Source organism: Enhydra lutris, unplaced genomic scaffold, assembly GCF_002288905.1.
Source record: "Enhydra lutris kenyoni isolate GAN:26980312 unplaced genomic scaffold, ASM228890v2 scaffoldscaffold39, whole genome shotgun sequence".
Taxonomy (NCBI): domain Eukaryota; kingdom Metazoa; phylum Chordata; class Mammalia; order Carnivora; family Mustelidae; genus Enhydra; species Enhydra lutris.
In genome coordinates, this window is record NW_019154123.1 from 12880122 (window position 1) to 13168479 (window position 288358).

Genomic DNA, 288358 nt, shown 5'->3' on the forward strand with positions numbered 1-288358 from the left:
ATCTTTAAAAAAAAAAAAAAAAAGAAATTCTCAATCTCGAGGGGCACCTGGGTGGCTCATTAGTTAAACGTCTGCCTTCAGCTCAGGTCATGATCCCAGTGCCCTGACACCGAGTCTCGCATCAAGCTCCCTGCTCAGCAAGGAGCAAGGAGCCTGTTTCTTCCCCTCTCTTTGCCTGCCGCTCTGGCTGCTTGTGTGTTCTCTCTCTCTTTCTCCCTGTATAAATAAATTAAAAAAAAAAAAGAAGAAGAAGAAGTAATGTTCAACCTTGGGCCCCACCCCAGACCTGTTGAATCAGAATCTGTATTGTAACATGATCCTCAGGTGATTCATAGGCTCATTAAAGTGTGAGAAGCACTGTTTTAAACTTTCTGAACCTCATACTTACCTTGCAAGGTTATTGTGGGGAGTAAATGTATTTAAAGTGCCTGGTAAGTCTTAAGTGCTAAATACCTCATCATCTTTACCCAGCACCTGGCACCCTCATGCCTCTGTGCCGGGTTCCATCAGCCTGAGCCCTTCTCCTTGGCCTGGGCTTCTGAAAGCTGACCTTAACTTGCTTACTCAGAATCTGCACTGGGCCAGTGCCCCAAACTGACCTCAACTCTTTCCTTGGAGTCCCTGGCAGACTCGCTGGGGCCTGTTGCTATACTTCTCAGCACTCCCTGCTGGCCTAGACTCTACTACACTCATCCCTACCTTCCCCAAACCCCACCTCTCTTGGTCTGTCCCTACATTTGGATACCAAAAAACCCACAGCAGCACTTATTTTAGTCATGTTGCCTTTACTCAAATGGCCTTGGAAATGGAAATTTGCCTTCACAACCTCACATGACACCTGGCCAGGCATAGGCATTAACTAAATATTCCTTAGTGGAATGAATGAAGAACAAGTCTTCATACTGGGCCACAGTGTTAGGGTTTACATCTCCTCTAGGGGATCCAGTCTCTTTGCTTTTCCTTCTTCTCACTTTTCTTTGCCATCCAAAAAGTGTGATGCAGAAGGCTGAGATTCAATGTTGACCCAGGAAGAAAGGGCCAATGAGAATGTCTGACTTGTTAGGATTGTAGACCTCAATTCTCTATGCAAGGGAGCCCTCATGGCTCCAGAGACCAGCCCTGCTCACTATGATTCCACACTGGGGCTTGAGGCTAAAGGTAATCATGTCTGGTCCTGGCCTGGCCTTCTGTATATTTAGGAGGCTCTGGGTTATCAGAGACCTCTCCAGATCTCCTTCACTAGCCTGCACATGCATCTCCCAGCTGCTGCAAGTGCAACAGCTGGAAGCTTCTACTCGTGACCATCATTGGACAATTGCTATTGGATGAGCCATCTTACCTAGAAAATTTGGGGATATGTCACCCCCTCTCTCACCCAAGAAACCAACGACTGATGGATATGGGGCTATAAAGCCAGGTCCCCTTGCTTCAAGGTGGGATAAGTCTGTAATGCACTTTACATTGCAGAGTCCACACAGCATGGACCAAGGCAGGAATTTACCTGAGACCACATCCCTGACCAGCCCATTCCTCTGCCTGTCATGCTTCCCTTACTCCCTTACAAGTTTCTTTCCAGGGCACCCCTCAATAAATTGTGTGCACCTAAAACTCTCTCACGCTCTGCTACCTGGAAAACGGACCTAAAACAGTGCTCTGTAAGTGAATGGCAGGACGAGGTTTCTGTGTTCAGGATCTTGAGGGCTCACCAAACACCGTCTCAACACCAGCCCAATATGACTTACACTGGCATCTCCTCCCCACTCCCAGCAGCCCATGGAGGCCCCAGAGCCAAGTCTAAGGGAGAGGGATGAGGGCCTGGAGCTGTGTTACCCAAAATGGTAACCACTAGCTACACGTGACTGCTGAACACTCAAAATTGGGCTCATGCAACTGAAAAACTGAATAATTTCACTTAATTTTAATTTAAAAAATTAGTATTTTTCTTCAATTATTGGAGAACTATTAAGCATGTTTGTAACAACTTGGGTGTGTAAATCTACATTTTCTCAAGTTGTAAATTTTATAAAATCTAGAATTCCAATGAAAACCTAGCATCTAAATTGAGAGGTGCTCTATGTATAAAAAATGTGCAAAACTGGGTTCCAAAGATGAGGTATTAAAAGATAACATAAAAGATATTTTTAATGCTAGTGATATGTTAAAATAATATCTACTTTGTTCAATAAAATGTTATTAAACTTAATTTTCAAAATATGGCTACTAGAAGTTTTAAATTACATACCTAATTAGAATATGCACTAAATACACATGTAATAAGAATTAATGTGAGGACCAGACAAAGTACTAGAGCCCACATTGGAATGTGACCAACAAGGGACTTATAAATGCTGAGCCCCAGAGATGTTAAGATATCTCAGTTGCTCATATAGCCTCTCAGGAAATTCTCATGTCTCAAGTGGGGTTCCCCAGAAACAGACATTGAAATGAGGATTAATGTGCAAAGCAATTTATTAAGAAAGTGCTCTAGGAGAAGCTGGTGGGAAGTGGAGGACAGGATAGGGACGCAGGGAAAGCTCAGTGTGTGTGATTTCAGCAGTCTTGCTCTCTCTTCAATTTGTCTTCTGGTTTTCAGAATGTTCTTTTCAGAGTTTCCTCTTGGGTCACCACTAAGCCAGGAGAGCCCAGCTGATAAGAGCTTCCGTGCCTTCTACCTGGCTAAAAGTAAAGCAAGTCTACTTTTATTTGTATTATGTATTGGGCTTCCATATATGCTTTTGCTTAAGCATAGGTCTCTGCAGCTAAAAGAAAGCCTTGAGAACTGCCGTGAGAGGCCATGGTCAAAATGAGTGTATTAGTGGGGTGCCTGGGTGGCTCGGCAGGTTAAAGCCTCTGCCTTCGGCTCAGGTCACGATCCCAGGGTCCTGGGATCCAGCCCCACATCAGGCTCTCTGCTCAGCAGGGAGCCTGCTTCCTCCCCTCTCTCTGCCTGCCTCTCTGCCTACTTGTGATCTCTGTCTGTCAAATAAATAAATAAAATCTTTAAAAAAATTAAGTGTATTAGTTTTTTGTCAGTGCATAACAATTCACCCAAAACTTCGAAGCTTAATATAATATACACTTTTTTTCTCATAGTCTCTGTAGGTCAGAAGTCCAAGCACAGCTAAGCTCAGAGTCTTATAAAGCTGTCATCCAGGTGTTGGCAGAGGCTGTGTTCTCATCAGAGGCTTGACTGGGGAAAGATCTGCTTCTAGGATCCTTCAGGCTGCTGGTAGAATTGATCTCCTTGTAGTTATAGGACTAGGGGCTGTTTTCAGACTGTCAGTGGGGGCTGCTGTTGCAAATATTGGCCACTCAAAGTTTCTTACCATGTGGCCGCCTTCCTAGGCCCTTTTGTGGCATGGCATCTTACTCTTCCAAGGCCTATTGGAGTCTCTGTAGTGCGTGCTAGCAAGACAGAGCTATATATGTACGTATTAACTTAATCACGAGAGTGACATATAATAATATAATCATCAGAGTGACACACTTGCCATATTCTAGGGTGAGTTACTAGTCCCACCCACACTCAAAGGGAAGAGATTATACAGGGCATAAGAATGGAGCCATAGGGGCACCTGGGTGGCTCAGTGGGTTAAGCCTCTGCCTTCGGCTCAGGTCATGATCCCAGGTCCTGGAATCGAGCCCCACATCAGGCTCTCTGCTCAGCAGGGAGCCTGCTTCCCCCCACTCTCTCTCTGCCTGCCTCTCTGCCTACTTCTGCCTACTTGCAATTTCTCTGTCAGATAAATAAATAATCTTTTTAAAAATGGAGCCATATTAGGATCTATCCACCACAATGGTTATGGAGGGAGGATGTTTCATTGGAGGCCTCTTGGTAAAGCCTTGCTGTGTAGAAGAAAGCATTGCTACATTTCTAATTCTTCCATTCATACCAACCTGGTCTTAAGCAAGCAAACAAGGTCTTTCCCATGCAGACCCTAAGTGATTTTGATCTATTCCCTTGCTTTCTGACCTCTCATATCTGTGTGCATTTTGACAACACATTTTCAACTGGTACTTCTGGACCGCTGGTTCCAGTCTTGAGTTCCCCCTGGCTAGTTACATAACCCTGTCTCTGTATTCTTACCGCTGTTGCCTGTGGCCCCACACCTTAAGAGTCTTTTTTCTGTTAATCTCCTGCCTCAGTTTTCATATATTTGATCAAAACTGTCACATGGGGAAAAACTACAGCTCACTGGATCAAACAAAGAACATTATAATTATTACATAAGCAAATCTTGGTTAAATTTCTTCAGATAAGGAGCCATTTTAGATGGACTGTACATGACTACCTTGATAAATTTGACATCATTTAAATTTTTAGTCTAGCCTTGTAGTAATTTTCAAAGAACATCCAGAAGATACCGGCTTTAGGCAATTTGGCAGCATTACTAAAAGTCACATTTTGCTGAAAGCTTGCTGAATTTAGAGCACACATTTTATGTAAAACTTGAAGACTTTGATGCTTAATAGCTCCAATTTATTATCTCTCTAAGGTCTTAAAATGTCAAGATACTTTATTTCACCAGTGAAAACAGTTAATAGTAAACATCAGTGAATGAAACAAAAACATGTTACTCATCAAGCATTATCAGGAAAAAAAACAACAACAACAAAAACTAAGAGTCACCAGAAAAACAAAAGAATTTGAGAACTGAAGATCATTTCGGAGACTGACTGATCAGGAGTGGCAAACATTTAGCATAGATGCCTCAACTTCCCTGGCTTGTGCCCGTGGCAGACATCATCAATCCATCACTACATTCTTCTGCTGGGTCTGAATGGAGCTTTGGAGTTCTCCATTCTCGGAAACTACTACTGCTTTAGATAAGGCTTTTCAGTCACAAGTAATAGAAACCAACTTGAGCCACCTTGAGCAAATAAGGAGGAAATTCATAGAAATATACTAGGCTATCATAAAATAGTCAAGCTCAAGAATGCAGCGAGGCCTCAGGAACCAGGAACCAGAAATGCAGCAGGACTCTGTCCCGTATCTCTACATGTTTCTGCCTGTTTGTTTCACTTTTGCTCTCTGCAGTCAGGCTTTCTTGGCCTCTCCAGTCTCCTTGAAGTCATGCGGCCACTCCTAGCACTCAATGTTTACTTCTTCCAATTACTAGCCTCCAACAGTGACTATCTGAATCTCGGCATTGAATTCTGGAAGGAGAAACTCTAACTTACTGTGCTTGGGTCAGGTGACCCCACCTGGTCCCATCAGCCCTAATCTAAAAGGAAGTGACAGTGCCCGCTCCTTTGGAATGGGGAGCAGTTCTCAGAGAGGGCAGGGATGGCTCACCGCCTAAGTGGAAACTTCTATTACTAGAAACATCTCTTCTACAGAGATGTGTTCTATTACCATTAGCAATCAATAGGCAGGGGCATTAAGAGATGAAACGTATTTTCTCCTTGGGGTCTAGATGAGGATAGACCAATGAAACGTTCGTTGATAATGGACATGTTCTGTATTCATGCTGTCAGATAAGATAGCCACTCACCACACTGTGCTGTTGGGTACTTGAAATGTGTCTGAGGAACTGAATGTTTTATCTTATTTATTTTTTATTTAAAGTTAAATAGCTATATATAGCAAGTGCCATATATATAGCTATTTATATATATAGCAAGTGCCATATATATAGCTATATATATACTGCCATACGAGGCAGTATAGTTTAAAAATAAGGAAACTGGGGCGCCTGGGTGGCTCAGTGGGTTAAAGCCTCTGACTTCGGCTCAGGTCATGATCTCAGGGTCCTGGGATCGAGCCCCGCATCGGGCTCTCTGCTTGGCAGGGAGCCTGCTTCCCCCTCTCTCTCTGCCTGCCTCTCTGCCTACTTGTGATCTCTGTCAAATAAATAAATAAAAAATTAAAAAATAAAAATAAGGAAACTGAGTTCCTGACCGCATAGTTAGTTATTAACACAACTGGAAGTGAAAGCTTGCTCTCCTCCTTTAAATGTTTCCATCCTCTTCGTCGTAATTGAGGAATCTGCATATTTTCCCAGATAATTCAAATTTGCCATTTTCAATGTCCATACTTAACCATTCTTTGATGTAAGCTTTCTGAGGTGTACTGCGCAGTTTCCTGCCTTGGAAAAAAGCCACGTGGCTGTAATTGTAGACTTTTCCTAATAACACAAAGTGTGAACCTCAGTTGTCGTTCTGGGTAATAAGAATGAGGCCCTCAGAACAGGGCCTAGTGAGGCTTACAGGGCTGTCTTCCCCACACTTAATGTCTCTGCAGCTGGGAATGATTTGGCTGTTTCCTCTCGCCTTGTCACTTCTTGATGTGGTAGCTTCTGACAGGATCCCACCTCCCTTTACTAGCTCAGCAATGAACCAAGTGCAGGAACTTGATCCATTAGTGAGCTTCATTTCACCCACGATTCTAAACCATCAGGCCTGGAGGAGTTTCACAACTGAGTCAGGTACACGGGGTTTTATACAAAATCTTCCACAATGCACACTTTTCCTCTTAAGGTCTATAATGACATGAGTCTCACAAAACTGCTGGCGGGATAAATGGTATGCTGTTTTGTTTTACTTTGACTATGCCACTCTGGATATGTCAATATTGCCATGTTTAGGGGACCAAAGCAGGATAGGGTTGTGCACAAAATATTTCAAGAACTGAGACTGGAACTAGGTGTGGATTATTTTAGATGACTTTCCTGAGCTCTTTTTCCATAGTGTATTTTCAGGTCGTGGGATAGTAACAGTTCTATAAATCTTTTGAAAATATTCAAAAACCAAAATGAATTCTAAGAATACTAAAAGAAATAATAATACATTCATTTCCATATTCTTTCCTTAGATAGAGGCCAGACTTGCAGTAATTGGATCTATTCAAAACATAGCTGAGAGCATGAGTGCCAGAAAGGGCTCAAAGCAAAGGGAATAGTTGTCACAAAGCCCATGCACTAGAGCCCCTGACTTCTAGCCAGGAGAAACAAAACACTCTGATGGCGTTAAGCCTATGTCTCATGCTCTACTCCTCAGCCCAGACTGAGGGTACATGAGAAGGGTGGTTCAGAAGGAACTCTGAGGGGCGCCTGGGTGGCTTAGTCAGTGAAGTGTCTGAGTCTTGATTTCAGCTCAGGTCAGGATCTCAGGGTCCTGCGATCAAGATCCCCATGTCGGGCTCTGTGCTCAGCAGGGAGCTGCTTGAGGATTCTCTCTCCCTCTCTCTTCCTCCGCTCCTACCCACTCCCCCCAAATAAATAAGTAAATAAATAAATCTTCAGAAGGAAATTGGGGCTCGGTTTCCTGGACTACCGAAAGCCAATATATGACTACGCACTCTGTTCACCATCTCTGGGGAGAATATAATCTATTTTAGAAAGACTTCCGTTACACGGTTAAGATGTTGGGCGTTGTTTTTTGTTTTGTTTTTTCGTTTTTTTGTTTTTGACGTCTGTGAGGGTAGCATTCAGTTCTCCGAACCAATTGTTGATGTAGAAGCACGACCACCAGACAGGTGTTCTGCATTTTCGCTTGGCCTTCTGAAGCAGCTTGACCTTTTGCTCAAGGGAAGCACTCGGTTTGCCTGTGTGCTCCTTTACCAATAATTTCCCTAACGCGTTCATCCTTTCATTAGTTATTTATAGTCAAGTTTTGATTATCCACTAGGCAGGTTCCTGGCACGGTTTTCAGCCCTCTGTTTGCCTTTCTCACCTCCCACTGACACACACTTCTGCAGCTTGTAGCAACTTTGAATTTCCCCTGAGTCACAGCTCCTCTACCTCGGTGCCAGCTCAGCCGCTCCTCCCCCAAGAGTCTACAAACCCAAACAACAGCTACCTACCTCTCCTCTCCGGATGAGGTCGCCAGAGAGGATGCTGGGACCCCTGGGCAGCACGCAGAGGGCCCCAGAGCTTCTGTGAAATCTGGAGAAAGGTCAGTAAGGAGGGCGGGGGGAGCCCTCGGATAGCTTCCCATCACATTCCGCAGCGTGGTATCATTTTGTTTGAAGTGTTATGTATTCCCAAGACAAGGGACGTACCCTCCCCTCCTCAAATTCCTAAGTCGCAGGAGAGTATTCTTTCTCTCTATCTGCACTCTGGGCCTCAGGGAGGGTGGCTGTGGCACATTTTTATGCTGAGGGACAGCTTCTAGGTCTCTCGATACCTAAGCCAGAGCTGTTTCCTTGTTACCTTAGAGCAGTGGTTCTCAGTCTCGGAAGTCTGATGCCTCAGCTCCAGAAATTCTGATTTTAACTGATCTGAGGTTAGGCCTGAGCATTGGGCTTTTCAAACATCCCCCAAGTGATTCTAACGTGCAGCCAAGGCTGAGAACCACTGGCTGAGAGCCTCACTTGGCTAATAGTGATTGTGGATACGGCTCTTCAACGGCACAGCTGTGGCTCCACTGGGTTAGAATAAATGTTTGACTAGGAAGGAGGGGAAGACATACACACACATAGAACAATTCAGGAGCTATTGTTCATTGCCAGGGACAACATTGCATTCACTCATTCAGTCAACAAACATTTATTGAGGGCTGCTACTAGAATGGGTAGATGCCAAAATGCATGGTAAAGTCACTACCCTCTCTTGGTATCTCCCTGGGATCTAACAATTCTCTAGAAGAAGCCTTTTGGGCACGTTCTCTGGACCCCCAGAGTCCATTACAGGGACAATCAATTCTAGTCCTTCCTCCTTCCTGGTTTATGCCCAATTAGTGACTCATAATTCCCCTGCACTTGCACATGACTTGACTGAACATATATAATCCTGGTGCCTATAGTCTCTGGTTGCTCTGCAGAGTGCAGTTGCTTGAATTATGACAGTTATCTCTGCTAATAAAGTTCACTTTTTTACTGCAGAGTTATAAATACATATGCAGCTTGCATATTCGAGGAGGCATGTGGGAGGAAACGCTGAGCTGTGGGGCCCTTCTAGAACAGAAGCCACTCCCTGGAACCTGCACATACATAACTTTGCTGATACATCCCTCCTCACCCCCCCCCTCACCCCACCAAGGCTCATCTTCAGGGCTTTCTTATAAAAAGGATTTACTGTAAAGAACCCTGCGAGAAGATCAGAAATTAGCATCCTTGACATTTGCATTCTTTCCTCGGCCCCCAAATGGATTCACAGCCGCCAGCTTCCCTTCTCCCAGGGGAAAATGGGTCCCACAGTCTCTGAGGAAACTGGAATGGTGTTAAATGGGATGTGAAGCAACAGCCAAACGGGGATTAGGAAGAAGTAGGAAGAAGGGCAGCAGGAAGGTGTGTGTGTGTGGGGGGGGGGGGTGGGATGGTTTGTAATCTTATAAATTTGAACCATGCAAATAATGTTCATTAACTCTGGGAGATGCTCAGGGCATTGCTGGTAAGCCATATAAAGAAGCAGCAGACAAATGAATCTGGCCAGTTATCTGAAAGAGAGAGCTAATGGAGGCATTTTCTAAAAGGAACTTCAACTTTTTACTGAATGCAGTAGCACTGTACATTATCAATGTTTAGCTGACTATAATTTTACAATTTAGCCTGGAATTTGAACTGCTCGTAGGAGATTGTACCTTGTGGGTAATAATAGGTATGTATAGTGAATGTTATACAGCATTAAAAAATATATATACGGCGAGCTACTTTGGTAACAAATGTTTATTTGCAAAGAAAATTATGATTATGTTGAGACCCAGCATGGAACAGGCACCACTGGTTGTCTAACCAACAGTTTTTCCTTACTTTCCTTGCTCGTCAAACACTGATTTGCGAGGGAGGCGGGTGGGTTTCAATCCTCCCCCAAGCAACATGTTGAGAGTGACTTTACCCTACCTGCAGGATCAAAGGGAAAGCCTAATGGTCCTCAATCAATCTCAGTGGACCATTCTCCTTTGCTGGAGCTACTTTAGGGTGGGTATGCTGGATTGTCTGCTTTCAACGTGGACCACTATTCCCCTCTAAGTCTAGGACCCATGCTATCCAGAATCACTGTCTCTGTCCTGTTCCGGGCCATTGCTCACAAGAGAACTCAGCTCAGGATTTGCAAAGAGGGTGCTGTTATTCCTCTAGAGATGATTGTAGCTGTATAGGTGGGCAGATGAGAGAGTCCCAGCAGCTTCCTAGCACAAATTTGAGGAATTACACACTTAGGTGTTTGAGGCTAAGGTTATTCGGGGTCAACTCCTCTGATCTTTAAGGATAGAGTTTCTGAAGTCTGCTTCCCCGGCTTTCCCAGGAGTTGCGTATGCCCCCAAATTCTATGTTAAGCCCCTCCAATCCAGAATACGTAGAGTAGCTTTAGTTTTCTATCCTGAACCCTGACTAGGTTGTGTGGGGTCCATTGTGGCCGACAGGATGGAGGGAATTTCTTTCCTCCTGAGAATTAGACTGTAGAAGAGACAGCCCCTATCTGCCTCTGGACAACGTGGCATTTGGATGTGATGCCTGGTACAGCTGTCACCATTTGTTGCCAGCCTGAAATAGAGCCAATATGCAAGTAAAAGGAGAGCCAAGAGAAATGCCCAGCAAGGGGGGGGGGTGGGGGGGCTGCTGAAGTCCCAATGCACCTGCAGCTGATGGTTTTCTAATTGGTGCAGACTTCTTCTTTAAGGAAGCAAATGTTAAGATGGTTTGACAGCAGCTGCCATGTTTTCTGAGGATGAGACATTATATGGAGATTCACACCTGTTTTTCATCCCTTTCTTTTTACAGTCTTCCTCCACACCAGGCAAATGAATACCCAGGTGATCTCTGTCTCAAATGTATCACACACCTTTGAAATACGTATGTGGATTATTGGTTTGCATTGGCAGATGTGTCTACAATATTATTGCACCTTTTTTTTTTAGACTCTAGTTATACTTTAAAATAGACTTACATTACCAAGGCATTAGTACAATCCCATCATTTTGAATTTCTTCTTATTCTACCTGTATACAGGCCGTCCTCACTTTGCATGCTAGTGCAGGAACACAAAAATGACCAGGCAAGCTGACAGTGTACAAAGCAATCTTGATAATTAACAGGAAAAATGACCACTGCTCCATAATATCTTCTTTCCAAAATATTGAAAACTTTCATTTACAAACGCATAGGGACATTTTAAAAATAGGAAAAGTTACATTTACAAAGAGTGTTACTTAAAACATTAGAAACATTAAATGTTTTATTTCTTTGAAGAATTCTATCAAGAGTAGTTTGAACAGCACTTACCTTCAGAGTGTCTTTCGTTTGCCTTGGCAAATTGTCATATCCATTCTAACTTTAGGTCTGCTTCCAACATTTTATCCTTTAAGCTTATGGTGAAATACCCTTGAGAGTTCCTTTAATATGAAAATGTTGCCAGTGTCACTTCCTCTGAGACATCCTCCTTTTTGTCATGCCACTCATTGATGATAAACTTGCCTTCTGGTTGCGTACCTAAGTTTCTTGAATTAGCTGCAGTATCAACATTCTCACTATAGAAATATATGTGTTATTTGCAACCCAAATAATTGTGATCTAGGAACTATTATTACTATTATTGTTGTGAAGTCCATACAGAAACTTCCTGGTGAGATCTAAATCAGTTATAGTAGTAGAACTTCAAGAGAACTATCTATAAACCTTGGGAGTTTGTCTCTGGAAAAGCAAAAAACACCAAAACAAAACAAAACAAACAACCAAACAAAACATGTTCTATGAATTCTCCCATCCTAATGAGTATTGAATTCCTGAAAGCCCTCTTTCCCAGGGCTTTCCCAGGGCCACCACAAGGGATTGTGCTGGTTAGAACCTATCTACTCTTCTGGAAAAAAGAAAAGAAGGGTGTGAAGCCAAGTTTTTACATGAGGAAAGCCAGCAGGACACAAAGAAAATTCATTTTGTGAACTCATTATCCATCCAGGCTAGCAATCATTGGAGTCTTATGGGTCGAGCGGCAGGACCTCCCTGGGTCACTGTGTCAAAAAGGACTTTGAGACTATGTCTAGGCTCAATAGAAAAGAGTATTGCAATTGACTAACAATGTCTGTCATGGTTAAGAGAGAAGAGAGTTGAGGGCACATGCTCTGTACAGGCCATTCCTAATCTAGGGGCTGCCTCTTAGTAAGGTCAGAGATTCAAGTTTGCCAGCATATGAAAATGTATTTGATACCTGAGGAATGAACTTGTGCCAACCAAATTCATAAGAAACTGATACATAAATCAGAAAGACCATTTATTGGCTAGATTTAGGAAGACAATGATGAATGTGCACATGTTATTAAATGGGAACTTGAATGGTATAATGAAGGAACTTGACCTTTGGAGTCAGGCAGACCTAGTTTTGCTACATAGCTCCTTTATAGCATTCTGTTGATAAGGACATTAATGCTGTGTCTGGGGTCAGTAGGGGCAAAAAAAAAATGTCCTGGTTAATTGACTATGTCTGAAACAGTCAAGATTGGGAAAGTGGGAGTGGCTATTATTGGCACATATTGTTATACGTTCTAGTTTTTTACAATGAATGCATGCTCTCCCAATAAGAAAGTCTATTTTCTAAAATTAAAAACCTGCTTTGTGAACAAGGATATAAAAAATGTTTGCTACATGATTTGTATGGCTAGTACCATTGAGCCATCTTCACAGTATAAACACAAACGACACATAAATAAGAAATGACAACTTGTGGTTCTGGACACCCACTCTCCTGCTCAGAGCTAGAGAAAAAATGGTCACATAGCCATCCTCCATTTTATATACACCTTAGAGACCAGTACTGACTGATAGAAATAGAATGCAAGCCATCCATGTGAACTACATAGGTTATTTTAAATTTTCTAATAGCCATATGAAAAAGATGAAGAGGAACAAACCCGCTTTTACAAAAATTCTACCAGTTTTATTACCCATATACCTTGTGTTCCACACCCTCAATTTCAGAGGATAGTTTTTATATTTAGGTATTGTGGTATCTCTAGCTGAGGACTGTTATCTTAGAGGAGACTGGGGGCCTTAGACTTCTCTAGTCTGCACTTCCTGCTGGGTGGTAGATGGCAGCTGCCCAGCCTGACATTTGTGGTTCTCTCTGTGGAGCACTGGTCTCTCCACAACCACCACTGTCAGTCCCTCAGCCAAGCTAAACTATTTTTCTACCTTTGATTCTTTCAAAATTTCTCCTATAATCTTTTTTTTTTTTTTTTAACTTGGAGAAAAGAGCAGGCTCCTTTTCCTTCTTTAAACTGCGTTTCTGGAATCCTTACTGCTCTTCTCTAAACCAGTGGCTCCCATATTTGAGTGAGCATCAGCATCACCAGGAGGGTTTGTTAAATTACTGGCCCAGCTCGAGTTTCAAGTTTCGGATTCAGTAGGTCCAAGGTGGGGCTGGAGCATTTGCATTGCTAAAGGCTCCCAGGGGATGGCAATGCAACTGGTCCAGGAACCACACTTTGGGAACCACTGATCTGTATCTTTCATGTCAGTGGAGGAAGGAGCTGAGAAGCTTTGGGTATTTGAAAGTGAAAGAATTTTTGGAAAGTGAAAGAATTTTTGGAAAGTGAAAAGCATCAGATTACAACTTTCCTCCAAAATAAGTCAACCCCAATTCTGTTATTTCCCTGAAGCAGCATCTTAGCATGATCTAACACCTCCTCTTCTGAGATTTCTCCCCCAGTATTCCACTAGAGGCAAAGCAACTGGGCCTCTCCCTTTTGCAGACCTCTGTTACAGCCCTCTATTGTTCCCTGGTGTGGTCAGCATCTGGGCATGCATGTTGACAGATAGTCATGGGCAGCAGGGCTGGAGACTTCTTCTGACTAGCTGCACCCTCTCCCTAACACCAGGACCTCTCATAAAACTCTCCCGGCTGAAGAGTACTGAATGATTGAGTGAATGAGGATACATGTTTGGAGAACAAGAAGAGAACTAGTCACATGTTACTTAAAATTTTCCTAAGCATCAAAGATAACAATGACACAAGGGATTGTTAAAAACCTAAACCAAAACAACAGAAACACTTGGACCTTCTGAGAACCCATTATATTTTTAGTATCACATGGTGTCTCTCACACAGAGTTCTAAATACCTAGCATTGCTTTATAGACATGACTTCTAATTAACATAGATGCTGTTACTTGGAGTGATGGACCTAAGGTGTGTTATTTGGAAGAAAATGGATTCATTGCTCTTAAACACTGGGTTCTCAGAGGACTTTTTTAAAAAACTTTTTATTTTGGAAAACTTCAAATATTTATAAAGGTAAAGAGGACAATACAATGAACCTTCGTGAACCAATCGTCTAGATTCAGTAATGTTAACTCTTGGCCAATCTTGTTTAATCTAAAACTTCACCCATTTCAACAACACATGTAGTTTTTTGAAGGAAAACCCAGTGTCATATCAGTTCATATGTGAAAAGTTTCAGTGTGCATCTCTAATATACAAAGATTATTTGAAGAACATAGCAACACTATCATTATCACATTTAAATAATAAATCTTTAACATCAAATATTTACCAGTGTTTAAATTTTCCACTGTCTCATAAACTTCTTCAGTTTGTTTACTCAAACAACTTGTAGTCAAGTTGTATTGTTGTATTCAGAATACAAATAGGTTCATAAATTGTCATTGGTTGATAAGCACCTAAGTCCCTCTTTTTAATTGCTAGGTTCTCATTCTTTCTCTTTTGGGTTTTTTATAAAATTATTTTTATTAACATATAATGTATTATTTGCCCCAGTGGTACAGGTCTGTGAATAGTCAGGCTTACACACTTCACAGCACTCACCATAGCACATACCCTCCCCAATGTCCATAACCCCACCACCCTCTCCCTACCCCCCCTCACCCCACCCCCTAGCTACCCTTAGTATGTTTTGTGAGATTAGGAATCTCTTATGGTTTGGGTTTAAAAAAAAAAAAATTTGGTTGAAGAAAGTGGGTTGGTTGCTTTATAAGGTTTCCCACAGATCGGAGGTAGAAGATTATATTCTTATTGTACCATTTACCTTATTCCTTCTCTCCCTCTGTAGGTAATAATTTCTTTTGCAAATTTTATATTTTATCCTTTCATTAGAAAAATAGTTTTAAAATAGCATACCTTACACACTTTTTCTCTGCCTTCCTTTTTTTTAGCTCAATGTTACATGCTGTTGATTACTCTACCATACTTTGTAGAGGAATCCCTCATTCCTTTTTTTATGGCTGCATATTACTTCCCCATGTGGATGTTACATATCTTATTCAGCCAATCCCCTACTGCTAGATGATTGATCTGTTTGAAATTTGTTGCCACTACAAATAGTGCTGCAATAAATAGCTAATACCTCTTTCTCTATTTTTGCTAGGGTATCTTTGGAATAGATTCCCAGAAGGGAAATTGCTGAGACAAAGAATAACTATATCTGTAAATTTCTAGAAATTGCAGAAGCTCTGCTTTTAAATGCAATGTGTTTCTAGAAGTTTTGCTACCAAATGGATCCTGACACAGATCCTATTTTAGTTATCTCTTTCTACATAACGAATAACCCCCACAAGTAGTGGCTTAAAACAATAGCATTTATTATTTCTCATGATTGTGCAGTTTGGGTGGGGCTTCTCAAGGATGGTTTCTCTCTGCTCCATTTGGTTGGCTGGAACAGTTTGGCTGGCACTGGAGAATCCTTGTGATTTTATTCATGTTCTGTGCCTCAGCTGTAGTGAGTGGGATGGTTGGACACTGGCTGGGTCTCTCTCTTTCTCCAGGTCTCACATTATCCAGAATCCCAGAATTCCAAGCTTCTTAAGCATGGTGTCTAAATCCTGAGATAGTAAAACTGGAAATTGCAAGGTCTCTTAAGGTGTAGGCCCAGACTCATATAACATCACTTCTATAATCTACAGGCCAAGGCAAATCTCATGGTCAACCAGATTCAAAGGGAAGGGAAACAAACCCCACATCCTGTGGGAGGGACAACATGAATATATAGAGATGAAAGCAATTGTTAATGGCCATCTTTCAGGCAATCTACCACAAATCCCAACTGCATATATGCGTTATATAAACCAAAAACTCATGCCCTATTCTTATCTACTTCAGCATCAGCAGAATCTGTGGAAAGAGTCCATAAAGGTGGTGAGAAATGAAACACCTCTTTATGTTGCAGTGTTAAGTGTGGGTGATGGTAAAACTCAAGGGAGCCCAAAGAGGAGAAAACATCTATTAAGGAAAAGGGAGAATGTCTTGCTTTGAGGTGCTTGATCACCTATCTAGAACATAAATCTGTCAATAGCTATTGTATTCATTCATTCTTTTTGTGTTTATTCAAGGACACTGTTTCAGGTTCAAAGAGTACAGTGGTAAACATAAGAGACAAGGTCCTAGCTCTTGGAGTACTTAACTTTCTAGATTGGGAAATGCAGAACAAGGTAAGAGATAGAAAGGTAAGAGAATATCCTACCCTTGAAGAAGTTACAGTGTCCAGTAGTTGAAAGTGGGGATGATAAGTAATTGTGACCTAGCTAGAACCAAAGAGAGATAATGGAAGACAAATACAACAAAGAGGTACAGACAATTTGGAGGAAAGGAGGGGTTTGGAGGAAACTGGAAGAAAGGAGGGATCACTGTGGTGTGGGGAAGTCAGGGAACACTGCATAGTGGGAGGGAGGCATGGTGGGGACCAGAGTCCTCTTCTATGTAATGACTGGGATGGTTGGACACTGGCTGGGTTCTCTCTTTCTCCAGGTCTCACATTATCCAGAATCCCAGAATTCCAAGCTTCTTAAGCATGGAGTCTAAATATGACATACTGGCAAGTCCCAGGGTTGCTGTGTGATTAAAGGTTCTCACCAAAATGGCTTCCCTCCATGATGGCCTCCTACTACTTGCTAAGAGAAAGGCAAAATGGGGTTTTAAAACTGATTGATCTGGTAGGTAATGCAGTTCTATATAAAATATCATATTATTCAAAGGCCAAAACTGGAGTCCTAAGACAGATATTCAAGGCGTAGTCCTTGGCTGTCAGATCTGCATGTTCTCCTTTGGTGATCTCACTCAGCTACGTGGTTTTACATAGTATCTAAATGCCAATGACTCACAAAAGGATATCTTCAGCTCTGACATCTTGCCATACTCACATATCAACTGTTTAATCTACATACTCATTTGGAAGTCTGATAAGCTTCACACTGGCCAAAATGGAATGCTTGATTTTTCCCTGGAAAAACGCTGCTCCTCCCCCGTTTTCCCTGTTAGTGGCATCACCAGGACCAAGTTACTTAAGCCAAAACACTGGAGTCTGTCTTGACTTCTTTCTCTCTTTCTTACACTCCACACCCAACCCCTCACCTTGTCCTGCGGTTCTACCTTCAGGATGGATCTCAAATTCAACTACTCTATGCCTCTTCTCTGACGCCAAGCCACCATTACATCTCACGTCCTAACCCATCACCTGCCTCCTCTCATGTTCCCCTCAGTCTATTACACACACAGATACCAGAGCAAACTTCTCAAAGTGAAAGTAAGGTCATATAATATCTCTGACTAAAACCCTCCAAGGGGTTACCACAGCAATTAAATTAAAATTCAGACTCCTAGCCTTGGCTTACAAGGTCCTACGTTATTCTAGCCCTGACTCTTGCTTCAGCCTCACCTTCTGTCACAATGACCCACCCTTACAGCTCTCCAGCCACAATGACCCTTTCATGTTTCTTAAACATGAAGAACCTGTGGCTTTCTTGGGAACTTTACATTGCTCTTTCCCTGCCCTCTTTTTTGGACGGCTGAAAATGCTTCATTTTTTAAGGTCTCAGTTCAGATGGCACCTCCTTAGAGATACCTCTCCTATTTAAAGGAACCCACAGTTAAAATTCACTAATCAAGGGGTGCCTGGGTATCTCAGTCGGTTAGGCATCTGCCTTCAGCTCACCTCATGATCCCGGAGTCCTGGGATCGAGCCCCGAATCAGGCTCCCTGCTCAGTGGGGAGTTTGCTTTTCCTTCGCCTCTCCCCAACTTGTGCTCTCTATCAAATAAATAAAATCTTTTTTAAAAAATTTACTAATCAAGGCACAGAGGGTACAGCGATGAATAATAAAGTTCTAGCTCTTATGAAACTTTCATTCTAAATGGAGAGAATGCAGAACATGGTAAGGGACATACCGTTTTATATTCAGGGATATACTATTTTATATTCTCCATAGCATTGATCATACACTGAAAAATACCTTATTCATCTTCCTATTTATGTCCATCCCTCACTCCATTCAGTATACATTGGCAAAGGGAGATAGGATAGGGCCCTTGGCTGTCTTGCTCTCCAAAGTATTTCCAGCTCTTATAAAGGTGCTTACCATATAGTGGTTCTCAATGAGCATTTGTTAACTATATGACTGAAGGTGTTTGCACATATTAAAAATTATAGAAGTAACATTACAGTTATAAAGGAAGAATTGGTTAGAGAGGAAAACCCGTTTATATCCCTTTTATTCCAGTTACATCCTTCTAAATCTTGACTTCCAATCCCACCCCAACATTATGCGAATGTCAAGGGTTATTGGACCCATTCATTACATCTGCCACCAGTGAAATGCATGTCAGCCTAATTACTCCAGAGTGACATACATTTCCTAGAGGGCAACATACCTCTTTGCTTCCTGTAGAAACGTGTTCTTTCAGGGCTGTGTTAAACATTGGTGCTCCAGTTATGGTTTCTGAGTCCTTTCTTTGTTCTTTGACATACACAATCATGATCTAGCCAGAACTAAATAGAGATAATGAAAAGACAAACACAACTTTATGTAAGTGAAGGGAAACAAACATAGATTGGGACATCTACTCTGTACCCTGTAAGATCTAACACAAACAACAATGAACCTGACTTAATAGTCTGATGCTGAACAAATTATATAGTCACTCATGGTTCAATTTCCGCTTTCTGTAACATCTGAATAATAGTGCTTATTCTTCCCAACTTCCTTGTGAAATGTGCATTGTTTTATATCATAGAACTATGGAATGTTAGGGACTCAGGCATCTTGGAAATCATCTAATCAGTATCCAAATGCAGAAACTGAAGCCTGGTGAGGGTAAGCAGTTTACCTAAGCCCACAGCTAACTATTGACGTGGCTGGAACTAGAACTCAGATCTTCTGACTCTTAGACCAGTGGGGTTGTTTTGACCTTACCATACTGCAATGTCCACTATTTAGCTTTTCATGGGCATCTGTATTATCTTCACGTTAGCTTATACAATTCTCCAGGATCATGATAACTTGTTTCTCTCACAGTGCTTACTTGGTCATATAAAAATATGTACTTAAAAAAAAGAAGAGTCTGTCCATAGCACTTGCTACCCATCCCTGTTGTGATCATCTCAAACTTTCCAGTTGTTTCCCCTCATTCATTGAAAACTTCAGCCCTTGGCTCACTGTCATTTTTTCCATGTGATTCCATTTATTCTTGGTGATTTCAACAAGCTCCTAAATGAACTACATGATATTCTGACCACTTCATTTACTGAACTCCTCACCTTTAATGAGATTTTTCTCTACTCCACCCCAGCCATCCATTCTCATGCTCAGATATTTGTTCCCCTCTTGTTTTCTAGTTCACTTATTCTAATACCCTGACTCCAACCATTCTTTGACCCCATCAGGAGTCAAATCAGGAGCTCTGATCCTTTGGCTCTATCCATGTTTCATGGTTCTTCCTCTCCGCCCTCTCTTCCTCATCCAGTCTAGAATCCCTGGTCCATCACTGTAATCAGTCTTTTGTGTACATCCACAACTCCACTGCCATTTTCTTTCTCTACCACTTGCCCAGAAAAACTCCAAACCTGCTTCAAGTCAGCTCTCTATCCATCTTGTCCCTACACCCAAGCAGTGGAATGAACCTGGTTAAAACAGTCATAACTTGCAGTATTTAAATTTAGGATTATAAATTAGAGGAGGGCCCTCAGTAGAGCCCAGTAATTCTTCATTTCCTTGGTTAATCCACTCTCACTCTTCTAGACTTTATGTTTACTTAAATCCCACATTCTCAAATTCCAGTCCTCACTCTTACCTGATACTCTCACCCACTGATACACTGGGAAAAAAAATAAAATTAAGCAAAAGAGAGACTGGCTCTTTTCCAATAATCTTAGCTTCCCCACTTCCCCAACATCCATGCCCTAAAATGAATGAAGTGTCCACGCTATTAAGGCTAAACTCTGTTAGGATATAGTTCTTCATGTGTCTCTCACATTTGTTTTGATTCAGATTGTCTTATCAAGGATATTTGTAGAGTGAATAGCCTTGGAAGATAGAGATAGTGTCTTCCTTTGGAGCACACAGTAGGCATGCTTACTGTCCATTATAATAAAAATAATGTCTTTTTCTGAAGCAAAAGACAGGCATGTTTACTGCCCAATGTAAAAGACTCAGGCTCACTAAACTCAGATTTTCTTACTTGTACAACCCACTCCGTGTGCAGGCATTACTTGGCCCTTTTCCTACACTGCTCTGTGGGAATTGAGGTTCAGGAAATTGATGCAATAAAACTCTGATCTCTGGCTACTGCTATTGCTGTGAGAAATGAAATCCTTTGTCTCTGACCCAGGAGTCTCATGTTTTTTTTCGCATCCATGAAATTATGAAAGGCTAACTTGTTAGTATGCAAGTTGGATAAAATCTCAGACATTTCAGAGTTCCTGGCACTTTCTACTTCTGAATTGCATCTCATTTCCTCTTGCCTTTTCAAGGATTTTGCTCCTATAGGTTATCTGCTCTCTCTTTTGCATTGTCAATTTTTCCCTTTTCACTGTATCATTCCCCAGCCTATACAGTTGATGTAATATCTACCACCTTAAAAGACAAAAACAGCTCCCCTTAGGCTTCTCATTTCTCTTCATCTACTGCTCCATTTCTCTGCTGCCTTTTAAAACAAGACTCCTTCAAAAAGCCCTCTTTATTCCCTTTCTCCACCTCTTCACTTTTCATTCCCTTCTCACTCCAATCAGATTTTTAATTATACCATTTTTCTGAACCCTTCCAAAAGTTGTCCACAACCTTCATGGGGTTTAATCCAATTTTTCTAAAAAATCCAATTTCTCTTTTTATTGGACTTTAGCAGCTACCAACCAGTTAACCACTTTCTCTTTCTTGAAATACATTCTCAGTTTCTGGTTTTTCTTACTCCATTTAATATCGGTTGCTGACTCTTCCTACTCTACAGAAAGACTATGTGGGTTTTGCCCTTTATTCCATTAATATCATACATTAATTGATTTTCAGATGTTAAACTAACTTTGCATTCCTGGAATAAATCCAACTTGGGAATGATATATTATTCTTTTTTTTTTTAAGATGTTTGATTCGATTTGGTAATATCTTATTAAGGCTTTTTGCATCTTTGTTCACAAGGGATATTGGTCTGAAGTCTTTTCTTGTGATGTCTTTGCCTGGCTTTGGTATCAGGGTAGTATAGACCTCATAAAATAAGTTGGGAAGTGTTCTTTTTCTCAAAGAATTTGTGAAGGATTGGTCTTATTTCTCCTTTAAACATTTGATAGAATTCACCAGGGACACCATCTGGGTCTGGCTTTTGTTAGTGAAATTTTATTATTTTATCTTATTTTAATCTTTTACAAAGATTTTATTTATTTGTCAGAGAGCACACAAGCAGGGGGAGCAGCAGGCAGAGGGAGAAGCAGGCTCCCCGCTGAGCCAGGAGCCCCATGTGGGACTTGATCCTAAGACCCTGGGATCATGACTGGAACCTAAGGCAGATGCTCAGCTGACTGAGTCACCTAGTTGTCCCTGTTAGTGAGATTTTAAATTTCATGCTCTCTCTCTTGCTTTCACACTGTGTCAAATAAATACAAGTCTTTAAGAAAAAAAAAATTACTAATTCAATATCTTTACTTGTCAAAGGTTTATGCAGATATTTTGTTTCTTCTTGAGTCAGTTTTGGTTACTTGTGTACTTCTAGAAATTGTTCCATTTTATCTAAGTTGTTTAATTTATTGGCATTCAACCGTTGATAATTCCTTTATAATCCTTTTAATTCCTGTAGAGTTGGTAGTGATACCCTTTCATGATTTTAGTAATTAGTGTCTTTTCTCTTATTTTCTTGGTCAGTCTAGTTAAAGGTTTGTCAATTTTATCGATCTTTTCAAAGAATCAACTTTTTAAAAATTTCTCTATCATTTTTCTGCTATATTTATCATCTCATTCCTTCTGCTTGCTTTGTGTTTAGCTTGCTCTTTGCTATCCCATTTCTTAATGTGGAATCTTTGGTTTTTAATTTTTCAAAATCTTATATAGGCATCTTAAGTTATGCATTTCTCTTTAAGCACTGCTTTATTTTTTTAAGAAAGAGAGAGTGTGTGCATATGTGTGCAAGTGGTGGGAGGGGCAGAGGGAAAGAATCTTCACGAAGATGCCCCACTGAGTCTGGAGCCCCACTTGGGCTTGATACCACAGCCCATGAAATCAGGACCCCAGCTGAAACTGGGAGTCAGTTGCACAACTGACTAAGCCATCCAGGCGCCTGTAAGCACTGCTTTAGATACATGCCATGAATTTTGATTAACTTCCCTCATGATTTCTTTTTTGACTCATCAGTTATTTAGAAGTATGTTTCTTAATTTCCAACTATTTGTTGTTTTCTCAGGTATCTTTCTGTTACAGATCTCTAATTCCACTGTGGTCACAGGACATACTTTGTGTAATTTCAATATTCAGTTTTCTGTATTTTATTGGGACTTGTTTTGGGCTATAGTATAAGGTTTATCCTGAGAATGTTCCATACACACTGGAAAAGAAATGTGTATTCTACAGTTTTTGGGTGGAGTGTTTTATAAATATTAGTTAAGACAAGTTGGTTGGTAGTGTTCTTTTTTTTCTTTTAAGATTTTATTTATTTATTTGATAGAGATTACAAGTAGTCAGAGAGGCAGGCAGGGAGAGAGGAGAAGCAGGCTCCCTGCTGAGCAGAGAGCCCAATGCAGGGCTCGATCCCAGGACCCGAAGACCATGACCTGAGCTGAAGGCAGAGGCTTAACCCACTGAGCCACCCAGGCACCCCTGGTTGGTAGTGTTCTTAAAGCCTTCTAAGGTTGTTCTATCAACTATTGAAAGTGGTACATTGAAATCTCTATTGTCTAGTTCTCCTTTCATTTTTGCCAGTTTTTGTGTCATACATTTTGGGGAGTTGGTTCTTTGATGTATATATAACTGTTATATCTTCTAGATGTGTTGAACACTTATCAAAAATGTTTCCAGTAATAAGTCTTAAAGTTTATATGATATTAACATAGCCACTCTAGGCTTCTTATTATTACTGTTTACATACTATACCTTTTCTTTTTTTTTTTTTTTTTAAGATTTTTTTATTTATTTATTTGTTAGAGAGAGACAGAGCGTGAGCACAGGCAGACAGAGTGGTAGGCAGAGGCAGAGGGAGAAGCAGGCTCCCCGCAGAGCAAGGAGCCCAATGTGGGACTCGATCCCAGGACGCTGGGATCATGACCTGAGCCGAAGGCAGCCGCTTAACCAACTGAGCCACCCAGGCGTCCCATACTATACCTTTTCTATTCTTCACTTTCAATCTACTCCTATCTTTGAACTCAAGTATGTCTCTTGTAGGCCTGTGACAGAGTTGGGTCTTGCTGTTTTATTCTGTCTGATAGTATCTGCCTTTTGAGTAGCATGTTTTGTGCAATTATACTTAATGTACTTATTGGTACACTCAGAATTTCTCTTTGCTAGTTTGTTAGTTATTTTCTGTATGTCTCATATCTTTTTTTTTTCTTTTTTTATTAGAGAGACCATGAGCATCCACAAGTGGAGGAAGGAGGGCCAGAGGGAGAGGGAGAGAGAGAGAATCTTAAGCAGGCTTCATACCAGTGCAGAGCCCAACTGGGGGTTCCATCTCATGACCCTGAGATCATGACCTGAGCTGAAGCCAAGAGTTGGTCCCTCAACCAACTGAGCCACCCAGATGCCTGGATGTGCCTCATATCTTTTTTATTCCACTGAAGTTATGGAATCATGAAGCACTAATATATTTGGAAACAACTTAAACAATTTCTCACTAAACAAAATATGCAGAGCATAGAAAAATAGAAGAAATGACTTGTACTTCTGTCATTCAACCACAACTTTATTTAATATTGTGTATATTTTTTCCAGTCTTTTAAACTTTTTTCTATTCAGATTTTTGTTTTTTTCTTTACATAGTTTATTTATGCACACAATTGTATATCTATAGCTTATGCAGTCTATTATATCCATTTCCTATGTATTTCAGCCATGGAGCAGCCATCACCAACAGAGAGATATCTGAAGCAATGAAGCAGAGATCCCTTTGTAAGAGCTTTTGACCAAATGAAGTTGTTCTGAATGGCCTTATTAAAATAACCACACTTGCAAAAACTGGATATGTCAGAGGCTTGGTTTGGAAGACAAGGTGTCCAAGAAGCACCTGGTACATCAAGTCTTGGTTATAAATTTGGTTTTTAGCTTCCTACTTTATGACACAAAACAAAGGCAAGACATTTTCTCCTGTACACTTGGTAAAACCCACCTGTAAAATGGCTGGACTAAGTTTCTTGGAGGAATGGTATCTCTTTTTTACTATTGATTATGGGTTGTATGTGTGTATACGTATAATCTCACATGATATTAAGCTTATTGATTCCTTGGTATTCTAACCTTTTTTCTACTTATTAGTTTTTGATGATGCACTTGTCAATTTTTCTATGTAGTTCCATCAAACTTTGCTCTACTTGGCTAAGTGGATATAGTTTCATGATTGTATCATGACTGTAGGATAGTTCCTTTTAAAATTACTACAGGTACGAAAGTCGGAGGTTCGAAGACGATCAGATAAAATTACCACACGTTACCTCTTTATCAATCCTTCTTATTTAAAATTGTTATGTTGGATATTAATGTTATTAGATGAACCATTTTTTGGTTAGTATTTTCTTGGTAGTTCTTTAAAAAAAAAAATTGCCTTTCTCCAAATGTTTTCGTGATATATTCCAACCATGGTTTGCAAATAGCACATGGTTTGATTTCTTCTTTAAAAACCCAATCTAAATGCGTTTTTTTGTGTTACTGTTGTTTTTTTTAATGATATAAACCATTTATTTTTTTAATTGTGATTAATAACACTTGGACTTCTCTCTAGAATCTCGTTTCCTATGTATACTTTTCCTTTTCTTTTTCTTCTTTTTTGCTTGCTAATTCAGTAACTAAGTTTTCTCTAGGTATTCCCCCCCCTCTATCAATTTGGAAGTTAGGCATTCTATTTCTCTAATTTTGATGAATACCCTTCAATGTTTAATGTGTATATCAGTAACAAACTGTCATTTTCAAGGCTGCCACAATCTTTTTTTATTTTTTAAGATTTTTACTTATTTATTTGACAGGGAGAGAGAGAAAGAGAGCACAAGCAGGGGGAGTGGCAGGCAGAGGGAGAAGTAGGCTTCCCACTGAGCAAGGACCCTGATGTGGGGCTGGATCCCAGAACCCTGGGATCATGACCTGAGTTGAAGGCAGACACTTAACAGTCTCAGCCACCCAGGCACACCTCCCATAATCTTTTAAATAGCCCTTCTATTTTTAGGATAGTTCCCTGGTTATAAATCTCACTTTCCCGGTATAAATTTTGGAACTCAGATTTCCTATCTCCATTGCAACCAGGATGCAGGCCTATGACATAGCTCTGCTAAGCAGAAGCACCTGTGGAAATGTGAAGATTATGAGAATACAAGCTCTGCACACACCTTCCATTTTCCTGGTACAGGTAAAGATAGAAGAGGCATCCAGACTGTACAGGTGGCATTGGTTGCAAGATCAAAGTTCTGACACAGAATTGGCTGATAGCAGGAACAGATGAAGGAAAGCTGAGCTCATGGCATTTGGTGCTTGAGGGGAATAGCAGCAGTTTCTTTATCATGTCAGTTCTGTTGCACGGTTTAGGGCATTTTTTTTCTGGCACTTTAATCCAATCTTGCCTATTTGTTTAGCTTACCCAATGGCCCTGGAGCTGCTGAACATCAATTTAAGAAATTCTTGCTTGCAGTCTGTTGTTTGTAATAAGGAATTTTAACCAATATCATAACTTCTCAAAGTCTAAACTTAAGGTATATTTCACTCCTGAGGAAAAGAAATCAAGTCTTTAATTCAGAATTCCCTTCTGCCATTATTTACCATATTTTTAAGGGTTAATATTTTATTTTATGTTTAAGAGAGGGAGAGAGAAAGAGAGAGAGAGAGAGAGAGAGAGAAAGATAGGAGTGGCAGAGGGAGAGAGAGAATCTTAAGCAGGCTTCATGTCCAGCGTGGGGCCTGATGCAGAGCTCAATCTCACCACCCCGAGATCATGACTGGAGCCAAAATCAAGAGTTGGATGCTCAATTTACTGAGTCACCGACGCTCCCCATTTGGGGCTAATATTTTAATATTACCTGGTTTTAAACTCCCAAATACTGATACGTAAGAAAATATTACTGATTTAGGTTAGCTGAGATATTTGCTCATTTGTTTATCCTTTCTTTTCCCATCTTACTTATTCTTTTTGGGTTCAGCTTTTTTGTTATTGGAGCAAATTCTTTAGTATCTTTCAATGAACACCTGTGACTATTAAATTTAAAAATGTGTTTATTTTGTTCTTCCTCCTGAAAGACAGTTTAGCTAGGTATAGAATTCTAGTTTCTCTGTTACGGACTCTCAATACTTTGAAGATATTTTCCATTGTCTTCTGTCACTTATTGTTGTTTATAAATCTGCTGACAGGTCATTCCTGTCAACATGACTCATTTCCTGTCAAAAAGACTATCATTCCTTTTAGGATACTTTGATTTTTCTCAGTGGTAACTTTTAACATTTGCCTATTGCATTTGGTATTCTGTAATTTCACTAGTAGGTACAGGCCTTAGTTTTAAAAATTTCTTCTGCTTGAGCCTCAGCATTTTCCTTTGGTTTGATAACTCACAGTTTTCTTCAGGTCTGAACAATTTTCACACATTATCTCTTTGGATATTGCCTCTCCATATTCTACTTTCTCTCCTCTAGAAACTCTTTTAGATGTACATTGGGTCTTGCATTTCTATCTTCCAGGTTTCTGAACTTATCTTTGCTGCTTTAGCAGTTTATTATATGCATTTTCCATGTAATTCAGTCTCTTCATAAAAATCATTTTTATAATATAAAGATTATCTGGCTCAAAAGTGATCAGTAGTGTATTTCCTACCACATTAGTTACTCTCCTGGCTTTCAAGGCTCTCATGCATCCAGGCCCTGGCATTAGTTAGTTAGATAACTATGGGCACACAACTTTTCTGGGTCTCAACTTCCCAACACAGTGATTACCGAGATTATTGAAAAACTTAAATGAGGTAAAGCATTTAAGGTGCTGACAAGGGCCCAACACTCATAGCAGCATACTAAATAAAACTTAGTGTGGTTGCATAGCTCATAGCAATTTCCCCAGTGTTCACATCTGTATAACATCTTTCCTCCTCCCATTTTAGATATGAATTCTGAACGGAAGCTGTTACCAGTTCTAATACCTTGCTTCTTTGGTTGTAATGACTGGCCAAGGCATGGTCAGATGAATCTAAACCAACTGATTAGTCATTCCTTGAGACTTAAAATTTTGTTTCCTTTATGACAGCAGAGTACTTAAAATGTAAGTAGAGCTGCTGGCTGTAGTAAGAGAAAATGAAAATGACATTTAGAAAAGGGAGTAGGGGAGGCGGGGGATAGATGGGAGAGAGATTTACAGACACCACTCAAGCTCCTGGTCTCATTAGCTTGATGATATGGGACTTTTCAATACTATAGATTCCTTAAATATTTGAATATTTTATAATAGGGAAAAAATTATTTATAATAAAGATTTTGGAAGATTTTTATCAGATTTTGAACATGAATCTTAACTTCATTTTACTGCTCAATTACATAGATTTTTATTCCTGCTTTCCAGAATGATTGTTATCCTTTCTCCAGCTATGGAAATGTAGCTGTAATACCATTATATTTGAATGGTCCTTCAGAGTTCCCACAGCCTTTCATGTCATTATCTTATTTGATTGTGTGAGATGAGTGGGCCAGGTAATGTTAAGCTTAGTTTTTACAAATCATGATATTAAGACCCAAGTTACATGTTGTTTAGGATGGAGAAGGTGAGAACCGAGCTAGGTATTAAGCATTCCTTACCAAGAGAGCTCAGAGCTTACTATTTGCAAGGTTGTCAGATATGGTACATTATAAAACATTTTTCATTAATTATTGTTAATTAGGATTTTCAGATGAGTCCTGAAAAATTTCATTAGCTCAATCATAAGACCTATTAAAATGCACTCAAGTCCACAATTTAAAATCATTCTTCCCAATGCACTTATCTTTCCCCAAAAGTTAATCTTTGCCATGTTCTGAATCAAGTTCCTGTTGTGCTTTTAAACTCTAGAACTTCAACCTTGAGAAGATATTATTGGGGGTGGAGTAGGAGAGAAGGGGGTGTATTATTCCTGGCTAGACATCCAGTGCTTAACAGGTTCAGATATAAATGAGCATAAATTCCTGCACCCCTTGACTAAGATAGAACTCTATATTGGCTATAGCACATGGCTAATTATTTACAAAGGTAATCACTAAGTACTGGAGCAATATTATCACAACACCCTTGTTTTGGAGAACTCAAATGCTTTCACAACTTAACTCATTTTACCCTCACTGAATCCACAAGGAGAGGCTAAATGACAAGTATCTGCTGAAGTTTTTGAAGTAGAGTGAGTTACTGAAGATAATGCAAAGCAAGCATGGTTTAGCTTCCTTTTTAGCCTCAGCATGATTGTACCTGTTATAAGAATCTTTCCATTTCACGTAGAAAACACAATTTATGAGGAGGATTGTTTCAATTTTAGATAAATTGTTTCTATTGAATCAAGGCATAAATGTGTCAAATACTGGAAGGATCATACTATTAGTTAATCAGCAGTGTTTTTCATTTTGCACTCTAAAGATAAGCTTTTTGTTTTAAGCACAGTATTATAATAAACTGACAGCCCTGGCGTAGCTCCCCTTTTCTCCTGACTGCCATTAGACTAAAATCGATCCTCTAAATAAAGTCTGTCCCAAGAGACACAATTGATGTAGGGAAAAGGGGACTTTTTTAAACCGAGCCTGACGTCACACATTTGTGCTCTAACCATCTGTACCTTTTATTAACCAGGGGCTGGAGCCGCCCAGGCGGACAGACATAGGCGCACAACAGCCTTCTCCCACACAAGCCTGGAATGGCAACAGTGTGCGGCTGCCTTAGAAAGAAAAGCCGTTTCAGAACTCGGGGGGTGGCATGGGGGTGTGTGTGGCAGGGTGAGGGAATCATTTTTTTTTCCTTCTTCTCCATCCAAGGATGCTATTTATTGGAAATCCAGCACATCTTTTATTTTTTAAGTTGATTTCTCTCGAGTGGGAGGCAAAACCCTTCAGATGCGAAGGAAGGAAAGGGAAAAAATGCAAGTCGGCAGGAGGATTTTAGAGAATTGCAGCCTTGCTTCGGATTGGGACTACAGGCAGAGAAAGACTCCGGCGTCCACAACGGCGTCCACAACCTGTTTGGCTGCAAAGATGCCGCCGTTCCGCCCCGAGCGCAGCATCGCTCCCCTCCCCTCCGCCCCGGCCCGGTTGCTGCCCCCGGGACGGCAGCAGCCCCCTCGCGTCACCTCTCACACCCTGCGGTGACTAGTCCACCCAAGTCCGGAGGGGCGTGTGCTGGGGAGGAGCGCTCATTCTTCGACGCGCGAGACCCGGGCAGTTCACGCTCCCCCATAGTCCCCTCCTTCTGGCCTTGCCCACAGCCCCCGGGAGGGCAGCAGCCTGCCGGTGACCGCCTCTCCCTCTAGTCCCTCGGCTCTTTCATCCTCCACAAGCCCAGAGGCGCATTCTCACTGTCCCTCCACGTGCGCGTCGGGATCGCCCCTCTCCTTTCGCCGCTCCCAGGAAGGCAACAGCCACCAGGTGCCCACCTCTCATGCCCCTTCCAGCCCCTCACCCAGTTCCTTCATCCTCCTCTAGCTTTGGGGAGAGTCCACACTCCACCTCCACGTGCGAACCCAGGGCCGTTACCCGGCTTGCACATGCACCCCACCTCCAGCCCGGGCTCCGCCCACCGCGTCCCGGGCACGCGCCCAGGAGTACCTGGCCACCCCTCCCCCTACTCGGCTCCGCTCCCCTCCCGCCTCCCCCGCCCCACACGCAGTAGCTCGCAGCCCACCACTCGCAGCTTCCTTCTCTCCGCCCCCTCCCTCCCCGGGAGGTGGGGGGGGGCACGAACGAGCGCGGCGGCGTGGCCAATGGGCGCTTGGCTTACTCTGGCCTCTCCCCCGCGCGGCCACCAATCGCGGCAGGCGGTGGTGGTAATATTGTGGAGTGGAGTTTGGATGCCGCCGCTGCCGCGGGTTGGAACGACGCGGCCGCGGGGGCTGCCAGGGTATTTCGGGAAGGGGGCGTGAGGAGGCGGCGGCTGCGGCGGCGGCTGTGGCAGCAGCAGCGTGTGTAGGCAGCGGAGAGAAAGAGAAAGAAAGGAAAGAAGAGGGCGGGGGAGTACTCAGAGGAGGAGGCGGGACCAACCGGGCTCCTCACCTCTCGGTAGCGGCGGCGGGCGGCTCGGGAGGCGGCACCGCCCCCTGCCCGCGGACGCTTCAACGCAGCGGGCCGCCGACCTGCGGACCCCGGGCAGCGGCCGAAGCGACGGGGGCGGAAGCGGTGGGCCGGGGTGGCGGTGGAGGCGACCGCCATGGCGTTCCTCAAACTCCGTGACCAGGTAGGTGAGGAGCGGCGGGGCGGGATCGCGCGACGGGGGAGGAAGGAAGGGAGGGCGGCGGGCCAGCGGTGTGGGCCGCCTGGACTCCTGCCCGGCCGGTGGGTGCGAGGGAGGCGGGGTGCCGTGCCGGGGACTGGCGCGCGGAGACCCGGCCGGGGACCGCGGCCGACCCGCCTGTCAGATAAGCACCGGTCGTGTGAAGCCCACGTGCAGCTGGGGGGCTCGCCGCGGTCTCCGGTAGCTGCCGCGTGAGGGGCGGGTCCCTTGCTGGCAGCCTCGGCGTCGGCGTCCGGCTCACTGCCGGGTACGCGCCTCCTCTCCTACCAGGTGAGGCTCGGGCCTAACAGGTGGCTTCTCGCTGCGGGGCGGGAGCGGTGCTGGCGGCCGTGACCTTAGGTCACGACCTTGCGCGCCTGTTTGCTTCCCTGGATAGTTGCAGGCACACTGTCTTGGGGTTAAAGGCGGCAGATTCTGCTTTGAGACTAGTCATTCAGCCTGCAAGTTCCCAGACTTGTTTTCTTTTGACGTCTTGTGCACCATCTTGGTTACTTTTCTTGACTTAGCAAGAGCTGGTCAAAGAATACCTGAAGTGCTGAAAAGAGTAGTGACTGTTTTGGACGGAAAATAATTTTGTCTAGGGACGAAATCACAGCTGTATCAGAATGATTTGTACCTCTGAATACGTGGAAAGATGGATAAAAAGACTTACAGGCGATGCAGAGGCTTCTAAACATTTGTATCTCTTCTTTAAGGAAAGGGAAATGAACGTGTGAAATTTGCCGAGTGGCAGTAGACGTAATAGTGCTGAGAATTTATTTTTGCCATTTGTTTTGTTTTGTTTTGTTTTGAACAGAAGATATTAGGCAGCTTTGAAGGGGAAGTAACTTGCATATATTGGGAAACTATTCTTAAAGTGAGTACTCCTTTTGTGAAAACAATGGGGAAAAATTGAGATAATCTTTAATATTGTCTCTTAGTGACTGTTGTGCCTTAAATTCTGAATCTTGGTATCATCAGTTCTCATTTCATAAGTGAATTTCATTTTCTGTTTAGGCTGTTGGCTTAACTTATGTATCATTAGTTATCAGGAAGGTTTTAGCTGGTGTTAACATCCTCAGGCATGATACTTTGAAAATCTCTACTGTTCAGTGAAGTTTGTACATTGTATTTCAGATAATAGAACCGCATTGTTCAATATCATAGCCACTAGCCTACATGTGGCACCTTAAGTTTTAATAATTAAAAATCAAATAAAAAGTTCACTTAGACTTGCTAGCCACATTTCAAGTGCTCAGTACCCACATGTGGTTATTGACTGTGGAATTAGACAGCACAAATACAGAACATTTTTATCATCAGAAAGTTCTATGCGACAGGATTGTTAAAAAAACAACATGTAAAACAACTAATTCCTGCTAATTTCTATATAGTCAACTCACGTTATATTTTTAAAGGTATAAAACTCAAGATCTGGATTCTTTAATCTTTATCAGTCTAATGGCACTTTGTGCTTCCATTAGTAATAGTTGAGGTAATAATTGATTTTTGTTTTGTTTCTAGTCCTACACTTTTGAAAAAGTTATTTTTGCAATTTGGATCATAGTTTGCATTAGGAATTTGGTGAACTTTTTGGAGGCCATCCCTTTTTATTCACCATCAAGTTTAAGCAGAAGCAAGATTATGGTTTCAATTGGACATAAAATCCAGTTGCACTTTTGCATTTGTGTACTTAGGAATTGTAATTATAAAGAAATTGTGAGGCTACTCCAATTTTGTATAATATCTATTAATACTCAGTGGTTGCGATAATAATGTAAAATGTCACCTGTAAACTTAAGGATACTTGGGCAAGTTGAGAGGCATGGCTCAGAGGGGGAAGAACATTGAAGTTTACTTCTAAACTACTAAGTAATTGACTCATCTGGTCTCTCTTTTGGAAGACTTTGAGAAATGAGTTTGGTTTGCCTATTTCAAAGGGAATAGCTGCTTTTAGATGTCATCCTGTATGTTGATATTTTATTGACTATTAGAAATGATGATAAAAATGAAATGGAATACAAATAGTATTTTAACCTTTCCTATCTGCAGGAAAAGCAGTTCCGCTAGGTGAGTTATTTTATCTGGAGGAAAGGAAGAGAAATGTGGATAAATACACAGAATTTTAAAGCTGGAAGGTACTTGATGTAGCATTTAACTCAGTCTGCGTTTACACTTGGAATAGGAAATAGTTCAAGCTACTTTTTTCTGTTATTGCCATATTCACCTTGTGTTTTATTTTCTTTATAGCTCTGTAAATGCAGCCTAATATGTAGAACCTATTAATGGGTAGGAATTGGTCTTTGTGCATGTAAGTGTCGGGTGGGTTCTAGATGATTTTAAATATAAAATCAGTGAGTAAACCAATTTGTTTTCATATCCAATAAGTAATCTGGATAATACAGCTTTCCCCCTTTCTGTGGCAACACCTAATACTGGGGTAAGAATAGGATTGAGTTTTCAGTTGAACATAAAATCTAATTGCACCTTTGCATTCATGAATCGGAATTATGAATTAATTGTGATGGTTCTCTGGTTTTATGTAGTATCTATTAATATTCAATGTAGTAGTAACATGTGAAATGTCACCTGTAAACTTGAGGATACATGGACAAGGACTCAGACTAGTGCACTACTTTTTTTTTTTTAAGATTTTATTTATTTGATAGGGACACAGCGAAAGAGAGAACACAAGCAGGAGGAGTGGGAGAGGGAGAAGCAGGCTTCCTGCTGAGCAGGGAGCCCGATGAGGGCTCAAACCCAGGACCCTGGGATTGTGACCTGAGCCGAAGGCAGATGCTTAACGACTGAGCCACCCAGGCTCCCTTACTTTTGTTAATAGGTGAAAATAACTTTTAATTGTAAATGAGGTGAAAATAATTTTTCTGTTTGTAGGACTAGAAACATGAACCTTTCCCTTGATTTCTGCCCCCCCCATTACAGTGTTTATAGAGCATGAATCTCTGACAGTTGCAGGATTTTATTCAATAGGTATCACATGCAGATTTTTATCTTTGCAGTTAGTAAAAATGTAATTGTATGATCACATTTAAATTTTAAAAATTCTATTTTTAGTTTTATTGAGATTATTGATATATAAGGTACACAGTGTGATGATATCAACATGTATATAAAGCAAAATGATTACCACAATAAGATTAGTTGACACTACCAGGGGTGCATGGGTGGTTTAGTCAGGTTGGTTTAGTTGGTTAAGTGTCTGACTCTTGATTTTGGTCAGGTCATGATCTCAGACTCTTGGGATTGAGCCCCACATCAGTCTCTGTGCTCAGTGCAGAGTCTTATCCCTCTCCCTCAGCTCCTTCCCCTGCTCACCTGCATGCAGGCTTGCTCTCTATCTCTAAAATAAATAAATCTTTAGAAAAAATAGGCTAGTTGACACTACCATCCCTTCACACAATTACTTTGTGTGTGTGTGTTTGTGTGTGTGTAGATAACATTTAAGATCTACTTTAACTTTGAAATATATATATATATATATACACACACACATATATATGAAACACAGTATTATTAATTATTGTTACCATGCTGTACATTAGATCCCTGGTACTTATTTATAGTTGGAAATTTGTACCTTTTGGCCAATTGCATAATTATATTTTAATTTATCAGCAGTGATTCATAGTTTACCCTGATAAGAAAGAAAAGACTGTTTAGGATGTGTAAGGTAACAAACTCACAACTGGAAAGCTAAATGGCAATTGGTACTTGGCTTTAGTATCTAGAAGACAGTAGGGAGTGATGGAGATCATGCTGATAGGAGCAGGTATGTTAGTTGCTGCTTAGCTCCAGGACATTGCTGCTGTGCAGGTGTGCCTAGTATTTTTAGAACTCCAGTTTTCTTTAGGTAGTTAGAGATCCAGATATTTATGAGAAGTCTCTCTATAAATGTTGGCAAGTTGGTAGTTAATCATTGATAAAAATTTAAAGCTGTTGTTTTACATAGGGGTGAGCAGGGGACCAGTTTGTAATCACAAGTTTAGCTTATCTTCAGAAAATGAACTACAAAATAAGATTTCTATTTTATTTATTTTTTAAGAGATTTATTTATTTGAGAGAGAGAGAACTCACACTTGACTGGGAGGAGGCACAGAGGGAAAGAATCTCAAGCAGACTCACAGCTGAGCTTAACACAGGGCTTGATCTCACGATCCTGAGCCAAAGTTAGGCGCCTAACTGACTGAGCCACCTAGGTGCCCCAAGATTCCTATCTTAAAAGAACAGTTTTCTTTCAGATAAAGTAGTCAAAATGGTCTTAAAGTTAAGAAAATTGAGATATGAAAAATTGAGATACAATTTATATACCATAAAAGTCATCTTTTAAAGTGTACAATTCAAGTCAAAGCAAACGTGAGAAAGAACAAAGCTAGAGGTATCACAATCCCAGATTTCAAGATATACAACAAAGCTGTAATAATCAAAACAATATAGTACGGGCACAAAAGTAGATATATAGATTAATGGAATAGAATAAAGAGCCCAGAAAAAAGAAAACAAACACATGTTTATTTGGTCAGTTAACATATGACAAAGGAGGCAGGAATATACAATGGGGAAAAGACAGTCTTTAGTAATGTAAATGGTACTGGAAAACTAACTACATGCAATGTAGTAAACGGTGCTGGAAAAACTAGATAACTACATGCAAAAGAGTAAACTGGACCACTTTCTAACACAATACACAAAATAAACTCAGTAGATTAAAGACCTAAATGTAAGACCTGAAACCATAAAACAAGAAGAAAATATAGGCAGTAGTATCTTTGACATTGACCTTGGCAGCATTTTTCTAAATGTGTTCTGCAAGCAGGAGAAACAAAAGCAAAAGTAAACAATTAGGATTACACCAAAATAGAAAGCTTTGCACTGTGAAGAAGCCCATGGATGAAACAAAAAAGCAAACTACTGAGTGGGAGAAGATATTTTCAAGTGATATATCTGGTAAGGAGTTAATATCTAAAATATATGAAGAATTTATACAACTTGGCACTGGTGGGGGGGGATAATAATCTGATTAAAAAATGGACAGAGGGGGTACCTGGGTGGCTCAGTGGGTTAAGCCTCTGCCTTCGGCTCAGGACATGATCTCAGGGTCCTGGGATCAAGCCCCGCATCGGGCTCTCTGCTTAGCAGGGAGCCTGCTTCCATCTCTCTCTCTCTGCCTGCTGCTCTGCCTACTTGTGATCTCTCTCTCCCTCTGTCAAATAAATTTTAAAAAATCTTAAAAAAAAAAATGGACAGAGGACATTTTTCGAAATAATAATTTTTCCAAATAAGACATAACAGATGGCCAACAGACATGAAAAGATGCTCAACAACACTTACCAGGGAAATACAAATAAAAAAACATGTGAGCTATCAGCTAACACCTGTCAGAGTGGCTAAAATCAAAAGGAGAAGAAATAACAGTTATTGGTGAGGATGTGGAAAAAAAGGAACCCTGGTGCACTGTTGGGAATGCAAATGGGTGCAGCAACTTGGGAGACAATATAGAGATTCATCAGAAAATTAAAAATAGAAAAACCATAGCATCTGGTAATGCTATTGGATGTTTACCTAAAGAAAATGAAAACTGTAATTCAAAAGGGTATATGCACCTCCGTATTTATTGAAGCATTATTTACAGTAGCCAAGATTTGGAAGCAACATAAGTGTTTATCAGTAGATGGATAAAGATGTCACACACAGAGAGGAATATTAGTCAGTCATGAAAAAGATGATATTGCCATTTACTGCAACATGGTTATATCTTAGAGGTCGCTATGCTAAGTAAAATAAGTCAGCAAAAGACAAATACGGTATGATTTCATTTACATGTGACTTCTTAAGAAAAAACAAACAAAAAAAGCTGAGACAGCCCCATAAGTAACTGGTTGTTGCCTGAGGGGAGAGGTGGGGGGATGGGCAAACAGGGATGAAGAAAGGGTACAAGTTTCCAGTTATGGAATAAATTATAGGGATTTTGTTTCAGCATAAGGAATATAGACAGTGGTAGTGTAATAGCAGTATATGGTGACAGATGGTAGCTGCACTTGTGATAGTAGCATAATGAGTTGTTGAATTGCTATGTTGTATACCTGAAACCAGTGTAACATTGTGTGTCATCTACACTTCAATTAAAAAAAAATTCAATAAATAACACCTCCAGAAATGTGTGCAATTCAGTATAGTTTGGTATATTCACAAAGTTGTACAACCATTACCGCTATGTGATTCCAAAACATTTCTGTCCTTTCAAAAAGCAATTGGCAGTCACTCCCTCCACTCCCCACCCCTTCGCCCCTCCAAGTCCCTGGCAAGCACTAATCTAATCTCTGTCTCTGTGAATTTGCCTATTCTGGATAATCATATAAATGTAATTCTACAGTATGTGACTTTTTGTGTCTTCTTTCACTTAATGTAATCTTGTTAAGGTTCATCCATTCATGTAGCATGAATCAGTTAATTTATAAACTTTATATCATGTTTGTTTCTTCTCAAGAAAGTTCCTACATTTTTATGCTGTTTTATTGCTTCTTATATGCAAATCTGTAATCTGGGATGTCTGTTTTTATTTTCTGAGTTGGTTTTAAAACTGGAGTTAGACTTCGTTTGCAGTAGTACTAGAGGATAGTAGTTTTTTAAAAAAAATATTTATTTATTTGACAGACAGAAATCACAAGCAGGCAGAGAGGCAGGCAGAGAGAGAGAGGAGGAGGAAGCAGGCTCCCCGCTGAGCAGAGAGCCTGATGCGGGGCTCGATCCCAGGATCCGGAGATCATGACCTGAGCCAAAGGCAGAGGCTTAACCCACTGAGCCACCCAGGCGCCCCGAGGATAGTAGTTTTTACATTTGGATTACTTTTTTTTTTTTTTGTGTAGGAGCTTTGTGTTCTCTTCTGGGTTAATGGTTATTGGTTATCTGGGTTAATGGTTATTAGGTAAGCATTTTGTTAATTTGAAGGTTGAATTTTTTTTTTTTTTTTTGAACAGTCTTGGCATATATCAGTAAGTAATTACTGATATATGTCAGACTGCTATTTTGGATAGTTAGCTCTCACTTGATCAAGTATCCATTAAGGTTAGAGCATTATTTGATTTTTCAGTAGAAAAACAATAGGTGATCCTTGAAAAATCTTATAATTAGGAATACAGAATATATGAAATGCCTGAAAAACATTTATGTTCAGATATTCAGGTATTCTATATTGAGTGTTGCCTTGCTTTGTGTTGGAGGCTGTGGGGCACACAAGGGTACAGTAGTCACTATCTCTGTCCTTAAAAATCTTATTGGCTAGGAAAAGACAAAAGATACATAAAGGCACAGTATCTGATACACTCACCTGAAAAGGTTTATAGAGGTTGAAGCAAAACATATGGAGCATATTATTAGAAATGTATCTAACATAGTTAAAAAATAAGTGTGTCTTGTGTTTACTGATTTTTTTTTTGGTACCTCGTATAATACAGTGTTGAACATGTAAAGATGTAGAACATAAAAGATGTGTATAACGTACTTCACAATTCAGAAAGGAGTAGATGATATGACTGTAGGCAGAGGGAAACTTCATGGCAAGGGAGATAGTTGGAGGTTCACAGAAAGGATTTGTTGAAAGCAAACAGTTGTGTAGGAAAGCAACAAGAGAGAAATAAAAGGCAAGCCAAAAAAAGTGAATGGTGTACCTGTGCTGCAGTGAGGAGATAAACCTTATTGGTATGTGTAGTTGGAAAGGATAGGAGATAGATGAGCTCAATTAGCAGTGACTACATTATGAAGTCCTTTGAGTATAAGGATAGGAAGTTTGGACTTGACTGGAAGGTGTTGGGAAGTTGTTAAAGATGGGTTTCTTGATCTAAGGTCTGTGAAGTGCTTTTTTGGAGGAATGTGCATACATCTACTTAAGAGGCTTCATAACATCTATTAGATCTTCTGAGGAGTCCTTGACACCCAAAAGTTAAATAACTGCTATATTATAGGTTTTAGAAGAGTGAATTACAGAAGACAAATAACAGGAACACCTGAGACCAGTTAGGGGACTACTGCTATAATTCAGAACAGATGTAAAACATTTTAGTGCAAGTCAAGTACATTAAGTACTAAGCAGGAGTTTGAATGGAAATGAGTGCATCTTTAAAGGATCCTCATAGCTGTATTAATGGCTCACTTAAGTGTACAACTGAGAATGTTGTTTATTTTTATGGCAGTTGACAATGTTTTTGCTGCATAGTCCCACTAGGGTAAATTAAATATGAAAAAATAATTAAACATTGATAATTCAAGTAGTTAGATTTGGATTATATTAGGTTTTCCAGCATTTTATCTTATTTCCTTTTTATTTTCCAATCTAGTGTAAAATTTATATTCAGTGAATGCACTCTACCTGGGTTAAAGTGAGTTGCTCCTGGATAAAGTTTTGTGCCTGGAAAGAATAGTTGGGGGTTAAGTCTTTTTGTTCTGGATAATGTAGTCTATGGATAATTCACATTAAACACACACAGTGATACTGAATCACAGAGTTATACAGTACTTTTCATTCAAAGCAAAAATTAATGAAATATTCAGTTACTTAAACCAGTAATTTTTTTTTTTTTTTTTCCGACAGATAGAGATCACAAGTAGGCAGAGAGGCAGGCAGAGGGAGAGAGAGAGAGAAGGAAGAGGTTCCCTGCCGAGCAGAGAGCCTGATGCAGGGCTTGATCCCAGGACCCTGGGATCATGACCCGAGCTGAAGGCAGAGGCCTTAACCCACTGAGCCACCCAGGCGCCCCTAAACCAGTAATGTTTTAAAGTGTAACAGTACATCGCACATATGATGATTAAAGTTCTCAAGGACTTCAAATTTAATTTCTACTGCTACTCCCTAGTCCCAGTTCTTAGTTAAGTGATTTATCCACCTTCCTTATGTGCTACTGATTTTTTTTTTAAATATTTTATTTATTTATTCACTTGACAGAGATCAGAAGTAGGCAGAGAAACACACAGAGAAAGAGGGGGAAGCAGGCTCCCCGCAGAGCAGAGAGCCCGATGCGGGGCTCTATCCCAGGACCCTGAGATTATGACCTGAGCCAGAGGCAGAGTTTAACCCACTGAGCCACCCAGGCACCCTGCTACTGATTTTTTAAAAAGGATTCTTCTGTGTGTATACTGATTGGCATGCAAAACTAAGTCTGAATAGAATTACTACTCCCACAGCTTTAGTGGAAAGTTTACTTTTGCCTAGTAATAAGTTCAAATTCTTAATTGGTGATGGTTTTAAATTTATTTATTATAAGCTTAAAGGTATATCTTTTCTACTCTTAAGGATTTGAGGCCACAGATAATGTTAAAACATACAGTATGGGACAGTTGAGGAAAATCAGGAAGCAGTTGCTTATGAAACATATACTTGTTCCAGCACCTAGAGAGTTATTATGCTTCAGTACTACATTTAGCTTTATTTCTTTTTACCTAAGGTACCAAACCCCTGCCCCCAAACTTTTGTATCTTATAATTGTAAGTGTAAATTAGTCTGGAGTGGCAGCCTTTTCTCTTGTATCAGTTTCTGTATTAAAAAGTTTGATAGCTTTTTCTTTTTTAAACAGCTTTGCTGTAATATAATTCACACATCAATTTAAATTATACAGTTCAGTGATTTTTAGTATATTCACAGAGCTGTGTAAGTATCACCTCAGTCAATTTTAGATCATTTTATAATGCTGAAAAGAAACCTCTTACCCCTAAGCCATTAAATCAAACCCCCATCATTCCTAGCCCTAAACAAGTACTAATTACTTTTTGTTTCTATATATTTGCCTGTTTTATGTAGCATGTTTGAAAGGCTCATCTGTACTGTAGCATGTATCTATATTTTTACTGTTGGATAATGTAGTATTACATTGAATCATACCACATTTTATCTGTCTTTTCAACAGTTGATAGGCGTTTGGATTATTTTCGCTTTTGGGCTAGTAGGAATAATGCTGCTACGAACATTTGTGTACAAGTTTTTTGTAGGCATAAGTTTTCATTTCTCTTGGGTACTTAGGAGTGGACTAGTTGGGTCATATGGAAACTCTGTATTTAGTCTTAATTTTAATGAACTGCCAGTCCATTTTTCAGAGTGGCTGTACCATTTCATATCCCACCAACAGTACATGAGAGTTTGTTTCTCCACATCCTTAATAACACTTATTATTATCTTTTTTTCCATTACTGTCATCCTAGTATGTGTGAAGTGGTATCTGCTTGTGGTTTTGATTTGCATTTCCCAATGGCTAATAATGTTGGGCATCTTTTCATCAGATCCTTTGCCCATTTTAAAAAATTGGGCTATTTGTCTTTTTATTATTGGGTTGTAGTGCTTTATATATTTTAGCTACTAGTTCCTTATCAGATACATGTTTTACAAATATATCTCCCATTTCTTCTTTCTTGCTAGTATTTTTGAAGGGCAAAACTTTTAATTATGGAGTACAATTTGTCATTGATTTATAGGGTTTTGGCTAGGGACCTACGTGGATAGGGCATGCAAGCAGTTGACTTGAAGGTGAGATGAATTCAGTTTTGGATATATTGAGGTCCTAGTGGGACAGTTGTAGGAGGCAGTTAAATGAGAGGCTGGGTTCAGAGAAAAGTGTTTTCGCTGGTAATTGAGGTGAATGAGGTCTTTAATGAGAAAAGTTCATGGCTAAGGAGAATGTAGTGGAGAATATGGAATGGGTGGAGAAAAGGAAGCCTGTGAAGCTACCAGAGTTAGGAAGAGAGTCACGGTAGACTACTCATAGGCCAGAGGAGGGAAGAATTTCCCAAGTTGTACCTATGTTGTGTTCTCCTAGATACAAAGGCTCAGTTTTTTCATCACCTTTTAGCTTTCTTTTTCTCTAGCACATTGTTGTAAACTTCCCATGGAAATGTTTTTCCTATTTGCCCCAATTTCTTTACTTCCTTAGCCAGTAATTCCCAAGTTGGGCATACATCGAAATCAGTTGGCCGTCTTTAATATAGGATTTTGGGGTCCTGTTAGACATGCTGAATGAGGATCACCTGGGGTAGTGTCCCAGAATCTGTATTTTAAAACCTCTTAAGGTAAAGAGTGGTTTGCTCTCACCAAGCTTGTTTACTTTTTTCTTGGATCCTAACTGACTTATATATTCCAGCCCCTCTTGGATTTGGGGATGGCCATATAATTGAGATCTGGCCATAGGAAATTAAGCAGAAGTGTTGAGTGTTTCTTCAGCCCTGGCAAATACAAACTTTCCTTGAACAATCCTCTCTTCTCTCTTCTCCTCTCTCCTGCTGGCTGGGTGTTGTCTGCCAAAGCAACTTTGGAAATGATGGGTCCAGGAGAGCTGAACTTCTGTCAGCCTGGGTCATCTCCAGCCTCTTCATGCCCACAGCTGATCATTAACATGGATTTTTGGACTTCATGTAAGCATGAAATAAAAATAAACTATTATGTCACACTTTGGGATTTATCTATTATAACATCCATTGTTACTTTATAAAACTCCTTAGTTTATTATCCAGAATCTGTTTTGGGATCCATTGCCCTTGGTTTGTACTATTTTATATTTTAAAACTCATTTATATGCTAAGTTAGTCTTTAGCTGTTAACTTCAGACCTTATACATAAATACTGTGTTTTCTTTGTAAAAATTTTCATGGAAATTATTATAATTAACATCCTGATTATTTTATTATATAACAAACATTTGTATGCCTGCTACCTGCTGGTCCTTGATACTAGGGAGACATGTGTGTATAAAACATGGTCTCTGTCTTCTAGGGATAAGATGGAATTAGATAAGGCAGTTATCTTACATGTGCTTTGAAAGCATGAAGAGAGAAATGGCTGATTGAACCCAATGGTGGAGTTGGGGATCCTTGAAGTTTATTTTAATGGGATTTTTTTTTTACCCATGTTTGTAATCTTGTGCTCTCTCCTCCTCAGTGGATAAGAGCCGTATACAGCCTGTGTAAAATATCCTTTTAGAGGAGCAAAAAGTACAAGTGCGTTTTTGGTAGATTTGTGTTACATGTGGGTATTTTGTTTGAGTGCGTATTTTTTCTTAACATCTACCACCAAGAAAGAAGAGAATGCTTTATTTAGGGGAACTGCAGATCTTAGTCCTGATACAGATCATATTGTTAAACTTTTCCTTTCGTTAACTAAGGTTTTTTGTTGTTGTTTTTGTTTTGTTTTATTTTTAAATAAATATTACATGTTTTCATTTTTCCTTTTGAGGGAACTTTTGGATTAGAAATGGTGAAAGTCAGAAAGAACCTATCTGCTGTTAGTATTGTATTCTTATTAGTGTAAATTAGGAAAAAGTCAGATAATTCAAACAGGACTTTGAAAGATTTTGTGTGTGTGTGTCTGTGTAAACAGGTAAACAAGAGCCTTCTGTTTTGACTAGTTCTCTGAATGGTGAGAGGCTTCCTCCACTTTTTGAAAGCTTACATGCTTTTCAGTGTATAGTTCCAGACTGTCGCATTGGGTCATGCCAAGAGTGAGGAGAGTGTCCCTGGGAGAACTAAAAACAACCAGGCAAGTGACAACCATATCCTGAAGAAAAGGAGTTGAACTTGACGGTTAAAAACAGCTGGCTTGGGGCGCCTGGGTGGCTCAGTGGGTTAAAGCCTCTGCCTTTGGCTCAGGTCATGATCCCAGAGTCCTGGGATCGAGTCCCATATCGGGCTCTCTGCTCAGCAGGGAATCTGCTTTCCTCTCTCTCTCTGCCTGCCTCTCTGCCTACTTGTGATCTCTGTCTGTCAAATAAATAAATAAATAAACAAACAGCTGGCTTTTAGGGGATCTAAAAGCAAACTGCAGCATCCAGGAATGAGCAGTGGAGTTGAAACCAGGTGAATAGATCAGAGTAGCAAGTATAGTGTTTGTCAGGTAGATCTAATAAGTAGCCTAATCCAGGTATAGGCAGGTTGTTAGAAACTGGCATGTCTGTGAGAGCTTGAATGATTCATATAGTGAAGATATCTGGAATCAAGAAACTTCAATAGATGAGGCCAAGGGACTATAACCTTTTAGACCTTCTCATTTGATACTGTGGCAGGGACAGTGAGAAGGAACCTGGTTGGAGTATTTCCCAATTTAGAATCTAGTCAAGAGGTGTAAATGAAATACACTATAGATATACTATAGAAATGTCCTGGAAGATTGTATATATGTTAAATAATGGTTAATGCACTCATTTAATAGTGAGCAACTTCTCTGTTTTAATGAAACTTACAGTAAATTGTTTTAAATATAGAATTTATTAGTAAAACAAATTATCCTTCAGCTTATCTTTTACCATAAAGCTGAATTTCTATGTATCACCTTCACTTAAGCTTAGATATACTGACTGCTTAACTACTACAGATGCTTAGTAACACATGGATTATTTTGGATGTCTTGGTGCATTCTTGGTTTTAGAATCTGAATGTTTTAGCTATTGAATTATTGCTTTTGAAATGTCACTAATCGGGGCGCCTGGGTGGCTCAGTGGGTTAAAGCCTCTGCCTTTGGCTTAGGTCATGATCCCAGGGTCCTGGGATCGAGCCCCGCATGGGGCTCTCTGCTCCGCGGGGAGCCTGCTTCCTCTTCTCTCTTTGCCTGCCTCTCTGCCTACTTGTGATCTCTGTCAAATAAATAAATAAAATATTAAAAAAAAAAAAAAAGAAATGTCAGTAATTAACCTATTTGTATTTTCTTTTCCTCACTAGCAATTTCTACCTTCTAAGACTTCTTTTGGACTGTAAGATTCTATTATGAAGTCAAATGAACTTTTTACCTGCTCATCTTGTAGTTTCTTTAGCATCTTGGAGCTACAGTTTTGAACATGGAATTTCTTTTCTCTGACCACAGCTTCTTTCATTACTGGTTCTCGCTCTTCCTCAGCCACAGTGAACCTGAGCTTTGCTGTGTTGGAATCTACTTTACCTAGTCTGCTAGGTATAGTTTGGCCACAAACTGGCCTCTTGAGAAGCCTGACTTTCTGATTTGAGCAGTACTGGTTAGGGTCGTGTTTTCTGAAACATGGGACAACTTTTACTCCTTGTGTTTTTCTTGAGATTTTTTTGTGGGTGACCTGTCTACTTTGATTACTAGATGTTGACTCATATTTCCTTGCTTCCGGTCTGGATTCCTGAGTATAGCCCTGTATCCTGCTTCATTCTCACTTTCCTCTGGCCTATTCAGGAGTCTCCTGGCTCACTTCATTGTAGCCTTTCCTTTTTACCATTCTGTAGGTTTCATTTTGTCCTATTTAACACCCTCTCTCTTCCCCTCAGCCATCACCTATCCCTACCATCTTTCAACTTTCATGTGTTTTCTGCCGTCACCTTTTCTTTTTTTTTGCTCCTTTTGACCCAATCTCTTGAGCCTCAATGCCTATCTTAGACACAGTCTCTTCCCTTTCATCTTAGTGTTCTGCCTCTTGAAACTTGTCCATTTTCCCACTCCCACACCCTTCTTAGGCTGCACCCTTTTTTCAGCAAGCTTTGTTTCTCAGTGGGAACTTTTCCTGCTGTTCCTTCCTTTAGTGCCATTATGTCAGTTTTATATCCTATCTGTTTTCTACTCTTGTCTTTACCCCTAACACCACCCTTTCAGCTTATAGCTCCTTATAGCTCCATTCTTTCCTGCAGCTTTGTCAGGCAAGAGAAGCAAATGACTTAAAGAGAGATGTGAAGTAAATAATAGTGAATGTTACCATACATGGATATGGCAAACAATTATGATAATTAATTGAATGTCTGAAATGTTAGAGTATGTACTTTTAATTCTGGCTCATTAATTTTTTTGTCACTTCAGAAAGAAGCCCTGTAACCAGCAGTCACCCCATTTGTTTTTAGTCTCCCTCCCCTGGCCCACCTTTCCCTCAGCCTAATCTAGGCATCCACTAATCTCCTTTCTGTTTCTACACATTTGCTTATTCTGGACACTTTATGTAAATGGAATCATAAAATATGTAATCTCTTATGACTGACTTCTTTCACTTAAAAGGTTTTAGAGTTTTATTCATACTATAGTTATGTGTCAGAACTTTGTTTCTTTTTATTGCTATATTGGGTTGTTTCTACTTTCTCAATAAAATAAAATGGGCTTGGGGATATCTTCATTGAATTGTGAGAATTGTGAGAATATTGAAAAAGTATCTAGTATGTAGTAGTTGCTCAATAAATGCTCACTTATCCAAACAATTTAAACTCCTGTATTCCCTTGACTTTCTCAGTCAACCTATAGATTACTTCTACAGTATTTATTCTCTTGTTTCAGCTCTGGGACCACTAAAAAATTGGTGAAGGAAGTAATGAAACCAAGTTGAATATATTCCAGTTTTCTGATGTCTAACTTCAGCTGCACCTTCAAGTCTGTTTCATCCTTACCATTCCTTTTCTATGCCCATTAATATTTAATTTCTACCTTCTCCATTTTAACATGTAGTTGTGTCTCCTAATTTACTAAGAAAAGAGAAGTCTGCCTACCCATGTAACCTTTCCTATTGATCTCCTTCCTTATTGCATATCATTTATTTGTACACTTTGCTTTTTTCCTGTTATTTTTTTTTCTTATTTTGACTGAGAGAAATGAATATACTTTTTCTCTTTCTCAGAGCATTTTTCTGCTGTAATCCTAATCATACCTTCATCTGAGATTTAGATGTATTATTTCTTATTTTTATTTTTTCATATTGTTACACTTCTCTCACTGCTCTCACACATTGTTATATATTGGTGCCTGGAGAAACACTACCTATTAATCAAGATTCTAATACTCATAGTGGGCAAAAACCAGGTAAGCAACACCCAGTGCAGGATTCAACCTTAACAAGGCTTATTTCTGTTTGGGTATGCCATATATTGCAATGTAACTTTAAAATACTGCTTACTTCAGTGTGAAGTACTAAATCAAGGTTGTTTGAGTCGAACTTTTTTATTACGATAGTGAAAACATTTTCCTTTTCATTGTTCTGTGTTAAGGCTAGGTATATGTAATATATTTTTTTAAAGATTTCATTTATTTATTTCTTCGATAGAGAGCACAACAGGGGGAGCAGCAGGCAGAGGGAGAGGGAGAAGCAGACTCCCCACTGAGCAGGAAGCCCCTATGTAGGGCTTGATCCCAGGAGCCCAGGATCATGACCTGAGCCTAAGGCAGCTGCTTAACTGACTGAGCCACCCAGGTGCCCCTATATGTAAAATTTTTTTTTTTTATATGTAAAATTTTTTTAAAAAATGTATGCTTTTATTATTATCCTGGGAGACAGAAATCTAACCCAACCTTCAGGTAGTCATCTCTCTGAACCACATTGATTCTAAAATGTGCTCAGTTTGTATAGTTTTCATTGGTTCCACATTCCCGTGCCACCCTGTCAGAAAATCTTTCTTTTTACGCAATTCAGTTCTCTCCAGCTATAATTCAGTCATTTTCCATTGTATTGTCTACAATAAGGATCCTGTATAGACCTTTTAAGTTGGATTCAGGGAGCTTTCAATTGGTTAGACAAGTGGCTCCTTTTTTTTTCTTTAACAGTTTATTAAGGTATAATTTACATATTATAAAATTACTCTGTTTTAAGAGCACAAGCCAATTATTTTAGTAAATTTAAGGAGTTTTGTACTCTGCACCACCCTCCAGTTTGAGAACATTTCCATCACCCAAAAAGATAACCTATTTTGAAAAAACCTCAGTTCTCCTCCTATGTGTTGCTCTCTTATTGACACACTCCTACCACTCTCATCATACTTCTACATCTGACAGCTGTTCTACAGTTCAACTTAATTTTGACACAGTTGACCTGGCGATAGCATCAGATCCCATAAGTTAAGGGCTTAGTCCTAGGAGACTGACCTCGCTCCTTTCCCTACAAATGCCAATTGCAGGTCCAGGTGCTTCTGACTGACTGGCTATAAATCAGAAGTTCCCAAATAATTCATAGAATGCAAAGAAATTTTCTGTTAACTAGGTTACTGGTTTAGTGCAAAAGGCTGTAACTAAGGAATGGCCAAATTGAAGAGATACATAGGGCAAGGTATGTAGGATGGGACATTGAGCCTCTGTGCTCTGTGGGTGAGCCACTTTCCCCAGATCTTCATGTGTTCACCAACCTAGAAGCTAAGCTGTCTGAACCCCATCCTTTTGGGTTTTTTTGGAGGCTTCATTATATAGGCATGATTGATTAAATCATTGATTGTTGCTGATTGAACTCCAGCCCCTCTTTCCTCTTTCAGGGCTAGGAGTGGGGATGAGGGTGGGACTGAAAGTTTCAACCCTGTGATCACTCTGGTTGGTTATTTTTAGGCAGTTTCCAAAAGTTGTCTTATTAACATAACAAAAGACACCTATGGCTCACATCACAGGAAAGTCCAAAGATTTTAGGATCTCTGCCAGAAAAGGGGGATGAACACCAAATATATATTTCTTATTAAAAAAAATCACAATATTTCAATACTTCATACCCATTTTGCAGTCACTCCTTTTCCACCTTCAGCCCCAGGCAATAACTGACTAGTAGTCTGTCTCCATGATTTGGCTTTTTAAAACATTTTATATAAGTGGAATCATATGTTTATTTTTGTTTGGCATCTTTCATTTTGGGGTTCATCCATGTTGTAGCATGTATATTAATTCTTCATTGCTGACTAGTAAGCCATTGTATGGCTATAGCACAATATTTTGTTTATCCATTCACAAGTTGTTAGAAATTTGAATTGTTTCTGATTTTTGGCTATCATGAATAAAGTTGTGATGACTATTCATACGTAAATTTTTGTATACACATATGTTTCATTTTCTTTTGGGAAGATTCATAGAAGTAGAATTGCTGGTCATATTGTAAGGTCATGTTTAATGTGTTAAGAACAGTCCTTAAACTATATAATCCCTATTGTGTATTGCTGGATTTGGCTTGCTCATACTTTGTTGAGAGTTTTTTTTATCTTTATTCTTTGGAGTTGTTGACTTCATAAAATGAATTAAGATGTGCTCTCTCTGTTTTAGAAGAGTTTGTGAGGGATTAGTATTATTTCTTCTTTAAATATTTGATAGAATTTGGCTGTGAAGCTATGTAGGCAAGGACTTTTACTTTGTGGTAAGATGTTAAATTTCTAATTCAGTATCATTTCCTTCCTCCAGTGTGGCTTCATTCCCTCTTTCCTTTTTGTGCTATTATTGTCATATATATTACATCTTTATATGTTATAAACTTAACAGTACAATTTTATAATTGTTTTATGCAAGTACCTTTCCAAGCCCAGGGAAGAGTAAAAAAATTATCTCTTTATTGTTGTTTTTCCATTATCTGTAATTATCTTTGTCAGTGTTATTTTTTCATTTGGATTCCAGTTGCTATCTGGTATTACTTCTTTTCATCCTGAATAACTTCCTTTAGTATTTGGCTTACATCTCTATCTTTCAAATAATACATGTTAAGATTAGTGCCCCCTCCCATCTTTTCAATTGGGAATTCATATGCCATATGATCTTTTACATTGGTATTAGTTGAGTGAGGATTGAGAAGGGTTGGCGGGAGATCGGGCTGGAAGAAAGTATGTAGGGGCCAATTCCTAGAGTATCTTGTGTTCTCAACTGTGGGATTTGAAGCTTATAACTGTGGGGAGCAATCATTGGAAGATTTTTATATAGAGTTCTTTCTTCAGATTTGAGCCTTGAGGAAAGGACTTTATAAAGACTGGATTCTGAATGCTTTTTTAAAGGAAGGTAAATTTGCTCTTTTCTCTGGAATCCATTCTTCATTCTTTTGAGCAATTAAAAGTTGTTTAGATCCATGTAGCTACTTCCTTGCAGACATAAAATATTTACGGAGTTGTGTCAGAGTGATAATTAGTTATAGAGTGGAAACCATGCCAGTGGCCTGTGAAGTTTGTGAAACAACAGTTTGAGAACCAGTTACAGGATGAACAGACTGCTTACCGTTTTTGTATATGGAATGGAGTGCATATTGAAACATTCAAACATCTTGGGGCATCTGACCTTTTTTTTTCTTTTTAGTCTTAAAGGCTGGGTGTACATAAGCCATACGTTTTACTTGTTTTGGTATGCCAGAAGTGTTTGATTTTTTTCTTATTTGGTACTCACAGACTTTTTTTTAACCATACAAAGGATACACACACACACAACCCCTATGTTTTATGGTTTTCATTTGTGCTTGTTAGGAAAAATTAAACAGCAGAAGACTTATTTATTCTAGGTTAGATTACCAGTTCTTTACAGAAGAATAAAATGAAAAGAAAAGTATGTCCCCATCTCTAGTCTTGTCAGATTCTGTTGGAAGCAGTGCATGTTATTGTCAGCCTGTCAATGTTTTCACCTTTGAGTAATTTCTGTGGGAGATGACCTTGTTTCTGTATTACTCTAAGTTCCTGCTGTGGGTTGTATGAATGCAGGAGCTCTTTTTTTCCTCATTAAATCATTAAATGATTTTCCTCATAAAGTCATTCAACTCTACAGTTTTCAAGAGTTTAACATCATGTTTTCATTTAACTAATGGAAGTTAGAATTTAAACTGTGAGGAAACCTGTCTGTTTAGTCTTGAGCTTAAAATTTCCCAAAGAGTAAGGGCCACATAGTTTTATCCAGCATCGTCACATAACAGGGAATTTAGGCATATAATTATGTCAAAAGCTTTTCAAATACTAGCATGCAAAAATAACATTTTTACCTAGCTCATTCGATACTTCTCTGCTAATGTTGGTGATAATATCTCTACTAATGTTGGTGAGAATGCAGGAAATTGGTCCCATTATGCTGTTTGATTTCCCTATAGCACTCTCTGAAGTAATTCTATTTGTTTATATTTCATGGTGTGTGTCTCTCTCTATTGGAATGTGAGCTCAGAGAGGGTAAGAATCATATCTTATTTAATGTGGTATCCCCATCACCTATAATAATGCTTTGCATCTGATGGGCATTCAAATAATTGCTAGATGAATAAAAAATTCTGATTAGGTGTATCTGAAATGGAATGCTGGTAGTATATTTTTAGAGAGAAGCATCTCCAGTTATTTTGAAGTATACTCCCAAAGCTGAGAAAAAGTAGCCTATCTTCCTTCCCTGATGTGCAGTAATGTGCATAAGATACAGAAAATACATATGTATCTTTACTGAAAGATCATTGTTAGAGGCTTCCTTCATTCTTGAAATTGGAAACTGGCGACTGAGTCCCCTAGGAGGAAGAATTTAGTTCAGTACTATTTTCCAAATATTGTTTGCAAGTAAGACTCAGAATGGACAGTTCCTTTCCATCATCAAATGGTTAAGTTTAGGAAGGTGAGAACATAGAGCTAAAATGGAATTTATTCCCTTTTTTAAAAATGGGAAAAAAGAAGGCAAGGACAGGTTTCCTAGATGATTTTTCTCTAAAACAGTGATTCTCAGTGGCATGGTGGGGGTATTTTACAATGACTGAAGACATTTTTGATTGTTATAACTGGAGAGGGGGAAAGGATACTACTGGCATCTGTTGGATAGAGGCCAGGGTACTGCTAAATGTCCTACAAGGAACAGGATATCCACCCCCAACAAAGAATCATCTGTTCTGAAATGTCAGTACTACAGAGGTTGAGAAGCCGTTCTCTTAACAGGCTGCGTGGACAAAGCATTGGTAGTTAACTTGGAGTTTGGCAGTTATAGATCTGTGGAGCCTGCATGTTCGTTCACCTGCACGTACACAGCAGGTTTTGGCCCTGGGTAAAACTGAATGCCTTGTGTAGAGAAAACTGTAGGTGTGGAATTGGCTTTTTATATATGTAGGAGTTTGATTGTAAGTAACCTAGTTTGGGAGGTCCCTAAGACCACACTCAGGTTCAGTAATTTACTAGGACGCAGGACTCGGCAAAGATTTTATATTTATGGTAATGGTTTATTACAGTGAAAGGATATAGATTAAACCAGGAATGGGAAAAGGCCCATAGAGCAGAGTCCAGGAAAGTTCTAGATAAAAACTTGCAGTTGTTTTCTCTCAGTGGAGTTATGTAGACAGTGCTTATTTCTCCCAGCAACAGTGTATGACAACCTATGTTGAGTATTGCCACTCCATCTGAGCCTCACGGTCCAGGAATTTTATTGGCGATCAGTCATGTAGTCTCCAAACCCTTGAGAGGTCAAGCTGATACTGCATGGCTTAAAGCCTTTACCATAAATTACATTTTTAGACTATTTGTTGTGGCCCTAGGTTCCCAGGTAAACAAAGACAGTTTTTCCAAACAGGACAATTCAAGGGCTTAGAGGTTGCCTTCTAAAAGCTGGGGAAAAGCCAAATCTTTCTTTGCAAGGTTAAGCCTTTACTGTACACATCGGGCCTGCTTTTTTTTTCTTTCTTTGAAAACTGTTGACTGATTCTTAGAGGCTAGTTTAGGATGTTCTGTTACTGATAGTTTATACCCAAATTTTGTATCTTAGAGACCTGTTGGTGCATGTAAATCAGTGGTTCTCCAGCTGTGCTTCATGAACCCCTGGGAATCTGTGAGAACAAAATTATTCTCATAATTATAGTAAAATATTCTATGACCCTTTACTTTGTTAACATTTGCACTAATGGTACAAAAGTGATGGTAAGTAAAACTACTGATACCTTTTTAGGAATCTCAGCAGTGGCATTAGACTGTCTAGTAGTTTGTATCCTTTACTGCCATGCACTTGTAGTTAAAAAAAAAAAAAAGGCGCCCATTTCCCTTAATGTTTTTAAGTATAAATTTTATTATGCTGACTTTTGAATCCATATGATAAAATGGGTATGTATTGCACAGGAAAAGCACTCTTGGGATGGAGATGCCATCTGAACTACGCTTTTTTTTCCATGAAGAACTTCTTACTTGAAAGAGCAACTGACAAACTATGGTTTTCCAGACTTGGATATTTGGCAAATATTTTCTTGAAAAGGAACAAAGCAAACTTGTCATTTGAGGAAAGCAGCTGTCAGTATTTGTTACTATTGATAAAATTTGAGCTTTCCAGAAAGAAATTAGAATTTGAGAAAATCTGTGTTGTTTACCTTGAGTTTAGCAACATCACAGTACTTAAAAGACTTTTTAAAATATTGGTAATGAGGGAGGCTGAGTGGCTCAGTGGGTTAAGCCTCTGCCTTCGGCTCAGGTCATGATCTCAGGGTCCTGGGATCGAGTCCCGCATCGGGCTCTCTGCTAGACAGGGAGCCTGCTTCCTCCTCTCTCTCTCTCTCTGCCTGCCTCTCTGCCTACTTGTGATCTCTCTCTGTCAAATGAATAAATAAATTCTTTAAAAAAATAATAATAAAAATAAAATAAAATATTGGTAATGATATTAATAAGTGTGACTTTTTTGATATTGTATATAACGAAATGTGTCAAGGTATGGAAGATATGAATAACTCCATGAAGTAGTATTTTCTTAAGGACTGATTCATGATGTTATAAAAACTCAGGGGTAAAAGATGTATTGTAAGTGCATGGACTTCAATGTGAAAAAGTATGAAAAGTTTATTGATACAGTTTTATATTTCGCATTTTAACTAGCCTTTGAGAGATACCACTTGAGAAGTTTTATGTAGTATCAAAGGAAGATATCCACAATTATCTGAAAAGGGTCTTAAAATATGCTATTTTCTGTCTAGTTATGAGTACAGATTTTTTTCATATACTTGAATCAGGGTAATTTATCATAGATTGAATGCAGAAGCAGCTGTGAGAGTCCAGCCATTTTGTGTTGTTAGTCATGAAAGTGATTTGTAAAAATGTAAAGCAGTGCCACTCCTCCCACTAATTTTTAAAACTTGTTTTCATAAAATTATTTATATTGATAATGTAATATATTAAGTGAATTAAAATAAATATTAAAACGATTTCTCAGTTTTAATTTTGAGTAGAGTAGACATCATAAATTGCACAAACAAAAAGAAACTCTTTGGGGCCCTCAACAATTTAAATGTGTAAAGGGGTCCTGAGACCAAAATTTTTTTGAGCACATGGCTTCCTGAGATTCATCCCTTAGATATCATTGAACCTAAGTTTTTGTCTCTTATAGGATTAGGCTACCACAGGCTGGAAGATTTAAATTCCTTGGGCTTCAGTGGAAAGTTCTGGCTTTTTATTTTGGTCTAAGTATATTTTTAACGTATAAAATACATAGTGGAATTTTGTATATGGCTAAAAATGTATTTTTCAAGATCAGATGAGTGGAGAATTATATCTGGAAGAATGACAAAAAAATTGTGGGGAAATGATAAATTATTTTCTGAAAGTTTCTAGCCAATGATTGTAGAAAAAACATTATCGTATGAAAGTCTTAAAGAAGATCAGGTTTAGCAAACACTTTACATACCCATAAAAAAGGGGTTATGATAGGATCATTTTAATTATTGACATGTACTATAGCTTTATCTAATCCTGAAGAAATAATAGGTTTTCTGTTTCTATAAACACTGAAAGTAAGCTCTGTGGGTTGAGTTAATTGTTGGTAGTTACTAGGGGTGTAATTTCAGGCAACATTTAGGAGAACTTTAACTAAATGGATTTAAACAGATTTTTTTTTTTTTTAAGATTTTATTTATTTATTTGACAGACAGAGATCACAAGTAGGCAGAGAGTCAGGCAGAGAGAGAGCGGGAGGAAGCAAGCTCCCTGCTGACCAGAGAGCCCAATTTGGAGCCCGATGTGGGGCTCGATCCCAGGGCCCTGGGATCATGACCTGAGCTGAAGGCAGAGGCTTTAACCCACTGAGCCACCCAGGTGCCCCAACTAAATGGATTTAGAGGAAGAGACTTGCTACAGATATTTTTTAACCTATACAGCATTAATCAGGATTACTTTGATTTAGAATCCTGTCTTGGTTTAACCTTCATTAGAGGGTAGGTTTGGCTTATGTTTAAGTAAGGCTTTGAGAAATATCTGCAAAGTCAGTGAATAAGTACAGTGTGGTGTGCAAAGTTGTACAAGATTCAGAAGAAATCAGGGATGAAAATTTGTCAGGTATCATATTAAAAACTTAAGGGCAATGATTTTTCTCCCTAATTATAAATATTTTTGTTAAGCTGATTTTGTGTATACAGTTTTTTTGTATGTGGCTTTAGTCCATCCTGGGTTTATGACCCGTAGTCACTACATAGCAGAGATTAAGAACTAGAATATTAGGAAAAGATCGTAGTTTGTTTTTTGCTCAAGTCCTAGTCAAATAATACTGAGTGTTGATATTTGTATACTTGGATGTGTTTCACTAGCAAAATGTGAGGAAGTTCTACCTTTAAAAAATCTTGCCTTGAGAAAAGATTTTTCTAATCAGTATACTTTCTTGGAAACATTTAAGTAGATACAGTTATCTTTTTAAATTCCATGTTAACTATTTTTCTTTTCTACTCTCCACTGTTCATTTTAGATTTTAGATCATTTTAGATTTTAAATCATTTAGATTTTAGATTTGTACTTATATTTTCTACCCTATCTAAACAGAGACATGAGATATTTAGGGTTACAGGTCTTCATAAATCTTTTGTGTGTATGATAGAGTCCATTAGAATACTGTTTTACCTTAGGTATTTAAAAAAAGCTACTCTAAAATTAAACAAAAATATATATTATGCTGGTATGCTTGGGTAGCTCAGTCAGTTGTGCATCCACCTCTAGATTTTGGCTCAGGTCATGGGATTAAGCCCCACCTCAGGCTCTGGGGGTGGGGGGAGGGTGGAGCCTTCTTGGGATTCTCTCTCTCCCTCTGCCCCTCCCCTGTGCATATGCAGGTCCTCTCACTCTTCTAAAAATGTGTGTGTGTATGTGTGTATTATAATGTCTACATTCATTTACATAAAAACAAAAAATTATTAGTTTTTTATTGTGGTAAAATGTACTAAAAATTTGTCATTTTGACTGTTTTAAGCTGTACAATCCATTGACGTTAAATACGTTCATATTGTTGTGCAACCATCATCACCATCTATCTCCACACGTTTTTTTAATCTTCACAAAATGAAACCCATGCACATTGAACTTTTCATTCCCTTCATCCCCTAACCCAGATAGGGGTTTGTGAAAAAATCCCACATCCTTTTGTGATTGATTTATTTTACTTATTAGTATAATATTTTCAAGGTCTACATGTTTAGAATGTGTCAAAATATCTTTACTTTTTAAGGCTGAACAATATTTCAGTGTATGTTTGTGCCACATTTTGTTTATTAGTTAATCCATCTGTGGACACTTGGGTTGCTTCCCAAGTGTCCTTTTGGCTTATGTGAATAATGCTGGTTGAAATTTGTGCATATGAGGGTGTTTCACGTTCCTGCTTTCAGTTCTTCTGGATATATCCACAGGAGTGTAATTGCTGGATCATATGGAAATTCTGTTTAATATTTGAGGAAAACCATACTGTAATCTATGCATTAATGGCTGTATCATTTAACATGCCCCCCCCCCCTTTTTTTCCTTTCATTTGAGAGAGAGAGCACGAGCAGGGTGAAGGGCAGAGAGAAAAGCAGGCTCTCCCCTGAGCAGGGAGCCTGATGCAGGGCTCAGTCAGGGGACTCTGGGGTGATGATCTGAGCCAAAGGCAGATGCTTAACTCACTGAGCCACCCAGGCATCCCTATCATTAAACATTCTCACCAGCAATGCACAAGAGTTTCCATTTTTCTGCATTGGTGCCAACATATTTTTTTAAATAATTGCAATTCTGATGTGTATGAAGCGGTATTTTGTGATTTGTATTTCCCTAATTATTAGTGATACTGAACATTTTTCATGTGCTTATTGCCACTTGTCTTTGGGGAAATGTTTTTTAAGGTCGTTTGCACATTTTTTAATTGGGTTGTTTTCTGTTTTTGAGTTGTAGGAGTTCTTTATATATTCTGGATATTAACTCCTTATTAGAAACATGGTTTGCAAATATGTTCTCCCATTCAGTACGTTGATTTTTCCCTCCATTGATAGTGTCTTTTCATGCACAAAATTTTTAAATTTTGATAAAGTTGGGTTTATGTGTTTTTTTCTTTTGTTGCCTGTACTTTTCTTATTGTGGAATCCAGTGTCGTGAAGGTTTTCCCTTGTTCTATGTTTTTTATAATTTTAGCTCTTGTGTTTAGGTCTTTGATCCATTTTGAATTAATTTTTGTGTAAGGTGTGAGGTAAGGGTCCAACTTCATTCTTCTGCCTGCAGTTATGCAGTTTTCCCAACACCATTTGTTGAAAATACTCCATGGAATGGTCTTGTCACCTTGCCAAGATCATTTTATCACATAGGTATGGAAAGGTGTATTTCTGGGCTCTGTTGTATTCTGTTGGTCTGTATGGCCATCTTTATGGCCACTTCCACACTGTTTTGATTACTGGTTTTTGTATTAAGTTTTGAAGTCAGGAAATGTGAAACCTCCGAATTTGTACCCCCCCCCCCATTGTTTTGGCTGTTCGGAGTTCCTTGAGATTCTATGTGGATTTTAGGATGGATTTTTTTTTTTTTTTATGAATAACAGTGTTGGGAATTTGAATTTGATAGGCATTATATTGAATCTGTAGATTGCTCTACTCAGATAAGGACATTTTAACAATATTAAGTATTCCACTCCATGAACACAGAATAGCTTTCTATTTATTTGTATCGTCTTTAATTTTTTTCAGCAGTATTAAAGGTAGTTTTCAGTGTACAGAACTTTTGCCTCCTTGGTTAAGTTTATTCTTAAGTATTTCATTCTTTTCAATACTGCTGTAAATGGAATTGTTTTCTTAATTTCCTTTTTGGATTGTTTGTTTTTAGTGTATAAAAAAACAACTAATTTTTATGTGTTGATTTTGCATACTGTAACCTTGAATTATATATATAATTATATATATATGTATGTATAGGTATATGTGTATATACTGTGCGTGTAATCTTTGGGTGTTTCTACCTGTATGGTCATATTGTCTATGAACAGAGCTGATTTTACTACTACTTTTACAACTGGGATGCCTTTTCTTTTTCTCATCTGTTAGTATCACTGATGGAGAAATTAAATGGGAAATGGTGTTAGGTGATTTAGAAATTTGTTTATCCAAAGACTTACTATGGAAAATATATCTTGAAAGTTTTAAATGTTCCATGGAAAGCTGAGGGGTTTTTATTTATAAAGTGATAAAGACCACCTAATTGCAAAGAAAATTTAAGTCAGTTTGTAGATTTAAAACAGGGTTTGTTTTGTTTTTGTTTTGTTTGGCTATCTCTGAGAAAGCCTAATCACAGATGTAGTTTTCTTTTAGTCCTTGACCTTGTGCACACTTTTTGTTTTTCTGCTTGCTTTTAAAGGTAACTAATTAGCATCTAATTATACTTTGGAGTTTTTGTTATTGTTAAAGATACTTGTATAATAGATACTTATAACTGACATTATAGAATAATAAATAATCTTATCTATAGGTAAAATGTGAAGTCATTAAAGACACATGGTACACTGGAAATTTCATTTTATTTTATTTTATTTTCAAAGATTTTATTTATTTATTTGTTAGAGAGCACAAGCAAGGGTAGTGGCAGGCAGGCAGAGGGAGAAGTGGGCTCCCTGCCAGGCAAGGAGCCCCATGAGGATCCCAGGGCGCTGGGATCATGACCCGAGCCACTCAGGTGTCCCTACATGAGAAATTTTAATCATGTATGTAAAATCTTAGATAAGAGAACTGAGGCCTGGAGATATGTTAGCTTGCACAATATTATACCGCTATTATCAGCGCTAGGACTAAAACGTTTTTGGTGATTTTTCTCTCATTTTGCCCACCTGAACCTTTGATTACTGCAACAGCCTTTAACTTGTCTTTCTGCACTTTAGACTCATCCTTTAATTTATTTTGGCTACTGGCTCCAAAGCATGTTTCTAAAATATAAATATGACTAGTATCAATGTGACAGTTTTACATTTACTAGCCATTATGTTCAGGATAATATTAGCATTAAATATATCTAAGTCCATTATATGTGTTGTCTGATTTAATTCTTTAAACAGTCCTTTGCTATTATATCAGTTTTATAGATGAGGAAGCTGAGACCAGGACCTAAATGCAGGATTGTCTGATTTCAAAGTTCATATTCCTAGGTACTATGTTATGCTATTTAAGTAGGATATTCAAGACACCTTGAAAAAAAAAAAAAAAGACACCTTGTAATTGTTATTCTTAACCACTTCTCTAGTGTTTGGTTGATCTTTTTAACTGTAAGTTTCTTTTAACTTGGTAAAAGTTTTCACTGTAAGTTCCTTGATTATGTCCCTGACACAGCAATTGCATAGTACATAGTAGGTACTTGGTAAATGTTGAATAGATTTTAAGTAGTGCGTGAATAGCACAGGATAGTGAAAACTGTCCAGTGTGGGAAGACATGAATATTACAGTGAAAGGAAAAGATTCCTCTGATTGGCTTTGTGAATCAAAGGTCAGTCTTGGGGTTAAAGCAAAATAGTGATGATAGAATGAGGGAATTGAAGTCCAGGGAAATGATGAAAAATAGCAAGTATGGAGCACCTGGGTGGCTCAGTCAATTAAGTGTCTACCTTCAGCTCAGTTCATGATCCCCAGGGTCTTTGGATTGAGCCCTTGTGTTGGGATTGAGCCCTTGCTCAGGGGGATTCTGCTTCTCTCTCTCTCTGCCCCTCCCCCCACTGGTGCATGTGTGCATGCTCTCAAATAAATGAATAATATCTTAAAATAGCAATTATTTGTTCTTACATGAATTTATATCATTAGATTATAAGAATTTAAAAATTGAATTCTCTGACTTAATGTTTTCAAGTCTTGTGGAGTTAGGGGGAGAAGTGCGTAAAGACTAGAGACAAGGTTACTCCATTTTTCACTAAGGGGAAGAAGGAAAATTACAGAGCTTGATGTGACTTTCATGGGAGACTCTTTAATAAATTATTTAAAGAGTTACTTGTTTTCAGGAGAAGTGAAGCCCTAATCAATGGAGCCTAACTCATTTTGTGTGTGAAGCCTGCTATCTTAAATGGATTACAAGAGATTTAGAACCGTGCTTCTCAGATTTGCTGATAGCATGGTTATGGAAGGAATAGTGCATTTGCAGGGATGGGCTAGATTTTGCTGTAGTAATAATACCCAGATCTTAGTAGCTTAAAATAAGAAATTTACTTATTGCTTACAGTACATGTCCATTCTCAGTTTAGTAGGGTACTCTGCTTTGTGTTTTCCTCAATTAGGAACCCAGGCTGGCGTTTTTAAAGTTCTGGAACATTGCTTGTATTTGTGGTAGGAGAAAGGGAACTTGATGAGTTACTTAGCTCTCAAAGCCTTCTGTCACATCACTTCAACTCACATTTAATTGATCAGAGCAAATTATATGACTACATGCAGTTTGGGTGTTGGGTCGTACAAAATGTAATTCTGCCATAACTTGAAGAGGCCCAGAAATATCACTGAACATCAATATTGACTGAATAAGATTTTTGATGACAGATTAAGGAACTAAAAGGATTGATCTTGATAGGCTGATTTGATCAGCTGAATTAAAAAGAAATTGAATGGGAAGAAAGTAAGATCGTGTCTTTCCATCCGAAAATGAATTCCAATAACAAATTGTTGATGGAGGATGGGATGTGGTGGATATATGTTACTAGCTTATCAACACATGTGACAAAAAGTGTAGTGGTTGGTGTAAGGAAAACGACAAGGAAGTCTCAATTCTTACTGTTCTGCACTTGCATTATCACATTTCTGGCTATAGGTGCATGTTCAGAGGGGAAATACACTTAAAATTGAATATACGAAATGAATAAGGCAAATAGGAAAGCATAGCTGGGAAAATTATCCTAAGCAGGGGAATAGGGAGCATCATTGCTGCCTCAGATATCTGGAGATCTGCCATGGAGAAGTAGAAATGAACTTTTATCATATGTCAAACTAAGAAATAGTGGGTGAAAGCTACAGGAAGAGATTTCAGCTCAGTGTAAAGAAGAATTTTCCTAGTTTAAAGATGGCCTAGAATACTTCTCCCTGGAGATAATCAAGCATCAAATTGATACCCCTTAAATTCCGTAATGCTTAACGACAATACCTGTTATATGCCAAGAACTTTCATAAACACTTTAATACAGGGAGTATGTAAACATTTAGTAATTATTTGTAACTTTACTGGTGAAAAAGTAAGATTTAATGAACTGGTGGGCTAATAAAAACACTACTGTCTTAAGCCTTATTATATACTGGAACAATACTAGGAACTTTGTGAATTTTTTTTCCTAAATCTTACTTTAGTCTCATTTTATAGATGAGGAAACTCATTCAGAGATTATAATTTCCCCAGATTCATTGCTGGCTGGTTGATCAAATAAGAATTTTAAACCAAGATGTCTTCGATTCCAGAAACTGTTTTTTCTATTGTCCCACTGCAGTAGTTATGTTGTTTTTGCTCTGTCTACCAAGTTTGTGTCTTGGGGGAACAATGCCCCTTTATTTTTGGATTCTATGTATCCATCTTTTTGTATCTCACCACATGGTTCTAATGGGACTTCCCAGAGTTCTCCACTACTTGGTCACCCCCTGCTTCCCTTCACATAGGCCGGTCAGAATTCCATGGGAGTTTTTAACTGAAACCAGGAGAGAGAATCATTCTTCTGTGAAAGATGTGTCAGTGTTCTTTGAAGGAAGCTGGACTGCACTGAGAGAGCGTGAAGTCTACTATCTGAAAAGCTGGTGTCTTGGCTGTGTGAGTGTGTGGTTCCAGTTGTTCCTGATGCCCATCTGCATTCCTTTCCTTGCTGTGGTTTAGTTATTCCATCTCCTATGTGAGGTATCCCTAGTAGTGTTTAAAAATACCCCTTTTCACAGGAGCAGAAAGGATCGAGCAGGGCCTTGAGCAGTACTGGTTGCTTTTAACAGATGAGATGTGGCTCTGGGGGCTGTGTGTTGGGGAAACCCTCTGACAGGGAAGAAATTAACCATAGAAGAAGAAAACCACATCAGTGACTCTTGAAGGTGCAGTTTTTATGTATATGTATGTGTTGGGGAAAGGTGGGATTGTCAAAGGTGGTGATTTTTCAGAATTAATTTGTTAAAAGCCACTGGATCCATTTAACCAAATGCAGCCTGTGGTATACCGAAATCTTAAGACAAAGGCAAAGCTCTCCTAGTTGAATAGTGTTTGGAGCCCTGGCCTCCTCCTCTTACCCCTTTTCTTTCTCCTTTTTGGCTACTACCTGAGACACCTTAATATGCTTAATAGGATCTAGAAAGTTTTTTATTTTTTTTTTTAAGTTCCCGAAGTCTGCTTTTCTTTCTTCTCTCCTTTTTTTTTTTTTTTTTTAAGATTTTCTTTATTTGGGGGGATGGGGAGAGCATTAGCAGGGGGAAGAAGTGGGGAAGGAGGGCCAGAGGGAGAAGCAGAAGCAGACTCCCCACTGAGCAGGGAGCCCAGTGTGGGGCTCGATCCCAGGACCCTGAAATCATGACCTGAGCTGAAGACAGACACTTAACTGAGTTACCCAGGCACCCCCAGAGTCTACGTTTTTGTATTGGTTCTTAAAGACAAGAGACCTAGCAGCTACTCTGTGGATTGGTGGAGGAAAGAAGATGGGGAGGGGATTTATGTTTATTAAGTACTTAAAGTATAGAGAATACTTTATATGAATTTGAGGTAGGTGGTATTATTCCTATTACAGTTAAGGGGATTTAGGCTTGAAGAAATTAAATTAAATGGCTTTACCAAAGTCACAGGGCTAAACCTAGATCTGTTCTAACTTCAAAACTTGATCATTTCATGTAACTGCTAGAGTGTGAGTAGCTGTGCAGTCGTTCATATAAGTCAAAGACTAGACTTTAGTTGCATCTGACTTCATCCAATAAAAGGGCAAAGGTTTGCAGGAGGAACAAAAGAGGAAAAATGGTTCTATAAAGGACTAAAGAGAGAAAAACACAAAAATGATGATAGTGTTAATAACTAACGGGATTAAGCTCAGTAATACCCAGAAAGATATATCTCCATCACACCACTGAACAAAATGCTGTATTAGCCAAACAGCCAAAGTTTTAACACATCTTTGCCTCTAAAAATGAATGCTTCTCAAAAGATGAGAATTTTTCTGGAGTACAGATTTAGCAGGAACAAACTTTTTCCTTTTCCAAGTGGAATTAAGACGTGTATGGAGTTTCTGAAGGGCAATGGCCTTGGCATTACAAACTGAAAAGCAGCTCTTTATAAGCATTAACTAGAGCTGAGGGTAAAAGAAAGCACATTGTTTTTTTTCCTTTCTTCCTTTTTTTTTTTTTTTTTGAGTAAAGTCTCTCTTAGGCAATTTATGCTTATAAGTAGATAATCTTGAAAGAAACTAGTGTTCAGTTCTAAAACTTGCATTACCTTACTATTTAAACAGCAACAAAAAAACCCATTGTGTGTGTGTGTGTGTGGCTGCTATTTAAACAACAACAAAAATGCCATATATATATATATATCTATATATATATATATAGATATATATATATATATGGCTTCTGGGGCTTAGCATATTTTGGTAATGAGAGCAGTGCATTTCATACGGTGTTTTTTTCAGGGTCCTAGGGTCTTGCTGCAGTGCTTTGTGACTGGAATGGGCGTGGTGACCTAGTGGACCTCTGGGCTGCATTCTCTTTCTTAATCAGGGTTGGGTCGGTCTGGGTTGTCTTCTGTCTCTACATTCTCATGAATGTGCGTGAATACATAGGCATATACACATCCATTAGATGAAATAGTCTGAAGTCTTAGTTTTGATAAAAGGATACTCTCAGATTCAAATTATATATATCAGGACATTACTGTTCAGTGGGGTTAACTCTTAAGTGTTCTTACATGTCTTTTTGGAATTTGCAATGTTTTGCCTATAATTCTGTTTGGATTCAGTGTTAATGACTGTTTAAGCCTGTGCTGTGGAATTATTTTCAGGTGATGATTACAGATGATGAATTTTTAAAAAATTAAAAATTTTTTTATTTACTTATTTGAGAGAGTGAGCAAGGGAGTGAGAGAGAGTACCACTGGGAGGGATGAGCAGAGGGAGAGGGAGAAGCAGACTCCCCGCTGCCTAGGAGAGAGCCCTATGCGGGGCTTGATCCCCAGACTGCAGGACTATGACCTGAGCCAAATGTAGACGCCCAATCCACTGAGCCACCCAGGTGCCCTGAGATGATGAATTTTTGTTTATAAGCTGTCAGCTTTTGTGTGATACACAAATAGTGAAAGTGACAAGTTTGGTGTAGGTTGACAAGGATGTGTCTTTGGTACACTGGGTTAGTAATACAGACCTAATAATATTGTGACTCAGATTTAATAATAGAAGTGTAGACCTTCTGGATAGAGGCTCCTCAGGTTTTGATATTTACTAAATAATTTTATAGAAGGTAGCCTAAGTTCCTTTTAGTTTCCTTACCTAGAAGGTGGTATAATTGGACTTAAATTTATAAGACAGTCTAAAAATCAAGCTCACATTGGGGTACTATTTTTTTGTTTGTTTGTTTAGTGTATATGCACAAACATTTCAGCAATATAGAAGATCCAAGAAAATGATCCATAGGCATACCAGTGTTTCATAACTGTGTGAAGAACTCTCTGGTCCTAATTCATATGTATATGTAATATAGATATCTCTCCCTCCACTGTCGTGGTCTCAGTTCATGCTGCTGTTGTATCTTACTTGGATTGATCTAGTAGTTCTCTGACCAGTATACCTTTTTTCAGTCTTGCCCCCATTTCAGTTTAGTTTTTTCCTTGTTCATTTGTTTTGTTTCTTAAATTCCACATGAGTGAAATCATATGGTATTTGTCTTTCTCTGGCTAATGTATTTCACTTAGCAGTATACTTTTATCCATTCATGTTGTTGCAAATGGCAACATTTCGTTCTTTTTTTTATGGCTGAATATTATTCCATTATGTATATATACCACATCTTCTTTGTTCATTCATCTGTTTAGTGGACACGTAGGCTGCTTCCATAGTTTGGCTATTGCAAAGAATACTGCAGTAAACATAGGAGTGCATGTGTATCCCTTTGAGTTGTGTTTTTGTATTTTTGGGTTACATACCTAGTAGTACAATCACTAGATCATAGGGTAGTTCTAGTTTTAATTTTTTCAGAACCCTCCATACTGTTTTCCACAGTGGTTGCACCAGTTTGCATTCTCATCAGCAGTGCATAAGAGTTCCTTTTTCTCCACATCCTCACCAACACTTGTTTCTTGTGTTTTTGATTTAAACCATTCTGAGAGGTATGATAGCTCATTGTGGTTTTGGGTTCCATTTCCCTGATGATGAGTGATGTTGAGCATCTTTTCATGTATCTGTTGGCCATCTGTATGTTTTCTTTCATGTCTTCTGCTCCTATTTTAATTGGATTATTTGGGGTTTTCTGGTGTGGGGTTACATAAGTTCTTTATATATTTTGGACACTAACCCTTTATTAGATATATCATTGCAGTTCCCATTCAGTATGTTACTTTTTAGGTTTTATTTTTATTTTTTTATTGTTTCCTTTGCTGTGCAGAGGCTTTTTATTTTGATGTAGTCCCAGTAGCTTATTTTTGCTTTTGTTTCCTTTGCCTCAGGAGACATATCTAAAAAAATGTTGCTATGGCCAGTGTCAGAGTGATTACTGCCTGTGTGCTTTTCTAGGATTTTTATGGTTTCAGGTCTCACAAATAGGTCCTTAATCCATTTTGAGTTTATTTTTATGTATAGGGTAAGAAATGGACATGGAGCTGTCCATGTTTTCTCAATACCATTTGCTGAAGAGACTGTCTTTTCCCTATTGCATATTCTTGTCTCCTTTGTTGAAGATGAACTGACGATTATAATCATGGGTTTATTTTTGGGCTTTCTGTTTTGTTCCATTGATCTTTTTTTTTTTTAAGATTTTATTTATTTATTTGACAGAGAGAGACACAGTGAGAGAGTGAATACAAGCAGGGGGAGTGGGAGAGGGAGAAGCAGGCTTCCTGCTGAGCAGGGAGCCCGATGTGGGGCTTGGTTCCAGGAACATGGGATCATGACCTGAGCCGAAGGCAGATGCTTAACGACTGAGCCACCCAGGCGCCCTCCATTGATCTATTTTTGTGCTGGTACTATACATACTGTTTTGATTACTGCAGGTTTGTAGTATGTCTTGAAGTCTGGGATCATAACATCTCTAGCTTTGTTCTTCTTTTTCAAGATTTCTTTGGCTGTTTGGGTTCTTCTGTGGTTCCATATGGATTTTAGGATTATTTGTTCTAGTTCTGTGAAAAATCCTGTTGGTATTTTTACCAACATTGCATTCAGTCTGCAGATTGCTTTGGGTCATATGGACATTTTTAGCAGTATTTGTCTTTCAATCCATGAGCATGAAATATCTTTCTGTTTGTTTGTGTTGCCTTAATTTTCTTTCATCATTGTTTTATGGTTTCCAGAGTATAGGTCTTTCACCTCTGTGGATAGGTATAGTTCCTAGGTCTTTTGTTATTTTTGGTGCAAATATAAGTGGGTTTGTTTTCTTAATTTCTCTTTCTGCTACTTCATTGTTAGTGTACAGAATGCAGTGGATTTCTGTATATTGATTTTGTGTCCTGCAACTTAATGAATTCATTGATCAGTTATGGTAGTTTTTTGGTAGAATTTAGGGTTTGCAGATGTCATCTGCATATAGTGAAAGTTTTACTTCTTCCTTACCAGTTTGGATGCCTTTTATTTTTTTGTTGTTGTCTGATTGCTGTGGTTAGAACTTCCAGTACTGTGTTGGATAAAAGTAGTGAGAGCAGCCATCCTTGTCTTATTCTGATCTTCGGGGAAAAGCTCTCAGTTCATCACCATTCAGGATGATGTTAATTGTGGGGTTTTCCATGTATGGACTTTATTATGTTGAGGTATGTTTCCTCTAAACCTACTTTGTTGAGAGTTTCTGTCATGAATGGATGTTGTACTCTGTCAGATGCTTTCTCTGCATCTTTTGAAATGATCATATGGTTTTTATCCTTTCTCTTGATTTGATGCATCACATTGATTGATTTCTGAATATTGAACCACCCTTGCATTCCAGAAATAAATCCTACTTAATCATGGGAAATGATTTTTTTAATGTATCGTGGGGTTAAGTTAGCTAATATTTTATTGGGGGTTTTTGCATATGTGTTCATCAGAGATACTGGCCTGTAGTTCTCTTTCTTTTGTAGTGTCTATCTGGTTTTGGTATCAGAGTAATGCTGCCTTCACAGAATAAGTTTGAAAGCTTTTCTCCCTCTTCTCTATTTTTGAATAAAAAGTTTGTGAAGAATAAGTATTGAGTCTTCTTTAAATGTTTGGTAGAATTCACCTGTGAAGCCATCTGGTCCTAGACCTTTGTTTGTTGTGAGTTTTTTGATTAGTGATTCAATTTCATTGCTGATGATTTTCAAATTTTCTATTTTTGATTCAGTTTTGGAAAGTTTATATGTTTCTAGGAATTTATCCATTTCTTATAGGTTGTCCAGTTTGTTGGCATATAATTTTTCATGATATTCTCTTGTAATCCGTGATATTTCTGTGAAGTCAGTTGTTTCATTTCTGATTTTGTTTATTTGAGTCCTTATCCACCACCCCCCCTTTTTTTTGATGTGTCTGATGGTTTATCCATTTTGTTGGTCTTTTCAGTGACCCAGCTCCTGGTTTCATTGATCTGTAAGAATGATCTTTCTGGATTTTTTTTTTAATTTATTTTTTGTATTATTAACATATAATGTATTATTTGTTTCAGAGGTATAGGTCTGATTCATCAGTGCTGCATAACACACAGCACTCACCACCACACATATCCTCTCCAGTGTCTATCACCCAGCCACCCCATTCCTTACATCTTCCTCCCCTCCAGCAACCCTCAGTTTGTTTCCTAAGATCAGGAGTCTCCCATGGTTTGTCTCCCCCTCTGGTGTCATCCAGTCATCCCATCCATCCTTTCACCTCTTCCTCCATGATCCTCCTCCCTACCTCTCAAATTCCACATGTCAGTGAGATCACGTGACAGTTGTCTTTATTTCACTTAGCTTAATACTCTTTTAGTTCCATCCACGTCGCTACAAATGGTAAGACCTCATTCTCCTTGATGGCTGCACAGTATTCCATTGCATATATATAACCACATCTTCTTTATTCATACATCTCTGGGGCTCCTCCCACAGCTCAGCCATTGTGGACATTGCAGCCACAAACATTTGGGTGCAGGTGCCCCCTCGGACCACCACATCTTGATTTTTTTTTTTTTAAGATTATTTATTTATTTATTTGTCATAGAAAGAGTGCCCAAGCAGGGAGAGCAGCAGGCAGAGGGAGAAACAGGCTCCCCGCTGAGCAAGGAACTGGATGTGAGAATCAATCCTAGGACCCTGGGATCATGACCTGAGCCGAAGGCAGACGATTAACCAACGGTGTGACCCAGGCGTCCCATATCTTGATAGTTTTTTTTTTTATTAGATTTTAAAACTAGACTGTATTTTTCAATTTGAATGTAATTTTCAGACACACCGGATAAAATAAAATTCAATAGAAATCTAAATACCGGGCGCCTGGGTGGTTCAGTGGGTTAAGGCCTCTGCCTTCAGCTTGGGTCATGATCCCGGGGTCCTGGGATCGAGCCCCACATCGGGCTCTCTGCTTAGTGGGGAGCCTGCTTCCCGCACCCCCTCCCCCCGCCTGCCTCTCTGTCTACTTGTGATCTCTGTCTCTCAAATAAATGGGTGAAATCTTTAAAAAAAAAAAAAAAATCTAAATACCTACCACCAGGAATAAAGATATTAATACTTTACCATATTTCCTTTGTGCCTCTTTAGAAACAGTTTTATATATGTATCGTTATATGTACAACTGGAGCCCCATTCCCATTTTTCCCTGGGTAATTGCTTTGAAAGTTTTTTAAACATTTATGTTGTGTTTACATATCCATAAACAATATATGCTATCATTTTTATGTTTTCTAAGCTTTTAAATGATGTGTCCTTTGCAACACTGTTTTAAAAATTTATATGTGTGGATACATTTGTTATAATCACTGTATTTTTCATACTAATAAGCAGTTTATTTCCTTAATACTGTAGTTGGGTAGTTTCCAGTTTTGAGCTATTACAAATAGTGCTGCAGTAGATGTTCTGGTATGTCTACTTATGTACATATCAAAGTTTCTCTGAGGTTAATGTGGGGAAGTAGACTTATTAGGTCATAGCATATATACATGTTCACCTTTACTGTGTGGTTTTTATATTCTTCCAAGTGGTTGTACCAGTTACATTGTCTCTTTACTCTCGTTTTTTTTTTTAAAAAGATATTATTTATTTGAGAGCATGAGCATGAGTTGGGGGGGTGGCAGGTGGGGTGGGTAGAAGGAGAAGCAGGCTCTGGGATAATGACCTGAGCTAAAGGCAGATGCTTAAGTGACTGAGCCATCCAAGTGCCCCTCAAACTCGTTAATAGTTGTTTCAGTTTGACTTTAGTTTCTTCAGTTTGATGTGTATGAAGTAATATCTTGTTTGAATTTGTATTTCCCAGGTTCCTAGTGAGATTGAATACATTTTCACTTGCTTTCGCCAGTTGGAATTTTTTATATGAATTGCCCATTTTGTTTTTTTCTTGCCACACAGTTATATGTGTGTGTGTGTGGTCACTATGAATTTTATTGGTTTTACTATATAAACATCTGGGTATATTGCTAGTGTTTTCACTTTGTTTACAGGGTCTTGTTCAGGACTTTTAATTTGTGGTATAATTAGACTTATCAGTGTTTTATGTCTTTTCCTTTCTTGTGTAAGAAACCCATCAAGTTTTTAAAAATACTCAGGTTCTTCTTAAAATTTGCAGTTTTTTTACCCACATAGTTTTCTGACCCACCTGGAATTTTATTTACGTATATGGTGTGAGAATCAATTTTTTTTTTTCAAAATTGACTTTTCCTTACCCTTTGATTTTCTATATACTTCTTAAAAAGCTTCACATCCCCATGAAAATTATTGAGCTTGACCAGTATTCCATTGAAATTATAGATTTAATTTGGAAAATTGACATTGTATAATAACGAGTCTGGAAAATAGTAGATGATTACCAAGCAGCGGCTACTCCAAACCTATGCCTGTTGTCTGCCTTTGCATTTTCCCACAGTTGCCATCAAACAAAAATAGCTCTCCCTTGTCTTCATTAAATCTTGCATGAGAGTTCCTCATTGGCAGATGCTATCCTTTAATTATTTGGGGGAAAGGAATACTGGGAAATGTAGTTCCAGACTTCTGTCCTGTGATGCAGAGAAGACTATAGAAGGGGGTATTGATGATGATGATGCAGATTTTACAATATACAGGCCAAGCAAGCGTAAACAAATATGGTCTTATTTCCCTCCCTTTTTTACATACAGGGGGGCTTGATTGATGTGTACTTTACCTGTCCCCCCCAACTGATTTCTTTAGGAGATCTTTTTCAGTGGGAGACACATTTATAATTTTGCTCACTATTGTCAGCTGCCCTCTGCTGAGGTTATCTCAGTTTATATTTCCACCCATAATGTGTCACTTTCTATTGTTTTGCATCCTGGCTAACTGCATTCTGCCCCCCCAATAAAAATATTTTACCTTCATTTGGTAAACTCTTTTTTTGTTTAAAAATTGTTTTGTTTAAAAAGTTCTTCCTGGCAGAAAGGGTAATCTGACAGTATGCATGGATATGCACATACTCAGTTCATCTTTACTGTATTAAGATAGTTGTGATTTCTCTGTGATTATATGACATGTTTCATTAATTAATTAGAAACATTTTCTCTCTGCCCCTTTGTAGACATGGGCTTTTTTTAGTTGTGACTGTATATCCTTCTATCATAAAGACATAAAGACATTGGGTATGTGTTTGTCTCCTTTACTAAACTGTAATCCTTTAGAACAGTGCTGTGCTCTTCCTTTGTTGGCAGCACCTAGCACATAGTAACAACTCAGTAACTGTTGGAATGAGTAATACATAATTCTAAGTAGAGGGTGTATGCAACTTTATGACCTTTTTGAATTTAGCACAGTGTATTACTCTAGGTGTTTTACATATATGAATGAGTATGATTCATTAAAACCATCATTTAGTCTTTGCTGTTGAGTTGTATGAATATTTTGTATATTCTGGATACTAGACTCTGATCAGATACATAATTTGCAAATAGTTTTTCATTCTTTGGGGGCATTTTCCTACTTTTAAAAATAGTATCCTTTGCACAAAAATTTTAAGATTGGTAAAGTTCAGTTTGTCAATTTTTGGTTGTTACCTATGCTTTTGGTGTTATATCCAAGAAACCTTGCCAAATCCAGTGTAATGAAATTTACTCTAAGATTTTGTCTAAGTGCACATAAAACATTCTGCAGACTAGATCACATACTGGGTCACAGATCAGCCCTCAACAAGTACAAAAAGATTGAAATTATACCATGCGTATTTTCAGACCACAATGCTATGAAACTTGAAGTCAACCAAAAGAAAAATTTTAGAAAGACTATAAATACATGGAGGTTACAGAACATTCTACAAAAGAATGAATGGGTTAACTGGGAAATTAAAGAAGAAATTTTAAAAGTATATGGAAGCAATAAAAATGAAAACACCACAGTCCAAAACCTTTGAGATGCAGCAAACACAGTCCTAGGAGAGAACTTTATTGCAATATAGGCCTACCTTAAAAAGTAAGAAAAGTCCCAAATACACAACCTAACCTTAAACCTAAAGAAGCTAGAAGAAGAACAGCAAATAAAGCCTAAAGCCCGTAGAAAAAGGAAGGTAATAAAGATTAAAGTAGAAATAAATGATAACAGAAACAAAAGAGTAGAACACATCAATGAAACGAGGAGTTGGTTCTTCGAAATAATTAATACAATTGATAAACCCCTAGCCAGACTTATCAAAAAGAAAAAAAGAAAAGACCCAAATAGATACAATCATGAATGAAAGAGGAGAGATCACAACCAACATCACAGAAATACAAACAATTTTAAGAAAATATTATGAAAAATTATATGCTAACAAACTGGACAATCTGGAGGAAATGGACAAATTCCTAGAAACATACAGACTACCAAAATGAAACAGGGAAATCTTCCCCTGTTTCAAATAGAAAATTTGAACAGACCCATAACCAGCAAAGAAATTGAATCAAAAATCTCCCAACAAACCAAAGTCTAGGGCCAAATGGCTTCCCAGGGGAATTTTACCAGACATTTAAAGAAGAGTTAATACACGTTCTTCTCAGACTCTTCCAAAAGCTGGAAATGGAAGGAAAACTTCCAAAATCCTACAAGGCCAGCATTACCTTGATTCAAAATCCAGACAAACCAGAAACAGTCATTTCTATACACCAGACCGCACTAAAAAGAATTACAAGTCAATATTCCTGATGAACATGGATATAAAAAATCTTGACAAGATAGTAGCAAAGCAAATCCAATAGTACATTAAAAGAATTACTTACCACAACCAAATGGGATTTATTTCTGGCCTGCAGGGTTGGTTCAGTATTTGCAAATCAATCAACATGGTACACAACATTAATAAAAGAAAGGCTAAGAAGCACATGATCCTCTCAATAGATGCAGGAAAAGCATTTGACAAAATATAGCATTCATTCTTGATAAAAACCTGAACAAGGGCCCCTGGGTGGCTCAGTTGGTTGGGTGACTGCCTTCAGCTCAGTTCATGATCTTAGGTCCTGGGATCAAGCCCCTCCTCAGGCTCCCTGCTCGGCAGGGGACTACTTCTCCCACTCCCTCTGACACTCCCCCTGCTTGTGCTCTCCTGCTCTCTCTTCTGTCAAATAAATAAATAAAATCTTAAAAAAAAACAAAAAACCCTCAACAAATTAGAGATAGATGGATATGGCCTAAAGGCCATATATGAAAGACCCACAGCTAATATCCTCAGTGGGGAAAAACTGAGAGCCTTTCCCCTGTTGTCAGGAGTGAGACAGTGATGTCCACTCTCACCATTACTATTTAATACAGTATTGGAAGTCTTAGCCTCAGCAGTCAGACTACAAAAAGAAATAAATGGCATCCAAATCAACAAGGAAGTAAAACTTTCACTGTTTGCAGGTAACATGATACTCTGTAGAAAACCTGGAAGACTCCACCAAAAAATTGCTAGAACTAATAACATGAATTCAACAGTCACAGGTTATAAAATCAATGTAGAGAAATCTGTTGCATTTCTATACACCAATAACAAAGCAGCAGAAAAAGAAATCAAGGAATCAGTTCCATTTGCAATTGCACCAAAACCCCTAAGATATCTAGGAATAAGCCTACCCAAAGAGGTAAAAGATATGTACCCTGAGAACTATAGAACACTTAGGAAAGAAATTGAAAAGGACCCAGAGAAATGGAAAACAGTTTATACTCATGAATTGGAAGAAAAACATGGTTAAAATGTCTCTGCTGCCGAAAGCAATCTATACATTTAATGGAATTGCTATCCACATACCACCAGCATTTTTCACAGAGCTAGAACAAACAATCCTAAAATTTGTATAGATCCACAAAAGATCCCAAGTAGCCAAAGCAATCCTGAAGAAGAAAAGCAAAACTAGAGGCATCACAATTCTGGATTTCAAGCTATATTACAAGCTGTAGTCATTCAGACAAATATGATACAAAAATAGACTCGTAGATCAATTAAACAGATTGGAAAACCCAGAAATTGACCCACAGTTCTATGGTCAACTAATCTTCAAATCAGCGGGAAGGAATATCCAATGGAAAAAAGGCAGTCTGCTCAAGAAATGGTGTTGGGAAAACTGAACAGCAACATACAGAAGAATGAAACTGGACCTCTTTTCTTATACCATACACAAAAGTAAATTCAAAATGGATGAAAGACCTAAATATGAAATAGGAAACCATCAAAATCCTATAGGAGAGCAAAGGCAGCAACCTCTTTGACCTCAGCTGTAGCAGCCTCTTACTAGACACGTCACCGGAGGCAAGGGAAACAAAAGCAAAAATGAACTTTTAGGACTTCATCCAGATAAAAAGCTTCTGCACAGCGAAGGAAACAGCAAGAATAAAAGGCATCCTACAGAATGGGAGAAGATACTTGCAAATGACATATCTGATAAAATGTTAGTATCCAAAATCTATAAAGAACTTCTCAAACTCAACACCCAAAAAGCAAATAATCCAGCTAAGAAATGGGCAGAAGACATGAAAAGACACTTTTCCAAAGAAGACCTCCAGATGGCTAACAGACCTATGAAAAGATGCTCAACATCACTGATCATCAGGGAAATGCAAATAAAAATCACAGTGAGATACCAGCTCACATATGTCAGAATGGCTACAGTTAACACAAGAAACAACTGGTGTTGGTGAGAATGCAGAGAAAGGGGAACTCTCTTGAACTGTTGATGGGAATGCAAACTGGTGCAGCCACTCCGGAGAATAGTATGGAGGTTCCTCAAAAATTAAAAATAGAACTACTTTACGATCCAGCAATTGTCCTACTAGGTATTTACCCTAAAGATAAAAAAAAAAAAAAAAAATACAGATTTGAATGGATACACGCACCCTAATGTTTATAACAGCATTATCAACAGTAGCAAAACTATGAAGAGAGCCCAAATATCCATTGACTAATGAATGGATAAAGAAATGTTTATACACACACACACTCTCACGAATATTACTCAGCCATCAAAAAGAGTGAAATCTTGCCATTTGCAATGATGTGGATGGAGCTAGAGTGTATTATGCTAAGTGAAATATGTCAGTCAAAGAAAGACAAATACTGTATGATCTCACTCATATGTGGAATTTAAGAAACAACAGATGAACACACAGAAAGGGGAGAAAGATAAAACGGGAGAGGGAAACAATCCACAAGAGACTTAAAAAAAATTTAAGTTTTTTTTAAATTTTTTTAAAAATTAATTTATTTTTTAAAGGTTTTTATTTATTTATTTGTCAGAGAGAGCGAGCGAGCACAAGAAGGGGGAGAGGCAGACAGAGGGAGAAGTAGGCTTCCTGCTGAGCAAGGAGCCTATTGTGGGACTCAATCCCAGGACTCTGGGATTATGACCTGAGCTGAAGGCAGCTGCTTTACCAACTTAGCCACCCAGGTGTCCCCCATAAGAGACTCTTAATGATAGGGAACAAACAAACTGAAGGTTTATTATGTCAGGGAAGGTCCCTTCTAGTTTGTTGAGTAATTTTATCATGAAAGCATGTTAGGAGAGTCCAAGATGGCGGGGAAGTAGGAGACCTTAGTTTTGTCTGGTCCTAGGAATTCAACTAGCTAGCTAGCTATCAAATCATTCTGAACACCTGTGAACTCAACCAGCTAGCTATCTAAGAATAACTGCAACTCTGCAAATAGAAAAGCAACCACTTTCTGCAAGAATGACAAGACAGAAAAACTCACCTCAAAAAAGAGAACAAGAGGCAGTACTGACTGCCAGAGACTATGGAAATAAGTAAGATGTCAGAATTAGAGTTCAGAATCACAATTGTAAAGATAGTAGCCAGTCTTGAAAACAACATAGAAGTCACTAGAGAGTCCCTTTCTGGGGGAAATAAAAGAACTAAAATCTAACCAAGTCAAAATCCAAAAGGCTATTAATGAGACGCAGTTAAAACTGGAGGCTCTAACTGTGATAAATGAAAGAAAGAAAGAGTTTGTGATATAGAACACTAAATGATGGAGAGCAAAGAAGCTGAGAAAAAGAGAAACAACTTCTGGGTCATGAGGGGAGAATTCGAGAGATAAGTGATACCGTAAAGCAGAACAATATTAGAATAATTGGGATCTCAGAGAAGAAAGAGAGAGAGGGGCAGAAGGTATATTGGAGCAGATTATAATGGAGAGCTTTACTAATCTGGGGAAAGAAACAGGCATCAAAATCCAGGAGGCACAGAGAACCCCCCTAAAAAAAAAAAAGGTAGGTCAGTAGCCCAATGTATAATAGTGAAACTTGCAAATCTCAGAGACAAAGAGAAAATCCTCAAAGCAGCTCAGGACAAGAGGTCTATAACCTACAAGTTTAGAAACATTAGATTGGCAGGAAACCTATCTACAGAGACCTGGCAGGCCAGAAAGAATTGGCATGATATATTCAGGGTCTAAATGAGAAGAAAGCACAATCAGGAATACTTTATCCAGCTAGAATGTCATTCAAAATAGGAGTTATAAAAACTTCCAGGACAAACAAAGACTAGAAGAATTTGTAATCACCAAACCAGTGCTACTAGAAATACTGAAAGGGGTCCTCTAAGCAAAGAGAGAGCCCAAAAGTAACATAGACCAGAAAGGAATAGAGACAATATATAGTAACAGTCACTTTACAGGCAGTGCAATGGCACTAAATTCATATCTTTCAGTAGTCACTCTGAATGTAAATAGGTTAAATGCCCCGATCAAAAGACACAGGGTATCAGATTGGGTAAAAAAGCAAGACCCATCGATATGGTATCTGCAAGAGGCTCCTTTTAGGTCCAAAGATACCTCCAGATTGAAAGTGAGGGGGTAGAAAACCATTCATCATGCCAGTGGACATCAAAAGAAAGCTGGTGTGCAATTCTTATATCATACAAATTAGATTTTAAACCAAAGTCTGTAATAAGAGATGAGGAAGGACACTCTATATAGTTAAAGGGTTTATCCAACAAGAAGATCTAACAATTTTAAGTATTTATGCCCCTAACATGGGAGCAGCCAATTATATAAGTCAATTAATAATAAAATCAAAGAAACACATTGTAATAATACAATAACAGTAGGGGACTTTAGCACCTCCCTCATTGCAGCAGATAGATCATCTAAGGAGAAGATGAACAAGGAAGCAAGGGCTTTAAATGACACGCTAGACCAGATGGACTTCACAGATGTATTCAGATCATTCTATGCAAAAGCAACAGAATGCACATTCTTCTCGAGTGTACATGGAACATTCTCCAGAATAGATCACATCCTGTGTCACAAATCAGGTTTCAGCTGGTACCAAAAGATTGGGATCATTCCCTGTATATTCTCAGTCCACACTGCTTTGAAACTAGAACTCAATCACAAGAGGAAAGTTGGAAAGAACTCAAATACATAGAGACTTAAGAGCATCCTACTAAAGAATGTATGGATCAACCAGGAAATTAAAGAAGAATCTAAAAAAAATTCATGGAAGCAAATAAAAATGAAAACACAACTGTCCAAAATCTTTGGGAAGCAGCAAAGGCACTCCCAAGAGGGAAGTATATAGCACTACAGGCCTTTCTCAAGAAACAAGAAAGGTCTCAAATACACAAACTAACCCTACACCTAAAAGGAGCCAGAGAACGAACCACAAAGAAAGCCTAAACCCAGCAGGAGAAGAGAAATCATAAATATCAAGCAGAAATCGATGAAATAGAAACCAAAAGAACAGTCGAACAGATCATCGAAACTAGGAGCTGGTTCTTCAAAAGAATTAATAAGATCAATAAACCGCTGGCCAGACTTATCTAAAAGAGAAAGGACCCAAATAAAATCATGAATGAAAAAGGAGAGATCACTACAAACAATTATAAGAACATATTATGAACAATTTATATGCCAGCAAATAAGGCAATCTGGAAGAAATGGATGCATTCCTAGAGATGTATAAACTACCAAAACTGAGACAGGAAGAAACAGAAAACCTGAACAGACCCAGAACCATCAAGGAAATTGAAGCAGTAATCAACAATCTCCCAACAAACAAGAGCCCAAGGCCAGATGGCTTCCCAGGGCAATTCTACCAAACATTTAGAGAAGAAATAATACCTATTCTTCCGAAGCTATTTTAAAAAAATAGAAATGGTAGGAAAACTTAACAGACTCTGTGAGACCAGCATTACCTTGATCCCAAAACCAAAGACCCCATCAAAAAGGAGAATTACAGACTAATATCCATGATGAAAATGGATGCAGAAATTCTCATCAAAATATTAGGCAATGAGATCCAACAGTTAATTAAAAGGATTATTCATCATGACCAAGTGGGATTTATTCCTGGGGTGTAAGGGTGGTTCAGCATCTACAAATAAATCACTGTGATACACTACATAAATTAAAGACAAGAACCATACGATCCAGAACTCAGGAAAGTGCTCTACTTATTTTATAATTTTCTTACAGAGATCTGAACCTGTAAAAGGGGGAGACACATAAGATGAGGTCTGAGAGGGTCCGAAACTCAAAAGTTTCTGTGTCCTCAGGATCTGTCATCCTCCTAGAATGTTGATGCTCAGCCGAGCTTCGGTGTCAAGACTTTTTATCAAGGATTCAATTTATATGTATGATAGGTTGAATCGATGGTTATATGGTTAAATTCATCTTTAGCCCTGTTCCTCTTCCTGGAGGTCAGCTGGTCAGGTTAATAGGACATGGCTCACAGCCTCAACCCTCTTACCACATGATTGTTCTTTCCAGCATGGCCAGCCTCAATCTGGAACAATCTAGGAGCCTACCATGAGTTACCTCATTAGTATATCCCAGAGCCCTAGATATCATCCTAGGGGCTCACTGTGAGTAACAAAGACACATGTATCACTCAGGAAATTGTTAGGTTTTTAGACGCTCTCAGGTATCCAGGACAAAGACAAGACAATTTTTTTTTTTATTTAACATTTTACATATATTGCTTTGTTCATGTGCAGATGTATCAACTATAAAGGGTAAATTTCTTTCTCCTCCCCCTTTGTTTTCCCACCTTCACATGATTTAATAATCAAAACCAAAGAGAGCAATCCTGGAGAAATCTTTCTTCCACTTTGAGACCTATGAATAAAAACTTGTGTGATGGGGCACTTGGGTGGCTCAATGGATTGAGCCTCTGCCTTTGGCTCAGCTTGTGATCTCAGGGTCCTGGGATCGAGCCCCATATTGAGCTCTTTGATTGACGGGGAGCCTGCTTCCCTCTCTCTCTGCCTGCCTGCCTACTTGTTATCTCTCTCTCTCTGTGTGTCAAATAAATAAAATCTTTAAAAAACAAAACAAACTTGTGCAACCCACTCCAAATGAATCAGCATGTTTTCTTTTGTACCTTCATATTTCTATGTGCAAATAAAAGCAAACATATATCTTTTTCTTTCTATACAGTCTACACTGTATAGACTCCAGTGTAACCTGCTTTTTTCACTTAAAAGTATGGGAATACATATCCAGGATCTATCAGTTGAATATGCATTCACATTATGGTTAGATATTGACAAATTGCTCTCCCACAGGAGATGATATTAATAAAGTTATTTCAGTCTAGAACCCAAATAGTTTCAGACTTCTTGATCTTTGCCAGTTTGAGAGATGAACAGTGGTTTATACCTATAGTTTTAATATGAATTTATCTTATGAAGTCAAGCATCTGTATATGTTTGCACATTTGTGCTTCCTTTTGTGTGAATTGTTCATTTCTATTCTTAACCTTTTTTTTTTTAATAAACATATAATATATATTTATCCCCAGGGGTACAGGTCTGTGAATCACCAGGTTTACACACTTCACAGCACTCACCATAGCACATACCCTCCCCAATGTCCATAACCCCACCTTCCCTCTCCCAACCCCCCTCCCCCCATCAACCTTCAGTTTGTTTTGTGAGATTAAGAGTCACTTATGGTTTGTCTCCCTCCCAATCCCATCTTGTTTCATTTACTCTTCTCCTACCCCCTTAACCCCCCATGTTGCATTTCCTCTCCCTCATATCAGGGAGATCATATGATAGTTGTCTTTCTCCGATTGACTTATCTCGCTAAGCATGATACCCTCTAGTTCCATCCACGTTGTCGCAAATGGCAAGATTTCATTTCTTTTGATGGCTGCATAGTATTCCATTGTGTATATATACCACTTCTTCTTTATCCATTCATCTGTTGATGGACGTCTAGGTTCCTTCCATAGTTTGGCTATTGTAGACATTGCTGCTATAAACATTTGGGTGCACGTGCCCCTTCGGATCACTACGTTTGTATCTTTAGGGTAAATAGCAGTGCAATTGCTGGGTCATAGGGTAGTTCTATTTTCAACGTTTTGAGGAACCTCCATACTGTTTTCCAGAGTGGTTGCACCAGCTTGCATTCCCACCAACAGTGTAGGAGGGTTCCCCTTCCTCCGCATCCTCGCCAGCATCTGTCATTTCCTGACTTGTTAATTTTAGCCATTCTGACTGGTGTGAGGTGATATCTCATTGTGGTTTTGATTTGTATTTCCCTGATGCCGAGTGATGTGGAGCACTTTTTCATGTGTCTGTTGGCCATCTGGATGTTTTCTTTGCAGAAATGTCTGTTCATGTCCTCTGCCCATTTCTTGATTGGATTATTTGTTCTTTGGGTGTTGAGTTTGCTAAGTTCTTTATAGATTTTGGACACTAGCCCTTTATCCGATATGTCATTTGCAAATATCTTCTCCCATTCTGTCAGTTGTCTTTTGGTTTTGTTAACTGTTTCCTTTGCTGTGCAAAAGCTTTTGATCTTGATGAAATCCCAATAGTTCATTTTTGCCCTTGCTTCCCTTGCCTTTGGCGATGTTCCTAGGAAGATGTTGCTGCGGCTGAGGTCGAAGAGGTTGCTGCCTGTGTTCTCCTCAAGGATTTTGATGGATTCCTTTCTCACATTGAGATCCTTCATCCATTTTGAGTCTATTTTCGTGTGTGGTGTAAGGAAATGATCCAATTTCATTTTTCTGCATGTGGCTGTCCAATTTTCCCAACACCATTTATTGAAGAGGCTGTCTTTTTTCCATTGGACATTCTTTCCTGCTTTGTCGAAGATGAGTTGACCATAGAGTTGAGGGTCTATTTCTGGGCTCTCTATTCTGTTCCATTGATCTATGTGTCTGTTTTTGTGCCAGTACCATGCTGTCTTGATGATGACAGCTTTGTAATAGAGCTTGAAGTCCGGAATTGTGATGCCACCAACTTTGGCTTTCTTTTTCAATATTCCTTTGGCTATTCGAGGTCTTTTCTGGTTCCATATAAATTTTAGGATTATTTGTTCCATTTCTTTGAAAAAAATGGATGGTACTTTGATAGGAATTGCATTAAATGTGTAGATTGCTTTAGGTAGCATAGACATTTTCACAATATTTATTCTTCCAATCCAGGAGCATGGAACATTTTTCCATTTCTTTGTGTCTTCCTCAATTTCTTTCATGAGTACTTTATAGTTTTCTGTGTATAGATTCTTAGTCTCTTTGGTTAGGTTTATTCCTAGGTATCTTATAGTTTTGGGTGCAATTGTAAATGGGATGGACTCCTTAATTTCTCTTTCTTCTGTCTTGTTGTTGGTGTAGAGAAATGCAACTGATTTCTGGGCATTGATTTTATATCCTGACACTTTACTGAATTCCTGTACAAGTTCTAGCAGTTTTGGAGTGGAGTCTTTTGGGTTTTCCACATATAGTATCATATCATCTGCAAAGAGTGATAGTTTGACTTCTTCTTTGCCGATTTGGATGCCTTTAATTTCCTTTTGTTGTCTGATTGCTGAGGCTAGGACTTCTAGTACTATGTTGAATAGCAGTGGTGATAACGGACATCCCTGCCGTGTTCCTGACCTTAGCGGAAAAGCTTTCAGTTTTTCTCCATTGAGAATGATATTTGCGGTGGGTTTTTCATAGATGGCTTTGATAATATTGAGGTATGTGCCCTCTATCCCTACACTTTGAAGAGTTTTGATCAGGAAGGGATGCTGTACTTTGTCCAATGCTTTTTCAGCATCTATGGAGAGTATCATATGGTTCTTGTTCTTTCTTTTATTAATGTGTTGTATCACATTGATTGATTTGCGGATGTTGAACCAACCTTGCAGCCCTGGAATAAATCCCACCTGGTCGTGGTGAATGATCCTTTTAATGTACTGTTGAATCCTATTGGCTAGTATTTTGGTGAGAATTTTTGCATCTGTGTTCATCAAGGATATTGGTCTGTAGTTCTCTTTTTTGATGGGATCCTTGTCTGGTTTTGGGATCAAGGTGATGCTGGCCTCATAAAATGAGTTTGGAAGTTTTCCTTCCATTTCTATTTTTTGGAACAGTTTCAGGAGAATAGGAATTAGTTCTTCTTTAAATGTTTGGTAGAATTCCCCTGGGAAGCCATCTGGCCCTGGGCTTTTGTTTGTTTGGAGATTTTTGATGACTGTTTGAATCTCCTTACTGGTTATGGGACTGTTCAGGCTTTCTATTTCTTCCTGGTTCAGTTGTGGTAGTTTATATGTCTCTAGGAATGCATCCATTTCTTACAGATTGTCAAATTTGTTGGCGTAGAGTTGCTCATAGTATGTTCTTATAATTGTCTGTATTTCTTTGGTGTTCATTGTGATCTCTCCTCTTTCATTCATGATTTTATTTATTTGGGTCCTCTCTCTTTTCTTTTTGATAAGTCTGGCCAGGGCTTTATTGATCTTATTAATTCTTTCAAAGAACCAGCTCCTAGTTTTGTTGATTTGTTCTATTGTTTTTTTTTTTTGGTTTCTATTTCATTGATTTCTGCTCTGATCTTTATGATTTCTCTTCTCCTGCTGGGTTTAGGCTTTCTTTCTTGTTCTTTCTCCAGCTCTTTTAGGTGTAGGGTTAGGTTGTGTACCTGAGACCTTTCTTGTTTCTTGAGAAAGGCTTGTACCGCTATATATTTTCCTCTCAGGACTGCCTTTGTTTGTTTCCCACAGATTTTGAACCGTTGTGTTTTCATTATCATTTGTTTCCATGAATTTTTGCAATTCTTCTTTAATTTCCTGGTTGACCCATTCATTCTTTAGAAGGATGCTGTTTAGTCTCCATGTATTTGGGTTCTTTCCAAATTTCCTCTTGTGATTGAGTTCTAGCTTCAGAGCATTGTGGTCTGAAAATATGCAGGGAATGATTCCAATCTTTTGATAACGGTTGAGACCTGATTTAGGACCAAGGATGTGATCTATTCTGGAGAATGTTCCATGTGCACTAGAGAAGAATGTGTATTCTGTTGCTTTGGGATGAAATGTTCTGAATATATCCGTGATGTCCATCTGGTCCAGTGTGTCATTTAAGGCCTTGATTTCCTTGTTGATCTTTTGCTTGGATGATCTGTCCATTTCAGTGAGGGGAGTGTTAAAGTCCCCTACTATTATTGTGTTATTGTCGATGTGTTTCTTTGATTTTGTTATTAATTGGTTTATATAGTTGGCTGCTCCCATGTTAGGGGCATAGATATTTAAAATTGTTAGATCTTCTTGTTGGACAGTTCCTTTGAGTAGGATATAGTGTCCTTCCTCATCTCTTATTATAGTCTTTGGCTTAAAATCTAATTGATCTGATATAAGGATTGCCACTCCTGCTTTCTTCTGATGTCCATTAGCATGGTAAATTCTTTTCCACCCCCTCACTTTAAATCTGGAGGTGTCTTCGGGTTTAAGATGAGTTTCTTGTAGGCAACATATAGATGGGTTTTGTTTTTTTATCCATTCTGATACCCTGTGTCTTTTGATTGGGGCATTTAGCCCATTAACATTCAGGGTAAGTATTGAGAGAGATGAATTTAGTGCCATTGTATTGCCTGTAAGGTGACTGTTATTGTATATTGTCTCTGTTTCTTTCTGATTTACTACTTTTAGGGTCTCTCTTTGCTTAGAGGACCCCTTTCAATATTTCCTGTAGAGCTGGTTTGGTATTTGCAAATTCTTTCAGTTTTTGTTTGTCCTGGAAGCTTTTAATCTCTCCTTCTATTTTCAATGATAGCCTAGCTGGATATAGTATTCTTGGCTGCATGTTTTTCTCGTTTAGTGCTCTGAATATATCATGCCAGCTCTTTCTGGCCTGCCAGGTCTCTGTGGATAAGTCTGCTGCCAATCTAATATTTTTACCATTGTACGTTACAGACTTCTTTTCCCGGGCTGCTTTCAGGATCTTCTCTTTGTCACTAAGACTTGTAAATTTTACTATTAGGTGACGGGATGTGGACCTATTCTTATTGATTTTGAGGGAGGGTTCTCTGAACCTCCTGGATTTTGATGCTTGTTCCCTTTGCCATATTGGGGAAATTCTCTCTAATAGTTCTCTCCAATATACCTTCTGCTCCCCTCTCTGTTTCCTCTTCTTCTGGAATCCCAATTATTCTAATGTTGTTTCGTCTTATCATGTCACTTATCTCTCGAATTCTCCCCTCGTGGTCCAGTAGCTATTTGTCCCTCTTTTGCTCAGCTTCTTTGTTCTCTGTCCTTTGGTCTTCTATATCGCCAATTCTTTCTTCTGCCTCATTTATCCTAGCAGTGAGAGCCTCCATTTTTGTTTGCACCTCATTAATAGCTTTTTTGATTTCAACTTGGTTAGATTTTAGTTCTTTTATTTCTCCAGAAAGGGCTTTTATATCTCCCGAGAGGGTTTCTCTAATATCTTCCATGCCTTTTTCGAGCCCAGCTAGAACCTTGAGAATCGTCATTCTGAACTCTAGATCTGACATATTACCAATGTCTGTATTGATTAGGTCCCTAGCCTTTGGTACTGCCTCTTGTTCTTTTTTTTGTGGTGAATTTTTCTGCCTTGTCATTTTGTCCAGATAAGAATATATGAAGGAGCAAGTAAAATACTAAAACGGTAGCAGCAACCCCAGGAAAATATGCTTTAGCCAAATCAGAAGAGATCCCAAATCATGAGGCGGGAGAAAGGGAATAAAAAGAGGTTCAGAAAGAAAAAAAAAAAAGCAATTAAAAAAAGAAAACCAATAAAGAAAAAATATAAAAAGGAACAAAATATATATATATTAGATAAACTAGTTAAAAAACGTTACAAAAGAAAAGGGTAAAAGTTAAAAAAATTTAGCAGAAGAAGAAAAAGAAATTGAAAAAGAAAAAAAAATTAAATTAACCGCAAGGCTAAAGAATCATGGGGAGAAAGCCATGAGTTCCGTGCTTTGCTTTCTCCTCCTCTGGAATTCTGCTGCTCTCCTTGGTATTGGAACTGCACTCCTTGGTAGGTGAACTTTGTCCTGGCTGGGTTTCTTGTTGATCTTCTGGGGGAGGGGCCTGTTGTAGTGATTCTCAAGTGTCTTTGCCCCAGGCGGAGTTGCACTGCCCTTACCCGGGGCTGGTCTGAGTAATCCGATCGGGTTTGCTTTCGGGAGCTTTTGTTCCCTGAGCGCTTTCCGTAGAGTTCCGGAGGGCGGGAATGAAGATGGCGGCCTCCCAGTCTCCAGGGAGGAGCCGAGAGCCTGGGGCCCCACTCCTCAGTGCGCCCTCAGAGAACAGCACCCAATTACTCCCGTCACCCTGGCCTCTGGCCGCGCTCCGAGCTGACCGAGCCTGCGACCGGTTCAAAGTAACCCCGACCTTAGAGCTCACTCCTCGGCTCTGTCTCTGTAGCCGGCTTCCCCGTTCTAATACCTGTAAGCTCTGCGACACTCAGACACCACCGATCCTTCTGTGACCCTGCGGGACCTGAGGCCACGCTGACCCTGCGTGGGCTTCACCCCGGTTAAGCCTCTGGAGCGATGTCCCTCAGCGGAACAGACTTTTAAAAGTCCTGATTTTGTGCTCCGCTGCTCCGCCGCTTCCCGTGGCCAGCCCCTCGCACCGTGGTCTATCTTCCCGTCACTTTGGATTCACTTCTCCGCCAGTCCTACCTTTCAGAAAGTGGTTGATTTTCTGTTTCTAGAGTTGCTGTTCTTCTTCTCTTCGATCTCCCGTTGGATTTGTAGGTGTTTACAATCTTTAGATAAGCTATCTAGCTGATCTCCCGCTACCTGAAGTAGTTTCAGCGTGCTACTTCTCTGCCATCTTGACTCCTCCCCTTCTTAACCTGTTTTTTAGTCGAATGGATTTTTACATTTTCTTATGTTTGTCATTTGTTGTACTTTGTGGTTACATCTACATTTCTTGTACAACAAATTTGTTGTACTTTGTTACAACATTTGTTGTACTCTGTGGGTACATTCTACACTGGAAAGTGTAGAAATTTAACTTTTTTCAGTAGTTAGATACATGAATTTTTTATGACTTTCTAAATGTGTCTTCCCTGTTAGATTATTTTAATAAAAATATTGTGTGGCTTTTTCTAATACTTTTAAACTTTGTTTATTAAGGTGTAATTTAGCAGGGCACCTGGGTGGCTTAGTTGGCTAAGTACCTGCCTTCAGCTTAGGTCATGATCCCAGGGTTCTAGGATAGAGCTCTGTGCTCAACAGGGAGTCTGCTTGTCCCTCACCCTCTGATCCTCCCACCTGCTTGTGCCCTTGCGTGCGTACATACACTCTCTCAAATAAGTAAATTAAAATCTTAAAGTTCACACATGCTCTCTCTCAGGTACATAAAATCTTAATTTAAAAAAAGGTTTAATTTAGCTGTAGTAAAATTTATCCTTTTTGGTATACAGTTTTGTGATACCTTAAAAATGCATTTAATTACTTCCATTATCCCTAAAAATTCATTTGTGCCCTTTTGTATTCATCCCCTCTTGGAGTCCCCAGGTCCTGGCAACTACTTATCTCTTCTCTGTCCTTAAGGTTTTGCCTTTTGCAGAGTATAAGAAACTGAATCATTCAGTATACAGCCTTTCACTTAGCATAATGCATTTAAGATTTACCCATGTTGTTGGTGTGTTCAAGTCATTGATTCATTCCTTTTCTGTTACTGAATCATTTTGTAGTGTATGAATTTACCACAGCTTATTTATCCATTCTCTACCTGAGGAGTGTTTGGTTTATTTCCAAGCTTTGGAGGTTATGAATAAAGCCAATATAAATGTTCATATACGATATTTTTTTCGAGCATAAATTTTTTATTGGATTCATACCTAGGAATAGAATTGTTAAATTATATATTAATTATATATATGACTATAAGCAGCTGCCCAAACATTTTCCGTAATGGCTGTACCATTTTGCATTCCCACCAGTAATGTATGAGAATTGTAATTGCTCTGTATCCCTTCCACTATTCAATATTGTCCGTGTTTTTTTTTTTTTAAGTCATTGTACTAGGTGTGTAATAGTATTCCATTGTGCTTTAATTTGCATTTTATAAGTGATTAATGTCTGTTTATTGTCTTTTGTGAATTGTCAAACTGTTTACATCTTTTGCCCATTTTAAAAATTGGGCTTTTCTATTACTGGGTTATATGAGTTCTTTATTTTCTATATAAATCCTTTGTTATATATCTGATTTGTAAGGATTTTCGCATTGTGACTTGTATTTTCATTCTTTTAATGATCTTTTTCAAAGAGCAGAAATTCTTTACTTTTATGAATTTTAATAAATCAATATTTTTATCTCTGGATTGTACTTTTGATCTTGTCTCTAAGGCATCTTTGCTTGTTCCAGGCCACAAAGATTTTATCCTGTGTTTTTTTTAGAAGTCTTATAGTTTCAGATTGTATGTTTAGATCTGTGATCCATTTTCAGTCATTAATTGTGTTTGATGTTAGCTGGAGGTGTAAGTTTATTGTTTTTGTTGTTGTTTTCCTTGCCAATTGATTCTCCAGTTGTTCCAGACCATTTTTGGGGAAGATTACTTTTTCTCTGTTGACTTGCTTTTGTGTCTTTGTCAAAAATTACTTGACCATGTATGTGTGCATCTATTTCTGGACTCTCCTGTTCCATTTCATTCGATCTGTATGTCTCTCTTGCAATATTATACTTTCTTGGTTACTGTAGCTTTCTAGGAGGAGTGTGAATCCTCCAAATTTATTCTTTTTTTTTTTTAAAGCTTTATTTATTTATTTGACAGAGATCACAAGTAGGCAGAGAGGCAGACAGAGAGAGAGAGAGAGGAAAGCAGATTCCCTGCTGAGCAGAGAGCCCTATATGGGGCTCGATCCCAGGACCCTGGGATCATGACTTGAGCCGAAGGCAGAGGTTTTAACCCACTGAGCCACCCAGGCGCCCCTATTCTTCTTTTTAAATATTGCTTTGGTCTTCTGTATAAATTTTGCCTTTCCATTTAAATTTTTGAATCATTTTATTCATTTCTACAGATAACAAAGATGCTTTGATTGAGATTGCATTGAATTTGCAGATTAAATGTGGAAAAAGTGACATCTTAATAATATTGAATCTTTAATCCACGAATGTGGTATCTCTTCATTTATTTAGATCTTTGATTTCCTTCAGTAGTTTAGCATACAGATTCTGCGTATATTTTGTCAAATTACCTCAGTATGTCAGTTTCTGGGGTGCTGCTATAAATGTGCTTTTAAATTCTTTATTTCCAGTTCATTGGTAGTATGTGCAAATACAATTGTATTTCACGACTTTGCTAAACTTACTAGATAGGAAAACGTTTTCAGAGATTCTGTGGCATTTTCCACATAGATAAACATGGTGTGTGCTAATGTAGGTAGTTTCTTTCTTTCTAAATTATATGCCTTTTATTTCTTCTTGTAGCCCTATTGCAGTGGCAAGGACTTTCAATATTATATTGAATGGAATTGGTGAGGGCAGGCATCCTTGCTTTCTTTCCCCTTAGGAAGAAATCAGTCAGTAGTTTCTGAAAACTTTTATAGTTCTTTTAACACAAGCAGTTCAATACCGTGATCACTTAGCAAAGGAATCCTATGAATTTTTTTTTTTCCATATGGCTTCCAGTTTTCCTGATATCATTCCATATGTATGTATGTCTGTGGCCCCCATACATGAACTTCAGTCAGAGCACTTACTGCATTGCTTTGCTGTTTACTTTTTACTTACTTTCTCTCTTAATAGAAGATGAGCATTTTAGGGGGAATTAAGAAATGGTGCTAATGTTCGGAATAATTGGTATTAGGTTTGACCATATGAAATTGCCAGTATTCATTTTTTTCTGCTTACAAGGTCTAATTATTAGTGTGAGAAATGTTTGTGCATGAGAAATTGTTCATCACTGTTGTGTGCTCATAAGCAAAGCCATGAAGCCTGGAAATACTGATATAAATGGAATACAACCACTACCCTTGAAGGAGATACTCTCTCTGTGGAAGACAGGATCTTTACAACATTCAGATATGTTTAATTCTGTGGTGGGTCAGTCAGTATATGCACAAATTTGATCTCAGTTGGAATCTCCTGTGATCTTAGCTTCATACTTCTCAGTATCTTGGACTATAAGACATTTTGGCAGTGATTTCTATAACTTACTGAGAAGCTTGACATACTTTTATATGTGATAACTTTATGTGAAAATATACTCTGTACATTGTTCAGTTTGATGTGACATTTTTTTTAGTCACTAAGTATCTTGTATATTTCCCTTTGAAGTAACTTGATATTTTAAAAGGAGAAAGACATTAAGGAAGTCATAATACAAACAAAACTGTTGCATTTCCCTACTGCAGTTTTTTGTGTAATTTTTTAAATTGTAAATCATATATGGGGAAACTATAATATTTTTGTACTATATATATTTGTGTAATACTTAGGCTCTCAGTGGTCTTTCACTACTCTATTGCAAGTCTGGAAAAAGGAATATATATGAGAGACTTTCTGTAAGCTTCATGAAGTCAGAAGCTGTTTCTCTTGTTCACTTATATTCCTTGCACTTAGCACATTACATAGTTATTAACAAATGATTATTGAATAAGTATTTGTGGTGGGGGGAGGCAAAATTAGCTGGACTTGATTACAGTAAGTATATGTGCTGCTGAAGCAAGCACTTGAAACAGTAAGAAAATATAATTTTTACATAAAACATGTTGACTTTAGTACAGATAAAAGTTACTCTAATCACATGTTTGATAAGCATCAAGATAGTTACAGTTTTTGAGGCAATTAAATTGTACTGTAAATATATAGTAACAAGACTATTTTTAATCAGTTATTCGGGAATTTGCTTATGATATTGTTTTGGGCTTGACTATTAACAAGATTAAAATGTAACATTAAAATCTTTAAAGCACCATTTTGTTTCATTTTAACTCTTGTTTAAGATACATGACTCAGAGAAGACTACCTTTGTGTTAGTAATAATCAATAGATAGAAATACCCAGCAAATTTACTTTCTTTTGTATTTACTGCCACCAAATGACAAATTAATAGTATTACTATGTCTGTTATATTAATACTGTAGAAGACATACTAAAGGTAATGCCCCTTTAGTATTATTCTGACAAAGTTAATTTGTTCATAAAGAGTTGGGACAAGAGAAGAGAAAACAAATTTTAATCCATTTAGAACTGTAGTTGATCTTCTACCAGAGTATATAGGCTGGTTTCTATTTTCTTTAACATACAGAAAGGTATATAGCGGAAATCACTATGACAAAGATGATAAAAACTTGGTAACTCATACCTAATAAGAAATACATTTGACAATATACTTTTATACAAGGAATTTAATTCTTACATTTATTCTGTGCTTGAGAATGATGACTCCAAAATATTTTAGGCCTAATTTTATTTATTTGCAGATAAGCATTTTCCTGAAACTATTGGGATATTATCCTGGAAGAAGTATTATATAAGAGTGTAAAAAAAAAATAGAAGTAACCCAAATTTTCAGTCTTAGGAAAATTGGTTAAATACAATAAAGTCTTACTTTTTAACTTAATGTTACATAGTAACTGAGCATGTAGTAGAGGAATATTTAAGGAGATGGATAAAGGCCCACATTAGTAAATGAGGGAGATGGGGAGACGTAAGTTACTGAACAGTGTATTTTCATAGTTTTTTTTAAAGTACATTTACTGAAAATAACTATCAGTGTTTATCTTTGGGAGATACTATGGTTTCTTAAATTTATGCATTTCTAAAATGAACATGTTTTAAATATTCAGAAATTATACAGATCGAATATTATGCTTTGTAGACACATCATTCAATTATATTATAGTGAATATATTCAAACAATTTTGGGGGGAATTTTGTTGAATAATGAAAATGTCTTATTGCAGGCAGTTCTGATTTGGACTTCACTTTTTGAGTCTATTCTGATTGGTTCATATTTAAAGAAAAGCTTTGCAAAAACTCTGTCTTCTTTCTTAAAACATCTGAATTAGTAAGATTTTGAATATTACCTAATAATTCAGTGCTTCGTTAAGGTGCTCATTATGTTTATAACCTAGCCCTTCGTTTCTAGGGTCAGCATATTCTTGCTTTTGATACCTGTTTTCTGCTACAGGCCTGAGATTGAAATTGAAGCAATACAACTACTGCCTCTACCAGAGGAAAATAGTATGGGGATTCCTATTATGGTAGGTTATTTTCTAGTAGTCTCTCTGCAATAATATAGGCAGCTCTTGTAATTCATTGGTTTGTTGGTATTTATGCCTCCTCATAAATTAAGCATAGCTTTTCTACATTCTATATAACTGTATGCAAATCCTTCCTGTCAGTCAAAATCTTTTGTTGTAGACATTTTAAGTGTGGTGGTGCATGTATTCCTGGAAAATTTAATTATAAACAATTGAATTCAAATAGGTATTTAGTGGAGGGGCTGAAAAACCTAATTTATAAGAGCTCTTTGATCTTTGTGTTATAGTTTGGAGAAGAGAAAAATGAAACAGTTGAATATTAATGGTACCGCAATTAGTGTTTTCTTTTTTTTTTTTCTTTTTTAAACTGGTATTACTGGATGTTTTCATTCTTTTCTTGTTCATACATCACTTTGTTCATACTTACGTGTAATATGTTTGTGGAGCACTTTGTAAACATTATCAGCCATTCAGTATCACTGGGGAACCTCAGTTATGTGGTGGTGATTCCTATGTTTTTAGTGAAAGTAGTATAAAAATCTCATAAAATTTGGGGATGTAGACTGGAGGCACTTGTGAAGACAACATAAGCTAGTTTTGATACCATTGGCATTGTTTTCTAGGCTCTTATTTGAAATTCAAACATTGAAAGGTTGTGTAGAAAGGAAAAACATGTGGCTCAGTAATTGGCTTCTTTACCATTATCAGGTTTCAACTTGCTATACTTTTTGTTAAATATTTTTAATCCTAACTGTTAAATATTTTTAATCTTAAAAATCCTAAATATTTTAAAATCCTAAATCCTAAATGTTAAATATTTTTTATCCTAAATACCATTTGAGATTAAGTAGACTTGATGCAAAGTTGTTTTACAACAACAAAAAAATCACCCTTATCAGGTTTCATTATAATTTGTTAGTTAAACAATTTTTTTTTTTTTTTTTTTTTTTTTTTAAGAAGAGAAGATGATTAGAACTCTGTTATGCTGAAAGCTTAAGGATTTTGTCTATCTGTATTCTGGTACAAGGGGAAGAGATTATTGGGAACACATTTATTAGATTGTGTTGTTGTGATTGGAATAATTTTGGTTGACATTTAAGATTCATACTTGAGACATTTTGAATTCTGTGTGAATTAACCAGTTGTGACTCTTTACCTAACCTTTCAAAATTGTCTACTAAATTACCACTAAAAAAACAACGACTCACATAGGATGGCTTTTGCTGACTAGAATCCCACTGGAAATTCATCCCCTCATACAGCGTTATTTTTGTTCTTTAGAAGTCATTTTCTAAATGCGTGGTCTGACTTCAAGGTCCTGGGAGTCTGCTTTCCCCTCTCCCCCCTCCCACCTTCATGCACTCCTGCTCATGCATGTGCTCTCTCTCTCTCTCTCAAATAAAATGCAGGTGCCTGGGTGGCTGGCTCAGTGGGTTAAGCCTCTGCCTTCGGCTCGGGTCATGATCCCAGGGTCCTGGGATCGAGCCCCGCATCAGGCTCTCTGCTCTCTCTGCCTGCCTCTCTGCCTACATCTGATCTCTGTCTGTCAAATAAATAAAATCTTAAAAAAAATCAATAAAATCTTTTAAAAAATTTTAAATCAATCAATCAATCATTTTTTAACCATTGGTTCAATAAAAGCTTTGGATGAGTCTTGAAATACTCCTAATTCAATCAAAGATTTGAATAATGGGTATGCCAAATAGAAAAAGAAATGAGTGTCAGACTTAATATAGTAAGGATAAGATTTGATTGGAAAAGTGGTAACAAAAGCAGACACCATCAGTATCATATATTTTTTCTTTCCTGGTAATGCAGGGTCAAAATTTAACTAGTTTTGCTATGTGATCATTGTATAAATTGTAATTTTCATCTTTTACCACTGGATGGTGCCTTTGCATTGGTTTCTGCAGACTGTCTAAATTTACTTACATAAGGAACATTTTAAAATTTGTAATAAAGAACAATGAAATTAAAATTTGATAGTGATATAGTAGGTTAAACATATAGTTAAACATAACCATTATTTGTGACATAATATATACTGTAATTATTTTCAAAAAGAAATTCTTTCATATGAAAGAAACAGGTAAGAGCTATACCTGACCGTGTTTTCTAATAATCTTCAGTTTACCACCTTAGAAACATTTTAGATGTTTTGATTTTTTTATGCAGTTCTAAATTTAAATGGCATCTAAATAAACCCATTTCTTGATTTGTAATACACACACACACACACACACACACACAAAACACACACACACATATAGATAGCTCAGGCTTTTAAAATTATTTTTGACGATCATCTTTCTTCTACCTAGTAGCCATCTATCAAAGCCTTTTATTTCACGAATACTATATTCAAACTCTCTTTTGTTAGTTGACAAGGGACTTTCTGATGGTTACCCTGCTTGGGCAATTTGGGTTTATTTAGGATTGTAACAAACAAAACTTGAGTTTATTGCGATTGTAACAAGGCCATAGAGAGATCTCAATTCAAGGAAATAATAATCTTAAGTAATGAAGCATTCACTTATATTTTAAAATATTTAAAAAGCAAAGTAAGCACCAACTCTAGAACATGAGTGTCTCTAAACCTTACTCTGAGACCTTTTTTGTCCAATTCAGTCTGTTGTTTCCTTTTCTGTTCTTTAAAGGATTATTTATATGAAAACAAAGTTATAAAAACAAGTATCTGAAATTATCCCTTCTTGTATTCTGCTCTTCAGTAGCTATATGATAGATAGCTTTTGAGGAGTGAATTGGAAGGCATGTATACCAGAGCAAGTTTCAAGTCTCCGTTTCTTTGCTCTGGATTCAGTGCCCGGCTGTTCTACTCTTTGGAGCTGTGGGTATGGAACTGCTAAATGGCTTTGGCTTGATAGGTTTGCTTCTTAACAGTGAAGCTTCACCTAGGCAGTATGCAGATTTTGGTCCTAAATTTTATTACTGGGGCATCTGCCTTTGGCTCAGGTTGTAGTCTCAGGTCCTGTGATGGGGCTCCTTGTTGGGCTCCCTGCTCAGCAGGGGATCTGTTTCTCCCTCTGCCATGCCTCCCTGCTTGTGTTCTCTTTCTTTCTCTTGACAAATAAATAAAATCTTCAAAAAAATAAATTTTATTATTTATTGGAATGTGAACTTCTGTCATTTAACCCTCATAGAACTTATTTTTCTTAGCTCTAAAGTAGTGCTTGAGTTCAGCAAGTAAGCATCATGACTAAGTGGTAGTGTTACTCAGAAAAAATATATATGTACACGTTGCAAGGAAAGAACACAATACCCATAATCCTGCCACTGAGTTAACTAATCTGTCGTTGCTTAAAAAAAAAGATCCTTCTGATCATTATTTAACATAATTAGAATCCTATTTTATATATTGTAGGTTTCCATTTAATACTTTTGTAAGTATTATTTATCCCATTTTTGGGAAGTTATTTAAAAATTTTGTTTCTAAATATTCATTTGGGGCCCCTTGGCAGCTTAGTCGGTTAAGTGGCTGCCTTTGGCTTGGGTCATAGTCCCAGGGTCCTGGGATCGAGCCCTGCATCTGGCTCCTTGCTAGGCAGGGAGTCTGCTTGTCTTTCTCCCTGTGCTCCCCCCTCCCCCACTTATGCTCTCTGTCTCTCGCTCGCTCTCTCTGAAATAAATAAACTTTAAGTATCATTCAATTTTATTGTAATATATGCTATATTTTAAATCATTTTATTGTTCAACATTTAGGTTTTTATTTATTTATTTATTTATTTGACAGCGAGATCACAAGTAGGCAGAGAGGCAGGCAGAGAGAGAGGAAGGGAAGCAGGCTCCCCGCTGTGCAGAGAGCCCGATGCGGGGCTCGATCCCAGGACCCTGGGATCATGACCTGAGCCGAAGGCAGCGGCTTAACCCACTGAGCCACCCAGGCGCCCCAACATTTAGTTTTTTTAATGTTTTGTTATAAATGATGCTTGAGTAAAATCATGATGTGCAGAGTTTTGTAGGCCTCACTTTTCGCTAGCTTAAAAACTTGGAAGACTTACCAATGAATGCCACTGACAGCAGTTGGCAAACTTTTTTTCCCTAGAAAAGTTCCAGTTTACTCATTTTATCATCCCTCATGGTCTCTGGCTTGGACAGTTGCATCCATAGAGTAGCCTGCTATTGTTTTCTGTCTTTAGTATCCCCTCATTTTTAGGCCATCTTTTATATTGCATCCACAATGAGGCTTCCAAGATGCAAATCTGATTATGTCACTCTTTGACTTAAAACTTTTTAGTGATTTCCTCATTTTTCTGCAGGTTAAAATGTTTATACTTTAATGTGGCATTCAAGGCCCTTCATGATTTAGCCCCTGTCTGATTTCCCACCCTTATTTTAATGCAGCCCTATTATATATTTTGTTGATAAGTAGGAAGGGAACGTTCTAGGCAGGGGCAGCATCATATTCAGAGGCACAGCTGCAGGAAACAGCATGGTACATTTAAATCGTGACAAGTACATTTATAGATGTGAAACTTAAAGACAAGGTAGTGGTGGTCTTTAATAGAGTGTACTTTAATAAAACTTAGTTGACTAAATAAAAGGCAAGTAAAATTTTATCTATGATTTAGAAAGTAACTGGTGATAAAGAGAATTATTAATGAAGAGTCTTGGTTACAGTGTCAGAAATCCCAACTCAAAATGACTTAAATGCGAAAGGAAATGTGTTGGCCAGCAATAGTAGGGTTGTCAGGTGAACTAGATCTAGGATTTGGTGACAATAGATTTCCCACCAACCCCCCACCCTTTTAAATTTTTGTCCCTTTTTTACCTCTCATATAGGCAGTTTAGCTTACATTGTCCTTACTTATAATCCTAAAAGAAAAGAAAGTATCTTTTCCTGATAGCTTTGGCAGGAAAGCAAAGTCCTGAGGAAGACCCTGTCTGACTTGATCATTTGTTCATTCCTGAATTAGACATGTGACTAGGAGGAAGTGGTACTCTGGCCAGTCCTGAGTCTCTTATATATCTTGGGACCAGCTGAACTCCTGAAAGGAAGGGATTCATGTGAAAGAATATATGTTTACTACAGGGATAGATAGAATTGGTGAAAAAGGAGAGCAAGAATTGAGAGATCAGTTAAGAGGTGGTTTTGTTAACTTGGGTAGGGACTGAAGTGGGTCTGAAGTAGATCGCTATGAAGAAAGGAAGTTCAGGAGGTTTTAGGTAAAATGCCTACAAGTAGGTGACTAATGAGAAGTGGGAGATGAAGTAAGGGTAGGCTTCTAGATAATTCTTTGTGTTCTGGGCTTTTGTATACATGGTGATGCTCTTACTCTTAATCAACCTGGGAGGTTTAGAAAAAGAATACTCTGGGGCAGTGGACTAGAGATGGTAAGTTGATTTTTGACATACTGAGTCAAAGATAATCTGGAATATGCAGGTTAAATGGCTCATTGTGCATTTGAAAGTTGTATCTGAAGGTTAAGACTGGAAATAAAGACTTGTAAGTTATCACATGTGATGGCTGATACTATAGATATAGATGAGATTGTCCAGGAAGAGGTTGTAGACAGAAAAGTGGGCTGAAAGAAAAGCCCATATTTAAGTATGAATGGTGGAAGAAAAGCCATGTAGAAGGGACAAAAAGAGAAGGTTTAGAAATATAGGTGAAAATTTTATGGAAGAGAGTTTTAATAAAGATCATTGTTATCCAGTATTGTAGAGTAATTTGAAAAAAAAATGAAGATTTTGCAATAATTACCATTGGTGACCTTAGACCAGTTTCAATTGAATGGTGAGTATGGAAGTCAGATTGCAGCATGGTGAAACAAGTAGAAAATGGAAGGGTAGCTCGTTAAGGAAGCAGAGAAGTTTTGTGTAGGTGAAAATGAAGGGATAAAGACAGCAATAAGGGATAAATCAAAGTGATAATGGAATTAGGATTGATAAAGTTTATAAAAAGACAAATAATTTTGAATAAACTTACTGTTTCTTCTGTGACTATAAGCCCCTTCCCAGTGACTGCAGAGTCACTGAGGTATGGTACCTGGCATGTAAGAAGTGTTTAGTAAGTGACTACTGAGTGAATGAAGGCTCAGAGAGGAAACCAGAAGATGTTTAAAGGTAAACCGGAAGGAAGTTGGAAGAATTCATCCTTCTTCTCTTTCTCTCTGAGGTAAAATGCCAAGAAATAGTGCCTCCCCAACTTGCTTACCTCAAAGCACAGCTGTGAGAAAGCAGTGTGAGAATAGATGTGAGAGCATTCTCAAACTAGGAAGTACTGATACAAATAGAAGGGAATAATACTTTTCATTTCTGGCATCTTAGAAACCAGGGACTTCAAATCACTTGCTGTTTGGTTCTCACCAGCTCAGAAATCCCATTTGTTTTAACAGCTAATTTAACTTCTCTTAGATATGTGATTTGTAGGAAGAGCTAGGCTTTGGAGACAGATGGTCCTGGGTTAGGGCCCATTTTTCTCCATTTGTCAGCCAGCTGATTTCCAGTGTTTAACTTCTCCAGCTCAGATTTTTATCTGTGAAATTCAGAGTAGAAATACCTTGCAGTCATGTTGTTACAACTGAGTACACATAAAGTGCATAGAATCATTGTGGGTATTCACATTACCTGGGATGTTTATCCCAGCCCTGTATGAGCAGCCAATCTTGTTCCATCTTCACATAATATAGTATTGCTAGATAAAGCTACCATCTTATATTGAATTAGATTTTATCTTGCTACTTGTTGTTATTCATTGATCTAGTTCTTATCTCTAGACCTATACAATTTGGTATCTCTTTATAATAATATCACTTCAAATATTTTAAAGCTGTCATAGTCTCTCTGACTCCTTTCAGACAAAATACTTGCAACTTCATTGACACTTTTTTTTTCCCTTAAGATTTTATTTATTTGTCAGAGAGAGAGAGAGAGAGAGAGAGAGAGACAAGCAGGGGGAGTGGCAGGCAGAGGGAGAAGCAGGTTCCTCACTGAGCAGGGAGCTTGATGCAGGACTTCGTCCCAGGACCCCAAGATCATGATCTGAGCCAAAGGCAGATGCTTAAGTGACTGAGACCCAGGTGTCCCTTCATTGACACATATGGTTTTTAGATCCACTATCATTCTGGCTTTGAGTATATTCTAGTCTCATTACTTTAGATGTGGTTTGACCTATGTCTAGGAAATAATGTACTTTTTCTAGAGGAGAAAAGTGAGGTGAATAGGAAGCATTTTTTGAGATAAAAATTCCATTTTAATTGGTCAAAACTGAAGTAATTTTACTATTTCATATTCTAAAATATACTGTTTTGTCAATGACACTTATAAAGTGATTACCTTCAGTCTCTTTTAAGATAAGGTACTGATAACTGATTCTCCCCCTCCTTTTTTTTTTTTAAAGATTTTATTTATTTATTTGACAGACAGAGCTCACACGTAGGCAGAGAGGCAGGCAGAGAGAGAGGAGGAAGCAGGCTCCCCACAGAGCAGAGAGCCTGATGTGGGGCTCGATCCCAGGACCCTGGGATCATGACCAGAGCCGAAGGCGGAGTCTTAACCCACTGAGCCACCCAGGTGCCCCTGCTTTTTTTCCCTTTTAAAAATAAATCTCTAGAGCCTTCAGTATCATCTAGAACTAGTGTGTTGTGTGACATTAATAAAGGTGGAAAAAGTGAACTGTTGAAATAAAATGCCAAGATTCAGTTTTCCATGTAATTCATCATGTACTTTTGGTTGCCTACTCACCAGTCATTACCCACTTCCTTCCTTGAGGTCCCCAGTTTTATTTGGAGGCTCAGTCCTCTCCTACTTGACTTGGGGAAGTCCTTATTAGTGTAAGCTAATCAAAATAATTCTACTCTGCCTTGTAGTGATTTAAGAAGGAACATAAGAGCCAAAACTGGTCATATGTCAGGAAAAGTCAGTTTAGGGAGCTTCTAGAAAAGTCCTTTTCCTACCTAAAAAGGGAGATACAGCAAGAAACTTCCTTTTCTGCTGGGCAACAACAGTATGTGTCTGATAGGATGCCTTGAAGTATGGCAGGTATCTGTGACTATGACCGGAATTATCCCTAAGGTCCATACTGAGTCTGACAGAGACGACTCAGCTGGAGCTTAGGGTCAGTCAGGTACCTCAGAGCTACATTAATTTCACTTCTTATTGTTTATGATAAGTCTCTTTATTGTGTAAGCCAGTTGAGTGTAATGTGCTGTTTTATTTTAGTTTAGGATAGCCCTAATGTTAAAGAACAAACATACTTGAAAGTCTGCTGTACAGAACAGGAGACACTTTGTGGGAGGCCCATTAAGCCGTAATGATGAGTCTCATAATTTTAAGATCACATTAGAATCATACTCAAGTCCAAAGCTTCATGAGTATTCTCACATACTAAATGTTCTGATTGTGAACAAAACAGACAAAAACATTTCTGTACTGCAATAACTGATAAAGATTTAATTACCCAGTTAGTGAAGAATGAGCCAATTACCAGTTTTGACAGGGGCCCCTTCTTTCTATTTAAGAAGTTGAATATTGACTACATCTAAAGGAATTGACCTTGTTTTACTCTGAAGTAACATGAAGTTATAAGCATGGCTTTTTTATAGGTTTATCAAGGGCATGAAAATTTATTTACGCAAAAAAATTCCATGCCTGGTACACATTAGAAACACCCTTTCCTTTTTTTAACAATAGAAGCTGTTCTCTAAAATTTTAGATAGCACTCTTTAATAAAGGGAGCTGAAGAATATGAAAAATGTTCTAATTATCTGAGTCATTACTTGGACTTTAAAATAGTTACCAGTTTCAGTATTTTTGTCTCCACCTTCTATAGTTTAGAAAGATGTGAATCATTTTCTTTAGTATTTCCCAAATGATAGCTGCTTTGAAAGGGAAGTGATGTATGTGGTCCTAATTTGTATGTGAAATAACTAGTGTACACTTCAGTTACTGATTTTACTGCACTTTGTGGGATTCCCTTGGATGTCTCATGTAATTACTGTTTATAAAGGTAAACATTGGGTAACCATAGCAACTTATTTTTAAATTGAAAATTTCCCCCAGTTTTTAAAGTGCAGTAACTTGATACTACATTTATCCCAGTGTTACTACGTTGTAGAAACCAGAATGATTTGTAAATAACCTCTCCTCGGTTTTTTTTTTTAAGAAAGACAGAAGTTCAGCCTGTTTAAAAATTTTACATTCTAATTTGTAACACTGGACCTAAGTTGTCTTTGACACAGTTGCTCAGAGATAATTTACATAAATAATAATGTAAAATTATATTTCAGAGAATGTATTTATCCTGGGTCTGGCAGGACATAAGTCATATGCCAGAGATTCTGCTAATTAACGTAAATCCCAACAAAAATTATACTAATAAGAGACCGATCATGTAGGATATTTAAAAATAATACAGCTTAAATAGCTACTTCAGTCTGGCCTTCAATTTAGTCTAAATGATGAATACTTTTGCGTAATTTTAAACTACTTCTTGAGGTAATCAATATTATGAAGAAAATAATCCAAATTTTTAAAATATTGCATAAATGTAGTACTACATGCTTGACAACAGAATGTTTTCCTCCCCCTTTTCCCTTAGTTTTGGTGTATTGAGTGTATTCTAGAAAACTATCTACATTGTTATATTTGGCTTATTAATTTTTTTTTTGCTTGTATACTTTTGAAGGAAATAATTATTTCTTTTTAAAACTCAAATCTAAAAAGTCATTTTAATGTTGATTTACACCTTAATTTCTCACATGTAACTCTTGAATTTATACTCTTTCCGGGAAGCCCATTCCATCTCCTATCTTGACTGAAATTTTATGTTTTCATAAGTACATGATTCTCCAGAGGTCATATGTATCTTGGGAATGCCTCTGTGTGCATGTGTGTGTGTAAGTGCGTGCACATGTGTGTATGAAGGAAGGAGAGGAAGAGAGTCAGCATTCTTCTAGTCATCCACTATAGCTATTAAAATGTTACTTGTCTAACTAACTATAAAAAAATCTTCCTTCTTTTGAGGCACATGCCCTCTGGCTAGGTGACTCTTGTTGTTTGTTGCTGTTGTCTGGCGAATCTCACTCCAACCTTCTACATCTGGATCAGAGTTCTATCAGTCATCTACATGATTTCATTTCTTTGTAGATGACATTTTATGTATCATATTTCACAATGTCACAGCTTCCACACTAGTAATCCTCTCCACTTGGCTCTAACCACATACTCCAATATCCACATCCCACAGTTTGTTTCTTGTACTACCTTCACGTCTGTATTTTTGTTATCTAGTCTAGATCCCATGACCCATTACTTTCAACTGCTACACACTCACACTTTGTCCTTTTCAACTTTATGCTTTCTCTTCCACTTGCCTTACCCACATCAACCCTTCCTTCCTTTTTCAGAAGACAGAGATCTTCTCTTCATAATTCAAGGTAATTTTCCACCTCCATACTAGAATTCCCCTTTTTCTGCATCTGTGAAATTTCCTCTTTTATTTTTCAGTTATACCCCCTTTTAAATCTTTTTAAAATATTTTTTCAGCATTAGGTTTTATTTTCTAATTTTTTTTAAAATGTAGATTCAGTTAATTAACATATAATGTATTATTAGTTTCAGAGGCAGAGTTCAGTGATTCATCAGTCTTATATAATATCCAATGCTCAATACATTGTGTACCCTCCTTAATGTCCATCATGCAGTTACCCCTTTTTGGTGATACTAAGTCTTCTAATTCATGAACACAGAATATGTTTCCATTTATTTATGTCATTTTTATTTCTTTCATCAGTGTTTTCTAATTTTTTTTTAAAGATTTTATTTATTTATTTGACAGAGATTATGAGTAGACGGAGAGGCAGACAGAGAGAGTAAGGGAAGCAGGCTCCCTGCTGAGCAGAAGGCCCAATTCGGGGCTCCATCCCAGGACCCTGGGATCATGACCTGAGCTGAAGGCAGAGGCTTTAATAACCCACTGAGCCACCCAGGTGCCCTAGTGTTTTGCAATTTTTTAATGCACAAGTCTTTTACCTCCTCGGTTAAGTTTATTACTAGTATTTTATTGTTTATGATGCTATTGTAAATGAGGTTATTTTTTGAATTTCCTTTTCACATAGTTTATTCTTAGTGTATAGAAATGCAAGTGATTTGGTTGATTTTATATCCTGCACCTTTACTGAATTAATTCTAAGATTTTTTTGTGGAGTCTTGAGGATTTTGTACATAATGAGATCATGTCTTCATTTTTTTTTTTTTTTTTTTTTTTTTTACTTTTTTCTGATTTGTGTGTCATTTATTTCTTTTTCTTGCCTCATCTAGCTAGGAAATCTAGTACTTCATTAAATGGAAGTAGTGAAAGTGAACATCTGGGCCATGTTCTTAATTGTAGAGGAAAAGCTTTCAGTTTTTCATCACTGAATGTGTAGGCTTTTCATATATGGCCTGTATAATTTCCTTCTACTCCTAGTTTGTTACAAGTTTTTATCATGAAAGGGTGTTGAATTTTTTCAGATTTTTTTTCTCTCTCTATTGAGATGGTCATGTTTTGTGTGTGTGTGTGTGTTAATTGATTTTTGTGTAATGATCTATGGTGCATGTCAGGCATAAGTCCCATTTTGCCATAATGTACGATCTTTTACTTAACTATTTATTTTTTAAAATTTTATTATTTGACAGAGAGCAAGAGCCCTGAGCAAGGGGAGGGGCAGGGAGCTGCTGTGGGACTCCCTGCTGAGCAAGGAGCCTGCTGTGGGACTCAGTCCCAGGACCCTGGGATGTTGACCTGAGCCACCCTGAGCGAAGGCAGATCCTTAACCCACTGAGCTACCCAGGCACCCCATGTATGATACTTTCAATGTACTGTTGAATTTGATTTGCTAGTACTTTGTTGACAATTTTTGTGTTTATGTTCGTCAGGAATTCTTTGTTCACCTGAAATTTTATTTTTTTGTTGTGTTTTTGTCTGGTTTTGCTATCAGGGTAATGCTGGTCCATAAAATTAGTTCAGACGTGTTCCTTCCTTTTCAGTCTTCTTTGGAAGAGTTTGAGGATTGGCATTACTTTTTTAAATGTTTGCTAGAATTTACCAGTAAAGCCATTTGGTCCTGGGGTTTTCTTTGTTGGAGATTTTTGATTACTGATTCAATCTTTTTCTATTCATGGTTTAGTCTTTGGTAGGTTGTATGTTTCTAGGAATTTATCTGCTTATTTTAGATTGCTCAGTTGCTTGGCATTGTAATTGTTCACAGTAGTCTCTTATTCTCCCCCTTCCCATGACATCAGTTATAATATCTCCTCTTTCATTTTTTATTTCATTTGAGTTCTCTTTCTTAGTCTAGCTAAAGTTTTATCAGTTTAATATTTTCAAACAGCTGACTCAGTTTTGTTGATTTTTTTTTTTTCTATTCTATTTTCTTTAGTTGTGCTTTAATCTGTATTCTTTTCTTCCTTATGCTAACTTCGGGCTTATTTGTTCTTTTTCTAACTCCTTGAGGTGTAAAGTTAGGTTATTTGAGATCTTTCGTTTTTAATGTAGGTGTTTATCCTAGTAAACTTCCCTCTTAGTACTGCTTTTGCTACATCCCGTAAGTTTTGGTATATTGTCTTTTCGTTTTTGTCTCAAGATACTGAGATACTTCCGTTTTGATTCTTTCTTTGATCTTTTGGTTGTTCAAGAGTGTGTTGTTTAATTTCCATATATTTATTACTTTTCCAGTATTCCTTTTGCTGTGGATTACTAGTTTCATTCTGTTTTGGTCAGAAAAGATATTTGGTATGATTTCACTCTTAAATTTGTCAAAATTTGTTTTGTGACCTAAGATGTCATCTATCCTGGACAATGTCCTGGGTGTGCTTGAGGACAGTGTATATTCTGCTACTGTTGGGCGGGATGTTCTGTATGTTTCTGTTAGGTCTATTTAGTCTATATTGTTCAAGTCACTGTTTCCTAGTTGATTAGCTGTTTCAATGTTCTATCCATTGCTAAAAGTGGGATATTGAAGTCTGCTACTGTTATTATTATATTGCTGTCAAGTTCTCCTTTCAGTTTGTCAGTATTTGCTTCATATATTTAGATGCTCTGATGTTGTGTGTGTGTATATTTATAATTGTTACATCTCCCTAGTTTTGTCCTTATATAATGTCCTTTGCCTCACATGACAGTTTTTGACTTAAGGTCTATTTTGTCTGATACACGTTTAGCCGCCCTGCTCCTTTTTTGTTAACATTTGCATAGCATATCTTCTCCATCCAGCATATCTTTTCCATCCCTTTACTTTCAGCCTGCATGTGCCCTTAAGTCTAAAGTGAGTCTCTTGTTGGGACACCTCAGTGGCTCAGTTGGTTAAGAGCCTTCAGCTCAGGTCATGATCTCAGGGTTCTGGGATCCAGTTCCACATCTAGCTCCTTGCTCAGCAGGGAGCCTGCATCTCCCTCTGCCTGCTGCTCTCCCTGATGTGCTTTCTCTCTCTCTGACAAATAAATAAATAAAATCTTAAAGTGCATCTCTTGGAGACAGGATATAGTTGGAACTTGGTTTTTGTTTTGTTTTTGTTTTTTGTTTTTTAATCTATTCATTCTCATTCTATTGGTTAGTGTTCTTTTGAAAAGAATTCTTTAGCCTTCAACATGTTTATCTTGATCCTTGCCTTTTCTTCTGTAACCTTTTTTGGGTTAAATATTGCCTAGTTTATTCTTTTCTCAGGATTGTATTTATTGAAGAAGTCTAATCTATGGTCGCTACCACTACTTTTGGTACCTTCTTTTCATGAGTCAACCTATTTTTCTCAGAAATAGGACAGTAAGTCATAAAACGCTAGAACTGAAAACAACTATAAAAATCATTTAATCTCTTTAACTTGCTTCAACAGTAAAATGAAGGTGCCAAGAGAAATGAAGTAATGTTCTGACCGCTAAGTCAATTTTGGTTAACGTCAACTTAAGGAATTCTATATGGACCTTAATATATGTGAAGAAGCCTCTGAATACGGAAGAAAATGGAACCTATAAAATTGATGTGCTTTGTTTCATACAAAAATAATATTGCCCTCAAACCAGGGTTAATATTGTGGTTAAATTAGATATTTGTGTGTTTTCAGGGAAGAGACAAAAGGTAAAAGAAAGACAATGAGCCTTTCAAGTTATGATAGAAATATTTCGGGTGCCTGGGTGGCTCAGTAGTTAAGCGTCTGCCTTCAGCTCAGGTCATGATCCCAGGGTCCTGGGATTGAGGCCCACACCGGGCCCCCTGCTCAACGGGAAGCCTGCTTCTCCCTTTCCTGCTCCCCCTGCTTGTGTTCCCACTCTCTCTCTGTCTCTCTCTCTCTGCCAAATAAATAAATCTTAAAAAAAATAATAGGAAAAGTCAGGTAAGGCTGATAGCTCCTGTTTTGACTATTTTACTGTAGAACATTGTATATTCATATTACTTACTCTGAACCATCATAAAAATCTAAATTTTGTTCTTTTCCTTTAGACAGTAATGTAGGTGAACAGTTAAACTTTTAAAAAGTTAGTATTTATAGGGTGCCTGGGTGGCTCAGTGGGTTGAGCCGCTGCCTTCGGCTCAGGTCATGATCTCAGGGTTCTGGGATCAATAGAGTCCTGCATCGGGCTCTCTGCTCAGCAGGGAGCCTGCTTCCCTCTCTCTCTCTCTCTCTGCCTGCCTCTCTGCCTACTTGTGATCTCTGTCTGTCAAATAAATAAATAAAATCTTTAAAAAAAAAAAAGTTAGTATTTATAGATCTAAACCAGTGTTGTGTAATGATTGTCACTAGCAAGATACATATGGCTAGCTAATGTAACTGAGGAACTGAATTCTTGATTTAGTTTTATCTAAATTCTAAAAATACTTGATTTAGTTATTGGAACTTTAAAATATGTTTGCAACAACTCAAGCACACGTATTTACATCCTCAGTTGTAAATTTCTTGAGATCTAAATACAAATCTATTATTTCTAATGAAAATTTAATGTTCATATTGAGATATGCTTAATTATAAAATACAAACAAAATTTGAAGATAGTTAAAGAATGTAAAATATCCATTCTGTATTGACTACAAGCTGAAATAATATTTGTGATATATTTGATTACATAAAATATTGTTATAATTTTACCTTTTGCGTCACCATTTTAAAGTGTTTACCTAGAAAATGTTAAATTTCTTACGTGGCTAGTTTTTCATTTCTGTTGTATGGCACTTGTCTACACTTTGGGTAACTAAACTATTACTCTGTCATTATAAATAGTTTTAATGCTAAATAAACCTAATAAATAAAATGGTTTCAGCCATTTTCTGAGAAATGTGATCATCAAGAGAAAGTTTTGATATTAGATGTTCTAACTAGTTGACCATTGGTTTGAGAAAGCACTCTTTCAATAAATCAGAGGAAAGAGTAGCAACAGGGAAGACTATGTATAACTTTATAAAAGCCATCATTTTTTAAGAGAATGGACACTTACAAGATATCTTTATATACCAGTTACAATTAATAAATTTATATGCTGTACTCTTACCTCTAATTTAATTAGTAGCAGGTTTGTCTTGTAGCTCTAATTTAGGTCTTCTGTATATACTGCCTTTTACTCTCTTTTTTGTTCTTACCTTGTATTGGATAATTTTTCTTGTGTGCCTCATTTAGGCTGCATAAGGTCTTCTTCCCCTGCTTTACTGAGGTATAATTGACTAGTAAAAATTGTATTATTTAAGGTGTACAATGTGATGATTTGAAGTACATAGCCATTGTGAAATGATTACTGCTATCAAGCTACAAGTGTGTTAATTAACACATCTGTCACTCTCATAGTTACTTTTTTTTTTTTTTTTTTTTTTTACGGTAAGAACATAATGTCTACTCTCAGCAGATTTAAAGTACATAGCTCAGTACTCTTAACTGTAGCCATCCTGTGTGTGTATAGATCCCCCAAAGTTACTGTTCTTTAAACTGAAAGTTTGTACCCTCTAAGTCTTCCCATTTCCCTTACCCCCATGCCCTTGGCAATCCCCATTCTACTCTGTTTCTCTGAGTTCAATTTTTTAGATTCCACATGTAAGTGGAATAATACAGTATTTGTCTTTTTGTGTCTGGTTTATTTATGCTTATTAACATAAATATCCTCCAGGTTCATCCATGTTGTTGGCAATGGCAGGATCCTTCAGTTTTATGACTGAATAATACTCCATTGTATATACATATAGCATATTTTTTTTGATCCATTCATCTGTTGATAAACAGATTGTTTCTGTTTCTTGTCTTAGTTAATGTCGCAATGAACTTGGGGGTGTAGACGGCTCTTTGAGATACTGATTTCATTTTCTTTGGATATATACCCATATATTTAACTTTTTGAGGAACCTTCATACTTTTTTCCATGGTGGCTCTACCAGTTTACATTCAACCAAGAATGTATAAGCATTCTCTTTTCTCAACATCTTTGCCACCATGTTTTCTCTTGTCTTTTTGATCCTAGTCATCCTATCAGGTGTGAGATGAAGACTCATTGTGATTTTGCTTTGCATTTCCCTAATGATTAGTGAGTAGAACACCTTTTCATGTACCTGTGGCCAATTGTATGTCTTTTCTAGAAAAATAATTATTTAGGTCCTTTGCCTATTTTTAAAAATAAGGTTATTTATTTGTTTGGGTATTTGTTTGTGTTGTTGGTTGATTGGGTTTTTGTTTGTTTGTTTTTATTGAGTCATATGAGTTCCTTATAGATTTTGGGTATTAATCTGTTATTGGACATATATAGATTACAGACATTTTTTCCCATTCCATTGGTTGTCTTTTCATTTTGTTGATATTCTCCTTTCCTGTGCAGAAGCTTTTTAGTTTGATGTAGTCCCATGTGTTTCTGTTTGCCTTTGTTGCCTGTGTTTTTGGTGTAATATCCAAGAAATCATTGGGTTGCATAAGGTCTTTGAAGGTGGAGATGATATATGACATTTCATAATCTCTTGGTGTGTGTATAGTAGAGTGGAAATATTAATATGAAATATTTGTTGAATCAGTTGTTGTTATAATTTTAAATGTTTTAAAAATCAGGTATTCTTGCCAAAAGGTTTTTAGATTATTTCAGTGTAGTGAATTTTGAGTGGGATGGAACCAAATCTCACCATCCTGCAGGAATTTTTTAATACTCATCTTAGAATTAGACAAGTTCAGGATTCTTAACACTTCATTTTCAAATCATGAGAGTAGATGTCAGGATACAGATTTTTGGATTAAGATTTAGAAAGGATGTAGAGCCTGAAGGTTCCTTGGATATGATACAACAACTCATATTACCTCATTTTAGTTTATTTGGAAACTGAAGAAGGCCTAGATTTCTTAAGCTCTTGTAAGCACTAGTTGCTTATGTAAAAAAGCTGGGAGTTGCTTGTGATTACCATCTTCTTCCTTACCCCTACGGCCCATCTAATAGCATATCCTGTAATTCGCTTCCTAAAATATATCTCATACTCTGCATTTACATATCTAACATCTTAGTTCAAATTACTTAATTTTGGGATTATTGCAACAGTCTCCTAACTAGTCCTTTGGCTTCTGTTCCCTACACTGAAGCCCCATAATCTTTGTAAAGCACATCATGATGATTGTCTTGCTTAAAAATTTCTAATGACTTTTGAGTCACTTAGAAAATACCAACTTTATAATTTGGCTTACAAAGCCCTTTATAGTCTTTGAGTTATTTCTCCCCCCTACATCTGTTACCGTTCCTCATGGTTGTTTGCTGCAGCCACATGGACCTTCTTCTGGGTTTTTCCCCCCAAGAAATTTTTTTCTTCTACGGTATATCACAGTTTGCAATTTTGTAATATTTATTACTGTGTAAGCTCTGTTAGAATAAGGATTGACTGTTTATTCATAATCTTGTTTCCTTAGCATAACAGAAAGCCTGGGACATAGTCGATGATGAATAAGTGTAGATGAACAGATGAGTCATTGACTGACTGGATGTTACTGAGCCTCCACTTCTCATATACAACTTGGGTAGTAGTACCCATAAAAAGTGATGAGGATTCAGTGAGAATATATTTTTTTAAGATTTTATTTATTTATCGAGAGAGAGCAGCAGGCAGGGGCATGGAGCCGACATAGGTCCCAATCCCACAACCCTGAGATCATGACCTGAGCCAAAATCAAGAGTTGCACCCCACAGTGAGAATATTTGTGATAAATATTTGTTTCCTTCTCCCTCCACTGATTTTTCTTTGCTTACCCAGTAATATAGCAGAATTGTTCCTTAAGCTGTTTTCTGCTTATTGTTTCTATTGCAGTTTGTTACAGTTAATGTTTATAATCCATTTTATTTTTTGAAAATTTAAGTATACTCTACTAAAATGTGGATCGCTGATTGATGACTGAAGGAAGAGTAAGGTTATCATTTAGTGTTAGCTTGCAGTCTGAGTAAAAGATAAGAGACTCAAAATCAGATTGACTTGAGGTAGAATTTCTGTTTCTCTGTAATACAAGTGTTGGGAAGTGGGCAGTGTAGGGGTTTTATGGCAGTTCTGTCCCACAGAGTCCTGAAGGGACCCAGATCCCCTCTAGCATACTCTTCTACCACCCTAGATTCTGGTCCTTGTTTGGATTAGGATGGTGGCGAGTCATCCATGTTCCAGGAAGCAGGGTGGATATACCATTTGTCCTTGTAGGAATAGGAAACCACGAACATATCTACTTAAAATGCTGGTCAGAACTTTGTCCTGTGGCTTCCAGGTACAAGGGAGGCTGAGAAGCGTAGACTTTGTTCTGTGAGGCTCTGAACTTACCTAAAAATTAAATGTTCTAGTTGAATGGAAGGTGGGAAGAATGGATGCAGAATATGGGTAGGTCTTTGTAAAGAACACTTCAGAGTAATAAAAGGTAATATTAATATATGTTAACAATATACATTAATAATGTATATTAGTTATATTAGTTATATTGTTATAAAGGGTTAACAATTTGTTATTACCATTATAACATACCAGTGGGATCAAACTGCTTGAGATCATTGGATAACAGTGGTTGTCAGCCATTTTGGAAGTATGGGTGGGTAAACATTTTAAAAAATAGCCTAGTTTGTAAATACATTATGTGCAGAGAATTAATTTGCATGTGTTACAAGGATTTTGAATTCAGCATTTTAAAAATACGTAATGTCATTTTTCGGTGGCTGTACTAAGAACAGGGAAACCTGACCAATAACCTTAAAGAATAGCTATTTAAAAATTTTTTTCCCCTCTCTGTTCTTCTGCCCCATTTTCTTTTAAATCTGTTCATAGGACTTTTTCTGAAGTATATGAGCAGATGAAGCCTAGCTCAAGAAGATTGTTCAGGATTCTTGAAGTATGAGAAATGTTTCAAAACATTATTTAAACCCACTTCCTTACCATCTTTCACCACAAGCTTTTTATTTTTTAATACTCAGAGAGTAGCCACTTTTTACAGCCTGAGTAAAATTCCTTTTCTGTGATAATCAGTATGAAGGTCACAGATCAATATGGAGGAGCATAGATTCGATGAGATTTGGATTGAATCTATAAGAAAGAAAATATGATTTGTGTCAGGAAAAGAAATTCTGGTGTAACAAAATTAGGAACCTAAAAAAAAAATCAGGACGTTTAATATCTTAACATTAAAGGTTTAAACCAGCTTTACTGTTACATGATTCTGTGAAGAATAGGAGTAAGCTGTTGATAGGATACGTTTTAGCACAAAGAATGGAAGGATTATGAAGTTGTCAGAGTTTAAATTTGTTGGCTTATTAAAAATTAAGTCTAATTTGTCCTAAAAAGTAAGTGCCTCAAGAAAAAAAAAAAATCACATCCCTTTGCCATTGTTCAGCTGGAAAAAAAATTGTTTTGAACGTAAGTTTGCAAAATCTTTGTCAGTAATTTTTCATCATATATACTTTGTACATTCTTAATTTCTTAAGTAGTTATTGACCATCTCCTTTTCCTTTAAGATATAAATTCCTTGAGATTAGGGGCCTGTTCTTATTCAGTAGAAGGTATAAAACAGTGCTATATGGTGTTGTTAGCTTAAATAATAAAAAATAATGAAGTATTTATCTTTTTTTTTTTTTTATCTGTTCTTGATTATATAGGCTATCTTGGGCCAGTAATCTTTACCCTTTCTCTTCCCTTAGACTGTAAAATACAGTGAATGCAGAAGTATGGTAAAACCCCTAGTCCTTCTTCTAGCCTAAGTTTACTGCTTCCTCCCTTCGGTAACTTCAGTAATAATTAATTTGGTTATTGGAGTATTATGACAAATTTATAGCAGTCCATTAAGAGGCCTGAAAACCGGGGGTGGGGTTGGGGAGGGGTGCTGTAGTTAGCAACTGAATTGCAGTCTCTGACACCAGTCTGAATTACCTCACCACTGGGGAGAGAAATCATCAGTAGTCCTCTATTTACCACTGCCCTCACAGGGGATATCATTCTATTATCCTAAATATCCATCATAATAAGACTGTCTTCATTTTATTTCAAGCTAGATTTTGTAAATGTCCTTTAATAAATGTTGAAATGAGACACAGAGAGTTTAAGTAACTTGCTCAAGGTTATAGTTAGGTTAGTGGGAAGCCAGTTTAGAACACAATCGGTTTGGCTACAAAGCCTATGTTCTCAGTCAACCACGGTGCTATTACTGTATTTCTCCCAAATAAAAATCTCTGGAGATTATTATTCTTATAAGTGTAAAACAATTTAGGCTCCAGGAATTTGCCTTGCCTAAGGACACAGCTAATCAATAATGGAATCAGAATTTGAATTCCAGGGTAGGCTGACTCCTGAGGCCTTAATTTTAGCTGTCATCCTCTATCATTGTTTTATATCCTGTCAACTTCTGCATGTTAAGTTGCTTACCTACTAAAAGTACAAAACTCACTTTACTGCACTTTAGTGCCTCATGTATTTTCTGATTAAAGTGTGTGTGTATGTGTGTGCATAATATATATACTCTTTTTAAAAAAAATTTATTTATTTTAGAAAGAGAACATGAGCAAGAGGGGCAGAGGAAGAGGGAGAGAGACTCTCAAGCAAACTCCAGGCCGAGTGTGAGCTGTTATGAGACTTGATCTCAGGACCCTGAGATAATTATCTGAGCTGAAACCAAGAGTCAGAAGCTAAGTGACTACACCTCCCAGGCACCCCTATGTATACTCTTAATATATATGTATTCATGTATACATATGAATTCCCTGTTGTGTTTTATAATTTTGCCACTCAGTTCCAGAGTCTTGTGACATACTGGAATTCTTTTCAATAAAATTGTTTGTAAGTGGAAAAAAGTGGAAGGGAAATGTTTATGCGTGCATGGTGTATATAAAAACATAGTCCCTGCCTTCAAGGAGCTTGTGCTCTGGCCAGGAAAAACCTGTGTGTGGAAGTTGATGTAGAACAAGAGACAGGATGTACCTATTTAAGTAGGTGAATTTATATACTAGATACTTTGGAACAAGTTAAAATTGCCTATATAAAAAGAGATTTTGTTTGGGATGGGGAAAAACAACCAACAATGCTGAAGATAGAATAGAAGATACTATTACCATAGTGGTTTCATTTTCACATGTTTCACATATCAAGATGATATTTTTGATTTAGCCATGTGGAGATAGTTAACATCATTTTGTATGTCAAAATATTTTCATATATTTAATTTGGTTTTAAAATACAACTCTGTGAATTGTTAGCATATTTTAGTATCTTGATACAGTTATATTAGGATTATAGGTTTTTTCATAGATTGACATTTAATGGTTTTTGTTCTTAAATTCTGGCATTCTTATATTATCTATTTCATGCTGTTTTTTTTTTTTTTAATGTTTTGGTAAGTAAATTGGCTTACACACATATGATAACACTAGTCCTGAAATAACCCATTTTGAAATAACTCGTTTAGGAATATTATGGTCATAAATAGTATATTCCTTTGTTACCTGAACTTCTCACAGCCATTATAGGTTACCGGTCTTTTAAGATTACTTATACTGGGGCGCCTGGGTGGCTCAGTGGGTTAAAGCCTCTGCCTTTGGCTCAGGTCATGATCCCAGGGTCCTGGGATCAATCCCCGCATCAGGCTCTCTGCTCAGCGGGGAGCCTGCTTCCCTCTCTCTCTCTGCCTGCCTCTCTGCCTGCTTGTGATCTCTGCCTGTCAAATAAATAAATAAAATCTTTTAGAAAAAAAAAAAGAGATTACTTATACAGTCTAGTATTTAGTATTACAGGTTGCAAAGATCTTGAGAAGAGTGGAAGGTTGGGGGCTACATATACAAGTATGTACACTCAGTGGAAGCAGAATAGATTTGAAAGAGCAATGTGTTTGGAATTAGGCACAACTTTACTAATTTATATGCCTTTGGATAAAATACTTAATTTTTGCATCTCTGTTTTTCCTCTTAATTACATGGAACCATAAGGTTATTTTATTAAATGAGAGTGTACAACAGCTCGTCATAAATGTTCAAAAATATTTCATTTATGAATAAAAATGCTAGTTGATAGGAGAAAGAACAAAGATTGAAGGGAAACCACGGTATTTTCATGTAATTTTTTGTTGGGAAATATCTGACTTGTTTAGTAAATAGGGAAAGAAGGGGAAACACAACTATAAATTGGTTGTTTTTGACACCTGATTTATAGCTTTAGGGAAATTAATTTTATAGAGGAAGGAGAATCTTTGCTTTCTTGATGTTACCCTGTGCTTTTTTGACGTATAGAAAATTAATGCTAAGGACTTTAAACAATAGTTTTATGTAGCTATTTAACAGATTTTAAGGCTTATTCCATTTCCAGATGGGAAGGTAGAATTATTTAATTTCTTCAGTGAAATTTAGATGATCCATAGAAGTTTTGAGCTAGGATTTTTACCTTTTGAAATGTTTATTTTTTCCCTTTAAATATATGACCTGATAGATTAAATTCAACAACCTAGAAATTGTTAGTAAATCTTAAATTTCTTTGTTTGAACTTCTTTGCATTTTTGAAAATAAATACATCTGCTTTATTAAAAAATGATCTTGGTAAAAAACATGAATAAAACCTTAGATTTGTGTTTTTATAGTCTCTTAAATACTCCTTCATCTCCCTTTTATGGGCTCACTGCAGACATTCTTATTGCAGCTGTCATTATAGGGTTAAACATTTGCTGTATTGTAACATACGAAAGCAGTTAAGCTGTTTGGAATTGTTTACTTGCTAAAACCAGTGTTAGTCAGCAGAGGCAGTACACCAGATTTCCTTGTGGCTTTTAGTGGAAAATGTTAAAAGCGCACTCATTTTTCAGTTACAGAATTTTTCAGTTTGATCTGGATTAGTCACAGAACTGGCATGAACCTTCTAATTGTGAAGGCTGTCCAAATGCACTATTTTTTTCTCCTGCTAGAGGAAGTTACATCCCGAGCAGTAGCTCAGATCTCTGGTAAGTGTAACATGTGAGCATTACTAGGCATTTCATCCTGCGGTTCTGCAGTCTTTGCTATTCAGACTGTTGCTCAGTTGGAATGCTTCTGTGGGGCCGATCCTGAGGTTCCGTAGATATTTTTTAAGGATCTACTCATTGGAGGTATCAGTGGCGTTTTGCAAGATCATCTGAGGAACGGAAAGCATCTGAAATCTACTGAAAAGGATAACTGTAGCGGTTTTTATAGTGGAAGGAAACTATATTGGCACAGAGCAGATGACTGAATAAAATAGTTGGCTCAAAGAAGATGCACAGTCTGCTGTTTTTTTCCTGTGAATGAAGACTATTTAATGGAAGCTGTATTCATGTGGAGATCAAAGGAAACACTGGAATGATAAACTACTGGGCTTTTCTCTCTCTCTCTTTTTTTTTTAAATGAAAAGCCTGAAGCAGTATTTTGAGCTCAGATGCCTTCTAATTCCTTCACAGCCTGCCTGTTCCATTAGGATCTTCTGCTAACACTATTTCTGCCTGGTGCTGTGCCCTTTTGCTGGAGCAGCCACAGACAACTGCCTGATGGAGAAAGAATGAACGCTCTGCCTTGCTTGTGCTATCGGTGGGAATAAAGCTATCTGTGTTTCTTCTATTATATGGGATATCTGGATTAATCAAGCTGTATTCTAGTACCAAGAGCCCTATTGTCTCTTGTGGTCTGACTCATCGCATGTAAATGTACTGCAGCTTTGCTATTAATGCAGAGTGTTGTTGTTGTTTTTTCTTTCCCAAACACAAAAAATTGTCAACCTCTGAGCTTCATTTTAAGAATTTGTGCTGAGCTGTAGATTTTTTTTTCTGGATAGTATCTGCAATAACCAGAAGCTGAAGAAATGAAGACAAGTTAGAAGTGGAAACAGAATAGTGGGATTTTTTTTTTTCCAGTTACAAGCAAAACAGCTACTCGTAATTATATGACCTTGCAGACAAGAGTGGGTATAACTGTAATCATCTCTGTCACAGTAATTGTTTCTCATTTCATTTTGTATTGTGTGGTGTTGTCACCCCAAACAATGATCTTTTTATGCAAGTAAAATTTCTGTGAGACAGAGAGCATTATGACTATTTTGGTAGGGGAAAAATATTTTTAAATGAGCTTGTACTGGACTTCGTTTTAGTTATTGACATGTTGATGTGAAATTTCTTTTAAGTATTACAGTAACCCAGCAAAAGATAGTAGAGTTTTGTTGTTTTTAGGAAGTTATGTTATGTAGTCATACTTTTAAACCTCAGTTTTTCTGATAGTACTTATTAACTTTAAAAAACCAGCTACGCTATTCAGAGAATGATCCTAAGTGTTGTACAGAAGAGGAGGAAAAACTACTTGTGCTCTTCCAACTGTGACTTTTATCACATAGCTTGGGATTTAGTATTTTAAAAGAGCGAATGAGTCGAGTGTGTATTGTTGTTTTGGAGGAGGTAGAAGATGAATCTCCTGCATTCATTTCTAAATTGCCACAGGAAAATAAATCCCTACATTCACCACCTTCCGGAAGTGTATTGGTAAGATATGAGAGTTTATGTTTACTGTCTTCTACTGAACTAGTAGGATAAATTTTATCTTTTAAGAATAAACAAGTTGGTTTCCACTAGTTTCATTAAAAACCTAAATAAAGCAATATAAGTATGTAAATATGATACATTATTACTTGGGTATAAAATGCACCCATTTCTGATTTTTACTTCTTTAGATGTTTAGATAACATTTCAGACTTTACTATCTCTTACTCTCTTGAAAAGACTTTTTTAAAGAAAACTTGGGGCTTGTTCTGGCAACCACGTTTCTGTTTTCATTTTGTGGTTTCAAAAACTGCTATAACAAGAATGAGGAACTGTATGTTTTAGGAAAGCTCCTGCTAGCAGTACCGAGGCACAGCCTTTTCTGTAATGAATTTTATGTATTTACATTTAGCACTTTTATATGAAAAAGAATCAGACTTCATCCTTAACCTTACTTTTAATGTTGTCAGTTGGTTTCTTTTTGACTGGTATGATACCTTATCAGAGAGAAACTGTTGTTAAGAAATTGTTATATTTAGATACACATGTGTTTGCCTCTTCGTGTTTTTTAGGTATATGATATTTTTTGGCCTTTGGATTGTAGTGATTTTAATCAATTGCTAGATTTTCTTTCTTGGATTTTTATCTGTGTAACATGTAATGCTAACCCACGCAAGTTATTTAATGCCCCAAATGGAACTTTCCAAAGAGGCCTACCTTCATGGGCCTCAGTGTGGCCTAGGAATGGGTTGTTTGACAAGTTATGTTCCACAAGTAGATGTTGAGATGTCACACTTGTATTTGGAAGACACTTTGTTTTTACCATATGTATACACACATATATAAACAAAAAACTTCTCACAAAAAATAAAGTTTGGGCTTATTATCTACCTAATTTTGGTCATACTGAATTGATTTTTTTTTAATTAGGCCTTTTTAATTCAGGGGAGAATCCTGTATTTTCATATGATTTGACTTAATGAAAATTTTGGTTAATGTCAGAAACCAAATTGATTATTGTTCCTAAAAAGAAGAAAAATTTTAGGTTTAAAAGTTATGTGTAAATATCTTTAGAATCATCCATACAGTGTGATTAATATTTTTATTGCTTTCTTGTATTTTAGCCATCGCTGGTGCAAGCTATATTTAATGGAGATCCTGATGAAGTTCGGGCACTAATATTTAAGAAAGAAGATGTTAACTTTCAGGTAAAACAATTAATTCACTGACACTGGCCTTTAAATCTACGTATAAAAACTGTTTCTTAGAGTTGTGATTCCGTTAAAAAGACATAACACAGTTCTGTAACAGTTGTTTTAAATGAAGGCAGAAGGGTCTTGAGGTAATTGCCTCAAAAGAAAGGGGCTAGACATACATTCAGGATAAAGAGTGTAACACATGAGAATTAGGAGTCTGTGAGGGTTATTTGCCAGCTTTTTACTTGGAAAATTTTCCACAGAAAAGCTGAAAAAATACCCTGAATATCCATATACCTTCCCTGTAGATTCAGCATTGATAACATTTTGCCACATTTGCTTTCCCTCTTATTTTTATGTATACTGTATATACACACTCATGTGGTTTTTCTTTTTCTTTTTCTGAATCCCATTTGAAATAAGTTGTAAACATGAGACTTCACTGTTAAATACTTGTATGCATTTTAGATGAGGCTTCTTTTTTGTGAACTTTAAATAAAAGACATTTCTATTAAGTTTATAATATATCTAATTTAACTATGAGATCAAATTTGTTTTCTGTAAATAAGCATTGTAAGCATTATATACAGACTCGTCTGTTTGAGTCTTTCAATAAAGAAAGACGTATTTAAAGTTTCTAAACTGAAAGGTACAGTGCATTTAATGTGCAGGACTGACATGAGACACATTGGGTATATGTATAATTTCCTCTGTGTTTTTCTAGTTGCCAATAGTTTCTTTAATTTACTAAATTGAGGCTAAAAATATGTAATTTACTGTAATAAGATCAGATTTATTAATGTGTGTTATTGACACTGGAAATACATTGACAATACATTTTTCATACATAAGTCAGTCCTCTGAATTATTGGGGTGAGGGGGTCATGAGTCAGAAAGTTGCTGTAGGAACACCAAAACAGATGACCTAAAATGATTGGTAATTCTATGAAAGCCTGCAAGTTCATCTCATCTTTTCCTTCACTCTTTCATACAGTTCTACTGTGGTAATATTAAGTAGATAGAAAAAGTATTTATCTTTTTAAAGTTGGATTATCCAAATAAATTTGATCTTTAGTTAAAATGGTTCATTATTACATTAGGTAGTGATCAAAGAAATGCTATAATTTTTTTTAAACCTTCCTAAGTGAATTGAGTTCAAGTTGATATTTATTGGATACATGCACCTAATTCATGATGTACATATTTATTTTAAATGGAGTGCCTGGTTACTTTACGTAATTGGGGTGTCCTGAAGAAATCTACTTTTCTTAGGACAGAAAATAATTTTAGTGGTATAGACCTATAAAAAGGAAGAGCTTTCTGTTCTGTTTAACTCTAGTCTTGGGTTTCTTTGTTTGCTTGTTTTCTTAATAGTTCTAACAAATCTTATCTTGGTGAGGAAGTTTGGACTATATTGCTCTTTACCATGATTAATGTCTCCATCACTACAAAGTCTCATTATAGCCAGCACTGTCTTTTGCTGTACTAATCAAATTATTTTAAATTAAAAAAAATTACTCAATCATCTTGAGCATCAGTTTATTCTGGTGTGATATCCTTGGGAACTGTTGTTTATGTGTCACTAGCATGTGACCCCCAAACATTTGTGATTTTTATCCTCTACTTATAGGTTCCTCCCTTAACTTACTTTTAACCATCATTTCTTAACATCTCCTCACTTGGGCCCTTACTCTGAAACTTAGTATTTCAACTCAGCTGGCCCTTCTTGAGGGTGGGTGACTCTTCAGTTGTCTTCAGTGATTCATGGGTTTTTGACAAGTTTTTTTTTTTTTTATGGCTACTTTTCGGTCTTTTCTCATGTGACTTAGTAGTTGAGAGTATTGTCATATATTTTACAATTTGTTAAATCTGTGGCCATTTTCTAATTCAAGATAGTAAATTTTTTCTTTTAAGAGGCAATATATACATTTGGTAAAACAATGTTTTGTCATATAAAATGACTCTTGATAGGTAATAAATATATTTAAGCTTCATGTCAATGTGACAATAGTGTTTTTCAAAAATTAATTTAAGTAACTGAGAGTAATATCTTTTTGAAACTTACAGTTTTTGAAGTTATTTTTATAAATTTTTAGAGGGATATACAAATTCAGATTTCTTTCTATGCTGAATAAACATAATAAACATTGTATTATTTTAGATATATTATTTTAGTTTCTTCAGTCATGTCCTGAAGTTTTGGATACTGTGGACCACCAGATAACATCTTTTTTTACTAATACACCTAATTGATTTTTAACAAAACTCTTAATTTAAAATGCATTTATATTATTTGATCTGAGAAAGAAGACTTTTGTTGTAGAAGCTATATGTAAGATGATTTTGCTAGAAATACTAAAGTTGGACCACAAATAATTGAATGCCTAACTAAATACAGGTTTATTGCTCATATATAATCTAGAGCAAGGTGATTTTGGGGTTGGTTAAGAGTAATTTCAGAGCTCTGGATGAGCTTTTCTCTGAGACTTTTAGCTTTCTCCTCATAGTAGATAAGACTGCTGCATTATATGCTTACGAAAAACAACCAAAGAAAGTGGAAAGGGGACCTTTACTGTAAGTTTCCTTTTTTCTTTGTTTCCTTTTTTAATCAAGCAAAAGCATCTTTTCTAAAATCCCCTTAAAACTCCCTCCTCAGGTTCCTTTGCTTACTAGTTTACTCTAAACTCTGATCCACCAACAAAGGTAGAATGGGATTAACTTCCTGCTTAGATCAACCATTGTTTATTACCTGGTTTATCTCCTGGGGCAGGAATAGAGGCTTACCATCACTGGTTGTCTGGCCATTCTTGGCCATTACATATATGCAGAAAATCAGCATTTTCATAGGAAGGCATAAAGGGGAAATAGTTGTTTGGATAAGTAACCTGATAGAAGATTTTTGATTGCCTAGAAGCAGTTGAAATAGCAAACTTTTGGAAAAATTAAAGTCACTTGGACATAGAAGAAGCACTGTTAATTAAAAAGGCAAAACAGTCAAAATTTATAAAGGCAGAGTAGTATTACATAGTGTAAAAGAACAATTGGAATATAAGTTATTAGATTTTCTTAACTTATTACCTATATATACCAGTTGACCAAATCCATTTAAGTTCTTTGTGACTCACTTTTCTTTTGTTAAATGTGTGGGTTATAATAATGGACTTCAGTGCTTTTTTCCAGTCCAAATTTAAGGTCCTCTAAAAATTCTGAATGACCTTGAATGACCTGCTTTTGCCCAGAAGGTTTCATTTGTTTTCTAAGTATACATAGCCAAGGGTACCTGAGTGGTTCAGTTGGTTAACTGCCTTTAGTTTAGGTCATGATTCCAGGGTCCTGGGATCAAGCCCCACATCAGGCTCCCTATTCAGCAGGGCAGTCTACTTCTTCCCCTCCCCCTGCTCATGATCTCTCTCTCTTTCAAATAAATAAATAGAAATCTTTATAAATAAAGTCAAAATAATTATATTTATTTATTATTTATTATATTATTTATTAAATAAAATAATAATAATTATTATTATATATGTCATTGCCCTAGGATTTACTAGGATTTAATGCCATGTTGTGGAGCCCAAATGATTTAGTCTGAAATACTGATAACACATTTCAGAGGAAAGGTCTGACTTTGAAAGAAAATTATTTTCTACACATAGAAATTTTCTTCTATCCAGAGTGATAAAAATCAGTGTTAATTACAGAATTTTATTTCAGAGATAGTGATATGTCTAAGCGTTCTTATCTTACATGATTCAGTTCATACAACAATCTCATAAAGTTGGTAGGTTAACATTTCCATTCCACCAGTAGTTAACAAAACTAAAACTCAGAAAAGTTGAACATCTCCAGGATCAGGATCTCCAGGGTCAGTAAGTATAGCAGAATAGGAATTTGAACCTGTGTCAGACTTGATAGTGACTGGGAAAATAAAGTAAATTGGAGAAAGAGAAATATATTTTCTTTTGTCAAATAGTGAAATAAAGCTGTAATGGTTCAAAAGTAGATTTTTTCCCCCCTAGAAGTTATGGCCACGTTCTATGGATTCCTACCTTTTAACTATAATATAAGCCTGATCCTAATTTTCATGATACCAAGGGCTATTAAATGTCAGCATTGTGAATCAATGAATACATAAGCCTCCCTGGTGCCAAATTTTTGTTAGACAAAAGCGTTATTCAAAATAATACCAAACTAGGAGTAATTATAATCTAGCCAGTGCTGTCTTTAGTGTTTAAAACAGAGGAAGGCTTAGATGATAAGTGACCCTTTTTAAAAACAAAGGAGTTGATCTAAGAGCTAGTCAATAAGTAGATCTTGCCTATATCTATCATATAACTTAATATTTTTGAAAATGCTGTCTTGTATATTTTACTCCAAAATATTTGGGGATTGATTTGTCAAAATAGCCTTTCAAATTATTAACATCTTTTAAGCTTTCAAAAATACCTTTTGGGGTCATTGAAATGATGTTGATTTTTACTTTGTCAGATGAAGTGCTTAGCAAGTACACATACATATACACACATATCACAGAAGCAGATCATTAGTTTTCATTATTATTGTAATAATATTGTTGGCAGTTAACACAAAGTAGTGAACTCTGCGTTTACACAGATTGCCCGAATTCCACACACCCCCACCCTTCACCAGGTTCTCTAGTCTTTTCTAGAAATGAGCAAGAATTGCTCTAATCTTCAGCCAGTCTTTCTTGTGGTCACATGTCACTTCTGGTGGCTGCCAGTATACTAAGCTGTTGATGTTCCTAAGCTCCTAACCTCTTTGCTCAGGTACTTGAGGTCATACGTACTCTCTGTCTTAAAGCTGTATTCATGTACACACTGTATGCATGTACATGGTCTTCTGTAGCTACTCACAGTTGCTAGTATTGGAACCCATAACTCTCAGCCCCATCTCAAGTGTGCCCACCCAACTTCCAGCTGACTTCCACAGGACATGGAGTTAAAAGGAGGGAGTGAAGAGGAGAGAAGAACCAACTCCATTAACACCCAGGAGAGAATTTTCCAATAGTTTCTCCATGCCTAGAAGTGGTACCTCTCCTCTATTCTTGCCAGTGCCTCTAGATTCCAGCCTCAGATTTTTAAATTTTCTTGATCAGTGTTCAGTTTTCCCCAAAGATCTATAAATGGATGTATGTAGTACTAAATGTCATTGTGACTAAATGGCTTTTGGGTGGTTCTGAAACAAAGAAGGCATTGTCTAAATGAAACCAGCTGCTTTTGCAGCTAGAAACTGATGGTGGCTTAGTTTTATATTCCAGTCATGTATTGCTTTTTATTTAGCATATACACATTTTGCATCTTTTATTTTTCATCCCCAGTATATTTGGAGAATATATATTGGGAATGTGGTATATCAGTAGTCCTTGTTAGTAGTGAGAGCTTCCTCATTTGTCTTGGTAGCCACATAGTTTTGCATTATTTATAATGTAATTTATTTTAGCAGTCCCCCTTTTAGAGAGCATTTGGATCATTTTCAGTTTTGCTAATTGGAAAAAAATTGGGATCCAAGAAAACAAAAATTCTGCTTCAGTGGACATGCAAAAATTTTAGAATGTTTGTATTTATTTTTAATTATTAAATTATCGTCTTTCCAAATAGATTAAGTGTAGTCTAAGTTCTTTGGAGTAATTTTACTGGACATGTATATATAAATAGGTGTTGGGTAAACAATGATATTTTTAGTAAAGTATCTTTACTTGTAAACTCAGCAATAATGCTGATGATTTTTTTATACTTACTACATATGAACAGTTATAGTAACATAGTATAGCAAAATGTCATAAATTCTGTCCTAAATTTTAGACAGAACTGAAGTTGCTAATTGGTCTGTTGGGTCTTAGCTAGCACCTCAGCCTTTATTTATTTATTTATTTATTTTTTAAGTTTTAGTGAGGTATAATTGACGTAAAATAAATTGCATATATTTAAATTGTACTATTTCATAAGTTTTGACATGTACATATACCTATAAAACCATCACCTTAATCCAGGTAGCTCACATTTCCACCACTACCAAAAGATTCCTTTTGCCCCTAACCTCTGATCTGTTTTGGTCACTGTAGGCTAATTTGTATTTTCTAGAGGTTTATATAAATGAAATGATACAGTATATCCTCCTTTTGTCTAGCTTTTTTTTTTTATTCAGCATAATTATTTTGAATTTCATGCTGTGGCACATATTAACAGTTTATTCTTTTCTGTGTAGTAGTATCTTTTCTGCTGAGTAGTATTCCATTGTATCTATAAATACAGTTTATCCACTGAGCTGTTGATAGACATTTGAGTTGTTCCCCTTTTTCATCTATTACAAATAAAGCTAGTATGAACCTTTCTGTGTAAGTCTTTATATGAACATAGTCTTTCCTTTCTCTTGGGTAAATATCTAGTGATAGGGTCAGACCATATGGTAGTTTAACTTTTTAAGAAATTGCCAACTGTGTCCAAATTGGTTGTATCTTTATACATTCCCACCAGCAAGATATGAAAATCTGTTTTTCCACATTCTCACCAATGTTTGGTACAGTCTTTCCTCATCTTAAAAATTCTAATAGAATGGATGCACTGTATCCATCCGACAGTGTATCTCATTGTAGTTTTAATTTGCACTGCAGTGATGACTAATGGTATTAAATATCTTTTCATGTACCTCTTGGCAATCTGTGTATTCTCATTGGTGAAATGTCTTTTCAAGTGTTTTTGCTAGTTTTTTTTTTTTTTTTTTCCTTAATTGGATCGTTTTCTTGCTCTTGAGTTTTAAGAGTTCTTTATATGTTCTGGATACAGAGACTCATGCTGTGGCTGTGTTTTCATTCTCTTAAGAGTTTATTTGAAGAGCAGAAGTTTTAAATTTTGTGAAGCCCAGTTTATTCATTCTTTTATGAATTTTGGTTTTGGTGTTGTATCTAAAAAGCTATCTATCTCAGTGTCATGTAGTTTTTCTTGTATCTTCCGAGGTTTCATAGTTTTAAATTTCACATTTAGATCTATAATCTGTTTTGAGTTAATGTTTGTATATTATGTAGAGACGCCTGGTTGGCTCATTCAGTTATGTGTCCGCCTTCAGCTCAAGTCATGATCCCAGGGTCCTGGGATCGAGACCTGTGTTGGGCCTCCTGGTCAGTGGGGAGTTTGCTTTTCCCTCTGTCTATGTGTGCTTTCTCTTTAACTCTCCCAAATAAACAAATCTTCAAAAAAAAAAATCTATATTATGCACAATATATGCCAAAGTTCACTTTTTTAATATGTGGTTATATACAATTATTAAAATATTTGTTGAAAAGAGTGTTTTTTCACTGAATTGTCTTTATATCTTTATTAAAAGTGTGTTGTTAATGCCAGTACCATACTGTTGTGATGGTATAAGTCTTGATCACCAACTACTTCCTTTTTCAGAATTGTTTTGGGTAGGTCATTTGTGTTTTTATATAAATTTTAGAATCAGCTTGTCAGTTTCTAGGAGCAAATTTGGATTATGTTGATTTGTAGGTCAGCTTGGCAAAAATTAACATCTTAACAGTGCTGAGTCTTCTGATCCATGAACAAGTTACAGCTCTCCTTCTATTTAGGTCATTTTTAATTTCAGCAAATTTTGAAATTTTGCTGAGGATGGCCTTTTATATATTGTGTTAATTTTTTTTTTTATTTTTTATTTGACAGACAGAGATCACAAGCAGGCAGAGAGGCAGGCAGAGAGAGAGAGGGAAGCAGGCTCCCCGCTGAGCAGAGAGCCGGATGCGGGGCTTGATCCCAGGACCCTGGGATCATGACCTGAGCCGAAGGCAGAGGCTTTAACCCACTGAGCCACCCAGGCACCCCTAAATTTATATTTTATAAATTTAATAAATGTTATTTAATTTTAAAAAAAAATGCTAAATCTGCTGTACGGAAGTGAGTTTTTCTTGAGTTTTCTGTCCAGTGCTCCAGGAAATTCGAGTTTTTCACCCTAACTGGTGGGAACAGGACACTTCCCAATATGCAACTCAAGCACTGTTCCTTCAAAATCCATGTATTTTCACTGGGGATAATATCACCTCCAACTTGGCAAAATTTATTTTTTTGCTGTGAGTATGTATGTGTGTATGTGTGAGAGAAAGATCAATCATATTATTACAATGATTTATGGCCCTCCAAAGGGCCAAACTGTAGAGGTTAGGTACACAGTAGTAGTAAAATTTCATGGGGACAGTTAGGGAAGAAAATAAAAGTCTCAAAAAACCTCCTTGGTCAGGGTGATAAGGAGAAAAAAGTTGAGAAACATTGCATTAATTACTTTGGATGCTTCTTTTCACTAGACTAGGTAGTATTTTTATATACATGTGCTATTTTGTACTTAGCTGAGTAACCAAGGGGATAATCTACAGATCTGTGGGATTTTCTAGCAGTACCAGCCTCTCTCTGTTACTCTTTTCTGAGAATTCTAGCCCCTGTATTCTCCCCAGACTGTCAGCGTTGTCTCTTTAACTCAGGCAAATATGCCTATTAAAATATACGTAGCTCTGTAAAAGCCATTAAATATATTTTTTTTTATTAAAACAACTGACTGACATTCTGTTGGTTGTTTTCAGATTTACACCTTACATATTTTCTGAAATGAAGTTTTCTGTTTTAGTCCAGCAGTATTTTTGAAATAGGCATTCTGGACATTAGTTTTCTAAACAATAGTATTATATTTGATAATTAAATTGCCCATCATAGATGGCAGTACCTCCTCTTACTCTAACAGGAGTTGGTATTGATACATAATTTGGGGGTGTCTGTCTAGCTTAGTCAGTAGAGCATGCATCTCTTGATCTCAGAGTCCTGAGGTCAAGCTCCACTTTGGGCATGGAGCCTACTTTAAAGAAATATTAAAAGATATGTAGTTTTGGGGCACCTGGGTGGCTCAGTGGGTTAAGCCTCTGCCTTCAGCTCAGGTCATGATCTCAGAGTCCTGGGATCGAGTTCCACATCGGGCTCTCTGCTCAGCAGAGAACCTGCTTCCTCCTCTCTCTCTCTCTCTGCCTGCCTCTCTGCCTACTTGTGATCTCTCTCTGTGAAATAAATAAATAAAATCTTTAAAAAAAAAAAAAAGATAAGTAGTTTTGGTGTTTTGTTTTTTTATTGTGAAAAGCAAGTAAACCTTAGCATAAGGGTGTCTGATCACTATTAAATTTGTAAAAGAGAGTAAATTCCTTGTTTAGAATAGGTTTCTTTGTTGATTTGTCTTTTTAATATTACTGATGATAGAGCAATGTCTAGATTACAACATGAATTCTAAACTTGCTAAATAGAATTTGCCTCAGGGCAAGAACCATGCCTTCCATTTTGTAGGATAGTTAGTACTAGAAAGGGGTCTTAGAAATCAAGTAATTAAATCATCTCTGTTGAAGATGAGGCAAAACTAAAGAAAGCCCTTGGAGCTTGTTTAATTTGGTCATTTATATTTAGAAGAGATATAGGATAAGAGCCCGTTTTCTTAATGTCCAGTTCGTTTTTTGTCCATGTTGTCTCCCGTAGTTTGTCACTCCTCAGTTCTGCCTTGTGGTTTAGTACAAGTACAAGAACTTTCTTAGCTTTTTTCTTGCAGCTATAAGTATATAAGCCCATAGTAAATACTTGCTAGCTCAATTTGGTGTAACATGGTAAGTTCATTCCTTGGCAGATTAGTCCTGGTTACTCTGCTGGGGACTAGGAAGACAAGTCCAGTCATACATACCTTCCCCCCCCCCGCCAATCTTCCATTCTCTTTCCTGACTCATGACATCAGTTGTGCCCTCATTGTCTCCAGCTCCCTTTGCCTCATCTTCAGTTTCTTTAGGTTGCCCTTGACAGTAGTCAGAATTCCCAGATGGCCCATAGGAATCTCGCGATCCCCCCGCCCCATGTACATCTCCTGTATAATCTTCTATACCATAAATAAATGAACCTCAAGGTAGATTCTTCCTTAGGTCTTCTGGTGAGAACACTGCTCACTGACACTTTGATTTCAGCTTTAGGAGAGATCCTGAGCAGAGGACCCAGCCACACTACGCCTGGACTTCTGCCCTGCAGAACTATGCATTAATAAATGACTGCTATTGTGAGCTGCTAAGTTTGTGGTAATTTGTTATGCAACAATAGAGACCCAATGTAAGACTGTAATATCCCTTTTCTGGAACACCTTTCTTGGTCCTCCGGGTACTATTATGGCAGCCTAATAGATGTCCGCAGCTCTCTAGATGTTTGAGGCACTCATACTAGTTAACCTGTTTCCTGTTTAGCACCTTTAACTCTCAGTGTATAGGGACCTGGTTTGAATTATTCCCTGTATTTAAACCCAGTCTGTGGTAAATAGTAGCCATTTAAAAAGTGTTAGAAGTGAATGAATAAAAATAAGACATAGATCTGGACTTTAATCTAAATTTTTAATCTAAAAGGTGTTTGGCTATGTCATATGTGGGTATTCTTGTTTTTGTTTGTCTGTTGGATGTACCAGCGAGTTTCCCTGACAGACTAGAAAACAACTTTACTGTTAATATTAACATTTAAATCATTATCAGTAATTAAAGTTTGTAGGATTGCTGAATACATAGCACAAAGAAACACAGGAAAAATGGAAACTTCACAGGTGAAGAGGGCATGCTGGGAGTTGCCATTCATTGTTAAGAACTGCCTAATAAGCCAAGTGTATAGTTTTTGATAAGGTGGGGTTCACTTTTCATACTGCCAGAATGGTGGCACATATAAACTATAAGCAAGTCTAAATAACTGATACATTGGAAATGATAAGTAAACTAAAGCACTTATAAAATAGCCAGTCAGATTTGGGAAAGGAAACTTCTTGTCCCATCCCACCCCAAATCATGTATTCACAAAAAAATATATTTTATTTGAATTACATAATTATAAATTATCTAGTATAAAAGTGAGTGATTTAATTAATATATTAATTAGTAAATGAATGTTTTCCATAAAATTACAGAGGCAAAACCTTGAGATACATTTTCTCCAGTCTTAGAATTGTTGAGTAAAACATGTCAGTTACATAAATATTTTATCTTATTTTAAAGATTTTAGTTTTTTACTTGACAAAGAGAGACAGAGCACAGCAGAGGGAAAGGGAAAAGCAGACTCCCTGCTGAGCAGGGAGCCCAATATGGGACTTAATCCCAGGACCTCATGACCTGTGCCAAAGGCAGATGGCTTAACTGACTGAGCCCCCCAGGAGCCCAGTTACACAAATAAACTAATGTAGGATTGTTTTCTGTGATAGTTTTTATAGATAATTAAGGATTTGAAGATTACTTACTTGGTGCGTGGGTGGCTCATTCAGTCAAGCGTCTGCCTTTGGCTGAGGTCAAGATCCCAGGGTCCTGGGATCAGATCCGGAGCTGGCTTCCTGCTCAGCAGGGAGTCTCCTTCTCTCCTTCCCTCTTCCTCTCCTTTCCCCCCACCTTGTGCTCACTCGTGTGTGTGTGTGTGTGTGTGTGTGTGTGTGTGTGTGTGTGTGTGCGCGCGCACGCGCGCGCGCACACACGTGCATACATGGGCTCTCTTTCTCTTTCAAATAAGTAAAAATCTTTAAAAAAAAAAAAAGGAATGTTACTTAAAGTGATTTAAAGCATCTTATACGAAGTTAGTAAATTGATAATAAATAATAAGTTAATCGTTTTAATATTTATTTTTATTCTTAATTCCTTTGTAGACACAAATTGGTGGTTGAGGGAAGGGCATGGGTACAAGGAGTAAGTAGCTTCTTTTTCAATTTTCAGGTGACTTTTTCATTTTCATTTTGAACATTAGTTCAGGAGAATAAAACTTGCCAAACCAACAGGGGAGTCTACTGTTGTTGTTCTTAAGCTGAAATACTATGTCAGAGCCTGTGTCTTCTGCCAGTTTTTTAAATATGCTTTTCCTTTAGTTCAGCTGTATTTTAATTGATGTTTTAGAAGAATGATTTAGAAGAATGTTTTAGAACACTCATGTCCAGTGTTTTTCTCCTTCTTTCTTTTAATCTTTTTAAAAATTGTGAAGTATAACACGCTCAAAATATGTAAAACAAATGTAGACTATTATGAATTATTTAAATGTAACTTCTTCCCAGATCAAGAAACAGAACATTACTGTTGTCAACAAAAGTGCCCTTGGTGCCCACCTTATGATCAGAACCGTCTATTCCCACCCTGCAATGTGGCCATTAATCTGACTTTTATAATCGTGTCTCTCTCTCCGTTTTCTTTTGTAACTTTGCCACCTAATTATTCCTCTCTAACCAGTACAATTTAATTTTGCATGTTTTTAACTAAATAATCTTATAACATGTATTCTTTTGGGTCTGGGTTCTTCTGCACGACACTATCTTATTTCAAAAATTTACCTGTGTTATGTGTATCTAAGATTATTCATAATCCGTCAAATGCATGCACCACAGTTTATGCATAATCTGCTATTGATGGATAGTTGGGTTTTTTCCAGTTTTTGCCTATTATGAACAATACAGCTATTCATGAGCATGCCTCTGTTGCACACGAGCATTTCTCTAGGATATATACCTCAGCATAGAATTTCTGGCATACAGGCTATACAGACTAATAGAGAATACCATATTATTCTCTGAGGAATACTGAGATTTCTTGTTGCTCCACATTTTTGGACACATTCTTGGTTTTTGGTTTTTGTCAGACTTCTTTATTTAGCCTATTTGTTATGTAGTAGTATCTCATTATCTATAAAGTTTGAATTTTTTTGATGACAGCATCAAGTACTTTTTTATAAGCTTACTAGACATTCACATAGCCTCTTTTATAAAGTGTCTGTTAAATCTCTTGCCCATTTTTCTTTCAAATTTTCTCTCATTAGTTTACAGTTTTTTATATATCCTAGATCTGACCTCTTGTGAGCTGTGTATGTTGCAGGTGTCTTCTCCCATTCCAACTTGACTTTTCACCCTTTCTTGTGACATTGAACATGGGGTCTTAATGTAGTCAAATTTTTCAGTATTTTCCTTCAAGGTTAAAACTTTTGAGCTTTTGATATCTTAAGAAGTCTTTCCCTAACCTGAGTCGTAAAGATAATATCCTATATTTGTTGCTGAGAGCTTTATCATTTTACTGTTTACATTTATCTTTACAATATAATTGCAGCTAAATTAGACCTATAACGGGAGGTAGTGTTTTTTGGTTTTTGTTTTTTCCCTTTCCCAAATGGGTGCTAAGTTGTTCCAACACAGTGTAATTACTCATATTTTGTTGAGCTGTTTTCTTATTTTTGGGGTTTTGAGAGTTCTTTGTATATTATGAATGCAAATTCTCTGTCAGGTATATGATTTGCAAATGTTTTCTTCCAGTGTATATCTTGTTGTTTTATCTTCCTCTTGTTCTTTTGGTGTCCTATGCAAGAACTCCTTGCCCAACCTACACATTTTCTCATATCTTTTCCTCTAGACATTTAATAAACCTTTGATTTGGCCATTAGATCTATGATCCTTTTTGAGTTAATTTTTGTTTTCAGTGTTAAGTATAGATTGGCGTTCGTTTTTTGGCATGTGGATATCTGGGACCATTGTTGGAAAGGTTGTATCTCCTTTTAATTGCCTTTGTACTTTTGGTAAAAATCAATTGATCAAATTTGCATGGGTTTATTTCTGGATTCTTTATTCTAGGTATGTCTTTTTTTTTTTTTTCTTATATTGCACTGCCTTGGTTACTGCAGCTTTATAGTAATTCTTGAAATTACACTGTGGGAGATCCCCAACTATATTCTCTCCACACAGAATTACTCTGGCTGTTCTGATAGCTCTGCCTTTACATGTAAATTTTAGATCCTTGATATATACAAGGAATCCTGCTGTGATTTTGATTCCAAGGATTACTTTGAATCTATAGATCAAATTGACATTTTAGCAATAATGAGTCTTTAGTTCATAAACACCTTATTCCTACTTGTGTAGGTTTTAAGTCCTTCATGAGTGTCTTACAGTTTTCAGCATACAAATCCTGCATTTTCTTTTTTTTTAGGTTTATACCCAAGCATTTTTCTGTTGTTGTTTTCATTTTCTCTCTTCCATTCTTTTGTATTGTAAATGTACAGTCTTTAAAATTTTTATTTCCAATTAATTGCTAGTATGTGGAAATACAGTTGCTTTTTGTATATTGACCTTGCATCCAGCAACTTTTCTAAACTCATTCTTGGATTTTTTTTAAAATAGATTTTCTCAGTAAACAATAATGCCATCTATGAGTAGAGACTGTTTTATTTTTCTTTCCCAATCTATATGTCTTTTGTTTCTTTTTATTGACTAGGACTGCCAGTCTGAGAATGAATAGAAGTGACAAAAGTAGACATCCTTGCTTTATTTCTGATCTTAGAAATCTTTCACCATTAAATAGGATATTGTCTGTATCTTTCACCATTAAATAGGATATTGTCTGTAACTTTTATAAATACCCTTGATCATGTTAAAGGTGTTACCTTCTAAATTCCTTGTCTGCTGAGAGGTTCCCGCCCCCATCATGAAACTGTATTGTTTTGTTAAATGTACTGATGATGCGGTTTTTTATTTAGTCCATTAATATGTTTAATTACATTAGTTGATTCTAGAGTTGTGATCTCAGAATAAACCCCACTTGGTTGTGATACATTATTCATTTATTATTGGATCCAATTTGCTAATATTTAGTTAAGGATATTTATGTCTGTGTAGATGAACAGTACTGTCTATAGTTCTCTTGTAATGTCTATGCCTGGTTTTAGTATTAGAATTATAACATTTTGGCCTCATAAAGTCGGGTGTGTTCTCTCTTCTGCTTTCCAGATGTGCAGTTTGTTGTTAATTTTTAAATATTTGATAGAATTAGCCATTGAAACTTTCTGGGTTTGGAATTTTCTTTCCTGGAATGTTTTACCTATGAGTTTAATTTCTTTAAAAGCTGTAGGACTACTGGGGTTACTTTCCCCCCCCAACACACACCCTTGAGTAACATTTATGACTTTGAAGGACTGGTCTTTTCATTCAAATTGTAGAATTTATATACCTAACGTTGTTCATAATATTCCCTTAATCTTTTTAATGTCTTTGAGGTTTTTACCAGTAATCCCCTCTTTCATCCTGATACTGCTTCTTTTTTCTTTTGTTATTCTGGTTAGAGGATTATCAATTTTATTGACTTTTTCCCAAGAACTAGCTTTGGGATTCATTAATTTTTTTAGTTTTTCTGTTCTCACCTTTGTTGATTTCTGTCCCTTATTCTATATTTCTGCTTGTCGTATGGTTATTTTATTCTTTTTCTGGTTTCTTAAATGAAACCTTAAGTTATTAATTTGAGAATTTCTTTTGTGACAGAAGCATTTAATAGATAAATTGCCTTCTAAATACTGCTTATAACTTCATCCTCAAAATTTTGACATACTGTATTTTAATTTTCATTCAGTAAAATTCAGAATATTTTCTGATGTCCTGTGAGATTTCCTCTTTACATGGATTATTTAGAATTAGTTTTCTTTTTTTCTCTACTAGTAGAGTATCAACATTGATTTCCATATACTTAGGGATTTCCCAAGCATCTTACTGTTACTGATTTCTAGTTTAATTCTTTTATGTCCAGAGAATATACTTAGATGTTTTCAATTTATTTTAATACGTTAAGGTGTAGGTTTGGGGCTCAGAATTTGGTCTGTCTTGTTGAATTATTTCAAGTGCAGTTGAAAATAAAATATTTTGTTGTTAGGTGGAATGTTCTTTACATATCACTCAGGCCTTAGTTGGTAGTGTTGTCCAGGTCATCTGTATCTTTGATGCATTTATGTATTTACTTGGTTCTGTTGGTTATTTGGAGAGACATGTGAGGTTTCCTATAATTGTGATTATCTGCTTCTCCCATCATTTTTACCAGTTTTGCTTGCATATATTTTGAAGCTCTGTTATTAGTTGCATATTATGTTAAGATTGTGATGTCTTTTAGATAAATTGATCCTTTACCATTATGTAATGTCCTTCTTTATCTCTGGTAATTTTTTTTTTTTCATTCTGCATTCTAAGTGATGTTATTGATGTAGCCATGTTAGCTGTCTTTACTGTTTAATGGTATATTTCTTAACATCTTATTAACATTAAGCATATCTGTGTCATTACATTTAAAATGATTTGTTATAAGTACTATATAATTAGGTATTGTTTTTTCATCCATAATGACAATCTGTATCTTTAAATTGGTAGGTTTAGATCTTTACATTTAATGTATGTGTTGTTTCGACTGGATTTAGGTCTGCTGTTTTTATTTGTGCCTTCTAAGTTTTGTTCCTGTTCCCTCTTTCCTTCCTTTTGGATTATTTGGATTTATTTAGGACTATTTTTATGTTCTTCATTGGCATTTTGACCATATCTGTGTTTATTTTTCTTAGTAGTTGATCTAGGGATTATATTGATCTTTTCACAGTCTATATAGAATTAATATTTACCTCTTCAGGTTTTTTTTTTTTTTTAATATTTTATTTATTTGAAAGAGAGAGCATGAGATGGGGGGAGTGTCAGAGGGAGAAACAGACTTCTCACTGAGCAGGGAGCCCAACCTGGGACCCAGTCTTGGGACTCAAAGATCATGACCTGAGCTGAAGGCAATCACCTAACCAACGGACCCAGGCGTCCCCACTTCAAGTTTTTTTCATCTCATTTTGTTTATATTTTATTAAAATATAATGTATTATTGGTTTCAGAAGTACAGGTCTATGATTCATCAGTCTTATACGCAGTGTTCATTATATCATGTACCCTTCTTATTGTCTGTCACCCATTTTCCCCATCTCTTCACCCCCCTCCACTCTAGCAACGCTCAGTTTGTTTCCCGAGATTAAGTCTCTTATGATTTGTCCCCATCTCTGGTTTCATTTGTTTTATTTTTTCCGCTCTTCCCCTGTGATCCTGTTTTGTTTCTTAAATTCTGCGTACCAGTGAGATCATGTGATAATTGTCTTTCTCTGATTAACTTAATTCATTTAGCATAATACCCTCTAGTTCTAGCTGCATTGGTACAAATAGTTTTTGATGGCTGCATAATATTCGTGTGTGTGTGTGTGTGTGTGTGTGTCCAACCAGATGTCCACACACACACACACACACACACACACATCTTCTTTATCCATTCATCTGTCAGTGGACATCTGGGTTCTTTAAATAGTTTGGCTATTGTGGACATTGCTGCTATAAACATTGGGGTGCAGGTGCCCCTTCAGGTCACTGCATTTGTGTCTTTGGGGCAAAAACCATAGTACAATTGTTGGGTCGTAGGGTAGCTCTGTTTTCGACTTTTTGAGGAACCTCCAGACTGTTTTCCAGAGTGGCTGTGTCAGCTTGCATTCCCACCAGCAGTGTAGGAGGGCTCCCTTTCTCTGTATCCTTGCCAGCACCTGTCGTTTCCTGACTTGTTCATTTTAGCCATTCTGACTGGTGTGAGATGGTATCTCACGGTAGTTTTGATTTGTATTTCCCTGATGCTGAGTGATGTTGAGCGTTTTTTATGTGTCTCTTGTCCATTTGGATGTCTCCTTTGTAGAAATGTCTGTTCCTATCTTCTGCCCATTTTTTGATTGGATTATTTGTTCTTTGGGTGTTGAGTTTGATAAGTTCTTTATAGATTTTGGATCTTAGCCCTTTGTCTGATATGTCATTTGCAAATATCTTCTCCCATCCTGTCGGATGTCTTGGTTTTGTTGACTGTTTCCTTTGCTGTGCAAAATCTTTTGATCTTGATGAAGTCCCAGTAGTTCATTTTTGCCTTTGTTTCCCTTGCCTTTGGAGACATGTCTAGCAAGAAGTTGCTGTGGCTGAGGTCACAGAGGTTGGTGCCTGTGTTCTCCTCAAAGATTTTGATGGATTCCTGTCTCATATTGAGGTCTTTCATCCACTTTGAGTCTATTTTTGTGTGTGGTGTAAGGAAATGGTCCAGTTTCATTCTTCTGCATGTGGCTTTCCAATTTTCCCAACACCATTTATTGAAGAGACTTTTTTCCACTAGACAATTCTTTCCTACTTTGTCGAAGATTAGTTGACTGTAGAGTTGAGAGTCCCATTTCTGGGTTCTCTATTGTTTTCCATTGATTTGTGTGTCTGTTTTTGTGCCAGTGCCATACTGTCTTGATGATTACAACTTTGTAATAGAGCTTGAAGTCTGTAATTGTGATGCTGCAGGTTTTGGCTTTCTTTTTCAACGTTCCTTTGGCTATTCAGGGTCTTTTCTGGTTCCATACAAATTTTAGGCTTATTTGTTCCATTTCTTTGAAAAAAGTTGCTGATAATTTGACAGTGATTGCATTGAATGTGTGGATTGCTCTAGGTAGTATTGACATTTTCACAATATTTGTTCTGCCAATCCATGAGCATGGAACATTTTTCCATTTCTTTGTGTCTTCCTCAATTTCTTTCATTAGTGTCCTATAGTTTTCTGAGTACCAAACATTTAAGAAGAATTAATACCTGTTCTTCTGAAGCTGTTTCAAAAAAACAGAAATGGAAGGAAAACTTAAAATCTTTCTATAGGCCAACATTACCTTGATCCCAAAACCAGGCAAACATGCCACTGAAAAGGAGAATTACAAACCAATATCCCTGCATCCACAAATCTATCAATGTGGTGCAACTACATAAATAGAAGAAAAGACCAGAACCATTTAATCCTCTCAATAGATGCAGAAAAAGCATTTAACCAAATACATATAGCATCCTTTCTTGATTAAAACTCTTCACAGTGTAGGGAAAAAGGGAACCTACCTCAATATCATAAAAGCCATCTATGAAAAACCCACAGCAAATATCATTCTGAGTGGGAAAAAACAGAGATTTTCCCCTAAAGTCAGGAACATGGCAGGGCTGTCCACTATCACCACTGTTGTTCAACATAGTACTAGAAGTCCTAGCCCCAGCAATCGGAAAACAAAAAGAAATAAATGGCATGTAAATCGGCAAAGAAGTTAAACTCTTAATCTTTGCATGATACTGTATGTGGAAAACCTAAACGACTTTACCCCGAAATTGCTAGAACTTACAAAGAATTCAGCAAATGGCAGGATAAAAAAAATCAGTACACAAAAATCAGTTGCATTTCTATACACTAACAATGAGACAGAAGAAAGAGAAATTAAGGATTTAAATATACTTAGGAATAAACCTAACCAAAGAGGCAAAAGGACTGTACCACTTCAAGTTTTAAAAACCAAAAGCTCCTACTCTCCCCACTTTATATTAGAGTTGCCATGTAATATATGTAATACCTTGAGTTCTTTCCCAGAAAACATTAAAATTTTTGCTTTCAGTCAGTTGTGCTTCCTTCATACTTAAAGATCTGTGTTTCTCTCTGGTATCATTTCCCTTCAGCTTGAAGAACTTCCTTTGGCATTTCCTTGGCAATTTCCAAGATTGCTGGAAATGAATTTTCTTTAGTTTTCCTTCATCTGAGAGTGTTCTTAGCTTGCCTTCATTTCTAAAGGATGTTTTCAAGTGATGCATAATTCTTGTTAGACAGGGGGTTTGGTTTTGTTTTTGTTTTTGAGTCTTCTGGCCTCCATGGTTTCTGGTGAGAAATACATAGTCTTTAAAATCTTTCTTTTACACATAACTAGTTTTTAAAGCAGTCTAAGAAAAATGATTTTTGTCTTTATTTGGGTTTTAACAGTTTGATTGTGTGTCTTGGCATGATCTTTGTGTTTATCCTACTTGTGATTCACTAAACTTCTTGAACCTGTAAATTTATGTCTTTTACCAGATTTGGGAAATTTCCAGCCATTATTTCTTCAAACATTTTTTTCTGCAACCCTTTCTTTTTTCCTTCTGGGACTCCATTGACACAAATGTTAAGACCTTTGATGTTGTCCCAGTTGGTATTGTATTAAATACAAATTTTCATACTGAGGATCTCCTGAATAAAAGCATAATTTTGTTAAAGGTGTTGAAAACTCTGTTTGATAGGTAACTAAGGGGGACAAAACATGCTTTTTAATTTAGCTGCTAAATAAAAAACAGCGTATAAATTATATAAATCACTTAATATATAAAATTATAAGAAGTCCCCATACAGACTTGATTTTGAAACATTTTTATAATTTAGTAAGATCGATCATTTTGTTTCTTGTCCCCCTAAAAAAGGTTTCTCTGTGTTGAATATTTACATTAATTTTACTGGTATCTATCAACTGCAGATAGCCATGTTTGCATATGCCCACTGTATTGGAGTTTGTGCATAGAGTTTTAGAATTGAAATAAATCTTTCTAGTAAATCTAGTGATTTACCTGGTATATTTCAAGTTCAAGAGTTTTTTTTTTTTCTTTGATAGTAGCTGTATAATCTGGTACTTGATTTTTCAGTTCTACTCTAAGTTAAAGGCTATAAAATACATAATTTTCTAATATTGCATATTCAGATCACCTTTATTAACTTGGGATATATGCTTAATTTAAAGGTCACATATCATGGCTATGGGTAGTATATGTGCATGTATTTGTGACAATCTAGATTTCTTTTTTTCAAGTTGTTGCTGTATAAAATGTTACCTTGTGCTGCAGATTAATACTGCCGTGGGGCATCTTTGGGTAGCCTTGTCTTTGTTTATAAATGGAGTGGACTATCCTGTTACTTCAAGGCACTGATTTAGTTTCAAGAAAAAGAAAAAAAAAAAAACTTGATCAAGAAGTATGAGTAGTGAAATTGATTGGTTAGATATATCTTCCTTGTTTACTAGCCATAAAGTGAAACTGTTAATAATTGGTTTAAATGTATAAATCTTTCAGTTACTTATATAGTCTTGTAGACAAGATTGTGATATTTTAATGCTCAAATGATTTGTATTATAATAGGTTCACCTTTTTTCTGTGATTCTTTCCTAAGAAATGAAAATCTCTCACTCTTCTTCCCAGACTTTGTACTTTTTAAGTGTTGCCTACTTGTAACTAACCAAAATAGAGAGCTATAAAAAATAACATTTGTGGAAAAATTTTCTAGAGTGGGACCATACTTCTCCAGTTATAGAAGGGTGAGGAAACCCTTGTTACTGGTATGATTTTTAAAGATCTGTTCTTTTCCAGAATCTAACATATGCCTGGATATTTAGAGATAAACATGTGGACATCAAGAATGATTGCTACATCACTGTTGCTGTTAACTTATTTAAACTGTAAGGAAATGAAGAGGTCCTCAGGGACCTTGATCTATGTTAGGCAAATTAGACTCTTTTCTCATTTGTAAAATGAGGTAATTGCACTTGATTTCTAAGGCTATTTCTGTCCCTAATGTATTACTTTGACAATTCTGTAAACTACTATATTTGCTTTATGAATTATATCACTTAAGCCTGGGTTATTTCACATTAATTTTGGATGGAAGCAGATTTTAGCTTAGAATCAGCCAAATGATTCCTTTTTTCTTCTGTTACCTTTTTCATGTCAGTGGATAGTACACATTGATCTGAATATTTTCTCTGGGTATCCTTCTTATTCTGATATTTCGCTGTTACCACATCAGAGGTAGTATAAAAAATCACAAAGTGGAAAAAACTTTGGCTACTTAGTGTCCATTTATTCTCCGGATTCCTCTAATGCACAGTACTCTAGTTTTGTTTGGGCATTTTACCCCCCATCTCACTGGAAAAGGACCCCTTTCCCACCTCCAGCGGTGTCATAATCAAGTGGCTGATTTAGGCATAGCAGATGACACAAGACTTGCCAATGAGAAGTGAAAGGAAGTATGTGAATGCCTTCTGGGCAGTTTCCTCACTGATTAAAAATAGACACAAGGGTGGGGGGTTGCTGGGTAGCTCAGTCAGTTAATCATCTGCCTTTGGCCCAGGTCATGATCTCAGGGTTCTGGTATCCAGTCCCTGCATGCTGCACGGGCTCCCTGCTCAACGGTTAGTGTTCTTCATCCTTTCCTCTTCCTGCCCTGCTTGTGCTTTCTCTCTCTTTCGCCCTCTCTCTCTGCCTCCCTCTCTCAAATAAATAAATAAAATCTTTTAAAAAGTAAAAAGATAAAAATAGACACAAAGGAGACTTCCAGTTTCTAGTTCCACATGTAAGAAACTTGGAAGTCACCAGTCTGGCCTAACAGGTACAAATCTGAACAGACTGAAAAATTAACAGCTTTTCCTGGGTCCATAAGGGAGAGGACCCAAGGGCAAACCATTGCTCCCAAGACTGGAAAGTCACAGATGAACGGAGAAAGCTGAGGCTTGAAGACTCGAGTGACTCATGAGCAGAAACTGCTCAGGAATCAGTGCTGGGGAAGGAAAAACTGAACTTTAGTTGACAAAATTGTTAAGAGGTTCAGTATGGATAACTCAAGAGTTAAAAACACTAGGGCACCCAGTCACAGGCTTCCAGAATATTATAAGGTTTACTCCAGGAGCTGGACTGGGTTCTCACAGTAAATATCGGAGAAGACCCCTCATGGTTCTAGCAGGGGTGGAGGGAAATTTTGAAGTACATCATAGCATCCTCCTCTACTTAACAAGGCCTCCCCTCAAGGGAAACTAGTTAACCAGGGCCTAACTGACCCAAGGGAAGACAGATACCCAATTCCAGCTCCCGCTAGCCATTTTTTCCCACCTGGAGGCAAGAGAGGGTAAACTGGGAAACACTTGTGAAGTTCACAGACCAGGAGCATAGGCTCCCTAAAAGACCTAATCAAGGAGCACTGCCTCTCCCCCACACTTTGCAACACATTAATTACTAAAGGACCTATTTACTTACAGTAGTTACTTTTATCCAATACATCATATCTAGTTATCAAGAAAAAACTGTGAGATATACCAGAAGGCAAAAGCACAATTTGAGGAGAGATGGAAATCCTAAGAAAGAACCAAAAGGAAATACTAGAGATTAAAAAAACACCATAAAAGATTTTTAAAAATGCTTTTGATGAACTTCTTAATAGGCTGGACATAGCTAAGGAAAATCTCTGAGCGAGAGGATATAGCAGTAGAATCCTTATTAAACTGAAAAAGCAAAGAGAACAAAGACTTAACAGAATATGAACTACAAAAGGTGCACATACTTGTAATAGAAATGCCAAAAGGAGAAGAAAGAGAAAGGAACAGAAGAAACATTTGAAACAATCAAGACTGAGAATTTTCCAACTGTCAAGACACTAAACCACAAATCCAGGAAGCTCAGCAAACACTAAGCAAGATAAATGTAAACAAAAACTACAACAGTAAAAAACAGGTATATCATTTTGTAAACTGCAGAAAATCAAAGATATAAAATACCTATAAAGGAGCAAAGGTATTCAGTTTCTCAGAAACCATGCAAATACGAAGAGAGTGGAGGGAAATATTTAAAAAGGCAAAGGAAAATTAAGACTTTCTCAAGCAAATAAAAATTAAAAGAATTTGTTATTGGTAGACCTGCTTTGTAAGAAATATTAAAAGAAGTTCTTAATATGGAAGGAAAATAATAGATATCAGAAATTTAGATCTACATAAGAAAGAAGGAATATGTCCCAAGTAAAATGAAAATAGTTTCTTATTTCTAGCTGATCTAATACAAAGCTTGTTTAACAATGTAGGGGCACCTGGGTGGTTCAGACAGTTAAGTGTCTGCCTTTGGCTCGAGTCATGACCCCAGGGTGCTGGGATCAACCCTGCATCAGGTTCCATTCTGGGCGCGGTTCCTGTTTCTCCCTGTAGCTCCCCCTCCTTGTGTGAGCTCTCTCTCCCTCTCTCTCTCTGTCAAATAAACAAAATATTTAAAAAAATCAAGTGTTCCATTATGTGTGCTAATGTGTGAATATATATTATGAATATATAGTATATATTTATATTAGTATTATGAATATATAGTATCTTTCATATATATGTACTTATACTTCTATGTAAATGAAATGGATGAAAGTAGTGATACAAGGGAGGGGAAGCAGAATTAGGATTAATTTGTTATTAAAAAGTTTACACTAGTTACTAAGTGGTATGTGATATTTGAAAATAGGTTTGGGTTAGTTATAAATATATACTGTAAACTCTAGGGCAACCATTAAAAATTGTTTCTAAAGTATAACCAATATGCTAAGAATAGAGAGAAGATGGATTCATACTGTATGTTCAGTTAAAGCCACAGAAGGCAGAAAAAGTGGAAGATAAAAATAGGGACAAAAAAATGAGGGAAACAAAACTGTAACAAATATAGTATATATTAACCCAGTTGTATCAATAATGCTCTAAATATACCAGTTAAAAGGCAGAGATTGTCATAGTGGATCAAGGAAAAAAAATTTTTTAAATAAAAAGAAACTTACAGAGTAAAAGTAATTGGATAATGAGAACATACCATGCTAATAACACTTATCAAAAGAGGTAGGGGTAGCTATATAAACAGATAGTACTGGAACAAGTGGATAACCACATGGAAGAATACCAATCTGTTTAGGTTAATATTCTAAATAATATATGTAATATAATATTAATATTCTAAATAATCTAAATAGATTAATATTTCACCATTCACAAATTTAACTCAAAATGGATCACAGACCTAAATGTTAGATGCAAAACTGTAAAGTTCTTGGCACATAATATCAGAGAAAACTTAGATGATCTTCTGTAATGGCAGTGTCTTTTAGAGACACACCAAAGGCATAATCAGTGAAAGAATTGATAAGCTGGGCTTCATTAAAATTAAAAAAACCTTCTGAGAAAAACAGTGTTAATAGAATGAGAAAACAAGCCCCAGAATGGGAGAATATATTTGCAAAGATCCATCTAATAAGGGGCTCTTAAAACTAAAAAATAAGACAATCGGCCTGATTTTTAAAATGACCAAAGTCCTTAACAGACACTTATCTAAAGAAGATAAAGAGATAAATAAGCATGCGAAGAGCTGCTCCACATCATCTGTCATTGGGGAAATGCAGATTAAACATGAGGGAGATGACCACTGCATACTGAATAGAATGGCCAAAATTGGGAATACTGACAGTACCATACCAGGATATAAAAAAACAGGGAACTCATTCATGCACAGCGGGTACAGCCACTCTGGAAAACAGTTTGGCAGTTTGTTAAAAAACTAAACATACTTATATAATCCAGCCATCATATTTATCCAAATATGTCAAAAACTTACCTCCATCAAAAACCTGCACACAGATGTTCATATAGCCACCTTAGTCATAATTTCAAAAACTTAGAAGCAACCAAATTGTCCTTCAGTAGGTGAGTGGATAAACATACTATGGTACACCCAGACGATGGACTATTGTTTAACACTAAAAAGAAATGAACTATCAAGCCATAAAAGGATAGAGAAACCTTAAATGAATATTGCTAAGTGAAAGAAGCCAATCCGAAAAAGCTATATACTTTATGATTCCAACTATATGACATTATGGAAAAATCGAAACTATGGAGACTAGTATAAAGATGAAGGATTGGTAGGGGGTGGAGATGAGTAAAAAACAGGATTTTTAGGGCAGTGAGAATACTCTAATGCCATAATGATAGATACGTGTCATTATATGTTTGTCCAAATCTGTAGAATTTACATCACCCAAGAGTGAAACTCAAGGTAAACTTTGGACTTTGGATGATCATAATAGTGTTGGTATAGTTTCATCACTTGTAACAAATGTATCACTCTGTTAGGGACTATTGATAATGGTGAAGGCAGGCTGTGCTTGCATGCAGGATACATATGAAAGATACGTATGCTTGGAAGTCTCTGTGCTTTGCCCTCAATTTTCCTGTGAACCTAAAACTGCTCTAAAACAATTGTCTTAACTTAAAAAATATATATATTAAAAATAGGAGTGAGCGGAAGAGATGGCTTCTTTCCTGCTACTGGCTGTTGTTTGAGGTGAACTAGCTTGAGATGAGCCTGTATTCTGTGGTTGTATAGTTGTGGTTGGCAGGTGGAATTTTTGAGAGAGAGCTAGATGATGTCTTTGAGTTGCTCAGTCAAGAAGCTTTGTCCCCATCCTATGTAAAAATAAATCATTTTTTTAAAACCATTTTTAATTGGTGTTCTTCTGCACTTAAAATCTACAAAGGATACAATTAAAGAACTAACCGTAAACATTAATTTTATGTCCTGAAAGAGAGTACTGCTTTAAAAATCTCATTAATACCGTATTGAGTTAGGAGAATAACTTTTCTCCCTCTTCTGACTCTCTTTCCCCCTTCCCTGTCTCTCATTACCTACCCCCCCACTCCTCACTTTCTCCAGCTTCCTTAGAATATGTTCATTACTGTTCATTACTGTGTCCTTTTACAAAGATGATTGAGGGGCATGTAAAATCTCTTTGACTGCTGTCATCCGAAGTGATGGTGGTTCTCAAAAACTAAACATTTCTAGTTACTTTACATTGTGAATTGTGCTTCTGTTTGACTTTAATTTTTATCTGTCTTATGAATTTTGTCCACGAGTTTGATACATTCAAGCCAGCAAATATTTATTGAGCATCCATTGTATTGTTCTGGACTTCTCAAAGTTTGGATTGCATTTGTTATAGTGAAGAGATTAGGTTTTATAATGCATCCCTTGCCACTTGGAAGATACATTATTTGAGATGAAATGTTTCAGTTTTTTAGTTTAAGCATCAAAATTAACTAATTATTTTATTTAAAATATAGCTGATTATAAGTTACTATGTATTCATTGGTGAGTTGTCTGGTAGAATTATTCTTGCTATATATTTTCAGCTTATGAGACTTAGGCAATGTCTCTAGTATTTAAATACATACAATCCTGGAGCCGGGCCACGACCAGCTGAGGCGCCATGCGCCTGAGGCTCTTGAGCCCCCTTCTGGCTGCGCCCTGTGCGGATCCCCCCAGGTCTGCAGAGGCTCCTCCCACCCCGTGCCCTGGACCTGTCGACATCTCCGGAGGGCGCCCTGCCCACTTTGCTCCTCCTCCTCCTGGCCTCGTCTGCCCCTCTCCATTTCCGGAACTTGGCAGCTCCCGTCACCCCCCAGAACCTCGCCGCCTCCTCTTAGATTTCACTGGAGGAGATAACCTACTTCGTGGAGTCTGTCTTTCCCGCAATTCAGTTATGGACCAGTGGAAACAGCAGCGTGTTCACAGTCGGACAAATGAGGTTTAGTACAGCACAGACCGATGTCTTAACCCTGGAGATGATGAAAAAAGCTAAATACGATAAAGTGGTTGACAAAAGACTTTAAAGCCTAAAAATATATCCCCTTACAGTGAAGATATACAAAAGATGTGGCATGGAAACACGAACTTAAGGAGAAAAGGGGAAAAATGTAAAATTTCCAAATGTTGAGGAAGGCCTTGTTCGTGGATTTAAAAACCTGAAGATAGTGGGAAAATAAACTGTCCCTAGAGTTTCTCTTGGGAACATACTTCATCCCATCAAGGGTCCTCTCTGGCAAGGCAGGAGAAGAAGTTGTGAAAAGGAAAGCCGGAGGCATCTGATAAGGGCTTAGTATCCAAAATACAGAGAGAACTTATACAACCCAATACCCAAAAAACAAATAATCCAAGTTAAAGATGGGTAGAAGACATGGACAGACATTTCTCTGAAGAAGATCTACAGATAACCAACAGACATATGAAAAGATGCTCAACAATACTGATCATCAGGGAAATGCAAACCAAAACTGCATGAGTTACCACCTCACACCTGTCGGAATGGCTAAAACCAACAACATGAGAAACAACAGGTGTTAAAGAGGTTGCAGAGTAAAAGGAACCCTTGTGTACTGTTGGTGGGGATGCAGACTGGTACAGCCACTGTGGTAAACAGTGTGGAGGCTCTTCAAGGAGTTAAAAATAGAGCTACCTTATGATCCAGCAATCACTTTACTGTTATTTATCCAAAGAATACAAGAATGTTAATTCAGAAGGGATACATGCCCCTCTATGTTTGTAGCAGCATTATTTATAATAGCCAAAATAGAGAAACAACCAAGTATCCATCAATTGATGAATGGATAAACAAGATGTGGTCTATGTATATATTAGAATATTATTGAGTGATAAAGCATGAAATCTTGCCACTTGCAACAGCATGGTTGGAGCTGTGGAGAGTATAATGCTGAGTGAAGTAAATCAGTTGGAGCAAGACAAATGCCATTTGATTTCACTCATATGTAGAATTTAAGAAGCAAAACAGAGGAGGAAAGGGAAAAGAGAGAAAAGTAAGTCAAGACGCAGACTCTTAACTACAGAGCACCCACAGATCGTCACCAAAGGGGAGGTGTTGGTGGGGATGGGGGAAATAGGTGATGGGGATTAAGGAGAGCACTTGTGATGAGAACTGGGTAAATAAAATAAAAAATTTAAAAAAGTGAATATATACAATCCTGGATCTCTAGCTATTGCAGCTTTTCTAAAGTGATGGAAAGAAAGATGGCATGCTTTGTTACCTAATTATTCCTTAGCCATTTCTTTTCCTTTCTGTGCAGCTGTAGAAAGGGAATAGAGAAATGCATCATTTATAGGCTAGTGATAGTTCTGTTCTGTAGAAGTATTAAGCTAGATTTCAGCTTTCTTAGGTATGTGGAAACTCAGCCTCCAGCCCAAATTGCTGAGCAGTTTACTTGTAGCAGTTTTGCTGCTCTCAAGATTCTCAAGAGAAGCCACAGCTGGTCCAGCTTTGAATAAATAGGGATTGAACTGATTGCGTACATTTAATTGAAGTCGTCAGTAGAACATTTTGATGAGGAGCATAACTTTGGAGGCAGTTTCCTCGTCTTTAAAAATAATGTTAGCCTGTACAATAATTTTGCAGAATAAAACAGCTATTTCAAGTGCTTTATGCAGTGCCTACCACAAAATAAAAATCTGTAGGGTTGCCCCTATAATATATGTATTTAATGGTAACTATTAAGGACAATATGAGAACTAAACTAATGTACTTAGTTAAAGCACTTTTTACTTCAGGTTACTTTGCTCTGCAAAATACTGATGACTTTTCATCTTATAATACGAAACCTTAAGGTTCCATAGAGGTTTTCAAAGTATTTCTTGAGAAAGAATCATAGCATACATCTTAACACTGGTTTTTAATTCATTTGTGGATAATTGTACCTAGGAATTTGGGTAAGTGTCTGTTAGAGGCAGTTCTAGAATGTGCTTTGTTCTAGGACCACAAAATCAATTATAGAAGTCTTCTACTAACTTCCAACACATTAGAATATCATGATTCATAGCAGGTTTTCTTCATTAATGTTTTATTTTGTTTAAACTTCTCTAGTGCCTGTGAGATACACCTCTTTGAGCCAGGTGCTATATGGGCATAAAATTAAGACCGTTTGCTTTCTCTAGGTATTTATTAATTATGAAGCCATGGCATAAACCTAAAATTGAGCAGTTACTAAAATGCCTACTGTATGGTACAGATGATAACGTCAGGATAGAGATATCTGAGTATACTAACATGGTCCTGGTGTAGAAGATAGAACTTGACCTGGACCATGAAGAGTAGAAGGGATTTGGGCAGGAGAAAGTCATTCTGGGCAAATGGAACAAAGGGGAAAGATGAAATGTGCATTACTAATTCTGTTAGTAGAGATTAACTGTTGTGGTTCCAGCTACAGGTTAGTGGCTTTTGAATATCAAGTTATGGCAGTAGAAGGGAAGTGATTTGTGGTGATGATAGCCATTGAAGTTGATTGAGCGGGGTAGCTACTGGTTTTAGTAAATGTGAAATTGCTTTTTAAGCTTGATCTGCTGGCAGGTAAACCAGTTAGATCTCTAATATGCTTGCAGATGAGAGAATGACGTTTGTGGGTAGTAGTGAATTTAAAAATCAAATTAATTAAAACACAATCTAATAATTTTTCCAAATCACTGTAAGTATGCAAAGCATGTACCAAAGTAAGCTAGAGTTCTCTTATTTGAAGCAGCTACAGACATCCACCAGCTCCCTGCAGAACCACATCCTCAAGGCTAAGGTTCACCGTGGAGATTCCTTGAGTGCAGTTTTGAAAACAACCAGGCATCATAACTTATTTATGAAGGGGTAAGACAAGTTTGGATCTGATAAGGCCTAGTTAAGTCCAGTGGAGCTCTGTGGACTGGAAACAGAGCATTGGAGGATAATACCCAAATACTAAATATGGGAGTTTCAGTGTGCTAGCAGTGCAAATAAAAGAGAAAGGGAAAGAATTACTGAGAAAATTATGATAAAAAATTGACAAGGAAATTGAAGCCAGGTCACAGAATGTTTTGAAGGAGAATGATTAGTTTTAAGCAGACTGTGGTTAAATGGGTAGTGGAGCATTACAAATAGAGGCTACATGGTAAATTAACAAATGGCACATACCTTGGAGCCCAACTACCTGTGCTTGAATACTGATTCTGCTGCTGCCGTATGATCTTGATTAATAAGTTCCTACAACCTTTGTGCTTTGATTTATATGTTAGATAAGGAAACACATTCAGTTCTTAAACCCTGCAGGGTAAAGGACTTAGAGCAGTCTTAGCTTAAAGTAAGCGCTACATAAGTGTTAATTGTTGTGATTGCTAGGATTACTATTCTTAAATTACAGCTCATATACAGGAACACTTTCAGTACCCTGTCAAGGGCAAAATTACAGAATTGACTTCTTGCTCTGAAAGTTCTGGTTGAATCCATGTAAGTGGATGGATTCTCACAGTTTCTAAATATTTCTCCTTGTACAAATGTTCTGTTTCACTTTCTTTCACTTTATCATTTCGAACTTTTCACCTTTCTGCTTTCCCATCCTGTATAGTTTCCTCTTATTCTAGCCTGATCTTGAAATTTGCTTTACATTAAAGCTACACGGGGCGCCTGGGTGGCTCAGTAGGGTAAGCCTCTGCCTTCGGCTCTGGTCATGATCCCAGGGTCCTGGGATGGAGCCCCACATCAGGCTCCCTGCTCAGTGGGGAGCCTGCTTCTCCCTCTCTATCTGCCTGCCTCTCTGCCTACTTCTGCCTACTTGTGATTTCTCTCTCTGTCAAATAAATAAAAAAATCTTAAAAAAAAAAAAAAGCTTCTATACAAAATATTGAGAATATACAAGTGCAGTTTTTAGTTCCTAGTTTGCTTGGGTTTTTTTTTTTGTTTTTTTGTTTTGTTTTTGTTTTTTAGGATTTTATTTATTTATCTGACAGACAGAGATCACAAGTAGGCAGAGAGAGGGGAAGGGAACCAGGCTCCCCGCTGCGCAGAGAGCTTGATGCGGAGCTCGATCCCAGGACCCTGGGATCATGACCTGAGCAGAAGGCAGAGGCTTTAACCCACTGAGCCACCCAGGCACCCCTAGTTCCTAGGTTTTACTTAAGCTACCTCCCTTGCATCTAACCCTTTTCCTGGCCTGTGCTTGGGACCCACCATGAATTCCCTTTTTTCTCACAGCCTCATTCCATACGTTACCCAACCTTGTTGGCCTGTGTTTTGTAAACTGCCTCTGGAGCTCACTGTAACACAACATATAAATCAAAATATAATTCACGATTTTTCTGAATACTTCTTTAAAAACTTTATTTTGAAGGAATTATAGATATGCCAGAAATTGCAGAAATGGTACAGAGAGATCCTTTGTTGCCATCAACTAGGTTCTTCAAATGGTGACATCATACTGTACATTACCAAAACCAGGAAACTGATATTGGCACATAAAACTAATTAAAGTGGAGACTTCTTTTGGAATTCACTAGGTTTTTTGCATTCACTCATTTGGAGGAGGATTGGATGTGGTAGTAATGTCAGTGTGAGTAATTTTTATGACATTTTGTCACATGTGTAGATTCGTGTAACTACCAACATGTTTAAGCTACAGAGCTGTTGCATCACCGTAAAGAGCTCCTTCATGTTCTAATCACTTGTGTAGCTCTTCTATGAAGTACCAGACCAGCATATGCCTGTGGCCCAACCCCCAGGTGGTTAGCAATCACTGATCTTCCTAACCTATCTAATGTATATTATCTTCTTTCAGGATAATTGCTTATAAAAATTATAGCTATTTTTTTATTTGGGGAGGGTGGGGATTTAATTTTTTTGTTGTCCTAATCATATGCACAAAATATCTTTCTGATTACTTATATAAGAACTTTAAGAAATGTGTAGTTCAAATGATCAAATGATGAAAACCATGTGATTGAATGGGTTAACCTTTGTTGTTTGAGTCCAGTATGTGTATTGAATAATTCTAGTTGAGATTTTTTTTTTTTAGGAATGCTACATTGAGATACAATAGTTTCTTTAAAAAAAAAACTGACTTGAGGGGCGCCAGGGTGGCTTAGTGGGTTAGGGCCTCTGCCTTCGGCTCGGGTCGTGATCCCGGGGTCCTGGTATCGAGCCCCGCATTGGGCGCTCTGCCCAGCGGGGGGCCTGCTTCCTCCTCTCTCTCTTTGCCTGCCTCTCTGCCTACTTGTGATCTCTTAAAAAAAAAAAAAAAAATCTTTAAAAAAAACTGACTTGATATCTAAGAAACTTTTTTTTTTTTTCCCCTAAATGGGTACCTGATACTTGTGAAATGTCTGGCTTGGTAAATTATTTTTAAGAATTTTTAATAAGTAGCTTTTCAGTTGGTTTTAATGTTATTTTTAATTTTTTCTTTTTTCTTTTACTTTTTGAAACCTGCACATGGTGATACCTCCAAACAATACCAAAGGCCACAAATAGTGAAAAATAACTCTTTCTCACACTTTAAACCCTAGTCCGCCAGTTCACCCACAGGTGATCACTGTATTAGTGTCTAGAGTATCCTTCCAAAGGATACTTATTTTACCCATATTAAGGCCTAAGTGGGTGTATTGACTGCTTTTATCATAACAGTTTTTCTGGGCCTGCATTTTTTCATTTATCACTGTGCTTTAGAGACTTTTCCATTGATAAGGAACATTGAGGTCTGCTTGTTATTTTAAATTGGGAGCATAGTGTGATACTGTGATTTATAATCCTATTTCTGGCACTTAGCTCCTAAAAACCCTTGGAATTTCCTGTGATAGAGCAATGAAAAATATCTTTTCTGTGTTAATGATGTGACTTTTAGAAAGCTTAGAATGGAGGCTAGTAGCCTGTGGAGCCAACCTTGTGATTAGAGGATGGGGACTTTTCTCTCCTACCCGCCTGCCATTACCTATAGGGAGTGGAGGAGCTGGAGATTAAGCTCATTTGCCAGTGGATGGCAATTTAATCAGTTGTGCCTATGTAATGAAACCTCCATAAAAACCCCGAAGGAGGGAGTTTGGAGAGCTTCTGAGTTGGTTAACCAGAAACACTTAATACTTACACTGTGCTGGACACCTGGTATAACCAGGATGGAAGTTCTTTGTTCAGCATCTCACTCTGTTTCTCTGACATCTGGCTGTTGCTTTGTATCTTCTAATATCCTTGTAATAAACCGGTAATGTAGTGAGAAAACTGGTTTCCTGAACCCTGTGAATACCACAGCAAGGTGGGAGCCAGGGGAACCTCTGATTAATAGCTGTTGGGGTAGAAGAAGCACAGGTGTTCACAGCCTGGACTTGCTATCGGCATTTGAAGTGGGGGCCAGGGGAAGCAGAGTTTTATAGGACTGAACCTATAGCCTGTGGGATCTAATGCTCTCCTAGTTGATAGTATCAGAATTGAGTTGAGTGGCAAGACCACCTGGTATTAGAGCACTGCCTGGATGTGCAGAGGGAAAATAACCCACACAATGGGATTGGATGTAGAATGCTTACATAGTGTCTCATGTTATGGATGTTCCTCTAGAAGTTCTCTTACCTGGTAACTTTCATAATTGGTAGTTAAGTTAAATCAGTCTAACAAAGGGAGCAATAAAAAGTGATCTTTAAGCATTTTACTGCAAAAATGTGTATTTGCCAGCCATTTGTTTTGTAATTGAGCCAAAGCTTTTTTGTTGACACCATTGTTCATTTCTATCTTCCTTGTACAGATCTACCCCCCCAGTGCATTATCTTTAACCCATTTGGGTTTCTTTAAGTGATAGGAGAATCTAGACATTGAAGAATCAAATATCTTCATTTGTTTGCTATTTGCCTTAGTGATTCAATTTTCAGCCACACCCAACTCAGTAGCCCCTTTTGTGGTAGCTTACCTTTATTGAGTCTTCATGCGATGTTCAACCTAGTGATCATAGAAACAGTTTGCTTTTTTCATTCCTGTTTTATCAGTTTAAATAATATTTAATTAAGTCACATAGTTATGATTGCAGGCACAATTTGCACAAACTGTTGTGGTAACAAACATATCCTACCCTTGATAAATAGATACCCAGTGGTGGGAACGAAAGCATAAGGGCTTACTAGTGGTACCCTAATAGTCAAAATACATGGTGTGCCAAAGCCACCTTTAGTTTTACTCAGGAAACAGAGACTATTGATTAATGAGTTGGTTAAATGAAGGTTGATCAGGAACTTCTTGTGTTTCATTTTAATCATTCCCCTTTGGTGGGCATTTAAGTTGTTTCCATTATTTTCCTTCCTACAATAATCTATCAATATACTTAATTATTTCGTTTGCATATACATTAGATTATCTTTATCTTAAAAAGATTCCTTGAAATAAAATTAGTACATACAAGGGGATAGTCATTTTTTTATTTTAATAAATTTTTCTGAAGAGACCTTAAATATTTTATTGTGTAATTTTCAGTATTTAATTGTAGTAAATTAAATATATTCATAAATTTATTTCTTTTAAAATTAACCAAAGTGTTCTTTTTTTCCTTCAGTTTGATTTGTAGAGAGGAAAACTATGCTCATGAGTCATAAAATACATGAGTAGTATTCAAGGCATTGAGTCATAGAATTGCAGACATCTCTTACACGTAAATGACTCACTTTGTGTGTGCACTGTGTGTGTGGTTTATCCTTTGTAATAGATATGTTTCTCAATTTTTTTTTTAATTTATTTATTTGACAGACAGAGTTCACAAGTAGACAGAGAGGCAGGCAGAGAGAGAGAGGGAAGCAGGCTCCCTGCTGAGCAGAGAGCCCGATGTGGGACTCGATCCCAGGACCCTGAGATCATGACCTGAGCCGAAGGCAGCGGCTTAACCCACTGAGCCACCCAGGCGCCCTGTTTCTCAATTTTTTAAGTCTGATCATACTTAAACATTCTAGAGTTTGCTGTCTTAATGATTAACACTGAAAAGCCTTAAACCAAGGATCTTTTATTAAAATGACTAAATTAGGGTTCAGCTTTGAATAAAGCCTGAGATTTTGATGGTTCTATGTTAGCTTTTTCAACAACTATTCAGTGATTTTTGTGCAAAGCATTCTGTTTGCTGAGGTATATATTGGAATAAAAAAACATGCTCTTATGGAAATTAATTGCGGTTAGAGAGACGAGCTCTTAGCTTATTAAATAACATTGATAGTCACTATGCCAACCTCCTTTTATTGAAGTACCTATTACTATTATAAGGACAAAAACAATGTTACAAATATATTAAAATTATATAAAGAAGCCAGTGAAGAGCCAGTGATAATTGTTTTACACACATATTTATAATACCTTTATATGCTACTGTTAAACCTTTTTTGGATTGCCTATTAATATTTTTTTTAACCCCTCTTTTGACTAGCAGCTTTTTTCCCCTAATTTATTCTCAATTGTCTGACTGTTCTTTCTTAGAGTAAGTGGGGTATTACCAAACTAGAAAATTATTATGATGTGAAATAAACTTACTCATTTTCTTAAATCCTGAAAGCTAATATGGTAAAATAGCCCCCAGTACAATACCTATTTAAATGAGAAATTTAGGGATGCCTGGGTGGGTCAGTCTGTTAAGCATCTGCCTTCAGCTCAGGTCATCATCCCAGGGTTCTGGGATCAAGTCCCATATCAGACTCCTTGCTCAGCAGGGAAATGCTTCTCTGCCTCCCTCTCGCTCTGCTCTCTCTCTCTCTCTGGGCTCTCACACACAAATATATTTTAAAAAGAGAAATTTATTTCTCCTAGTTGTTATAGGAGTTAGTGGTTCAGGTTTGTGGAGCAAGTCTGTTCTATAAGATCATTCAAAATCATGACCATCTTCCAGGATATTGGCCTACCTCTGTAGGGTTAAAAGCTGGCTCAGTTTCACATCTGTCTTCCAGCCTGTGGGAAGTGGAAAGTATTAATCCAGATGTAAGGTGACTGTCTTTTAAGTTGAGGATGACCTGAAAGTTGTGTCTTTACTTCCAGTTCACATACCACACTGGTCCACATTAAGTAACAAAATTTAAAGGCAGACTTAGGAGTATATTCTCTCACTGCATGGGTAAATTACCAGCTGCAACTTTATTCCTATGGACAAACGGAAAATAAATAATGGAAAACAATTAACAGTCTATCTCAGATCCTCTATCCAAAAAATGGGTGTAAATTTCAACATAAGTACAAATAAATAGCTTTCTCAGAAACAATACTTTTGGGGCTCTGGGTTGGTTCATTCGGCTCAGGTCATGATCCCAGGCTCCTGGGATTGAACCCATATTGGGCTTCCTGCTCGGTGGAGAGACAGCTTCTCCCTCTCCCCTGGTGTTTGCTCTTTCTCTCATTCTCTTTCTCTCTCTCTCTCTCAAATAAATAAATTAAATCTTTAAGAAAAGAAAAAGAAACATTTTTGTAACTTTACATGAGGTGTAAATATGAATTAAAAATCCCTGAATGTGATTCTGCCTCAAAATCTTGCTTCTCAAACTGGATATCATTGGTGTTTGTGGGGGAGGGGAAAGGAGGTACATCAAGCCTTGCATTGGGTGTATCTTTCTTGAAGGAAGATTTGAAAGAGTATTTTTTTTTAATTGAAGTATAATTAAATACATTATTATTATATTAGTTTCAGGTGTTCAGTGTAATGATTGAAAAGTTTTATACATTTCTCAGTGCTTGTCGAGATAGGTGTACTCTGAAACTCCTTTATTTATTTTACCCATTCCCTCAACCCATCTCCCCTCTGGCAACCACCAATTTATTCTCTGTATTTTAGAGTGGGTTTTGTTTTTGTTCTTGTTTTGGGGGTTTTTTTTTGTCTTTTTCTTTTTCATTTGTTTTGTTTCATAAATTCGTCATAAATTCATATGGTATTTGTCTTTCTCCGAATGACTTATTTCACTTAGGTACCCCTTAGGTCCATCCATGTTGTTGCAAATGGCAAGATTTTGTTCTTTTTTATGGCTAAATAATAGTCCATTGTGTATGTATACACATCTTCTTTATCCAGTTGTCTGTGGGTGGACATTTGAGCTGCTTTCATAGTTTAGCTATTATATGCAATGCTACAATAAACATAGGGGTGCACGTGTATCCCTTCGAATTAGTGTTTTTGTTTCCTTTGGGTAAAGCCAGTTGTGGAATTACTGGGTCCTATGGTAATTCTATTTTTAATTTTTCGAGGAAGCTTCACAGTGTTTTGCACAGTGACTACGCTGCATGCCCACCAACAGTGCACAGGATTCCTTTCTCTCCACATCCTTGCCAACTCTTGTTATTTCTTGTCCTTTTGACTTTAGCCATTCTGACAGGTGTAAAATGATATCTCATTATGGTTTTAATTTGATTTCCTGATGATGAGTGATGGCAGTTAGTTTAATGTGTCTGTTGACTATATGTATGTCTTCGGAAAAATGTCTCTTCAGGTTCTCTGCCCATTTTTTAATTGGATTGCTTGTTTTTTTGGTCTTGAGTCATTTAGATTCTTGATGTATTTTGGGTATTAACCTCTTGTGGGATTTATCATTTGCAACTATCTCTTCCCATTCAGTAGACTGCCTTTTTGTTTTGTTGATGGTTTCTTTCACTGGCCAAAATAGAAGACTGTGTATTTTTTATATTTCCAAAGATAGGAATATATTTTAAAGCCACAAATAAAATTGGCAGGAATTTTAAGAAATCCTTAAGGTTATTTTAAGGGATAGCTTCAAATCCCCAGAGAAAAATTTTGGGGTACCTGTGGAAACATTTTTTGATACTCAAACCTTTTGTTAAGATTTGTTTTATTTAGTTAGGTCAACAGTTCCAAACTGTGTAAAACTGTGGAAGTATATTGAGGGGAAAAATAGGATGGAATAAAGGAAATTTGCTTATGTATATCAGCAGCATAGACATTTTTATTCAAAGAAAGCCTAAGAAGCTATTTTTCTGTCACCTTAGATTTTATTTTTGCTCTTCTTAATAAAGCCGTTCCTTTAAGACCAAAAAAAAATTTTTTTTTTTTTTTGGCCTTTCTTCTTCTAGCACAGAAAAAAATCTGTTAATGGGTTGCTTAGACTAGGGTTATGGAACCAGTAAGTTGGTAGTTAATGGTTTTCCTTCATTTAAAGTATACTGAAATTGATTTTATATTAAAACTTACATTCCACCTTTCCTCTTCTTATAGGACAATGAAAAGAGAACTCCACTGCACGCTGCTGCCTATCTTGGAGATGCAGAAATCATCGAACTGCTTATTTTATCTGGTATGATAAAGCTCTGGTTAATAAGAGCACATCATGCATATTTTTGTCAAATTAATATTTATGAAACCTGGTTGACCATTTCTGTATATTTGTTTCAAAGTGCCAGATACTGTTCTCGTGCTTCGAGTATGTCGAAGAGCAAAACAAAGATGACTGCCCTTGGGGGGTATATACTCCAATAAGGAAAACAGGCTGTAAATACAAGTAAATATTAGAGCATATTAGAAGATGATTAAGTGCTATAGAAAAATGAAAAAGTAGGTCAGGATAATAGAGTGAGATGAACAATATCTAGGCTCAGGCATTATATAGAATATTCATAGTAGGCCTGATTAACCACAGAGTGACTGGGAGACAATTGCAGTTCTGCTAGAAGGAGGTGATGTGGCTTGGACCAAGTGCAGGAGTGGAGGGAGTGAGGAATGGGGTGATTGGGATATATTTTGAAAGCGATGCCAGCAAGGTGTCTGTCTTTAAATAGCTTTTATCTGACTCTTTTTGAGGGCCTGTAAAATAGAAACCTGTACTTTATCTTTTAATTTCTCCTAAACTGTTTAAGACTTTGCAGTATGCAGTAATGGTGGAACTGTTTTTTACGGAATAGCTCCTATTGTGATCAGACTGCCTGCAGTCATACAGAGCTTAGAAATATTTTTGTTGTCGCCAGATTATTATATTTATTGGAAAAGGATGCACATTTTTGTATTGTGTTTATGTTGCCAGATTATAGATTGACACATAATGCAATTGGAGAAATAGTATCATTCATTTCATATTTGGGAGTAGGAGCACTGAGAGAATTTTTGAATGAAGATCTCATTCGGTAGCCTAAATAGAGGGGTGCCTGGGTAGCTCGGTCACTTATGCGTCTTACTCTTGATTTAGGCTCAGTTCTGATCTCAGGGTCATGAGATTGAACCTGCATCAGGCACCGTGCTAGACATGGAACCTGCTTGAGCTTCTCTCTCTCCCTCTGCTTGTGCTCTCTTCTGCTCTCTCTAAAAAAGAAAACCTAAACAGAATTTTGTCATTTCATAAATAAATAAAAATTTTAAAATCTGGGTTTTATAACAGATTGCATGATCATATAGAATTAAGTATAGCTGAATATTGACCCAGCTGGTACTTTTTTTTGTTGAACTGTTAGTTTCAGGGGTACAATATATACATTACTTAGTGCTCCCCAGCTGATATTCTTCTGTTAGTTTCTTCATGAGTAACTTCATCATAGAAGCACTTTCTTGAAAGTATCTATTCCTCTACGGATGCTAGCTCACTAGTTAGCAGCTTAAATTTACTAGAAATGAGAACTGAGGAGGTACAAGAAAAAAATCATATTTCCTCTTGATTGAGGCTTCTATTATAATAATATGAATTGATGGGATATAGGTTTATATATGCAGTTTTCTTTACAAACATTGTCTAAGAAACAGTTTCTTTTTTCTTTAAGACATAGCTATGTTAGAAACAGTACATTCTAGTTAGTTTAATGTCTTGGACTTTGGGTAAGAACTCTACTTCATTTTTTATTTTAACACATGTGGATTTCTGTTCATTTACTTCCATTTTAACATAAAGATTTTATGACTTAAAGTGGAGGGATCTTCTTCCCATTTTCAGTTTATAATCTAGGAGAAACTTCAGATGTTCCATTTGACTCACTACCTGGCTTTTAAAGTGAATTTTTGCATCAGGGATTTTGAGCTACTTACAGAAGGCTGACTTCTTCATATTTGTAAGTACAGTAGTCAGATGAGCTTTATGAATATAGTAATATCAGATACCAGCTTTGAAATAAGCATTTGAGAGAATGCCTAATTTCTTTTGAATAATTCAAAGAGAAATAATGTATAAAATTAACCACTATATATGTATAAATGCTATTTCAACTTGTCTTGGAAAACTACTTTTAGTATTACATTGTGTTTTACCAGTTTCATGAGGTAATAGCTCATGTAGTGTTTTGGGCTGGAAAAATAAAGTCACTAATTAATTTAAGTTTTCAGAATAAAACTAAGTTTTTACATTGGTCTCATACTGTATTTTCCTTGTCCAAATTTCTTTTGACTTCAATTTCTACTACTCTCCCTTTTGCACATTCTACTCTAATGGCACTGGCTTACCATCTCTGGGTATTTGAAATGTTCCTTCTTTAGCCTCAAATTCTCTTTTCTCAGGTAACCACATGACTTGTTCCTTTACTTGCCTTTTTTATGTCCTTCCTGAAATGTTACCTCTGGGATGAAGTTGTCCCTGATCACTGCCACCACTGTCACCATCCTTTTCCTCTCCATGTTATCTATTTTTTTCTAGTACTTATTATTATCTGATATCCTTCTAAAATTTTACTTAGTCATTTCCTATCATTCTCTCCTTACTAGAATGTAAACTCCCATGGTGGGGTGGGGAGGGGAGGGGCAAAAGGTGAGGGAGAGAGAGAATCTTAAGCAGGCTCCTCACCCAGCACAAGGGGTGGGTGGGTTGTGGGGCCAGGACACTCCATCTCATGACCCTGAGGTCATGACCTGAGCCAAAATCGAGAGTCAGGTGCTTAACTGACAGAGCCACTCAGACTCCCCAGTAATATAAGTTTAGGCTTTACATTTTGATCTCAGTTTCCCAAGTCTTTAGTTGAAGTGAGAATGGGAGAGGTGGAAATGTGGGAATGTGGGGTTACAAGGTTCAGGTAAGTAAAAAGGAAAGAAAACAAATGATTTGTTTTTCTTCAGACTGCCACCTAGGCTCTAAGAAAAAATAAATAAATAAAAACTTACTTGGATCTGGAATGAAATCTAAGGCCAAGTATCTACTAAACCAGAACCTTCATTTTCAACTTACAGATGAAAAATAAATAAATAAACCAGTCTATATGTTGCCATGAGAGGCACTGCAGATAGTGTCCAGACAGATTTAGGTACAAATCTTGGTCCCACCTAGTAGCACCTCTGTGATCTTTGAGAAGTTATTTAATCTCTCAGGCTCAACTTCCTTTTCCAAAAAGTGGAAATAATACAGATTTTATAGGTTTAAAGCAAATGAGATGTTGCAGTTAAGATACCTAGAAAAGCCGCTGGTACATCATAGATACTCAAAATTTGGTTATTAATATATTTTTTTAAGCAGCCCTTCTTTCTTTACTCAACTTTTTTTTGGTCCTGCCAAATAAGTAAATTCCTGGTGTCAGGAATTACATTTTTTTAGTGATTTTTAGATATAGTCTCTTAAAAATTCTCTCTTCCCCATTGTGAAATCCAGTCACAATCTGAAATGATAAACTGGAAAGAGTTATTTAAGTGAGGGAAGTACGGATAGGAGTTTATTTCCACAGTCCAGAGAGACCATGAAACAAAATAGACTCTGTATAGAATATTCTTACTCAACAAATTCTAGAATTTAAAAAAAAAAGCCTTTAAAACTATAGGTAAGTACATAAGTGTCTTACTGAACACAGCCCCAGTAGCTCAGCAAATAATGAGTGAAAAGGCTCTTATAATTTGTAGAAAATAGAGCTCTAACAAGTCAGAAGATTAGGGAGTAATTAGAAATGTGTTCCTAACTTTTAAAGTTCATGCTGTATAGACTGACTGTCATGACCTTCTATAAAAATACCTTTTTACATAGTTGAAGACTGAAATCTGAGTCAGAAGGAATTTTAGTTTGATGGGTTTTAACATTTGCCATAATTTTATGTATTTGAAGGTTCATACTGATATGTATAAAATTAATAATTTTTAAAATAATTATTCTTTCATGTTATATCAATTTAAAATTCCCATTAACTCTTTGACAGTTGATTAGAATAGTTTTACGGAGGGGCGCCTGGGTGGCTCAGTGGGTTGGGCCGCTGCCTTTGGCTCGGGTCATGATCTCAGGGTCCTGGGATCGAGCCCCGCATCGGGCTCTCTGCTCAGCAGGGAGCCTGCTTCCTCCTCTCTCTGCCTGCCTCTCTGCCTGCTTGTGATCTCTCTGTCAAATAAATAAATAAAATCTTTAAAAAAAAAAAAAAAAGAATAGTTTTATGGAGGATGTAGTAGATAACTTAGAAATCAAAACGTATAAGCTAGCTACTGAATTCTAAGTATTAACAAATAGATTTCCAGAATAACAAGCTAATAAAAACCTAATTATATTCAAAGAATTTTCAGATAGTAAATAAATAAGACATTGGGCTTAAAGTACACATAGAGCAGGTAGATTTAGCAGGTGTTTACAGAATATTCTATCCAAAAGCATCAGAATATACATTCTTCTCAAGCATATGTGGAAGATTCTCCAGGATCATGTTAGGCCACAAAACAGCCTTTCATAATTAAGACTGAAATCCCATCTAGCATCTTTTCAACCACAGTGATCTGAAACTAGAAATCAAAAGAATGAAGCTTGAAAATTCACAAATATGTTGGGGGGGGTGGTTAAACATTACTGAACAACCAGTAGGTCAAAAAAGAAAGAGCAAAAACTATCTTGAGACCAATGAAAATGAGAGTACAGCATACTTAAAACTTAATGGGATATGGCAAAAGCAATTCTGAGAGATAAGTTCATAGCAATAAATGCCTGCATTAATAGAAAAAAGAAAGAACTCAGCTTGGCTTTTCACCTCAAGGAGTAAGAAAAAAACAAGCCCAAAGTTACTAGAAAGAAGAGAATAACAAAGATCAGAGTAGAAATAAGTGAAAAAAATTTTTCCTATATAATGTTTTTTTAAAAATTAACATATAATGTATTATTTGTTCCAGAGGTACAGGTCTGTGATTCATCAGTCTTACACAATTCACAATGTTCACCATAGCACATAACCCTCACCAATGTCCATCACCCAGCCACCCAATCCCTCCTACCCTTCTCACCTCCAACAACCCTCAGTTTGTTTCCTGAGATTAGGAGTCTCTTAATCTCTTGTTTCATTTTTCCCTCCCTTCCCCCTCAGTCTTATTTCTCAGATTCCTCGTATCAGTGATCCTCTGTCTTACTTCTCAGATTCCTCATATCAATGAGATCATGTGATAATTGTCTTTCTCTGATTGACTTATTTCACATAGCATAGTACCCTCTAGTTCCATCATCATTGCAAATGGCAAGATTTCATTTTTCTCTCTGATGGCTGCATAATAGTCCATTGTATTTATGTATGGATGGATAGATAATATATATACCTCATCTTCTTTATCCATTCATCTGTCGATGGACATCTAGGCTCTTCCCATAGTTTGGCTATTGTGGACCTTGCTGCTATAAACATTGGGGTGCAGGTGCCCCTTCAGGTCACTGCATTTGTGTCTTTGGGGCAAAAACCATAGTACAATTGTTGGGTCGTAGGGTAGCTCTGTTTTCAACTTTTTGAGGAACCTCCATACTGTTTTCCAGAGTGGCTGTATCAGCTTGCATTCCTACCAGCAGTGTAGGAAGGCTCCCTTTCTCTGTAACCTTGCCAGCACCTGTCGTTTCCTGACTTTAGGAAAGTCATTTTAGCCATTCTGACTGGTGTGAGATGGTATCTCACTGTGGTTTTGATTTGTATTTCCCTGATGCTGAGTGATGTTGAGCATTTTTTATGTGTCTCTTGTCCATTTGGATGTCTCCTTTGTAGAAATGTCTGTTCCTATCTTCTGCCCATTTTTTGATTGGATTATTTGTTCTTTGGGTGTTGAGTTTGATAAGTTCTTTATAGATTTTGGATCTTAGCCCTTTGTCCGATATGTCATTTGCAAATATCTTCTCCCATCCTGTCGGGTGTCTTTGGTTTTGTTGACTGTTTCCTTTGCTGTGCAAAATCTTTTGATCTTGATGAAGTCCCAGTAGTTCATTTTTGCCTTTGTTTCCCTTGCCTTTGGAGACATGTCTAGCAAGAAGTTGTTGTGGCTGAGGTCACAGAGGTTGGTGCCTGTGTTCTCCTCAAAGATTTTGATGGATTCCTGTCTCATATTGAGGTCTTTCATCCACTTTGAGTCTATTTTTGTGTGTGGTGTAAGGAAATGGTCCAGTTTCATTCTTCTGCATGTGGCTTTCCAATTTTCCCAACACCATTTATTGAAGAGACTTTTTTCCACTAGACAATTCTTTCCTACTTTGTCGAAGATTAGTTGACTGTAGAGTTGAGAGTCCCATTTCTGGGTTCTCTATTGTTTTCCATTGATTTGTGTGTCTGTTTTTGTGCCAGTGCCATACTGTCTTGATGATTAGAGCTTGGAGTCTGGAATTGTAATGCCGTCAGCTTTGGTTTTCTTTTTCAATGTTCCTCTGGCTATTTGGAGTCTTTTCTGGTTCCATACAAATTTTAGTATTACTTGTTTCATTTCTGTGAAAAAAATTGATTGTATTTTGATACGGATTGCATTAAATGTGTGGATTGCTCTAGGTAGCATAGATATTTTCACAAGATCTGTTCTTCCAATTCATGAACATGAAACATTTTTTCATTTCTTTGTGTCTTCCTCAATTTCTTTCATGAGTATTCTATAGTTTTCTGAGGAAATAAGTGAAATTTTTAAAAACAAAAGAAAAATCAGTGAAACTAAGAGCTCATTTAAAAACAAAAATAAACAAGGGGTGCCTGGGTGGCTCGGTGGGTTAAGCCTTTGCCTTCGGCTCAGGTCATGATCTCAGGGTCCTGGGATCAAGCCCTGCATCATGCTCTCTGCTCAGCAGGGAGCCTGCTTTCCCTTTCTCTCTGCCTACTTGTGATTGCTCACTCTGTCAAATAAATAAATAAAATATTTAAAAAATAAAAACAAAACAGACAAACCTTTAACTAGACTTACCAAGAAAAAGGAGAGTACTCAAGTTAAATAAGATCAGGAGACATTCCAGCTGATAACACAGAAATATAAAAGATTATAAGAGACAGTGAATAGTTATATACCAACAAATTGGACAATCAAGGAAAATTGATAAATTTGTAGAAGCCTGCAAACTACCAAGATTGCATCATTTATAGGCAATCTGAACAGACCGATTACTAGTAAGGTGATAGAGTCTGTAATTAAAACAAAGACAAGTTAGGACAGATGTCTTCACTTGTGAATTCTACCAAATTTTAAAGAGGAAAGAACACTTCCAAACTTTTTTTTTATGAGGCAAGTATTGTCCAGATAACAAAACCAGACAAGAATACTGTAAGAAATGAAAATTATAGGTCAGTATTCCTAATGAACAGAGATGCGGAAATCCTCAACACAGTATTAGCAAACCAAATTCAGCAGTACATTAAAAGGATCGTATACCATTTTCTTTTTTTTTTTTTTTTAAAGATTTTATTTATTTATTTGAGAGAGAGACAGTGAGAGAGAGCATGAGCGAGGAGAAGGTCAGAGAGAGAAGCAGACTCCCCGTGGAGCTGGGAGCCCGATGCGGGACTCGATCCCGGGACCCCAGGATCATGACCTGAGCCGAAGGCAGTCGTCCAACCAACTGAGCCACCCAGGCGTCCCTCGTATACCATTTTCAAGTGGTATTTATGCAGGGATGCAGGAACGGTTCAACATCTGCAAATCAGTGAGATGTACCAATTAACAAAATAAAGGATAAAAATTATATGGTCATCTCAGATGCAGAAAAAAACATTTGACAAAATTCAACATCCATTCACGATTAAAACACTTAATAAAGTGTGCATAGAGGGAACATACCTCAATAAAATAACGCCATATATGACAAGCCCACAGCTGTCATCATACTTAGTGGTGAAGAGCTGAAAACTTTTCCGCTAAAATCAGGAGCAAGATGTAGATACCATTCTCATCGCTTTTACTCAACATAGCCCTGGAAGCCCTAGCCAGCAGTTAGGCAAGAAAACGAAATTAAAGGCAATCCAAATTGGAAAGAAGTAAAACTGTCTCTACTTATAGATGATATAATATTACATATAGAAAACTGTAGACTTCACCAAAAAACTGTTAGAACTAATAAATAAATTGAGTAAAGTTTCAGGATACAGAATTGATATACATAAGTGTGTTGTATTTCTTTCTATACATTGATAATGCACTATCAGAAAGAGAAATTAAGAAAGTCCCATTTACAGTTGCATCAAAAAGGGTAAAATAGCAACAGATATAGTTAAGCAGGTGAAAGATCTGTACACTGAAAACTTGTAAGACATAATGAAAGAAAATGAAGAAGATAAAAATAAACGGGAAGATACTCCATGCTCATGGATTAGAAGAATTGATATTGTTAAATGTCTGTACTACCCAAAGTAGTCTACAGATTCAGTGCATAAAATTCCAATGGCATTTTAACAGAAGTAGGAAAAACAGTCCTGAAATTTGTATGGGACCACAAAGACCCCAAACAGTCCAAACAATCTTGAAAAAGAACAAGGCTAGAAATAGCAGATTTTCTGATTTCAAACTATATCACAAAGTTGTAGTAATCACACCAGCATAGTATTGATATAAAAATAGACACATCTTGGGGCGCCTGGGTGGCTCAGTGGGTTAAGCCGCTGCCTTCGGCTCAGGTCATGATCCCAGGTCCTGGGTTTGAGCCCCACATCGGGCTTTCTGCTCGGCGGGGAGCCTGCTTCCTCCTCTCTCTCTGCCTGCCTCTCTGCCTACTTGTGATTTCTCTCTGTCAAATAAATAAATAAAATCTTAAAAAAATAAAAATAGACACATCAGTGGAACAAAAAGAGACCCCAGAAATAAACCTATGTATATATGTTAATTTGCGACAAAGCCAAAAATATGCAATGGGTTAAGGACAATCTCTTCAATCATTGGTGTTGGGAACACTGAACAGTCACATGTGAAAAATGAAAGCAGACCACAGTCTTACACCATACACAAAAATCAACTCAGAATGGATTAAAGACTTGAATGTAAGACCTGAAACCAGGGGCGCCTGGGTGGCGTAGTCGATTAAGCAGCTACCTTCAGCTCAGGTTATGATCACAGGGTCTTGGGATCGAGCCCTGCATCGGGCTTCCTGCTCCATGGGAAGCCTGCTTCTCCCTCTCCCACTTCCCCTGCTTGTGCTCCCTCTCTTGCTGTGTCTCTCTCTGTCAAATAAGTAAAGAAATAAAAAAATAAAAGACATGAAACCATAAAATTTCTAGAAGAAAACAAAGGGGATAAGTTCCTTGATATCAGTCTTTACAGTGATGTCTTCTTTTTCTTTTGCCTTTTTTTTCTTTTTCTTTTTCTTTTCCTTTTCTTTCTTTCTTTTTTTTTTTTTTTTGCATTTGACAACAGAAGCAGAAATAATAAGCAGGACTACATTGAACTAAAAGGCTTCTTCAGTACAGCAAAGGAAACCAACAAAATGAAACGGCAACCTACAGAATGGGAGAAAATATATGCAAATCATATAGCTGATAAGAAATTGATATCCAAAATATAGAAAACTCACACAAATCAATAACAAAACAATCTAATTAAAACTTGGGCAGAGGAACTGAAGAGACATTTTTTCAAAGGAGACATACATATGGCCAACAGGTATATAAAGATGCTCAGCATCACTATTCATCAGGGAAATGCAAAGCAAAACCACAATGAGATATCATCTCACCCTTGGTAGAATGGTTTTTATGAAAAATACAAGAGATAAAAAGTGTTGGAGAGGATGTGAAGAAAAGGGAACCCTTGTATACTATTGGAAAGAATGTAAATTGGTATAGCTACCAATGGATAAAGTTCCTTGGAAAATTAAAAATGGAACTACCATGGGATCCAGCAACTCCAATTCTGTTTTTGTATCCAAAGGAAATGAAATCACTACCTCAAAGAGATATCTGCACTCCCATATTAGAGTGCACAGTATTCACAGTAACCAAGACATGGAAACAACCTAAGTGTCTGTCAATGAATGGAAAAAGAAGTTTTGTTGTGTGTGTGTGTGTGTGTGTGTGTGTGTGTGTGTGTGTGTGTACATATATATATGCGCGCACATACACACACATACGTATATACATATAATGGAATATTATTCAGCCATAAAAACAATATCTTGTCAGTCTGGACCTTGAGAACACTATGCTGAATGAAATAAGTTAGAGAAAGATAAGTAATCCATGATCTCACATTTATGGTGGAATCTGAAAAAAACTGAACTCCTAAAAACAGAAGAGGTTAGTGGTTGCCAGGAGTGGGGGAAATGTGTAAAGGCAATCAAAAGGTACAGACTTCTAGTTTTTAAGATAAGGAAGTTCTGGGGATGTAATGTGCAGGATGGTAGCTATAGTAAACAATACTGTGTATTTGAAAGTTACTAGGAGAGTAGATCATCAAAGTTCTTTTCACACAAAAAAATTTTAACTGTGTGAGGTGTTGGATATTAACTAAACATAACTTTTCATAATATATACACATCGAATCATGTGCCTTTTAAACTGATAGTGTTATGTCAGTTGTATCTCAATAAAACTGTAAGAAAAAGAATAAATATTACTCAGAACAGTAGTCTTCTTGCAGTGTACTTGAAGTTTACAAAAGTAGACTTTAAGTTTGGGTAGTGGTGCTTCAAGGGTTGTCCTTAAATTTGGTGTAAATGCTGTGGTTGTTGAGGCCCAGGTTTGAGACTTATTTCAAATTCTGCCTCCACCACCAACCTTATATTGAATGAATTTTTAAATAAGTTTGGTTAGAAATTAGAATTTCATCTAGGTTTTTTATCTGATCGAGTCTCTAGATCGAGAAGAGAAGGAAATACATGGAGAGGAAGGTAGGAACAAAATTAGGCTAATTTGTTTGTGCTATCAGCAAAAATTGGTGGTGTAGAAAGTTCAGGATAGATTGCTCCTGCCTTTTATATTAATTATTGGTGACATTTTACAATAGTAATTAGGTTAACCTTAACTGCTACCATCTTAAGAAAATTAAGCAATATGAAATAATCTCCAATGAGCTCTTGCGTTATACCAAAGTCATGATATGCTTTAAAAAAAAAACTGCAATAAATATTCTTTTTTTTTTTTTATTTTTTTTATTTTTTATAAACATATATTTTTATCCCCAGGGTTACAGGTCTGTGAATCGCCAGGTTTACACACTTCACAGCACTCACCATAGCACATAACCTCCCCAATGTCCATAATCCCACCCCCCCCAACCCCCCTCCGCCCATCAACCCTCAGTTTGTTTTGTGAGATTAAGAGTCACTTATGGTTTGTCTCCCTCCCAATCCCATCTTGTTTCATTTACTCTTCTCCTACCCCCTTAACCCCCCATGTTGCATCTCCTCTCCCTCATATCAGGGAGATCATATGATAGTTGTCTTTCTCCGATTGACTTATTTCGCTAAGCATGATACCCTCTAGTTCCATCCACGTCGTTGCAAATGGCAAGATTTCATTTCTTTTGATGGCTGCATAGTATTCCATTGTGTGTATATATACCACATCTTCCTTATCCATTCGTCTGTTGATGGACATCTAGGTTCTTTCCATATTTGGCTATGCAATAAATATTCTAATTTTGTATTATAAAAACTATTTTGGTATCAGTGGCAAGGTTATTTGTTGCTACAATATTTCTCTAAAATGAAAAACGAAGAAGATAAAAAGGTTGATATCAGCCTATAGAGCCATGTCCTTCCATGTTCACATTTCAGATTTTTATTGTTGATGAGAAATTAGGAAACCATGTTCTCTAATTTGTTCCAGTCTGTGTTTTCATTCTTAAAAATTATGACTTCACATTATATTTTGTAATCAGAATTCTCACTGTTTTCACACATACCCTAGTCCTTATTCATAACTTCTCTAGCCCCAAGTTTTTTATTTTTATTTATCTCTTGGTTGAATAGACATCATCATCCTCAAGTTTTTGGAGGGTTAAGTTTTTTTTTTTCTTTTAATATTTAGTAAGAGCTCACGGATGTCATATTCTTATTTATTTGAGACTATTGCCTTTTTTATTTAAATGAAGGGTAGATTGATTACTTTTAAAATTCTTGATTCACGCTCTTTCCTCACAACTTTATAGATGTTACTCCAGTGTCTTCTAGCATTGATTGGAAGTCTTGGATTAGGCTCTTCGCTCCTCACCATTTCTGTTCCCCCATACCACCCTCTACCACCATGGTCACTTCTTTTCTGCCTGGATGCCTGTAAGATTCAATTCTTTATCCCTAAAATTCAGTACTAACTTAGGCTAAGTCTATTCATTGTTTTTGCTGGGACATAATGTGAGTGTGCATTTTTAGTTCTGAAATTTAGATTTTTATTTCATGTATATTTTCTGTTAAGCCTTTGAATATTTTATTTCGATGTTTTTCTGTCTATATCAGGCACTATTCTAGGTGCTGCAGGTAAAACAACGAATAAAACAGATGCAAGTCCCAGCCTTTGTAGAGTTTATGTTTTGGTGGGGGAGATAGTAACAAGTTAATATACATAGCTTGTCTTGTGATAATTGCTGTGGGAACATTAAAGGAATATATGTTGGGTGGGGGTCAGTTGCTGTTTTATATTAGATTATCAGGAAAGGGTTCAGTGATACATGACATTTGAGCAGATAGCTGAAGCAAGCCTTGCAAACTGAGAGAATAACAAACACCATGAGGTGGTAGTATGTTTGGAGGCAAGTGAAAAGAATAGTAGGAGATGAAGTAGAGGAGGTGGCAAGGTTGCAAATCATGTGTGGCCTTGTAGGCTTTGACAAAGACTTGTCTTGGCCCTTAAAGTGATGTGGAAGACCAAAGGTGAGTTTTGAGTGGAGTGACATGGTCTGACTTGGGTTTTTAAAGATTCACTCTGGCTGTGGTTCACATTCTTAGCTGTGTTCTAAATTGTGTTTATTCTGTTTTTGTTACCTCTAGGCTTTTATCTGTAATTGTTTTATTTTTCTTTTTTTCTTTCCTATCTCTGCTAGCTCTCATCTCTTTGCATTGTCTGTCCTGCCTTGTCTTGGAACCCTTTGAGAGCTCTCTTCAGCACTTAAGTCTCTCTGAATTTGTGTATAAAGAGTAGTTTGCAAATTCATCCTCTCCTTTCCTGGGATAATTTCTCTCAGATACACCTACTAATTGTATTTTACTCAGTTTACTCTGCTCCCATATATTTTTTCTCTTGTGCCGGATCCTTCCAGAATAGTTATTTGCTAATGAATAGAGTAGGGAGGGACTAAAAGTGAGCGTCAGTTAGGTTTGTCTGTTCCAGTAGCTCTCAAACTAAATGGGCTTTCTCTCAGTCTAGAAGAGTAGTTTTTTTTAGTTCTTGGTATACTGTATGTTGTTGGAGGCACGTGGCAACTCTTTAGATCACAGTCTTAGGTAATGATCTGCTGGTGTTTGGCCCTTTCCCTCTATCTCCAGCTGGGTCAAAAATAGTCAAGATTCCTCAGTGGTTCTTCCTTAGCAAGATTTGGGTAGACAATTACTTTTATTGAAGAACTTCTGTTTTAAAGACTGAATTTTCTGGCTACACAAGTATAGGTACTTTCATGGGAGCTATTCATTTAATGTTTGTATTTAAAAATCATAGGTTTTAGCAGTATCTCAGACTGTTGCAACATGTGGTTAAGTGGTTAAATGGCTTTGTAGTGTAAGGCATTAGTCAAAAATTCATCTGATCAGTCTGTTATAGAAAATAATAGACTGTTAATAAGGAAATACGAATGTTATGTATTAGGAATTAAACCTTAAGTATGTGACCCTTGAAAACCTACAGTGCTGCTATATTGGTTTGCTAGGGCAACCATAACAAAGTATCACAACTTGAGTGACTGTAACAACGGAAATTTATTTTTTCACAATTTGGAGGTTGGAAGTGTGAGATCAAGGTGTTGCCGCATCAACTCCTGAGGGCTGTTAGGGAAGGATCTGTTCTAGGCCTCTCTCCTTCCCTTACAGAGACCGAGTTCTTTTTGTGTTTTATCTGTACTTGTCTGTGTCCAAATTTCTTCTGCTTGTAAGGATATCAGTCATATTGGATTAAGGCCCACCTTAATTACCTCCTTTTAACTTAATTACCTCTGTAAAGACCCTATTTCCAAGTAAGATAGCATTCTGAGTTTTTAGAGTTAGGATTGGGGAAGGGTGGTGGGGGACACAGTTCAACCCACTGTATCTGGGGTCCATAACACTATCTTAAATGATACAGTGCAGCAGCTGTTACCCCTGGCATTGCAGGTGGAAAAGTGGAAATGTAGTTTCTTTTTGCTTATTCCACTCTGACCTGAAAACAAAATCTGAAGCTTTTGCCATTGCTTTTTTTTTTTTTTTTAAGATTTTATTTGTTTATTTCACAAAGAGAGAGAGGGAACACAAGCAGAGGGAGTGGAAGAGGGAGAAGCAGGCTTCCCACAGAGCAGGGAGCCTGATGTGGGGCTCTATCCCAGGACCCTGGGATCATGTCCTGAGCCGAAGGCAGACGCCCAATGACTGAGCCACCCAGGCGCCCCTTGCCATTGCTTTTGGTAGACAGCCAAAGGAAAGCATTATTTCCAGTTTGAGAAGAGTATTGAAAGTATTTGGCTCCTAGCCCAGCTCACTGGACATGGACTGTCTCCTCCAAGGTTTAGAAGTAGAGAACTAGGGGCACCTGGGTGGCTCAGTGGGTTAAGCCTCTGTCTTCGGCTCAGGTCATGATCTCAGGGTTCTGGTATTGAGCCCTGCATGGGGCTCTCTGCTCAGCAGGGAGCCTGTTTCCCCTCTCTCTCTGCCTGCTGCTCTGCCTACTTGTGATCTCTCTCTCTCTGTCAAATAAATAAATAAAATCTTATATTAAAAAAGTAGAGAACTATTCTCTGCAAGGAGAAGTTTTAGAAAATTATTAGTGGGACTAATAATTATTATAAAAATTATTATAAACACCTCTGGAAATAGAAATAACTTTAATAGTATCTAGTATCAAGTACTTAGCCTAGATCAGAGGTCAAAAGACGTTTTATGTAAAGGGCCAGACAGACATCTGGCAACTACTTAATTCTACCTCTGTAATGTAAAAGCTATATAGTTAACACTTTCAGTGAATAGATGTAACCGTATTACACTAAAACTTTATTTACAAAATAGGTGGCTGGCAGTCTGCGGACTGTAATTGAAGACACCTTGGTATTGATTATAAAAGATGCTACCTTATCTACTTAATGTTAAGGAAGGGCAGGGTATTTAATAAGTATGAAATAATTTATTCTGGGTACCTATTCCAAATTAGGATAGAACGTTATAATGGGAAATGGATCATAGAGATCACTTAGCACAACCTTATTTTACTGATAACTTAGTTTCAAAATTCGAAGAATTGGCAGATCTTATTCATTGATTGAGGAAAAAACAGATGAGTTGAGACCTAGAGTTAAATGGGATGCTCCTGATTTCAATTCCTGACTTGTGGAACCCACTTTGCAGAAACAGGAGTTCCCTATGTTGTTTCAACCTGGGGCCCATCCTCCCTCACCCTCTGCAGTCACTCCCCAATATACACAGAAGGCATAAGAGGCAGAGATTATGATTAACAACATGAAGGTCTAGGCTCTGGGGAACAGCCCCAGGTCACGTGACATCTTGTTACAGGGCCATTATTAGGTCATAGGTCCTGCCTCTGGGCTCCTTCCTCTAATGCCTGAGTGTGTCCTCACAAGTCCAGACTTCTCTTCAGCTGCATTGTTGTCTAGAGCTCAGAACAGACTGATGTAAGTAAATCAGATTATTTATTTATTTATTTATTTATTTATTTGAGAGAGAGAGAGAGAGAGAACACAGGGGAAAGAGTTTTAAGCAGACTCTGCTTTGAGCATGGAGCTGGACATGGGGCTTGATCTCACAACCCTGAGATCATTACCTGAGCTGAAACCAAAAGTCAAATGCTTAACTGACTGTGCCTCCTGGGTGCCCCAGACTTTTTATTTTTAAAATTATTTTCTTGTTTATCTTCAGATGAGCTAGACATTGACCCAATTCTGGAAATCTTAATTTTTTTCTTTCAAAAACTGTCAGTACATTTTTATATGTATGAATTATTAAGTGAAAAGACTGGGTCAAAGGAAGCTGGTTGTCTGAATTTTTCTATATAATCTAATGGTGGTATCAAATTGATACAACCTGTTTGGGTTACCCTACAGTTTTTTGCTTTTTTTTTTTTTTTTTCTTTTTGCTTTTAACATTCCGGAAATCTAATCACATCTCTACTCTGGAAGATGATTCTAAATTCAGATACTTGATGTGGCATACGTCCTGACTGCTTATTTATCATCTTAAGGGAGAGCTCATGGATTTCCCTTATATGTGAATTTTGTGGGGCAGGGGGGAATGGGAGACTAGTAAAGAAAGTATTTGATACACAATTGGGCATAACTACCTTGGATTTAATGAGATCTGCTCCTAGCACTTGGGAGGTTTTGTGGAAATGTTGGTTTGCAGTAGTTATCAGTTATTACCTTTAAATTGTTATCTTTATTGTCTTCAGTTTCTTAGCAGTGCTTCCTCTTATCTGAGGGTCTCCCAGTAACCTAACTTTAATATTTGGGATGGGGCTGCTATTTTATATGCTCTTCATTTTTAATGACTAGGAAATAGTAAAGTAATTAATCTTTCCTTGGTGACTCAAGATTATCCTTATAAACTACAAGCATTATACTCTGCCATGTACAGAGTATGTGATGTTTCTACCAGAGCTGTTACATTTGATTATCAAAGACTTATGTTTTGAGTCAGTATGATTTTTTTTTTTTCCCTTTCTCCATCTTCATTGTTAGCCTTTGTGGCTGGTTTTCAGCTGTTAGACTGAGAAACTTTACTCTGGAAATATTTTTCATTACTGGAATGACTTTGTAGCTTGTGTTTATGAATATTTGGTTAATTTTGGAGCTGTCTGTGTAGAACAAAAGTCTGGTTACCTTCAGAATTCACATGAGATGAGCTCTAGGAACCTGGACATCTGAAGTGTGCCATCATGTTTGTTTCTCTTACTCCATTTTTCATTTTACAGATAGTTGCCACTTTGTAATGTATATTGCTATGCTATACAATATGTTTATATGTAAAGTGTATACTATGTTTTTTAATATGTAAAGTGTATACTAATTAGTGGATGTGTGCAGGGGAGATATTTGTTCTTTTGGTGTCCTTAGAAATAGTTAACCATTTCTTGTATACTTGACCTTTAATCTACAAGGAATTAAAACATTTTGATTAGTGCTGTTAAAAGAAACACATGACTTAACAAAAGATAAGATGAGTGCCTTCTGGAAAGATTATGATCAGAGGTCTGGAATGCTATGGTGCTGATCTTCCCGGGGATAGGTGTTTTTAGAATCTAAAAAGGACAAGTCAGATTTTTTTTATCACATCATCTGTTACATTAGTACCAACTAGTAGTATTTTGTATTCTCAGTAAACCATTAGTAGATTCTTTGTTGTAGTCACTTATGTTTTTTGATAAATTAACTTTGAATTTGTTATTAAAGTTGTTATTAAAAGTGAAGACTAATTAATTAATTATCATAACTTAAAATGGAAGAAAGAAACCAGCAGTGTCTTTTACTTTAGGCTGCCAAGTGGGCATCAAAACTAGATTTTTTTTCTTTAACTGTGTATCTTATCTGAGGTGCCCCAGACTTTTCAAAAGAAAGAACTATCTTTACTCTCTACCTAGTTACTTCCCAATTTTTTTCTTTGCACTTGAGGCCAAATTCTTGGAATTTTTTTATGGTCTCTCCTTTTATTCCTTCTCAAATACATTTTTCTCTCTTCTTTCTTTTTTTTTTTTTTTAATAAGTAGTGTTTCAGTTTTATTCTAAAATTTTGAAATTTATATAAAGTTATGTATGTATAAGTATGTATATATTTATATTCTGTATACAGTAAAGTTGCCTTTCTACCTCAGTCCCCTATCACTCAATTCTCATTGTACCTCACTACCTACACAAATGCATAGGCAGCCACTGTTATTAATGTCTTAGTGTTCCTTCAGGGTTTCCTTATGTATATAAAGCAAATATGAGTATAGATATTTATACTTACCTATTCTATTTTCTACATAAAATTAAAGAACATTACTCATCCAATTCTCACTGCTTTGTTCACTTTTTATTTCTTGGCTCTTTATGAGTACATGGAGATTCTTCCCATTTTTTTGTGACAGCCACATTCAATTTCCTTGTTAATTAATGCCTAGAATCAGACTTAATGACCCTTCCCATTTGCTGAAGACCCATTATCAGGCCTCATTCTTTTCTACCCTTGTCTTCCCAGAGTACCTATCTTTTCTGAGTGAGTCACTACCTTTCAGCCTTAATGCCAGGATTTGCCCTTCTACTATGCACATAACAGAAAATTGTAGAAAGAGGTACAAGGATTATGGAGAACCTTTGAAGTTCCAACCAGATAAATGGGAGAATGAAAGAGCCAGAGCCTAGCTTCTATATTATCCCTTTATCATCTCTGAGGACTCCAACCTTTTAACCTATGTGCATTTTAAATGTTTGCAATGTCTACATTGTACCTTTTACCCAGAACAAATACTGGCTTTATTGTGGTCTCACAGTCTATGTTTTAACCATCTTGGTCTCCTAAAAGTGTAGCAGATAGTTGTTCACATTTATTACATAAATATACCATTCGCTCTAGCTGTTTCTTTATTCTGCTGAGTCTCTTTCTTCTAAAGCCTAGTTGAGCAGTCGTGAAAGCTATCATATTGGTTCTTAATTCTTCCAGTGTCCTCACTTGTCTCTACTCAGGAGTTCAGTTACTCTCAGAATTTCAACTGTTATATTTGTGAATGATTTTATACGCTTGTATTTCATTTCTTTTTTTCTCTCATTTTCAGGACTTTTAAATCTGTTTTTAACATTTGTGTATCTAATGTATCTAATGAATTTGTGTTTATTATGTTAAACTTTTGTTACAAGACATTAGGAGATCTGCTCTATAGATGAAGAAACTTTTGTTCAGAGGGATCACACAACTAGGTAGGAACCCATAGGTAGTAATTAGAGCTATGACTCAGAGTCACTGCATTTGATTATTCCCTGGAACCTCACTCTCAAAACATGGAATGCAAACATTAGGACATCTGAATTCTAGCCTTGATTCTACTGTACTAGACTTTGATGTTAAACGATTCTCTGTACCTGGGTTTCACTTTCTAGAAAATGAGGAGGTTGAACTAGATTTCTAAAGCCCCTTCTTACTTGCTAGCTGTGATCCTGGATATAAATCTAAGGTTGCTTACAGTGTAGGACCTGTCACCAGTTTCTCTATACTTTTAAGAGCCAGGGCTATTTCTGTCTAGTTCGATATATACCTGTCCTATGTTTGGTTGCTCCTTCTGTTTGGGGTTTAGGTACCAAATCAGTGGATTTTATATAAGCAATAGATTCCACCTCCCCACCCCAATTACATAATACATTTTTTTGTCTTACGAAGTGCATTTATATTCTGTAAAGGATAATTTTTGTTCATTGACTCAATGATTTTTAAATAACTGTATGTAGTTGATTTTTTAAAAATTCTTTAAACCTTTATGTATAACCCAGAAAGACATGTGGGTTTGTTCATTTCTTTCTCAGTTTTTTTCCTAAGTCTATAGCTACTGTATCCATTTTACAAAATAATTTTATAGTACTAATGCATTTTTAATCCTCATTGGAGAAATATTTTGATATATTGCTTTATAACATGATACATTCATTAGTAAAGAAATGTAATGAAGACTTTGTAATGGTCTGCCTTTTACATAGGAATATTCTTATTTTGAGTTTTTTAGACACATTCTAAAATGGGGACTTATTTTACTTTAATATGCTCTGTATAAAGGTGCTTTTCTAGTTTATATATAAAGTGATGTTTCTTTTATTTTTAATAAAAATAACTAATACCTTTTTGGCTAGTTTTGTTTTTATAACTTAGTAATTTATTTGCAGAAAGTATAAAAAATAAAGTACCACTTTTTCAATTGTTACTTATCCAATTTGGACTATAATATATAACTAATATTTCAGGCGATTTATTTAAAATATTTTATGCAAAATATTTCAATTTATTTTTTTCTTCTTGTTGCAGGAGCTAGAGTTAATGCCAAAGACAGCAAATGGTTGACACCTTTACACAGAGCAGTTGCATCTTGTAGTGAGGTATGAAATTTCTCTTAGTAAATATATTGTATATAAAAGCATTAAGTAGGCTTGCCTTTGAGCCCATATTCAAATTCTTTGTTTTCAAAAGAAGGAAAAAGCAACTAAAAATACCTAGACTGGTTATTTTACTTTAGAATTTGTACAGACCAAGTTAACTGTTCTCCCATCTCTCTTTTGTGACAAAGTTCTCTTGGAGAGTGTGAACTGCAGAGAGTAGAAAACCCTTGTCATATATGTCCTACAAGAGAGATTACTTTCTATACCTATAAAATCCTCCTCAGTCTTTTCTCTCCTGAACATGCTGCAAGGGTTCTCCTGACCATGATCAAGAAATAATCTCAGCAGTATATAACAGTTCACTGAAATATTGTTTAAACACCGGGGGCGCGCCTGGGTGGCTCAGTGGCTTAAAGCCTCTGCCTTCACCTCAGGTCATGGTCTCAGGGTCCTGGAATCGAGCCCTGCATCAGGCTCTCTGCTCGGCGGGGAGCCTGCTTCTCCTTCTCTCTCTGCCTGCCTCTCTGCCTACTTGTGATCTCTCTCTCTCAAAATAAATAAATAAGTCTTAAAAAAAGAAAAGAAATACTGTTTAAACACCGAAATTAGCGTCAAAAACATGACATGATCTCACATTTTACCAGTTCTAAATATACAACCTAAAAATGTTAGGTATCTCATGGGGAAGAACAGTTTCTTCTTCTTTATAACACTGTGTATGATTTGTTCTTCAAGATAACTGACATTTTTGGAGAACATTCATTTTTATGTTTTTCATATCTTCTAGTTCTCTTGATAGCCGTATAGGATAGATATTTTGAGGGAATTGTAGCTAATGGTTTGCCAGAAACCACTCAACTTTTCAGTTGCAGAGATGGACTGAAAACCTGGACCCTCTTTTTTCTGTCATCTTACTCTCTTTCTAAAATTATTAGATGCATTTTATATTAGGTGCATTTTAAAAAAGCGTTGTGCCCAGAGAACTCTTATCTCTTCATTCTTCTTTGTATTCCTCATTGTGAACTATGTGTTGAGCCCAGAACAAGTGAAGAGAAGTAGGGGCACAGTGGCTGGGAAGGATTTCAAACCCTGCGATGTGACAGAGGCAGTGTTAGATGTAGCCTCCTAGTTGGAAGGAGGAGGGAGGGAATAGTAATAGGTGGTATGCTGTAGCACACATCTTACTGTGGATCTGGGAGCTGTTGAAATGTGGAACTTGGATCTGGAGAAACTGGCTGTACTAGCTGTGGGATCTTAGGCAGATCTGGGGATTATCATGAAAGCTAAGACATTAACCAAAATACTTTGAACAATGAAATTCCATGGGAATGTTAATTAAGTTTGTGGTTACCCCTCTTGTAAAGAGTTTCTATAAACAAGGGCAGTTAAGGAAGATAAACATACTATCTCTGGAACCTATTAATAAGTTAGGCCTATCCATATTTTAGTATGACTCTTGGAAATATGATTTTTAAAATTGGTGTTTTGCCAACTTAAGTCATAAGAAGGAACACTTTGGTATATTTGTAGAGATTGTAAAACAGGCCAAAAATTCTTAAAGAAAATAATATTAGAGGAAGATGACAGGTTCTTCCCAAAGACTTGACAGCTGATTTTTAAAAACTGTGTGCTTAGCCTGAGCTTGAGGGCAAGCTATAGGCCGGAAAGCAGTGATCGTTAAGAAGTTTCTTAAGTCTGCTTCCAGCCTAAAAATTACTGGGCTGTGTAGTATATTACTCTTTTGCAGGAAACCTAGTCAAGATTATCAGTTTCACCCATATTCTTTTAATTTCTTCAGTTACATCCTGGGAGCAAAAGAGAGTTATACTTTTTTTTTTTTTTTTTTAGATTTTATTTATTTATTTGACAGACAGAGATCACAAAGTAGGCAGAGGCAGGCAGAGGAGGTGGGGGAAGCAAGCTCCCTGCTGAGCAGAGAGCCTGATGCGGGGCTTGATCCCCGGACCCTGAGATCATGACCTGAGCCAAAGGCAGAGGCTTAACCCACTGAGCCACCCAGGCACCCCAAGAGAGTTAATTTACTTTAATAATTTGATAATTATTAATAATTATATTAATAATTAATATAATGTCATACTTATTACATTATGTATTTATATATTTTATAATTATACATTATACACACAATATATTATGATATTAATAACATAATTATTAATAAATCAATAATTTAATTAATTTCATTTAATAATAAGTATAGCCACAGAGGGGTATGGAAAAGACAAAATTTTAGGCAGCTTTGGTTTATGTTTTTGAGATACCACGAGAGAAGTAAACCCTACGACGGGGTGATCAGTGACTGTTTTCTCAATCCTCCAAGGCCTCTGGAAGTTAACACCATTGTAGAGCATAGTGGAGAAATTAATTCATTGCACAGAGGATGCCTTAGGGCTAATTCCTTCATGGTACCTAGGTTGAGAATGGCTGCTTCTGGTTTTATATCCTGAGCTCCTCACTCTCCCTCAGTGACATGGCTTCCACACACTTCATATTGGCTGGCTGATTTGTTTCATCTCCACCAGTGGTTTGTGACTTCCATTCTTCTAATGGAGTGTACAGTTCAGCTCTCTATAAATGCAGAGTATTCTTCTTAATAGATTGATTTCTGAGTATTAGGACTTTGTGTATGTGTCTGTGTTTGGGTTTTGTTTGCTTGTTTTTTAAGAAGCCCATTACACTGCTAGATCTCTGGAAGATACACACACATACACTTTTTTAACTTAGCTCAAGAAATTACATCTTAGTGCTATCCAGAAACTGAGTTTATATTATCACATGAGATATTAACAGCCCATCCAGCTATTAAAGTTCATTTGCAAATGTGTTAGCCCTTTTTCCTGTGCCTGACTTCAAATCAATGGGAAGAATTGCTAAAAAGAGCCACAGATGGCTAGTGCTCCATAGACTCCTCTAGATTGACCCGAGTGATGAACTCTTTAGGTAAAATTATTTAAACCTTGGTCATCACCCCATATTTCATAATCTTATTAGAAGAAGTATCCTAGGATATTTTCTAGGATGTTTTTCCAAAGTCAAGGCACATGTGCAGCATTTCTTACACATACACAGTGTCTGATAATGGAAAAATTGGGATTGAGGTTACTATGGTAATTATTTGCCATTAGTAAAACCATGTGTACCCTTTATTATCCCTATATCATTTTCTGAAAGCTTATAATGTAATAATGTGATCTAAAATTTTATTAGGTTATGACATCAGGCTCATTGATTTGTAATTTCCAGAAATTTGCCCTTTTAGATGGCTCAGTCTGTTGGTGTCCGCTCTTGATTTCAGCTCAGGTCATGATCCTCAGGGTTGTGAGATCGAGCTGTGAGCTGGGCTCCACATTGGGCATGGAGCCAGCATAAGATCCTCTCCTTCCCCTTCCACCTCCCCCCCACCCCGACTCTTGCATGCTCTCTCTAAAAAGAGAGAAAGAAATTTGCCTGTTTGATTTGGTTTAATGTCTCCCATTTGTAGATTTGATTTTTCTGAATTTTCAAAGATCACTGCTGTTGTGATCTGACATACTGTTCTGAGTGATAATAGTTTTGGTTGCCTTAACAAAATATTACAGACTGGCTGGCTTAAACAACAGAAACTGATTTTCTTATAGCCTGGAGGCTAGAACTCCTAGATCAAGATCCAACAGAGTCCATTTCTGATGAGGGCTGTCTTCTGGGCTTGCAAACTGCTACTTCTCACTGTGTATTCGGGGGTATCTTTCTCTTCCTCTTCTTAAAAAGCGGCCTGTCTTATCAGATTAGATTGCCTCCATTCCATCTCATTTAAGTTTAATTAGTTTCATATGCTTAATTAGTTCATATGCTTTAATTAGTTTCATATGCTTCAGCATATGAGTGGCGGGAGAACAACGCCATTGGTCTATAGCAATGAACCCATGGTTCAAACTTTCCTCTCTGTTGATTCTAGGATCTTAGTAATTGTGTTTATAGCCTTTCTTAGGTACCATCTTACCTTCCCTTACCTACTGTATTTATTTCTGCTTTTCAGTGAAACAGAAGAATAGTTTTGATTTTTCTAGTTCTTGCTAATGGAACATAAGTATTCTCCAGACTTTTCAGAGGATTTAATGTATGCAGTGTGAATTCCAGAGTGGGAATGAATAAGGCAAGCCTGGCATCTATAGTATGCTGTTTGCCTAATTTATCCAATTATAGATTGTTCATTTTGTTTTTAATTATTTTCTGGTATATCCATTAGCACACTAACTAACATTTCCCAGTATAGTGTTAGTTTTAATCCTCTGAGTCACAGGATGCCCTTCGTGAGATGGAGAATCCTGATGGTGTGTTTGTACCATTTCCCTTCTGTATCATTTTTTCCATATTCCTTTTTTTTAAATTGCAGTATAACTTAAAGTAAATGCAGAGATACTGTGTATAGTCTTGAGTTTTGACACAGGTATCCATCCATGTACCCACTCTTGTAACTTTTTTCCCAATCAAAAAAAATTTCCTTCAGGCCAGCAAGTTACCTCATGTCCCTTTCCAGTCTTCCTTGTCCCCAGAGGCAACCACTGTTCTGATATCTTCTACCATAGGATAATTTGGCTTATTCTAGAACTTTATAAAAATGGAATCACTATGTATTCTTGTGCTGTGAATTTTTTGTTCTACTTAGTATTTTTGAGAATCCTTCATACTGTGTACATTTGTTGCTGAGGAATATTTCATTATATGATACACAACAGTTTGCATATCGGCTTTTTGGTTCTTATGAATAAACCTGCCGTGGCTGTTCTTGAGTAGGTGGGTCTTTTTAAATTTCTCTCGGGCAGGGGCGCCTGGGTGGCTTAGTGGGTTAAAGCCTCTGCCTTCAGCTCAGGTCATGATCCCAGAGTCCTGGGATCAAGCCCCACATCGGGCTCTCTGCTCAGCATGAAGCCTGCTTCCCCGCCCCCACCCCCCACCCCCTGCCTGCTTGTAATCTCTGCCTGTCAAATAAATAAATAAAATCTTTAAAAAAAAAATTTCTCTGGGGCAGATAGCTAGAGTAGAATTTTGGGGCCTAGAGTATGTCTCCATATATATCTTTCTTTGCTGGCTGATTTCCTTAGGAGATTGATAGACTACTGGGCATCTCTCTAATCTTTTATCAGTCTTGTTAAATACTTACACTATTTCCCATATTTCAAATAGTTCTGATTACTTTTTATTTGAAAGGCACAAAAAAATATTTGTGAATCACAGATAATAGTATTTTTAGTTGTCTTCCTTCCTACTTGACATATTGATAGTTGCTTGACGTTTGTGAACGCTTTTTAATTTTGTTATTTTTGTTTTTTGTTTTTTTAAGAAAATCAAGGGTCAACGGGGGGCCTGGGTGGCTCAGTTGGTTAAGAGCCCATCTCTTGGTTTCAGCTTAGGTTATGATCTCAGGGTCCTGGGATGGAGCCCCAAGTTGGCTTGGGGATTCTCTCTCCCTCTCCCTTTACCCCTTCTCCTGCTAGCTTGCACATGCTCTCTCTGCTCTCTCTCTCAAATAAATAATCTTTTTTTTTTTAATATTTTATTTATTGGGGTGCCTGGGCAGCTCAGTGAGTTAAAGCCCCTGCCTTCGGCTCAAGTCATAATCCCAGGGTTCTGGTATCGAGCCACGCATCGGGCTCTCTGCTCAGCAGGGAGCCTGCTTCCCTCCCTCTCTCTCTGCCTGCCTCTCTGCCTCATTGTGATCTGTCTGTCAAATAAATAAATAAAATCTTTTTTAAAAATTTTTATTTATTTATTTGACAGAGAGATCGCTAGTAGGCAGAGAGGCAGGTTAGGGCAGGGGGAGCAGACTCTCTGCTGAGAGATTCCAGGACCCTGAGATCATGACCTGAGCCGAAGGCAGAAGCTTAAAACACTGAGCCACCCAGGCATCCATAAATAAAAAAATCTTTAAAAAAAAAAAAAAAAAAAAAAAAAAGGACAAGAAAGAAAACCAAAAGTCAGTATTACTAGGCTTAGTTCTGATTCTGGTCTTTTTCATTTCATGTGTGCTTTGTCATTCATCTGCCAAAGATAGGATTATCAATGCAAGGAGAAATTATCGCTAAGTTTAGTTCTGACTGTAGTGCTTAATGTAGATAGCATACTGGATTCCTTAGTATCTAGCCATGAGTCCAATTTATAGATGTATTGTGAAGTTTTCCTTGTGCTTCTGGGAGATAAATCCCTTTGGATAATAAGCTTTTAAATAGACTTGTTAACAATAACTTTCTCACAGCATCTATTTCTCTATCTTTCTCTCTCTCTCTCTGTCTCTAATAAACTAGATACTAGTGATTTTTCCATTTGTAAAATATAATGTATACTAATTTGGGAGATAGTATGCTTTAAATTTTTATATATTTTATTGCAAAACAATCAATTCCTTAAAACTTTTGAAAGTATAAATTAATTGTATCTTATTACCTAGAAAAACAAGAGAAGCAATGAACATTTTTTTTGTTTCTTTTTTTTGAGAGCATGGGCAAAACGGGGGAGAGAGAGAGAGAGAGAGAGAGAGAGAGAATCCTCATGCAGACTCCCTGCTGAGCACAGAACCCGACATGGGACTCCATCTCCCAACCCTGAGATCATGACCCGAGGCAAAATCAAGAGTTGGGACATTTAACCGACTGACCCACCCAGGCACCCCTATAATGAATGTTTTTAAAGAATATTTATCAGTATCTGTTTTTGCACATTTTGACCTTGTTATGCCTTTTAAAGGAGGACAGAAAAAGGGAATGTTTTATCTCAGTGCATCTTATAACAGCTCTGAGTAGTACTGCCTTTAGTCCAAAATATTTTGTTTTCTTGGGTAAATTCCTACTTATTTATAGCAGGTTCTGCCAGACTTTTTATTTCCTCTGGAAATATTAGTTCCTTAATATATATACAGTTTCTAAAATTGTTAACTCGGGGCACCTGGGTATCTCAAGTCAGTTAAGTGTCTGCCTTCAGCTCAGGTCATGATCCCAGGGTTGTGGAATTGAGTCCCCCATTGGGCTTCTTGGCTCATCGGGGAGCCTGCTTCTCCCTCTGCCTGCCACTCTCCTTGCTTGCATTCTTTCTCTTTCTCTCTCTCACAAATAAATAAAATCTTAAAAATAAAAGAAAACTATTAACTCATTTGTTTTTTGTAACTTTTATCTTCATATGTTTCAGGAAGCAGTTCAGGTACTTTTGAAGCATTCTGCAGATGTTAATGCTCGAGACAAAAATTGGCAAACCCCTTTACACATAGCTGCTGCTAATAAAGCTGTAAAGTGTGCTGAAGCTTTGGTACCTCTTCTGAGTAATGTAAACGTGTCTGATAGAGCGGGGAGGACTGCATTACATCATGCAGCTTTTAGTGGACATGGTGAGGTAGGTGGTGTTCAATTAGACAGTGATTCTCTCTCCTTTCATCCTGCCACTCCCCACCCCAATAATTAATGAACTTACCCTTTTTAGTGATTCAGTCCATGGAAATAGAAAAAAAAAAAAAAAAAAAAAAAAACAAAAAAAAAAAAAAAAAGCTTTCTTGTTCGTTTTTATCTAATTTTGCCTTTAGCAAATCCTCAGACTTCTTTTCATAATAAAATTCATGATATAAATTTCTCAAATTGAGAAGTTTACTTCTCAGATAGAAACCATGCTTTTGAATTTCCTGGTCAACCTGAAAAGACGAAGGAGAACACTGTCAAGAATACACAATGTGAAAAGTACGTCCTGTTGTGGAAAAAATAATACAGGAAGAGCAGTTTCATAGGGTTCCCAGAAGGATAGTAGCAAAGGAAAAAAGAGTTTGGAAAAGATGTACTTGTAGTTTATTATCAACATTTAGTCAGAAATTTTTTGATAACAGACCCTCAAAAGAAAAAAATCTAAGAAAATTAGTATTTAGTTATACAACGAGCATTGCCTAATGTTAAGTGTTATAGTGGCAGAGTGGGGTTTATGTGTACATAGAAGGCTTAGGAAAGAAGAAAACACAAGAATTACAAGAACCTTTGAGGACAACTTGTCCAGTCCTTCATTTTTGTTGCAGACACAGAGACTCAAAGAGGTAAAGTGACATTGCCAAGATTCCATGGTTGAGAGCTAGTGGCCGCAGTGCTGTTTTCTCTGTTTCTCTGTTTTTTGCAACATAAAGAATCCTTGCCTTCACTGCAATTAAGGTCACAGTTGTGTCCCTTTTTTGAAACATGGAGTGCCCTTTTCCGTGGGGGAACCATTGTAAATATGGTTAGATGGAATAGAAATACTGTTCTTGAAACATTATGAGGTAAGCAGACTGCGTGGAGTGACCTTCAGATCTAATCATATTATAGATAGTGCATTTGTGTTTGAATTCAAGACATTTCTGGGATAAGAATGCACTTTATATTTTAAAAACACCTTGGGCTATTAAAAGAAATAAACCTATTGTTAACTATTCCGCCTTTAGACCTTCCAGATTTGTACTTCATTGTTCATAAAATATCAGGACACAAAGTAGCTGTTGAAAGATACTGATACTTGCTCAATAACACCCATTGCAAATCCTTTTTTTCATATTTTGTCTTACTATTTATTAAATTATGTTAAAGAGTCTTTAAGATTTAGTCTAGCTCCTTCCTTTCTACAAATGCAGAAATTCAGTACCAGAGAGATTGAGATGAGTAGTCCTCATAAGGGACATTCATGAATAATTCTACTTCTGAATTTTGATGAAAATTTATTTTTATTACAGATGGTCAAACTACTCTTGTCTAGAGGTGCCAATATTAATGCTTTTGACAAGAAGGATAGACGGGCTATTCATTGGGCAGCATATATGGGTATGTACATTTTGAATTTCATTTTCTGACATTATGTACTCAGGAAAATTTGTACGTTTTAGTTCCTGCATTTGATATGACATCTGTTTTTTAGGATAGTGGGAAGTTACACCATATCTAAATTTGCTGCCCAAGTGGAACCAGCCTGGTAGTGGGAGAGGTTTGCCAGAACAATAATGTATTGGGTCCTCTTCTCCTAAAAGCTGATTAAAAATAATTCTTTTGGGGCGCCTGGGTGGCTCAGTGGATTAAGCCTCTGCCTTCGGCTCAGATCATGATCTCAGGGTCTTGGGATCAAGTCCCACATCGGACTCTCTGCTCAGCAGGGAGCCGGCTTTCCCGTCTCTGCCTGCCTCTCTGCCTGCCTCTCTGCCTACTTGTGATCTCTGTCTGTCAAATAAATAAATAAAATTTTTAAAAATAATAATAATTCTTTTTACCTTTAAAGGGAGAGACACCCTAGACACAGGTCTGAGAAACATAATTTTTGTAAGTTGGTATTTACTGAAAGCCCATTCTTATATCCATCCTTGTTTTTATGGGAATATTAAGGTAGAAGTTAGGAAGATGCTTTAGGAATCCTATTATTTTGGGCCACCACTGTGTTGAATAGGCATCATCATGTTTGATTTCTACAACAGTAATTTCATAGAAAGGAACTAAGGCTTAGAGTATATAGGTTTTTTTGTAGTAACATGATATATATGTTCTTGAAAAATCTTAGGATTTGCAAAATTGCACTCTAAACTAGCAAAGCTCATGGGAAAACAGTCTTGTGGTAGACCACCCCAAACCATGCAACATTGTGACCAGGGCACTACCAAAAACATTAATTGGTTCTGGAGGTAACTTGGACAGCCAGAGAGCAGGCAGATCTTGAGCTTACCTCAAGATATTTTTAAGTGCAGAAAAAGAGCAGAGTAGAAATGCTGACTCGTGGGTGCTAAGACCATGCATATAGAAGTACATCTCTAAGCATGGAGGAAGTATAACCTGCCCTGAACCTTGCAAGTCCTATAAGGCCAGCGTTATACCTCTGGAAGACATGGATATAGACATTAATTTTTCAAGTTTTCCAAAATAAAACTGAAAAAACAACTTCTCCTTTTTGCAGCTGTGGAGTCTCAGAGTTTTTTCTCTTCCCTGACAAAGGTTGTAATTCTGCTTCTGCTCTTCTGGCTCCTGTGGCTTAAGAAAAACTGCATATGGACTGACCTATGTAATACTGGAGTTATTCCTTGATTTACCACTCATACTGCCTGATTACAAATACATTTAGCTAGCCACCCTTCTTATAGGCATAACTTATCCTTAGTACTTCCTGCTCTTGGTTTTGTCTTTTCCTGTCTCTCACATTAAAAATAAAAGATTAAAGAAGAATTTGATGGAAGACTTAATTTTTAAAACTATATAAAATTGTAAAATTTTATAATGGAAGAAAATAGATGCACTCAAACCAATTATGTAGATAACCCAAGGTCCAGGAAAATTTTTTGCCTATAGTAGAAAAACAAAAAGAGCAGAATCCATATTGAATTGCAAGTCTGTCCTTTAGCATGAGTGTAAAGGAATATCAAAAATGAAAGTTCCTGAAAATTAACATCCTTATCAGATGTCCCTCTTTTGAAAGCCAAAAGCTGAACATTTTGGACTTCTGATGTTTCTCTCACACCAAAGATTCATGCCTCTGGTTATATCATGGGCAGCTTTCTTCTGTTACTTGGAGGTAAACATCCAGAAACAAGTCTCCTATACCATCCTAAAGTCCCCTCCTCACAGCCTGTACATTTTTCATATTTTAAGCCTTGGGGACTTCTCTGAATATTTTAGTGTACCTTATCCTTCTAGACAGTTTAGGAGCAGCTGATCTGCATCATTTAAAACTGTATACCTTATATTAAGGGGTTTAAACTCAAAGCAGAATGTATCAGGCCTTTTACCTCCAAAGAATTAAGACTTAACTAAATAGCTATTTTCGTGAAATTGAAGCCCAGAAGATTTTGTGGGTTGCCTCTAATTGAGCTCTCAGAATAGCTGGGTGTGTATATATCAGGAGCCCTCCTCAGATGGCTTTGTTTTCCTTGATGCACTAGGTGTTGCTTTTCAGGCCAGTAGTAGATTAAAAAAGATGTTTCCTGTTTCTTGGATCTTATTTAATTTTTGAGCATAAACACTGAGGGATTTATAATTCTTTCCTTACCTCTCTCAGCATGGAAAAAGAGGAGTATTGACACATAGCTTCTAAAATTGTTCAGCTATCCGAAGCATTCAGGATTAAAGAGAACTAAACAAGTAAAAGTAGGGAGCAATTGACTGGTCTCATAGACTGACCAGAACAGAAGTCCAGGTCATTGTCCTCTCTAGGTTATATTCAGGGAATCTATCAATATTAGTGCAAGAGACATTAAAATTACATGTAGTCTTATACTGTATTTCTCACAGACTTCCTTATTTGCCCTGGCCTTCTGTCCCCTGGTTGAAGTTCCCCTTTTCTGTTAGGCTGTATAATTTATCCTTATGCTGTTACTGAATTATCTGTAATTAGGTCAGAGCTACATCTCTTTCCCCGAAGAATTGGTTATTTTCTCCTCCCTACCCATTGTTTGCTCTGACCATGAACCTCTGTTAAGATCCCTTTTACACATTCATCTTTTCTCTCACTTTCAGTACTTTCAGCAGTATTCAGCCAAGTTCTACCTCCAGTCACCTTACGGTGATGATTTTGACATAGAAGGTGCTGAATAAATACTATTTACTTTGATTACCACCTCATGTTAACTCATGCACTTAAAGCAATGCATAAAAGTAATTTGGGGCAATTAAATAATGACTCAAGTTAAGGAACTGTCAGAAGGTATTATATACTTATTAGATAGTACTTACAGGTATATGGTGCTTTTGGCTTATAAGACTTCTAGGAAAGAGAAATGACAGAGTTGATCAGGGAAAATGTGTACTGATGTGGGCCTTCAGGGATCAGTACAGTGCTTGCAAAGAGGCATCCAAGCAAAACATTCCATGCAGTAAAGGAATCTCATTAACAAAGGCACAGAGGTGGGAAGCATTATCACTCACAGAGGAAGAAAGCAGTGTATAATCTAATCTGATAAAGACCAGGGAGATAATAAAAGGAGCATAGTGGTTCTCCCACTTTCTGGATACCTGTCTCCCTTCCTGGCCTCCTTGTATGGTATGTTGGGGCCTGGGACTAGTTCTGACTAGTGAATTAAAAGCAACATCACCTCTGGACCAGAGCAATAATTTAAGCATTTAATTGCTGATTTGAGATTCTACAGTCTATTCCTCCTTTTGGCACAGTGACTGGCCACATTCAAGATGATGTCAGCTGTATGAGCCTGTGTTTTTGAGTGACTTAGCAGACCCCTCTTGCCATAGTGTTGATGAGAAATAAAATGCTAGTAATTGATTGTTAACCACAACACATATAACCCTGTCCTGATTGATACAAAGGTGAGTAGCAAACTGAAGTTGGTTAAGGATATCTGGTAGAAATAATAGGGGAAGAGAAGTTTTTAACCACATGTTCTAAAAGCCAAACGTTTTTAAGAAACAAGACTCCCAGGTTTTCAAGTAGAAGATTCCACCAAGGCAGAGAAAAGTAAACTAATGTGTTACACTGGGCATAAAACGCCAATTTCAGAACTTGAGAATGTATTAAACAATCTTGAAAACAATAAGATCTAGACAAAAGGTTGTCACTGGATAAAATAAGCAAATACAATGTTTTCAGTTAGTTACCTCTGTCAACATTTATTAAAATTACCTGAGTTCTGGGGCACCTGGGTGCCTCAGTGGGTTTTAGTGTCTGCCTTTGGCTCAGGTCATGATCCCAGAGTTCTGGAATCAAGCCCCACATCGGGCTTTCTGCTCGGCTGGGAGCCTGCTTTTCCCTTTCCCTCTGCCTACCACTCTGTGCACTTGTGCTCTCTCTCTCTCTCTCGCTCTCTTTCTCTCTCTCTCCGTCAAATAAATAAAATCTTTAAAAAAAAAAAAAAGTTTACCTGAATTCTTGTTTTTTTTTCCTCCATCCTTTCTCTGGTTATAACTTGATTTATTGGTGACTTATGCATTATTTAGTTAATTTGCATTTTTACTTTTTAAAAAAAAAGATATCCAGGATTATATTTCATATTTTCCTGTACTCCTTTTTTTTTTTTTCTTTCCCTCTCATAAACACATTTTCAGGTCACATTGAAGTAGTGAAATTACTTGTGGCACATGGAGCTGAAGTGACATGCAAGGATAAGAAGTCTTACACACCTCTTCATGCAGCAGCCTCTAGTGGAATGATCAGCGTAGTCAAGTACCTTCTGGATCTTGGAGTTGATGTAGGTGTATAGATTGAGCAGTATAAATGAAGGAGGCATTTTATGTGTTTATGATTTCATTGCTGGCAGAAGTTATTTCAAATTTTAAGATAATTTTATACAATAATATTTTTGTCTTTTAATTAGATATTTGTAGTCCTTTCCATAATATATAGTATGCTAATATCTGATCATGTAATTAGTCAAAGTATATTAAGAGGTAAAGAATATTTCAAAGGTAAATGAATGATACAGGTTTTTCTTCTTCATCACTATCCAGGATTAATAGCTCCATTCTAGCTGATCAGACACACTTGGGTTATTTTTCCTAAGTGGCTAGTTTACTGTTAGTCTTATTTGCTCAGTCTAATACTCCCTTTAATTGACTATACCAGTTCACATTACAGGATATTGGCAAGAGCTAGGCAGGAAAACCAGAGGCTTCTTGCCCATCAACTGTAAGTGTTCCTTACTGTATAAATATTTTTGGTTAAGAGAGTTGCTGCTTTATATTTAATTCCTGCATTGAGATAGATAACAATACCTGTCACTTTCACAGGCCATCCTTTAAGCACCTGACTTTTATGCCCCTCTTCGTATATTTACTCTTATTTTAGGTACGTTCTGACAGACTTGTCTGGTTCTTCAAAACAGATTAAAAAGAACAAATTAGGAGAGAGGGTTAGGCTCTGCTGGAGGGAAGACTTTAGATCAACTGCAAAAACAAACCAAAAAATGTACTAGTCTGGTTTGATAAAGAACGCAAGGCAGAATTATAGAGCTAAAGCTTTAAGGATAATATGAAGCACTTTGCCTAAAGCAAACAAGTAGGAACTGAACATGTCGGGATTGTGAGATGTTGCAAAAATCCAAACATACTGTTAGGTAGGGTCTTGTAGAGTGCAAATAAAAGTTTTATTTTTCAGCAGTTCCTCTAGCTCTATTTCATCAGAGTAGCATAATGCCTTACAGTACCCTTGATCTAGATAAATGAGCATCTTGTTTCTGACTGCTGTTTCACGTCCATTCTGATGCAGTTTTTTAAATTTGTGTTACTGACAGTAAAATAACATTTGTAAACTCTAGTGACAGAGAGTTCTTTGGAATAAATGATGAGACTTAGAGCTGTTTACTGACATGTGACCTCTAATTGCATGATTTATTAGTTTCCCAGGGCTTCCATAACAAATTACTATAAAGTGAGAGACTTAAAACAACAAATTTAATCTTTCAAAGTTCTGAAGACTCTGAGGGAGAATCTATTCCATGTTTCCTAGTTTTTAGTGATGAAATGTAGGTACTTTGACTAAAGTTAAGTGTTATTTTTTTACTTTCTTCAATTTCTGTTAACAGGGATTTCAGAAGAGAAAATGTTATATACAGTTGTGATAAGTTGAGGCCAACTTCAGAGTAAGAGCACCTCCAAATAAGGCTGCTCTTACTTCTGATGAATTACAGGATTGGGGCATTAAGTCACTAGAAGGATTAAAAAAATTCACTGAAGGAGCACTGGGTGGTTCATTCAGTTAAGTCTCCAGCTCTTAATTTTGGCTCAGCTCTTGATCTCAGGGTTGTGAGTTCAAGCCCCATATTGTCCCCATGGAGGGCATGGAGCCTACTTAAAAGAAAACAAAAAAACAAAAAAATACCTCACTGACAACTATTATATTCATAGTATATTGTACAAAAAAAGATGTGAATTAAGATCAGCCAAAGGAAGAGACACATACATAGGGCAGTGTCCAGAAGTATTCTAAACAGAAAGCGTTCATTGTTCTCTCCCCATGGAGTTAGGACTCCTTACTCCCCTAACATCAGCGTGTGAAAGTATGCACATAGTATTGCCAAACTGGAAAGCTCATCTGAGCTTTGTTTTCAGAGTTTTTATTGGGGTTCCTTTACATAGGAGTGATTAATTTTTTTATTTTTAAAAAAATTTTTTTAAGATTTTATTTATTTGAGAAAGAGAGTGAGCAAGAGAGAGAGCACATGAGCAGAGGCAGTAGGAGGAGAAGCAGACTCCCCACTGAGCAGGGAGCCTGTTATGGGTCTCAGTCCCAGGACCCTGGGATCATAACCTGAGCCAAGGAAAGATGCTTAACTAACTGAACCATCCAGGCGCGCCATAGGTGTGATTGATTGATCACTTGCCCCCATGGTTGATTTCAGTTTCCAAGTCCAGTGATAACTGAGGGCTCCAAATCCCGCATCCTAAATCACATGGTTGGTTTAGGTGGCATTGTGTATCCTACCCCCCAGAACATTGACTATGGCCAGTCCTACTCTGAGATCCAGTGTAGCCAGCTTCCACCCTAAACGAGGACCCTCCTATTGGATATGCCATAGATTACCTCCCAGAAGACAAGGGTGAGGGCCAGACATCTCTTTAGGCAAAGGTCACATTCTTTATGTAAAGTCATGTAAACTTTAAAGTATTCACCCGTTTTATTTATTAGAAACAGAACTAAAAGAGAAACTTGGCTCAAGAATTATTTCTCAGTATGGAGAGTACATTCATTCTGGTAAAATGTTAACATGTTAAGGCTGGAAAAGATCTAGAGCCCAACTTTGTTGGAAAAATGAAATAGATAGAAAAAGGTGCCACTCAGTTTTTTAAATCCTGACCTTTACTTCGTTACCAACTTTAATCTTTTGTCACTGCAAATGTAAAGGCTGAAAATAGGCATGTTATTCAATATCTCTCAGAATTTTTAGTTTGTGTTCATTTATCATGATTCTTAGAGTTAATTCTTATGACTGTACCTTACTTTGAAGACCTTTAAAAATAGGTTGTTTTCAGGGCATCTGGGTGGCTCAGTGGTTGAAGCCTCTGCCTTTGGCTCAGGTCATGATCTCGGGGTCCTGGGATCGAGTCCTGCATCAGGCTCCCCGCTCAGCTGGGAGCTTGCTTCTCCCCACCCCCCTGCCTGCCTCTCTGCCTACTTGTGATCTTTGTCTGTCAAATAAATAAATACAGTCTTTAAAAAAATATATGATGTTTTCATTTTCCTAAAATTTCACTCTTGGAATCATTCAGTTTTATCATGAAGTAGACATTGCAAGTGTAAATTATATTCCCTGAATGTGAAAAATCTATTTGACACCAAAATGCTGTTGTTAATGTTCATTATTTTAAAAGAACTTTAGCATTGTAAGCCTTATCTGTGTATTTACCCATTTCTCATTCCATTAACTTGCTTACAACCACATCGCTAAAAGAGCTCTCATTCTTGTAGCAAGTAGTAAGACTACTTTAACACTGAGATTTTTTTTCTTCCAATAGATGAATGAACCAAATGCCTATGGAAATACACCTCTTCATGTAGCCTGCTATAATGGACAAGATGTTGTAGTAAATGAACTTATAGACTGTGGTGCTAATGTAAATCAAAAGAATGAGAAAGGATTTACCCCTTTGCACTTTGCTGCTGCATCAACACATGGAGCGTTGTGTTTAGAGCTTCTAGTGGGCAATGGGGCTGACGTCAATATGAAGGTATGAAATAAAATCAGAATCCATACTGTGGTATTTAGGACTTTGCAGTTTAAAATAGTATCAGGGTGCCTGGGTGGCTCAGTGGGTTAAAGCCTCTGCCTTTGGCTCAGGTCATGATCCCAGGGTCCTGGGATGGAGTCCTATATCAGGCTCTCTGTTCCACGGAGAGCCTGCTTCCTCCTTTCTCTCTCTGCCTGCCTCTCTGCCTACTTGTGATCTCTCTCTGTCAAATAAATAAAATCTTTAAAAAAATAAAATAGTATCAGTAACAAATACCATTCAGGAATAAAAAGGAACAAATTATTTATAGACAAAAGAACACAGGTGAATCTTTAAAAAGTCTTATACACACACAAAAAAAGTCTTACACAAGAATATACGTATTAATCCCATTTGTATAAGGTTCTAGAAAAGATGAAATTCCACTTAAATGGGGTTCTAGATTCTGTAGTTGAAAAAAAAAAACAGTTGCCTCTGTGAGGAGGGATTGATGAAAAGTGGGTCTGGTCTAGGAGAACTTTCTGGGGTGATAATAATCTGTATTTTGATAGACCTTGCTTATATGTAAATAAGCATTTGACAAAACTCACAAAGTGGTACATTTAAGATTTGTACACTTCATTGCATGTAAATTTTCGCTTAGGAGGTAACAAACCAAACTGATGTTGAACCCTTGTTAATGATAAGCATACCAAAGTGCTTAGAGATAATATGTAGTCATATCTTCAACTTTTGAAAAACATCAAATAATTAGGTGGATGGCTGGTTGGAGAGATTGATATATGATGATATGTGTATAGTAAAATGTTAGTGATAGAATCCAGCTGGTATGTATATGGCTGTTCATGGTAATCTTTTAACTTTTCTGTTTTGAAGCTCTCTTCAATTTTATAAAAATTAAAAGACCACAGTGTGTTACATATAAGGAATAGTTGTGGATTTTTTTGGTTGCATTCACTTTTAGGAATGGGCATTTGAATTTTAGAAATGACGTGAAAATTCTGGAACCAAAATAAATGTACTTTCTCTGTATAATTTTGTGAAAAAGCACGTGCAGCCACAGTTTTGAACACTAGTTTATAATGTGTAATCATTGTTTTGATTTTTCCAAGATGCTTTCACTGATTGTTTCTATATTTATACATCAGTTCATTCTTAGAGTATTTGCCAGTCTGTATCTTGTGTTATATAGAAAAGAAAACTATAAATAAAATTGAACTGTTTAGGATTAGTAAAAACATTTAACCTTAAAATGTGTTTTCAGAACTTTAATTACTTAAGATTTCAGCTGCTTTTGTGGGTATCATGAGCCAGTCTTCAGATTGGTAAAGAAAGGAGTCCATCTTCTTATATTTCTTAACTTTAGAGAGACCTTTAGTGACACCGCTGACCCTGTCTAATAGCTACAGTAGCAGCAAATGCATCTATAATTAGTCATTGCTCTAAATTTTCCTCTCTCAGCTATAGGAAGAATTTATAGTCATCACACCCAAGGAAGGAATGGGCATGAGGTATCATAAAGAACTCCTGTTATGATTATGTTTAAAATGCCTTTTCTAAGAATATACATTTAAAGCTTCCAGTTCCCAGTCAAATCACCTACTAAAGTTTTTTTAATAGTTTAAATAATTACTAAAAATTTATTGATAATAAATTTGAACTCCTTAGTTAAATTTGAAGAATTCCTGCTGTTTGGATAATCGGGGAGTAGAACAGTATCTAAACTCTTGTGAAGGAGAGACGTTTGTTACTTGTTTCCTTAAAGGCCTAGTAATATTTTTTAATGAAGATTAGATTTTAACATTTTTCAAAACATCATAACCAGTTTTTTTAGTCTCTGAGATCTGTTTATGATCAGGTGACTATAGTTAAATCATTGTTGAGTATCAAATATTAAGTATCACGGCTTACCTATATCATTAGCTGTGATACACCTTTTAGTTTCTATAGTGCTGTCTTTAAGGGGTAAAAATTAGCCTTCTTATGTATTTTATATAGTGCCATTTAGACATGAATATTTAATATAACTTGCTGGTAGATCATTTGATTCATGTGTGAGTGCCTACATAGCTGACTCTAGTAGCTAAATAGATTTGAAGGGAACAAGCCAATGATACTGGTTTAGAAATAGATTTCCTAAAAAGTTGCCTGAATCTTGCTTGGGGATGTATGACATCCCATTTATATGCAGTTGTCCAGTTATCATATAGCCACATTCCTTTGGAACACAGGTCATGATGTTAATGACTTCTAAGGTACCTTCCAGCTCTGAAATTATATAAAAATTATTAATAACTATGTGTTTTCAACCAGTAAGAATATATATTCACTCAAGAATTTATCTTCATTCCTGACACCTATATTTCCTATATTTATCAAATCAGTGCCTGTCAAATTGTTGCTTGATTAAGGAGCTAATAAGGCTTTGACATTTGCCTTACATTTAAAAAAAAAAAATTATAACCCTCATGTTTTCCTTATCAAGTCACCTCTTACTCCCTGCTTCATCTTTTTTCTTTTACATCATTCTCCATTTTGGTGTTTCTGTCCCTGATCAAGTTGTGGATGACTAGGAATTGGAATAAGAATTTAGGCTTGAAATTACTCAATTATTTGTTTATAGGTTTATTAATTGACTGTTTCACAAAGTACTACATAGAGATAAAATGAGTGAAGTTTAAAAAATAATCTAGGTCTGGTTTTTATAACCTTTCTTACTTACTTGAGCCCTACTGCATTGATTGTATCCCTTAAATGCACATCTTTTCCCACTTCACCTTATTCATTCTTAAGAATAAATTTTGGTCAGGTAAAATACCTCAAATAATTTGATTTAAAATTTAAACATAAAAAGTAATGTGTGTGGCTTATTTTTTGTTGCTATTTATGGTCACTTGTGAACCCAACTCTTAGAATTTTGGTGGATCTTTATTTCCTGTTTAAACTTCTAATGTGTTCTAAAATTAAGGTGACTTAAAAAAAAAATCTACCCATTGTCTCCCCAATTCAAAGAGAAATAAATGTGCTCTCCTCCTTATAAATGTCTTAAGATGGACTTTTCATTTGGTAACCTGAATCTTTTGGGGGTTTTTTGTTGGTTTGTTTTAGTATATTTGGAATACTTTTATGATCAGTAAGTATGTAGTAGAAAGTAAAAATGTTAATCCAGTGCCACCTGGAGGACTCCACTTACTAGCTGTGAGACCTGGTTACATTTCTTAACACCTTGGCCTGTAAGATATGGTCAATCGCATATAAGTCATAGGGTTTAAAGACACAAATGACTGATATATATATACAAAGTGTTGTAAAACTGCTTGGAACATAGTGCTTACTATGTATATAAATGTTAGCTATAATTATATTTCACATTTCATCATTTTATGAACTTAAATTTATATTACTGTTTAGTTTTTATTTTTACTTTTTTTATGTCTGTAAGGTAAAAGATTAAAGAATCAAGATATGTTAGGGAACATTTTGAAAAAACATTCCAAACTGGAATCCCATTATTAAAATGCTTTTGTGCTTTTTGTTTTGTTTTTGTTTTGTTTTTTTTCTGGTTGAAAGAATAACTGGTACATAGATGAAAACACCCATATATCATATGGTTGGTTTACAAAAGATTAGTATATTCTGTATAGCAGGACTATGAGGTCCAAGTATTATATCCATTTCCAGTCGAGAAGTGAAGGCCCAAGAAGATAGACAGCTTCTCCTAATTCTTGCTCTGGTAACTGGCAGAACCAGGATTCAGCTCAGGTCTTTCTGACTCCAGAGCCTACCTTATTTGTTTGCTTGGGTTTGTTTTGGTTTGCTTTGCTTTGTTTTCCCTCTTGTGTACACACTGCTTCCAAAGGTTTGAGAATTCTTTGAGATAAATTGCCTATTGCATAGTTTGCTTGAAAAAAATTAATATAAAATTATGGAATCAAACACATTGATAGGTAATTATGTTCATCTAACACTCTAATGACAGAATTTCTTGAGGTCTGCATTATACAGTTTTAGTGTAAACTTAGGACACTTGTTGCATTTCATTTTTAAATATATATACACACAGAAGATAGGCTGAATATTGCTGAGGGATTAGGAATTGCAAAATAGATTCTTTCTTTGTAATGGTCACATTGTATGTTTTGATAAAGCCCTTTAAAATTTCAGAGTTTGTACATTAAATACGCACATACCCAGCCAGTATGATTATATTTTTAAGTAATTTGAGAAAAAAGCTAACAGTATTGATTACAAATAATTATAAACAAATATTAAGTTTTTAAAGTGAATTATAGTGGTTGAAGTTAATTCTGACTTTCACTTTTCCTTGGTTGAGGGAGGGATTCAGCATTTCTTAAAATGAAAGATCTGTAGCAAGATCAAATTTTGGAAAGGTGGGAAACATTCCAGTTGTACCACTACTGACTATGTGACCTTGGTTGAATCATTAATATCCTTGTGCTCCAGTTTTCCCACCTTTGTAACAGGAATGATACTAGGATTACACTGTATACCTACCGTGCAGAGCTTTTGGTAAACTGTAGGCATTGAGGGTTGGTTGTTTTGTTTTGTTTTCTATATTTGTGCTTCATAATATCTGTACTTTAAAAAAAAAAGTTCCTAATTCTGAACAGCTCTTTTACCTCCATAAGTTTGAGCTAAACTTAATGCTTGAATAGTAATTTTACAAGATAAAGATGCAGGAGGATATTCAAAATAAAACTAAGGGTTACATATGACAGATATAACAGTAATTTTAAATCTTTCATATTTGATTATTTCAGAGCAAGGATGGGAAAACCCCACTGCACATGACTGCCCTCCATGGTAGATTCTCCAGATCACAAACCATTATCCAGAGTGGTAAAAAGTATTTCTGTTTGTTTTTTTTCTTAAATGTAGTAAAAACACCCACAAAATGAATGGTATTGAGAAATTATTGTAGCTGTCTATATATTTTTAATATTTGATTTCAGATCTTATGAAGATCAAATAATAAAGAGTATAAAATGCCATATATATGTATCTTTCATAATTTTTCATTTATTTTTGTTTTGTTTCACCTGAATTAGAAATACAATTTCTCTAGCAGTTGGTGTGGGCTTTTTTAAAGCATTGCTAAATAGAAAACTTTGCCTTTCCACCGCAGTTTGTATTTGTATTATACATTAACAAAACTCTGTTGCATTTATCATTTTTCCCCTATTGGGTATTCTGAACTATTTTTAGGACTTTACTTTCAGAACTTGTATTCTTTTGCATTTGAATTAGTACTAGGCAAGCTAAACCTTTAAATAAAAGCTCTTAGGTACATTACTTTAGTGTTTCCCAAGCCATATTCCAAGGAACTGTTTGTTAATAGTCCTCAAGATAATAGTTGTTACGGTTTTGCAAGGAAAAAGTAGTAGTTTTGTGATCAAATAATTCCTGAAGCATTGCCTGCAATTTTGATGATACTTGGCATGTGTGCATTGAAGCTCTGAAATCTTGCTCTAAAGAAATGTATTTAATTTTGTTTTAATATAGTGGTTTCCAAACTTATAGGACCCCAGAACCCTTCATCATTTTAAAATATATTAAAAGCTGAGCACCTGGCTGGCTCAGTGAGTTAAAGCCTCTGCCTTCAGCTCAGGTCATGATCTCAGGGTCCTGGAATCAAGCCCTGCATCAGGTGCTCTGCTTATCTGGGAGCCTGCTTCCCCCTCTCTGCCTCTCTGCCTCCTTGTGATCTCTCTCTCTCTCTCTCTCTCTCTCTCTCTGCCAAGTAAATAAATAAAATCTTAACAAAAAAATAAAATAAAATATATTAAAAGCTTATGCTTAGTTCACAAAATTGTTTTTAAGTGTAAAATCTGTAACCTCAGTGCCTGGTCCATTATATGTCCTATGAGTGAAACCTAGTTAAATCACTATATCCATTAGTTTATGCCTGAATAGAGTTTTATGTTACTTTCTGTGTAATAAATTTGACTTGATCTTAATATAGTCCAGCATCTGATAGTACATTATTTATTGCAGGAGCTGTAATTGACTGTGAGGATAAGAATGGAAACACCCCTTTGCACATAGCAGCAAGGTACGGCCATGAGCTGCTAATCAACACTCTTATTACAAGTGGTGCTGACACTGCAAAGTAAGTACTTAACCACAGTGTTGATAGCTGTGCTGAAAGGGAAACACAGATGGAAGTGAATTGCTGTGTTCTAGAGATTTCAAGTAGAAGTATGGATCTTTGTGCCCAATATGGTGCTAATTGCTTGAGCTTTTACCTATTTGTATGGATGATATGCTAGAATAGATACTTAATGTGATTTCTTTGGTAAGCCAGCATAGTGCATTTTTTTTTTACCCCAGTGAATTCTAGATTATGAATAATGCACAGTTTAGTCAGAGCTTTTCATTGTTGTGATCTATTTATTTTTAATCTAAAAGTAAATAAAAGACCTAAAAGTATTTATGTACTGAATGCTTTTCTTTTTCATTCAGATAATATTATCTGTAGATTTTTTTGCCCCCCCCCCCCCCCCCCCCCCGCGCTTTGGTCAAAACAACACATTTGTCTATTTTATATATTGAAGTTTCTCTTTAAAGGTTTTTTTGGAAAGATGGATTCTCTTGCATGCTATGTAGAAGTAAACACCCTACTTAAATTGATGCTTATCATTCTTAGGTGTGTCTTTATATTTTTATTACATCTTATTACATTTATTACATATATTCATTAACATGTTTTAAACCTTCTTTTAAGCTTTCTGTAAATGTGATGGAACTCTACACAGTTTTGCAGTCTCTGATTTAGCCATGTAGAAAATTTGGACTTTCTTTCATAATCTCTACAAATAACCTGTAGTTCATCCATTTTATAAAATGTAATTATTATATAAAGGTTTCATAGTTTATTCATTCTACTTATTTGCAAATTTAAGTTGCTTCCAATTTTACAAAAATTACTACAGTGAGCATTCTTGAACATTTTGTGTTGTGGTAATGATTCTCACTGGCAAAGCAAAAGAATGAATTTCATACTCTAGGCAAGTGTCCAGAGACAATTTTGGTTGTCATATTTTGGGAGGAGGGTGTTACTGGCATCTGGTTTGGATAGAGCTCGGGGTACCTCTGAACATCCTGTATGCACAGGGAAGCTGCCCCTCCCCAGCCACCAACAAAGTCCTTCATGGCAATAGTACTAAGGTTGAAAAATTCTACTTCTGGAGGAAAATTGCTGGATAATAAATAAGCTATGCCCGCCTTCAGCCTTTTGCCAAATTGCTCTTTAAAATATTAAAGGGTTGGACTCATCTAATTATCTTTCCACTTTAACTAGTTTCTTTGTAATTTATTTAAATGATTGTGTTATTCTTGATTGTAATGAGGTTACTATCCTACTTACACTTCAGGCGTGGCATACATGGAATGTTCCCCCTCCATTTGGCAGCCTTAAGTGGTTTTTCAGATTGCTGCAGAAAACTTCTTTCTTCTGGTAAGTGGAACCATTGTAGACGGAGTTTTTTTTTTTTTGTTTCCCCAAAGCCCTCCATATTTCAGTACAGTCTCCTTATCCTGCTTTTCCAAAATTACTTGTAGATATGTACAAGTGTGAATCATTTCTTAAACTCTCTTAGAAGATGTTGGGTCTTTTTTAACTTAAAAAAAAAAAAAAAAAAAAAGAAGATTCAGTTTTATCTTTAAATCTGGGAAAAGTTTTATTTTTCCAGTATTTCCTTCTGTTAGCTGGGGAATGGGATATGGAGTATTTCTAGAGTAGTTTCTATTCATTGAATGGTAGTTTTCTTGGATCATCTCCATATGTCTAGAAACAGAATATCTTCATTTGCATGCTTCCTTTTTAGGAGCTGGTAGCCATGCTATAGTATCTTCCAGGTTTGTGAAATTATTTATACCATATCTAATTACTGTGTTATAATAACATAATCATAGTCTGTTTGAAACAAAACAGGATCTATAGCTTTCTACAAATATTCTAAAACTGTGGTTCTTATTAAATGCATAGAATTACTGAGTATATATAATTCAATTGATTTTAAATGATAATCTTTCTCGGTGTTAAAAAAGTTGAACACATTTTGCATATTAATACTCAAGATTGCTGAAAAAATTATGGGAAAGTTTTGGTGAAAATTAACATACTCTGTGAGACAGTCACTTCTGAGTTTTTCTTAGTGTTTTTTTTTTTTTTAAGTTATTTCTGCTTTAAGTTTTTAAAAGTATGTGTATGTCCACAAGTATTCACAAACCCATTTGTCTATGAAAGAGAAGTCTAAAATTTCTCCTCAGTGTTAGTAATAATCCACAGGTAGCAAAGCACCTGTGGCTTCTTTTAAAAACAGTTTTTTGTTTGTTTGTTTGTTTTTTAAGATTTTTATTTATTTGAGAGAGGAAGAGAGCACAAGTGGCAGGGAGGGGCAGAGGGAGAAACAGACTCCCTGCTAAGTAGGGAACCTGACACAGGTTCCATCCCAGGACCCCAAGATCATGACCTAAGCTAAAGGCAGATGCTTAACCAACTGAGTCACCTAGGCACCCCTAAAAACATAATTCACATAACATGCAATTCACCCATTTAAAGCATATAGTTCAGTGTCTATTAGTATATTCAGAGGTATGTGTCCATCATTACAGTTGTTTTTTTCTTTTTTTTAAGATCTTATATATTTGAGAGAGAGAGTGTGCGCAGCGCAGGGGCGGGGGGAGGTGGCAGAGGGACAAGCAGACTCCCTGCTCAGCGGGGAGCCACACACAGAGTTTGATCCTAGGACCCTGAGATCATGACCTGAGCCGAAGTCAGATGCTTAACCCAACTGAACCATCCATGCACCCCTATAGTCAGTTTTAGAACATTCTCATCCTCTTGTTAGCAGTCAGTCCTCATTTCCTCCCTCACCTCTCTAAGCAACCATTACTCTGCTTTCAGTCTCTAAATTTTTCTGTTCTGGAAAGTTCATAGAAATGGAATCACCCAAGATGTGGTCTTTTCTTTCACTTAGCCAAGTGTTCTCAAGGATCATTCATATTATAACATGTATCAGTACTTCACTTCTTTTTATTGTTGAATAATATTCCGTTATATCCTATGGTTTTTAAACAAGTTCTCCAGCACTTATCCTAAAGCTAGTCTCAGTCCTTTAGAGGCAGTTTTTTTGGCAATATTATATATTATTACCTACTTTCAATAATTTTGTGCCTATTTGTAATTCAGTTTTGTTTGAGATTGGGGGTCATATGATACATGACATTTCTTGACATAGTACTTTAATATGAAATAACTTACCTATGATACTATGTAAGATGTATTCATTCTTACAGGATTTGATATAGATACCCCAGATGATTTTGGAAGGACCTGTCTACACGCAGCTGCAGCTGGAGGGTATGTTAACAAAATTTTTACTTTTTTAAGAAGAAGGTAGCTGGTCATGTCAGTTTTTCTCTTATTTTTGTTTCTCTTTAATAGTTCTGGGCTGTGTCAAAATGGAAAACAAACCATAAAAGGAATGGTTTGGGAGAAGAAAGTCCAGAGTAGTAGAAATTACTTTTTCTAAACCCTCTTCCATCTAAGTCATAAATTATGAGTGGGAAGAGAGATGGAACAAAACTGTAAAAGGATACAGTAATGTGGGGGAGGTGGAGCAAAACTGTAAAAGGAAGTATTGCTTTTTGTGAGAGAAAATCATTTGTGGGTAAGTGAAAGGAATAGAGAGCAACGAAACATTAGAGATGTTCTGAGTAATACTGATGTTCTATGAGAAGCTGTGTAGGGTTTTTTTAATCATAATTTTAGGAGAAGAAAATGTCTGTGGCTTGTTTATGTCTTTCCTCTACCCTAATAGGAAAAAGAAAATTTTTGAGATTGAAAAATTTTAGACAAAGTTTTAAATATTGCCGCTAGGGGTAACTAGGCTCTTGGTTTGAATGAACAACAACCTTCAATTAAAACTCATCATCTTTGAAGCATGCTGCTAATCTATTGTTTCTGATCAGTTAGATCCTAAATCTGCAATAAGACATTTAATTCATGGTGACTTGTCAAAAACATCATTTACAAGAATTTTATTACTAATAATCATTCTTTAAAAGTTCCCAGTTGGGGGCGCCTGGGTGGCTCAGTGGGTTAAGCCGCTGCCTTCGGCTCAGGTCATGATCTCAGAGTCCTGGGATCGAGCCCCGCATCGGGCTCTCTGCTCAGCAGGGAGCCTCCTTCCTCCTCTCTCTCTGCCTGCCTCTCTGCCTGCTTGTGATCTCTCTGTCAAATAAATAAATAAAATCTTTTAAAAAAAAAAAAAAAGTTCCCAGTGGTTTCAGAGGACAAGTATACTGAACCAAGACTACTACTAGGCCAGTCGCAGATGCAAAGATGGATTGTGAACATATGACTGGGTCCTCTTGTTCTTCCAAGGTCACGAAAGGACTTTCCAGTTAAAACTTAGCTTCCATATTACTGGCCTCCAAAGGGAGGGACAAAAGACAACATGACTGTCTGATTAGATGCTGATCTCAGTTTCTAGTGTAACAGAGTAATAATGTTCAGGGTTTTGAAAGTTAAACTATAGAAAGACCCATGCATGTACCGTACGCTCCTACAATTTTAACTAAAGATACATTTAAGCAATTATAATATAGGAGAAGATAAGGGAAAACAAATTGGAGCATTTTCAGGTTTGATTTTTTTTAACCCATTTTCTTTTAATTTAGTATTAAAAACCATTTAAATTTAAACCATTCTGTTAAAAGCATGCTGTTTGAAGTTTGTTTTAAAGGTTCCTAAAAACTCTAAGGAATTTTTTTTTTAAGATTTTATTTGAGATAGAGTGTGAGCATTAAGGGGGTGCCAGGAGTGGGAAGGCAGAGGAAAAAGCAGACTCCCCACTGAGCAGGGAGTCCAAGGACTCGGGCTGCATCCCAGGCTCATGACCTGAGCCTAAGGCAGCCACTTAACCAACTCTCAGGAACTTAAATGTGAGCTTTCTTTTAAATAGTGACAACATGACTCACTGTTATTTCCTGTCAACATGCCAATATGTATATATATATAACTTCTTAAAATTCTAGATACAATGAATTTTAATGTTTTATTTTATTTTTTAATGTTTTATTTTTTATTAAATATAAATCATGTCATTTTTTTCACTTTGTCTTCATTTGAAAACATGTTTTGGTACTTAAACTACCAATTTTGTTATGAAATTATTGACAGTTAAGTCTTCTAACTGTATTTTCCCTAATAGGAATTTGGAGTGCCTAAACCTTCTGCTGAATACTGGTGCAGACTTCAACAAAAAGGACAAATTTGGGAGGTAGGCTGTGATGACATTCCTCTGTAGAACCTAATTAATGTTGTTTATTAAATGACTTACATGACCTTCTGTCTTCTGAGAATTAACAGTTCAGCATCTTTTGCATTGTGATCATGATTCACTGAGAGGCCTGAATAAGTCAGTAACTTTGAAATAATTCATTTTTACCCACAGTCTTCTTCCACTTGGGCCCCTGCCACAGCCCCAGGCTGTCAGCCACAGCTTTACCTTATAAGCACCTCTGAATCTCTCGATATCATTCTTCCTCCTCCCATAATTACACTTAGAAATGTAAAATCCCATGGTGCCTCTGTTCCTTCAAGAAATTCACAAGACCTAGAACTCAGTAGTACAATTCTCCTTACCCCTAAGTCATTTCATTGTCAGAGACTTTGGTGCCCATATTGGTTACAGACCACTAGAAACAGGAATGAAATAGATAATAAATATGCATGAAACTTTTGTTCTTCCCTCATTTAACTCCCCATGTTACCTATACACATACTAGCACATCCACATACACCCCTTCATATGACTGGTAGGAAAATAACTGTGAAGTAACAGAATCCCTTTGTAGTCTTTTAGCCAGTCCTCATTCTTACTGTGACTAGCATTGATGGTAGCGGTACTTAAAGTCACCAGTATCTACTAAGTTACTTAGAGTAGGAGTTGACCTAGCATGTGCTAAAACCATACAGGAAAGGATTGAAGGCAGTTTGAATTGGTTAAAAAAAAGAGAGGTGGCAGGCAGTGTGAGCAAAATTGTGGGTCATGAGTTTGAGAATTACATCAAAGCATGTGACAAGAAAGGGTGTGTGTGTCAGAAGGAAATGTGTGGATGTACAATTAGTGCATGGGATAGGGTCAGTGCAGAAGTAAACAATTATGTATGGTAGGGAATCAGAAATGCATATTTAAAAAAAAAACTATTTGACCCCATAATTACTTTGAGGAATAGACTGCTCTCATAAGCCTACTAATAAAAGGAACTAATGACCTGCAAAACCAAAATCATTTTGTTTGGCTTTGCAATGCAATATTTTTACAGTAAATTGACTTTTACAATTCTACTTTAATCCATCTTACATTAGTTAATTTGTAGCACTTGAAGCATTTTTTTACTACAAATGGCAGCAAGGGCTTCTGAAGCATATTCTGAGTTTAGAAGCTTGGAAGTAATTCAGGGTTAATTGTATTTCTTAATTAAGAGGGAAACAAACCATAAGAGACTCTTTTAATCTCACAAAACAAACTGAGGGTTGCTGGGGGTCGGGGGGTAGGGATAGAGTGGCTGGGTTATGGACATTGGGGAGGGTATGTGCTATGGTGAATGCTGTGAAATGTGTAAGACTGATGATTCACAGACCTGTACCCCTGAAACAATACATTATATGTTAATAAAAATAATTTTAAAAATAAATAAATAAAAATAAAGGGGGGGAGCCACCAAGACAGGAAAAAAATGCTATTACTATACTATGTGGTTATCCAATAAAGTAAAATAATGTTTTACTACTGTTTAGTAGTACTGTTTTACTACTGTTTACCTTCATTTTTTGTTTTTTTTTTTCTTCTGTCCTCTTTTTTTTTTTTAATGAAAAGTCATGGAATCATTATAGAGTTGCAATTCAAAGACGGAATTTTAGTAACATTCTGTTGCATGTCAGTAACTGGGAGGAAACGGGCTACAAATATTCAGTCTTTAGAAATTAAAAACAGTATTCTAACTCTTCTGAATAAAAAAGTTTTCAAAACTATGCAGTTCTTGCTTGAGAAACCTGATACTACTGTAGAGCTTTACTGTATGGTTGGTAGAGTAGGGCATTCTATTTAATGCTTCTATATTTCTCTTATCCTTTATTCCTCCTGAGACATGAACAGCAGCTTCTACCCCTGTACTGTGAAACATTTTTGTTAGTATAAGGGAAGTTTTGTTAAAATGAAAGTGTTCAGAAGTTTCTGAGCAGAATATGAAGGTGTCTGTAATTCACTCAAAAGACTAGAATCGTTACTGTGGGGACCATGAAATAATTTTACTGTGTTTCTGTCGTAATTTCCTACTCTTAGAGGTTCTTTGCTACCTTACTTTCTTGTACTAGCTTCTTTTGTCCCGCCCTCCAAAAGACTTAGTATATGGTAGAAATCGATCTCAGACTCACTGTAAATTCAGTATTTGTAACTGGGTGGAGTAAGAGTCAGCTGTGCACTTATTTACTGGTGTATGTCCCTGGCTTTTATTTTTCTTATATTAACTTGGGCACAAGATCTCCGCTGCACTATGCTGCTGCCAACTGCAATTACCAGTGCCTGTTTGCTCTTGTGGGATCAGGAGCAAGTGTGAATGACCTTGATGAAAGAGGATGCACACCCCTGCACTATGCAGCCACATCAGACACAGATGGCAAGTAAGTATCATGTGGTGAGAATGAAGGATTATTTCTATAAACCAACATTTTCCGTGTGGATGGTTGTTTTTATTGCAAGTTCATATTTTTATACTTTTTGTGGTATTTTCTTGAGTCTCTAGTGTGGGAAATAAATTGGTTTGATAATTATTCCTGAACCATAGTTTATTACCTGTTTCTACTCAGCATCCTGCTTTATTGACTGATCTGGTAGAAGATAGATAAAGGCCTCTTCTTGTCCTCCCTGCCAAAGCACATCTTAATATCATCTCCATGTTTTTTCCCTCTGACTTCTCAGAGGCAGCAGTTTTGAGTTTATCATAGGGAAAGGGACAGAGAAGAGATGTGGACAATGCCAGCGGAAGATGGGGCAGAGATTGGAACACCAGTATCAGTCAGAGGTAGAGAGTTTGTATTTGTAAGAGATTCTTATAAATGGGTATCTATCCAAAAAGGGAGTAGCCAGTATGGCAAAATCTGGCACTTGTTGGTTCTAAATATTGCTTAAATAAGTAAATGAGATAATGGAATAACCAAATACTGGCCAAGAATGCCTGCATAACCAAAGAACAAGAGATGTGTAAATTATTTTTTATAATTAATATTCACCTAAAGTTGATCAGAACCATTCATAGTACCTTAATATACATTGCCTTCCTGGAAGTAAATAAATTCATCGGAGAGAGAGGATCTTCAGTTTGTGGTAATCTCAATTGTGTGTGGATCAGTTAAGAGTAAAAATACCCAAAGGGAAAAACAAAGAGTGGTTTGTAAGGGGGATTTTATAAAATATACTTCAAGGAAGTTTTAATTAACATAGAACTATTTCTCTGGTTTTTAATATTTGCTTTTTACCCTTAAAATAAAAAGTATAACTTGAAGATATTATTCACAAATGTTAATTTATTATAAATTCTGTAACTAATATCAAAGCCATTTCTATCAGTAGCACTTTGTTATGTTGGATTCGAAGCTGAAGCTCTGTAATCTCAAAAGCACTAGTAAAATCTACTTTTGTTTACAAGAATGTATCACTTTGTATAATTTCACATAAACCTAGAATAGTTAGGTGTAGATAGATTTTGGGAGAAGTTAAATTACTTGAAGTATGTTTTTATGGATAGTAGCTCTTTAAAGAAAATCTGTGGTAAAGACTTTGTAAATAAGAAAATATTTTGGTGGGGCACTTGGGTGGCGCAGTCAATTAAGCATGGGTCTTTGGCTCAAGTCATAATCCCAGAGTCCTGGGATCAAGCCCTGCATTGCATCAGGCTCCCTTCTCTGCCTGCCACTCCCTCTGCTTGTGCGCTCTCTCTCTCTGTCCACCCCTCTCTCTCCCCCTCTGTATCAAATAAATAAGTAAAATCTTAATTTTAAAAAAATGTTGGTAAACTTGGGTAAGTAGATCATCCTCTGATGTATAAATTTTGTAACTTCAGAGTTTAATTTATAGATTTTTCTTAAAATAGGTTATACCTAAAATGAGCATATCACCACCAATGATCCTTTACCACTGTTCCCACACACTAGTTATTAGGTGTCACTCAATGGGATCTACATAAATTCCACTGAGATGTCACACAAACACACACACACACACGCACGTAGAGATTACCCAAGGTCCTCCTGCCCTTAGACAGTTACATTAAACCTGAATTCTTATGCAGAAACCAAGAGAATAACAATGTTCAACCCATACTGTTTGGAATTTGTGGTTTTGTTTTAAACCAATCTACTTTTTTTGTAGAAGTGTATCAGTACTAAAGTGATATAAATCAGTTCTTTCACCTAATATAAACTGTTTTGAGCAACAGCCTAGTGATACTTATTACTTAAACATTTAATTCTCAGTATCTACCCAAAGCAGCCTGATGTGCTAGAAAGAACATGAACTTTGGGATCCAAAAGACCCAGTTTAAATCTTGGAGTTTCTATATTATACCCCTTTGAGCCTGAGCAGGTAATTGCCAAGCAAAATCTTTATCTGTAAAATTGAAAAGAAACTTACTTAGAATTGTGGGGAAAACTAAGATTATGTATATAAAATAATCTAGCACTGTTTTGTTTTGTTTTTTTTTTTTTTTCTTTAAGATTTACTTGAGAGAATGGGGGAGGGACAAAGGGAGATAATCTTCAAGCAGATTCCCCCACTGAACATGGAGTCCAACACAGGGCTGAATCTCATGATGAGATCATGACCTGAGTCTAAATCAGGAGTTGGTCTTTTAACCGACTGAGCCACCCAGGTGCCCCTCTCACACTGTTTCTTAGAGCCTCTGTTTCTTTAAAATATCAGAATCCTAGAGGTCCTGTCTAATGCCATCATTTATTGTCTCAGTGATTTGTTCTTGAGAACTTTCTGGAAGCTATAAGCTACAGTAACCACTTTAGGATACCAGAGGCATCCTTTCAATAAATGATTGTTTTGGAGACTCAATTATTAGTACTGTAACATTGGTAAAATATTGGGGCACCTGGGTGGTTCAGTGGTTAAGCGTCTAACTCTTGATTTCAGTTCAGGTCATGATCTCAGGGTTATGATACCCAAACTTTGTGTGGGGCTTCATGCTGGGCATGGAGCCCGCTTAAGATAGTCTCTCCTGTCCCTCTGCCCTCCCCTCTCCCAAAAAAACCCAAAAACAGAAATGTTGACTTATTTTTCTAAATCACACTGATTTAATTCCCAGGTATATAAACTGGGAATAAAAGAATAAAATAAAAAAATAAAAGAATTTTATTTTTATTTTTTTATTTCTCTAATAAAATAATCTGGAATGATTAATTCATACTTACAAGTGTGAAATATATTCTTAAAAAGGACACAAAATCCCTATAACTTCAAATTACTACTATTCAGTAATGTGTATTTGTGGTTTGTTTTTTTATGATCATTTGCTAATCCCCTGTCAGCATCCCCAGGGAAGGTTGTTTATATCTTGATTTTCTGGCTTTTATAAAATCAGTGTGTTAACTTACAATCAGGAAAAAAGAATACACTCTCTCCCCTCCCCCTTATTTGCAAATTAGATGTGAGGTCCACATATTCAAGACCAAGTAATTTTGTGGTTCAGTATTTTATAAGCACCCAGGTTAAAGTGCCACTCTAACTCATTAACTCCTGTGCTGAAGTATTTGGTAGCATGAAGAGGACACTGGATGAAGAGAAGACCTAAGGTCTAGTCCTTGCTTTGCTGTATGCTAGCCAAAAGATTTTGAATATGATTTGATTTTCCTCAGTGTCAGTAATTTTTTCCATTTGTTGAAGATAATGCTTTATCTCACAAAGTAGTTAATGAAAGTTGATACTGCTTAGCAAAATGTAAAAGGCAGGCCAGTAGAAGGAATTTTATTTCAAAGTCACTCTTAGTCTTTGTTTTGTTACAGGAAACCAACTATATGAATGATATGAATGTAAAAAAAATAAAGAAATCATATGATTTGATAAGAATTAATGTATAACAAATTATTTGAAGCCATTTAATGCTGTATCGATGGACCAGTCATTGTAAATGCATTGAGATGTGCTCTCTTACTTTAGAAAGTAAACACGAACTTACCTACTTGTTTTACTTTCCTTAAATAGATCTTTTTTTTTTTTTTTTCAGTACTCATGTATCAGCAAGTTATCTTAAAATAGTTTGTTCCACTGATAGAATCTGCTTTGTACTCAGGTCTCAATTGGAGAACTATTTCTGTTTTATCTCTCTCATCTAGAGAACTTTATTAAAGATAAGATATGCCCTTGGGTGAAATGTTTGTGCCTTCAAAGCAATGGGACTGTCCTCCAGGCCTGCAGGTCTTTTATCCATTCCAGTGAGCACTGACCTCTGACTTGGACACCTAGGAAAGAAAACTGGACACAGTTTATACACTGTCTGGAACACTTTCTGCAGAGCCCTCGAAGCTAGTTTATGAACACCAGAAAACACCAATCTTGTTACTTTAGATTCATATTTGGGTTTTTTTGATCATAGTGATACCCAGTTCACCATATTTGACTAATGATTTTAGCTATACATAAATGTCAAAATTCCACTTAAATGGATAGACATTTGCTACCATTGAGGATAATAAATAAAGAGTCTGCAAGTAATTACTAAGGGATCTAAAGGATTTTAAGCAATTCAGCATTAAAGAAATGTGTTGGCATTGAAAAGAAAGGCCCTTATAGGTAGGTAGATGATTGATGCATAGGTAACATATAGATATGTAAATGATAGTTATATATGTGTGTAATACATTCTATATATATCTATATATGATACAGTTACTAAAAGATCAGTTACGTTGCTTTGGAGTTCTTTTTTGTTTGTTTTTATATAACTTCAGTATGCTTTTAGAAACTTGAATTTTTTTACACTTTTTTTGTCTTTTTAAATTTTAGTATAGTTAATCATACAGTGTGATATTAGTTTCAGGTATACAATATAGTGATTGAGCAGTTCCATACATTGCCCAGTGCTCATCATGGCAAGTGCACTCCTTAAGGAAACTTGAATTTTTAACAAGTAATTTGATTATGAATTTTCCCTCAGTAGTTGAATTAATATTTAGTTAGACATACTATAATATTAGACAAATTATCAACAAATAATTATGGATATGAAATTTGAGCATAAATGGAGTTTAGCATTCTTAGTTGGATTTCTGTCCCCCACCCCATCTATAAAAGGAACAAACAGAGGCCATTTTACCACAAAGGTGAAATGATTTGATTTGCTCAAGATCATTGGTAGGAGACTAGTTCTATAGACAATCTTCTAATTTCTAACTCAGTGCTCCTTTTTTGCTACATTAACAATAAAATGTACTAAAATTATAACAAATCGTGAATTGTACCTTTTAAAATTATTTTTCTAATGCTTTGATAGCCCAGGAATCAGATAAATCTGCCATGGGAGGATCTTTCTTGTTACCTACATATGACTTTACACCATTTACAGTCTTCTCAGTCCTCTGATTCAAGATCATTGAATTCTGACCTTGTTATCCTGAGATATATTTTTTATATCCTTTCTTCAGCTTCCTAATGAGATATTACAGTCACTATGTGTTCCAGATACGTCAACAGTAATATTGCCAACATTGGATGCTCACCACCACTAAGTTTAATCCTGTCAGATACTGTTTGAGTGGAATAGGTGGTGCCATACATAGTGACTGTGTAAAAGACAGCCAGCCCTCAGGTATACTGAGCTTGTTGACAGACTTTGGAGATATTCACTTTGAATGAAGGATATTCTCTAATGAACATTTCGCTTGTATTCTTATGATAGTTATAATCAATGTCATTTAAATGACATTTATATAGTGTAGATGTATTTATAATTTTTACATTTCTCAAGAAAAAGAAAAATTGCAAGAAATTGTAAGAAAAATTGTCCATTTTTAGTTTCAGATTGTCTTTATCATTGGTTAAAATGCAAAATTTAGAATTTTGAATATTACTATATACAGGTGCCTGGAATACTTATTGCGAAATGATGCAAATCCAGGGATCCGTGACAAGCAAGGATACAATGCAGTTCATTATTCAGCTGCTTATGGTCACCGTCTTTGTCTTCAGCTGGTAAGATTCGTGAATTGTTGTGGAAAGACTAATGTGATTTTATATTCTAATAACATAATGAGAATGAGAATAAATGAACCAAACAAACTCTCTTTTTAATATTTTTAGATCCAATATATACCTCTTAAATTCATACTTGCCTCAGTAAGATATCTCTCATTCCTCTTCCCCTTTCAAAAAGAAGAGAATGGAGAAAATTAGATCTCTGGAAAGGGCTTCTTGTGTCCTTCCCTTATACTACCCTGTGTTGATGTAGCATTTCTTTTCCCTTTTCCTTTAAATAAATGTTTTCCAGAAATTTCTAAAGAACTGTAACCATGTGTTGTGTGAGAAATGTCCTGTGAGAGGAGGGTTTTTTCCATATAAATTATTTAGAGATTTCTGAAAGGCCCATTCTTTTTACAGTCCCTCCTGATAGGGGAGACAGTACTTCTGCAAAGGAGCTTTTTATTTCAGCTGTGATCTCATTCTTGAATATACACGCCATTCACCACACTTTGCCAAACCAAAGAGAAAGCAAGAGACAATTTAAAAGATTATCAAGTGTGTAACAGATGCTTCAAGTTTAAAGTTTCTTTATTTACTTATAAATTATATTAAATTATATTAAACTTTTCTTCTCTTCAACAGAGTGGATATTAAAGATAGAAAAAGCAGGTTGACCTGTTTAATGCAGTACTTAAAACCCTGTTATCAGAAATAACAGATATTTCCTTAGGTTATTATGGTATCTTGTACACTAAAATCTTAGACCCATGAATAGAGATAAGTGGTATATTATACTGCATACTTATTTATTTAAAAGATTTAATTTTTTGGGTGCCTGGGTGGCTCAGTGGGTTAAGCCGCTGCCTTCTGCTCGGGTCATGATCTCAGGGTCCTGGGATCGAGTCCCAGGCTCTCTGCTCAGCAGGAGCCTGCTTCCCTCTCTTTCTCTGCCTGCCTCTCTGTCTACTTGTGATCTTTCTCTGTCAAATAAATAAATAAAATCTTTAAAAAAAAAAAGATTTAATTTTTTGAGGCAAAGGGAACACAAGCTCAGAATAGAATTTAACAAAGCTTTGTGTAAATAGAGAACATTTAGCTCTAATGTATATGAATATTTTCTAAGCTAAATATTCTTATTTTGAATTTTATTTCAGATTGCAAGTGAAACTCCTTTAGATGTTGTAAGTAATAATCTGCCCCCCATTTGGAGTATTATAATTAATTTATTTGCTCTCACTAGAGCTGAAGCCCAATCTACACATTCCTGAGAACAGAGAGACAAGTACATTTAGGGTATGGGGCTGGGGCAGGTGGTTCTTACTTGGTGGTGAGTAAATAGCGTTTCCCTCAAGCTAGTATATAGCCCTACCTCAGAGCTCTTATTCTGTGGTCCTCACCACCCTTTCATGATGATCTGTTGTATAAGCTTGCTGAGTGGAATTTTCACAGTATAATGGTCTGAGATTTTAAAATTCATATTTAAGTATCAATTTTTACTCTAAAATGTATTTAAACTTGAGGAAGGAGGCAGGAATAACTGCTGTAATATATCTAAAAGTACCATTTCTGACATTTCAAATACTTTTCTTTCAGTTAATGGAAACCTCTGGGACAGACATGCTGAATGATTCAGACAATAGAGCAACAATAAGCCCTTTACATTTGGCCGTGAGTACTGCCTTTACAGCCAACTTGATGCCGGGTTTATTGCAAATATCTCCCATCTGGTTGTTTGACTCAAACTAATACCCAGTAACTTTTGGGCCATGTATGATGATCATGAAATTAAATCTTCAACAACTTTTTTAAGTCAGAGACTTCTTGAGTGTACCTGTTACAATTTATTTAAAAAATAAACAGTGATCTTTGGGTTTCTCCCAAAGCCTACTGTAAGGGAGAGAATATACCTGTGATGTGAATTTTAAAATGCACTGCCCTAATGGAATGACTTCTAACTAGCTGAGCAGAACTTTATTTTCTGCTGCATTTCTACAACTTTTTTGATTTTGGAGCACTAAGTGTGTGTTCAGTGGTCCTTCAGTTGCTCATACCATAGAATTTGGCTCTATGATTTGTAATTTCTGTTTTAGCTTGATTCTCATAATGTCAGTCACTAAGAGGAGAAGGTTAGTGAAGTAAAACAGTTCTTTAAATCAGATGTGGGAATAAATTACTTTAGGAAATTTCAAGCAAGACCCAATCTTGTTCTTTTTGTGCTAAAAGAAGAATCTGTTTTTGAAACAGAGAATGTTAACATTTGTGGGGGGTGAGATGAAGATTGAGAATCAAGAGACATGGATACAGTACTAGCTATTTGGGAGATTGGTGGATTTACATGTAGTAAAATGTTTATAAGGGTTTATACCTAAGTTAATGAGGATCACTACAAGTTCACTGATCCCTTTATTTCTTCTCACGTGTGCTGGGTTTTTTAATAAGATTCTCCTGCATATTTTCTAACACCAATGCATCTGCATTGAATTTTCTACCCCTTTCTCCCTGCTTAGACTTCCCTACCATTTTCTGAATGACTAAGGAGGTATGCTGCAACGTCCTGCTTCCTTGCCCTTTGGGTCTTTGGAAATACTGTCTGCTCTCCCAGACTTGCAGAGTAAATAAGTCATCCAGAAGGGCAAAGCAAGCATGGAGAAGATAGCTATTTTACTGTTGATGGCAAGAAATGAAGTCTGAGCAGATGACTAGGCAGTTCTTACATCATCATCATCATTCTTAAACTAGCACTGCCATTTCCTAAGCACTTACTAGGTGTCAGACTAAGCACTTTGCCAAGTTTTTGAATACGTTATCTCAAACTTTCTTTTTTTTTTTTTAGCTAGTTTTTTTTTACTTCGTGGCTATTATGTGTAGTAGTGTTATATATGAACATGGCTATTTGTGCTGAGTAGTGTTTTTAAGCTGAAATGGAAACAGTTTTTAATTTAGTAATTAGACTCCGTGAACTGTGATGATACCACCACTTTTCACATTTTGTATCTGTTCCCAGGAGGTTTTCAAAAATTAACTTGAAGTGATTTTTTTTCCCTTCCAAACTTTCCCAGTCCAGGACACCTTGATGCTGTAAAAACACACCAGCTTGAGGTCTTGGTTCTTGTCTTTGCACATACTACCTGTTCAGATTCCTTGTTTCCATCTTATACAGGGACATCTTGAGGGGAACACCTCTCTGGCAAATCATCATGGCTTCTTGTCATCCTTATTTGTCTCTTGTTGTTGTATACTGTCTTCTGCATATACTGTGTTTCTCAAAGTTCTTTCTGCTAGTAGCAAGTTTCATTGACCCAGTATTGAGGAACAAGATTAAATATGATCCTAGGACAATAGAGTTCCTAAAGTAGAGTTACTTAAATCTTTGAGGTGGTTGAGAATCTCTGTAGGTAGTCAGAAACAGCAAAGAGATCAGTAAGGCCCAGAGCAACTTTACGTCTTCCTGGTACTTTCTGACATTTTCTATAAGAAATAACTTTACAGTCCTTTGCTGCAGTTTGGGGCCTTCTTCTAGCTATGTATCTTTTTTCAGATTTAGTTCAAGTATGGTAGAATTTTACATATTTCAATTCCCAGTGAAACATTCACCTGTGATTAACTACTAAGCTGTAGTTCTGAATGGCATTAGCACTGGCATATGAAAGTCCTTTAGCTACAAAATGGTAATATGAGTAAACTAAAGAAAACATTGTTTGCGTGCCACAACTAGGTCTTATTAACTGCTTTATGTCTTGCTCAGCATCTAGTCCAACGAAAGTAATAGATGTTCAGTTGACATGTTGGTTTTGATATGAATTACGTGGAAAGCCTCTTCATCAAACTGTGGTAAAGAAGGGGACTTCAGTCTGACAAACCTTTACATTTTCATCCTCTATTATGTAGCTAGTACCTGGCACATGGCAGTTATTCAAGCGGGGCTCAGTGTTAAGTATTTTTGCACTAAAAGAAATGTTTGTTTTTCATATACAGCATGTTATGAAGTGAGGATAGTCATTTCAGTTTAAGAAATCAGAAGACTCAAATACTAATTAACTTCAGTTGCTGGCTATCTCTATAATTTAAATACAGTAAAATTTTATCAGAGTTAAGTGGAGCACTAAACTGTGATTAATAGCATAGGCTTTGCAATCATGGACTTAGAATGAAAGGTTTAACTGAATCTATGTTATACACTCATTGAATGCCAGGAACCAGACCATTGTATGCTAGTGATAAAATCACCTGTCATTTGAACATTTATTCTCTGCAGAATACCCATTCTCTAACACTGTAGTTTACTATTTGGTTATTAGAAAAATTTATACTTAACTTTTCTCAACTCTCAGTATGCATGTTTTAGATTATCTCAGGTGTAATAATGTGAAGACAAGTTTGCTTATTACTTTGTTTTCTAAGGTATCTGAGAAGTCAAAGTATATACTTTTTTAATTTATATTTTTATTTATTCCTAGGCCTATCATGGTCACCATCAAGCACTAGAAGTGTTGGTACAGTCTTTATTAGATCTTGATGTGAGAAATAGTAGTGGAAGAACACCCTTAGATCTTGCAGCATTTAAGGGCCATGTTGAATGTGTGGATGTACTCATTAATCAGGGAGCCTCAATTTTAGTAAAAGATTACATTTTGAAGAGAACACCTATACATGCTGCAGGTATGTTAAAAATTATGCATGATTTTAGTTACCACTTTGTGTCTAATACTCTTTTCTTTTTAAATTTTTTGTGTGTTGTACTACTGGTAATTATTTTAATAATGTTGACTTTAAACAGTTGAATGAGGAATGTGCCTGGTTAAGCATCTGACTCTTGACTTTGGCTCAGGTCATAATCTCAGAATCCTGGGATCAAGCCCTATGTCGGGCTTTGCTCTGCATGGACTCTGCTTGTCCCTCTTCCTCTGCTCCTCTTTCCTCTTGTGCACATGCACTTGCCCGCTCTCTCAAAGAAAAAAATAAAAGGTCGGGTGATTCTGTCAAGGAAAAGCCAACAGCAAGATTATGATTGCTTTAAAACATTATCTACCTTAGAAATTGGATTTAGGGGCACCTGGGTGGCTCAGTGGGTTAAGCCTCTGCCTTCGGTTCAGGTCATGATTCCAAGGTCCTGGGATCGAGCCCTGCATTGGGCTCTCTGCTCAGCAGGGAGCCTGCTTCCCTTCCTCTCTCTCTCTGCCTGCCTCTCTGCCTACTTGTGATCTCTGTCAAATAAATAAACAAAATCTTAAAAATAAATCACTCTGTAAAAACAGACTAACTGAAATGAATCTAATCATATAAGGGAGGCCTAATGGGGGTGAAAAAAAAAACTTGGTTAGGATTTCTTTTAGTGTACCAGTCTCAGCTATTTAAAATGAATACAGGGGCACCAGGGTGGCTCAGTCATTACATGTCCGCCTTTGGCTCAGGTCATGATCCCAGTGTCCTGGGATTGAGCCCTACGTCAGGAAGCTTCTCCTTCTCCCACTCCCCCTGCTTGTGTTCCCTCTCTTGCTGTCTCTCTGTCAAATAAATAAATAAAATCTTAAACATAAAATAAAATAAAAATATAATAAAATAAATACTGACTTGTAATTCTTGTAGAGAGCTGTGAATTTACATCTGCTAGCGGTATACAGGAGTACCAATTCATAGAACAAAATTACATAATTTTGCATTTTCACATATTTGTAACATCACAAAATCACACCATGGAGTAGATCTTGCATGAAGCAGGTGGTCTATAACTCCTGCCTTTGTATGTGTTTAATGCAGCACTCTGGTACAAGAATCCAAAATGTTCACCAACTGTTAAATGAAAGCACGTACCAATCCAAAATAACTTCCATCAAAAAGAAGTAAAAAATATTTCACTGTTTTACTGAAGAAGTATTTCTGAAGTTAGACTACTACATAAATCCAATTTCTTTCTTTTTTTTTTTTTAAAGATTTTATTTATTTATTTGACAGAGAGAGAAATCACAAGTAGGCAGAGAGGCAAGCAGAGAGAGAGAGGGAAGCAGGCTCCCCGCTGAGCAGAGAGCCCGATGCAGGGCTTGATCCCAGGACCCTGAGATCATGACCTGAGCCGAAGGCAGAGGTTTAACCCGATGAGCCACCCAGGCACCCCTACAGAGTGATTTTTAAGGACACATTTTTTTTTTTTTTTAAGATTTCATTTATTTATTTGAGAGAGAGAGGCAGTGAGAGAGAGCATGAGCGAGGAGAAGGTCAGAGAGAGAAGCAGACTCCCCTTGGAGGTGGGAGCCTGATGCAGGACTCTATCCCGGGACTCCAGGATCATGACCTGAGCCAAAGGCAGTCGTCCAACCAACTGAGCCACCCAGGCGTCCCAAGGACACATTTTAACATGGGTCTTGGACTTTACTTCTAGTTCTTTAGGATAGTTGCATTTTTTAAGACTCTTGGTAACACCCACTATTGCTCCATAGCAGTCTTTCAGAAATAATCAGATATTCACGCAGGGCTCAAAAATGGAAAAATTTTTAAGTGGATTAAAATTCCTAATAAATGTGTATATATGGGGTGCCTGGGTGGCTCAGTGGGTTAGGCCTCTGCTTTCGGCTCAGGTCATGATCTCAGGGTCCTGGGATCGAGCCCTGCATCGGGCTCTCTGCTCAGCGAGGAGCCTGCTTCCCCCTCTCTCTCTGCCTGCCTCTCTGCCTACTTGTAATCTCTGTCTGTCAAATAAATAAATAAAATCTTTTTTAAAAAATTTTTTAAAATGTGTATATATAAACTGCTATATGCTAAGAACTAAGAAGTCAAAATGCCATCCTTTTCTATTATTCTAGGAAAAAAAAATGAAGTTCATATACCATTCTGCAACTTAATAATTTTTGTGTTGTAAGCACAGATCATTTGCAGAGCTGATTTAAAGCTTTCATGGAGTGGTTTGCACTCTTAATTGATAAATATTGAAACAAGACACTAGCCAGTCCCTCAGAAGTGGCTAACCAATGTCAGATAGTCTATATATCCTATCCACTGAAAAAGCTACAGGCTATTAGTGGTGCCTACCTTTTTAATAAATGCAAACCTGGTTCTGTAGATACCTTTCAAATGTGGAGATTGTTAAAGAGCACCTTAGTCATAAATCATGAGGAGGACGTTGCAATTTTTTTTCCAAAAGGGAACCAGTTTTCTCCTACAGTGATGTTATGCTTGATGTTTTAAGTATTGAACTTATAAAACAAAAAAAACCTCTCAGGAGCTACTATGAACCGAGTGTAAGTGAGTCCATTAAAGAAGTGACAGGCCAAACAATTTCCCTGATGCATCCCCAAGTGAGATGCTTCAGTGTCAGCTGTTAGTGATTACATTGAGAGCTGCTGGCAGAGTGTAGCATATAGATATGGAATGATTTTGTACCGTAAGTCTTAATAACTATTAGAATTTAATATAGCTATTAGAAGGTACTGTAGAATATTAAGGCACCTAGCTTTCTTTCATTAATTTGTCTTTTAATTAGGAAGAACAGTGATAGATATTCCTTTTTGCATCATTATGTGACTTATATATTTAAACTTCAAATTTTACTGTATTATGGGAAAGACCTGAATTTTGCTTACCTTAAAAGCTTACTGTTTTGGAGTGCCTGGATGGCTCAGTTGGTTAAACATCTGTCTTCAGCTCCAGGCATGATCCCAGGGTCCTAGGATTGAGCCTTGCATTGGGCTCCCTGCTCAGTGGGGAGCCTGCTTCTCCCTCTCTCCACTCGTGCTATCTCTCACTATCTCTGTTTGTCTCTCTTCTCTCAAATAAATAAATACCCCCCCCCAAAAAAAGATAGCTGTTTTCTCTAGGCTACTTCTGTTTTATACCATTGCCCATTTTATGTTTAGACATATAAATACAGTCTTTAAATAGATGGTTTCTTCTTTGATTATTTATGTATCCATTGGAATACTTTCATAGTACCCAACTAAAAGGTGGCTTAAGTGACAAGTGTTTATCCTCTCACAAAATGTTCAGAGGTAGAGTCAGCTCCGGGATTGATTGATTCAGCAGTGGTGTCAGAGCTCTCTATTCTCTTGCCTTTGCAGTCATGGCACAGAATAGCTACTGCTTCTTTACAGGATTCACATCAAAAATCAGGAAAAGAAGAACTTGTCATTATCAGAGATAAAAATATTTCCCAGAAGCCCTCAGACTTTTTAGCATCTCAGTGGTCAGACTAGACCAAGACTCATCTTGAAACCAGTCATTGGAAAGAATGTAGTTGTGATGAACTTGATCTAATCACAATTTCATCCCTTGGCTAAAGGCAGGGTGCCTCCGCTTGATCACAGTTGCTACCATCAAAGCACCAAATAAAATGAGCATTTTGTTGGCAGGGCAGATGGTGAGGGATGGCTATTGGCCGTATTTTACCATGAGGGATTTAAATCTATTCAGTTTCACCAACAAAGGCAATAGAAACCTCCTTTGTATCTATACTTTTTTTTCTTTGACTAGTAAATTCAGTGATAGGATCTCACAGGTACATCTAGAAAATATGCCCTAAAATGGAAATTCTGTTTTACTATTGTAATTACTGAAATTTTAAAATATCACTCTACAGCAACAAATGGTCATTCAGAGTGCTTGCGGCTACTAATAGGAAATGCAGAACCACAGAATGCAGTAGACATTCAAGATGGAAATGGACAGTAAGTTCTAATGATTTTTAAATTATTTTTAAGATGTGTGTTGAGGGGCGCCTGGGTGGCTCAGTGGGTTAAAGCCTCTGCCTTTAGCTCAACTCATGGTCTCAGAGTCCTGGGATTGAGCCCTGCATCAGACTCTCTGCTCAGCAGAGAGCCTGCTTCCCCGTCACCCCCCCCACCACCGCCCCGCCTGCTTGTAATCTCTGCCTGTCAAATAAATAAATAAAATTTTAAAAAAATAATAAGATGTGTGTTGATCTTCATGCTTTTGCCCCTGTTTTAGTAAATCTATCATAATATGTTAACTGAATAGCATCAAGTATAGTTTTCTCATCTAAGTATACTTTAAATTTGCATCACAAAAAGGCATGTTTAGAAAACAGGCCAACACACTGTTTAATTGTTCTTCATGGAGTGGAGTCTTATGTGCTTAACACTGAACCTATTCCTGTTGTTGCCCAGGACTCCTCTGATGCTGTCTGTTCTCAATGGGCACACGGACTGTGTTTACTCACTGCTGAACAAAGGAGCAAATGTAGATGCCAAAGATAAATGGGGAAGGACAGCATTGCATAGAGGGGTAAGCAAAAATGTTCCCATTGCCTTTAATCAAAAATTTCTTAGGATCTCATTTTCCCTAAAACTAAACTAGGCTGTGTTTATTTTTCTTCATCAGATTTTTACTAAATAGTTTTGGATCACTAATTTTACACAGCTACAAAACACAACTTAATTTAGGAAACAGTGTTGGAAGAAAATTTTAAAACCCCAAAACCTTGAGTAGACTTAATGTCCATTTTACTTTTTCTCATTATTACAACTATTTTCTTACACATTTTTGTCTTTTCCCCTTTGCAACCATTCACCTCTTTTGCCTTCATTGTTTTTACTGATTTATAAGTTCCTTTATTCCTGTTTTTCATAATACTTGTGTTTTGATAAAGTTACTGCTTTACATGAATTTTTAAGCCTTTTCCAATAAAAACACTTAATTACTAAAAAAATGATAAATGCTTTGATTGATGGACAAATATGGGGAATACAGACTTTAAAAATTTTTTTAAATTGGCACATAGTACCCAAGATAATATATTCAAATACCTACAAATACTTTTTCTTTCAGGCAGTTACAGGCCATGAAGAATGTGTAGATGCATTACTTCAACATGGTGCTAAGTGCTTATTTCGCGATAGCAGGGGCCGGACACCTATACACTTGTCAGCTGCCTGTGGACACATTGGTGTTCTTGGAGCCCTTTTGCAGTCAGCAGCATCTGTAGATGCAAACCCAGCCATAGCAGACAATCATGGATATACAGCACTTCACTGGGCCTGCTACAACGGTTGAGTATATAGTTATAAATCTACATTAAATGCCTGTTAATGTACCAAACAGAGACAACAAACTATAACACACTATGATAATCGTGAATATTTATTAGGCAACTGTGAGATCAGTAGGAACATAGAAATACTATACCTATGTAGTTGTAAGCTTACTCCTGTCACTTGTCATGGTAAAGCCAAAGATCTTTTGATATAAACTCATCATTAAGTTTGAAATTTTTCTTAGATCTTTGCTTCAACAGGTATTTTTGCATTTTTAATATACTTCTATTAATATTTACAATGTCCTTTATATATATAATACGCTCATAATTTGATTTTGTTCTTTTACTTTCTAAGTGTACTTGTATTGGGGGGGAAAGGTAGCAAAAAATAAGAATGTATCACATTCTAAACTGAAATCTGTATATGTTTTCTGAGTACATTGCAATATAGATCCTTATAGCAACAGTAACATGTATGCTCCACATTTTAAGGGAATAAAATCTTAGCAGATCACAGACCTAGAAACTTAGAAGCTTTTATGGTTAAGTTAACTTTGCTACACGATCAGAACATACTGACCTTTGGCTTCCTAGAAGCTCACAGCCAGTCAGTCCTTTTATAGGTGGGCTCACTGACAGTCACTCAGAGAAGTATAAAGCTGTTTAAGGTTTAAATGTTCAGAGTGAAGTTTGGCTTATGAAATGTCACTAATTAAGGTAATTTAAGTGAGGAGGCATGTTGAGAGATAATGATTTTTTTTCCTTGCATAGGGCCACAGATTTGATCATGTTAGAAAATGCTAGGGTACATTATGTACATTGTAAACATCAACTCTATATATGAGGGAATTTTTAATTTGTTTTGAATTTCATTGTAGCGTTTAGATTACTCTTAGTTTTGAGAGCATACCTGAAAAAGTAGTTCACAATTCTAATAACTTTCCCTCAAAATAGTAAGAAAATATGAATTACCTCTTGATATAAATATTGACTTACTTAAAAAATAAGTATAGTATCTGTTTTAAAATCCAGCTGACTGCCTTACCAGAGAGTTGAGGTTTCTCCCTTTTTGTAATGTGCTCCTTCGTGGTTCTTTTACTAGAGAAATCTTGACAGATAATGTTGAGTCACAGTGAAAGGGGAGAAACCTGAATCTTGCAAAATTATAGTTAATTAAATATTTTATAAGTATTTTCTAAAATGCAGTATTTGAATTTTCATATTAATCCTTGTGCCAGAATTGAGAGTTCTAATCTTTTGCTGTGAGAAAGTTTTTGTCTCTTCTTGAGTATTGTTCTGTGATGACTATTGGGCATCCATCATCTCTGAGTACCATCTCTGGTACCATTTTGTTGGTACCATCAAAACTTGAATAGTTAAATGTATTGCTAATTCACAAGCTCAGTTTAGTCTGTTTCATTTTTACTACCTTAGATCCTAAGCCAGAACAGTTTTGAAGATTAAAACCTTTGGGTTTCAACTTCTCTTTTTTCTTTTATACTCAGTAAAATTGGTATTTAATGAATATAGTGAAATGGCCAAAGACTAGTCCTGAATTTAAAAAGATAACTATATTTTGCCATTGGAATTTGATTTGTTTTTGTAGTATAATGACATTTTGCAAGTATGAGGAAAACCAAAACCATCGAATATTGTAAGGAAACAATACAGATGTGAGTTTTACCATACTACAGATGTGAGTTTTATTTAAGAAATGAAACTAGGTTTTTTTTGTTTTGGTTTTTTGTTTTGGTTTTTTGTTTTGGTTTTTAGAGAGGGCTGGAGAGTAGCAGAGGGAGAGAGAATCTTGAGTTGGCTCTATGCCCATCGCAGAGCCTTTGTGGGGCTCAGTCTCACAACCCTGAGATCATGACCTGAGCTGAAATCAAGAGTTGGATGCTTAGCTGACTAAGGCACCCAGGCATCCCAAGAAATGAAACTGTTTTGAAGCAGATTTTTATTGCTTGGTTCTTTTTTTCTTTTTTAATATATCAGTGAGAATTAACCATTGGAAAAATCACAAAATAAGCTGTCTTTACTCTGGCAGGGCATTTAGTTGTAAATAAACTGCTCTTGTAACTGCCCTTCGGAGAGTTACTATTATGACATTTCTTTTCAGGTCTTTATGGAGAGCACTGTTTCCCTAAAGTGAATTCCTACTCTGTTACTGCTAAATTTAGATTCTCTAAGCACCTTGTGTACAAGAGACAAAACAGACAAAATTTTCATGAACTACATGCTTGGTTGCCATTTAAAGATCATAGCAGATGTGTCTTAATTTTCAGACTGTAGCAAATTTGTGCATTCTGAATTGAGCTGAAAGGAATTAGATGTGTGTTGGCTATACAAGCAGTCTAAAATTAATACCATATTTATAGTCAAAAGTCTGTTTCATAATTTGGCATTCTGAGAGTAGAATATGTAAAATGGTTTTACTTCCACTAGTAATTATTCCATGGCTAAAAACAAAATTGGAAGCACTCTAACAAACCAGAAAACAACCTTTGTCTCAAAATGAAATGATGACAAAGTTTTAGAAAAGAATTGGTTATACATACTACATTTAAAGTCCAGATTTTCAGTTTATATAGTCATTCAATCACAGAACTTAAGAGTACTTGTATTATCCCTTTGTTTCTTTTAAAAATTGATAAATGTTTTTGAAGCTCTAAGTGTCCTTGGAATATCCCTCTGAAACATGAAGAGACCAGTTGTATCATCCTTTCATAAACGAGGACACAAAGTTTTCAGCTTGATATGATTGCTGGAGGTAATCAGTAGCCCAGAACTCTCTTTTTGCAGTATACAGTCTACTCAGTAATTCTCAGACCTTTCAGTCTCATGATCTGGGAGTTAGAGCTATCAATACTTACTATATTGGAAATGAGAACTGAAAAACTTAAGGACATTTATTAATTTACTTTAAAATAATAAATTCAGGGGCACCTGGGTGGCTCAGTGGGTTAAGCCACTCCCTTTGGCTCAGTTCATGATCCCAGGATCCTGGGATCGAGCCCCACATCGGGCTCTCTGCTCAGCAGGGAGCTTGCTTCCCTTCCTCTCTCTCTGCCTGCCTCGCTGCCTGCTTTGTGATCTCTGTCAAATAAAATAAAATCTTTTTTTAAAATTTTAAAACAATAAAATAATAAATTCATTAATTATTAATATAAATAATATTTTTATAAATAATAACTTCTTTTCAAAACAAAAAACAATTTTAGTGAGAAGGTTGGCAAATTTCTTTACTGGCTAATTTAAGAAAAGGATAGTTTGCAACCATACCCCGTGTTTCCCCAGACTCACACCTTGAGAACTGCTATTCTAGGGTGATAGGAAACTCTTAAATCTGTACTGGACAACTTTCCATGGTTACTTCTTTGTAATGAGTTGATATTTGGAGAAAGAGTTAAAGCAAATCTTCTCAGACTCAGCACTATTGCCATTTTGGCAAAAATTCTTTGTTGTGAGGGACTGCCGGTGGATGGAAGGTGTTTAGCAACCTCGCTAACCTCTACCTGGTAAATGAAAGTAGCACCCTCTTACCCCATGCCCAGTTGTGATGAGCAAACATTCCTCCAGACATGGCTGAATGTCTCCTGAAAGGCAAAATTGCTCCAGTTGGGAACCATTGGATTAGAGAAAATAACTAACATAAGATGAAACAGTTACAGGTTTCCTAAAACTTACTTTTTTCCTGGTAAAAAAAATTATAGGATAAAAATTAAGTTGAGCTATTATTTGAGAATGATAGAGTAACTAAAAAAAATAAATCTAGCATCACTTTGTTAGACAAATACTGAGTGATAGACATAAACAAATAGCCTGTATAAGAATCTAATTTATTCCTAAAACAGGTTCCAAATTACTAATGAAATAAATGATGCAACATTTCATTTGCAACAATTATTATAGCAATTGGATTTTAACTAAAATCCTTGCTTTAAAAATTAAGTAAAGAAAATCTGAGGTTTAGGTTTTTCCCTGTCTTCAAAAACTGTGGGCCTGGGAATCTGACTGGTTCAGTTGGTTGAGTGACTCTTGATTTCGACTCAGGTCATGGTGTCAAGGCTGTGGGATCAGCCCCGTATCCAGCTCCACACTCAGTCCAGAGTTTGCTTGAGATTCTTTCTTCCCCTCTCCCTCTGCTCCTCCCCCTGAGTTATTCGCACGTGCAGGAGTGCTCTCCTTCCCCCCCTTTATTAATTTAAAGATTAATAAAGTCTTTAAAAATAAATAAATAAAAACTGTGAGCCTATCTATCAGTAATCTATACTTGTCCTTCAACCCAGCAATACCATTTCTAGGAAATTATCCTACAAAAATACTTAAAAAAAAAAAAAAAAAATACTGGAAGGAGCCTGGGTGGCTCAGTGGGTTAAGTGCCTACCTTCAGGTCATGATCCCAGCAGGCTCAGAGTGGGGAGGGGAGTCTGCCTCTCCCTCGGGCTCCCCCTACCACTTGGGTACACTCGAAGAAATAAATAAGTAAAATCTAAAAAAATTTTTAAAATAAAGTACTGGAAGATTTCATTACAGCATATTTGGTTATATAGCAGATGCAAACTAGCCGTCACCTCAAAATCCATAATTAGAAATTAAAATAATTTATGATATACTTTAATGCCGTGAATTTTTTCCAATGATTCAAAAATAAGATTTCTATATATGTTATTATAGAGGGATATGTACTATTTATATTAAGTGAAAAGCAAGTTGCAGAATTAAAATTTTTCATAAAAATTTTAAAAGGAAGTAGTACATGTTTATGTGCATGCATTTATATATGCCTAGAAATTTCTTGAAACAGTTTAGGTAATAGTGGTTACAATCTAGAAAGTGGAACTGGAGATGGCGGTGGGGACAGAGACTTGTACTTTTTCCCTCAGACACTACTGTAGTATTTGAGATTTTATCATTAGCTCATTACTAAAATCAAAATACTTATATTTTGAAGTTAATTATGCTATATAAATATATATTAATTTTAAAGTTATATTAGGCTATATAGGACTTTTTTAAAAAATGACTAAATAGGGGTGCCTGGGTGGCTCAGTGGGTTATAGCCTCTGCCTTCAGCTCAGGTCATGATCCCAGAGTCCTGGGATCTAGCCCTGCATCAGGCTCTCTGCTCAGCAGGGAGCCTGCTTCCTCCTCTCTCTGCCTGCCTCTCTGCCTACTTGTGATCACTGTGTCAAGTAAATAAATAAAATCTTTAAAAAAAAATGGCATTATCTTTAACTGGTCATCATAAAAAGAATAGAGTAAATTTTTTCCCCACAAAACGAATATTTGTTGTGTCAGTAATAAACTGCTATAAAATTACAAGAAGCTTCTGAATTTCAGGTCTTGAGGTCGTAATTTGGATTTTAAAACTCCTAGAGATGTGATGTTTAATGCATTCAGTGAGCTCAGTTATTTTTAATCCACGTGAAGTTTTTTCTTATTTGTGTTAGGGATATGTGGGTATATTTGGGCAATTTTCTTTTTTGGATTTTAATATCTGATTCTCATTTACTTATTTAGGTCATGAGACATGTGTAGAACTTCTTTTAGAACAGGAAGTTTTCCAGAAAATGGAAGGAAATGCTTTCAGTCCTTTGCATTGTGCTGTGTAAGTAAAGGCAGGTGAATCAGATTTGCTTTGACTATATAAGAAATACACCATTGCTGTGAGAGTGATCACTTTGTTACCTTACACAGGATAAATGACAACGAAGGTGCTGCTGAAATGTTAATTGATACTTTAGGTGCCAGCATCGTGAATGCCACAGATTCAAAAGGAAGGTAGGAATTCAACTACATAGGAAATAGCTTGACTTGCAATAGGAAAAAAATTTAACTACTAGATTAGTGTGGAAGAATTAACAGAGAACCCATTATTAAGTAAAAGTTGATTTTTATATTTGGAAGTATAAATTGTCATAAAATCTTAATGTTTATAATGTATTATAAATTACATAATTATAAATGTAATTAATATTTATATGCAATATATATAATTCTCATTATAAAAAGCTTTTTTATTACGATTTTTAGCCAGTCCTCCTCTTTAAAACTTGTAAAATGTAAGATTCCCTCTCATTTTCTTAAAGGTATGTTTGTTACCGAAGATGATTATTAATAAATTTAACAGTTTTCTAAATATAAATAAAGGCTGAAGAAGAGTCCACCAGTTGTAACAGGTGGCAATATTGGGTCAGGATTTATTTCTTCTAAAATTTCCTTAGTGATGTAATTTTGTTTAGCAATTTTATGTTGTACTAGTTTAATTAAGGGCCTTTTATATTACCAAATACCAGTTACTCTGGCAGAAATTATTAAGCTCCATTAAGCCTATTTGTATCGAGGCAATGATTTTATAGCCTAATATGTAAACCCTTGGAAATTACTTGTCATAAATTCAGGAATAATTTTTTCTAGACTATGAGACAAACAGATTTAGTGAAATCTTCCTTTTTCTTTGTATTACAGAACCCCTCTCCATGCAGCCGCCTTCACAGACCATGTAGAGTGTTTACAGCTGCTTCTCAGCCATAATGCTCAAGTTAATTCTATAGACTCTTCTGGGAAAACACCTCTCATGATGGCTGCAGAAAATGGACAGACAAATACAGTTGGTAAAGACACTGGTTAAGGCTTGTATTATTCTAATGCTATAATACTGTATTGCTTATGTGTATTTAACTTATGGAAAACTTAGGTCCCAAGCCTTCTGACTCTGTCAAATTTGCCACAGTTATCTCCTGAGATTTAAAACCTTTAGCATGCTTTCAAACCACATTTTTATCTAGGGCCAAAATGTTTTCATTTGCCCTTGCTGATTAAACAGTCTTACTATAGCAAGGCAGTGTAGGATAATGGTAAAGACCCTGGCTATGGAGTTAGATGGACAGCATATGAGTCCTAGTTCTACCAATTAAGTGATCTTATGACTCAATTTTTTCATTTTTGAAGTTTAGGAAAGTAACAGTGCCTCCTTTGTAGGGTTATTGTGAGAGTATAAATCCAGAGTGTTTAAGGCATTATTTGAAATTTAGTAAGCTCTCACAGCATAAATGTTGCCATTGTGTCTGTGACTTGCAGGATAACCTGATGATACAGTGTGTATATTTTAGGTTACAGTATTTTTCTTAAACTTTCACTAGAGGGATATTGTTGTTTTGTTTTGTATCTTTATTTCTCTACAGTGAGTTTATTAGTAATCTAAGATATGTGTTCATAAATATAAGACTTGATGTAATTTTTCCTGCCAGAGATGCTGGTTAGCAGTGCTAGTGCAGATCTGACTTTACAAGATAACAGTAAAAACACCGCCCTCCATTTGGCTTGCAGCAAGGTAGGTACACATTTTAAGGGTATGTTTTCATTGTTTATGTTAACAGTGGCATTTTCCCCAAACTTAGTGAAGCTTTCCTACTGCACTGAAGTGAACAGAGCTAGAGATTGAAACCTCTGTACTGATCACTGGCATCAGATTTCTTGAGGGGGGGGAAAAATTACTCTCCTGTTAGGCACCATGATATATCAAAGTCTCCAGTGGGCCAAGTAAGTTTCGGAGTGTAAGTCTAAACGTAATCTCTCCAGTCTTAAATATTCCTGTCCTCTCCCCAGCCCTATTCCACCAACACATTCAGACATATATTCAAGGCATTGTTAGCCAAAAAAATCTATGGCATGTATATGGTGATGTACATATCGTATAGACAAGAGTTGAGGTTTATTGATTTTGTATATTTATCTTTAATGATAACTAAGTTTTTAAGAGTTATTTGCCATAATTTTAGGGTCATGAAACTAGTGCCTTGTTAATACTGGAAAAGATAACAGATAGAAACCTCATCAATGCAACCAATGCAGCCTTGCAAACGTGAGTATTTTCAGTCTGGTGTAAACCTGTTTTATGAAAGTCAACTAGAATAATGTTATTTGACCCCAGCAATAAATGAGGTAAAAAGCTTGACATGTATCTGTAAACTAGAGAGATTTCAGAAAGAATCAAGTTCTTAATGTGAGCAGTTGTCTTTCAAGTGACCCCTTAGATCTTAGATCAGAGTCTCCCATTTTTCTCTTGCAATTTCCATTTGCTATTTTACGTTGAGCCTTGGTTTAAAAATAAATAAATTATAATACTGGTTCCCATTCACATGTCAGATCTCTTGAGGATCCAAAAACTAGCCACAGAACCTGTAATTTTTTGAAAAAATTGAAATTGAAATTTGTACTATTTCAATTAGTGGGTTTTATTGTATATTCTATTATATGTATTTGCCAACATCATTTTTTTAAAACAACTTAAGAATGCAGTTTATTTAGTAAAACCTTCTTAACCATTGAGTCTTAGAAGGAAACAAACAAAAGGTATTGGTAAAGATAGATGGCTCTGGGGGCAGGGGACAGTGCTATGCTTATGCACGTTGGAGGGTTTGGCAGCACACTCTGCACTTTGATTTTGTTGTCCCCGATTCCCATCTGTATTGCTGTTAGGATTGGGTTCCTCAATTTTATATTTCTGGGTCATCACAACTTAGCAAAAATGCCCTTCAACAACCAGAATTGCAAAAGAAAGTGCGTGTGTGTGTGTGTGTGTGTGTGTACGTACTCAGGGCCATGTACCTGTGTGTGTGTACACATGTATTGTTTTTTCCCCCCAGACCTCTGCATGTTGCTGCCCGAAATGGGTTGACAATGGTGGTTCAGGAACTTTTGGGGAAAGGAGCAAGTGTGCTTGCAGTAGATGAAAATGGTAAGTAGTTCTGTATTTTTCCTTAACCTATATTTTACTGAAGGTTTTATTTTCCTATTCATATTTGAAGTGAAATAAATGTGGATATTTTGTGTTGGTTAAAGAGGAGAGCTGAAATTAATATTGAATAGTACCATGTGGCAAAGGGAATAAGGGCAAGAAAAATAAGAAGAGTCTGTATAAGAGATAAACTTCTGAATTTTACTACCTGGTTTAATGTTACCACCTTCATTCATCTTAGTATTCAGAGAATTTGTTTGGTCAGCAAATACTTATCAAGGCCCTTAAGAGCCAGGTTCTTATCTAAAGTTAATCTTCAAGGATGCCTGGGTGGCTCAGTTGGTTAAGCATCTACCTTGGGTTCAGGTCATGATCCCAAGGTCCTGGGATTGAGTCCTGCATCAGGCTCCTTGCTCAGCGGGGAGCCTGCTTCTCCCTCTGCCTGATACTCCCCCTACTTGTGTTATCTTTCTCTCTGTGACAAATAAATAAATAAAATCTTAAAAAAAAAAAAAAGTAACACTTTGTTTAAAAAAAAATAAATCAAGTTAATGTTCCTAATATTCACTAGATCCTATCCCCATCCCCTTAAGCCTACTTGAGACTGTCACTTTAGCAATTCTTCACTGTGTCCTGTAATAAGGACTTTTTGACAGGTAGGGATACTCACCACTATACTAACGAGGAATGAGCAATAAGGACTTTTTGTAGGACCCTTCCTAGATTATTCCCATGTGTATATAAACATTATTTCCCTCATCTTAAAAAATCTTCTATATAAGGGGCACCTGGATGGCTCAGTCGGGGGCCGTCGGCTCAGGTCATGATCTTGGGGTCCTGGGATCAAGTTTCCTGTTCATCGGGGAGTCTGCTTCTCCCTCTGCCCCTCCCTTTGGTTTATGTGTTCTCTCTCTCTTAAATAAAATCTTAAAGAAAAAAAAAACCTCCCATTAATCAATCTATTCCACAAGTACTGCAAAACTGTACCCCTTTGCAGCACAGTTACTCAAGTGTTGACTTGAGGCGGCTGTGCTGCCGCCTTCCCCTCTTTTATTCTCTTCTGAGACCCCTCACCGAGTCAGATCTTTGCTACCACTACTTCTTTGCCCCCACCACACTGGTACACTGTCCTCAAGATCACCAATGATCTCCACAATATTGAATCATTTCTTAAGTTTTCATTGTACCTGACTTAGCAGAATTTGGCACAATTGATTATTTCTTTTTTTTTTTTTTTACAGGAATAAGGGTTTTAATATAGAATTTAAAATATACAGGAATAAGGGAGTACCTAGGGATGTGAAGGTTGCAGTCTGCCATAGCAGGTGTTCAATATTTCCCCCAAATAATCTCCATATTTTCCTTTATGCTGCACACTGTTAAATGGATAAATAGGTACAGATCACTTTAGGTTGGGGTAAGAGGGAGAGTCATTTGGTTTGATTACAATATCCTCCTGTAGGTGAACCCAGTCTGCCTTCATTCATAAATACCTGGTTCTTTCCATTGATAACTGGGTGAGGGTTTGTAACTTTGCTGTTTTGATGGTTGGATTAAGTAGCCAGATTCCCTGGGACTGAAATTTGTTTTTTTATTTTATAATTTTTTAATTGAGGCATAATTAACATGCAACATTAGAGTTTCAGGTATATACTTTTTTCTTCATTAAACTTTGTTTACTTGGCTTTTAGGACTTAACACTTCTTTGTTTTTCACCCGGTGTTACTAGTTATTCCTTCTCAGTTTCTTTTGTGAAGTTTCTCCCTAACTTCTTAATATTGGAGGGCTCTGGGACTTGGTCCTTGGTTTTTTGCTTTCCCTATCTATATTCAGTCCTTTGGTTCTTTGATTCAACGTACGTGCTGAGAATTTCTGGATTTATATCTCCAGCCCAGACCTCTCAGTCTCTATAGAGATGTGATCCATTTGCAGATCCAGCTGCGTAATTGACAGTACTATGTGGGTATCTAATAAACAGCTCAAACCTAACTCGTCCAGAATTGAATTGACTCTTCTCCTTTCCCTGCCAACCCTGTTCTCCCCACAGCTTCCTGATCTCAGTTGATGACAGTTCCCATCCTCGTAATTGTTCAGGATGAAAACCTGGGGTTCTTGACTCCTCTTTCTCATACCCAGTGTACAATCCTTCATATACTACTGATCTTCCTCCAGTAGTTCCACCTTTTCTATGCTTACCACCCTGGCCTGGATCCTTTCAAAATATGTGACAAGATACTACTCATTTGAATCTCACTTGACTCACAGTGATCTTCAAGGCCCTTCGTGATTAGTCCACTGCCCTATTTCCTCTCTAACCTCATCTCCTACTCTTTCTTCTCTCCATTCTGTCATGCCAGCCCCTACACAGCAGGGATCTATGTGCATTGTGATCTTTATCCTGACTACTTTCCCTGCCTGGAACAGTCTGGCCTCAAGCAAGTCTTTGAGTAAATTCCTTAACTGTTTCAAATCTTTACTCAAGTTTTATCTTCTTAGTGAAGCCTGTGGTGAACCAATTTATACTACACCTGTTATAGACCTCTGCCACAGCATTCTCAGTTCTTGTCATCCTGCTCTTTCTTTCTGCTTTCTTTTTTTCCATAAAACTTATCTTCAAATAGATATATTTATATATCTATTTATATATAATTTTATAAATTATATATAATTATATATAATATATGTATATATTATATATAATATATACATATACATTATATTGTATTATATATAATTTATATATCTATTTTTATATAATTTAATTTTTTTATTATGTCAATTGTGTGTCTCCCCCACTAGAATGAATAGAAGCTCCACAGTGCTAGGGAGTCTGTATCAGTACCATTACTGTTATATTCTAAGTGCTTAGGAGAGTTCCTGGACATGATGAGTGATTATTTACTGGGTGAGTGATCGTGCCAGGCACTGTGCTCAGTTCTGAAGATAGGATGTATAGAGTAAGACTGGCTACTTCTTTAAATAGAGAGTATAAACAGGCCGTTACAATGCACTGAAAGTGGTTCATTTGGAGTAAACTTAAAATGCTGTGAGAATAGGTAAGAGAGTGTTCGAAGTCTTTCTTACAGGATCAGGGAAGGCATCCCAAAAAAAAAAAAAAAAAAAAAAAGGCCCTGTAAGCCGAAATCCAAAGGACAAGTAGGAAAGTGGGGAGAGAGCTTTCTAAGCAGAGAGTGTGACATATTTAGAGATAGAGCACAGGACACAGTAAATATTGGAGTTGTGCCAGAGCCTCTTAGATAAAGTGGCAAAGGATCTGTGCACTGGGAAATTAGCAGTTAGTCTGAAGGAGAGAGCAAGATTAGAATGGGAAAACAAATTAACATTTACAGGTGAGAGAGGTTGGTAACCAGAATTAAGGTAGAGGCACTGGAGATGAAAAGATATAAATGTTTCTAGAGATCTTATGGAGGGAATCATTGGTACTTTGTGAGAGAAGAAGTCTCATACCTCCTGGCTTGGAGTGCTGTGTGGATGGGAGTGCCATTGTTTAAGACTGGAAAGTAGGAGTAAGAGCTAAATTCATACGGGGGCATGAGAAAATTTCAGTGGAAGCTCCCAAGTGGATAATGGGACATACGGATCTAGAGACCAAAAGCAAAATCTAGGTTGCACATAAAGATTTGGGAATCATAAGTATGTATAGTCATGAGATCCAAAGAAGTGAATGATACCACCTGTAAGTTCAGACTACAGAGCTTTAAAAGAAATTTTCATTTTCAGTAAATCGATTTCTGGAAATACAGCTACTCTGGAAATACTCTCTATATAGAGAGTAAAATGAGCAGCCTAAAATGCTAACTTTATATGTTTGGCCACATAATGAGACTCTGAATCATTAGCTAGTATTCAGATCTTTGTTGATCATTTTTAATATTTTTTATATTTTTTTCCTTATAAATAAACAAAAGGGATAATATAACATGACAATGAAGGTCATCTGTGACCACTTGGGTATCTTCTAACACACTTTGCAATGTGAAATAGTAATCAGGACCCAGAGTTGACAAGTCATAGCAATATATTTCCATGGATTTTCTGGAGGAAGCAAAATATTTTATACTTGCATGGGATAGATTAGACCCTCATCCTAAGGCAGTTTGCTTCTCTTACTTTTCTCTTTAGCTGACCCTGTCAACTCCATGCAGAGGAGAGGAGCCTGCTTTTTGTCATATTCCAACTGTAGAACACTTCTGAGATACTCTTCTCCCTCTCCACCCTTAACTCTGATCCAAGGCATCGTGGCCTGTCTAAAGGGTTGTTCTCCCTGCCTGTTCTGCAGTCCAGCAGGCACCCTCAGACTTACAGAAGAACTCTTGAAAGAACTCTTTCATTTTGAGTAAACAGGGTTTAATTTTAAAATGCACACCTGGGGTGCCTGGGTGACTCAGTGGGTTGGGCCTCTGCCTTCAGCTCGGGTCATGATCCCAGGATCCTGGGATCGAGCCCCACATCGGCCTCTCTGCTCGGCAGGGATCCTGCTTCCCCCCTCTCTCTGCCTGCCTCTCTGCCTACTTGTGATCTGTCTGTCAAATAAATAAAATGTTTAAAATACAAAAAAAAAAAAAAAATGCACACCCTTCAGTCACTCCTGCCAAGTTTGCAGGAGCATCAGTTGTTCCCTTTGACCCTTAAAAAGGGGGAGAGTTTTGAAGGGAAAAAAATATTTCTTCCTTCTCAAGGCTAATACAGCATGGATAAAAATATATAGAACAGGAAACAGCCAAATGTCCAGTAGCTAGAATGGGTAACTAAACCGTGGTATAATCACAATAATGGAATGTATAAACAATGAAAATGAATTGACTATAGTTATATACAATAACATGGATAAATCTCACAGACATGATGTTAAGTGAAAGAAGTCAGATATAAAATAATATATACTATATGATTCCGTTTATATTCAGTTCAGAAAAAGTCAGAACTAAACTATAGCATTTATGAATATAACTAAAACGAAAAGCACAGCCATGATTACCACATAATTCAGGATAGTAATTACCTTTATGGAAGAGAAAAGGGATAGTGAAGGGACATGTGGAGCTCCTGGTTTGCTGGTAATATTCTCTTTCTTAATCTGGATAGTGGCTACATTAATGTTTGTTTGTTTGTTTGTTTGTTTGTTTAAGATTTTATTTATTTGATAGAGATCACAAGTAGGCAGAGAGGCAGGCAGAGAGAGAGAGGCAGAAGCAGACTCCCTGCTGAGCAGAGAGCCCGATGAGGGGCTAGATCCCAGGACCCTGAGATCATGACCTGAGCTGAAGGCAGAGGCTTAACCCACTGAGCCACCCAGGTGCCCCTGTTTATTTTTTGATAAAACATTTAGCTATTTAAAAAAATTATGAAATATATAAATATATTTAATATTTTATATAAAGTGTATAAATAATAAAATATATAAATAAAAATTGTAAAATATATACAATTGACCCTTGAACAACACAGGTTTGAACTACATGGGTCATTTAATAACATGGATTTTTTACAGTACTATAAATGTATTTTCCTCTTTCTTATGACTTTCTTTTCTCTAGCTTACTTTATTATAAGAATACATATAACATATAAAATAAATGTCAGTTAACTGTTTTATGTTATTGGTAAGGCTTCCAGTTGACTGTAGGCTGTTAGTAGTTAAGTTTTGGGGAGTCAAAAGTTATGCAGATTTTCGACTATGCATGGGTTCATGCCCCTAGCCTTTCCCTTTGCCCCCACATTGTTCAAGGGTCAACTGTACATATATGAGTATGAAAGCTAAAGCATTTGTATATATATTAATAGGGAAAACTGTCTAGATGTATAACAGAAAATGAAGCTATAAATTAAAACTTTAAGACTTTTGGGTTGCGTGGGTGGCTCAGTGGGTTAAGCCTCTGCCTTTGGCTTAGGTCATGATCTCAGGGTCCTGGGATCGAGCCCTGCATGGGGCTCTCTGCTCAGCAGGGAGCCTGCTTCTCCTCCTCCCTCTGCTGCTCTGCCTGCTTGTGATCTCTCTCTGTGTCAAATAAATAAATAAAATCTTAAATAAATAAATAAACAAATAAACTTGAAGACATTTGCTGCTAGAGTTCCATGTGGGGTAATGTAAACTTGGCATCATTTGGTGTGCTCTCACCATCTTCTCTCTCACTTCATTTTCAAGACAGGATCTTGTACCAGCCAAGGTACCAAATATTAATTTACTCAGTTTGTTGATACTTTGTATTGCCTTAAGGTTAAAGTCCATCTTCTAAAAGAAAGGAAGAGTTGAAACATTGGTTTTGACTTAGGAGTTTTTAAAGTTTACCTGTTTATCTCCTGTTTTTCTTCAGTGTTCTGTGTCCCTAAGAGAAAAGTTGATCAACAGCCAAGTATCATTCCATTCATTGAACACACATCTTTGTGCACCTGCTCAGTGCTTCTTCATGAATCTGTACACATTTAGATTTCTCCGTATGTAAGCACTAACTATAACTACAAATTACTAAGATTCTTTCACCACTCTGAAGCAAGCTTGATCAGTCTAAGGGTTTTTGTTTGTTTGTTTGTCTAATTCTAGTTCTATATCTTCTGTGAATTTAGGTGGTTATGGATAAGTTTTGAGATTTTGGAGAAATCATCCATCTCTGGGCCTCAGTTTCCTTTTCTTTCCTTTCCTTTTCCTTTTCATCATACACACAAACACACACATATCCTCCTCCCACCCTAAATTTCTAGGACTTTACTCTTTTCTACTGATTGGAAATTTCTGAATCATTCTATTAAACCAATTTATTATAAGCCAAGTAATTTAAACTATCTAGAACTACAGGCCATTAGGCTTATTTTCTTTCTTTCTTTTTTTTTTTTTTTTTTAAGATTATTTATTTATTTATTTATTTGACAGAGAGAGAGATCACAAGTAGGCAGAGAGGCAGGCAGAGAGAGAGGAAGGGAAGCAGGCTCCCTGCTGAGCAGAGAGCCTGATGCGGGGCTCGATCCCAGGACCCTGAGATCATGACCCGAGCCGAAGGCAGCGGCTTAACCAAATGAGCCACCCAGGCGCCCCTAGGCTTATTTTCTTATCTCCTGATGTTTAATTACTGAAATTTTATTTTTAATTCTAGGCTATACCCCAGCTTTGGCCTGTGCCCCCAACAAGGATGTGGCTGATTGCCTCGCTCTCATTTTGGCCACCATGATGCCTGTCTCGTCAAGTAGCCCTTTATCATCCCTGACTTTCAGCGCCATTAACCGTTACACCAACACCTCAAAAACAGTCAGCTTTGAAGCATTGCCCATCATGAGGAATGAACCTAGCTCCTATTGTAGTTTCAACAACATTGGTGGGGAACAGGAGTACTTATACACCGATGTGGACGAGCTCAATGACTCTGATTCCGAGACCTACTAAGAGGCCGAGCCAGAGGTCTGAGTGAGGAGTTCGGACACTAACGCTTCTGATTGTGCTTTTTCAGGAAAAAGGCACTTTCTGATTCACCTATAAATGCAACCTAAGAGGGAAGGTCGCAGAGTGAGCAAATAAGAGAAATGTGATGACGTTAGGAAGAAGAATTTTAAAGGCAAGTTTTGCAAAAGGAACTTCTAGAATCTTGAAATAGACTTGACCAGAGGAAAACACTTTGATATCAAGTTACTTTGTGGAATTGTTTAATTTGGTTTTGCAGTGCCAGGAATAATTTGGGACACTGTGCACCCTAATCTGCTTACACAAGCAACACTATTGTAAAAGAAGAGATAAGAACACTAGATTTAAATTTTACCAATAAAACTACAACTAAATTTAAGGGCAATAAAAGTTTGATACAGTAGGCATTATGTGCACAGCAGATTGCCAAAGGACCAAGTAACTTAAAAGTTTTTAATAGAATGCCATTTTGTGGAAACCAGAATAGGTGAAATGAGACATTATCTAAACCAAACTTTAATATTTCTGAAAAATGAAGCTGAGATTTGGTTTTAAATGTTGATTTTTTTTTTAAAAGAAAACATCTGAAAGCCTTCAAATACTGTATTAAACCATGAGAGAAAGCAGATGTATTTTTACATTTTTTCTTTTACATAAAAATTTAAAAATTCCAACTTTTATAATATTAGAATTAAAAACCAGCTGACTGAGTGCAGTCAGGGTGAAAATACTTGTGATGTAGACATGAGATATATTGAGGTCAGGCCATCATTGCCCAGTTTTGAATGGTTTAGGTTTAAAATTGAACTATTTTTGTTTGAAAATGTAAAGAATTTCCTAGAAAAAGAAAATTTCATGAAATCAAAAAATGGATTATTTTCACCCTGTTTCAGCTTAAGTGATCCTGGGGAATGGAGTTTTTGACCTTGCTACTTTGGATGGTACACCTTCATCATACTTTATTATGTTAACTTAATGTGTTATGTTAACATTATGTTAACTTTTGTGCCTCCACAATGGATTGGGGGATTTTTGTTTTCATTGATTAGTGAATAATCAAAAAGGAAAAAAAATCCCTTATTATTGATAAGTTAACATTATCGGTCTCTTGGAAGGCATTTCTGTATTGGGTCCTATTCAGATTTAAACAAGCTACTACTTGGGGAAAGAAGCAATTGCCTGCTGAATTGGAAAATTGCCTTTCAAATAATAGAGAAAGGCTGATGTTTAGGCTTTTAAATGACAATTTATAAGGTTCTGCTTTTACTGTAACTGTCACTTTCCCAGTAAGAATGATTTCACATATGTAGGGGTCTTACAGATCTGGATAAAGTTCCATAAATTTTCACAAAATGATACCCAATTGCATTTTATCCTTTTTGTATTGTGAAACTGGAAACTTTATGACATTGTAAATTTCAGCTGGTTTTTCTTAATATAAAGTGTGAAAACACAGAACAGTATTTTGATCTATTTGATAATTTTGTGGGGTTTTTGAAGAATTAATGAGCATGTACATAGAAATAGTGACTGCTTGAATACTGTATTTACTTGCACTCTTTCAGTACATCAAGATTCCTGTATATTTTAGAGTATAATAAAACACAGATGTGAGTTGTATTTAATGAATAATGTATTTGTATCTGTGCATATTACCTAAAAATCTATAAAGTTTCTAGGGCATTGACTACTAGATTTTAAGCATTTTTTCTAAAATATTTACAGAAATTATAAATGTAATCCTCCATCTTTTCTTTATAATATAAAGAAGTCATAATGGACCCTTCCTAATTATTAGTGGTAGGAAGGTGAATTTGCATTTTAAAGACAGTGGACTACATTTTCTATTGTACCTTTTGAAAAAAAAAAAAAACAAAACTCGAGGATTCTAAAAGTATACATATGTGTGCTTTCTCTTTCCTTTTAGGAATTCTCTTCTGAATTCCCTGAGGGAATTTTCTAGAATCTCAGAATTGAAAGAGACCTGAGGTTCATCCAGTCTAACCTCTTAACAAATGCAGGAGTCCCTTCTACAAGGGTGATCTTTCCACCTTGAATACTTCCAGTGACTCTACCTCACCAAGCAGTCCATTCAGTTGTTGAGCAGCTCTAACTGTTAGAAAGGTCTTCCTTAGATGGAGTTGAAGCCTCCCTCCCGGTAACTTCTGTCCTTGGGCCTGGGTCTCTGTCCTCCAAGAGAACGCGAAAACGTTGGAAGGATGAATCTCACGCCCTCTGCCATGTCTTCTCTTTTACAGGCTGTTTGACTTACCTGCTGAAGTGATTTCCAGAAGGACTCATTAAACGCAGATTTACCCATCTAATGAAATCCAAGGTGTAGCTATAAAGTAACAAGCTGTTTTTAACTTATCCTCACACATGGCAGAACTTAAATCTTGCATCACTTTATGTAAATGATGCTATTACTGAAAATATTTGTGAGGTGGTTCTTTCAATCGCTTGCCCACTAGGAAGTCTGTTTCATTGCTTTGTGTTCGCATTTTGTGATAGTCTATCCCCAGCTTGATCAGCCACTTCCTTTGGTCTGCACCTAATGAAGGGAAATCCCAAACTACTGGTCCAAATAGTATTTGAACAGCCCTAGTATTGTTGGAGTACGTACATGGACAACTTCAGTGAATGAACACAGCAGCACAGTAAGTTCCTTTATAGTTACACCTTGTATGTCAAAAGCATGCAGGCCCTGCTCTGTAGTGGTTTTTATACTCAAACAGAACAGAAAAGCCTGTTTGCTTTTTTAACTTCTGCATGAAAGATGACATCTGAAATATCTGATGTGTATTATAATAATACCAGCTTCTGTTCTAGAACTACTTTGGGGGAAAATGGTGGTAATAGCAAATGACCTCCTTTAACAAGACACTCAACTCAAACAGTGCCATTTAGTTCAGGAGCTCTAAGTATAGCTGTCAATTTGGGGTTTAATTTGGCTTATATTGGACCTTTTAAATGAAATAAAGTTTTTTAATGCGATAAATCAAGTGTCTTTCTTTTTTATATGTAAACTTCTTTCTCTTTTAATGTCTAATTAGTATTCCAACGAGTTTTTAACCTTTCTTTAAAAACTTGACGGCTTCTCAATGAAAAACTTAAAATTTAGATGAATCTATGTGGGCTTCTCAAATACATTCATTCAACAAATATTTATTGCTTGCCTGCCATATACTAGAGGGTGGGAATGGGCAGAAAGTGAGCCTAGAAATTGTGGTGTCCTCTAGGAGTTACAGTCTCATCATGGAAAGACATACACCTGAAAATAGAAAGTATAAAATTGTAATTGAGGTAGATATGAACAGCTAAGGAAGGTCAGAGAAAGATGACTTTGGAAAAGATCAGAACAGGCTTCCTGGAAGAGATGACATTTAGGCTGGGCACTGAGGAATGTCAGCTATGCTTTGAGCAGGTGGAGAAAGGGGCAAATACCATCTTAAGTGAAAAGAACAAAATCAGTAGTTTGTAAAATGGGTTGGTGGAAGAGAGAGGATGGAATAGGTGTCAGCATTTAACACTCCAGAGCACAGAAAGACCATGCCAACCTACAAAAGAGCTAATTATACACATGTACAGAGATGAGATAACAAAAGTGAGAACAAAAAGATATAAATAGGTGACTGGAAGAGCAGGCAAAGAGGACTTTAATAACCTTACTCAAAATCATCTTACACTGGTGGTAATAATTCAGAATGCCTCTTAAGTGTTTATCACATACTGGGTGAGGTTGTAAGTAATTGAAAGACATCTCTTAATCCACACAACTATCTGGGAAGATAGGTACTATTAATAGTACCATTTAACAGATGAGGAATGAGGCAGAAAGGTGAAGTAACTCGCCCAAGATGACCTGACCAGTAACTGTAAAGCCTGGATTTAAATCTGGGCAGTCATTTCCATAGTCACACTCTTAACCACCTAACAACCTCTAACATGTTTTCTGGTCCTTGTTGAAATTGATACTTTTGAAGTTCGACCACATGCTTTACAACTAAACTATGTAAGTTCCTTTCTGTTTTATTTTCCTAAGTCACTAATGTTAGAAGAAACATAAATGTGACTACAACAGATGTTTATTGCATATCTGCTAATTACCAGAAAGTGTGCTAGATTCTGGACATGTAGCAGTGAAGGAAGAGGTAACAAGATTTGCCCTTAGGATGAGTCTAAGAGAAAAATGTGTACTTACGTTTCAGTTGCTATTGCTGCCCCAAATCTCAACTTTAATTTATTCTCACTCATGCTTTTGCAGGTTGGCTGGCAGGCTTGGGTCTGCTCCCTCTCTGTTGTTCTTCAGACTTGGACTAGACTGCAGAAGTTGTCCAGAACTTCTCCGTGATGATGACAAAAGCACAAGAAGGCAAGCCTTATCACACAAACATGGTTTATGCTTCTGCATGCATCACATCTGCTAATACTCCCCTGGCCAGAGCAAATTCTATGGCCAAGCCCAACCTCAATGGGATGGGGCCATTTTGACACTGCGTGTTGGGGAAAGATAGTTTGAGCTCAGTTTCCACATTTCACTTAGCCCTGAAATGATGAGCCGACCATTGTTTTCATTTTGTCCATAGGCATTCTTGATAGTCTTTGCTTTTTGCCTGTTCATTCTTTCTTGTGGTATCCCTTCTCATGTAGGTAGTTAAGATGTGAAACTGGGTAGCAAAAATATATCTTGACTTGGAAAGTTCTTTGACAGTGCAGACTGATTAGAAAGTATTGGATTTACTCTTTTCCAAAGGTGAAGAATCCACCCTTTCCCTTACCTAAAATTCCACAAGAATGTAGCACCAGTCCCCTCTTGTGTCTTAACTGTGACATCCGTCCCAAACCAGAGCCCAATCTAATGGAAGATAGAAAGTAAAGCTTGAGCAGCGCCTGGGTGGCTCAGTGGGTTAAGCCTCTGCCTTCGGCTCAGGTCATGGTCTCAGGGTCCTGGGATCGAGCCCCACATCGGGCTCTCTGCTTGGCAGAGAGCCAGCTTCCTCCCTCTCTCTGCCTGTCTCTCTGCCTACTTGTGATCTCTGTCTGTCAAATAAATAAATAAAATCTTTAAAAAAAAAAAAAAAGGAAAGAAAAGAAAGTAAAGCTTGACTAGTGACTACTTCTAAACAAACAACAAAAAAAACGCTGGTCCATAAAGCACTCCACTTGGTCTAGATCATTTCTCCATCTCCAGCGCTTGTTTTTTTTTTTTTTTTTTTTTTTTTTTTTTAATATCTTATTTTTAAGTAATCTCTCCACCCAACGTGGGACTCAAACCACAACCAAAATCAAGAGTTGCACACTCCACTGACTGAGCCAGCCAGGCGCTCCCGCTCTGGCACTTGTAGAAGTCTCCATTTCTCCACTTCGTTACTCATTTTTGTGTCCTCATTTTCTTTGTGTTTTTTTTCTCCTCTTGCCCTTCTCAGGATTTTTATTGGTCTTCTTCTTAACTTAGGACTGAAGTATAGACTGAAATAGTATTTCCTTAATTAGAAAAGCCAGTAATTTAATCTTGACATATTTTTTCCTTTTATCCTTCTCTAAACTTTAAGAAAAGTTGCATTTTCACTTGTAAGACCTATTTAGTCCTTTAGCAAACACTTCTTGAGTACATAGCCTGTGACAAGTTCCATATAAATACTGGAACTACACCAGGGATATAGCAGTGGACTTGGTAAGGTCCCTGCCATCAGGAAGCTTATGTCTTAGTTGAGGAGACAGACAAGAAAGATAATGGTAATTACTCTGCAAAGAAAGATTTGTGAGAATAACTGGATAACTATTTGAGATTTTGGTATTTGGGGGAGATCCTTGAGGATAAAGACTGCCTTGCCTGTTTGTACACTAGGGAATTACACAAAAATTCTGACATGAAACACAGATTTTGCTGAGAAGTGGAAGAATGTTAAAGTAACAAATAACAAAAGCAGGAAAAAGTAGATTGAGAGGGTGAGCTAATCCACAAAAGCAAACCTTAGGATTCTGCTGAGGTTACCTAACCCAAAAGCATGTCATGGGCCAACCTAGGGATCGGTTGTCATTTGAATAGAGAGAGGTTGTCATTTGATCTGGATTGATTGAAAGTGTTTATTAGATGCCTGCTGGGTCAGCCATCCCCAGTCCATGGCATGTATCTCTTCACCTTCAGCTAGAAACGAAGATGGTACAATGCTTAGGATTGGACAGGTTAGCACTAAGTTCCAAGACTTGAGCTTCATACCAATATAATAGTTGGCCAAGCTCCTCTCCCTCAAAAATGGGAAGTTGGTTCATTTCTGGTACCCAAAATAACAGCAGTGCTGTGAGTAACGTTGTTTGAGACCTAGTAGAAATAATAAAAATGCATTTTTTACTTGATGACCTGCTTCTTGTAACCTGCTTTTGAGCCCTTATGTATACCACAAAGATGTCAGGCCCTAGCACACATGAGAGAAGAATTGCCTGTGGTTATGATACTCATTTTAAGAAATGCCAAAATCCAAGAAAATGAATGAAGAGAATTGAAGGGATAGGGACTTCTGGAGAAGAGCTTTGTCTTTATCCACCTATAGGTACCAATAAATATGTGGGGGCATGGAGGGAAAGTCCATCGATTGTCTGCAGTTAGGTGACTAAGAGGAATAGATACTGTAAATGGTCAAATAGCTTTTACCAGCAGATGTCAGTGAAAATGGCAGAGAAAAGAACTTCTGAGTCTCAGAACAGTGACCTTCGTGGCATTTTAACTTGCTCTAGTGGCATTCCTCATTCCAGCTCTGCAGTGGTCTTGACACCACATTCCTGGTGCAGCTTAGTAGTCACAAGAGAGAAGAAAACAATGCTAGAGCTCTTTCAAAGCCTCATTCCCAGAGTTGCCATTATTTGGTCTGATGGTTCCCTGGAATGCCTCACTTCCAAGGCTGTCTGCAGTTGAGCTAAGTCAGAGTGGACCCAGTTTGAAAAGTAGTCTCCCTGGGGAGGTGTTTGTTGAAACACCCAGTTTGAAAAGTAGTCTCCCTGGGGAGGCAAGAGTTTTAATGTTGTACTTGCTTTAGGTGATGAATAAGAGCTGAGGTAAGCAGTAGATTAACCAAAGTTTAAGAGGAAAAGCTGGGGGAATCAATATCCAAAGGAGCTTTGGAAAGCTCTGGCATAGTTCTAGGAATCTAGAATGCTGCGTGCACACATAGAGCTGTGGCCACCAGTGGAAGAACTGAGACAACCCTGTGTTCTCACCTGTGGCTAATTTTGAGGCTCTGCACAAACAGGATGTGAACGCCAATTTTCAGCTGCCAGGCTGAGGTTTGAAGGCATGCCTTAACTCACATGCACACAGCCCCTTTGCAAAAACTAGGAGATTTTTGTTGTTGTTGTTGTTGTTGTTACAGGTGATTAAGGAAATCTCTGTTTGATCATTAGCTGGCTGCTAAGCTGAGTAAAAATTTCATTGGCCACACATAACAAAGTATACAGACTTTGTAGAATTCTTTCAGAAGAGTCACTAAATAACAAGTAGCAATAACAAATCTTGGGGAGGGAGATAAACCTGATTTCCAGAGTTGCTGTGTTATTTAAAATGTCTAATTTTCAACAAAAGATTATGATATGCCAAAAAAACAATGGATGGCCCAAACACAGGAACAGCAACTGTCCTTCTTCAAGGACATTGGGCTTACTAGACAAATTATTTTCAAGGAGCTAAAGGAAACCATGTCTAAAATATTAGATGAAAATATTTTTAAATGCCTCACCAAATAGAGAATATCAATAAATAATATAGAAATTAGATTTTAGGGGAGCCTTGGTGGCTCAGTTGGTTGAGCAACCAACTCTTAGTTTCAGCTTAGGTCATGGTCCCAGGGTCATGGGATCAAGTCCGCTTGGGATTCTTCCCCCCTCCTTTTCCCTTCCCCTCCACTCCCCACCCTCACTTGCACACATACACACATTCTTTCTCTCTCTCTCTCTTTCTCTCTCTCTCTTTCTCTTGAATAAATAAACGGATAAAATCTTTTTTAAGAAGTTTTATTTTAGAGGCACCTGGGTGGCTCAGATGGTTAAGCGTCTGCCTTTGACTCAGGTCATGATTGAGCCCTGCATTGGTTTCCGTACTCGACAAGGATCCTGCTTCCCCACTTATGGTCTCTCACTCTGTCAAATAAATAAAACCTTTTTTAAAAATTTCCATGTTAAAAAGCAAATGGAAAGTCTGGATTTGGAAAAATATAATAGCTGAAATAGAGGGCCTCAGTGTTAGATTTGAGCAGACAGAAGAATCAGTGAGCTTGAAAATATATCAATGGTGACTGTCCACTGTAAGGAATGTATATGTTGGGAAGAGGGGAGAATCATAGTCTCAGGGATCTGTGTGACACAATTAACAAACTAGCGTATACATAAGGGAAGTCCTGGAAGAAGAAAAGAAAAGGGGGACAGAAAGGATATTTGAAGAAACATGACTGAAAATTTAACCAAGTTTTAAAAATGTTAATGTACAAATTCAAAGAGCTCAACACCAAGTAGAACAAATTCAAAAAGATCTACCCCACACACATTCCAAAGAAACTATCAGAAGACAAAACAGGAATCTTCAAAGCAAAAAGAACTCAAGAACAAGTAATCCTCAATAAGATTAATGGCTAGTTTCTCATCAGAGTCCATGGAGGTCAGAAGGTAGTAGGTTGACCTGTTAAAGCTGCTGAAAGAAAAATGGTGTCAATCAAGAATTCTATATCCAGGACAATTACCCTTTAGAAATGAATGACAAATTAAGACATTATTAAATTAGCAAAAACAGAATTTGTCACTAGCAGACCTGCCCTACAAGAAATACTAAAGGGAGTCCTTCAGACTGACTTAAGAGCATTAGACAATGACTCACATTCACTAAGAAATAAAGAGCAACAGTAAAGGTAACAGCAAAGTAAATTTAAAAGACAAGATATAAATGTATTTTTATAACTCTTTTTTACTCCTGATTTAAAAGACCGCTGCATAAAGCTATAATTATAAATCTATGTTGATAGGCATACAGTGCATAAAAATGTAATTTTTGACAACAGCACAAAGGTACAGGAAATAGAATTACATAAAAGGTTTGTGTAGTACTGAAATTTTGTTTTATTAATCTGAACTAGATTTTTAAAATTAAAATGTTAGTTGTAAATCCCCAGGACAAACACTGAGAAAATAACTATAAAATACAGAAGAAAAGACTAGAGAATTAAAATGGCATCCTAGAAAATATCTAACACAAAATTAGCCAGGAATGGAAGACTAGAGAAACAAAAAAGACAGAAAATGAATAGCAAAATGGCAGATATAAATCCTACCTTAACAGTAATTACATTAAATGTAACTAATGTACCTTAAATTACCATTTATCATAGTCTCTTGGTGAGTCCTCATGGCTCGTCATGAGATGTGACTGGCTCAGGAAGGAGTAGGGCTTCAGGAAACCCCACTAGCAGCCAGGGAATCATTTAATTGACCATGCCATTCTCCTGCTTAATACCCGCTAACGGCTTCCCATAGAAACCCAAATGCCTGCCTCAGCCAGCAGGGCCTCCACACCCTGAAGTTTGACAACTTCTATGGTTGATCTGAATCATTCTGACTATCATAGATAACAAACCATCTCAAAATTTAATGGCTTAAAATAACCCCATAATATTGCTCATGAATCTGCAAATTGGTCAGTGCAAGGTGGGGGAGGCTTGCCTCTGCTCCACTTGCTGGGGCTATTCTCTGAGGGTGGTTGGATCTGAGCACTCCGTCAGAGGATTGAGAAGCTGGCTCTGCTGTCAGCTGGGAGCTCAACTGGGGTGAGGGTTGGAGACCTCTATTTCTTCATGAGTCTCCCCACTTGCTCTATTTTTCCTCAGAGTGTGGTTGGGTTCCAAGAGTGAAATCCCTGAGAGAGAGAACCATACAGGAGCCATATCATCATTCATGACCTACCTTTGGAAGTCATGCAGTGTCACGTCTGTCACACTGCAGCCATGGAGACAGTCACAGAGGCCTGCCCAGGGTCTAGGGAAGGAGCATAGACCCCACCTCTTGATGGGGACTGCCAAAGTTTTGGAAGAACAAGTGGGACCAGAAAGGTTGCAGCCATTTTTGGAAAATAGATGGCCACAATATCTTTCATGGGTTTTGTTTAGGGGTGTGTGTGTGTAAATCCCATGTTTTGTTTTGTTTTTAAGATTTTATTTATTTGACAGAGATCACAAGTAGACAGGCAGGCAGAGAGAGAGAGAGAGAGAGAGAGAGAGAGAGGGAAGCAGGCTCCCTGCTGAGCAGAGAGCCCGATGCGGGACTCGATCCCAGGACCCTGAGATCATGACCTGAGCCGAAGGCAGCGGCTTAACCCACTGAGCCACCCAGGCGCCCCTAAATCCCATGTTTAAATGAGTCCTAGATGGTAAGCTCTCTCTAAAGGTTTTTCTTTTTTCTTTTTTTTTCTTTTTATTGTGTTATGTTAGTCACCATAAAATACATCATTTCTCTAAGGGTTTTCTTATGTGACAACAAATTATGATTTCTAGCATAATGTTTTACATGGAGCTAATGCTTAATTTTCACACACGATGTTATGACAGCTGTAAGATAGCCATAGCTGAATCAATAATTTTTGAAGAATTTGAACTCCCAAGTATATCCTTTCTTAAAATCACACTGTATGTGGGGCGCCTGGGTGGCTCAGTGGGTTAAAGCCTCTGCCTTCGGCTCAGGTCATGATCCCAGGGTCCTGGGATCGAGCCCCGCATCAGACTCTCTGCTCAGCGGGGAGACTGCTTCCTCCTCTCTCTCTGCCTGCCTCTCTGCCTACTTCTGATTTCTGTCAAATAAAAAAAAAAAAATCACACTGTATGTAATTTTTTCTCTATTTGATTACTCAGGAATCATTTTAGAACACTGCAATTCTTCCACCAATGGTAGGGATTTCAACTGTCACGTTCCAATACTCGGATAAAATGTACAAGGCTGATCTCATGTTCTGTAGGAATATTTAGAGTGTGGAAATGAGAAAGATGCTGTCTTTACTTCAGAGTAGAATGTCTTTAGTTATCACATCAGGACCCTATGGCAACAAACTCAGGATTCATAAGATATGTAACTACAAAACAGGTCTTGAAGTTAAAGGGCACAGTATCAAAATTTCATTCTGCCATATCAGGTACTCATTGATCTAGTAATTTTATTTTTAACTGTTCGGCTATTAGATTTTTACTTCAGTGCTAGAAAATTAAAATGAGAAATCTTTCCAAAGGGAAAGAAAATGTTTTGTTGTTCCAGCCTGCCTAAATGAAATAAGCACACTTGGTGACTCTCTAATCATTCATTCACTCACCCGTTCAGCAGTCAACATGTACTGAGCCCAGATTTTATAAGCCACAGGGGCTGTGCCAGGAGCTGTAGACACAAAGATTACTAGCATGTTGGCTCTGTTCTCAGAGGAGATCCCCATAGTCACGGTGAAGAAGACCCAAATCCCAGCTCCAGCTCTAATTTGCATGTGGGCAACTGACTAGCATCTCTGTTCAGTTTTCCTCCTCTGCAAGATGGCCATGTCAAGCCTTAAGGCTCACAGAGGAGGTTAAGGGAGCTGTTTATGTGCATGTCCAGCACACAGCTGTCGCTCACTACAGGGCAGCCACTCTCAGGGCAGCTCATGTTCTGGCAGAGAGGACCTGGATAAGTATGATGGCCCGATGAGGAAAGGCTCTGGGAACTGGGAACAGGAAACATCCCTTCAATGGGAGAAGATTCACAAAGTGCTTGTGATAAAATGGACCTTGAGAGGTGTTTCCCCCTCAAAGAGGCCATTTCAAGCAAAGACAATATTGCTGAGACCTGATTCTGCTTAGCACATTGTGAAGTTGAGAGAATTCGGCCATGGCTGGATTCATTGTGAGGGGTCAGCATGGGGCTCAGCACAGGCAGGGGTCCAGTAAGCCTGTAAACTTCAGGGAGATGAGAAACAGGAGAAGCAGCATTTGGACTGAGGGGTGTGGCAACCAGCTCCAAGATGGTGCCCAGTGATTCTCCCCTCCTAGCCTGTGTCCTTTGTCTCCTCCCTCATGAGCAAGGCTGATCTGGGTAACCCAACAGGATAACAGGGAAATGATAAAGTGTGACTCCTGAGGGTTGGTCATTATAGACACTGGCGTCCATCTTGCCTTCCCTTGGATCACTTGCTCCAGGGGAGAATTCAAGCAGCTGATGGAGGTTGTCCCTCTCTGGGCAGAGCTTCGGTGCCTGGCCACCTCACAAGTCACCAGCCCGCTCTATGACTGGTTGGTCTGGGGTCAGGTGCCAACTCCCAGCCCAATGTGTGATGGCCAGGGGATGGGGACATAGGTTCAGAGCAGACCGACCTGTGAGGAAGGGCTGGTCCAGGTGGGCTTTCCTCATCAGGGCTGCAGGCAGGCTCACCCTCAGGAGGGGGCGGTGGGCACTGGGACTGACCGTCTGTGAGCAGGGCGTGGTTTTGCCTTCTCTAGGAACAGGCCTTTCTCAGTCCAGTGTGAACACAGCTGATTGTGCCTCTCACTTCCTCTGTGAGGAAAACCACAAGCAGGCACAGCTGCACCTACATGAGAAACCACACCGACCAACCAACTTCCCCCAAGTCTCATTCGACCAAAAATACATTGGATTTCCTGCCTCTTACATTATGGCCAAGATTGCCATTTGTTTTCCTGAATTTCAGGATTACAGTTGACAAAAGCATATCACAACCATTAGTCATAGGTGCATTTTTTTTTCCCAAAAATGATTTCTTTTACTCATTTTCCCGTCTTCCATTTTGTTCTGCCCTCTGGCAGCTACTTCTTTTTATTGTAAAAGCAATTGTTTTACCACCATTATTTACCTCCCCCCTCACTTCTACTTCGTAAGCAGTTGGTTCTAAATTGTCAAGACAAAGTAACTCAGGGAAAGTTCTAGGTGTTCTGTTCAGAAGGGCAAAACGTGCATCCAGCAGGTGCTTCCGAAGTTCTTCCTGGGTGGAGGGGTTCCACCAAGTGTGTATTTAGGATTGCTCTCTCCATCTCTCACTTTCTCAGGCTGACTTGAAATCCTCTTGGCATGAAGCAACAAGATGCATTTTTAAGCTGGCTTCTATTTCCCTGGGGTTTGGGGCCAAGAGCTAAGTGGGCGACAGCCAGCCACATCTGGCGCCACGAGCGCACCCCTCCTGGCAGGTCCCGCGTTGGGGAGGGCAGGCAAGCTCCGTGGGCTGGTGGGAGAGGTCCTGTTCCCCTTGCGGCGGGACTTCCCAGGGCTTCCTCAGGAATACTCAGTTCTTCCTGCTTATTCCCTAAAGATGTGACTCATTCCAAACCTTTGCAAGCGAGCAGTGAATCAGCAGGGGTTTTGCTTGTTTGGCTCATTCCCACGTGCACTATTCAGTACACATTCTATGAATGAGAAAATTGTGGTGTGACAGGGTTTAAATAAATTGTCCAAGGCCCAGGCAGTGAAGAGTAAACAGTGAGGCAGAGGAAATGAGCCTGGACCATCTCAAGTGCAGGGTCTGTGCTCTTTAGTAGCCTTCCTGGAAGCCAGAAAAGGGGTCTGGAAGGCCACAATGCATGGAGATGGGGATGGAGTCCCATTTCTTACTTTGCAGAAATATATATGCACATACTGCTTTAAGACACCTAATTAAAAGAGGAAACCAGCCATGACACGGAAGAGGTAAGTCACAGCAGGATAATTATCCATCTTCCTTAAAACTTAGCCATTTCCCTACCTAAAAATCATCTGAAACAGTTACTAGGCATTGATTCAAAATGACTTTGAAATGTTGGATACAAATAATACAGAAATTAGTGGCCTAGTCATGATCCCAGGGTCCTGACATGGAGCCTCGCGTCACGCTCCCCACTTAGCTGGGAATCTGCTTCTCCCTCTCCCTCTATTCCTTCCACCACCCAGACCTATGTTCTCTGTCTCTTTCTCTCTCTCAAATAAATAAAACCTTAAAAAAAAAAATCAAGTCGAAAAGAAAAAAAAATTAGTGACCTAAAATTATCTTCCCTCACTGATTATAATAGTTTTGCTTCTGGAAGTCATACTTGGCAGGACCTCAGTCCGTACCTGGTGGGCTCTCCAAAAACACCTGTTGTGTGACTGAATGAATGAATGACGACCGTGGGCCAACCTCCATGGCAGTTCATGTAACTCTTCTTCAGGAGGTGGGATGCCACCATCAAAGGGCAGGCCCTCCGGGGACCGCAAATGGACTCACACCCACGTCACTCCGTCCTGCACAGTTGGGCAACTGGCAGGCTCTCACCCAGAGTTAGCATGATTTATTAAGGTCTCTGGAATCCTGGATGAGACACGTTGTGCAGAAAGAATCCTCTTACTCATCCTTTCCCACTGCTGCCCCTCTCTTCAGCACTTCTTTCCAGCCTCCTCCCTCTCGCTCGCTCGTTCTCTCTGGGGCACTGTGCTCTTTCTTTCCAGTTATTATAAGTCCTGCCTGACACATTCCATTTACTAACAGAAAGATGGAAGGAAAACTTCCCTTCTATTTTTAAGAGCTGCTTCAAGATGCACCTTTCTGATGTTGCTGAAAGCTCTGGCATTACTGTTTCCTCTGGACAGAATTCTGTTCATCCAGAATGGAAACGGGCCCACGCAGCCATTTCTAATACAGCTTTTGCTTTGGGAGTTTGTTTCTCACCTTTGCCAGTGTTTGAGATACGTGAGATACTTGTGTGTCCTGGGTGTCACTTGATGAACAAGAACGGGGAAAACACACACAAAACCCACCGCTTTGTGGGTGTGTAAAATATCAACTGACATTTATTGTTGTTTTAGCTCTAAAAACCAACTGTGAAATGAGAGATTGGCTGGAGGAAGATGTGACTTAGAAACAATAAATGTGAGCAGAGACTGCCAGAAAAGACTCGATAATTCACGTGGAAGAGGAAAAGCCACTGGGGGAATCAGCCTCTCCTACTTTGTCCCACAGCTGCCACGATGGTAGTCTGGGGCGGAGAGGCGGTCCCAGGGCTCCTGAGCAGCAGCCTGGGAAAGGGCAGAGCCACCCACCCCACACGGCCCTAGTCCCTCTCATACAGCCGCCCGTACAGAGCTGCTGTCACCAGGCCAGAGGACAGTCCCCTCTTCCTCAGGAAAGAGTAGTCACTCTCCCAGCCAAACTGATCAGGGGTTTCCAGGGTCATCCCTGAGGTAAGAAGCAGAGGAAAGATATAGGAAGTACTGAAGTTCCCCCACAGGTGAAACGCAAATCTCCCCGTGGCCTCTGTGATCTCCTGCCCACAAGTGTCAAAGCCAAGACCCCCACACTTGACCAGGGCGCAGGCTTGAACGTAGTAAGTGCCATGCACAGTGTGGAGACCATCGAAGACCCCCAGGGCATACAATTCTTTGGACAAAGCGGGCCTCTGGTAAAGTAAATGACAGCAGAGGCCATTTGCACAGACACGGAGGTAGCCTTCCTTTCCCCACACAGGGACCAGGGTGAAATTGTCATACATCATCTCCGAGTGAAATGTGGGAGGAGCGTTTATGTTCCATTTGGTAGCTCTGTCACAGTGGACTTCCTGAGCATCCTTTTCACAGTATGGGTCACCTGCCAAGAGTTCTAAAAACTTACTGTGGGACGGGTCCATTTTACCCGTGGCATTCTCCGTACCAATGAGACCCAGCGGATTTTTGGCTACTTGTGCTATTATAAGATGACCTCTGGAGTCTTCCATGTCATGATGCCAAAAGGATTTCCGAGGGCTGTGTATACCACTTCCAGTCATCCCCAGAGTTGGGTGGTGGATGTTAGCAGCTAGAAAGTTGATGCCGAACGCAATGGAAAAAGCTCTCTGAATCTGAATGGCCGCCAAGAGCGGGAGCTGGTTCATCCAGGCAGTTGGGTACACGACGTGCTTCACCTCAGGGTCTTGGAGGAGCCTAATGGCAGGCTCAAAGAACAATATATCAAAGCAGGTGAAGATGCCAAATTTGCCAGCAAAGGGGGTATCAAAGATGATGAGATCCACTTCGAGAGGGGCATCGAAAGCTGCCTCAAAGTAGAGGTTGTGTTTGCGGTAGCGGTCAACAAGGGTTCCATTATTGCTGAACACGACATTCGTGTTAAACTGGTATCTTCCATCATTTGGGCACCCTGGGTCATTGTGATGACAAGGCTGCTTCGTCCCGAGATTGGCCACCAGGAACATGTTTCCCTTGATGGCCATACAACTCAGGCGCTGGAGGACCTAAAGAAAAAGAAGGTATACATGTTTTAAATTTATTTTTTAAATCCTGCCTTTTGTCTTATAATTTTAATTAGAAATAATTTTAAAATAGAAAAGTAGCTATATTTTATCGATAATATGTAAACAGCTATCATAAATCAGTAAAAAAAAAAAATACAGAGTATGTGCAGGGGATATAAAGAGTTGATTCATAGAAAAACAAATACGAACATCTGAGAAGATACCCAACCAGATTAGCAATGACAAAATGCAAATTAAGATAACGAGAGATCATTTTGAACCTACATAAGATTGGCAAAAATTCCAAAGATGATTCTATCTTACATTGACCAAAAGGTGGGAACACAGGCACTCAAACTATTACTAGGGAAGTAAAGTGAAAGAGCTTTTAAAAAGGGAAACTTGGGGGGCACCTGGGTGGCTCAGTGGGTTAAAGCCTCTGCCTTCGGCTCAGGTCATGGTCCTAGTGTCCTGGGATCGAGCCCCACATCGGGCTCTGTGCTCTGCAGGGAGCCTGCTTCCTCCTCTCTCTGTCTGCTTCTCTGCCTACTTGTGATCTCTGTCAAATAAATAAATAAAATCTTAAAAAAAAAAAAAGGGAAACTTGGTACTCCTCAAAATAATTTAAAATGTGCATATCCTGTAGCTGAGAAATTCCAATTCTAGGAATCTCCCCTCATAGAAAAACTTAGACATATTTACAAAAATATGTGTATAAGGACAATCATTGCAAAATAATAGCAAAGTTTCTTTTAAAAGGCATAGAGCATGCTAAAAAACAGGAAGTAACTACGAAATATGCAGAATATAGTTGGATGCACATTAAACTGTTGGTGGCAGTTTCTCTAGGAAGAGAAATAGGCAATGGGTGGGGTGTGTGACTTTCTTTTCTTTTTTTACTTCTGATTGATTCGTTTGTTTTCTAAGTGTATATTCATGTATTTCTTGTGTAATTAATAAATAGAACAATCCAGAGATGAGTAAAGGCCCCATAGTACTAGACATCCTCTAACTAAATGAATATATAGCCTAGGGAGTTTGGGGAACCTGGGTTTCCTGTTGAGGATCCTAGGGTCTCCTTTCAGCTTGATTTAATATGTCTTGGCTTTTGGCCCCGAGCTGGGTTCATCTCTCTGTGCCTTCTGCCTACTGAGGAGGAAGGCTGGGACCCTCACGTACCTCTGTGTCGTTGAATCGGTGGGGCTCCATGCATGGGTTCCACCTGACCAACCGGGGAGATGGCATGAAGTCCAAAAATGGGTAAACAGATGTTCTTGTAAAGTTGAATCCATGAATGCCATCTTCTGGAAACACTATAATCTGTATGCCCTGTAAAGTCAGAAACATCGAAGTAGGGCATGTCATTGGGTAACAGGAAGCCTCCCTCCTTTCATTTGTTCATTCTTTTGTTCACTCGTCTGACCCCCATCAAGCTGCTGTTCCGTGCCAGGAACCAGGGGTATAAACAGGGTGGCTGGACTCTCCTCAGGGATCTTAGTCTCGGGGAAGCCGTCTCACTTGGCCTAGTTGTGAGGGAACCAAGGCTGAGGGCTTTAGAAACCACCATTAAACACACCTGGGGTCGTGTCAGGGAAGGAGGGAATGAGGGAGAGGGGAACGGAAAGCGGGCATTTGCCAAGCAGATGGGAGGGGCGTGGAGTTCCTGGTGGTGGAGTGGAGGATGGGACACAGTACAGAGGCCTCGAATACTGGGCTTGGTCACAGAAGGGGTGTCTCCAGTCCCACGGTTTCCACTCATTGTGCATCTTTTTTTTTTTTTTTAAGACTTTATTATTTGACAGAGAAAGATCACAAGTAGGCAGAGAGGCAGGCAGAGAGATGGGCGGAAGCAGGCTCTCTAACAGAGAGCCCGATGCGGGGCTCGATCCCAGGACCCTGAGATCATGACCTGAGCCGAAGACAGAAGTTTAACTCACTGAGCCACCCAGGAGCCCCTCTCATCACGCATCTTAATCAGATGGGGAGCTTCTGGAAAAAAGCACGCTGGGCCCCACTCCTAAAAAGTCAGCTTCATTTGACTGGGTCTGACCACACAGTGTTTGTAAAAAGGTTTCCAGGTGTTTGTTTCTTTTCTTTTTTAAGACTTTATTTATTTATTGGGGGGGGGGGTGCAGAGACTGAGGGAGAGAAAGAATCCCAAGCGAACTCTGCACTGAGCATGGAGCCCAAGGCAGGGCTCCATCTCACAATACTGAGATCATGACCTGAGCCAAAATCAAGAGTCTGATGCTTAACTGACTGGGCCACCCAGGCGCCCCTCCCCAGTGACTCTAATGTGCAGCCAAGTTTGGGACCTTTTGGGCTGCTGGGTAAAAGTCAAGTGTGTTGATTTCGGCATAGAAATAAGGATTTTCTCTACTTGCAGGTCTCCACCTGGGAACGAGGAGGCTCCCTTCAGAATTCTAACCACCCCACAGGCTTTGTCCCACACCTGGAGACACCCTCAGCTCCATGATGTCTAGGCACCCTAGGGCACCTGCGGTGTCTGCAGTAACCTAATGAAATCCAAACAAGTGGGGTGCCCTGGGCTCTCAGCAGCAGGGCCTCCTTCTCCTGCTGCTCTCCACATACAGCTTAAAATGTCAACGTGAAAGGTGGAGGAGGAAGGCAGTGAAGGTATGAATAATCTCAAATAAGAGGCAATGTGAGTCACTTATTTCTGGAATGCACTGCGAACTTTTTTCTGGTTAAGAAAGCTTCGAAAGTTTAACTCAGAAAACAAAATACTAGTTAATATTAGTTTAGTTTTTCATTTTTTCTCGGTGTATAATTGAGTTATTAAATATTTATTATAAATAATAAAAGACATGTTTTCCATCTTGACTTTTCCCACTACCTAGAACCTCAAGACTGCACAGCTACCTTCAGAAATACCATTTGCCGTGGCTACATTCTATTTAAGGGGCCACCCCAGCTCATCCATTATCAGTGGACATCTGTCTGTATTGTTCCCAACTTCTGGTGACCGTCTGCATTCAGGGGGCTTAAAACACTTGCTGAGTGTTGTTCACAAGTCTTTGGATCTCTGATTATTTATTTAGAATGAACTCTTTTTTTAAAAAAAGATTTTATTTATTCATTTGACAGACAGAGATCACAAGTAGGCAGAGAAGCAGGCAGAGAGTAGGAAGCAGGTTCCCTGCTGAGCAGAGAGCCCGAGGTGAGACTCGATCCCAGGACTCTGGGATCACAACCTGAGCCAAAGGCAGAGGCTTTAACCCACTGAGCCACCCAGGCACCCCTAGAATGAAGTCTTATAAGTGAAAATACTGGCTTTAGGATATGAAGAGTTTTCAGTTCTTTACACTGCCAAATAGCTTTCCAGAAAGAATGAGGCCCGTGTATACTCCTTCCAGGAGACATTGGTCATCTGGTCGCACCTTGCAAAGTCATTGCAAACTAGGAAATAAAGCAGGATGAAGAATGTTTGCCTTTCTAACACATGCCAGGGGACTGGTTAACAGGATCAAGGATGACTGACCCAGTGAATGTGTCACTGTTGGGCTTTGTTTTTTCATAGAAGATGAAATAACAAATAACCTCAGAGATGATCCTTGCCTTGCCCCGTAGGACATTAGCCAGTTTTGTACTGATTCGCAAATTCATTTCAACATTCATTTGGTGAACACACTTCTGCTCCTCAGATGCTCTTCTAAACCAGCTTTACCATCTTATAGATTTCTTTATTCATCAGTGAGTTAAATGACAGCTTTGACACATGCCCATCCTGCATTTGTATTGGAGTCATGTTCTTAACGTCTTGAAAATTATACTTGGACACAAGTTCTCCCTTATTAAAAAGAAAACTCTGAGAACACTGAATGGTTCCCTTGTCAAGAGCACCTAAATTATGGATACATATTAGATTCATACTGAGGTTAAATTGCATTTCCTGAAGTACCTATTTTCCAGGAATAAGAAGAGGAACCAAACCTGAGCCAGGGCGGAACTTGGGGTCTAATGTGATTACCACTCCCTCTAGAAAGCAGTCAGCACTCCTGATAAATGAGCACTTTTCTGACAGACCTCCATGAGATCAAGAACTCCTGAGGAATTAAGGTTGCCAACCCAGCTGACTGAGCAGCCCAGTAGCTTTAAGATGGACTCCTTTCCTTCTCCACAAATACCTCTACCAAGAGAGAGATACTTCCATTGGCTTTTTTGGGGACCCCTGCCTTGTGGCAAGATTGATATAAAAGTTTGACACATGCTTGGCAGCCATGTGTCTTAGAAGTTGCTTTAACACGTATAACCACGCAAGGGAGCCGAGCGATGTGGAAGCACTAAAAATGATCAGATCAGCCGCTTCACCCCGGCCTTTGGGCCACACACAGAGAAGGAAGGAAGCCTTGCAGCCGGCCTGGGTTCAACAAGAACATGGTGTCTAGGTTTCCTTCAGGGGCAGGTTATCGGTAGGCAGGGGTGGTGTCTGGGGTTCAGTAGGGCATTTGCAAACATCTTAGGACAGTCTTATGAGCAGGATGGAGAAGCAGGAGGCTGACGCTTCAGCCCCGTGCTGGTGAGCACCTCTGCATAGAATGCTCTGGAGTGGATCTCTGTCATCGGCAGGTCTGAGGGCACAGCCTGGGATTTTTTTACACTGACTTCAGCGTAGACCTCAGTGAGGTGTGTATCAAATGTGTGAATGACGTGAAGGTAACTGATAGGCAGGATGTCCGTAAAGATCCCCAAATAGCCCACCAGGCTGGAATGAGGACACCTCCCAGCATAAACATGAAATCAGGTGCTCAGGTTAGAGACATTAACTTCATAAGGACAGAGTGGCGATTGGCAGCACGTGTGTCTGTGTGTGGAAAAAAGGCTCAGGAGTGTGAGCAGACAGCGAATGCCTCATGAGTCCACAGTGAGACGTGTCTACCAACGGTTTTCCAGAGACAACGTCTCACACGAGACTGCCCTCGTCAGACAGCATAGTGAGAACTTCCTACAGCTCTGGGCACACAGAGCATCAGGGAAGTCTTTGGTAGAAGGGATATACAGCCCGGAGGAGAGACACTGAGTTTGTGGGGTGGGGGTGGGTCATGACCGACGTCCTCAGATCTGTGGAAGATGGCCGCCAGGATAAGGCCCTCGGTCTGCTCTGTTTAGCTCAGAAGGCAGAATGATGGGAAGCAGTTGCAGGGAAGCCGATTGTTCATTGAAAGGAAGACCTTGCCAGAAGTCCCCACTCTCTCAGGAGACAGGGAGTGCTGGGCTACACAAGGTGCTCAGGGAGAAGCTGGATGTGGGGCTTTGAACTTTGAGGAATGTCTCCCAGCAGAAGAATCTAGACCAGGTTTTCAAGTTCCCTTCCAATCTTAGTTTTATATATGTGTATATATTTTTTAAAGATTTTATTTATGTATTTGAGAGAGAGAGAGAGCAAAAACAAGGAGAAGAGAAGCAGGCTTTCCATGAACAGGGAGTCCAAAGCAGGCCTCGATCCCAGAACCATGGGATCATGACCCAAACCGAAGGCAGACGCCCAACCAACTGAGCCACCCAGGCACCTCTATATGTGTATATTTAAGAAAAAATTGCCTATAATTTTATACACACACACATACACACACACATAATGGGTTAGAATTTTAAAACGCAGCACTAGAGAGTGGCTGTTCCAGGACCCCTGACCTCCCAGAACAAACACAGGGACCACCTGGGGCAGGGCCTGTGGGCCTCACCCTTTCTGGCTTCTATAGTCTGGGAGGAAGGAGGTTGTGCTCACATGGGCTTCACCTCCCACCAGGTAGGGCCTCCTCACGCAGTTGGGCTCCCCACCACCGGGTCAGAGCCCAAACTCCCCTTCGGTGATGGGTTTCCCAACAGGGCATTTTCTTGCAGTCACATCTGGCACCCAGATTTCCCCCTGCGCCCCACCCTTCCTGGCAGGAACAGCGCCTGTGGGCCAAGCAGGAAGCCCTCACAAAGGCTGGCACCGACCTCCCTTTGTCCAACTCCGTTCTGTCTGCACTGAGTTCTCAGCCTGCTCATGGTCTGGAACAGGGACCAGAAACGAGCCCCAAATAATCAGAAGGTGGGAAACAGCAGTCCTGTGGATGCTTACTATTTTCAGTGCCTCAGAGAGCGTGAGAGACTCCCGTCCCTGCTAGTTTCCAGATTTTTCTGTGCATGGGATTCCACTGGGGAGACTTAAAAAAAATCCCGGGGCCCAGCTCACACCCCCTCCAACTCTGTGAGCACGAGACCAGGCACCCACTGGACAAGCAGTCCCTCTGCACAGCCACACTGAGAGCCAGGGGTTAGTTCCGGGCTTCTCAGATATGAGGAGCAAAGCAGCACCGGGAGACCTTGGTACAATGTCTATCGATTCAGCAGATCTTGGGCGGGACCCAAATTCTGCACCTCTCACAGGCTCCTGAGGGCTGCGGCGGCTGGCTGGTGCATGGACCACTAAGACAGCTTTACCAGCTGGACTAGTTTCCCAGAGGGCCTGCGGGAACCACTGACCAAAGAGCGAGCTGCCCTGTTTTACCGGACAAGCTGGTGGGGGTCCGCCCCGGAGCTTTCCTTGCCTTTTGGGCTGCGATCATCACTTGCTGCTCATAGATGTCGAGGTTCTGGTTCATCAGCTCCAAGGCCTGCTTGCGGTTCATGAGAGCCAGGGGGTCGGGGGTCAAGATGGATCGGTGTTCATACACGGCGGCCATGTAGTGTTCAGCCTCGTGGTGACTGGCCACGCGTGGCTCCTTGGCGTGGACTCCCAGGGCAACCACGTAGCAGCCGCAGAGGAAAAGAGCAAGCTGGCGGCTGACCCCAGACATAACGCAGACCGTAAATCTGGAACGTAAGGAGGCAAAGGAGAAACAGCTGAATAAAGAATCCTGCCAAGAATGTAACTTTTGCAGCTGTGATTTATTAGTCCCAGCAATTAAAGCTCCCGCCTGACACTGCAGCTCAAAAATTTTTTTCATGTGCCTAATAAAAGAGTATGTGTTTCTCTCCAAACACGTAGCAGGCGACATTTAACATGGCTCGCTTTGTGAGTCTGGTATTAGAACGTTTCCAAAACAGAACCAGCACTGGCCACGATTTTCTAACCTGGGGTTCAGCAAGACACGAGCACGTCACTACTCACCTTCCCAGCCACACACTTAGGTTTTAGGCAAGAATGATGACTACGATTATTTTACAGAATTCGGGGGCCTATTCCACATCCCACCACCTGTCCTCTCTACACACCGGCAGGTCGACCCTCTACGCCAGCTCTGACTGTTGTGATCCCGGTAATACAGCTCGGCTTTCCTGGCCAGGAAGATCCCATGGATTAAAATTCTCCCTGCCTTCCTTTGGTCGGTACTGAATATAAAGGGTAAGTCCTTCTTAGCACAGGATTCTTTCTTTGGTGCGGAGAAGCTGCTGACTTCTACTTAAATGCCAGTACCTATTCTCCGTTATGGGCAGGTAAGAAGAAGTCTCCCAATCAAAGCATTTTTTCCCCTCCTTCCTGAATTTGACAAGTATAGTGTACATCATCATCTTCTCAACCTCTGTCTCTGCGATTCCAGAACTCTTATTCCAAAGTGTATCCATTTGGAAATATAATCCTTTTACAGCAGTAAAACACCATATTCTAGAAAATAAACTAGAATTTTCTAGAAAATATTCTAGACTTTTCTAGAAAGTAAACTCAGCTTTGTGGGTGTTACCATAAGAGATTAGAAGTAAATTAGGTCACTGACGACGACACTTCTGTGTGCTCTTTTTCCCAAGAACAGGAGTTTTTTTTTTTTCTTTTTTTTATTTCTTTTCAGCGTAACAGTATTCATTGTTTTTGCACCACACCCAGTGCTCCATGCAATCCATGCCCTCTCCAATACCCACCACCTGGTTCCCCCAACCTCCCACCCCCACCCCTTCAAAACCCTCAGATTGTTTTTCAGAGTCCATAGTCTCTCATGGTTCACCTCCCCTTCCAATTTCCCTCAATGGTCAGGCATTACACTGAATCGTCCAATTCCCCCTTGAAAAACAGCCTGGCCTCCCGCCTGAAGGCCCTCCCCCTACACACAGATTTACCAGGGGCCTTGCCAAGGCCGGGCCACTTGCTCTGTGGAGAGGTTCTGGGGCTGACCAAGTGCCCAGGAATCCAGATTAAACATCAAGATAACAGAGATGAATCAAGGAATCCTATCTCCGCTTTTTAAAAAGACAACGGACACCCTGTCCGATTCTGACTCATAACTCCCATGTTTGCATTTTAAAACCAAACTCTCCAGGCCGCAAATTTCCTCTTATTTTTCTCTTAAATGGCCCAGAAACAAAAATAGCCCCAAGTATTTTCAACAACAGAACAAGGACAAGGGATGCTCAGGCAGGATCCTTGCAAAAGCAAACACTTCTCAGGCTGAGCAGGGCTCATCCCGCCCGCCCCTCTCCCTTCTCCTGCTGTTACTCCTCGCCCCAGGGAGTAAGTACACCAAATACCAAACCCCGGGACTTGTTGCCATTCATCTGGGACACTGAACAATGTTTGAAGATTAGAACAAGGCGCCTTTGAGTAAGCAGTCATGAGTTTCTCAGTAAGAAACAAAAGTATAATTGATAAGCTCTCTTATCTGAATTTTGCCTCTGAAGACCAGCAAGGAATAATTTTAACAGCCTCAAAATCTAGTTTCCATTCCCCCCTCTGGCTCCATAATGATGATAATGGGGAGTGGTCGGGGGGGGGGTACTTTCATCTTCAAAGACACATTCCCTATATTTCTCAAGTATTAGGCAATGGCCTCACGAAGAGGTGGGGAAACTGAGGCTGGGGGTGGGGAGAGTTGTATGAACCAGGGCCTGGTAGAGCCAGGTCAGGAGTTCCTGGGGGCCAGAGCTGTTCTCAGCTAAGAGTGGTGTGTCACCAATTTACCTGGGGACAGAGGACGTGTATTTAAGTCTCAGGACTGCCACACAGTAAAACCAGAAAACTGGGGCGCCGGCAAGATAGCATATTTCTTTCTGTTTCGAGAAAATAAAATTTAGATTATTTACAAAAGGTGCCTGGTAGGAGAGCTATACATGGCAACCATTTGTGTGTGAACAAAGGTAGGTCCGTAATAAGAGGTTAGGAAGAGTCTACCAGGTGTTCACACTTGAAAGAGACGAGCTTAACGAGCTAGGAGAGAATGAGTAATTATTATAAAAATAGCTACAACAGTTTGCCCCTCTTGAAGAGTGGGGAAACAGCAGTCATTTAAACCAGATTGGCAAACGCTGGCTTTCCCTCTTTATTTGGCACTAACAAATGTCTCAGGAAAAACCAAACGAGGCCAAACGCAGACACTTCGAAGGGCAAACCAGGTAGGAGGGGGGCACAGTTATAAAGAAGCAGGACATCATCCAGATGTGGTTACCAGGGGCTGGCTCACAACGGAAAGCACAGGTGGGCTGGGGTGGGTGTAGGGGCAGCCTGGGAAGAAGAAAGTTCTGGAAGTCCTCGCCTTCTTGCAAACCCGGCAACAGATCTCTAGAGCTGGCCCGAACCTGGACCCTAAACAAAATGGTGAGTAGGGGCATATGCCAAGCCTGAAAAGGTTGATTCATACCGTCTTCCACTGGAGGGCGTTTGACAGGTAGGCTCAAACTGCAGGAAAGCCTGGTGCCAAGGCCCCCGTCTAGGTGACAGTGCATCTGTCATGTACCCTGAAGCAGTGTATCCTGCTTCATCCACTCTGCTCACTGTAACCCTCTGAGAAGGGGGCGTGGGCCCATGAGGTGCCCCAAATCCCCCTGCCAGGAAAACAGCCGAGCCGGGAGGGTGCTCACTTTAGACATCCATGGGACACCCAACTGTGAGCCAGACGCAGGTGGCGGTGTTGGGCACAGCCCTGAGCAAGCTAGGCCCTTTCCCAGCCAGCACCCCTCAGGATGGATGGGGAGACAGACCACAATCAAATCAATCCCTAGGATGTCAGACAGCAGCAAGCGCAAAGGAGAAATAAAGGCAGGGAAGGGGCCAGGGAGGGCTTGTCCTGGGTGGGGGTGATTTTAGACAGGAAGGTCACGGAAGGCCCCTGTGAAGTGAGGTCTGCCAGAGGTCAGAGAGGAGACCATGTGGATGCCTGGTCGGGGGTTGGGGTTGGGGGGGTGTTCTAGGCAGAGAGAACAGCTGGGTCAGAAGGCCCAGGTGGGAACTCACTGAGTAGCTTCAGGAAACAGCAAGGAGATGGGGCACCTGGATGGTTCAGTTGGTTAAGCATGTGCCTTCAGCTCAGGTCATGATCCCAGGACCCTGGAATCGAGCCCTGCATCGGGCTTCTCTTTCTCCCTCTGCTGCTCCCCCTGCTTGTGTGCTCATGCTCGCTCTCTGTCAAATAAACATAAAATCTTAAACAAAACAAAACACACACGGCAAGTGGGCTTGGCCCAGGGGCGGAGGAAGGCAGCAAAAAATGAAGTCAGAGTGACGCAATGCAGGCCTTGCTCCCTGGGCTCTCACAGCCCCCTGCAGCTGCCCTGTCCTCTCCCATTCTCCTCTTGCTGGAGCAGCTCATGAGAGCCAGTTCAAGCGCAAGTCAATCACGACACTCCTGTGCTCCAAGTCTTCCAGTGACACCCTGCTTCACGCGACAGAAAAGCCAGACTTCACAGCGTGCCAACAGGCATGAGCCGGGAGGCAGGAACTCACCGACGGGGTGGGCAGAGATTTGCTGGAGTGACATTTTTAACTGCCCAGAGAAGCCCCTGCTTCTCATTTCCCCATGAAAAATATTCTTCCAACCCTAATCCTGGTCAGGAAGGTTCTTGGTATCGTGAGAAAAAGAAATCAACGTCTAAAGTATATGGCAATCTATTTCATGGAAATTTGGTAACATGTCAATCACTAGTTATTTTTATACATGTGAACTTGTAGTTCCACCCTGCTAAGTGATTCATTTCGATAATTAGCTGTATTTCCTTCCTCACCATACTATTACAATAGTATCTTCTGCAATAAAATGAAAGGACTATTATTAAGGTGCTCTTAATAAGATAATTTCAGAGGCAGGCATAGACATTTAGAAATTTATATATAGAACTACTGATCATTTTAATAAAAGATCGTGTCATTCTTGACTTGTCAGGGAGAATAACAGTCCCAGGACTGGGAAAGGAGGCAGGAAAAGTCAGCAAAGGAAACGGCATATCTTGTGGAACAAAGCCGGAGGGACCTGCCAAGTCCTTAAGGAACCAGCACAGTCTATGCTTCCGTGTGTATCTGAGAGAATGCCTCCAAAAGACACTGTGAGTTTCCAAATGGTTTAAAAATTTATTCTCGTGACTGTCATGATATCCTTGTCTAGATCCTTTTACATAAGGGGAAATAATGTCCAACCTCCACCTAATTTACAGACTCTGAATTTAAAGAAGTCCCAAGAGACCTTTTCTTTCCTAGAAAGCCTCTTGTTTCCTGATTCTTCCCTCCGCTGCTGCTAATCGTGAGCTCCTCTATGACTGGCCCCTGGAATAGGAAGCCCCATAGTGGTATTAGCTTGGACAGTTTCATGCAAACCTATCCACCTACAAGACTTTTGATGTCTCCATGGGAAATGTCAAGTGTAAACACTTGTGAGTGGCAGGCGACGATGATGTCAACAGTCAAAGCTGAACTCAAAACAGTGAATAAATTACCCAGTCCTGTGAACTGACCTGCTAAGTTGTGATTTCACTTTTTTAAAAATCCCACCCATTATCTTACAAAAAAGAGAGTGACATACAGAAATGTAACTCGGGGCCAGACCTTTGATGAGGGCCTATTTGTGTCACGTTAACTAGTTTATCTTAGGATACCCAATGAGCACTTGAAGGATTGTTGACACTTGAACCTAACTATAAGTCATCTCTCTTTTTCCTCAGATGGGAAGTTACCTTCATAATTTAAGTCAAATAAAACTTCCTCCTGAAATGCCCAAGTGTTTAATGCAAGAAGGCACTTTCTTTTTCATTTTCTTGGGTGAACAGAAAGAGTCCCAGCGGAGACCGAGTATACCAGTTCACCACTGCCACCGTGTGGACAAACAGGACAGTCAACCTAGGTCGGATTGCTTGTCAATAACAGAGCAAAGGGATTCCTAAGCAGTGAATGGACGGTGTTTTTCCTCCTTTCCTTCTCCTTTTCATTTATAACACTTCATCTATCTCTTCTACAGTGGAAAAACAGGAAAAAAAAATTTTCCCAGATGTGGGCCTCATGAAAGTTGTTTTTTATTTGCCATGCTTCCAGGACCTAGGGCATCTTCTATATTCACAAGTTCTGAATTTGTTGCAATTTCTTCTCTCACAGTGGTACCCTCCATAGGATGTGACTGGATGTGCAGAGTGAAACAGCCCATCTACCCGGTGACAGGCAGCACAATGAAAAGGGAAATCTAGCTGAGTTAAGGGTTCTATAGGGACAACATTTTATATCGACGATTTTACATGTCACAGGCTAACATTTTCAAATCATTTTAACAGCCGTCATTTCAGTTTCTCATCCTGTTGCATAAAGCATGAAACCAAAGGGTAAAATTCTAGTCTCCAGGTGAGGGAAAACTCTGGCACTAGTTAGTAGTGAATAGGGTAGAAACCAGGCCCCCTGGCTCCTGGTCCAGCTCCCCCCAGCACATACTGAAGAACTGGGGCCATTTATCAGTCAAACCTTCAGAGACCACTGGGCAGACTCCAGTTTAACTGTGGCAGAAAGAGAGATTCACGGGGGCTCTCAAATGCTAGCATGCCTTCAGAGTCACCCAGAGGGCTTGCCCGCATAGATCCCCGTGCCTGGGAGTTTTGATTCAGCCAGTGTGGGACCAGGCCTGAGAATCTGCATTCCCTAACAAGTTCCTAGCTGACTGATGATGCTGATGCTCAGGGCATGGGGTCACGCTTAGAATGTCGCTGGGCTACAAGTTAAAGGCACAGAGATCCTGTATTCTGACTCCTGTCTTTCCCTCACTGTCCAAGACAGGAGTCTGAACCATCACCTTTATTTCCCGGGTGCCTCCCCAATTGGGCAGACTTCCAAGTGTTTCCACCATATTTAGTGAAAATGGGCCACAAAGTATTTAAATACTCAAACCAAAGGAAAAAAAAAAACCTCCCGAAACAACTAGGTCCATGTCAGCTAAAGGATTCAATTCTTGTCTTTGGTCTTAACAGGAACATCATTGTAGAACCAGGTTGTGAATGGTTTTCCTTTGTTTAAATAAAGTTCCTGATTTTAAAAGAATAAAACAAGAACAACACAGATATTTTGTTATATAAATAGAGACTCCATCTATACACTTAAATTGTACATTTATAGATAAGAAAAATCGCCTATGTTTGGCCAAAATGTATCGGTTTCCTTCTCAAAAACATATCTGAAATCCTTAGGGGTCGAAACTGAATCACTGAGGATGGAAGTCTTACACTGTGTTCCGGAGACTTTGACCAGGGAGCAAGGAAAGAGCCAGAGAAGGCTTCTTCCGCCGCCAGTCAGTCTTCAGAGAAAAGAATGACGGGGCCACTTGCAGCCACTCTGCTCTTCTGGAATATTTATAGCTTCCAGTGAGCCTTCACCTTCTTCATCCTCCGAGAATGATCATCAGTTTCTCTGAAATGAGCCTCAATGACTGTCAGCATGGAATTGTTTTTCAAAGCCCTTGGGAAGTTTCTCTTCCACTTCTTTGTTGGAAATTAGAGTCATTGGGAGAACCACCTTCTAGACAATGAAGACCTGAAGGCTGGACATCTGGGAGAAACACAGCCAGTGCATGGAAAACATGATGTCCCAAAACCACAGGTCAAATTTTCCAGGGAGATGTGCTCAGAAATGTGGGCAACGTAAAGGCTCTTTGTGATTACTAAGGGTCTGGACACAACATCTCTAAGGCTGGAGCAGGTGAGACATCACCACGAGTCCATCGCCCCTGTGCTCTCATGTGCCAGAGCTCTGGAGTGAAAAACCAGATCCCAGGACCAGCACGATGGTGCAGATGCCCTGGATCCTGTGAAGAACAACGGGGTGAGTGCTACAGCCCGGGGACCCTGGTCCCCAGGGCAAAAGAATAATCCTTCATAAAATAGCCTGGAAACACTGAAAGTGAATGATAGCAGGAAATGTGAAAACAACAACAAAAGCGAAAGCAAAACACAGCACTAGAAAAAACATGCCAAAGTCCACCAACTTTCTCCTGTGGAGAAGCCAGGAGGTATATGTTTGGGGGAGGCACAGTCAAGATCACCAACAGCAAAAGGTGGACAAATGGGTCCAAATGCTATGGGTTCTGAGTATCTAGAGAGGAGACTCTTGACACGAGCATGGTGAGAATGTATGTGTGACCCACGACGTAGGCAGGTGGTCAGTGGTATGCAGTTACAGGGCAGTGCACCGGCGAGAATGACAGTGACCTTCCAGCCTATTCACTAACTTGGCTGTCTTCTCCACCCATGGTATGGTAGAGGTGTAGAGAAATGGTCAGCCTCTCCACCTTTCTCTTTCTTCCTGGAGGCACCAAAGGGGTTTATCCTCTTCTGCTTTGGTTAGATTGGTAATTACACGTGTGCCTCTGGCAAAGGTCCCAGCTCAGCCACAGCTGCATCCTGGTTACTAACACAAGTCCCGTGGGGCCTGATGCCCTCCAGACCCTCTGGAGGGCAGACCTTTGACTGGCCTTCCCATGTCCTCCAGCTTTATTTGACATGAGGGTTCAAGTCTTCCAAGCTCAGGGCTTTCTGAGGCTGGTGGAAGTGTGGAGTTAGATAAGAAGGTCTCAGAATCTTCCACGATAGGCTGGGGCTACTTTCCTTGGCACTGGAGGCAAAGCAGAGAATAGTCTAGCTCTTCTTTGGAAAGAGATTACTCCTAAACTCGAAGGGGATCAATATCCAGAACCAGGATTTAACCCAAATTGATTTTGTTCAAAAGCCTACATTCTTTTTATGCTCCTGCACTCATAACAAGGGAAGGAAGCATTTGACTGAATAAGTGATATTGGGATGACTGAATTACAAGCAATTTTTTCTAAAGATTTTATTTATTTAATTTAGGTGGGGGAAGGGAGAAGCAGGTTCCCTCCTGAGCAAGGAGCCTGACATGGGACTCAATCCCAGGACTCTGGGATCATAACCTGAGCCAAACGAAGATGCTTAACTGACTGAGCCACCCAGGCACCCTGAATTACAAGCAATTTGGAATTAAGTTTAAATATCTTGGGCCATATACCAAAATAAACTCAAAATCAAGAGTTTACTATTGAATGATAGGAAAACTAGCATAAATTAGAATCTGATATCAGATACTTGATTAAACCACTTTCTAAAATTTGAAGCAGGTCACATAATAGAAGAAACACTGACAGAAATTTACATGCAAAATATAAACATCAACACAACAGTTATAAACAGGCAATGAACACATTTAAATGGGAAGAAAACAATCATCAACAAATTAAATTAAATTAAATTAAATTAAATGAACACATTTAAATGGGAAGAAAACAATCATCAACAAATACTTTGAAAGATTTTAAACTTATGTACAAAATAAACATTAACTGTTACTATTCCAAAGTGTTAAATTTGAAAAAGAATTAGGGTAAACTAGTAAAGTGATAATGAATTTTTTACTGGGGGGTAAAAGTTTGACAATTCCTTTTATGAATCACTTCTCTGTAATCCTTCTCTGTAATTCCTCTTATGAATCACTTCTCTGTAAAGTCTACTTCTGGGACTTTATCTTAGGAGTCATTTGAAAAACAAGTTAGTTGAAATGACAGTGTACCATGGAAGTAAAGAATACAGGCTTTAGAGGTTTCAACATATCCAAGTTCAAATCCTGGCTCTGATTTACTCATTTCATAACCTTGAGTAGATTATTTGTGATAAGCTTCTGTTTCTTCATCTCTAAGTTGTAAATGTAAATAGATGATGTAAAGTACTTAGTGTTCAATAAATGGATGCCAGCTAAAAGCAAAGAACGACTCCCAACAGGTTAAAGTTGGAAACAAACAATATTCAATATGAATGAAGTTATGAAAATTGATGTATGTATACCAGGTGGAACATTAAGCAAACACTGAAAAGACAGTAATGAAGACTCTGATGATGGATGATATCTAAGACGTGCTAAATAAACATAATGAAAACGTTTCTATATTTACAATGCGAATAGCTAATAAAATATGTACACAGGTGAACAAAGACTGGAAAAGAATGTGAATTAACAAAAACACAGAAGGTCACATAATGGGGATTTAAAATGCTTTCCTCTATGTTACCCTGTTTTTGCCAAGAAATGAAAAACATAAGAAAAAAAAAATAGCCAAGATTTCTGGCGTCTAGTCTGGTGTACAAGGAGCCCAGCAGGAGCCATCCTATTGTTAATGAGCCAAAACCTGAACGATCCAAAAACCAACAAGTCTTCTTAATGATTTCAGAGAACTGAAGTCAAAATTAGAGAGAGAGGTGGACGCAGAGAATCCCCACTTACTGGAGCAGCGACCTCCGTGGGAACAAGGACTAGCACATGAAAACTTAAACTGTAACTGATGGGCCCCTGGGTGGCTCAGTCTGTTAAGCGTCTGCCTTTGGCTCAGGTCAGGATCCCAGAGTCCGGGGATCCAGCCCCACATCGGGCTCCCTGCTCAGAAGGGAGCCTGCTTCTCCCTCTGCTTCTCCCCCTGCTTGTTCTCTCTCTCTCTGTCAAATAAATAAAATCTTAAAAAAAAAAAAAAGACAAAACAAAAAAAAATTGTAACAGTCAAACTTTGGAGGCTCAGGGGGGATCAATGAGAGAACTACACATGGCGGGAGGGCCAGGCTTTTGCGAATTTTAGCTCCAGGAGCTCTGCTAGGTTCTTACAGTGAGCACTGGGAAGAAATCTCCTGTTTCTGGCAGGGAGAAGGGGAAAGCAGCCAGGGCATTCTGTTCTTTGGGCAGCCTGCCCTCAAATGGTTTCATCAGAGCTAACTGCTTAAGCCTGTATCAGAACCTGACTAACCTGGAGGAAGGGCAGATACCCACCTCTGGCCTCCTCTCGCCACCCTGCGACCTCGTCAAATTCACAGTCCGGAGGCACAGGCTCTCTACCAGACTGCCACAGCTCCGGTAGCCAAGTCCACTAAGCTTCGAGCCGGAGGAAGAACTAAGAGGGTATCTGCCAGTGCAGTCAGTTTTCCCCAGAACCCTGCCCAATGACTTCATTTAAACTGCTCTGGCCCCCAAGGGACAAGTAAGGCTGGCAAGAATGTTGTATTCCTGGGTGCCTGGGTGGCTCGTTTGGGTAAGCATCTGCCTTCGGCTCAGGTCATGATCCCAGGGTCTCTGGGATCGAGCCCCACCTTGGGCTCCCTGCTCCGTGAGGGTCTGCTTCTCTCTCTCCTACTGCCTGCCCCTCCCTCTGCGTGTGCCACACCCCACCCCCATCAAATAAATAAAATCTTTTAAAAAAAATTGCCTAACTTTAAAAAAATGTTTAAAAAATAAATATGTTCAAATCCTAATCCCCGAACCTGTGCATACGTTTGGTTACAGGGCAAAGGGTTATTAAAGTTGCTAAAGAGCTGACTGTAGGGCGCTTGGGTGGCTCAGTTGTTTAAGCCACTGCCTTTGGCTCAGGTCATGATTCCAGACTCATGGGATCGAGTCTGGCATCGGGCTCCCAGCTCTGCAGGGAGTCTGTTTCTCCCTCTGACCTTCTCCCCTCTCATGCTCTCTCTCTCACTCTCTCTCTCAAATAAATAAATTAAATTTTAAAAAGAGCTGACTGTAAAATGGGGAGATTATCTTGGTTTACGTGAGTAGGTTCAATGGAATCACCAGTGTCTTTATGAGTGAAAGAAGTATAAGAAGGAGAACCAGAGGGGCGGTAGCATGGGAAGGTTTTGCTATTGTTCGCCTTGAAAATGGAGCCAAGAATGTAGGAAGCCTCAAGAAATGAGAAGTAACAAGGCACGGATTCTCTCTTAAAGCCTCCAGAAAGGAATACAATCCTATCAATACTTTGATACTATCCCAAGGAGACCCATTTCAGACTTCTGAACTATAGAACTGTAAGATAATACACTTAATGTTGTTTAAAGCCCCTAAGTTTGTGGTAATCAGTTATAGCAGCATAGGACACTGATAACAACAGACAAGATAGTTTAAAAAGCACAAAGTTGAAGGACTTTCCTACCAACATAAGACTTATTCTAAAATATATAGAAATTAAGATAGTGTAGGATTGGTGCTGGAATATAAAAACAGCAGATTCCAGAGAGAAACCGCTGAACAGGGAGCCCAATGTCACAAATGTTAAATATAAACACACTTTAAAGTAAATAAAACAATAAATCACAGTAAGTGCCAAAGAACTCAAAGGTTATGATACAGAAAGAAGTTTAAGAGCTTAAGCTCTTCATCAGGAAGCTGTCCCTCATCTGGGTTATACCCCAGCAGTTCAACTCCGAACCCTGGGAATCAGTCCGAGATTCTGCCCTAGAGAGGATTCTCTGTTTTGCTGACACAGCAAACAGATTAAAAAAAAAACAAACCAATAAAGTACAAAGGCGCTACAATGAAGGCTAATGGCCAAACAGAAGAAACATGAAAACAGAAATGTTTAACTGCGGGTACAATGTTTCCTAAGTGAGAGCTGCTGCCCCCCCACTCCACCCCAAGGGCCACCCCAAGTGTGGAGTTCTAGCATATGGAGAAATATGAGAGTACGGTTTCAAGGCTATTTCAGATAAATCTCTCATGTTGTTATAGCATGACGTACAGTTGTCACCATTTCTGGTGCACTTTACACAAAGTAAACATGTTTATTAGTGATTTAATGATTGTTGATGCCAAACTACCCTAAATTTAAATTTAAAAAAACCAAAACCCCACAACCAAACACACAATGGATGAAGATAAAGCTAAAAGAGGGAAATAATGTTTCTTCAGTTTCAGCCCCAGGGTGCTTCTGGATCCAGTCTGGGTCTATCTCACCACTCAAATGTGGAGCAAAGATGCTTGGCTGTCCAAGTCAAGGGCAGAACCCAAATTTTCTCTAGATCACAGGGCAAATGGGAAAAACATCCAGCGCCCGTCCCCTGCTAAGGGGCCTTCAGTCTGACCCTGACACCTCAATGAAAAAAATGTTTTCCGCTGGTTTTGCTTCAAGCCTATTTCTGAGCATTAGTAATTTGCAGTCCATAAATTTAACTAGAAGCAAAAAATAATCTCACCTATTTGCCTCAAAGCACAATTTTATTAAATATTTTATTTTCTGCTGTTTATGTTAATGTATTGCTTACAGCACATTTCCTGCTGTTCAGTTTTCCATGTTGGTTTTAAAAACAGATTTTTTTTTTAAGATTTTATTTATTTATTTGACAGAGAGAGAACACAAGGAGGCAGAGAGGCAGGCAGAGAGAGAGGAGGAAGCAGGTTCCCTGCCGAGCAGAGAGCCCAATGCAGGTCTCGATCCCAGGACCCCGGGATCATGACCTGAGCCGAAGGCAGAGGCCCAACCCACTGAGCCACCCAGGTGCCCCCCCAAACAGATTTTTTTTAAAAGTAGAACTCTACATAGATGTCCCTTTTTTGTTACTGTCGCTTGCTTTTTGTTGGTATTTGAGATATTTGGTTTCAGTTTTCTCTTCTTTTATTTCAGCCACTTTTCTTTTCAGCCATTCTATAATGTATCACACATAACCTTAATTCATTTCTTCATTTGATAACCAAACACTTGCCATCTTGATAAAATAAGTTTGTGAGATAATCTCTCACAGGTGCAGGTGGTGTTATGTGCTTTGATAATCACAAGAATGTTTAGTGTCCTTGTTAGTTTACTGAAATTAAAACATACTGCCATAATTTGGGGGCCTCAGGAGGCCTTCTACAACCTTTAGAAGCTGATGAGAAGAACAAGGCAAGAGAAATGCAGGTTAAATTAAATCTCCTTCCAGTCGACAGCCCACTGGGAGACCCTTGAGACATGCACAGTAATGGCTCTCCTCAAGGAACTCATGGCTGCCTTAATGCCTTCATGTTTGTATTTTATTAAAGACTAAAAATAACCTTATCTTAACAGCAGCTAGCCCCCATGCCCCAAGGTCCTAAAAGCCTTGATTCAAAATTCCTTAGGAACTTTATCTCTATCCCCGCTTCCTCCACAAACGTAGAAGTATATAATCAGTCACTCCTCACAATCCTGGGGCAGTTCTTTCTGCCCACGGGTCCCGTCCCAGTGCTATAATAAAATTACTCTTTTGCACCAGAAACATCTCAAGAATTCTTAGCTATTCGCTCTCGAACCCAAAATTCTTCTAAATGTCATCATTTTGGCAGCCCATGTGGGGCTCGAGTCTTTTCAAAATCCGAACTCTGAGCCTCACTGCAAATTTGAAGGGTAATTCCTCTTCTCCTCCCTTTACTTTCATTTCAGGGGCGTTTCAAGGGGCCTGCTGGCTCTGAGTCAAACACTTCCACGTGGGTTGCTCAGGCTGCAATCCTCCAGCCCGTGGCTACTCTACGGGGAGGGAAAAGCCTGCCTTTTGGCTGGAAATTAGTACATTGGCCAGAATAGTAATAACACCCAGAAACTTGATGCCCTCTCTTTATTCCTGTCCTTTTGTTTGTTCCTTTTTCTTTATTCCTGTCCTTAGGCTTGGGACTGCCCCCTAAGTCACTAGGACGCCTGCCATTCTTAAGAGTCCCTCCCTGTAAGGTTTCCTCCTCATCAGTCTAATATGATCCCCTTCACACCTCCTGTCTAGCCGCTCCAGGCTACAAGAATTCTACTTAGAGCTGGCAGAAACCAGTACCCAATTAAATTAAAACCCAACTGGGGACCATTTCCTAGGGAAGTCGGTTGTAAGGACTATATGCGCTGGAATGTTGCTTAGATCACGGTGGATTTCTATCTTTACTGTTTTTCTTCAACATCCTCTATTGACTACTTAAGTTACTAAATGGAGTAATTTCCCCTTGTAAAACTTTTCTGGTGTTCTCTATGGGTTAGAAATGGCAGGTTCTTCGCAGCATGGCAGAACACTGTATTTTGGTCCATTCACTGGCATCCGTTTGTAGTCCAGAATGCAATGGGGAAGAGAGGGGACACAGGCAATCCCTCCTATGGGGGGGCCTTTACTTTATAGCAGGGAGGGTGATCAATAGTGCTTTTGTTGGAGGGATGCCTCCAGTCACCTGGATACCCAAAACTCCCAACATATGCTGTGTGGGACACCACCCAGGAGTAAGGAGCGATTTTTGATAATGGACCTTCTCTAGGCTTCTTCGGTTCCCAAGGACTTTCCCACGGCATGCCTTTTAACCCACTGGAGACAATTTGGATTGTGAAATTTAAGAAAGAACTGATCTTCTTTTATAACACTGCATGGCCTCAATATGATCTACCGGATCTCTTCTGCTAGGAAACAGGGACAATGAACTGAGGTACCCTATGTTCAGGTTTGAATGACCCTAAATCACAACCCAATCTAAGGACCTCTTACAGAATGTGTCTGGCCACTAACCAGGCTGATAAGCTCCTTCCTGATTGTCTAAACAACCCAGGTTGCTAGAGGAAACACAGGCCATCTCTAATGAAGGGGATGCTGACCCCCTCTCCCTGTTCTCCCAACAGACTCAGGTCAGTTGTATACTTTGATGACTGGCTCCCCTGTTTAGAAAGCCTATTATCATTATGTTAGCTTTTTCTTTAAAAAAAAAAATTAGACTCATTCCTTCTCTGACCTCCTTCCATAGACAAATAAACAAAAGCAAACAAAAAATTCCAATAAAACATCCAACAAATAAAATTCCATGTCTACCACCAATGAAAGTAATAAAGAATGTGGTTAATGCTTACAAAGTCTGCATGGAAGGGCCTTGGATAAATCACAGAAGAATCCTATAATCACAGTTGGATTGCAAGGAGTTGCTCCCAGCGCTTGTGAATCCTGGGGAGGAGGACTGTCATCACTTTTGCTCAATCATCTGACCAAGTGAACAGTGGAATGTTGCACCCTGAACCAAAGATATAAAGGTGAAAGCAAGTTTAAACAGTCTCATTGACTTTTCCCTTTGAAGGACAAAATCCAGTCCGTTGAGAATGTATCCTTTTTGCAAAACCAGTTAATGTGAATTCAGGGGATTTGTTCCAATTTATAGCATAGTTTTCACCACTTTATAGGGAGTGCTTTTGTTTGTGATTCTTCTGACGCAGAAGTAGACACAAGGCCCATTGGCAGTCTGTGTTGCCAATGTCAGACTAGCCTTGAACCTGTAAGCCCAGACTAATCAACAGTATTACTCTGGTAACAGGCAATCACACAGTTAATTGTTAACTGATGCCTCTAGCATGAGTACAGAGCTAGTGGTTCCAAGATGGACTGCAAATCAAAATAACAAAACAGCTTTAAAAAAATGTAGGTGCCTAACTTGTTCTAACACACCGATTTAGAAAATATGGTGTAGGGCCCAAGTAATAGTATTTTTAAAAAGTTTTCCAAGTGATTCTGATGCAATGGGAGTAGAGACTGTCATATAGGTACTAATATAAATAATATTACATGATAGAGGAGAGTGGTGCCCATGCTTCTCAAACGGAGGCAGGAGATAAATAATAGAACTACTCAAAGCCACACAAAGAACATTTTGTGTATTTCTGGAATGGCAATTTCACTTGATGGGTAATTTAAAATGTCATTTTTTATTTTGGGTGGTCATTACATAGGTATATACAATTGTTAAAACTTATTTAAGATCTGTACATTTAATTGCATGTTTATTTTACCTCATAAAAAGATAATATTTATATTAAAATATGGACATACTTTGGAGTAGAACGCAAGATTTGCATTTATGTTTTAGAGGAACTCTGAGCCATTGAAGAAATCTCTGTATTTGATGGGCTGGTTACCTTACATAGGCTAGTCCCTGAATCCAGAGAGGACCCGATTATACTCTCTTCTGTTTAGAGTGGGAGGTTAAGGCTTGAAATGTTGAAAGGAAGACCTCTTGGAAAACGCCCAGGACTATGGTTTGAAAATCTCTGGGTTTAGAAATCCTTTCACTTCCAATGCTTTTCATTCATTTCTCTACCCATGACCCACTCCCCCACCTCCTCTTTACCTTCCATATATTACTTGTCTTCTTGCTTTAAAACACTCAAAATCCTCAAAAATTTCAAGTTTGTTATGGAGATGGTTTAATGACTTGGAGGCCACATCCACAGAAATCACACATTGCAAGCATTTTTCTCCACTCAAAAATGAGTGTTTTTTTTTTTTTAATTTTATTTTTGAGCCACCTAAGGGCCCCTCAAAAATGCGTTTTAAAAGGTTATCAGCTACAGGGGCTGGTCAACAGGGACTGAATCTAAGAATTATGAAAACCCACATTCCCTGATTTTGGAAAAGACAAGAACAGAGGGAGAATGAAGAGGAAGAGTGAGTGAATAACAAGAGTTTAAGAAAAAAATGGTCAAAGGTAACTAGGTTAGGTGCGCCTGGGTGGCTCAGTCAGTTATACATCCAACTCTTGTTACCGGGTTGTGAGCTCAAGCCCAGCTGAAGTAACTAGGTTCAAACGTTCCTCTTTGTCTCCTGTTGCATGAGTACAAGTTTGGGATTCTGAGAAATGGTGTAAGCAGTTTCTGTCTTTTGCTTATGAATTAGGTGTCATCTATGATATCGGGGTAAAGAGTACATACGCATCCGGTTATGGATTTAATTAACGTGTGTTAGTTAATTCCTATGTCTCACGAACTGCATAGTTGTTACATAAGCATGTACAAACAAAAAAAGCATATAGCAAACGTCTAGAACACAACAGGCACGCAACCCCAAGAGGACCCAAAGGCAACTTTGCACCACGTTAGTCTCCACCCACTGCACCCGTGTCCCAGCAGCCTTTGCGAAGCCAGCCCTCAACCCCTAGAGCAAGGGGGCGAACAGGGGGCGACGCGGCCACGCCCCCCTCCGCGCGTGCTCCTAGCCCTCCTGCTGCCCCACTATGAGCATGCGCCACTCACCTTCGCCGGCCCTCAGAGGGCTCCGGACGATAATCGGATCCGGGCCAGAGGCCTCCGAGGTTTGGCGCCTCACTTGCCTGGCACAGGCCGCAGACTCCTGCTGGTCCCGCCTCCTTCTGACGCTCTGACCCGGCGACTGGAGGAGCCGGGAAAAGGGCACGGCTCTGATTGGAGAAGAGGTGTGTTTACAGACTCCTGACCGGGCAGGCCCACTACCCTAAGTCCCGCCTTTTCCTTCCAGCTATTTTAAAGCGGTTGGTTGCTTTCCTCCTGTCAGTCAGAGGACGAGGGTCCTACAATTGGCGCGCCGCCGCCTCTTGACTGTTTTGACGGGTCACTGCGCTTGTGCGTGTTGACTGCGAGAGTACCTCGAACTTTTAGGTGGACGATGTGGGAAAGTAACTTCGCCGAGGGTAGCGACAAAAGCGAGGAGCAGGTTTCTGGTGCTGAAGTCATCGCCCAGGCCTTAAAAACCCAAGTATGGTGATTCTCCTGCAGCGAAGTCTCCCACGGAAGCCGGCAGGGACCGGAGACGTCCCGCTGGGGTGGGACGCTGGGGTGGGACGGGTGGCGGGGGTGGTTTGCCTTGAGACTTTCCCTTTAGCGCCGCGGGAGGGAACGGTGTGGCGGGGGTCCGGGCATTTATTCCCCTGTTCTTGGCCCCCAGGATGTGGCGTACATGTTTGGCATCGTGGGCATCCCCGTGACCGAAATTGCCGTTGCGGCGCAGAAGTTGGGTATCAGATATGTCGGGATGAGGAATGAACAAGCCGTAAGTATGGACGCCGGGAGCCAAAAGCATTATTGGGAATGACTGATAGTAACGGCAAATATTCATTGCAGACACACAGTCCTCACCACTGTGAGTACTTCACACATGCCAATTAAACGACAATCTTATGAAGCAAGAACTGTGGTTAATCCTAATTGACAGATGAGAAAATTGAGACACAGAGAGGTTAAGTAATTTGCCCGAGAGGACAGTTGGTAGCGGCAGAGCCAGGATTTCAACCCACTTGTTCTGGGTCTGGAACCCATGCTCTTGACACCACACAGGGTTGTATTCTGCCACGTCTAGAGGGTTGGGATCGTAAGGGACAGTTTCCCGGTTTGAATCCAGGCCTTCTGTTCTCGCATAACTACCTGTTAGTGTGTGTCTGTTTCTGTGTATTATTTGGTGTGGTCTGACTTCCCTAGTTGGCTGTGAGCGCCAAAAGAGGAGGGATATTATTTCTTGATAACATCTGTATTCTCACTGCCAAGAGCATGATAGATGCTCAGGCACTTCCTACCAGATGAATGGGTGAAGGCCAGGTCTTCTGTTACATAATAGATGGCCCTGCAGGGTGACAGTATCACAAATGGTAAAGCTGTGATTAGAACTTGAATCATTACCTTTTCTCTCCAGACTGGCTCTTCCCTCTGTATTCATGATTTGAGTCAATGGTGCTGTGATTTCACCTAGTCAGTCACGCAAGCCCAAACCTAGAGAGGTATATTGAAGCAATGAGGTTTAGTCTTGGTCTTTAAGTTGAACACAATCTGGGAAGGTGAATGCAAAACACACAGCACAAATTTATCTAGTATAATAACTTACAATAGATGCGTGTATAAGGAACAGTGTGTATACAGGGTGACTTTTTCTTTCTGAGTGGGACAGAGAAGATTATCCATAAAGGCAATGTTCATGCTGTTCCTTCAAAATAGCTTAAAGGCACGGTGGGCTGTGAGCCTGACTAGATAGCCTGAGGGTAGGTTGTAGTAAGTCCAAGGCTGGAAAAGGAATGTGGACTTTCTTATTCAGCATTGAATGAGACTGCAAAGGGTTTTCCAAGTAGCTGGGAGACATAATTAGATTTGTGCTTTAGAAATCATGGTAGTACAGAGTATGGATCAGTAGGACAGGTTGAAGTTTTATTTCAGTCCTTATAAGCTTAGTGGAGGGCCTCTGCAGGTCCCAGGGACTTTATTGGGCATATGGATATGGAGATGAATGATATACTGTCCCTGTGCTTGAGCTTAAAACCTAGCAGTGGAGATAGACATAAGCAGACGATTTTATTATAATGTGATAAGTGCTGTGATAGAGGTAAATTCAGGGTACTGTGGAAGCCCAGAAAAGGATACTCAGGCTAAAACTTCACCCGTTTCCTAGAGATGATCCCTGGGCTGTCCCAAAGGATGAGTGGGCATTAACCAGCTAGGAAGGAGAGGACAGGCTCTTCTGGAGATGATTCTAGGTTTGGGCTTGCTTAACTGGCTGAGTGGCTCACAGAGCTACTGACTCAAGATTGGGAATACAGATGGAAGAGCCAGTTTGGAGGGAAAGGATAATGAATCCCAATCTGGATATGAGTTTGGAGATGTCTGTAGTACATTCCCAGTAGTACACAGTCCCCTCAGTCAACCTGACACTCTGCAGTAGTCAGATGACTTAAGTAGTGCCTGAATTAGGGAAATGCCAGGGTAATGAAGAGAGAATGTGAGGACAGATTCAGAAGCCATGCAGGACGCAAAAGAGGACTTGGCATCCAGTTACATGTTGTGCTAAAGAGAAAAGTATAAGTGTGATTTGATTGTCTTTCATCAGATCCATAGAGTAATCAAGACATATACTGACCAGGTTTCCAGAAAGTAGGTGCACTGTTAGTTCTCACTGTTTCATTTCTAGTTGTGTACAGGCAATATTTGGAATGTTTTACATGTATTAATGGATTTCATCCTCCCAACAATGCTATCACTTATGTTCATTTTGTAGGTAAGGAAGCCAGGGTCCAGAGTAATTTGCCAAAATAACACAGCAGAAAATTGGAGAGCAGGATTTGAATCAAAACAATTTAGTTCTGGAAGTCTGCTCTTTTAAGAACTGCATACAATATTCTGCTTGTGAGTGAGGTAACTTTGTAGAGAAATACATGTTTGTTTTCGTTTTATTTATTTGAGAGAGAGAGTGCGTGATAGAGCACACAAGCACATAAGCACATGAGCTGGGGTTGGAGGGTGGGCAGAGGGAATGGGAGAGGCAGGCTCCCCACTGAGCAGGGAGCCCAATGATATGGGGCTCCATCCCAGGACCCCAGGATCATGATCTGAGCTGAAGGCAGATGGTTAACCGACTGAACCACCCAGGCAGCCCGGAAATACATGTTTTATAATCTATAAAAGGAGTTCCTTTTCAACTTTTGACATTTGCAGCAAAAGAATATAATTTTTGTTTTATGTTGTTTTGTATTTTGCATTCTGAAGCAGCATTTCTTACCCCACTTTAATAAGTGGACAGTGCTCCTCAGTGTCCAAATAAGTGTATCAAAACAGATACTGTTTTATGCACTTGCATTCTTAGGAGTTATCTTATTATTATCCTATGTGAATTTGGTTTTATGTGCAAAAGGGAAAGAGATAAGGGCCAGTGGAGAATAGTAACACAGAAATGGTAAAGAGCCTTTGTGCACCTTCTTAGTTGGGCATATGTAGTGGTATCAGTTAAGATTATGATTCATAAAAATTTATTTTTAATTTTTTACATTTATGTCCTAAACATCTAAGTTTAGTGTACCACACATAAAGTTGAATGGAGGTTAGAAAATATCCTATTTTTTATTATTTCTAAAAAAACGAGAAGAAATAATACTGGAAAAAAGATGTCCCAGACTAAGAAAAAGGATTTATTTGAGATGACGTTTAGCATATTTTCAGCTTATCTTGTATTTAATTTAATACCTCCCGTTTTTTGCTGTGTAGCTGAAGTGTAGTTTAAAGGTGGGAGACATAATTAGATTTGTGCTCTGGGTGGCTGGGTGCCTGGGTGGCTCAGTTGGTTAAGCATCTACCTTTTGCTCTGGTCATGATCCTGGGGTTCTGGGATCGAGTCCCATGTTGGGCTCCCTGCTTAGTGGGGAGTTGCTTCTCTGTCTTCCTCTACCCGCCCCCTCCCAACTCCTGCTCTCTCTGTGTCTCTGTCTCTCAAAGAAATAAAATCTTTAAGGAAAAAAGAGTAAAAACTAGCCATATGCAAGCCATAAAGAGAATCTCAACAAATCTCCAAAGATTGAAGACATATAATATATGTAACCTCACCATGTCAAAGTAAATTTAGTAACAGAAAGATAACTAGGAAATCCCCAAACATTTGAAAGTTAAATAACACATTTGATACTTTATAAACATTTAAAAAGACTGGTATAATAAAAAACTCCAGGGCAGACTGGTCAAAAATGAAAGACTGAGGGCACCTGAGTGGTTCAGTCAGTTAAGCGTCCACCTTTTGCTTAGGTCATGATCCCACGGTCCTGGGATTGAGTTCTGCATCAGGCTCCCTACTCCACAGGGAGCCTGCTTTTCTCTCTGCCTCTCTCTCTCTCTCTGTCTGTCGTGAATAAATAAGTAAAATATTTTTTAAAATATTGAATATTAAAAAATAAAATATTTTTTAAAAATGAAAGAAAATACAAATTACTAATAGCAGGAATGAAAAAAGGACACATCAGGGGTGCCTGGGTGGCTCAGTTCTTTAAGCATCTGCCTTCAGCTCTGGTCATGATCTCAGGGTCCTGGAATTCAGCCCTGCTTCGGGCTCCCTGCTCAGTGGGGTGTCTGCTTCTCCCTCTTCCTCTGTTCCTCCTCCCTGCTCATGCATGCTCTCTAATAAATAAATTAAAAATCTTAAAAAAAAAAAAAATGGAGGGGGTGAGCCTGTGTGGCTCAGTTAGTTACGCGTCTGCCTTCTGCTCAGGTTGTGGTCCCTGGGCCTGAGATCAAGCCCTGCATCAGGCTCCTTGCTCAGTGGTGAGTCTGTTTCTCTCTCTCCTTCTGCCCCTCCACCTGCTCTCTCTCTTAAGTAAACCAATAAAATATTTTTTAAAAAAAGGATACATTACTATATCACTATGAACCCTAATTAACCAGTGGATTGAAGAAGAAATCATAGCAGAAAATAGAAAATATTTTGAACTACATGATAATGAAAAGATAAGATTTCAAACTTGTAAGTCATAGCTAAAGCAGTTTTTAGAGGAAATGGTTTTAAATAAATCGATTACTGAGGAAGAGCAAAAATCAGTGCTCTAAGCTTACATTTTAAGAAGCTAGAAAAAGAAAACCACACTAAATCCTAATGAAAAGAGTAAAATTATAAATACAAGAGCAGAAATTAGTGAACTAGAAAATAAGTGAATAATATAGAAAAACAACAAAGCCAAAACTTGGTTCTTTGAGATTAATAAATTTGATAAATCTCTGGCAAGACCAATGAAGAATTAAAAAAAAGACAAATTGCCAATATTAGGAATAAGATAGAGAACATTTCTGTTGATCCTGTAGATATTTAAGGAGTTGTAAGAGGATATTATTAATAAACTAGATGAAGTAGACAAGTTCCTTGAAATACTAAGAACTAGATTAGATACCTAAACTATTACTTGAAATTTACAGGTAGAACATTATTTGTTAAAACTGAAGCATTCCAATTCCTCCTTTGCCATTCAGTTCTAGTTTCTTACTGAATACTGAATTTTTATATGTGCACTTACTGTAAGGATCCCAAAATGCTTAAGTCCCAGTATTTTTTCTTTGTAGGCTTGTTATGCTGCCTCTGCGATTGGATATCTGACAGGCAGGTAAAGTCTTTGTTTCATTTCAATTTCTTTTGAGGCTGTCTTAAACAGAGTTTCTTAAGAAATGACTTTATAAATGTATAAAATGGCAAACTGAATTATAGGGAGATACTTTTTCCTTGAGTGTTTTAAGGTTAGAAAGTCACATCTAGTCACATTTTCAAATTCAATTTAAAAAATTTGAGGCAGAGCATTACATTTCAGAATTATTTTCTGTTAGAAATCAAATGACATATTTATTTGTTAAAAAAATTTTTAAAACATTTTTCTCCACACAAACATGTACTCAGTATTAAGAATTGGCTTTTATATGCAGTTAAATTGATTGGGCTCAAATATAACCTCTTCAAAATAATAAAGAGTTTCAAAATATAAAAAGGTTAGTGAAATACAGTGTGAAGATGATAAGTATCTTTCTTGCAGGAAGACTAAGATAATCTTCCCCTTGTTTCTTTGATAATTCAGAAAATATTCTAATAATTTCTTTACCAGTTGTAGTAAAGACCACTTTGTCCTCCTTTTGAAGTCCAGGGAAGATTGCCATGTTCCCCTCTAGAGTGATATTAATCAGCTATTGTATTTGACCTGCTTTTAATACAGTAAATTCTGTTTTGCTTCTAGGCCAGGTGTATGCCTTGTTGTTTCTGGCCCAGGTCTCATCCACGCTTTGGGTGGTATGGCAAATGCAAACATGAACTGTTGGTAATTAATTGTTATTTGCGATCTGGGGTGGGAAGACTTGGAATCAAGTGCTTGAAGGAATGGCTTATTAAAAAATTAGAAAAGTATTAGGAAGAACATAAAAAATATCAGTAATCTTACTTAGAGGTAAACACTGTTAACTGGAGTTTTTGGAAAACTTAAGTATAGAAGCATATGGGAATACACATATGATTAACTCATTGAGTCTACCCTATATATAAACTTTCCTTCAAGTAACATCTTCCTTCATTAAGATATAAGTGTTTCAAAGGGTGCCTGGCTGGTTCGGTTGGTAGAGCATGCAACTCTTAATCTCAGGATCATGAGTTCAAGCCCTATGTTGGGGGTGGAGGCTACTTAAAAAAAATATGTGTTTCTAAACATATATGTAGAAGCATATGGGCATAGCTCTGTGTTTAACTCATGGGAACTAGACAGTATGTAATATGTCCTTCATCTGACATCATCTTTGACTGAAATTTTAAGTGTTTATAAACTTACATGTAGAAGCTTGTAGGAATAACTCATGTTTAACTCATTAAAATGACACTGTTATAAAACTTTAAAAAAAACACATTTTGGAGTTTGTGTGTGTGTGTTTTTCTCTCTCTGCATATGTGAATGTGTGTTCAAGTCCTCTTTAAGTACAGAATTATTTTTTAAAGACCCCAGCTCCCTATGTAAGAATGTATATCCAGGTCTTCATCTTGTTTTGCATAATTAGCAAGACAACTTAAATTATATTTTTTGAGTTTGCTCTATAACCTCCTTAGTACTTACTCTTTGACATTGCCCTTAACCCCATCATTGGTACTTTACCAAATAGATCATAGCAAATGGGTTATGTTCTGGTCAATGCATAAAATAATTAAACTTCCTGGTGTAAAAAAAGATTAAATATTTAGATACTATTTAGACTGATGTCCTGATAGGAAGGGCATTGTTTACTTTCTTGCCATGTGCCTTCTTTCCTTTTATCCTTCCTAGTCTTTCTCTTTCTTACCTACTTTTAGGGTCTGATATTTTTTAGTAACTTTAAGTTTGCTGTATCTTTTCTTTAAGAAATTTATTGCTGAGGAATTTCTCTCTCTCCACCATTTCCAAGTAGACTCACTTGGGAAAGTGTGAAAAAAATTGTTTTCCTCCATTTAATCCCAAGACTAATGGGAAGGGCATAAAAATTTATTTTACATCACCACACCTAGAAGTTTAGCATCAGCATTCAGAAGGGCTTAGAAAGTGGACGGCCTGGAGGAAAAGCATTTACTATGAATGTCAGATTTTTCTGAAATTAAGGGAGGGTTCTCTTGTATCAGGTTGCTTCCTAAATCTTTTTTTAATCTATAGTTTGTTTATTTTAAAGATTTTATTTATTTAAGAGAGGGAGAGAGAGAGTATGCAGTTGTATGTGAGCAGGTGGGGAGGGGTAGGGAGAGAAGGAGAGAGAGAATCCTAAGCAGACTCCATACCCATCACAGAGCCCAATGAAGGGCTCACTCTCAGATCTCAGGACCCTGAGATTAGGACCTGAGCCCAAACCTAAGAGCCAGACGCTTAACCCAGTGTACCACCCAAGTGCCGCCCCTAATCTGTAGTTTGTTTTTTTTTTCTTTTCCTAATCTGTAGTTTTGAAGGGAAAATGAAATCTCTCTCTCTCTCAGCATACATGGCTGTTTATTAATTGGGCACTCTCTTGAGTATTTTACATGTCAATCTCATCTGTAATTCTCTTTTAAAACAATAACTGTTTCAGGCCCTTGATTGTGATTGGCGGTTCTTCTGAAAGAAGTCAGGAAACGATGGGAGCCTTCCAGGAGTTTCCACAGGTACCCAACTCTAAAACTTTTCTTAGAGTTTAGTAGCATAAATGTATGCTATTACATATGGATTTATGGAGAAGAAATAAAAATTCCTATCTGCAAAATAAACAAAATAAAATAGAGGTACCTGAGGTAATTTATAGATAATGTTCCTTAACTGTAAGACAGTCTCAGTGTGCATATTATGGGAGTTCAGGCTCTGCTTAGGAGCAATCTTCCAAGAAATATGTCTTTTAAACTCTGAAAATAAGGTCTGAAAGAGTCAAGATGCAGGAATAAAAATGGTGTGGGACTATACCTGTCAAACTTTAGAGAAGTAAAAAGTTGAGAGGAAAAATCCTACGTAAAATGACTATCAGTAGACTCTGGACAAGTTCATTTTTATTTTAGAAGGCTGAAGGAAAGCATTTAAAAATTTTTAAAAACTGAAAAGAATTTGTCAACAAAATTCTGTAGTTTGTTTTTCTTGTTTTTTTTCTTTTTTTTTACTTTTTTCTATATATTTATTATAGTATTACAGAGGTCTTCATAAATAGTTGTATAAAACAAAATGCTATAGCTTTAAGAATAGGTGTAGAAAGCGAAGGTGAGAGTGAATGATCAACTCTTAAGAAAATATTTGCACATTTCTAGCACAAAGTTCTGAGCAAAGTTAAAACCTTAGGTAAAGTCTGTTGGTTATTACAGAAGTCACTGTGAGAACCTCAGAATATAAACATAGAATTTTCTCTATGACTTAAATTATTGTAAAATACTAGATCTTGTTATAGGTTGATGCAAAAGTTGTACTTTTATCCTCTCGAAAGGCAATTGAAGGGGCGCTTGTGTGGCTCAGTCATTAAGCCTCTGCCTTCAGCTCAGGTCATGATGCCAGGGTCCTGGGATCCAGCCCGCATCAGGCTCCCTGCTCAGCGGGAAGCCTGTTTCTCCCCTTTTCTACTCCCCCTGCTTGTGTTTCCTCTCTTGCTGTGTCTCTCTCTATCAAATAAATAAAATCTTAAAAAAAAAAAAAGGTATTTCCGTTTACTTAGTTAATGGTAAAGAATAACAACCATTATTTAAAAGATGCTGATGTATTTGAAAAATAAGCAGAGCAGCTAAGTTATTTAAAAGGAAATTTAAACTTATTACAGAAACTTTACAGATGAGGAGAAAGCAGAGGATGTCCACTAAAATATTTTTTCCTGAAAAGGAAAATAATAAAAGTTTATTAGATGAAATTAAAAATGTGAGGAGAAAATCACTGATTTGATTTAAAATCCAAGTATCTTTTTTTGAGGAAGTACTTTAGATGGCATGACTGGGAACAGACTGAAAATCTTAATTCTGTCATGCTCATGGGACTATGACTACCAACTTTCATACCAAAAAGTATCAAGAGACACCATTTCTATATATTGCTTCAGAGTACAATAAACAGTGAGAAAAATAGCACTGCTGAATTGAGACATCCCAAATAGTGTAGTAGTGAAATACATAACAGGAAAACTGGCAGAAATGTAATAAGGATAGATTATAATTGTAACAAGATGAAGCAGGTGAAATTTTCTATTTCTGACTGTGGAATTTCTGGGTCCAGGGATATGCTCATTTTAATTTTTAGCAGACATTATCAGCTTCCCTTCCCATTTATACTCTCACCAGCAGCTGAGGAGAATGCCTGCTTTCCTGTGTGGTGGTAAATGCTGAGTATTATCAGTCTTTCATTTTTGCCAGTCTGAGAAATGAAAATGGTGTCTTGTTTTGATTTACTTCCTAAATCATCCTGAGGCAGAAATTTGATTGTGCTATGTGTAGGCTTTTAAGAAACAGTCCAGGTAATGTACTTTCTCCGTCTTTCAGTACACATAGTAGAAAGTAATGACTTAACATTTTGTTTTCCTTCTGAAGAGTAATATGATCTGTGAGCTGAATTTTAAGTGATTTTCTTTCTACATATAGGTTGAAGCCTGTAGATTATACACCAAGTTCTCTGCCCGGCCAAGCAGCATAGAAACTATTCCCTCTGTTATCGAAAAGGTAAAGTACTTAATTATAAGTCCTCTAAGTTAACTGGTTTTTCTCAGTTGCTCATACCTGTGTTATTTGTATTCTCCATAGAATGAGCAACAATTTGGTATATATTCAGGCAGTCAAAAATGATAGTGTTGGGCGCCTGGGTGGCTCAGTGGGCTTTCTGCTCAGCCGGGAGCCTGCTTCCTCCTCTCTCTCTGCCTGCCTCTCTGCCTACGTGTGATCTCTATCTGTCAAATAAATAAATATCTTTAAAAAATGATAGTGTTAAAGAGCTATTTATATTTTAATGTTTGTTGTCAATTAATTCTAGAAACATAAAATCATTTTTGAAAAAAGTTTCTCCTTTACTTCAGTTTTTAAATTTTTTTTCTACAGAAAAGTAAAGAGAAAGCTAAAATGAAAAATGTTTATAAATAAAACAATGTTTCTCTTGTGCTTTTGCAGAAGTTTAGTATTGAAAATTAGTACTAATGCTTATAAAACCATGTCTTGGTTGCCTAAACAGCTTATTATAAATTAATCTTAGTTAACCAACATTTGTATGTGGAGTTACATTTGAGCTGTTGCAAAACCATGTGTTACAGACACCATTTGACACATGTAATAATATCACTGTTTCTGAAAACTTAGCCAAGTCATTAGGACTAGGAAGCAAGTAAGAGCACATTTATAAACCCTTGGCAGGAAGAGCCTGGTGGATAACTTCTAAGACTAACATGTA

At 37.9% G+C, this 288358-nt stretch overlaps 3 protein-coding genes across 12 annotated transcripts in view; 2 read left to right on the forward strand and 1 right to left on the reverse strand.

Moving 5' to 3' along the window:
- The first annotated feature begins 113804 nt into the window (after positions 1 to 113804).
- Positions 113805 to 237447, forward strand: LOC111155016 (ankyrin repeat domain 28). Of its 4 annotated transcripts, none has more exons than XM_022515010.1 (28): positions 113805 to 115688; positions 116810 to 116893; positions 155131 to 155209; positions 175157 to 175227; positions 182407 to 182607; positions 183956 to 184043; positions 188250 to 188392; positions 191655 to 191867; positions 196649 to 196727; positions 197883 to 197997; positions 199262 to 199344; positions 201189 to 201252; positions 203108 to 203176; positions 205441 to 205581; positions 211039 to 211150; positions 212293 to 212319; positions 212732 to 212806; positions 215596 to 215797; positions 219705 to 219792; positions 220252 to 220369; positions 220913 to 221132; positions 226644 to 226731; positions 226821 to 226904; positions 227592 to 227737; positions 228374 to 228456; positions 228905 to 228987; positions 229772 to 229863; positions 236973 to 237447. In XM_022515010.1, the coding sequence occupies exons 1-28, from the start codon at positions 115572 to 115574 to the stop codon at positions 237257 to 237259; spliced, it is 3252 nt and encodes a 1083-aa protein (XP_022370718.1). In that variant the 5' UTR covers positions 113805 to 115571; the 3' UTR covers positions 237260 to 237447. The 4 variants fall into 4 exon arrangements, with proteins under 4 accessions (XP_022370718.1, XP_022370719.1, XP_022370722.1 ...); XM_022515011.1 differs by having other exon boundaries at positions 115468 to 115697; XM_022515014.1 differs by lacking the exons at positions 155131 to 155209; positions 175157 to 175227; positions 182407 to 182607; ... (21 more) ...; positions 229772 to 229863; positions 236973 to 237447 and adding an exon at positions 125512 to 125523 and having other exon boundaries at positions 115468 to 115697.
- A 13799-nt stretch (positions 237448 to 251246) lies between these two features.
- Positions 251247 to 277581, reverse strand: LOC111155099 (biotinidase). 3 transcript variants are annotated; one of them, XM_022515154.1, is made up of 5 exons: positions 277488 to 277581; positions 275322 to 275479; positions 260064 to 260328; positions 254686 to 254835; positions 252044 to 253506 (listed from the first exon to the last, which is right to left on the reverse strand). In XM_022515154.1, exons 2-5 carry the CDS (start codon positions 275330 to 275332, stop codon positions 252334 to 252336), a joined length of 1599 nt encoding a protein of 532 aa, XP_022370862.1. In that variant the 5' UTR covers positions 275333 to 275479; positions 277488 to 277581; the 3' UTR covers positions 252044 to 252333. The 3 variants fall into 3 exon arrangements, with proteins under 3 accessions (XP_022370863.1, XP_022370861.1, XP_022370862.1); XM_022515155.1 differs by lacking the exon at positions 254686 to 254835 and having other exon boundaries at positions 251247 to 253506; XM_022515153.1 differs by lacking the exons at positions 275322 to 275479; positions 277488 to 277581 and adding an exon at positions 264395 to 264444 and having other exon boundaries at positions 251247 to 253506.
- A 200-nt stretch (positions 277582 to 277781) lies between these two features.
- Positions 277782 to 288358, forward strand: part of LOC111155096 (2-hydroxyacyl-CoA lyase 1) — a 37854-nt gene continuing 27277 nt past the window's right edge. The window contains exons 1-6 of one of the 5 annotated variants that reach the window (XM_022515146.1): positions 277782 to 277965; positions 278155 to 278259; positions 283062 to 283102; positions 283721 to 283801; positions 285555 to 285627; positions 287563 to 287640. In XM_022515146.1, coding sequence (XP_022370854.1) covers positions 277876 to 277965; positions 278155 to 278259; positions 283062 to 283102; positions 283721 to 283801; positions 285555 to 285627; positions 287563 to 287640 — 468 coding nt within the window. In that variant the 5' untranslated portion in view covers positions 277782 to 277875. The remainder of the gene's footprint in view (positions 277966 to 278154; positions 278260 to 283061; positions 283103 to 283720; positions 283802 to 285554; positions 285628 to 287562; positions 287641 to 288358) is intronic. The other 4 variants (XM_022515147.1, XM_022515149.1, XM_022515148.1 and 1 more) reach the window with 4 other exon arrangements.

Excerpts from the sequence above, each read along its gene's own strand:
- LOC111155016 (XM_022515011.1), top strand. The coding sequence starts at position 115,572 with ATGAGTCGAGTGTGTATTGTTGTTTTGGAGGAGGTAGAAGATGAATCT. Across the intron at positions 199,345-201,188 it reads CAGAAAACTTCTTTCTTCTG|GATTTGATATAGATACCCCA; the intron begins GTAAGTGGAACC and ends TCATTCTTACAG. Across the intron at positions 212,320-212,731 it reads GTGAAACTCCTTTAGATGTT|TTAATGGAAACCTCTGGGAC; the intron begins GTAAGTAATAAT and ends CTTTTCTTTCAG.
- LOC111155099 (XM_022515153.1), bottom strand. The coding sequence starts at position 264,444 with ATGGTGAGGAAGGAAATACAGCTAATTATCGAAATGAATCACTTAGCA. Across the intron at positions 254,836-260,063 it reads TGATGATCGCAGCCCAAAAG|GGCATACAGATTATAGTGTT; the intron begins GCAAGGAAAGCT and ends CTGACTTTACAG. Across the intron at positions 253,507-254,685 it reads ACCGATTCAACGACACAGAG|GTCCTCCAGCGCCTGAGTTG; the intron begins GTACGTGAGGGT and ends CTTTTTCTTTAG.